Source organism: Ornithodoros turicata, chromosome 1, assembly GCF_037126465.1.
Source record: "Ornithodoros turicata isolate Travis chromosome 1, ASM3712646v1, whole genome shotgun sequence".
Classification (NCBI taxonomy): domain Eukaryota; kingdom Metazoa; phylum Arthropoda; class Arachnida; order Ixodida; family Argasidae; genus Ornithodoros; species Ornithodoros turicata.
The window spans coordinates 59,444,315-59,732,672 of NC_088201.1; the positions used below are offsets into that span (position 1 = coordinate 59,444,315).

A 288,358-nucleotide genomic window follows, 5' to 3' on the forward strand; every position below is an offset into this window, starting at 1 on the left:
GGTGGTGTATCCACTGTAGTATTGCAGCGACGATCACAGTCTTCGCCTACTGTGCCCACGATAGATAGGCACGTCGAGCAATCCTTATTTTCGTAGTTGTAGTCGATGTTTGCACACACGACGAATGCCCTATGAAAGTTACGAAGGCTCTAACCAACTGTGCAACTCAAGGGCCGGGTTAGAATTAGAATGATTGTAAGGAAATTAACTGTGCTACGTGTTTAGGAAAGTGTCCTTTCTTTTTACAGCTACGTCAGGTTCACTGCTTATTGTGTGTTTACAAGCTGAGTTGGACAGAGAGACAGACGACAGGTTCCTGGATGTGTCGTCCGCATGATTCGCATACGTTTTTCCATCCTGGTCCTATCAGGACTATCATCTTTTGTGTGCCTCATTTCCTGTTCATACCTACACCATAATAGACTTGCGTAGTTTCCAATTAAGAAGTGTGAAACAGAATCTGTGTTACCACAGTAATCCCGAGAAGTGCAGGGGAATAGGCAGGAGCAATAAGTGACAGTTATACTTTTAATGGTAGTGTAATGCTTCTTATCGTTGGCAGTATTATAGCATGTGAGGGATATAACACGTCAAATAATTTCAGGTAACATTTCATAACTCACCAATGGTACACTTACACCTCATTATCATAGTAAGTGATACATCTGTCTGGGAACAATTGTCCACAATTTGTCATTCCCACGGAAGATTGTTCTGCCTTGATACAGCAAAACAAATTTTGATACCTGCCATTGATCCAATTTTTTTAGCACCACTGTTTTGAAAACAGCTTTCACGACTGTAACTTCAGAGATCCTTGGCAGAGCATTACCTCTTGTCTATGTATTATAATAATTATTATAATGACAGGCAATAAGTTACGCAAATGTGAATAAATCTTGTGTTGACGGAGTGTTGTCCATTCAAGAGCCATCGCACAAGTCCACATCCAACTCTTCACGCACAGATATTTATTATTTGCTATGCACAGACCGTTATCAGCGTGCACCACACTGGCAATGTCCCTTGGGATTTGAAGCGAGGACTCACAAAAATAAAAAATGAAATACACAGTTTTGTAAGTACTTCAATTGCAATGAAAACGGGATGGTTGGACAGTAAATTGGACGGTTTCATTATAACAGTGGTACACAGGAAAAAAACTCGGGGTGTTGGAGGGGATCTGGATTGATCTCTGGGCACAACCAAGTGTAAAATTTTGGAAGGGTTAGTACATCCTGAAATGACCCTCATGCCTGAGACCCCACTATTCGAATAATGCACCTCCCTTTTACAGTAAGAGGCCTCTTACTATCTACGGCATATCCTATCGAAGCTCACAGGACAGCAAATTTGGCCAATGCTTATGTGACAGTGCCTCGTAGAACATGCAGCTTTTCTGTTGAATTGACACTACATCTCTGGTAGCCCCTTTAATGTCTGGAGGTAGGTGCATCATTTTACATTTAACCAGCAGTAATGTATAGCATTGCAAAAAAGGAAACAAGGGCTTAATCTCAACGCTGCATCAGCATCATTCATCATCTCACAATAATGTTGTTGTTGTCAGCCTCTGCACAAAGATTTGGGTGGACCTGAAACGGACCTTTTTTTTCTTTTCATTTCCTGTTTTCAAGTTATTTTGTCTTGGCATGTAGCTGTGAGATGTCAGTAGAAGCCATGAAGTCATTTTCTCTACTTCTTGAACTTTGATGAAGAAAGCACTGTTCTGGAAGATCCTAATTTGTCAGAGGCGTCGTAAAGGCATTACTGTAAAAACCAGGTCTCTCAGCAAAATTGCCGTGCACACATACGTACATTGTTTGATGCCGTTTCATGGATGGATGGGACTTGGATCAGCAGCACCTGGTCCTTCTATAACACAGAATGTCAAAAGTGCATCTCAAGTTGGCTACGACAACCGCCCTACAGCACACAAACAGTTCACAAACAGAGAGATAAAAGGAAACTGGGAAGTGGTTTATGGCGCTTATGTTACGGCAGAGGTACTGTTTGTATATAGTGCCTGTTTCTAACACCAGCACACAAACAGCGTCAGTTCTTCCTTTTAGTGATCGGGGTTCATAGTTTGCGAATTGTTCTGTGTCCAAAAACACATTATATGTATTTAAGTAATGTACGTACCACTTGCGCTTGACCCTGTCGAGCTGCCTGCAGCTGTAATACACATGAAAACCAATCATGTCTACCACATTCCACAAAAGTCACAGGTTCAGTAACAAGGAAAGTTTCATGATAACGCGTCCGACAACGAGAAAAGCCAACACGTTCATATGAATGACATCATGTTATTTTACTTGTTCATTGTATTTTATTTATCTAGTTATTAATCATAGGTTAGGGGATACCTTACGTTGTACCGATTTCGTCTTTTGCTGCTAAGTTACTCACGCGCAAGAGTGACAGATCCGATTGGGAAACTACATAGACATTGTGACTTACTGTCGAAGTTGCTGGCTCGCTTTGTTCGTGGAACACTGTCGGAACGGCGTCAAGTTTCAATTCGTTCCTTTTTTGTGTCAATCCAAGTTGCACTTGCACGATGTTCTCATCCAGGTACACATTATCGGTGAACTGCGAGGAGCATACACGGACAGCATGAACACTCCTTGCTTCATCTGGATACCCGCTAGTGATGTAGCTGCTTCCAACTTTCGCTTCGTCTGGGGTCTGGCTGTAGCTGTATCCTTGGCGTGCGAAATCAAACATCGATGTTTTCGAAGGAAGTTTTCCTGGAGTCAGGAACGCTGCGTCGGTTTCCAAACGACATCTCACGCGAAGGATGCAAGCGTAGAGATAGTATCCGCGTCACTAGAAAGTGTCACATGCGAATACGGGCGACGTGCCGGAAAAAAACAAAGCAGCCCCAGACGTGGCGGCAGACGACAGCGTCCTTCAAAGCGGATTAGCCAGATTCCACCTTGCGTCACGCGATGTTGTTGGCGCTGGCGCTTTCGAAGATCAAAACGAAACCGGATCTTTTAAATTCGATTCCTCATCGCCCGGTCCGTTTTGGAAGGATAAAATTTGGCAAATAGCTCGTGGTAGTGTACCGAACACGTTGGTATTGGATTCGTAACCACGGTTCCGGATGCGACAGTCCCTTGAAGACTGGCGCATGGCACTACGCTGCGGCCGAAAGTGCGCTCTCCTATACTGATAGCGCATGGTGGTGCTGCGTATTTCTCCTGGCGCGCTACTGCTTCTCCTTATCTGCAACGGCGTATGTAGTTGACGGACTATATTTCTTTTCCTTCTTAAGTTGAACACAACTATAGACTTATTATGGATCCTTGAGTGGATCTGAGGTTTTCTCTAGTACGCCTCCCGTATTTGTGAGCCGTTATATTCCCCAGATGACGCTCGTGACAACAAATTAGATGGTTTAGGTTTGTCGTGGGGAGATATTCGGTCGGACCACCTGCCCCGTGATGTTTGTGATCTCTTATGGAAGGCTGCTTGGGGACTTCTTACTGTGAGAGATCGCCTAAACCGCTGGGGTGCTAAGAGTATCTCGCTTTGTCCTAACTGTCCGAATGTTGAAACGGTGCTTCATGTTCATGATGAATGTTTTGTAGCAAAAACGATCTGATGTCTTGTCTGTCGCGTTTTTTTCTTTTCGTTATCGTGCAGGTGGGCGAGTTAGCTTTCTGATGCTGGTTGTTGCCGTGGCCCGGTACGCCTTGTGGCGTAATATTGGTAGAGCCGTTGCTCAAAGTAGGCGCCTTTGAATTCAGTGATGCTTCTCGGAGATACACAGTGTCTGCAGCGTTGGTCTGTACAGATACGTTTCCGTCATCAAGGGTCGGGTGTCTCTCTCGTGCCATTGGTTACTGTGAGGGTTGTCTCCGCCTTGAACTTAGTGTTCTCTTCGTCGTATTGAATTAGTATTAGTATTAGTGCTGCTTGTATAGTATTGTATCGCATCGTAATATAACATACGCGAACAATGTACTTTGGTGTGTCCGAATGTTGTTAAATACATTCTGATCAGAATTATTCTTTCATTATAGAGCGCTTATGGTTCGCAGGGCACTTTCGTGTAGCGCGACACGAAATTTAATGATTGGCAAAGCATTAATGAATGAATGAAGCTTCTAACTTATCAGTTCAACTTTATAAAGTTTATGGTACATACAGGTTGTCCACCGTAACTATAGAAGTAATTTTTGAAAATAGGAAAACGGGAGCGCTTCTACTTGAGCGTCAAAAAATGACCATCACATCGTCTTATTTCCAGGCTCTTTTCTCGCGCTATAAGTGTCTCGATTTTTGTTGTGAAAACTGTATTGTTATCAGTGACTCCGAGGGACCCGATGCTCTCCTTGGGTCAATCTCCTACCTTTGATAATTAAAAAGTTCATTAATGAAAGTTGAAAAGTACATCGCCACTGGTTAAAACTGGGAAAAAGGTATTTTTCGATTTTTTTAAATTACTTCTATAGTTACGGTGGACACTCTGTATATATAATTATAAGTTTTTATATAATGAAATCAAACAACCCAGGAAAACCGTTTATAAGTTTTAATTTTATAAGCTTATAACTAGGCAAGTACCAGTGTCGTGTTCGCAGCACCGCTGTGCTGCATTGGATGGCCATTCAGAGATGCGAGGAACAATTTGCATGAGACACAGGTTCATAATGCAGAAGCGTTCTACCCACTCCCATGCTTGTTCCACACTTTTCTCAGCGGTACACAACGCCTATAAAAAATTTCGACATATTGGACATAGAATATAGCTCAGAACATCATGACGTATGTATAGTATGAGTGGTTTTGACGCTCACCCATACGGCGTGAGCCGAGGAAATACCACGTACCTGTATTTGTAGATGCGCTTATCGGTGTTACAGATCCCTGGATGGGGATTCGGCAGTGGGCGTTCACAAATTCTGCAAACATGCGGTGTAACCTAGCGACTTTGGCGACTACGCCGCGAATAGAGCTAGCATATTACGTATCTTCATAGATATCCTCGCCTCCTCTCGCCGACGCTGTTTCGTAACGTACATTAGATGCCGAGCGCACGTAGCTACACCAAGAGTGCGGCCCAAAACTGCATATATAAAAAGTGCGGGGATGGAACAAAAGGAAGCGCAACAGCTTGTTTGCCTCATTGCGGAGTGCGTTTTCCAGCATCACCGTGGCGCCAGTTGTCAACTAAGTCTGTGTTTCTACGTGCGACTGCGCTTTATTTTTATCAGTAATATAGTACCTTTTTGATTGCGTGTTAGCGCCGCGAAGCAGCTGTGGCTATGAGCGGCGTACAGATGTGGACATATGGAGAGAGGACAGCAGGAAGGAGTGGGGGACAGAGGGATTAGTATGCGTCTTCGGCCGACATTCTGAGGGAACTGCGCCGACATTCGTCTGGAAAGTCTTCGGAAAACCCAGGGAAAACTTCAGACAGCACATCCTGTGGTAGGATTCGAACCCACCACCTCCCAGTCTTCAGCACGAACTTGGCTACCACCAACAAGCGGAACGCCTTAACCCGCTCGGCCATGTCGCTGGTATACTATAGTATTATCATGTGTTCATTGTGCATAACATATATGACACAGACATATTTAGTTGATTTCTACAATAGATACAGCATAAGTTTGTTGCTTCTGTAGTAGTAGTTTCAAAGGGACCACAAGTTGCTTCTTCTTCTCTTTCTGTTTTGTCTTGTGGACGTGAATAGCGGTCGTTATTTTTGTTTCTGTTTGGTTTCGGTTCATTTTCGAAACGACAGAACTCGGTTTGTAACTGATAATTCCGATTTCCGGTGCGGGATCGGGTGCTGTTCGGTTCTCTGATTTGTACCACGCACGGACATCTTGTTTCGGTACATGGAATGACTCGGCCAGAAAATGTGAATTTCCCGCGTTGAATCGAGAAACGACGTCGAAATAAGAATATGAACGACACCAATATAAAAATAGAAAGTTCAGTACAGTCTATACGCTGCGCCATGCGTTATTCACAAAAGAAAAAAAAAGCATAAGATACGAATTTCGCGTATCAAAATAACCAGTCGGGGAAGAAAATTGCTTCTTCTCTTTTCCCGGCGTAAGTGGAGAAATCGCAGCGCAGCCTTGGACGAACCGCCAAATAGGATTTCGTGGCTGCATTCCGGTCACCCCTAAATTTTGCCCCTCTCTCTTTCCCTAGCCAATATAGCGGGTATTCTAAGCTAACGTTTTGGGTAGGATGCCTAGCCACTGTATAGCCACTAGGACCTTTTTGTGCTGGTGGTGATTGCGGTGATGGTGTGGGGGCATTGCCCGGCATCCAAAAATATTTAATCAGACCGTTGTCTTATTTACTGATACATTGGAATCTCGCGAACGAACGGTATAGAGGCCACCAGTGCTTTGTTCTTTCATACAGTCTCTCTACTTGCATCCGTTCTATTATGGGTTGAAGGCATTGTGAGTAGGACAATATTTTATTGCAAGTTCGGAGGAGCAAATTACCGCCTCTTATGTACCGTTATTTATTTATTTTTGTTCGGGTATGTGAAATAAGTCCGAGCTAAATTGCGTCATCTACATCACTCTGCAAACAAGATAATCGTAAAATAATCTTTTACTCCGACAAAAAAATGCAACCGTGGACAACTCCTCCAGGGGAACATAAAGCTTGTCCGAGAGAGCACTCCTTTTATAAATGAAATATATATGAATGAAAACACTTTACGCAGACGACTGCAGCGGGAACTATGGTGGACTAGAAAGATTGGTGTGCCGATCTTCCTGCCGACAGATGGCGCCAAGCGTATCTCGTCGCTATGCGATCAAATCTCCTCTTGCGGCTGATTTCAGTGCTACTCATCATGTGATTACTCACCTGCCGTTAACCCATGTGCCTTTTCTTGGCTCTGCATGCAAAGTGCCCCTTGAGTGTCAACTGCAGCAGCAAACGAATGATATATAGATATCAGTCCTGATATTCGTCGGCGTGTCTGGATCAGCCCTCGCATCTGGGACATCTGTACTGCGATAACGATAAAGACGTGTTCGAGCAGCCGGTTTTTCCTTTGGGTAGTGATATTGGTGATATGTGCTGATCCTTCCCTTCATTTGAGCGACCTTTACCTTCTAGGTTGCGAGGTCCGGTAACGGGGAATTGTGATAGAAATGTTTAAGTAGGTGTTGGGCTAGGAGCGTGAGATATGTAAAAATATGTTAATATGTTAATTGCAGCTAACCAACGGAAGCGACAGAATTACTGATTACAGTCTGCACATGAGCAGTCTGTCGAAGGAAGAAATCCGGAAGACAAAAAGGACTACACGAAGATATAACGATTTATTTATTTGTTTCAGAGTACTGCTGGTCCCAGAAGGGACCCTGGAAGGAGTAGGGAAGGTACACTAATTATACTATGTACACATAATACACTCATATAGTGGCGACAATTCGGAAGAAACTCGCAAATGAGTCGCGGTAAAGGGGCCCCAAGTTACCTTTGCGTACGTGACGATCGGTAGCACGAGCGTTCTATATACGGATGTTCAACATCATTTGTAATTTGTAATGCCACTCGTTGATGCTTGCCACTGCTTTGCAAAGGTGCGCACTATGAGACGAGCCAGGCGAGCGTGAGCTATAAGCAAAGCACACCGAAAAAAGAAAAAAAAAGATCGGCATATTGAGGACGCACGTTTAGACATCGCTGTGTTTTTCGGAATATATCGCGCGACATACTATGCAGTCATCAGCGAATAAACATGCTTTACGATTAATGTTACTTAGCATATCATTTATACAAACAATAATAATAATAACAATAATAATAATTGGGGGTTTACGTCGCGAGACAACTGAGATTTATACAAGCAAGGAACAGCAAAAGTCTCAAGACTGATTCCTGTGGTATACCCCAGATGTGGTGCCCAGTCTTCGCAGGATGACTTAAAGGGGTACAGAGGGCCATCTAAAAAAAATTCAGATTAAGACGTCTGATAAAAGTGTGTGTGTGTCATTTTAGCGAATAGCGCGAAATGTTTTTATGTTTGCAATTTGTTTCCCAGAAAAGAGCTCACATAAACATGGCTCCGCGCGTTCACCCTCAACTCGCCACTTCGGGTATAACGAGGAGAAGGCAGACTTGTACGTATCTTGAGTACGTACTCAAAATACACTATTTTCAATACTTTTTCCAGTATTGTGGTACTCTACTCAGTACTTTTCCAGACAAGTATTTTTAAAGTATTTAAAATACTTTCCCCCAGTATTTGCTACTCAGTACTCAAAATACTTTCCTTCCTCGTCAAGCCGTATTCAGCATACTTCCCCGCCGTGTCCAGATTTTCAGCTCACTGGAACTTAACCCCCCTTGTTTCTTTCTTTCTTTCTTTTTCGAGGGGGGGGGGGATTCGCGCATTTATCATTTATCCTCCTGTACAATAGGCTGGTCCCACGCTTGGCCTTGCTTGTCAATAGCCCGAACCCTTCGTCAGAAAACGGTTCCTATTCATATTGCCAGGTTGAAAGACCCGAGCTGATATACAGGAGGGATTACGAAGTTTTGTGTCAGAACATACCACCAAAGTCAGACTTGTACGTATCTTGAGTACGTACTCAAAGTACAGTATTTTAAATACTTTTTCCGGTATTTTGGTACTCTACTCAATACTTTTTGTGACAAGTATTTTCAAAGTATTTAAAGTACTTTTTCCCGTATTTGCTACTCAGTGCTCAAAATACTTTCCTTCTTCGTTAAGCACACTTCCAGCTGTGTCCAGATTTCCAGGCCACTGGAACTTAGCACTATTTTCTCTTCCATTTTTCGGGAATTCAGGAATCTGTCATTTATCGTCCTGTATACCATAGGCTGGTCCCACGCTTGGCCTTGTTGTCATAGCCAACATTGTCAGACAACGCTTCCTATTCATACTGCCAGGTGAATCCCCAGAAGATTAGGTACAAGGGAATCCCGGCATTTATTTCCTTGGTCATCAAAGCAATAAACACGTGCCAGAGGTTGAAAGACCCGAGCTGACATGCACGAGGGATTACGAAGTTTTGGGTCAGAAAATATCAACTTCTGTCAAGTATTACTTGACACCTAGACGTTGCAAATGAAAGACATGCTTAAGCATGACAGGGGGGGGGGGGATATATATTTATTGAATGGAAAGGTCTGCCAGACCAAGGTCGGCATGCTATTCCATTAAAAAAAAGCAAAAGAAATTTAAAAAAAGAAAAAAAAGAAGAAAAAGGAAAAAAAAAATGAAATAAATAGAAAGGAAAGGACGAATAGGAAAAGGTGAGTCTCCGTAAAAAGGAAAAGCATGACAGATGAAGTTTATTCCTTTCATTTGTAGGGCTACGTTAAGAATGCACGTTTCACTTACTGCTAAATACTAAAGCACTTTAAAGAGTATCTTAAATACTTCTTACAGTATTTAATACTCTACTCAAATTACTTTCAGTTTTGAGTATTTTGTACTCTATTTTAAATACTTTTAGGTGGAGTACTTAGTATCTTATTTTAAATACTTTTGCGCAGTATTTTGTACAAGTCTGACCAAAGTTTACTTGAGTTCACCAAAGTTCACCAAACATTACTTGACACCTAGACCTTGCAAATAAAAGATATGCTTAAGTATGGCGGATAACGTTTAGTTCTTTCATTTGTGTGGCCGCGTTCAGAATACGCGTTTCACTTACTGCAATAATAAAGTACTTTAACGAGTATCTTAAATACTTCTTAGAGTATTTAGTACTTTACACAAATTACTTCCAGTTTTGAGTATTTTATACTCTATTTTAAATACTTTTTATGTGGACTATTTAGTATCTTATTTTAAATACTTTTCCGCAGTATTTTGTACATGTCTGGGATAAGGTATGATGCCACATCACCGATGACGTTACAGGGGTAACTTGTTCGATCACACAGGGAGTCCCGGAGCCAAGGCATGATCTTGGTATTAGGTGTCAACTGTCTATAGGGTACGTACACGGTCAAATGTCTTGGAGAGATGCAAGAATAAAATGTCAGTTTGTAGGTTATTATCTAAACCTAATGCCGAGTCGAAAATGAAATCAGACAGGGCCCTGACAGCGGAGTAATCCCCACGAAATCGATGCTGCAAGGGAGTTAGTAATCCGTTCTCTTCCAGGAATGATGTTACTTGATCATGATGTTACTTGTTTGGAAAAGATGTGCTCCTACAATTCACAACAGCTGGAAAGCAAAGAAAATTTCTAAACCAAAGACGAGCATCCTGCCTTACGTATAGGTTTTACACCTTCGTCCAGCGACGTCTAGAAAATAATTATGAGAAAGTGCCCAACCCACTCGGCGTACCTTCTAAGATACCTTCTAATATTGTCTTGCCCAGAAGGCCTCAATAACGCCTCCTAGAGTAGCCAGTCCCGAGTCTTTTGGGACTAGCATATCCACTTGTTTTTCCTTTACCAACCAACCCGCAGAAGACTTCTTGATATTTAGCTTCGTCAGTGGCATAATAACAAATACATATACAAGTACTGATTTAAAGTAATGTAATACTACTAATAATTCGCGGCTTTAAGTCGTGAGACAACGGTGATAGATCTATGATTAAAGAGGATCGCCACATTTCTATATTACCTGTTCTCTCCTGTGCGCTACTATGTTCCTGTTTCGCTGGATACTTAGAGCAATCATACGCCAAATTTTCTGGGGGTCCGCAACAAAGACGTGGCTATCATATTTCTTTTTAGCTTCACTTAATTTCCTCCTTTAGAACCTACGTCAAACCTGAAACCAGGGTTAGATTACATCTCCGTCTAATTTCGGTTATGCGACGTTTATGATGCTAAACGTCGCGTGTTTTGGGGCTTGGTGGAGCAGTCTTTTGGGCTCTTCTTGTACACATGATCTCACCCAAATTTTCTGCATTGTTATAGCTATCGCCTCGGTACCTGGAAAGAAGATACAGTTGCGACGCTGCAGCACTATCTTTGATAAAAAGCACCGCCGAGATTTCAAGAATCTTGTTATCGTCTACTGCGAGGTCATGACGTCATGGATTCACAGTCTACTTAAGCACTTGCACAACGGCTGGAGTTCGCAGTCTTGTGGAGCTCTTCTTGTGCACATGATTTCATCTAAATTTTCTGCATTGTTATAGGTGAGCAATTTAAGCCGTGTCCTTATTTTTCTTTTTTCGTTTGCGTACCCACGAGACTCCCTTGGAAAGGTGAACATATTATACTTCCTACGTTGCTGTGAGTCCGAGTCACGTTGTCATAAATATGTCTGCCGTTGACAAAGAATTACGTGACTCGTACATGCAGAGCATTGGGAAGGATACATTTGTAGTCCGCTGCACTAGCTGTTTAAACTACTATCATTGTGGCAAGTGTTCGAACTTGACGAAAACTGCATTGAAAGCGCTTACTGATGTGAAGCGCAGCGAATGGATTTGTACTACGTGTCAGGCTTGCGGAAAACGTATGTCAAAATCTCAACAAAACGAGCCTTCCCTTGCCAACCTTCTGTTCGAAATACGACAGAATGTGGATAAAATGGATCTCGCTCTCTAAAAAATCGACTCTTTAGAAAAAAGATTCCAAGATCTATCAACTAAATATGACACACTAGTTGCTCAGGTTGCGAACAATGAAGCTGAGATCAAAAGTTTGGATGAACGACTTCTCGAAACAACAGAGCTTCCAAAAAGCAAAGAGGCTGAAATAAAATCATTGAGTTTGAATGACCTTGAGCAATACAACCGTCGCTCTAACTTTGAAATTCCCGGTATTTCGTTTTCTCCTGACGAAGATATCATGCAGGTGTTAAACACAATTGCAACAGAAATTGGGGTTCCTCATTTAACTGCTTCTGACATTGAGGCAGCTCACGGTGTCCCTACTAAGGTTGACACTACGAAACCGCCTATCCTGATTCGTTTTAAGGAGCCACAGCGGAGGGACGCTTGGCAAAAAAATTCAAATAAACTAAAGAGAAGCGCTGGAGATGACGATGGTAAATATCCGTTCATCTGCGAGAATGTAACTGCAGTTAACAAGTTGCTGCTTAGACAAACGCGCCTTTTTGCAAAAGAGAAACAGTTTGCCTATGTATGGGTGCGGAATGGACGGATCTTTGGTAGGCGTCATGAAGATGCTGAAGCTAATCGAATTACCCATATTAGTGACCTGCATCTGCTGTAGGTCTGGCTGTTAGAGCTGTGCCTTTCCTTTTTTTTTTTCGTTTGTAGGTGATTTTTTTAATTATTATTATTGACCATGAACTGTATTAAGTTATGTGATTTGGCAGAAATTGTAAATCCAATATTCTCTGCTGTTCATTTGGACATTAGAAGCATAAAGAGGCATTTTGACGATCTTACTGTGCTGATTTCGCAAATTCTGAAGTGTGGTACATCGTTTGTTGCTTTATCTGAAACGTGGTTATGTGATATGAATGACTCTCACTACACAATAGACGGGTATGTTCCTGGATTTTCACACCGGCACAACGACCGCCATGGCGGAGTTGGCTTATATGTGAGGGATAATGTAGCATACAGAGTTCGGTCAGATATCTCTCAAAATACTCCACTTTTTGAGTGCATTTTCAGTGAAATCTTGGATAGTACACGCATGTTATCCCATGGTGGAATACAAATATGAGCGTTTCCTTCTCGTCCTTTACTTATAGGTGTTGTATATAGATCGCCGCGAAGTTCTGTTACCCACTTTTTAGATGAGCTGGATGGGGTACTGTTCACATGCTGGTCTCAAAGGTATAACGTAGTTATACTTACTTATATATATATGTTATACTTATACTATAATCTAAACGAAGAATTCTGAACACAAGGTGTGGCTGCTTGCGACATCAGTGACCACGAGCTCATTTATGTAACGTGTAATACGACTCCGGCCAGCCATTTGGAGACTTCCTTTCGATCGTTCTTGGATTTTGCTCAGGCTGAGCGATATCTATCTTCACAGACGTATTCGTTTCCTGGTTGTTCTAGTGCACAAGAGAAATTTAGCCAATTTTTTAGTATTTCGCAATCCATTATTACAAAATCAACTCGTCAGACACCTGTTACAAAACGTAATACTCCGAAGAAATCTTGGGCATCTTCTGGCCTCCTCAAATCAATAAAACACAAAAATAATCTGTACAAAAAATGTCCCTCTCATCCAACAAACTTTGACTTGCTTTTTTTTTTAACACCAGCTCTGGTGAGGTAACTAACGGCCAAAGACAGATATATACTGAATTTAATGATTACTTTAGCAGCATATCCGATCAGGTAGATTGTATCCCGCCCTGTGGTGATGTTCCGATTTTATTACCTCAGTCTCATTCCTCCCCATTTTTTCTTCAACCGACATGTGCACAAGAAGCTGGGAGCGTAATTCAGAATCTTAAGTTGAAACACTCAAGAGCTCCAGACAACATTCCTGTAACGTTCTTAAAGCAGTTTAAGTCACATGTGCTAACCGGTGTTATCAATGATATTTTTACTGAAGGAATTTTTCCCCAAGAGCTGGAGGTCGCCAAGGTTGTCCCAGTGCATAAGAAGGGCGATAAGCTTTTGGTATCTAACTACAGGCCGATAGCGATACTTTCACCGTTGAGTAAAGTAATAGAGACACTCCTCTTACGGAGGCTTACAGATTATTTTGACAAACTCAACCTTTTATCTGAATCTCAGTTTGGTTTTCGAAGGAGCAGATCTACTGAAATAGCATTAAAGGAGCATTAAAGTACTATCTAACATGGCAAAAAACTGCTGTCATCTTGTAAAGCAGTATGTGAAAAGCATCCCCACAAAATATTTTTGTCCAAAGTTGTTTCACCGCGGCGCAATTAATTTGCAAAATCGCCTACCCACTCTTTCAAATCACCCACTCTAGTGTGACGTTTGTGGTAGAGAGCCCCCTCATTCGTTGGTAGGAAAAACTGTCTGCTATGAACATTCCGAGATGTTTCTTGTTGACTTCTATTCTCTATATGATTTATATCACGTTTTCTAAAAAAAAAACAAAGCATATATGCACCCTGACAAAATAAGGTAATATATGTATAATAAGAGCAATATATCCGTGGCTTCTGTGCAATATCGGAACTCACTGTAGCAGAAAGCAAGCCATGACGTCGGTGTTGTGGCTCCACCTGTTAGCCACTGAACCAACTGTGCGGTGAAAACTGTCAGAAAGGCTGCATACTGTCGGGAAGCACTGGGGTATCGCTGTACAACTCACAGTTAATTTCGGGCTGCACCACTCGTTCTTCCCGTGGTGTCAGCGGTCCCAAAATATCGAGGCCGTGTCGTTGATAGCCTTCAAATCCTCCGTTTGGGACATCACGTAGCCGGAGACGCCTGGCGTCTCCGAAGCGGTAGCAGACGCTCCGGCCTGCGCGGTGTTGCTCACCTCGATCATGTGATCCCAGATCCAATGACGAGCGTCCCTACCACTCGCGTCGCATAGTGACGCGCGTGGCGGCGCTCATCACGTGGCTATCCTGAAGGCGAAGGAGGGTGTTTCGCGCACTGGGGATTCGGTGGGCTATTGCAGGCGTCCCAATTTCGCTACGGTTGCACTAACTGTGGGAAAACTGTTTTCGGCCGCCTAACATTCCGTACCGACCAAAAACAGAAACAAAGCTGTGTGCCTCTAGACTGCTCCTTTAAGTAATGCTCTTGAGAAAATTAGAAGGTGCATCGATTCTAAGATACTTACTATGGGCATTTTTTATAGATTTAATGAAAGCTTTCGATCTAATTGACCACAAACTGTTGCTGCTGAAACTTGAAAGATACGGGATAAGAGGAGTACCATTGCGCCAGCTCCGAAGTTACTTAACTGGAAGAAAGCAGTATGTCTCCATTGGGGAAATTCCGATCACATTTGGCTGAGTGCAAAGTAGGTGTGTCGCAAGGGTCAATCTTGGGTCCATTCCTGTATTTAGTTTTTATCAATGAGTTGCCAAAGTTCTTAGCCAAAGACTGCACATTGTACGCTGATGAAACCAACATATTCGAACAAGGCAGCACACCTCAGGGCTTGTTTCATGAAGCTAACCTTGTCCTTAGCAAACTATCGCTCTGGCTGTCGCAGAACAGGTTAGTTCCAAATTATACTAAATCGAACTATGTTGTGTTTCACCCTAGTCAAGTCTTTAAATATAAGTCACTTTCCTGTTTGCTTTTCATCAATTGCACTTAAGAGGGTGAAGACTGTTTAAAGTCTTAGGTGTCACGTTGGATGAACACCTCAGTTGGCACGACCACGTATCGAATATTAGACGCAAATTACTACCATGGCTGCATGCCCTGGTTAAAACAAAACGTCTTCTTCCGATCAATGCTCTTCTTAAACTGTACTATGCACTGATACACTCGCATATCAGCTATGGTCAAGAAGTGTATGGGCTCACTTTTCGTACTACTGTTCATCCGCTTTTAATCCTACAAAAGCGTGCTCTACGCACAGTACTAAATATTCAACCAGATACGTCAATCACTTTTGCATTTTCACTACTATCAATCATGGACGTATTTACTCTGACTACGTACAAGGTTAGCCTCTTTATCCACGGCTTATTTATAACTCTAATGTTCCTCATTTTATCCACATAACACGCTTTAGTTCCATATATTCCCTTAGAAGAGACGATATGTATCTTAGGATATCGTTGCCTCGCACAAACTATGATAAACAGGAGCTAACTTTTATTGGATCTAAGATATGGAATTCGTTGCCGGTAGAATTGAGGAAGTTTAATAACCCGTTTTTATTCAAAAAGCAATTGAAATTCCTTTGTATGTCACGCTTGTAATGTTGCTGAGCATTTTCATCTCTTTCTCTCTTTTTTTTTAGTTCCTTGGTATAATTGAACATATGTTTGGTATTTATCTCTTCTCTTTCTCTTTTACTCCTCTGCTTTTTTGACATATTTTGATAAAGCTGTTAAATTATTCCCACAAGACGTGCTATTGTATGTTATTAGTGTTTTGCAACCATGTATATATTTGGGACTACATCACAGACCTGCCCTCGCAGTCCCACATTTAACTTTGTGTGCTTGGTATGTGTAATAAACTATTTTGATTGATTTTAATTGATTGATTGTTATGCATGGTCTTCGAGTGTAAACCTTGCGAGACTTCTTGGGCACGAACTTTGTTATGCATATGTGTAGAGTGGCCTTGAAAAATTTCATGCCCTTTTAACATTTTTCGTGGTGCTACAGATCTGTTTAAAATAGTACAAGGATCTGCCCTAGGAAAATCGTAGAAAGTCTGGATTTTAGATTTTAGGTCTATCATACTTGAATTTTATATGGTGCATCTCAAAAGAACCATCTTGTGATCTGAAAGTCCACCAAGTACTGGCAATCCCATTTCCAGTCAAAGGTGTTAGACACCAGAAACGGATCAAGTATTGAAGCAGAAGATGCTTCAATTCTAGTGTAGCTCTTGACGGCCTGGGATAGATCATAGCAAAAGGCAATATCCAGTAGTGAATTTCCATTTATGAAGTCACCAACTCCAGTTAGGGTTTCCTAATTTACACCCGCAATTACCCGCAAAGATAACTTTTTGATGATGTGTTACTGTTAGAAATCATGTAACCATATATTGCGTTCAAGAAAGAAGGCATGTAACTGTTGCCGCAGTCGACCACACTGAGGCGGACAACGTCACGACTATCGCAAGGTGGGACCGTATACTCAACAATCATGTCATTATATCCTTAACAGTATTCAACATCAATAAGTTCCATTTGTAGCTACGTTATATTTAATATAACCTGATGATGGTGGTCATGAGGTAAGAGAAAAAGATGGGGATGTGAGCCGCGACAGGGTCAGACTGGCTACGCCATCACCGGTCGATAATCTAGGTTGAAAAGAGCGAAGAGAAAGAAACCATCAAGGAGGCGAGCTCTCGGAAGCAGTAATCACTCTGTATTTTGTTTTTCGACCCGTCTGTCATCATCCAACGAAGATAAGACGTGCGGCCACGTGGCCCGCAACATTCCGATATCTTTAGCTTGCAGGGATCGTCGGCTAGGCAGACGTGACGGTAGCAAGTGTCACGTGGTTTCCTTACAAAGAACTGCGGATGCTAGTAAACAGTCAGTACGCAAACCAACGTAGTGCTGGTCCAAATATACTCACCATAAAAATTGCCAAGCATACATACACCGACACGGGACATCTTGGACTAGTTCAACGAGAACCCGCTTGGTTCGCAGCGAGCGCATAGCGCCGGAGCTCAGGGGCTTGGCTTCTAAACAGGGGCATCGCGCATTCCATGTATTGAATAAGGCGGTAAGCACACCAGTTCTTCTAGCCCACCATACGGGAACCGCGAGAAAAAGTCACCGTAGTTACTTGTAGTGACTTGTCTCCTTGACTTGTCTTGACTTGACTTGTCACCCGTAGTGACTTGTCTCACAACAGACATTGTTGACCGTACAAAGGTAGCCCACTAACTATCCACGTAACTGCACTCAAGCACGTTAACTACGCTAACACTGGGTTAAGATTACATTCGACACGAACTAAAAGTAGGCTTCCGAGATACAGAGAGTAGGTCGATAGCACATTCGTTTAGAGTACATGGCAAAAGGTAACATAAAGGCACACTGAAACAGTCAACTTTTCTGGTCCCCTTTTGGCGCAAGCGGCTCCACCTTTCGACGGTATCATCGTTCCACACTTCTGCTCCATTCAGAACAGCGTCATGCGTAGAGCGGATCGCCCCCCGAGACAACAAAAAGTGGTTCCTTGCCTCAAAAGCTAATTTTCTCTGACTACACTTGTTGTCTGTGTGCTTGAGAATGCTTCACAAGAAGCTCGAAAGTTAGAACGCACTTGTAGGTCATTCTTCGCAGTCTTAACTTCCCAAACTCTAGTAACTTATATGGTCTCCCTCGGCGGCAAAATGGCGTTTACCGGTGCCCATAGCTCGGCGTTTCGGGCATTCGAAACTCGCGATCACAATCATCTGATAAGGCGTGATTTCGGACTCTGCTACGAACTCACGTGGAGGTCGACATGGCGTATTGGTGAGCACGATCATGCCGTATATTAGCGCACTCACCAGATAACATCACACTCTGTTTACAAGTGTGATGTTATCCGGTGAGCACACTAATATGCGGGATGATCGAGCTCACCGATAGGCCATGTCGACGTTCACGTGAGTTCGTAGCAGGGTCCGAAATCACGTCTAATCAGATGATTGTGATCGTGAGTTTCGAAGGCCCGAAACGCCGAGCTATGCCGGTGCCATGCCGCTATGGGGCAAACCGCAACAACTTGGAAACGTAAAGGTGGTATGCAGATCGTAGAGAAAAAGCAAGACACAGAGAAAAGCATAGGACGTTCAGAAAGCAACTGCGCCCAAATACTGCTGTGGAGTCTTTTCGGCACTACATTGGTCTCTCTACGCGTCTTTTCAACCATCCGTTAATTTCGGCCATTCGTAGACGGCGTTTTTCAAGCATTCATAACGCAGTAATGCCATATAAGGATCTCATCCCTGCGCACAAGCCGCCGTCCCAACAGCGTAGTCCACTATGGGCTTTTCAAGGCCCTGTAGTTAGCACGGTGGTCCCCAGACTCCCTGACAAGAAAGCTGTGTCAAGCTGCGTCGCCCGTCAGTGCAGCCTGGACCTAATGACCCAGTACAGCGACCGAATAGTTGTGTTCACACACGTTTCTAGCACGGCAACGGGGTCTACTTGTGCTTACGTGATCCCGGAGTTCCCCGTTCAAGGGTCTCTTAAGTTATCGTACCGTACGTCCTCGACTGCTGCGGAGCTCTATGCAATGGCTCTGGCACTCAACTACATGGAGTTTTCCTCCAGTGCCAGTTCATGGATTATTTATAGCGACTCAAAGAGTGGCCTACAAGCGTTGCAGAATTTGCTTGTGTCTGACGCCATTTCTGCCGCCCTATACGAGGCCATCACGTCTTACAGCACCTGCGCTTCGGCTGGCCACGACGTGATGTTGCAGTGGGTACCTGGTCACTGTGGAATTCAAGGAAATGACAGGCTGACGCTGCAGCGTGTCGGGCATACCAGCTTGCGTCCACGCGGAAGGTGTTCTTTTCGCGATGAGACGCGAAATGCATGCTACGTTCCCTTCGACAACGGCTCAATAGGAACCTTGTTTCTCTGGCAGTGCACGGTCCTCTCTGCTGTTTACCATCGACCCTGAGTTAACTTTCCGCTCCCCTCAGTCTCTTCTGCATTCCATGGAGTGCCGTATCTACCGGCTCCGCCAGAATGTTCCCTATGCTGCTCGGCTGCTTCAAAAGATAGGGAAGGCGGACTCGCCCAACTGCCCTGACTGTGGTGTCTTCGAAGATTCAGAGCATATATGCTGGTGTTGTGCACGCGATACTCCGATGCCCGATCTAAACTTCAGCGCTAGCTCACGGCCCTAGACAGTCGCCCTCTTGGGTTATCTGCGGTTTTGGGTACCCGAGCCCCGCATCACCCAGTCAACAACGGTACGAAGAATCAACGTTGGAATAACGTTGCAAGGTATACCATTGTAGAACCTATGCTAACCTGCGACGTAGAATCTGCATAGAAAGTGACTGCGCGAATGCGTGTTCAAGCAACAGTCGTTAAGTGTAGAAATTTCGACGTTGCTAACTGTTACCTTACAATGATACAACATTTCCGAACTGTTGTCAGATGTCGTTTCTTCTACGTTTTCTTCTGTTACCTTCCTACTATATATTCTGTATGAGTGTTTCATATGTACCAGTGCACCTGCACCACACAATTTGTTTTCGAGCTGCTCCAAAGCTCACGCGGGAAAATCTTTCCACGTGCAAGGCACAAAGTCCAGCACAGGCAGCTCATAACTGCCTCAAGAACTCCTTGAACGTACTTCGTCTTCATCAGTCCTTATAACGTTTCACGAACACTCCTTGACTTGAGAAATTGTTCAGCTTCTTTGGGCGCTCCAGGAGCGCAGCACGCGCGGCATAGCTGTGGTTGGGTGGAGGACTAAAGTATCCCTTTACATTACTGTTGCCAGTACTAGTGTATACAACAACAGCAACTTCATTTTGAGATGACGAATGTGGCTAGTGCATACACATAGTACGATATGATATCCGTCACACTTATGAAAAAAGCTGTATGAATGCCGCTGAGCAATCCCAGCAGTAGGGATTTGTCCTCATTATTATCACTTTGCAGAACAAATTCCGGGTCATCAAAAAACAGCCGTCGCGCTGTCGGGAGTATTGTCCATTACCGACACCTCTATCCGTGTGCAAGGTTTCCTCGATCAAGCAGTGCTTGAACTTCAAGGCACGTTTCTATTTCACTAACGCCAGGAAGGAACGGCGCTTCTTTTTCTTAACATTCTCTTGGCTGGTCATCTGAAGACGAAGAAGTAAAGTTGTCGCGCCGGTGCCCGCGCCCTGCATCTACGTACGTAGGTGCATCTCCTCGATACTTTTTTCCAGATGTTCCTTCCTGGCAGCTTCTCAAATAAGTGAATATATAGAAAAACAAAAGGCAACAACGTCGCGGCATGCATATACCGAGGACGAGAAAGCCTACGTATATCCCAACTTGTTTACAAAGACCGTTAGGTCATCGAGAGCAAGAAAACGGCAAAAAAAACTAAGACCTGGCAATTATGGGCAAATGAATTCAACAGCCAGGAGTCCGACCACGAACAGTAAAACAACTACGAAAACTTTGGGACAATATGAAGTCCTTGATGAAGAATGAAGGCTCTGGTAACGCGGGAAGGCTTTCGCAAAACAGGTACGGAGAGGAAATACCTCGTTGCCTTCTATGTTTCAGTATAACAAGAGTTGTCTGCCTGATCCGAAATAAACGTATATCCCCCCCCCCCACCCCGCCCCCCACCACCATGCTATAGCTCGCGCCCTTTTCTGCAGATGGAGGAAGTCAAAGAACATACATGTCCACGATAAGTCAGCTCGTGGAAACAGCTGCAACGCACGTCAACACACGGGTTTCGAACATATTCGATGGGGATGGCCGCTACACACGCTTTGCAGCCCCGAAGTAGTGCGCTTTACTGCAGCCACTTCAGAATCAGCCTCTACAGGATAGTGCCATTAAGTTTTGGTAGTTGTGTCAATCCATAGTTTATTTAGCTATAGTTATCAATGATGTATTGTTAGCTATCAGGATCGACGACTACAATGCTTCGTGACATGAGTACTGTTTCTTAGTCGCGTAGTAGATCACTTGAGTTGCTTGTTTCATTGCCTGCTTCGCCATTACCCTCTTCGCTGTTATCAACGCTTTAACTTCCATAATACAGGTCCGAATAACTCACAGGCTACCAGTCGTGCAGCGTATTCACATGCATCGTCTGCACATTCTTCTCCGCTTTGTCCACCATCTCCTAACCCTTTGGTCTCCTCCTTTGTCCACCTTTGTTCACCTCCTTTGTTTCGTTTCTCTACTTTTGATGCCTTCTCCTCAGTCTTGTCATCTGGCGTCTCCTATACCTTCTCCTGCTACTTCACCTGTACCCATGCCCCAGACTTCTGCCACGCCACGCCGCTCGATCTCTTCCTGCCTTTCCAGTTGGTAGTTCGGATACATTGCGCACCAATGATGATTACAGTGGCACATCTGCGATCACGCCCAGCACATCGAAACCTGCAACAAATTTACATAGAAGTGGAATTGGGGTGCGAGAATTGTCGCAGACCGCCTTGCTGGAAACCACACTGTCAGCAGAGCTGGTTGAGAGGACAGGTTCCATAAGAAATGACCAGTGTCAAGAGTATATTATGCACAAATTACCAGTTGAGCTTTTAAAACTAGAGTTGCGGCAGAAAGACGACGAGCACCACCAGATGCTGGAACAGCGACAAGGCAAGCACCTATTAGAGATGGAGTACCTTCGCTTGCAAGTCGCCGTGACTGAACTGCAGAAGAAACAGCTGGACATGGAGTTGCAGAAGAAATAAAAATTGTGTTCAGAATTCAAAACACCACATCCGTTTCGCATCCGTCATTTTTTTTTCTTTTCTGAAAGTTGTGTTTAGAAGCCGTTATGGCGAACTTGGCTGCCAGGGATTTTCCCAGCACCACCCCACACCCCCTAACAACTCCCCGAATTTTGATCTGTATTTGAAGCTATAGGTCTTGTTTCTTCAACTGTATCTTAAGTTTACTTAGGAAATATTTGTCGAACTTTCGAAATTCACCGAGTGAACTACTAGATGTGTCGGTAGCTTCATTCTCCAAATACAACAAACCGTGCAACCGTGCAAACCGTGCAACGTTACCGAGCTTACACAGAGGCCATTTTTATTCACCTGCCTTCAGAAGGGTGCCTATTGCCGTCGTCGACTGTCTATATGGAGTAGAGTGCTGATTGAACGACGACAACGTGGTACACCCACCTTCATTCCGCTAGAACCCCCACCCGAAATTATAGTCCTGGGAAAATCCCTAGTGGCTGCCCTGTTCGATTGTAAGGAGCGGGTAGTACGACATCCCTGGGTGCAAGGGAATCTCTTCACATTTGTACTGTTTACTTGTTGGTTCTATACTCAGAAATATACTGCTGCCTTTAATGTAACCGAAGAAGAGTCCATCCATCCAGACAAGAAATCAACCATAAGATGAAATAGCAAAAGTGCATTAATGCGCTGCACACTACAGCTAGTCGCGTAGATGCACGAAAATGACGGCACGGTAATGAACCACAACTGCTGCAATTTGTCCAATTCGCAAAATTCCTAGAGATGAGCGCCCCTGGTACGGCCGCTCCTGATGTGAGTGATGTCGTCGCGCTTCAGCTCTTCCAAAAAGCTGTTTCGTTTGTACCCTGCGCGGCATCTACCTCCCCTGAGTCGTTCATTCTTCGTGCAATGTTGTGCAATGCTGCGCACGCGGTTATGATTGTCAACGATGTCTCGACTTTGGTTTGAAGTTTCATGTCTAGGCATGGCAGAAATTTCTTTCGAGGTATGAAAAGTCTTCCTTAATTTGACGTAGCTGAGTAAAATTGGCACCATCCGAAAGGGTATTCCACGTTACTCCTTTTTATAGGACGTGCTCACACCATAGAATGACATCGTGCCAGTCTGTATCAGACTTGTACGTAGCGCGTTACAAGCAATTACGTTATTATCAATCAGTTACTTCTTAGTAATTTTGCGAGTAATCGATTTGTCTTCCAAGCAAGTATTTGTCCTTTATTTTTCTTTTGAGTAATCGATTAGCAATGATCGATTTATTTTCGACTAAGGGCCCATGCATAGACAGAATGAACACATGGGCTCCACAGCAGGCTTTCCCACCTGCTTTGCTATTCCACTACAATAAGTCGAGCGCGGATGGCAACGCAAAAGACAGTGATCTGCATTTTCCGATATGCCGCAAGACGGCCAATCGTCCGTACGAGAAGGGGGGGGGGGGGTGTTCGTTTGCCTGCCATGATAAAGGGTAAGTGTGAAATGGGGAGTATGACATGTGCCGGCCATCTGGTAGACAAAACTCCGTAATGTGCGAAATAGACCTCTGAACAGGACGACTTTTCCGGGCCCAACCCGGCCCGGGCCCGGTCTACCCTGTTTTTACGCGGCCCCGTGACTCCGCGAATAGAGCCCGACCTAGCATTTCCGGCCGTGACTTACGCATGAGATCAATAGTCGTGACTTACGCGTTTGTCATAAAAATTTATAAGTAAATGTATAAGAAGAGGAGGCAAGGCCACAAACATAAAAGAACTGGCGGTTTAACACCGCAGCAGCACCAAACCAAATTAGATCCAGAACGCACGTGAGCAAGCGCGTTATCGTTACACTAAAAGTTTTTGTGGAGGTAGTAGATGTTGTCGACAAACTCCTCCCAATCCCTACCGCCCTCACCAAGCTTTTCGAACGTGATTGTGAAAAATGTGAGGAGTCGGTAGCAATGTGAAGTGGCTTTGAGAAGGTTCTAAAGGGTCGAATCATACGCATAATGCAGTGTCTGTTGCTTGTTTTTGCAAATATATGCACAGGAATGACGCAGGCACCTCATGATATGAACTAATGTCTTGCATTGTGTGGAATTAGCTGCGTGACGCGGCCGAGCCAGACTCTCGGAAACATGTTTGAAGGCAAGGCACGGAGCACACCAGTCAATAAGAAGCGCGGCCCGTGCAGGGCTCTAGGGAGAAACTTGAGCATGGGCACAACAGGAGGGACGGGACGAACACACAACTCGTGTCACAAGTCGTATGTTCGTCCTGAACCACTAGTTATGCCCAGAGTTAGGCTTAGCGCATTATAGACCTTGTCGCGTTACTCACACACCACTAGTCTCCGTGCGCTCCTTAGACTCTTTCCCAGCGAAGACACGACAAGGATGGGCTGCCAAAATCGCTCTTCCCATTGGGATGAATGTTGGTGACCGCCGTCTTTAACGAGTATGACTGACGATAACGTAAGATTCCATATAACTAGTCATCCGGTAAACATCTGTGTAGCGTATGAACATCCGAAAGATCAAGGAAAAACAAGATTGATTGCTTCCGCGTGCGATATGCACACTTGTTCACATGAGGAGTGCTGGCCGATGCGATATCTGTTCTACATCGGTTCCCGTGATGGAGAAAATGAACCGGCACGAAATGAACACGAGCGGACTGGAAAATGAACGAAAACAGTAAAACACACACGGGAAAATGAAGTAACTCGGCTAGCGGCAGCCCACACGCGCACAGTTAATATGACTGCCACGAGTTGGCAACACTAATGGCGGCGCCCATCTGTTGTTTCGCGTTTTTCTTTATAGGAAAGGGAAGGACTGTGGTTAGATAGGTGATAGGCTTTCGATGGTGTTCTGCAGAGCGCGTACTTTCTTTTCAACTACCCTTTAAAGCGCAGGAATTCCACATCCACTACTCCTACCCAGCATGCCTCTCAATTTTGAAAGCTGTCCTTCGCTCCCCACTCCCTGCCACCCCTTCATACACTCATCATACACATCAAACCTTTCTAGCGTGCCCTCGAGTTGCTGTGCCTATACTGCCCCCCCCCCCCATAAAACGCTCGGACCGGCGCTTATCATGCCTAAACCTCTACGCTTCTTTTGCCCGACATTCCCATTCTGTGCGTTCTACCGAAGCCAATATTGCGATCGCAACAATGGATCTCGCTCTTCTGCTCGCTGTCGAACGTTCACTGAAGCGCGAGGCCAGGCGAAAAATACGTAGCACGCGGCAGTCATATGAGCAGTCGATCTTCCGAATGGTATGTTCAGTCGTGACTTGGAAAAGTGCGTACCGCCGAAACTGGCTGGAAATGCCTCACACGCGAACGCGAATGGTTCGAGAGCATATCGACATGAGTATAGGAAGGTATGTTGGCCAATCCGCATGGAATGTAGCAGGGACGTGTGAGAGGGTAAAATACTAGGGAGAGACTCGGACCACTTACCTACACTTTGCTATTGCACGTTGGTTTGATGCTGCTACGCGTAAATGTGGAAGTCTGAATTTCGGCAAGTATAGGAAGCGGAATGAAAGTGAAGGTAAGTTCATGAGTTACACGTGTTTGTAGCGAAGGCTATGCGTCGCAACTGCTGCACGCAGTATCCACGACGAATATGCTGTGAAACACAAAGCGACTGCCTCGGGGAAGATATTATTGAAAAATTGATTTTTCAAATGAAAAGGCATAATAGTTACACGTAATATATATGAAAAAGAAACAGATAAAGCAGATTATTTTCACGAGACCTACGGAAAAAACCCGGTGACTGGAAAAGTCTTCCCTAAATTTTATTACTCATTTGGTATACTGTGGAAAGAGCTCTGAAGGATAAGGTGCAATAGTGGAGAGAGACGCGAACGAAAAAAAAGAAAAAAAAGAAAGCGGAACGAAACAAACACTGGTATTTTCACGCAAAAGGCACACACACTCCGTGTCTCGTCCATTCCAATTTTTCATTCCCTTTTTTCTGCAGGACCTTATTATCCAGGAAACATAAGAACTGCCGCATTTTACATCAGGGTCGCTTGCTAACGGGGCCACAAGCCTGATGAAACGGTTGCGCAAAGGTATGAGACATAAGGTTGGAGACTGTGCACAGATGATATCAATGACTGCCAAGTGCCATGTAGCATAAGGAAGGGTTGCGAAAGGCAGTTTTTGGACTCGGTTCTGCAGTCTGAATCAGTCACTGTTATTAGAGGCAGTTGCGGCCTACGAGGGCAAAATAAACTGGAAGCAAACTCCTGGAAAAATTAATACCTGCGGAGTCTCGCAAGCACCGTTACAGCTAGGACACGACGAATAAGGTACCGGGTTCTAGTCCTCAACTTGAATATCGGCGAAGACGCATGCTGACCCCTTCATGAGTAACATATTACGTCCTCAAAAGAAAAAAAAAAAAAATGAAAGCGCAAGGAACAGTCACTGTGTTCCAGAACATTGTCGCACGGGAATTACATTTTTTTGCCGCTGGACACGAAGCATCGCCAACTCTCATGACCAGAGCTGTTATAAGTTACTCAGAAGTAATTAAGTTGCAGGTGCATTTAGGTAACTCAGAAAGTGATTTACAGAAGTTACCGAAACCTAAATGTGTTGCAGTTTGCTCACCAAATGTAACTGAGTAACCTGTAAGATACTTCAGACGATGCAAGAGTTGTGCTTTTTAGAAACTCGAAGTAATAGCAGGCTTGTTGCTTCTCCATTAGGAGTCATTTTGTATGATCGACGCAGTCGGGAGGTGGTATCCCTCTACAGCAGTAGTTCTCAACTCTTTTGCAATTCGAGGAAACCCGTGATCGTGCTAGCACAACCTGAAGGAACCTGCTATACTGGGGCAACTGTGCAGAAGTGGGAAGGGAGTTGCCTCAGGACAGAAGCCGCCAGAAGCCGCAGAAGTGGGTGAGGCGAACCAGATGACGTACAAGTTGCAAATTACTGCTCTGTCTAACTGAGTATTTAATTGTTCAACTATAATTTATTTAACTGTTTATTGTTTCGTTGCAAGATGTCGCTTCTGAGTTTGCCGGGTTCAGTGTACTGTTTCACAGTACTTGCCCGCAGATAACGTATTGTGGGTTGCAACTGAAGCTTGTAAATCCCAAGACCCCGTAGGCAGGAGAGTAGCTCCGAGTTTCCAAGTACTTGAAATGCCTTCGATACACAAAAAACAAGCAAAAGTGTGGTCGGAGAAACTGTTGAGTTCAGTTGCGAGTTGTGTAAACCGATGAAGACGACAGCTGCTGGCTCTACTTTTTGCAATCAGCGTCAACCGCGGCAACCTGGCGCTGCGATCTCGATGTTAATTCCAATGCCACCGATCAAGTGTTAAGCATTGTCCAATAACATGGCTTTCCGAGAGCGAGCCTTGGTAGGTGGTCAAGTTAACATTCGCGGGTGCTGAACAGAATCCTGTTCGCGGAACCCCGGTTGAGAAACACTGCTCTACAGTATCCTGTATTGTGTTGAGGGCACATGTCCTCGACCCACCCACCATCACCAGTGACCCCTTGAGCCGAAAGCACTGTGTATACTATACAACGTCTTGAAGATGGAGTGGGAATACAACGAGGGGTGGATCATGTTACGTAGCATCATGTGGCTATCCTAAGTTAATTTAAGGAATTAAGTGGTTCGTTTCTGTTGGCTGTGCGTGCTCCGATTGGACAACAACAACTTTATCTTCAGATGATGAATGGGGAGACTCTACCCATTGCTGGTGGTAATGTGTGGAATGGAATAATGAGCCCCTTCACAATAAGGATCGAAGTCCTGTGGTGTCCAAAAAGGTCAAAAGAGCTTTGAGGGTAGTGCGTTGGTGGGCTGGATCTGGAAAAGGACCAAGCAATTTTGATAGAGGGGGGGGGGGGCGAGAGTCCAGCTGATGAAGGGACCCGGAGAGTGCGGTTCGGGAAGGTTGGTAGTGTGGACAATGAAGACGAATGTGCTCTAGATCTTCTAGAGCACCGCAGTGACAGTATCTGGGAGAGTCAACTTGTCTCAAGCGGTAACGCCACTGAGCTGCAAAAGCCACATCGAGTCGCATTAATGCAGCATCTTGTCGAGAGGTGTTTCATTAAGCGTCATGGAACAGCTGAAAAGGATGAACTTTTCTCAGCATAGGTGGGGGGACAATGTCAGTTGTCCATTGGTGGGAAGCCAGGGGTGTCACGAGACGTCGAAGAATGGAACGACGGTCCCCTCTCAGCAGCCCAATACGCGTCCGTCTCTGAGACGAGAGAACTGCTTCTGCGGCGCTGTCGGCCTGTTTATTCCACACTACACCACAATGGGTTGGAACCCACAACCAGCCTGTGCCCTGCTTGGTACATGAGATGGTAAGCCATTATCACATCCGTCACTATGGTTGCGGATGAGCCTCGTATGCCAGAGTTTTTAAAAGCATTGCAGTGTAGATTTTGAGTCAGTGAACACTGCTAATTCCCGCGGGGTAAAGTCAACGATGTGCTGCAGAAAGAAAAGGATGGCATAGAGCTCCGCAGCTGTTGATGAGGTTGGATGGGAAAAGCGTCGTCCTTGCACTACACCTTCGCGATCGGATGGTATGAGGATGGCATCCCTAAGCGTGAAAAGGTTTCTGCCACGGGAAGTACCGCAGTCGCCAGAGGATAGCTTACTGAAAATTTCGCCAAACGTGCTATCCTGGCGCTGTCCCGGACTGCGACAACAGATAGCGCATCCAGAAATGGTAAGTCCGCCTCGGCGTTCCGATTGGAACATGGATGTTGTGGGTTGTGTCTCCAACAACATATTTAAAAATAATGTTGTTCATGCCAGAAGTTCATGATCTGCGTAGTGAACTATAGCTAGTGCATGTGAACAACGGAACTCCCGAATGTACGAAAGAGAACAACCTGAACAGAAGAAAGAAAGCACATCTAACATCGATGTTAAGTCTATCACTATGTGGCATAGAGGTGGTACTCAGGGCCGGCGTCTACGAGGGGGGGGGGCGCAAATTTACCACTTGTCCCCGGAGGCGAAAAGTATAGACGCCGGTACCCGTGGTACTCATCATTAAGGTGGTGCGTACACGTACGTAAAACAAATTTATGAAAAGAGAGGTTAAAAATCTCCATAGTTGATTGGATGTAACAAGTGTCCACACGAAAAGTTAAAACCTTGTTTCAGTATATATATTATGTTTTAAATGAATGCGAAACCCTGGGCAAGGCCAACATGTTTGTAACAAAAATGGAAAACCTGAGAGTAGGGAAGTCTCAGTCTTTGGAAGGAAACAATACCGCACACGGAAATAACCACAGCACAAAGTAACTATCCCCTGAGTATAACTTACAGGCGAAATGTCATTCAATTGTAGTTAAAGTTACTCATTTTGGAAAGTATTTAGGTACAGGAAATTTGTTACTTTAAAAGTAATTAATTACTTCACAGCCTTGCTCACGGCGCCATGCGGCGGACAGCAGACAGCATGCTGCTGAGGCCGCTTGGCACCATACTCAGCGGCGCCGTCCCAGCAAACTCTCTACCTGTCCTATGCGCTGCTCTGTTCTGTAGACGGAAATTGGTCATTCGCTGCCAACCCGCTTGCAGCGGCGATGCTCTATAGGAGACACAGCCGTTGTTAGGCACGGTGAGGTCTGCACTGTGTCGTGTTTTAAAAGTGATACAGTTAATTCTCTCGCCAGCGAGATTGTCTAGGGCTGATAAGTGATAACTCACGCCTCGGCACGTTTCCTTCTTATATTTGCCTGCCTTGATACCGCGAGGGTACGTTGAGCAGTCATGGAATTTCTTGGGCGTATGTATTATCCCGATTTAACGTGGCTATGGTGGAATACAGCAGTGCCAATGTTCCACAAATTCTAGCCCGAGGATGTATCGTTCGAGGATTATCTGGAACGCGTCCGGGGTTCCGCTAACGTGAATCCTACGAATCCGCAGAGTATACCGGCAACCTCACCGAAATTCCTGGGTACGACTGCCTATAAAAAGCACTCAAGGAACCTGTTGATGCTCGATCTCCCCGCAAGTACGACGTGGCGAACAAACAGCAGCCCTAAGGAACCATTTTTCACCACCGAGCTCTCTTGTTGCGACTTGTACGAAGCTCGACCGCGAAATTACCACGAAGAAGGGAAAAGTATCCGCTGCAGCCTTCGCTTGTGAAAACCTGAAACTTTGGGTCTTTTCTCGACGACGAGTTCCTTCGAGCGTTTTGTCTCCGGATGTCGAGTTCGCGTTACTCAGCAGCTTGTGCTCGAACTCCAGAGAACTTGCAAGTTTGAAGACGTGTACAAAAGTGACCCTTGCCAAGGAAGTTGCTACGCATCAGTGCGAAGTGTTTCAATGTCAGCCTGGAATCGGGGGCAGAGGATATGTGTCGCCTCCGCAGCTCCCGTCAGAACTTTAGACATCGGACGGAGATTGTCAGGGTAGGTCTCATCTCTCGTTGTGGTTGTTTTTCTCACGAATCCCAGAATTATTCGATCTTGAGAGAATGTTGTAAATGCTAAAAAGATGTAACCTAAAGAGTTAGTGTGCCACCGGACATGTTCACTCTAAAACAAAGCGACCGATGAAAGCCTTTAAGGTGGTTCAGTACACTTCAGTAGCCGGCATACCACCGATAAAACTTAGGTGGAAATACATGACGATGGAATTCGAGGTAGGCAGGTGTTCCGCCTTAACACTCATGTCCGCAAGAATGCGTCGTAAATTGGGGCGTTCGGGTGCAACGAAATCATTTGACCCTGTGTTGCGCACTGTTACTGGTGATAAAGTCGCTATCGTGGCAGTCATTCATATTTGCGTGGTAAAGTGAAGTAGGTAAAGAGGCGGCGCCCCTGGTCGAACGACAGCCATAATGCTGAAGGTATAGGGAAGCAACAACGACTCTTCCAGCGGCGTAGCCAGAAAAATATTTCGGGAGGGGTTCTGTGGGGACTTTACGTGGAAGATTGGGATTCCCCTCGTTTCCCTCTCCCAAATGCACTACCACAGGTACAGTGCTGGACAAAAGTTTACGGAACGCGCGAGCGGCGTATTTTCTCTGGGCAGAGACACCCTAGCGGCGAGCGGAAGCATGCGAGTCCACTCGCTCAGAGGGATGGAAGGGTGTTGTTTCCAATGCAGCCCCCAATAGACGGATTATCTCCGATGAATAGAAGGATTAACCATTGTGTAGGGTACACCACTAGAGGGCGCTACGACCGACGCCTCACCACTGGGGGCCGCTGCTGTCGTATTCCGCGGATGACGTCATTGCTCCTTCCGGGAGCATGGTGAGAGATAGCGGGAGGCATTGGATGGCGATGGGAAATAGAGCGCCCCTTTGTGCAAGGCTGTGGTGGCGCTGCGGGCGACAGGACAGACGCTCTCGGTGGCGGCTCTCTACGGCGTTGTTATGGTTATGGTCTCGTGACCGCGATACGCGGCGTCGGCGGCGAAAGAGTTTTGGGTCCAGCGTTGTGTACGAGTCTGAGCGAGTTGATATTAATCTCACTCCGTTTATTGTTCAACTGGTGGTTGTTGTTTGAGAGCTCAATTGCTATGCTGTGAGATTGGGGTGTACGGCACGCATATACGGCATACGACAATATAAATAAATACATATAAACAAAAGGATGTGCACGATAAATTACGCCACATTATTATAGCTTCCCGTGTTGCTACACTTTGCATTATAAAGGCGCTTTCGCGAACCAGTCCGTTCACAAACAGCCGTGTGCATCCCGTCGTGTATATATTAGACTTGGATACTTTCCTTTTAATTGCCTAATAACGCTTTTGCGACTCGAGCGCGTATATTGACAGGCTCCAGACTTGCGCAATATTATTTTGGGGATGGCGCATATGCTCAGACAAGAGCGGAGGAAAGTTGTTCTCCTATTTGCTTTATGTATTTATTCACTTCAGTATAAACAATTATGCACACTACAGTGCTATATGATATATTGTAAGCACCTTATGGCTGCAGAATCCCTGGTTGGATATTTGTAAAATTTTAGTGCCTTCTTTTCTGTGGTGGTCACTGTCACTCATAGGGATTCCGTTAAGTGTTGTGGCAATTCCAATGTAAACAGTCATCTGTTATATTGGAAAGTGAGTGATTATAGTCAAAAGAGTCTCAATAAACATGATACCTTCTACAATACCATCTGTGATTCCTAAATGTCAGTATGACAAGGTATGAAGAAATGTTAATGTAGTACATGCTATCCAAAGCAAGTTCTTCCACATCCCCCCCCCCCCATCTACACACACTCAGAAAACAAAAACAAAAAAAAGCCGATCTTGGATTTGCCTCTGATAACATAATTTAACTACACAAATGCAGATACGTGCACTCAAACACATTTGCAAGGAAAGCATGACGATTATTGCAGTTGCAACGGTCATGCCAGTAAGTCATGTACATCTTGGTATTTTTGAAATTTCTCAAACATTTCCATATCTTTTATATTCAACGTGCTGGACATCTAGTGTGCAACACCTGATATCAATCGAAGATGTCCAGCACGTTGAATATAAAAGATATGGAAATGTTTGAGAAATTTCAAAAATACCAAGATGTACATGACTTACTGGCATGACCGTTGCAACTGCAATAATCGTCATGCTTTCCTTGCAAATGTGTTTGAGTACACGTATCTGCATTTGTGTAGTTAAATTATGTTATCAGAGGCAAATCCAAGATCGGCTTTTTTTTGTTTTTGTTTTCTGAGTGTGTGTAGATGGGGGGGGGATGTGGAAGAACTTGCTTTGGATAGCATGTACTACATTAACATTTCTTCATACCTTGTCATACTGACATTTAGGAATCACAGATGGTATTGTAGAAGGTATCATGTTTATTGAGACTCTTTTGACTATAATCACTCACTTTCCAATATAACAGATGACTGTTTACATTGGAATTGCCACAACACTTAACGGAATCCCTATGAGTGACAGTGACCACCACAGAAAAGAAGGCACTAAAATTTTACAAATATCCAACCAGGGATTCTGCAGCCATAAGGTGCTTACAATATATCATATAGCACTGTAGTGTGCATAATTGTTTATACTGAAGTGAATAAATACATAAAGCAAATAGGAGAACAACTTTCCTCCGCTCTTGTCTGAGCATATGCGCCATCCCCAAAATAATATTGCGCAAGTCTGGAGCCTGTCAATATACGCGCTCGAGTCGCAAAAGCGTTATTAGGCAATTAAAAGGAAAGTATCCAAGTCTAATATATACACGACGGGATGCACACGGCTGTTTGTGAACGGACTGGTTCGCGAAAGCGCCTTTATAATGCAAAGTGTAGCAACACGGGAAGCTATAATAATGTGGCGTAATTTATCGTGCACATCCTTTTGTTTATATGTATTTATTTATATTGTCGTATGCCGTATATGCGTGCCGTACACCCCAATCTCACAGCATAGCAATTGAGCTCTCAAACAACAACCACCAGTTGAACAATAAACGGAGTGAGATTAATATCAACTCGCTCAGACTCGTACACAACGCTGGACCCAAAACTCTTTCGCCGCCGACGCCGCGTATCGCGGTCACGAGACCATAACCATAACAACGCCGTAGAGAGCCGCCACCGAGAGCGTCTGTCCTGTCGCCCGCAGCGCCACCACAGCCTTGCACAAAGGGGCGCTCTATTTCCCATCGCCATCCAATGCCTCCCGCTATCTCTCACCATGCTCCCGGAAGGAGCAATGACGTCATCCGCGGAATACGACAGCAGCGGCCCCCAGTGGTGAGGCGTCGGTCGTAGCGCCCTCTAGTGGTGTACCCTACACAATGGTTAATCCTTCTATTCATCGGAGATAATCCGTCTATTGGGGGCTGCATTGGAAACAACACCCTCAAATAACAAGGCGCTAAGATGAATTGAGGTGATAACGGGCCGCAGTGCCTAGTATTTTTCTTTTCTTTTTTTATTAGGCAAAAACAGAAAAGAGCGTGTACCCTTGAACACACACACAAAGAGGCGGGGGAGGCGATAGTGTCTGAATACTTTGTCGACCCCTTTCGCAGCAATAACTGAGGACACGCGCACAGGAAAGGAAGCGTATAGTCGACGAACAACGTCCACGTCTTCACGTACCAAGGACCCCTCTGCTTCTATAAATTCGCGGAGTGCGTCCTCGCTCCTTGTAGGCGTCTGTCTTTTGCTCATCCTATTCTTCAGGATGCCCCAGACGTTTTCGATGATGTTTAAGTCCGGGCTCTGCGCAGGCCATGTCAGCTGCATTACGCTGAGGTCGTCGAGAAGGCGTCGGACAGTTTTACTACGATAGAAGGAGCTGCCATCATGCTGGTAATGGTAGCACCCATTTGGGAACGTCCCGTCCAGAGCATAGGGGAACAGCGTCCTCTCGACGACCTCAGCGTAATGCAGCTGACATGGCCTGCGCAGAGCTCGCACTTAAACATAATCGAAAACGTCTGGGGCATCCTGAAGAATAGGATGAGCAAGAGACGGACGCCTACAAGGAGCAAGGACGCACTCTGGGAATTTATAAAAGCAGAGTGATCCTTGCTACGTGAAGACGTGGACCTTGTCCATCGACTATATGCTTCCCTTCCTGTGCGCATGGCCTCAGTTATTGCTGCGAAAGGGGGGCCGACAAAGTATTGAGTCAGTATCGTCTCCCCCGCTTCTTTTTTTTTTTTTTGTGTGTGTGTGTGTTCAAGGATACACGCTCTTTTCTTCTGTTTTTGTCTAATAAAAAACAAGAAAAACTAGGCACTGCAGCCCGTTGTCACCTCAATTCATCTTAGCGCCCTGTTATCTCTCCGATAGCGGAGAGACTTCCTTTTCGCGATAGCCAATCGTGCTCGGTGCAGGAGACCGAAAACGAAACCATTTGGCGTTCGTTACACTGAAAAGCCAAGTTACCACTGCTACCACGGCGGGTCGCCACAAGCGCACTCTTCCATCCCTCTGAACGAGTGGACTCGCCCGCTTCCGCTCGTCGCTAGGGTGTCTCTGCCCAGAGAAAATAGGCCGCTCGCGCGTTCCGTAAACTTTTGTCCAGCACTGTACCATTTCGGGGAAGGGGTGATTCGTCTTTCGAGAATAGTTTGATGGCAATAGTTCCTCCGTTCATGGTGTTAGCTGAAAGTCTTTCTACCATGTTGCTCCCATGATGCCTGCAGCAATGACGTCCGGGATTTCCTCTCTTGAAATACTTGGCAAAGAGGACGAGGTTAAGAAACATGCATATGTGTGTGCACCAGTGTGTGTGCGGGTGTGTGCCATAAGCGTGAAAGGTTGATCATCGTTAAAAACGAGATTTTTGGTATCCCAATAAGCAGCCTGGGATCGATAGGTGTCTTCGATTGGAAGGTCAACCGTCTCTACTAGATTTACTCAGATAAGCTCCACATAAAACATCAAGTTCTGTCAAAGCTGTTTTCGTAGTAGAAGCGCTGTTCGGCAGTGTACCATCCTTGACGGTTCCTATAGTTGATGCCCGGGCGCGTTATCCCGTGCGTATCCTCGGCGTCTTTTGAATATTCGTTCTCGTACTTTGCAGAATATCGGAGGAAGAAGGAATAACACGTCAAAACTGCGCACGACGCTTACTATTTAATCATGAAAAGCCAAAGGGTGGACTGTCTGACAGAGTACCGACACAAAGCACCCAAGCAGCACAATGTACTGAAACTCGAGTGCAATAGGGGTGGATGGTATGTGTCTTATCAATGTTCTTTAGTCTCACGAATCTGTTCAAGGCCTTCCACCTACCCGTCCATCCCTATTGCACTCGACTTTCAGTACATTGTGCTGCTTGGGCACGAATTCTATCGCGTCAGGAAATGGATCTTGGGACTGACAACAGTCCATTTGCGCGGCCGGCACTGTGTTGAAACCTTAGCCTTCTTACGCCACTGCTCTGCCTTCAGAACTATATCGTCGAATCTGCGATAAGAATTTCTGGCGAAATGCGGATATCTGGGTGCACTGAAGGCTGGGGACAGTGGTGGTCCAAATTATCGGTGGATTAAATAAGCGAGACTGTCGGGTTGATGCCCGCCTATTGCGATGCTTAATTGCGGCAAAGCGTTATTGATCAAAGTAGTGTGCAGGTCATGTCCACTTTTTGGTAACTCGATATTCCTCGATTACGTGTATCTCTCGCAAATGTTTGGTGCCTTTTATTGCTTGCATGTAAACGGTACTGTTTTCGAACGAAACAAACCAAGGAAAGTACATTAGGTGCTGGTCTCATTACAAATCAAAATTTCAAATGTTTCTACTAGATTTGTTGGAATAATATCACGTAACGTTACGCAGCATCTAGTAACAAAAAGTGTAAAGTTTTTGGTGGATGTGGTAAGTCTAGTGGGTCATTTCTGCTCTCACCTGGTTGCCAATGTATACCTATTTATTTCTTATTTTTCTTTATTTATTTCTTATTCCTTCTTCTTTCTTTAATTCTTTTCTTTTTATTTATTTCTTATTTCTTAATTTTATTTATTTATTTATTTCCGGAATAGCAAGCCGACGTCCCGTTTGGCTGACCTATCCCCCGTTTTTGTTTTTCCTTTTCGTCTAATAAATATATCCCCCCCCCCCATTTGCCAATGCACACTTGCATATCATGATGACAGGTTGTGTTCGCCTGTTCGCTCTAAACCGACACACCCAAGAGCAGTATTCCGGCTTTAGTATGGAAAGTGCAACGACGAACAATGCTGCAACATGGCGCCGCTGCTGGTATAGTTCAAATCGCATCAGATCCGTCAGTCAATAGGCTTAGTTTAATTTTGATGGAAAAGGATATGTATTATTGACGTTTATCATTCAAACTCATTGTCAAGATGCAACGTTTGTCGCCGTTGAAGCCTGTAGACTACGTCATCACTAAATGCTGAGCGTATTTCAATGATCGCCGCGCTCCTCACTAACGTGAAAGAACACCACCAGGTTCACCAACAAAAACCTTCATCATTGATGAATGATGCATGGGGCGGCCGACTGTGCACGAAGTTAGCGTCTACTGACAGCCGCTGTCAGCTCAAATGCCCGGCGCTGTCCCTTTCGCCAAGCTAATCACCGGGCTCCAGAATTACGTGCCAGACGCCAGCTGTCCTTCTCCGTTAAGCACAGCTGCTTCCAACCTGTGGCGCTGACCTTGTCTGTGTTCGTCGGTTCCTGGAATGGGTCGGCAGTTTCTCGGTAAACACGTTGGCTGGATGAATATATCACTGCATATAGAGGGATTCTATGTGTAGAGAAACGACGCCCTCTTTGGCAGTCTACTTTGTTTCGCGGCCCACTGATTTTTCGAGCGTTGTACAAAACCGAATATACAGACTTTGCCCCACGTGCATACATTCCTATATGTCTAATTTTCAACATTTCTCAAAAGAAAAGAAAAACGGTTATGAACATATTGGCATATTTTGTGCTAGTCATATCAAACAGAGCGAGCATTCTTTTCTCTTTCACGTTTACCCTTGCGAAGTGTAGGAAAGAGCTGAAGCACTGATATCTCCTTGGTTGGTTGGCTGGTGGTCTCTCCTGTGCATTCTCAGTGACCTGACGATCCGCAATCCTCTTAAATAAAATAGTCGAAATAGGGCAGATCGGGCCGAGTTGTCAGAAGGGTAAGTTGACACACTGCCTGCTAAAAGAGAACGAAGCGGAACAGCTAGGTCAGGGGCAGTGTTGTACCCGCTACCCGAAAAAGGTAGCGCAATACCGATACGCGCTACCTGAGCAAAAAGTAACGAAATTCCGATATCGTTACACGTACCTAAAAGTAGCGGAATACCGCTACCGTTACCCGTAAAAAGTAACGCGATACTTCATGCGCTACTTTTTAGGAAAGAAACAAATAGTATCGTTGATGATGTACTTCAAACGTCTTAAAATAATAAAATAAAACAATATCTTAAAATATTTACTAAAGCCTACTCGGTATCCTGCATATCTTTTTCTCTTCCTCTAAAGCAAATAAAGCACAAAGCAAGTTTACCGATAAAAGGCTCAGCAGCTTTGTCACAAAAAGAACTCGGATTGCCCGGAACGAGAAGTTAGTAAACATACCATGGTGTGCTATTTCAAATTGGACGTTGACTTCCTTGACGCACAGATAAAGCTTTCCCACGGAGGCGCATAGTAGACATCTGAACACCACGCTACTGTTTTGTACTGTAGCAGGCAATGGCCCCTCCATTGCAGCGGACAAGAAATGGCAACTGTCAAGCACCTGAGCGTACGTGGTGCAATGTCATGTGGAATGTCATGACTCATAGCTAGCGAGGACGGCTCCAGAATGGAGTGACGTCAGTTTGCAGACAATGCACCATATCTTCAAGAAGGTTCATCCCAAAATAGGGAACACGTGGAGGACACATCCTCTTTGTAAGATAACGGCCTCTGTGCCCTCCTTTCGGCTACTTGCCCGGTCTTTCCAGAATGAGTTGTGATATCGGGCAGCTTGATCGAAGGCAGGCAGAGCGGAGGTTTGATGATTGGTCGAAGTCGAGTTGTCGGGAACCCCAGCTCGGAAAATAGCGGTAGCGCTCAAAGATTGCGCTACCGCAAATTTGTAGCGGAAGTACTTCTTTCGTTACCAGTTTAAAAAAGTAGCGCGATCTCTACTCCGCTACCGAAAAAAGTAACGGATACGGTAGCGCCGTTACTAGTAGCGGCGCTACGTACAACACTGGTCAGGGGTGCGTAAGTGGCGGCTCGCGTGGCCCCCGAACACAACATAAAAAAGAATATTCGGCGCAAGCTTCATGAACAGTCGTGGCGTTATGATTGAGCTCTGTACTCGTGCAGTTTATCTTCCGTTGGTTAGTAATAGAAAACTGTTGCCATTGACCTGTAACAGCCGATGACTCTCTAAATAAGAGACCAGCGGGGCCGGTTGATACATGACAACAATGAAGACGATGAAAGTAACACAGAGACAGACAGGGAACGTCGGACTTTCAACCTTTCATCATAATCAATCTTTAATCATGATAGAAAGTTGAAAGCTCGGCGCTCCCTGTCTGTCCTTGTGTTACTTTCGACGTCTTCGCTGATGACACTCTAAACCTGACCACGCGACTGATTTTTACTTGATTGATATGTATTACTAGTACATTCCTACCAAAATTTCTTACATGGCCGACTTGTAATATTGGTGCCCTCAGTGCCACCGGAAACGGACCGGTTCAGTCGCAGACTTGATGATTTCCCAAGTGAATTCGAGCAAAGATGCGCCATTAACATCTTACTTTTTCCCCCTGACCTGTTTGTGTATATATGTATATATATTTATGTATCTGTCTGTTATCTGTTCATAAATTACATATATGTGAGCTATCTTCCGTCAACCCCGTGTGTCAACCAGGCGAATGAACACAAAATTGACAGCCGGATAGCTGATCCAAAGAGCGCATTGGTGCACTGCTCCGCGCAAGAAATATGTAAACCGAAACCGATTAATCACTCGAAAAAATCTCTAAGTGTCGATGCGGTTTTTTTCTTGCAATATCTTTCACTGAAGGTCCCGATGCGTAAAACAGAGGTTCCGTAACCGTGTGAAGTAAAAGTTAAGATGTTTATCTAATTAGTGGGCGTATCCAAATGAGCCGCTCCCTACTCCGTTCATGGGCGATGTCCTCCCAAGGATCTTTACCAAAAAGAAATTTCTTCGATAGCGCCACCTGTTCACGAATTATTCAGCCGGGGGATTTTCGTGAAGCACCCTGTATAGGATTCACATATATCACTATGTATACAGTATATTTCTAATGTAATAATTTAACTATTCCTACTGTATATACTGTACGTTAATATGTATTACACTGTATATTTGTTTTTTTTTATCTTTTTCAAGATTGACCTACCTAACATATACATGTAGCGTATAGAGGATGCTCACAAAATAAGATAATAACTTGAGGTCCCAGACCTAGATGGGACCTCTTTCTGTACAAACTGACCCAAACTTTGTTCCCCTGAACGAGTAAATGAATAAATGAAATAAAAAAGATGCGTGCGGTTACCTTGTTCTATAAGAACAAGTATCGAGATGTATTGCGGGCATCGCCTGAAGATCGTGCGATGAGCGGCGTTACGATGCTGCGTTCTTCAGGCGATGCCAGCAACGCGCCCACCGGGCGCGTTGTGGGGCTTAACATAAGATTGCTGGAACATGCTTCCTCAACCCAACACATCACTTCAGGGCATCTTTCCCTGCATGGCAGTGAAAGCTCCTGTGTCCCATTATTTAAGCAAGCCACAGTAATCGCAAAAAGTGCTGATCAAACAGTGCGGGAAATTATTATGCCTTCCATGTTGCGTCACAGGGCAACCAATGTATAAGGGCCCCCATCCTTATCATTGACACAGCTTGAGCACGAGTACCTTGGCTCTGAAGTACATAAATGATTCCACTCCCGTTTGCCTCGTGCGGTGCTCGCCACGTGTTCATCTGCTGTGCTATTCGCTGCGACATCGACCTATAGGGGGCGGCACTGTCACCATACTAGTGTGGATAACACGCGGGCCGATGTTCGGAGTTGATGGTTCTTTTCCGTAATTTTTGTGTATATTCCCCTGAAGATCACTTGTGCCGCGATGGTACGATACTGTTCGGTTCCCCAATGCTCCACCAACTGCACTGAACGCGGAATAAACGTGTAAAAGCACACGACGCGTCCACACTGCGGTAGTTTTCTGTTCTCCGCAGCGCGCCGACACCGTTCGATCTCGGAGCGAATTGGCTGTTGATGTACATCTGAGCAGCTTTGTCTCCTTATACCTTCCGATTTTTTAATAAACGTTAGTTGTGAGTCTGCAGTCGTTTTCCGTCTTCCGTGTTCTAACCTTGGTCCCGTGTCATGCTGCAGTTATTATGCATTATGCAATGTTGCCAGCTACCCCGCTTCAGTCCTCTGGGTACCTATATTTCCTGTACAAAGGGGACACCGTTTTACACTATTTCCTTGTGCTCACCTTACCAGAAGATTGCTGCCCGCATTTTCACAGCGGCAATTTTTGTTTTAATGCGTGCCAAGACCTACGCCTTTGCTCTTGACAGACGCATCATTCCCGAAGAGCTCTTCGCCTGATTTGATTTCTTCGTTCCCACTGCACAACACGCACGGATAATTGAACCCGCAATAAGGGGATAAGTGGAGAAATCATAATCCGAGAAAACTTCAAATGAATATTTAGTAGAGTAATTGCAGCTGGCTTTGCTCGAATAACGTAAATGCAAAATGTGTGACATAGATGTATGTGTCTACTCTATGTGCATGTCCTGTTAGCATCGTTTTGGGGTGTGTGATTTAGCAGATACTGAGCAAAATCCAGTAACATAACTTATCCCTTTTTCCAATATAACACCGCATGCACAGGGTTATGGACTTAGGGTTCGTGGTTTTCGGCATTTTCCGAAAAATGCCGGAAAACACCCCCCGAATGATTTTTTTCATATTCGGAATATTCCGAAAAAATCCGAATTTCTCGTATCTTGACAGCTGCCATTCCTGGAACCGCAAAGGGAAATCCCCTTGGAATCTCCCGTTGTCGACTATTTCTCGAGCGTGGCATTACCTGATTGATGATTGATTGATTGAAAGAAAGAAAAAAAATGGGGAATGGCATTACCTTCAGGCTGTGCCCTTGTTTCGTTGTGCTTAAGCGGTTATTGGAGGATGACCTCAGCTCTGTTGTGCGGTCGGTGACCGCCTTTTTGCAGCACACGTACTTAGTGGCACACCTATCTTTAGTGAATTTACTATTCAGAACCTTTGTGGTCTGTTGTTGTCGGGTTAAAAAGAGATCACCAGTGTACGGAGTTCCCAAACGGTTTCAAAAGCTGATCGCTGATCCCCTGCCCTAGCCTTCTAGTTCATTTTTGTGTTCTTTGTATTCCTCTATCTACTCCCTTCCAGTTACGACTTGGAGTGACCCTTGTTTCCGTTCGTGAGGCACTTCAAGGCACTTCACTGTATGAGGACTTATTCTTATTTGTTCTACGAGATGAATCTCGTATGAATGATATAAAGCGCGAGTTTTTCGAACATGCTGTATGCCCTGCCCCTCAGGTGGATGTATCTCCTATTCAGTTTTGGACGGCCCGTTGCAGCACATGGCCTTTGTTATCGCAGTGCGCCTTATTAAGCATACTGGCTATTCTTGTTTCTAGCGCTAATGTTGAGCGCGTGTTCTCTAAACTGCGTGTTATTAATCGCAAGGAGCGAGCCGCTATGACAGACGACATCTATTACAACAAGAGGTAGTCTCCTTGTTTGCTGGTTTGGCACAGGCAATACAAGACATTGTTAATGAAACCATGTATCGATTCACTTCTTTTCCGTTCGTTGTTAGTTCGCGCGCAAAATAGGCTTTCCTTCATACGAAATAAATAGATGCCTGTATTCGGGCATTTATTTTTTGGGCGGAATATAGATGCCGAAAAAATCCGATTTATAGTCCCCCATATAAATGCCGATAAACACCCCCCGAATTGGGTTGAAAATAAATGCCGAAAACCACAAACCCTACTATGGTGCAGGAAAAAAAAATCTCAGGATTCAGGCCTTGGTGGCTGAACAATGGTGAGCGGGGTAGGATGAAGTGACTCGTGTAGTGGAGCAGCCATGATCGGGCTGACTGTGGTGCTAAACGAGCACACTCTTCAAAATGATGACCTAAGATGACCAGCATACGACTTATTAGCATAGTGCACGCGTTTTTCCGATTACAATGCTCAGTAGCACTGTTGACACAGTCACGTGAAGTAGGAAGAACGTGTTTTTCGAGTGGAAGCCGAAGTTCATTTCCGCATCGTAGCAAAATTTAAGCTACACCAGTTGTATGCATGTGTAGAAAAGGGGCCTGATCTGACTGTCCATCCCATTGACACACATGCATTTCCCGTTTCTTACCCTCCTGTGGCGGGCCAATAAATTGCAATACGGTCCTAAATTTCCTTTAGCAGGTACATACTGATACGTAGATGTCACTGCAATAAAAATACTAAAAAGGGGGATAAGTCGACTTATCCCCTTATTGCTTCGACGGGTTATGAGGGGAGAGTGTTGGAGGCACATCCGACGCAAACGGGATCTCCTCAGAGTTCTGTGCCACAGCCATGGCGACACCGAATCATCATATATCAACAAATTGCATGGTATAGTCGGGAGGGAGAAAGACACAACCAAGCCTTCTAGCAGTGCAGACTTGGACAGCTCTTCCGCACCTTCAGGAAGCCGAAGCACCTTGATACCCCGTAACAAGTCACAGTGCTGGAAAATGTACAAGGTCCCCAAGATGTAGCCAGCACGCTTGAGCTGGGCCCAAAGCTCAGCATCCACCTGTACCTGAAAAAACCCGAACTACTGGCGTTAATCAGAAAGGTGGCTAACGCTCTACCAGAAGACCTTAGACCATAGACCTTATGCTAACATCAGCCAGACTGGTCCCGTTGCGTAGCAGCAACTCCAAGACTTTGCGCAACGTGCACGACTTCTTCAAACTTTCAAGCTGCAACTTTGTTACTGCGGACGAAGAAGGTGGTTTTGTGATTTTGCCGAAAACCTTGTTTATGACCAAAAAACTTCCCAGGCTCTTGAGAAGAACTTCAAGATCACGGATTTGCATTATGCAAAGCAGGCCGACGCCGCTGTTGTTAAGGTTTGCCAATCGGCCAAAGCTGATAGACTTCTGAAGGTTACCAAAGGGAGATCGAGTGATTGCTTATCAGCCTTCACTGCCAAAACGCACAAGAAGGATGTTCCGCCATTTTGTCAGATGTTCTTTTCTGCACGATAGTCACTGAAAGGCATACATATGGCAGCAAAGCATTTCCAAGTTTCTTTTACGGCAGTTTCAATCTCTTCCTATTAGAGATCCCAACGTTACCCAGAATTTGGAGGCGGTTATAGAACACCTCCAAGAAGATGGCATAATGAACCTACAGTTTATCTCCATCGATGTGGTCGACCTTTTCTATTCTGTTCCCGGTCCTGCTCTTCTACAAGCTGTGCAGGAACTTATTGAAGGGAGTGATTCTGAATTCCTTCCCAAATTCAGCGGCCATGAGCATCCAGACATTCACGGAACTCCTTTCTGCTTATTTGCATGCTACAGTGGTTGAACATGAAAAAAATCACTATATACAAAAATAGGGCACGCCTATTGGTTCTAGTGTTTCTCCTCTGCGCTTTATGATATCTTCCTTGGAAAATGTGACACTTTAATCAACGAAGCTGTAGAAGGAAAACCCCAGCATCGCATTTGCCGCTATGCCGATGATTTTCTAATTCATTATGAAGGGCGGGCTTCATGGTATTATGGATGTTTTCACAAGCATAATGGAGGGGGGGGGGGCATGGCAGTTTCTAAATATCTGCCTATTTAAGTCCCAACATCACATTTGTTACAAGTATCGCCCCAGAGCAAAGAAGGGAGTTGTCCCCTTTTCTTCTGCGCATTCAAAACATGTAAAAAGAGGAGTGGCACGTGCCGCGATGCGTTCAACTGTAACTAGATCGTGTCAGCGCACCGCACAAGGGAGTTTTGAGGCCCAATTAACCGGGCTTAGAAATGCTGGGTTTCCGGAATCCTGCTTGGTGAGCCTGGCAGAGCCTTTGTTGAGGCAGCTAAAATTAGAAAATTGCAGCGCCGCCTACGAAGCGGGAGACCTGTGGTTATACCATATAGCATACACAAAATTTCCCATGACGTCAGAAAGGTGGGAGCTATAGTTTTGGAGTGGATGTGGTTTTTCCAGCTCCCCTCAAACTATACAGCCCCTCTGCTCGCGAGTAAATAACCCTAGACCGCCTCTAGGATGTGAAGTCCGTTTGTGGGGTGCAGCATAGGGTCAGTCTACTGTATTCCCTTCAACTGCGGGCAGTTTATATCTGCCAGTCTGGTCGTTGCCTTAACATTAAATTGCTGGAACATGCTTCCTCAACCCAACGCACTCCTTCAGGGCATCTTTCCCTGCGTGCCAAGGATTGCTCATGTGTCCCATTATTTAAGCAAACCGCAGTAATCGCCAAAAGTGCTGAGTGCGAGAAATTATTGAAGCCTTCCATATTGCGTCACAGGGCAACCAATGTATGAGCGCCCCCTTCTTATCTTTGACCCAGCTTGAGCATGAGTACCTTGGCTCTGATGTACATAATTGATTCCACTCCCGTTTGCCTCGTGCACATGCCACATGTTCATCTGGTGTGCTATTGGCTGTTGATGTACTCCTGAGCAGCTTTTGTTTTCTTACACCTTCCGTTTTTTCAATAAACGTTAGTTGTGAGTCTGCAGTCATTTTCCGTGTTCCATGTTCTAAAACCAGGGATAGGAACCGTAATTTTTTTCGGTTCGGGGTTAGGTTCAGGCATATTGGTTCGGTTCGGGTTCAACTAAACAGCAGCGCAAAATATCGGTTCGAACCGGTTGGAACAGGTTGACGACAGTGAATCTTGTGCAAATTGCCATGGGTCAAAAGCAAGCACATCCTTACGATTCTCAAATAACACAAATGTACTTTTGTTGTTGTCGTTGCCGACACAGCGGTGGTTCATCTCAACACTGTGTTACAGATCTGCATTTCAGGTGCAACGTTACGGTAGCATACTGTACTCTCTATGTACCCTGTTACAACTTGCTCACGGACTGGCCGTTATCTTCACAGCCCAAAATGAAAACTTGGGGTTGCTGGATGACAAAATTCGCGTACAAGGTGGTGATGGTGATGACGGAAGGTGGTAGTGATGGTGGTGGTGAAAGGGCTCTCCGTTGTCGGCCTCACAGAGGTGGGCAACGTCACGACTGACGCCTTGGGGGAATGTGCGTCCTGGGCCGACTTCTAAGGGAACTGTGCCGAAAACCCAGGAAAAGTGATGACGGAAGGAAGTCTACAACTGCCAAAAGGAAGGAACTGAAAATAAAGGAAAAAGAAGGAACTGAATGAACGCAATAGCTGCGAGGAGGAAATACCTCGCGCACTTGGGTTGCAGTTTTGTTTTCTTCAGTTTCGGTTTCGTATTTGTTTGGCAACGCCGCTCAATCCGTTGTGTAAATCGTACTTCCGATCTCTCACAACGCACATTACGTCTGAGCCGCTTCCCGAACCGGTAACCGCTTAAATTTATTTCGGTTCAGTTCCCGTTCGGTTCAACGCGAGAAAAATATTTTGGTTCGATTCGGTTCCGGTTCAGCGAAAAATACGGGTTTTTAGCGGTTTTCGGTTCGGGTTCAATTTCGGTTCCGATCCCGTGTTCTAACCTTGGTCCCGTCTCTTACTGCAGTTTGTCATTATGTTTTTTGGTTCGTCGTTTTCCGCAGCTGTGGACAACGTTCCTGATGACTTACAAATGGAACTGATTGACTTGGAGTGCGACGCACACCGATAAGAACAAGTGCGCTGAGTTCTTACGTTAGACGTCTGAAGACACGTTTGTTGTCGGAGAGAAACCTGTCCATGTTCTGTACAACATACGTCTAACGATAATAATTCGTGGCTATTCGTCGCGAGAAAGCTGTGTCAACATACGTCTGCGAGCAGGTGTTTTCTGTGATGAACCTGAATAAGTCAGCGTTACGCTCACAACTCACAATAAAAATAATAATGGTGCCATGATGTTCCACGTAAGGTTTGTCTGCCTGTAGTTCACAACTCAACTCACTAACGAACACCTCGACGCAGTCCTTAAGATTACAACTGCACAATCATTTTAGCCCGTTGTCGACGCAATAGTTGAAAACAAGAGATGCGAAGTGTCCTCGGTATACACAGCAAATCAAAAGGATTGCTGACCCCGCTGCGTAACGAAAATATATACGTTTGGAGGCCGTTTTAAGTCCTGTGTTGTGTCATCTATATCAGAAACCGGCTACCCCAAGCCCGTGGTGTACGGCCCGCGTGGTTCCTCCATGGCTCAATGCGGCCCGCGGACACGAATGAGTTCGGCACCCCTGAGCTATAGGTTGTTAAATGCGATAGCATTTATGAGCGAAGTCTGTGAGTTTTCTTGAGGTGGAGTATGTCCCATCGTAAGCCCTACACTCATTGGCTATTGCTTCGAAATGACATGTTCAAGCGCGTCTAGAAAGCCGCCGTGAGGGCTACCACAGCCAGCTCACGTGGCCTAGGATGACTGCATTCCACGCCGAGACTGGGAGGTGACCCAGGTTAGAATCCCTGCGGCGGCTGTGCTGTCTGGATGAAAGAGGAAGTGGTGTGCAGTCCCTCTTGCTCTAGCCGCGTTTTCATGAACTCGACAAAAGCGGGTCGAGTTGGTTTATCGCAGCAAATCCTCTCCCATCAGGCCGTGTCAACCAATCTTCTAGGGAGGATTCATGTGAGGAGGTGCGACAATTCAACTCGACCCGTTTCTGTCGGGTTCGTGTAACCGCGGCTTCTGGGAAGTGGGTTAGTCGCGGAGAACTACCCACCACAGAAAATACACGAGCATCCCTCAGTAGCCTCTGTACCACGGTAACCGCCAGGATGATTGGCGAAGTTACCTCACCTATGCGTCGTAGAAGTGGACTACAAGGATACCCCCACCCTGATCGTGCTCGTATACATTACAGCGGGATCCTCTAAGGCAAGATCAAGAGGTTCCTTCTAGCCAAACGCTTCAATTACTCTGCAAGCATCACAGTTCGTAGATAACTCGAAGGAACACAACATGTCCATGGTCGTCATGGGAAACTGCAATATGGACATTAAGAAGCCCTAGAACAACTGGTTCGCGGTCTTCATGAAGGAAGTCTACGATTTGCTTCTAGCCGGCTAGTGACCATAAAATTCCCACAACCCGTACGGGAAGCGTTATAGTGTTTTGTGTCTTCGTAAGGAGCATAGACAAGCCAAGTACGTATAAGCTACTTCAATTTCCACAGGCCTGTACTGTCCATCGTCGGAGAATGCTCGCGATGATCTCATAAATGCTATTGCATTTCAATGACAATCTGCACAGCGATCTCTGCCGCAATTTCTTTTTCTTGCTATTTGCTAGCGACACGAATAACAACTGACTGAACAAACTTTCGCCATCATGGAAAGCCTGGCTGCGAGTACAGAACACACAACGTGTTTCAGAGGCGAGCAAGTAAGACTTTCAATTTCTGCGAATTTAAAATTTTCCAGAACTCGTACAAGAGCTCTATAAGAGATGCGCATGTCCATAATACGAGGGGTGTTCAAGTCAAACCGGGACTTTTTGTCTCCTGAGTATACAAATGGCTCGCACTACTTCTTTTTCGTCATTTTCACACGTGACAGGCCTCCGCATTCACCACGTGGTGGTCCAAAGTTTGTGCAAAACAGAGGACACGTGCTGGACAAGATGGCCGACAACGAGATGAGCCCGCACATCGCATAGCGAATTGTCATGAAGTTTCTCGTGAATGAAGGCGTAAAGTCATCAGAAATTCACAGAAGACTTCAGGCTCAGTATGGCCACGATGCACTTAGCCGTAGCAAAGCGTTTGAGTGGTGCAAACGTTTGCGAGACGGCCGTTTATCAGTGCAGGACGATCCCGGCCGGGGCGGCTCAGAGCCCAATGTCAGAGTTCCTGAGAACATCCAACTTGTGGAGCGCCAGATCCTCAAGGACCGACGGATAACGTGTCTCGAACTGGGTCGAAAGAAGGACCTTTCTGTGGGAACGTTGAACACTATCATTCATGAACACCTCCAGTTTCGGAAAGTTAGTGCCCGTTGGGTCGCGAGGCAGCTGTCCGTCTTTGACCGGCAGAGAAGACTGGAAATCTCCCAAGAGCTAAGGTACCGTTTCGACACTGAAGGACAGCCGTTCCTTGATCGGATCATCACGTGCGATGAAACGTGGGTGCACCATTTCACTCATCCAGTGGAAGCATTCGGGCTCGCCAGCTCCCAAGAAGTTCAGAAACACCGCGTCTGCGGGTTAGGTCATGGCCACGGTTTTCTGGGACAAAGCTGGCGTTGTTCGTGTTGATTTTCTGCCCAGTGGTACCACCATCAATAGTGCAGGACTTGCAACGCAAGTTTGTCACATAACAGGTTTCCACAGGTCCCTGTCGCAACCCGACAAGTGAAGCGTCGACACGTTCCAAACGCAGCGCGAATGCGAAGCAGCCTCATCCTCTGCTGTTTGAAGTGTACGGTTGGAGACAAGACAAGACAACCCAGCTCCAGAAAATCGGAGCTTGATTCGAGTCACAAACCACGTTCTCGCGACAGAAGCCCGACGGCTTCTCATCTGTGTGTTCCAAAAGGCTTGCCAGAATCTGTGCAGTGATTTCTTGAGTGCCGATCTCATGTCTTGCACGGACATCTCGAAAGGCGTGATGTGATTTTGGAGAGCAGCTGCAAGGGGTATTGCATTAGGCATATGATTCGACCCTCTAGAACATTCTGAAAGCCACTTTACATTGCTCCTCACTCCTCACGTATTTCACAATCACTTGGCAAAGCTCGGTGAGACGGGTATGGACTGGGAGAAGGAGTTTGTGGATTAGTGTGGAACCATCTGTAGAGTGGGATAGTGTAGTGACTGTTGTGTAGTACCCATAGTGTTGTACCTGACAGTGTGGAGTATCTGTTGTACAGGACCGGGAGAAAGACGCAAACGCGGGATATGTACAGTTGGATGGTCCAACGCGTCACCCAATAAGCAAATATCCCGTACAAAATCTCTCTTATTTGTTGTGGAGATCTTAAATAGCCAGCGCTCACCACCTTTTCCTTTGTTCCTTCAGAGCAGCTATTAAAGTTATTAAACGCGGCGCTGGGTGGCGCTTTCGAGGGGACAGTTTTCGATGTCCTACAATCTTCAAACGGAACTTACACGATCCTGACCAATCAGGATCCAGAATGACAGCCTTCTCGCCCTTGATTTGTTGAAAGCGGGAAACGTCCGCCTTTGTCTCTCTTTGCATGCCGAGGTGAGGAAGAGTAGGTCTTTGTAATGGATCCACTTTGGTCTGTACACATCGTCTGCCCCTGCACCTGACTTGTTTGTAATGAGCACCGTAGCACAAAAACATGAACACAAAAGCTCCAGAAGCCATGTGGTTGCACACTATGCAGACGCAAAAGAAGTACCAGAGCACATGTTGTCAATTAGAAATAGTGTTTTTACAAATGTGGAGTTTGAAGAGTTAGGGCGTATGGCAGTGCTCAATGCCTTAACGTATTTTCTTCACACCACTAGTAATTTGGTGCACCATACACACACACACATACACAAAAAGGCAATGTCGCGAGGGTATACCGACTGACCCGACTCACCTTGTGCTTGTGCCGACTTGTGAGAGTACTCATTCCGATGGTGCAACTATTCGCGGTTGGCGCCTGCCTTTACAAACAGGTTACCAGGATCTGTGTCTATAACTACCAGGTTCTCAGGGATGTGCATAAGGCGCTGAAGCAAAATCGGCCCGGCCTCATCACCAAAGGAGTCCTCCTCCTACAGGACAATGCACGCCCGCATAGCACGCATCTCACGACACGCACCTTACAGGAACTCTACTGGGAGTTGCTGCCACATCCCCCTTACAGTCCAGACCTCGCCCCCAGCGATTTCCATCTCTTCGGGCCACTGAAGGCGTTCCTTGGGGGGCGCCACTTCAGCTGCGACGACGAGGTCAAGGATGCGGTACGACCATGGCTGCTTCGTGCCGGTAAGGATTTCTACGCTGCTGGCATCCAAACCCTCGTGAAACGCTGGGACAAGTGTATTCGTGCAGCTGGAGATTACGTTGAGAAATAAAACTAATTTCTCGCCTACAAGTTCATTTTACTTTTGCGAAAAATGAAACGTCCCGGTTTGACTTGAACACCCCTCGTATTTGTTCTTCTCGTGAGAATGTTTTTACGGATTATCCGCTGAATACATTGGAAATAGTTAGCCCCCGAGGTGAAAACACTGTGGGTCATGTAGCGGTAAGTCGTCCTATTTCTTGTGGGGTAAGTTGCCACGCCCTCTGAACTAGGAGAGCGACTGGTACAGAAACTATGCCCGCGACAAACCACTTCAGTTTCATTATGTTAATTTTTGCGAACTGAAGTCGGAAATTTGCCAAATAAAGGTCACTTTTTTACCCCACCAATGTGAAGAGCGTGCCTAATTTACTCAAATTAATGATAATTTACGGGGATATTCAGGAGTTATCCCATCGGAAACAATAGCCGAACATCATGCTGTACGGGGCTCCCAGAGGATAGGGCGCGAAGAATTTTTCAGCGCAATCGTTCTCAGTCCGACGAAAGGATGTTGGAAACCTAGCCCACACCGGCATAGCAGAAAGAGATGACACAGGCATGGCTTATCGCGTCCGGCTTTCGCTGGGATCATGCTTTCCCTCTCCCAATTTCAGGAACTGTCACTTTTTTTACTATCACTCTGTGGGCTGGGTTTGGAACCTCCTTTCGTCGGACTGAGAGCGATTGCGCTCAAAAAAGTCGTAGCGCGTTATAGTCCGATGATCCGAAAAGCATGATGTTCGGCTATTTTTCCCTATAGGATAGCTCGTGAATATCCTTGTCAATTTTCATCAATTTGAGTGAGTTCGGCATGCTCTTCATATTACTGGGGTAAAAAAGTGACCTTTATTAGGCAAATCTCAGAGTTCAGTTCGCAAATATTTGCATAATAAACTTACGATACATGACATTCACATCAAGAGGTGACAAAAACCTAGTAAGAACAAATTCTGTTGACCGCATGATTCTAGGTAGCGTAGTTTTTTTAATGATAATTCAATGATACGTTTTCTGGGACGCCCTGCATAACAGGACACCGATGGATCGACGACAGCAGCTGGGTCTGTGTCTGGCTTTGTTTTCCCCGAACACAACAGGGAAGGAATGACACGTCTATCCCACAGATCATCCTCAACAACCGCAGAACTAGTCGCCATACTACTCGCTCTTCAATATGTGATCGCATACCCGTCTGCAGCGCAATGCGTCATATACGTATAGTGATTCAAAGGTTGGACTACAAGCAGTAATATCATTCCTACATAATGGGTGTATGGTACCCGTAGTCCTGAACATTCTGACCGTGTACATGCAATCCAGGGATAATACCCATGACATCATACTACAGTGGATTCCTGGACACGCAGGCATACAGGGGAAAGAAGCGGCTGATGAAGTAGCGGACCTAACACATCTTTCCTCATCAAAACATCTAGTGCCCTACGCCAACGCAGATGTGCAATACATACTGAGGTCTCTTAAGGCCTGTTCCGATATATAGCGATTTGCGATATAGCGCTAGCAAATAGCGCGATATTTTTCTCCTCGCAGTGCTCCAAACCACTAAAAATAAGCGCTTGCGGGAGTTCAGCACATGACAACTTTTTCAGCGCTAATATTCGCACTACCTTCGTGTTGGCCAATGAAGAGGCCCTTCAGCGATGACGTCGCGGAAGTCGTGGAGCTGTTTTGCTTCCGCATTTCACGGCACGGCGACAGCATTGGAACCGGCGAATCTGTCATCCAAAATGTCTGGCAATTTTTCGTTCACTCTTGTTCATCCGCATGCTGTCGAACCCCGGAGGTGCTATGATGGGAGAAACCGGAAACGACCATTGAACTTCCGCTAAATTAGAGCGCTAGCGCCGCTTTGGAAGTGTGAAACGCCCAATAACAGTGAGCGCTTTTTTGTGCGCTGTTTCGTAGCGCTATATTACCGCGCTGCTATTGTCGGAACAGTCCTTTACACACACTACACTGTTGAACAGAACTTCACCACATAGCACGCTCATAGCCAACCATCATTCCGAATGATATCATTCTATGTATTGATTTGTTGAAAATAGGAGGAGGCGCCTATCTGGGACACATTATGGATGTCCCAGATTAGCGCCTCGCCCCCTGTTTTGAACGAATCTGGACACACAATGATATCATTCGGAATGATGGTTGGCTAGGAGCGTGCTATGTCGTGAAGTTCTGTTTTAACAGTGTATGACTAGACAGCAATGGGTACAAGGCAACGGGAACTCATTGTTGCTCCATCTAGTTGACCCGGATCTGAAATTTAGAATTCCGTCCACGTTACCTCGGTCTATCCAGACGCTCTTGCACATGCTCCGTCTTAACGTGCCAATTCCTTGGGGAGCCGATTACGGGAGCCAATTCCTCGATAAAATTGGGATGGGTGATTCAGCGAACTGTACACTTTGTGCAACCGTGAAGGACACTGAGCGCGCTCTCGTGTGCTGTTCTACAGATACACACCTCAAAGGGCTGCTATGAAATCTGCTCCCGACCGACTGGACAACCGCAACTTTGACCTCGTAAAAGTTCTGGGTTCTTGACCACCTGACAAGAGGGATGCTGCCTTGTCAGCGCTTTTGTGACATTTATTCACAGCAGTGCGTTGGAGTCAGTCTATTAGGATCGTGTGATTCGTTGTGCGCTACCTTAACCGGTGACTTGGCCTTATGCCGATAGTTATCGCGAAAGCGGTGGGTTTTTCTTATCAATTTTTCCCCTTTGAGTGGGTGGGGGGGGGGGTCTGTTTATGGGAATAGTCGAGTTTGTCGCGTTATGAATTCAATCTCCCTCTGTTATTTTTTTTTTTTTTTCGATTTATCCAAGCGAAGAGAGAATGTTTCGATTGGTTCTCATGTGCAAATCCTGTAACCGAGAGTTTCAATATAGTCTGCCTGTGATCGTTCGGATTGTTTTGTTCGTGTTCCAGACTGCCAATAGCCGCACGGAACGGCAGATATAAAGTGCGTAAATAAAAGATGCGCAAGAAATAAATAGGCAGCGTCCTGAAAGCTGCTGTTCACTGTGTTCGCCAGGGGAACACAGATTTTCTTTCTTTCTTTCTTTCCCTTTAGGGTTTATGTGTCCACAGTGAGGTCTAGACTGGACTATGGATGTGTTGTTTTTGGGTCTGCTCGGAAATCTGTCCTGAAGATTTTAGACCCAGTAGACTGGGATTGCGTTTGATAACTGGTGCTTTCCGCACGTCGCCAGTGGAAAGCCTCTATGTTGAGAGCAATGAATGGTCGCTGTTTTGTACTCTTTGAGGGTAATAGGCTATCCAATAACCCAGCCATTTCCTGCGTTGAAGGCATACGCTTCAAGCAGCTCTTTCTGAATAAACCCAGCGTTATTTCCCCATTTAGTATGCGTATTCTTCAGGTATGCGAGGATTACAATTTCCCACATGATGATTTTACCGTAGTACAGGCTAGCACACGGGTCCCGCCGTGGCAATCTCCTCCGTGTTTTAATGGTTCCCTGACTATGCTCAAGAAACAGGACACACCGCCTGTTGTGCTCCAGCAGGAGTTTGAGTCCCCTAAACAAAGTATTGGGCAACACAGAGCTTTTTACACTGACGGTTCCGAAACACGCACCTCAGTATCATGTGCAATGGCAACCAATGGACTCACACAACCATATCGTCTACTTCACATGCTCTCAGTTTTTAATGCCGAAGTATACGGAATAATATTCTCACTGAACTACATCTTAGAAAGTCACACCAAGTCATCGGTCATTTACACAGATTCTCTGAGCTCTTTTCAAGCAGTAGGCAACATAGTCATGTCCAAAAACCTCGTACAGAAGGCACAGTGCCTTTGCTGGTAAGGTAATTAAAAAGTCTGTCTTTAACATTCTGCTGGGTACCCAGTCATGTGGGTATACCCGGGTATGAACTTGCTGATGCAGCTGCTATATACAGCTGCTCTTTCATCTCGGGTCAATCCTTTTGATGTGCCCTCCCAAGACCTCCGAACTACACTTATGAGGACTATAAATAGCAAATGGCAGCAGCACTGGGATACACTGCACAGCAACAAAATTCACCTGGTTAAGCCCACCATTGTAAACCCGACACAGACTTTTAACAGTCGTCTTCATGAAGTTGTTTCCGCCAGGTTGAGGATTGGGCACACTCATTTGACCCAGAGTCACCTCCTCCGCAATGAACAGGCTCCGCATTGCACTCGATGCGACGAGACGAAATCTGTCCTCATGCTCATCACGTGCCCATCATATGAAATACACCGACTTCACCATTTTCACGAGCTCTTCACATACCATACACCTCTACATCCCTCCCTTTTGCTAGGGGATGAGGCTCTTCTAGGATTTGAGCAGGTTTTTGCCTTCTTTCGAGACATGGGTCTTTTAAATGCATTGTAGTTTTATTTATTTGATTTTTATGTCATTTGATACTCTAACTGTACGGTTTTATCTTAACTGAATCACTATACTTTTAACTAGTACCTTCCTGACCATTGTCTTGGCGCATTATGGCCTTCGTCGCTTATCCGCCAAGAGAACCTGAATCATCATCATCATCATCATCATTTCATTCCCTTCCTTTCTTTCCTTCATCTCGAGATCAAGATCATAAACGACACCACTCTGGTCGTTCTGTGGAATAATTTGAGCTGCTTCAAATCGCAGCACACAGTGGGACGTATTTCGCATGTGTCGCGAAGGTATACGTGACTAAGAAGCATGTGGCAGTAAAACCCTTGCAGATGCTAGCTTCCTCTGCTGGATTCGAACCCGCAAATCTGATATATTTTTGCGGACATCTTGTTAACTTGTTTATCGAGGCCGGTGGTGGTCGATGCAGGTTGAAGTTCTGTCAGAGGGCACTCACATTTACCTCTGAACGAACACCTCTTATCGTAACTGGTAACTTGGACGAGGGGCCAAGAGGGATCATGAATTAAGCTTTCACGGTCTTGTGACGGAGCCCCGATGGAAAGTATGCCAACCAGAAAATTGCGGAGTCCATTTCCTGTAGTGTTGAGAGCAGCAATGTACTTAATTATGTTGGTTCACATTTTTCCCGTATCTCCGAAATATCAGCTGCGAAAACGCGAAATGTCCTGTCATTTGCACTTTTCTACAATGAAGCTCGGCAAAACGATGGGGAGCCGTTTCCAACCGCAAACGCCGCGTTACCATAATGCATACACGCGTTAACTATAATTTTAAGTATCTTAAAATGTGAAAATATACTCCGAAAGCCGGGAGATGAAGACATAATGTAAAATACTTTACTGCTCCGGTTTACATGACAATATAAAACAAAACAGTAGACGTTTCGCCGCCTATGCAGGCGGCATCATCAATACAAATGGCCAAACAAGGGGGCACGTCAACCTATTTGTCCAGGAGTGCGCTGTACACTTCCTTTAGGGGCCCCCGGTTTGTGTTACAGGCTGATACGTACATCACGTCTAATAAACCAGGATTCTAACAACTTTCTTGGGCCCCATCGACTTCTCTCTCTCTCTTACAAGGTGTACACGCAACACGGACACTGCTCGGTAGAGGTTTGTTGAAAGGTGGTTCGGAAGGTTGTCTCATTTGTACATAATGCCCTTAAAGTCCTAAAGGTGTTTTAAACATGCAATGCAAAGTTGCAAAAATTATTTTACTATACGCTGTCAAATGCATGTATTGTAATTCCGTTACATTGCAAAATTTCGAATACACTATTCGCACAGACGTCTGCAGCGCAATTTTTATTCTCAATCTCCATTATGAACAGGTCCACGAACGACAATTACGCAAATTTTGCGCCAATGTGCGTAAAAAAATCTAAAATAAAGCACGATCGTACGCTAGCAGGTCGTTAGAAATGCAAATTTCCTCTCGAGTTTTTGCGCACGAGGACGAAATCTAATTTGCTTTTCATCAATAACCTTTTTTTTCTTACCGTGTACTTGATATTTGTAAAAGTTCCAATGCCCACCCCCTTGGTTCTCATTAAAAAGACGTGGCAGTGGACAGCACACCAATACGCGTCTATAAGGCGACCTTTCCGGGACGAAACACAAGAGAAACAGAGTCGCGATGAAGCCGGAGGGACAAAGAAGGCCTCCGACAAAATCAATGCAAATTCCTTCTGTTCAGGATTGAAGAAAAAGCAGAAAACGCCGAAACATCCAAAATTCCTGCCAGTCACGAAGCGCGGTTTAATTGAATTTTCCCTCTTTGCTATTTCCAATTAATGAAGTCACTCTCCGTGAATACATGAACAGCTGTACCTCTACACACACTTTTGGAACGGCTTTCCGTTACGGCAAAGAAAGTTGTGTTTATATGTATTGTATGTGTAAACAAATTTAGGTGACGTGACGCCATCACTGTCTGCTGTCCACTTCCGGAACTTCTGCGATTTTCCAAGGGGGCAATATATGTACCTCGGGGAAAGCAAAAGATGAAGCTCATTGGCTGTGTGTGTTTGCTTATGAAGCATACCACCCCGGAGGTACCTGGGTTCGAATCCCGGTGCCTGCTGTGCTGTCTGGGGTTTTTCCTGGGTTTCCCTCAAACGCTTTCAGACATATGTCGGCACAGTCCCCTTAGAAGTCGGCCCAGGACGCACATTCCCCAGGGCGTCAGTCGTGACGTTGCCCACCTCTGTGAGGCCGACAACGGCGAGCCCTCTCACCACCACCACCACCACCACCACCACCACTATCCAAGCCAACAACGGCAAGCTACTTCGACACCCCCAATCCGAGTCTGCCTTTACGCCTGACACTATAACCTTTCCTCCCTTTCTTTTTGCAATAAACATATCCCGCCCCCCACTATCCCAGCATGGCAAGCTCTTCACCAGCACTATCACAGCACTCTGTTGGGCATGGTTGGTACATTCGGTTTACCAGGGAAGAAGAGCGCATACGAGGACAACTACGGAGGAGGAGCGGACGAGACTTAGTATTGGTAACCCGGGTCATTTTCTGAGTCTGAGTGAAATTTCGGGATTGTTCACGACGAATCCCGGAATCCTCGACGGGATTTCGAGATTGAGATGAATCAAAGCAACACAACAAAGTAGGGGGGGATATATTTATTAGAGGAAAAGGGGGGGAAAACGGGGGAAAGGTCAGCCAAACGAGATGTCGGCTTGTTATTCCAGAAATAAATAAATAAATAAATAAAATTAAGAAATAGGAAATAAATAAAAAAAAGAATTAGGAAATAAATGATAAACTAACAAATGATGAAAGAAGGGTGAGATAGATTAAGGACAAAGATGACAAAAAAAAAGATGACTAACAAACGGTGGAAGAATGATGAGATGGATCACAGAAGATGACTTTAAAAGGAAAGCATGAGGTTAATGCGTTGAGGGTGAGAGTGGGGCACAGAAGAATGAGGTTGCACGACTGAGTTCACAGGCTATTCATAAGACCTGAATCTCTCAAGAAAGTCAGAACTGCAAAGTAGGAACTCTAACGTTACCTGTGTGCATTGTGTGTGTGTCACCTCAGCGCTCTGTCTCTGCATGTCGATCAAAACGTTCTTCATAAATAATGCTTTCCATTCTCTTTAAATCTTAGACGCCTTTTATAAAAAGACTGACGAGGCCTTTTTTTTAATGTTCTGCTCATGTAAAGGCTTAGTTTGATTTGTAGTCGTCACCGTATAGCGCCCATCGATTAATATAGTATTCTATTTACGCTTCGGCTTAAAATACCGAAGTATCAAAACCTGGAAGCCACAAGAAGTGAATTCCCCAGACTGCTCGAGGTCGAAGAAACGGCTGGCCTTCGAAGCTCCATATGGTTTATTTGCCAAACGAATGGTTCACGCTGTGTTGAAAGAGATTGCGGAGACCGTTCGTAGAGGGGCCCCAAGAGTTTCCAGTATTTGACACACGTCTTGCACTTAGCGTTCAGTCCATCTTTAGCACGCTAGAAGTAAAACCACACACTGGGTGAACTACTGCGGTGAACCACTGCCTGGTGAACCGACTCACGTCTGCGGGAAGTCTCTATACTTCGCTTTTCTCCTCATCGTAGAAATTGAACAAGCCACTCCGATCTTCAGCTACTCGTTTACGAAGCTAGGTGCACCCTCTACACGGCCCCAACCAATTCAACGCGTCGATAGACCAAAGCTATACGCATGGAGCTCCGGGGCGCGTGTCAACTCACAGGCGTTAACAATCGAAGCCTGCTCATCGACACGGCGCGCAAAGAAAGAAACATCCTTGCGCTATTAGGGTGCTTGAGAAACAGCTAAGGACGAAGGATCTTAAACCATGCAAACCAACAAGTCGTGATATAGTTATTCCACAGTTGTGCGATCCGAAAATCATGGATATCCCAAAATCCCGGGATTTCGGGATATCCAGCACCGAACGAAACAAGCGCTTCTTGCTGCTTTGGGGCTCCAAAACGCTCGGATAGCCTATTCTAAAGCTTTCCTAGAATGTGTCTCTGCGAGTGACTAATCCCCACTGTAGCAACGCCTCGAGAGGGAGTCAGTGGCCAAGTGCAGTAGCCCTATACGTAATGCACATCTCCACTTATTAAACACGCTACTAACCCAGCTGTGAGAGATCATTTCGCCTTGTCCGGCTTCGTCGCTTTATCGTTGCGAACACTCTTGCGACAGTAATTTCGCTCTTGTCTTCCCCTTTCTTTTCACCTTGTTTCTTCTTCACATTCCAGTTTTTCTGCGTCATTTCCCCTTCAATCCCAAGCGGCCTTCTGAGCAGTAACCTTTAAGTGTTATGGAGTATAGCAGGGTACATACCTCTTGAACTACCACCTATATTATAATACTTTTTAAAGCATCCATCCATTTCTCCTTAATACACCAGTTCAGACAATCCAAGTGTGCGCCGAATTAAACTGTGGCAGCTTACTAATACGAAAGGAGGAACGGGTGGCCTCCAAACTGTTTCGATTTCTCCCCTACCGGTCCATTGTCCACGAAGTGTCACGGTGAGCGAAAGTGAAACGTGAATGATTATTCTGCGTTCACTCGCTCAGCAACCGCCCAGGGTGCAATGCGTGCGCAAGGAGCACTGGGATTTCCTGAACTCGTCTATTGGGGTTCTGTGACAGAGCACAGAAAACCTCAGAACCGAAAAATCATTTTTTTTTGTCCTTTTTTTTTTTTTTTTTGCGGGGGCAAGGGGGGGGGGGGGTATATACTTCAACCACTTGGATGCGTGATTTTCGATGAGGGGATTTACAGGATGTAGGGATGCCGAGGATTTACAGATGGAAGGGGATCTACGGGATCGCACGTACGTGAGTGACGTCATTAGTGTGCGTACGAATCAAATTGAAACGACTTCTTCCACTGCGGGAATGAATCTCCGAACTGTATTCGCTTTGTCGAGTGCCGTGGTTAGTAGCGTTAACTATCGGAGACACCCTTTCGCACCACTGGCGTCTGTGTACAATCCGCTATATAAATGTATGCCACGACGATGTAACGCCGTTGCTTGCATACTTTATTTGAAAAATGACCACCTCCCACGAAACAATCAGTTCCATCCATATCTTATTCCTAACTGAAGCCAACTGGGGCAACAGTGTTCCTGTACAATGAACGACGCAGCTTGAAAAATGCACTTTTCCTGCCTCGATTTACCAGGTCTGCTATTAGTGGAGCGGTCGTGTAGAATAAGTATCGCGTGCACAGAAGACTAAATTAGGGGACGTCAAGTGAAGGAAATTTTCCGTGGCGCGTCCAAATGAGTGTGGCAGTAATTTTCCCTGTTCAGCTCCACCCGTTCCTTTGTGTGCGGACGGGAGGAGTGTACATTTGTCACTGTCGGGCTTCATGGGCTATCCTTGTCATATGTTATTGGTCGTGCCAATAACTTCCTGCCGACATCGTTGTCTTGCGTTGCTTCGTGTAACACTTTGTCCGCATCCAACCATACAAAATAAGTTTTCAACTGTCATGGAATGACGATGTTCTCTTGGGCGTCGTATCGGGTGAGTTGAACGAATGGATTTAAGAAAATTGCGGCCAGTCCTGATCGATTCTTTGCAAAATCTGTGTACGTCGAATACGTTTTTGCCGCCTGACAACGATAACAACAACAACGAAATGATGATGTTGGAAAATTATCCGCTCCAGGTCCACGCCATTACAGCAGTGCCGTTGTAAAGTATCTAGCTCCTAAAACGCTTACTTGCCCTAGAATGTAAAACAACGATCAAACACACAGACATACATATACAATGACACTACATGCGAACAATGAAAATAACTGGACATGTGTGATGGCACTATCTGGCAAATAGTTGCCCTTGTGCCATATAAAAGAATACAAAACAAACAAACAAATCCCTGCCGTTGGGACGAGTTAATTGTCGCGATTGAAACTGACATTTAAAAAACGAAGAGGACTGTGTTAATGGCCACCTTTCTGCTGTGCTGTCGCAGAGTGACATTGTCGCTGCACCCCGTGGTCATGCTCAGCAGAGGCCTAATGGGTCAGCCACTTAGTTACGTCATGCTGGTCTACCAGTGGTGGGCAGTATCGCAGATACATGTATCTTCGATACAATCTTTCGATACATTTTGTGTATCGGTATTAGGTATCGCGTGCCAAAAATGAGAGTATCGGAGTATCGGTATCGAAAATACATTTTTAGTGTATCGTGTATTTTAACGATACTCCTAAAAAAAGACGCAAATGTTGAGGCTGTTGTGAGACTTAGGGTCGGCGGCGCTCGCTCAGGCGGTAGTACAAGCCAGGCCGCAGCGGCGTAGACATGTCGACCATAAATTCGTTCGAAGCTTACGTCCGCGCGCGCGCTCCATCGTCAAGGTCGCCCGGAGAGGAGGCCCTGGGCCCAGCCCTGGGACGCGCTCGTGGGCGCGCGCGGCTTCTAGTTGGTTCCAGAAGAATCTCTTCCGTCTCTTTCTACGGCGGGCGCGCCGAAAACGCCTTACACAGGACCAACCTCACGGCTTCTGGAACTGCGCTGCCCGATGTCCCCCTCCTCAGTGCGCAAGAGCACGTCCACTTGACTTGAAGTGTGGATTCCGCGTCTGCCATGCGGAAAGAATAACCGCCGGCTTAGCTTGAGTACTGTAACCCGTTCTATAGCTCACAATTCACAACGGCCAACTAAGAAAATCAAGTCAGAGGCAAAGTCAGAGGCTACCGGGTAAGTACTGCAGTACCAAGCGATAAAAGCAGCAGAAAAAAAGTCTCAGGTTTATTCGTATGTATAGTCAAGTGCTCACAGACCGGTACGCACGAAGAACATTGTCTTAAAGAATTGTTTTTTTGCTAGGCTGCTTATTGATGCGATCGTTTCAACGTACCTATGGCTTCAGTCTAAAGTTCTAACAAGACTAGCTGCTTAGACAGTGCAGCTTCATTAAATCCGTGCGGTCGGATACGTTCAAGCCCTGTCAGAAAAAGTGCGCTATAAAAATACACTAAAGGCTCTAGAAATAACGAATAAATATTTTTACTTCCCTAATTATATTACCAGCTTTATTATATTGCGATTTCAGTAATATAAACTTCGCTAATCATAACACCAGCTGTATTATATTCGGGATTTCAGTTATGTATCGAAGTATCGACGATACAGTACCGAGTATCTGTATCGAAAATCAATTTCGGTTCTGTATCTTGTATCGGTATCGGAAATACAATTTTTGAGGGTATCGAGTATCGGCATCGAAGATACTTTTTTGAAGTATCTTGCCCAGCCCTGTGGTCTACTAAGCATGCTTTGCGTACTCAAAGTGTGCCGCCGGAAGCAAAGTAATGCATACAACTGCTTCATGGAAGTGAAACCTAAGGTTCCCCCGTTTTCTGCAAAATCAGCGGTGTCCACGACGCCTCCGTGGTCGCTTCCATTACCATCAATCTCACTGTCAATCCCTGGTCTTAACGTGAAAAGAAACCAAGTGCATACATCAGTTCTCAAACAGCTGGCAGCGGTGATGCATAGTCGATATGTTGACCACACTGCAGTTTTCCCTGACGGATCCACCAGTCATGAATGTTCATCGTCTGCGTTTCTTATCCCAACGGACGGTGTGTCGCATGGATACCGTCTCTCACAGCGCACATCATCAACGTCGGCTGAGCTATATGCTATCCTGTTGTTTTTGCGTAGACATCGTGTGACGACCAGCGGACCTGGGTCGTTTACTCAGATTCAAAGGCTGCTCTTCAATGTATAGCCAACATGGGGATACGTGGACCGCTCGCCCCAGTAGTCACTGATATACTCCATCAAGTTCAGCGTCTAAGCGATCACGGTCATCGTATATCCCTGCAGTCGGTCACTGTGGTTTGAGCGGAAACGAAGAGGCCGGCAGAGTGGCATCGGCTGCCCAACAGTCTTGGACGGTTGTACCGATAGTGTTATGAAGAGGAGACAGGAGATAACTTCTGACTGAGCTCATCCAGCCACTAGCACATCACTGACAGGTCTCTCATGTATTCGGTGGATCCAACTGTGTCATTCTCAGTTCCAGACCGTTTACCACGCTATTTTACGTCCCTCCTGCACAGGCTTCGTCTCAATGTAGCCTTCACTCCCCAATTCAAGTATCCGATCGGATACTGTGACAGCAGCCTATGCTCCAAATGTGGCGTCGTAACGAACATTGAGCACGTCCTAACAGAATGTGAGCTCTACGAAACGGAGAGGCGGCAACTCTGTGCTCAGCTGCTAGCTGACAGGCGTTCAACTTGGCTGCAGTTCTTGGCCCATGTCAAAGCCATGTGCAACACCGTCGAGGTCTTCTGATGTTCTTGGAGTTCCTCTTGTCTTCTTTGCTCCAGACTCTGTAGGGTCCTCCCCTGTCTCTCAATGACCATTGGTGCTTCTTTCATGTTTTTTTTTTCTTCACCTTCCTTTTTGTGACGTAGCGCAGCGCAGCCAGTGGAGGAGAGCTCAGTTGTTGTACTTGCACATAACTTTAGCTTCATTTTCGTATCTCACATCTAATGTTTCGCGTGTAATGGGGTAGTGTCCTGCTCTCCAGTGGTGAATCACCCCAGGTCATAGTCACAATTTATTTGTTGTTGTTGTTTTTGAGGCCCTTTTGAAACCTTGTGGATGAATGGCTTATTCAGGTGGTCTTCTTCGTACAGCGCACTGTAGTGCGCCGATGTGGGCTCAGCCTAGAAACGAACGAAGAGCGAACAGAAGGACCAATGTAACGCGACGCACGTTGGATTGAATCGGCCATGTGAGAGGCATGCATGCTCGAGCGAGTGTACCTTTTTCTGCGCTACAACTACGACGACGGTCATTGGAATTCGCCATCGCCCAGCGTTTTCCTTTTCTTCCTTTTTCTTTCACTCTATTAAACATATCCCCCCCCCCCCCCCACCCAGCGTTGTGCCTCTCGCCTCCTACCGTTCACCGCAATGAACATGACCAACGCCAGCTAGATACAGAACGCCTGCTTATTGCCTCCTCTCCCTCCTCCGCTACGTGGACATATATAGTCAGAATTCGTCTGCTACTGCAATTCGCCGTTCTGCGAATTCACGAACCGGCAAATGATTGCAGCTTACTTGGAACCTGAATATTGCAGACCTGAATATTTAGACAAAAAGTGCAATACGGTTTCCAGAAAATCATTTTTGAGAAAGATTGGGACCGTTTTGCGCTTTATTTCCAGGTTTTCCTATTTAGTAAGCGGGGACGTACAATCAACACTCGCAGACGACGGTGGTTCGTCTTCATGGCCACGACCGGTGAAAGCACGTTCGTGATTGGCTGGCGCCGTTGAACACACGATCCTTATGGGCTGACTATTAGTTGTTACGTCACCTTGACGAGTAAGCAGGCTTTCTCTATCTAGGTGGTGTTGACATGACCCGATCTCAGCCAACACCTCCTAGATAGCGGAAGGCCTGCGCCCCACGTTACATAGCGTCACACAGGAAGGCCTGCTGTGGATGCTACTATGCCGTCAATGAAAGAGCGAACAAGAGAAAAGCTCGAAGCCAGTGGTGTGACGCTCGCAAAGCTGACGCAGGCCTGCGTGAGTTAGGCAGTGCGCAGGCCTTCTACTACCTAGGAGGTGTTGTCTGAACGCAAGTTTTCGGATAGAAGAGAGGGGTAGGAAAGGTTAGTCTCTTGCCGTGTGGCCGAGTGTCTCGAGATGAGGGGTGGCGCGATAAGACGTGATCTACGTTTTTTTTTTTTTTTTGTGACCTCGTGGCGAAAGTTTTTCTTTGATTCACATGGTCTTGCTGAGAGACAAGAATTCCATAAAGCAGAAGCGAGAAGGCTCTGCCACCGTGGAATTCGCCTTGGAAATCATTCACGGATATTCTGATGGCATTCTTCAAAAACATATCCTCAATAGAAGCGAAATGGCGCTGACAGGCTGGTGGTGCATGACTGTGAAGTAAGACCCGAGACAAGGAGAGACATTTGTCTGAACTCTTTATCTCGGGTCTTACTTCACAACATATACTCCCAACTATTATTATCCACGAATGTTATACAGGGTGTCCCAGAAAACGTGTCATTGAATTATAATAAAAAAACTACGCCACCTAGAATCATGCGGTCAACAGCATTTGTTCTTATTAGGTTTTTGCCATCTCCTAATGTGAATGTCATGTACTCCAAGTTTAATTATGTAAATATTTGCGAACTGAACTCGGAAATTTGCCAAGTAAATGTCACTTTTTTACCCCACCAATATGAAGAGCGTGCTGAATTCACTCAAATTCATGATAATTCACAGTGATATTCACGAGCTATCCCATCGGAAAAAATAGCCGAATATGATGCTTTTCGGAGCACCGGACCATAGCGCGCGATGACTTTTTGAGCGCAATCGCTCTCAGTGCGACGAAAGGAGGTTCCGAAGCCAGCCCACAGAGTGATAGTAGAAAAAGTAACAGTTCCTAAAATGGGGAGAGGGAAAGCATTATCCCAGCGAAAGTCGGACGTGATAAGCCGTTCCTGTTTTATCCCTTTCTGCGATGTCGGGGAGGGCTGGGTTTCCAACCTCCTTTCGTCGGACTGACAAAGATTGCGCTGAAAAATTCATCGTGCGCTATTCTGTGCGACCTCCGTAGAGCATGATGTTCGGCTATTTTTTCGAATGGGATAGCTCCTGAATATCCCTGTCAATTATCATTAATTTGAGTAAATTAGACACGCTCTTCACATTGGTGTGGTAAAAAAGTGACCTTTACTAGGCAAATTTCCGACTTAAGCTCGCAAAAATTTACATAATTAAACTTACGTTGCACGACATTCACATGAGGAGGTGGCAAAAACCCAGTAAGAACAAATGCCATTGACCGCATGACTCTAGGTGGTGTAGTTTTTTTATTATAATTCAATGACACGTTTTCTGGGACACGTGTCAGCGTGACCGCTGGGACGTGTTGCTCTAACGTGTCCAGAAATTTTATTCAAAGCGAGCAATAAAAGAGAAACGAGCGCTAGTTTTCAGCTACTTGACTAAGAAACAGGTGCTACTAGTGAAACAAGCTATACTTACTCAAGTAGCAGAAAAGTACCACTCGCTTTTCTTGTATCGCTCGCTTTAAATATAATTTCCGGACACGTTAGAGCAGCGTCCCAGCTAAATGCGAACATATATTTTTAAGATATATACATCACTTTTTCCGAGGTGAAATCAATTGCAATATAGCATATGCTGAAAGGCACTCCTTAGGAGGGCATTAGCAAACTCCTAAGGCAATGTCTTAATTAACTTTCGATAATTAACTTTTTAATTATAAAAGCTACGAAGGTGTCCCAATGAGAACATCTGGCCCCTTCGGTCACATGGTGATCATCGAGACCATCGTGACCATAGTATGTGACCATCGGGAAAAAATAGCCGGAGCTCTTTGGCTGCACGCATAGCATATGTTTGTAAGTGCTATGCGTGCAGCCAAAGAGCTCCGGCTATTTTTCCCTAATATACTTCACTGGCTTTGCACTGGGCTTTTAGTGGTGAGTTACCTCACCCTGACGGGAGGAATCACGTGCTACGTGACCTTCTGACGCCATCCACTCAAACGTTGCCTGCCTGCGTACTGCTGATAAGGGCCAAGAAGGCCGAAACAGCTATCCAGTACTGGCGTGGCGACGTTTGAGCACTTACAAACATATACAGGGTGGTCCACTAACCATGATAGAAATTCATAGTAAAAAACGTAGGCCCCGGAGAGACATGCGGTCAAGGGATTTTTTTCTGTCAACTTTTGCCACATATTGGTAACATTTTTATTTCATTTCAATTGATGGAAAGTTAATTTCTTGAATTGAACTCCGAAATTACCAAGGCAACCTAACGTTTTCTTTGCCGAAATAGGTTCCCCGTGGTCATTTTACTCAGTATAGCACATAATCCCACTCGTAATGCAATGGCAATTGCCGAAATAAATTCGCAGAAAATCCGTGGAAATGGGCCCTTGGCTCCGCCTCTTTTTTGACGGCTCGTAGTTTGAGCAGAAACCTGCGAAGAAAGGAGGTTACATTGACACGCCACACGAGGGGGGAAAGTAGTCATACCAGTTAAGTTATTATCTTTGTGATTATCTTTTTGTTTTTATTTCGCGACTCCAGAAAATCCAGAGCATTCCTGCAGGGCACGACCTTTTCGAACAGGAAGGCTAAAAAGCTAATAACAGAAGAAGAAAAAAGACGAAAAAAGCAGTTTTTATGTTCAGGAACAACATGCAAAGTTTCACCCTTAGTTCCGCATGAACCGTTATTTGAACCGGTTACCGGTAGTTTTTAACGGTTCAGTTCCGGTTGAGCTCCAAGATGGCGTCGACTGTTTCGGTTCGGTTCAGTTCCGGTTCGGCCAAAAATAACGGTTAATAACGGTTTTCGGTTCAGGTTCGGTTCGACTCTCTGGTAGGCACAATTCCCCCTGAAGTTGGCCCCAGGACACATACTAAGCCCCTGTCCCCCTCACTTTTCTGCTGTCCTCTCTCCATCTGTCCACGTCTCTACGCCGCTCATAGCCACAGTTGCTTCGCGGCGCCAACACGGAATTTTTAAAAAGCAGAAATTGTATTGGTCTAACAGTGTTGCCACTTGTTCTCGACCCGAAGTAGCCAAATGCGGGTGAAAATGTCGCTAAAACTAATATAGATGTGTTATTTTGCCAAAATTATCGACGCCTACCTTCAGCTAATGGCTGCGATATCTATTCATCAATTTCATTAACGCCGTAGGCGGCGATGGTTGCTTTCTTCACCATGGAGGTATCATTTTGTAGAATGACGCCATCTGGTGATCTTCTTTTTTGTTTTTTTCTTTTTGTCATATCTTCAGGGCGTGCCACAAAGGTTGCGGTGCAGAGGTTGCCTGATGCTGGTCAAAATAACTTACATTGCGCTGTAATTACGGCATGGAGCATTTCATATTGCTAAAAGAATAATGTGTTACTTATAGGTGGTCCCTTCATTGAGCTGATCTACCTGAACAAACGCCTAATTAGGCTAAGCGCGGAACTTTCATAGCTTTGATTTATTTTTTTCGTCGGACCGCGTTGTGGTGCAGTTCAATGACGCAACTTCACAAGAGCCAGGATTTGTGTAAAGAAAAACAACAGAAAGTCAAAACTTGTTTAGATCAGTGGAACGTTAGTCTCATCCAGTGTTGCCATTTCGAGAGCGCAGTAGTCACTTCACAAATCCTATACCTGCGAAATTTGTCAGTTCACTCATTTCCTTTCGCTAAATGTATACAGCAACTTTATTTACACGAGGTTGAATGCACCAATGTCGCTGAAGTGGCGACACTGCGGTATAGTAAACGGGGTGCATTGCCACGTCTTAATGCTGGAGTTGAAAAGCGCTAAATACGGGACGAAAAACAATGACACAGAATAATGTGCACTTGCAACAATGTTTGAATACAATACGTACTACCCAGCCTAATTATACACACGAATAAATTTCAGTTCAGCTCAGAATATATTTAATAACCATTCGGATGCATTTGTCATGTCTTAAGTCTTCGCATGAACATCCACATTGTGTGTTTGTGTGCACTGCCTTAGATACATGGCTTGATCACGCGGATCAATAGCTAAACTTACTCCGGTCCTTGAATAGCGACAAACTAAACAATCATATTCTATGCCTCAGATATTAATTGCAGATCGTGACGAAGCACGCTAATGCGATAGCAACACGCTCTTCCTAATCAATTTCAGACGAAGTATACATGTCGCAACATCGAACAGACTCTCGCAGTGTTTAGCATATAAAAGTTTGAGATACACGTACGGTCTGTTATAACCTTGATCAAACTCATGGACTTCCTGTCGTCCACTGGATTGATCCAGACGCTTTAATTCTCTCTCGTATTTTCATCCTTTTTTCATCATCTTCATATAATGTTCCACGTGCAATGGGGCAGGGTACCGCACCACCGCGGTGAACACACCCCATCTCATCGTCATCATCTATTGTTGTAGTTGTTGATGATGATCAAACTCATCGGCAATGAGAATGCTCTGCAATGCAGGACCTCCGCTACACCGAGGACCAGCTGCATAAGCCGTTGAAATATGCTACACAAATCAGCCACCACACCCAGACAGCTGGGTTTTCCTCCGACGCTTTAAGACAAATGTCGGCAAAAGTTCCCTGTGAAGTCGGCCCATGACGCACGATCCCCAGAGCAACATACCGCCACGCATGCAGGCAGATCGCTCGGAAACAGCACGCTACAACCACCACCACCACCACCACAAAAGAACCAGGGCATAGGGATCGCGGTAGCTTGTCGCAAGCGCTACTGTTGATGATGATGACGGCGACGACTGCGATGATGATGGTTGTGGACCATAGTGCAGAACCCTACTACGGGACTTTACGGTGTCACTGTTCCTTTGAGCCAATACATCAGTCGCATGTGCAGGGTGTCAGGCAAGGCATTGTTGACGCACGGTAACCTTTGAAGTCCACACCAACAGTTTACTGATGCCATGTCTAGAGAACGGATTTTCATGGAAATGCATATTTTTTCCTCAAGATGGTTTACACTGGAGGTGATATGAAAGCACATTTGAGCCTTGTCCCAAACGATTTGCGGTATGTTTTAAGTGCATGTAAATGCATATTTCATACGTTGCTGCATATTTTGCGTTTTTGCTGCATATTTCCCTGCTCGTCAGATATGACATATCGATCTGAACTATATTTCGCATTGCAAGCCGCCGATTAGACACTCGGCATCGTGCCGTCTGCTGTGATTCCTTCCCTGCTTGCGTCGACGCCACTCTGGCTGCGCTGAACGCAGCTTGTGCCCTCTCTGGCTGCCACAGAGAGTATGACGCGTTCTCTTCTCTGGCGCCTACCGTGCGTCTGCCGCTTTTACCTCGTTTCTTTACGATGCCGAGACCTAAGCGATCAATTCCATGCCTCTATTTGTGCACCGACGGAAAGATATCATTCTGCAGGATTTGCGAGAAGAAGGTAAGAAAGGAGCGTGCATGGAACGTTCAACGATAGACGAACAACACTTAAGTTTCATCCCTTGACGTTTACAAGGCATGGGCTTTCATGCATTGGGGAGGATTACGAACGAGAATCTCTCAAGCAAAGATGCGTAAATGGGGCTCGCTTTGCGACACAATGTACGCGCAAAGACGCTTATTAACGACGCAAAATCAAGGTCGTTCTTAAAGGGACCGAAAAGTGAAAAATAACCCCCATATTTTTGCCCACTGTCGTGCACAATATAGTTGTTTGATAAGACACAGAAAGCATTACTTCTCAATTCGGCATATTTTTTACGTATAAATATTTTGAAGGTTGCCGGAACATGGACGGTGCTGCCAGCGAACAGCGAAAAAGAGCAACTTGGGTTTCAGGTCCAGGGCTCCCAGGGATTGGTCAACCCTTACCACGTGAGAGCTAATTTTGTAGAGAACGAAGCTGGCGCACATTATCTTACAGCTAAACACTATTTTAAAAATGACGCTCACTTCCATAGCTTTTACGTTAATAAAGCATTCAGCTACTTCGCCGCTACGAGCTACGATCCGCCGCGCCATCTGCAAGGTCGTCTGTGTTATCGCGTTTATTGTTTACGTCGTGGGCGGTCGTGTTGGTCGCGCGAAGAGAAGTGAATGACATGTTCGTGGTTGTTGTGTCAATTATTCGAGAGACCTACATATGAGTGGTGTGGTTTTTGTGTTCGGGGATGCAAAAATCATGTTCGTTCACCATCGGCGGCAGGCGTTTCTACCACAAGATTCAACAGGAGAGTGCGCGAAGACGAATGTGGTTCAAAGCACTCGGTTATTAGATGTAGCAGTCGTGTGGTATGTGCTGAGCTCATTTTGCTGCCGATGACTACGAAGATGCCGTAGAAGGCGAATTGCGAAGACGTCCGAAGCACACTGATGCTCAGTATCCAGTGATTTTGCTTCACCGAGGTGACGAGTTCAACACAACGTCTTAGGTATGTGCAGGCGTCACATAATATAGCGACGACGTATTCCATTTAACTTATGTTATCCTACTTGTCCCGTACTCAACTTTGTCAACATCAACAAATTTAATTTTAGGGGCCTTCCAGTGTTGAAGTGGCGCAAGACTGCTTCGTATGTGTGATCCAGGCACTCAAGTTGACATGACAGATATAACTGAAAGCAGGTATGCAAGGTCCACAGATAGAAGCACTAGATTTGTTACGTGGTGCAGACTTTGTGACATTTTTTTCTTTTTTTTAGTCTTTGGACAGGTGCAGAACATTAGTATGACGTCAACAAGAGGAGAAGAAACCGATGAGAACTACTAGCTTGTTTGAAGGGTACGAGAATAGTTCCTGTTGAGATGGAGTTATGACTTTATGACTAAGGAACACTAATTAATTTTCTAGAGATGCATCCTCTACACTTGAATACCCAGTGCAACAGCAAACGTTCATTGTCTTTGAAGCCGCAACTACTGGAATTGTTCAGTGTGTGTCAGAGCTGCAGTGAGCCATGCAAGGTTACCACATCATATTGGTCCCAAAATTTGCAGAGTTCCCCTATCTCGGACGCAACTGTCATTTCTCTTTATTGCTCTTCCGATCCTACCTTCTCAGAAATGAATATGGTTCACCATACACTGCATGGGCACTGCCTTTCTCTGCTCATGCTTTCGGTTTCTTATTCTGTTGAATAAATCTTCACTTGAGTTTGCAGTCATTACGCTGTCTACTGTGTTTGCCCCTTATCTATATTGATGTGCTCTAACGGTATAGCGCATCAACATCCCAACAACCTTCCAAACAACCTTGCCTAGTCCTACTTTTGGGTGGGAACTACACAATGTGGTAACATCCACATATATAAAGTTATAGTCGACGGAGATTTGCTGTTTTTGTACAACCTTCATTGTACATTTCTTTTGTCTCACTTAGCATGCCTGAAGAAATGTTCTGATCTTCATCAAGATGACAGGTCATTGTTTGATCTGCAGCATCATTTTTCCTGTAATCTTTTCACCAACAGAGAATACAAAAGTGAACAAATGGTAAAATATAACTAGCTTGTTAAATTCAAAAGGGAAAGACGAAACTGTTTATACTTCTCTTGTTTATTTTGTTGTAGGTTTTACAACTCAAGTACGTCAAAACATCAGAGGGCAGGAAGTCCTACTCTATTTCCTAAATCCCTGGACAATAAAAAAGAAAGATATAGTTTGAATTGGGATAAAACGTTGCTTCTGCTCTTATATTATATTTCAATTAAATGTTACGATGCATTTGTAGTGTACAGTGAAGCCCGTTTCAATCTGCAGGGCTGTCAAAAGTACTTTACAAAAGTACATCTCAATTACAGTAACAGAGAACTTATGCAATAAATTATTTAGCCATTTTGGAGTACTATGCACACCAATGGTGCATTGTTAACTTTGAACCCAGATCAAGGGTTAATAATAGTTGAAGTCAGCCCTCAAGTCCTTCTTTACAAATGTTAGTTGGCGACGTGATAATGAATCAGTTACAAGTACTCCGTTTAGCAAAACAGAGTCAATTAAGTGTTAAATCCCAATCTTGGTTCACTTATTAGTTGACATTTGGAAACGTGGTCACTAAGAAGTATACTAAAAGGTTATGAACACAATTCAGCTGAATGACACTGATGAAAATTGTCTTACTTACTCCTCACATATACAAGTGAGACATGAGTATAACCTACAAATACATCTATGCCCACAGGTTACTTAAACTTCCAGGTACAAACTAGTAATTATAATATGCTGTGACAGCAAAGAAAAAGCAATGAGAAAAACTTGCAGCAAACAAGAAATGAAATTGTGCTGACAACAGTTCTACAGGTCAGCGCACTGATGGGAAAGCATCCCTAATAGCATGCATGACGCAGATCGAGATCCAGTGGAGTATTTTCTATTGTATTTTCACGGAGCACCCCATATCCTTTTGAATCGCCAACGGGTGGTAAAACGGAATTTCCTGCAGAAGTAAGGGTTTTCCGTCCAGTTTGCCGTTCAAGTAGCGCGTAAAGACCACATGGCGCTGCCGTGTACGTTGTCATGCTCTTCGGTTTCTCGGATGTATGTAAAAGACACTGGCAGTACTTCGGTGTCAAAGCACAGTATTTCGGAATATTCGTTAGTTCTGATGCAATCGTCTGTCTGCTTTTCACACGCATTCTCTACCTCTCGGCAGCAAAAACCGTAGTATCCACCGTAGTATCCGTCGGTTTGCATTTCACACATGAACACCTGCACGACGAAAAAACAGCGCTTGTTTCGGCTTACATAAGTGCTTCTCCCTGATACATGGAAATTTCACAAAGCAGTCCATGTTCACTGCACGGTGAGCTACTCCTGAGGACGAATGTGACTCCGATTAATCTCTGGACGAGGAATCTTCTGCTGCGAAGAACACACTTTCCAGCACGCTAACGCACGAACAACAGTTCTGTGTGAGTGATAGTTCTCGAATGCGGAATTCCAGCGCACTTATGTCCAAGAGGGTCGACATTCTCGACATAGAAAGCGGTCACAAATGCCCACTGCCATTTTCGTTTTCGCCGGATTAGCGCCCGGAAGTGCGCGTATTACATGCGTCCTCGACAGATGGCGCGGGGTCATGCCATTGTTGACAGACTGCTCGGTTTCCTACTAGGTCCCTGGACATGCGATTATGGAAAATTCGATTACAGAAAAACTACAGCGATTTCAGCGGAGTTCTTTGACATTTGAACTTTTGAAGGTTCAAGCTTTTCGCTGAACATAAAGTTTCGATAGGTTTATATTCACTTTTCGGTCCCTTTAAGTATTTACTTCACAAATTCATTGCCACGGCTGTTTGTTTCCTGACACAATTTTTATTTTTTGCTGTCTCTTATATGTCAACGCAGAGAGGAAGTACCAAGTGGACCAGCATGTGAGGTCGCAGTGCCACATTTATGAAAAGGCAAAGAGAAGCAGGACTTCACCGTCCCTACTTGGCCACGCTGCGAGCACTCGCCCCGAGTTTGACGAATTTTGTGCGGACCTCTCTGAAGCCTTCTCTGAAGCGCGGCTAATATTCCGTTGTGCAAACTCGAAAACCCGACGCTAAGAAAATGCCTTGAGACGTATACTCACAGGAAGATACGAGCAGAGTCAACTCTCCGCAAGAATTACCTGCCTCTTTTGTACGAGAAAGCCGTGAACGAAATAAGGTCTTCTGTTGGAAACGACCCAATGTGGGCTGCTGCAGATGAGACGACGGACGCTTGCAGTCGCTACGTAGCGCATCTTGTTGGAAAACTTGATGAAAATCACAGGTCCAGGCCTTATCTGCTTGCGAGTCTAACACTTGAGAAAACAAACCATGGCACTGTAGCTAGATTCGTAAACGATGCTCTCAAGCTACTCTGGCCAGATGGGGGCGGAATAAACTTCTGGATATTTTACACAGATGCAGCTGCGTACATAATAAAGGCTGCTGACAGCCTTAAGGTCTTCTATCCAAACCTCGTGCACGTAACGTGTTTGGCGCACAGCCTCAACCGTGTGGCAGAGGAACTTAGGGGTCTCTAACCACTCATCAACAAGATGGTGTCAGTCCTGAAGAAAATTTTTGTGAAGGCGCCAAGTCGAAGAGAAACATGCCGAGCAATGATGCCAGACGTTCGCTTTCCCCCTGAACCTCTTGTCACAAGATGGGGCAACTGGTTGGAGGCAGTCGATTTCTATGCAACTCACTTCGACAACTTGAAGGACGTGGTGAACACGTTCAGTTCCGAGGACAGCAGCGCTGTCAGAGAAGCACAAGCGCCCTTTAAAAGCCCAGTGTTAGCTGTGGAGGTACAGTTAATGAAAACGCACTTAGTCTTCCTGGCGCGAGCCATCCGGAAGCTTGAAACGGGAGGCCTCCTGCTCGTGGAATCATTGGATGTGATGAAAGGTGTACGCGAGGAGCTCGCAAAGATTACCAGTCCAGTCGGCGCAAAGGTTGCTAGAAAATTTTTTCGCCGTGCTACAAAAGTATCCTGAATTTGCCGTCCTCCGAGTAGTGTGCGATCTGCTTCGGTTCCTAACGCCACCCTACCGGAGGTTGTGCCGGCACAGCTACTTTCCGCCTTTAAGTATGCTCCACTCACAACGTGCGACGTAGAGAGGTCATTTTCCAACTATAAGAACGTTTTGACTGACAGGCGCCAGAGCTTCACTCCAACATTTTCTTCAACAGCTCCAATCATTGAGACACGGCCTTGTATTATTTTTTCTGAACATCCCGCTTTGGTTATCTTTCACTGTAACCCCAACATATCCGGTTAAATAAAAAGGACATTTAGAAACCACTCGTCTCGGCGGCGGTGTGCAAGATCGTTTCATATACGGCTCGAGTTTTTACCGCATATATGACACATTTTTACTGCATGTTGTGACCAGGTTTAGTGCATGGTTGCATGCATATTGCATTACTTTTTAGCACATATAAATCCGGTCTCTAGTCATGTCGTATCCTACTCGTATCGTATCGTTTCAGGAAGGGTGGTTCAGAAGGAAGGGGTCAGAGAGGGAGGCACAGTGCAAAAAATAAATAAATAAATAAAAGTAATAAGTAAAAATAAAAGGGAACACTGCAAGGAAACACGCATAACAGTGATAACATGCAACACACACGGAAAGGTACTGTGCAGGGCAGTACAACATTCACAATGCTTTCATGTTGGTCAGGGGCCCTTGCCATTACAGGAGTCCTACGGTGTCACTGTCCTTCATGCAGTACAATGGATATTATGTCGTAGTCAGAGGCTTAGACGTAGAGCTCTCGGCGGAGTTTGTGAGAAACCTTTTTATAACTAACCACATTTTTCAAGCTTCTCAAATTCAGAGTGCACATAGACCTCGAAAAATCACAGTAAAAAAAAAATACCGTTCATATAAAGATTGTTCTTAGCTAACCAACTTCATCTCTGTTTTTTACATGATAGTTCAGAAATAAATGACAAGGGTTATATAAAAGAGCCCCTTGGCAATAAATTCTTCAAAGGGAATTTTATTTTTTTACGCGCCTCCATTACTGGTTGATTACTCACTTGAAACAACGGCTCGAAGACAACGGTGAGTCCTTTCCCCGGTTGCTTGACATTTGCTTGCGCATGCATGCGACCTCCCTCTTTGACATCATCATTGGTACCAGATCCTACTGGAGTTTACGGTAAATTACACTGCTGGGATGTTGGGCACACCACACAGGTAAAAGCGATCGCAACATTGCTAGAACACGTGGTTCTATATATGGTTTTATAAACGGGACTGTCGATGAAATTCCAAACATCTTTCTTCGAAGCAAAACACTTACTTCAGACTGCGAACGCGAAATATTTTTCGTGACTTCTACAGGAAGAAAACATATAACGCGAGCTATGCACATAGTTTCATTGGGTGTCAGGTGCTGAAATTCGAGGAAGACGAATATATGTAAGCATCACGTATTTGGAAAACCTTCGAGGTAAGTGGGTATGGGAATTTAGTTACAAACTGAGGCTCAAGATGTCATAGGAGGCGACTTCAAGAAGGACAATATTTGAAAAGAGTCCGAAAATCAAAGTTTCTGTTTGCTCACGCGCACTACCTCTGCCAGGAAATTCGAACAGTGGATAGGAAGTTTACAACAGATGACGCTGTCGTAGCGCTTGCGGTCCCGAACGGCTGCTATAGAAGCATGACGTTTCATCGCATTTCCCTAACCCAGTGGTACCCAAACTTCGCGACACGCCGCCCATAAAAATATAAACGACCCCGGCGCGACCTGTGTGACATTTTATTGGAGCTACATTCAGAGCGAGTTCTCTGGGCCAAAAAGTCTTGCACAGCGGCATGCTGCGTAACTGCGTGCTTCACTCACCCATGACGCACGCGATAGGGTTTCCGTAGGTTTTTGGTAGTGGTGCACGAACCTTTCGAGGTTTGAGTTCACAAAAGTTCACCACACACACACACACACACACATGCACGCACGCACGCACGCACGCACGCACGCAGACATAGAGACAGAGACATAGAGACAGACGGACGGACGGAGAGAGAGACGGAGAGACGGACGGACAGAGACAGACGGACGGACGGACAGAGACAGACGGACGGACGGACAGAGACAGACGGACGGACGGACAGAGACAGACGGACGGACGGACAGAGACAGACGGACGGACGGACAGAGACAGACGGACGGACGGACAGAGACGGACAGACGGACGGAGACAGACAGACGGACGGAGACAGACGGACGGAGACAGACGGACGGAGACAGACGGACGGAGACAGACGGACAGAGACAGACGGACAGAGACAGACGGACAGAGACAGACGGACAGAGACAGACGGACAGACAGACAGAAGGAAGGGGTCAACGACTTGTGTCCTTCCAAATTAAGACATTTGGAACTGGATCACTTTTTCCAGTTTAGTGAATAGGGACTGAAATTTATGTGAGAACACATAAATTTCCCTATGAGAAACCTGCGGGTCTGCTGCCACGGACTTCCTGCAGAAGAGCGGGCACGGCCTGGCATATTTTTTAATTCGTGGGCCGCTTCGCGACCCCCCTGGCGATCGCGACCCACAGTTTGGGAACCACTGCCCTAACCCATTCAATCGGCTTGTTTTTCTATTTGGAGGGACGGTCTGAAAAGCCGAAAAAGTAGTAAAGATTGAACAAAGAAAGCAAGAAAAATACTCCAGCGTCCTAATGTTTGGTTAAAGCCACTTGCTCTTGGTAAAACTATCACTTCTCTCTCTCTCTCTCTCTCTCTTTTTTCCGTGGTCCATTGTGGCCTTTTTCTTTTACTTTCAGCGGGTGACGATCGCAAAGTGCCAGAAAAAAAAGAGAAAGAAAACTGCCTGCAGTTTATACAAAAACTTCCGCGCGACAATGCACCAAGCAGAACATACAACGGAAATAAGTTTCAATATAGAAAATTTCTGCAGTTCTACTACAACAATAACAACTTTATTTTGATGATGATGATTGGAGTGTTTCATCGCCAGACGCGATGCTCTGTGCTACCTGTAGCGGTAATTTGGTGGAAAAAAATGACCATGAGCCTCACGGTGAGAATCGAAGTCCTACGTTGTCCAGAACGGTTAGTATAGTGCTTTGAGGGCAGAGGGATGGTGGGGTGGGTACAGTTCTTTTGAATAGTACTTTACTTTTGGAAATGCGTACTTTGCTCTAATTAAACTATTGTATCGCTAATTATGAAATCACTTGATTAATTAAATAGCCCTAATATAGCTCTGTGCAGGAGAAAATCTATTCGGAACTAGATTCTTTAATTTCTCGCATTTCTGCGTTGTGACATGCGGCTATTCTCTTTCAACTGATTAGCCAACACGCATGAAAACTATGCTGTATTTCAAACGAAAACGGGTTTCCATGAAACGAAAATATATAAACGAAAACTACACAATAACGAAAGTACTTAGCAGTGGGAAACCCACAAGGTATCTGATGAATCTGTTGGTGTCAAGTTTGAATGTAAGTCCGGTAACTCAATTTCACACACGTGAACTGCTTACAGTGAATCACTTCCTAGACGCGACGACACATACGGCCATGACAGTTATAACTTTTGTTCTATTGTGAACAACAGAAGGAAAGAAGTACAACAATAGATGAAGAACAACAAAATATCCAAAATATTTTGAGCTTCAGCAAATGCTTAATCATAATTATTAATCTTTTCGACTTAGGATGTAACCACAAACAGTATTCGTAGCGCTAGTTCAGTTGTGGAGCTAGTGTGCAAAATTAATGTCCAGCCTCTCCATATAATCTTTTTTTTTTTCGTATCCCTCCAAAGATTGATTATGCAAACACAAAAGATCAACATTACGGATACACAGAGGTAAGAAAGAAAGAGGAGAACTTATCACAGAACTTAACACAGAAGTTAATCCTTCGTGATTTCACTTAAGGATGCAATGCTAATCAATCTGTGTGAATATTATGTTGCGTCAGATAACTCTGACCGCAGCCTAAATCCCCAAACCCTGCGCAGCTTAAATTAGTCGACTCTTTAATTCCTATTTGCGCCTGGTGTTGACGCTGCACTGGACACCCGCATTCATTACTAAATGTAAACTAGCACGCGCTTTAGAGTGGTACACGACTGTGGCCATCTGTAGATACCTGTCACACACGCCACCGCCGCCGCCGCCGGGGATATGAGATGAGATTTGCATTCAGCAGGCCATTTCCGAACATGAATTGCGCGATAGATAATAAATGTCGGCAGGAGCCGTGACGGGAGCAGAGTGCGCAGTTGTAGCGGGTTCGCCTGCCAACACGCGGTGCAGTGATTGCAGTCTGTAAATGAATTGATCGTCTCGTAATGTTTGCTTAAATAGGGACTATCCCATCCGTCACGGTCTATTCCGAAACTACATACAGGGTGTCCAAGAAAACGTGTCATTGAATTATAATAAAAAAACTACACCACATAGAGTCATGCGGTCAATGGCATTTGTTCTTACTGGGTTTTTGCCACCTCCTCATGTGAATGTCGTGCAACGTAAGTTTAATTATGTAAATTTTTCCGAGCTTAAGTCGGAAATTTGTCTAGTAAAGGTCACTTTTTTACCCCACCAATGTGAAGAGCGTGTCTAATTTAGTCAAATTAATGATAATTGACAGGGATATTCAGCAGCTATCCCATCGGAAAAAATAGCCGAACATCATGCTCTACGGAGGTCGCACCGAATAGCGCACGATGAATGTCTCAGCGCAACCTTCGTCAGTCCGACGAAAGGAGGTTGGAAACCCAGCCCTCCCCGATATCGCAGAAAGAGATAAAACAGGCACGGCTTATCATGTCCGACTTTGACTAGGACAATGCTTTCCCTCTCCCCATTTTAGGAACTGTTACTTTTTCTACTATCACTCTGTGGGCTGGCTTCGGAACCTCCTTTCGTCGCACTGAGAGCGATTGCGCTCAAAAAGTCATCGCGCGCTATGGTCCGGTGCTCCTAAAAGCATGATATTCGGCTGTTTTTTCCGATGGAATAGCTCGTGAATATCACTGTGAATTATCATGAATTTGAGTGAATTCGGCACGCATTTCATATTGGTGGGGTAAAAAAGTGACCCTTACTTGGCAAATTTCTGAGTTCAAACATGGAGCACATGACATTCACATTAGGAGGTGGCAAAAACCTAATAAGAACAAATCCTCTTGACCGCATGATTCTAGGTGGCGTAGTTTTTTAAATATAATTCAATGACACGTTTTCTGGGACACCCTGTATACAAGGTGTCCCACCGAAAAAGGGCCAGGGGCTAAAAAAAAGACGGAGTGCTGGACACAAATGGAACCAATTGTACGTGTTTAGCAGTTGTGTGGTCTATCCAAAAATATTTTTTTCATCGCCCCTTGTTAATTAATTAGCGGTAATTAATTTTGTAACTTTTCAATTATAAAAGCTACGAAGTTGTCTCAATGAGAACATCTGATCTCTTCGGTCGCCTGATATCAAAGCCGTTTTCAGGACAAAAATCCGTTCGATAGATCGTTCACAAAAAATTCGTGAAGGAACACCATTTTTTTCTTTCTGTATACACTCTCGTATACATACAGGGTGTTTCAAAAAACGTGTCATTCGGACTTTATAAAAAAACCGGGGCGACGGAAAAATACGGGGTAAACGGCATTTGTGTGGCAACTGAATTTGCCACCTTGCAAAAATATTTTCATTTGATTTTAATTAAAAGAAATTGAATTTCTTTAATTGAACTTCAAAATTTCCCAAGTCAACCTCACGTTTTTTTTTTACCGAATTAGAGAGCCCGTAGCGAACTTAGCCAGAACCACCAAGAAATCCGCTCGATATTGCAAAGGGAACTGCCCAAAAAAAGTCCCAAAGTTGAGGCTTCAGAGTTTCGGGTATTCAACCGCGCACCAAATCAGCCGCAAAGATGCGCGGAGGGCAGGACATGTTCCTGCCTCCATGAAGCTAGAACAGTTTATCGCAGGACCGGCGTGTAGCACAAGACGCGCCGATAACAAGGCGGGTGACATTCCACCATACGTTGATAAGCGGCAAACAAAGATGATTCCGCCTCTGTTTTCCTGTCCTGTTTTTTTTTTTTGACCTTCTATCTTTCATGGGGGCAGGAGCAAGTCCTCCTCTCCCCGAATCTTTGCGTCTGATTTCGTGCGCCGTTGAATACCCGAAAACCTTGAAGCCTCAATTTCGGGAATTTTTTTGGGCAGTTCCATTTGCAATATCGAGCGGATTTCTTGGTGGATCTGACTAAGTTCGCTACGGGCTAGCTAATTCTGTAAAAAAACAGGTTAGGTTGACTTGGGAAATTTTCGAGTTCAATTAAAGAAATTCAATTTCTTTTAATTAAAATTAAATGAAAATATTTTCACAAGGTGGCAAATTCAGTTGCCACACAAATGCCGTTTACCCCGTATTTTTCCGTCGCTCCGTTTTTTTTATAAAGTCCGAATGACACGTTTTTTGAAACACCCTGTATATACATGTATGTACACTCTCGTATACATGTATGCACTCTCAAAAAAAGGGTGTGAAAAGGTGGCAACTTCTATAGTTACCACCTACGTCAACATCGCTTCTGATAAAGGGTGTAAAACGGTGGTAAAGGCAATTATCATATTGCTACAAAAAGGCGTACGCCCCCCTGTCTCACCGAATTAGAATCGGTAACGCTATCATTCGTGGCAGAGAGTGATGTACACTCTTAAAAATGAACTTCACCGCATAGCACGCTCCAAGCCAACCATCATCTCGAATGATAACGTTATCTGCCCTGATTTGTTGAAAACGGGAGGCGTACGCCTTTTCTGTGACAATTATGAACAGCATAAGTGTCACAAAAATGGCGTACGCTTCCCGTTTTCAACAAATCACGGCAGATTACGATATCATTCGAGCTGATGGTTGGCTAGGAGCGTGCTATGCGGTGAAGTTCATTTTTAAGAGTGTAGCAGGTGGAACTTTGCAAACTTTGAGGCACAACATATATGCGACAACTATTACCTCTTAAAAGTTGTAACTGCTCCACCCTTTTTTTCTAAGAGTGTATCGCCGTTTTACTCTTGGTTCGTCACCGACAACGCCGAAAATCGGACGCGAATTAGTGGAATAGTTGCTGTTCAGTTTAATGTAATGCATGGCAAGAGCAGACGACGTTCGTTGAGAGTATTCCGGAATAGATGACCGGTACTATCTAAGAATCATGGGAAAGGTCGACTTTCGTGTCTACCCTAGCATACGACGCGTGCTATGGCTGCTGGAGGTGGACGTGCTTGACTCTAGAAACATCTTTAAGAAACGGTAAAGCTGGCTGTCAGAACCTGTGTAATCGACTGTGTTTTCCTGTGTGTGTGTGTTTGTACACAAACTAATTTACAAACGGTAAGCACGCACGGAATGCGAGATTGAGTAAAACGGCTGCAACAAGCAAACGTCGAGCGTGCGTCACGTGTGTATGCATAGATGTGGCCTCTCAGTTATGTGCTGATTCCTTTTGAGTAGAGACATAGAAGCTGTATGTAAACAAGGTGCACACACAACCTCTCGAAATACCACATACAGAGTTGACTAACCGTTTGGCTGACCTTTCCGATTTTTTTACAGCGGCTGCTGTTAAGGGGGAGATGTTAGGAGATCGGCGCGTCCATGGCACAAAACCAACTGTGGCACACACACGCACGCATGCTCACACACGAGCGCTCTCTCACACACAAAGACATGTGCACAAGCTCAGACACGGACACACACGCTCACTCACACACACACACGTGCGCATGTACGCTCACACACACTCCTTCACACAAAGGCATGCACGTGCGCACACAGCACACAAACGCGCGCACACCCACACGCTCGCTCACACATACGTTCGCACACACAAACACAAGCGTCACAGGCACACACCTATCGGAACCTAGGAGGCGCTCGACACGGAAGCGAGGAGTCACATAGACACTGTCGTCATTTCCGCACGACCTTACCGGTGACCTATTCCCTCTCTGGAAATCAGAGAAAACGTCACTTGGACAAGTCCAATCAGGGCACTGCGCCAGCGCCCTTTGGCACTGAGAGGTCCAATCAGGGAATGGTCGGAGAGCCTGACCACGAACCGGCGGGCGGTTGGGACGGCGTCTGCAGGTCGCGCTGTCGCGGACTTTCTGTGATCAGTTGTGGAATGTGTCGTGTCTGGGTTAGCGTCGGACGTGTTGGTATAGCCAGGAGCGTAACACCGTGCTCCACGCGAGAAGGTCGCGTTAGAGCTCCCACAGGTAAAAGAAAGTCGGCGTATTTACTGAGGACTTTTCAATTAGTGTATTGCGGTGCGAACGTGAAAAGCGAACTCTGAGACAATCGCCTGCGCTGCGCTCCCATTGGTGTACGGGCTTACGTCGTCATGATGTTAATATGGCTGAGGCTTCCTTAGTTGCAGAGGGAATGTGATTCTTTAAAATTATTTCATTTAATATGTAAGCTGTTTTCGGAACAGAAACTTGGCCAAGTAGACTGTGAAGCGGTGCCGAACATTACCGTGTCAGTCTCATACACATGTTTCCGGATGCGATAGTCCCTTTAATTAAGACCAGGTATAGAGCTGTACCAGTCGCATCGTCAGCCGCAGTCCACCAGCGATTCCGATCACATTCCGAAAGCGGCCATTGTCACTTCTTTTGGCATGTTCGAATGCCTTCGAATGCCCTTGCGTGCATATATATGCGCATGCATACGCTCAAGTGTGGGGAACAAATAAAAGCACTCTAGTCGTCCTCCATTTCAAGTGCATGTCCGATGGCCATCACTAAACAGTGTTAGAAAAAGAGTTATAAACCAGGTATAATAATGGGCCCTTGTATCTTTTTTTATACCTTCTTCTGCAAATCTATACCTTTGGAGGGTATGGTACAAAGTGTGAATTTATATCCCCAACCTCGCACAGGCAGCCATTATGCACGTGCATAATGGTACAAAATAGGCTCCGCCTCCCATTTTCAACAAATGAGGGGCGACAACGTTGTCATTCGGGATGATAGTTGGCTAGGAGAGTGCTATGTGGTGAAACTCATTTTTAAGAGTGTATGGCTTCTCGCGGTCAACGCGTAGTCTCCGTTTCGTAAAGTGTCGGTTGTCACGTTGCTGTAGGCCAATATTAACCAGGCAATGTAGGCAATTAATTAACCACCTCGGAGCTGTAGGCCAATATTAACACGTGTGAACTGAGGAATACAATGCATCCCCTGTTGCTGGCCCCGCGAAAACAAAATTTCATGGGACGAGCGGCCATGATAGCGTGAGTGTTAGCAGGAATCAGCTGTGCACCAACGATGTCATGTTTTGTTGCAATGGCCACTCATTGAATAAATGCAAACGTCTAATCACTGCGTGTGCGTATTGCTCTAGGTAAGAAATGGAGCTTAAGTGAACCTTCCTCGTTTCTGTGTGATATCACGGTGCCCTTCTGTTTGGAGTTGTCAAGATATGTGATTACTATATGTATTTCGTATTGATATGTTTCATTAAACCTGATACGATTTATTATTTCTGTGTTCTCGTCTGGTACTGTTGCACGGGTGAGGAAAAGGGAATACAACGCAAACGAAGTGCGCGAACGAAAACGTGCCATAGCCAATTATGCGCTACTTATTATTCATACTGCTGACGTCACCTCTGACGCCATTTATTTACAATCGTAGTAGCCCGCGCAATGGATGGATGGCGCTGACCGTCTCTATCATGGCGTCATTCTGAAGACACAGGGGCCTATGGGAGTTGCGCTCCCTGTTTAGATATACCTTGCGTTAACTATAAATATAATTCTTGTTTGATCACGTTGATGCGCTAATTCTATTCCTGTTGCCTTGTATGGCGGTATCAGCGAAAGCTCCCGCATCTATAGATGCATCCCGGCGAGGTGTATCCCTACGCATCACAGCCAAACAGCCAAGTCAGAGCTCCCCTCGCACCGCGTTGATTGGACGAAGAAATGCAGGAAGGGGCAATTCCCGCAATATATTTCCTTTGACACTTAGATTCGCTGTGGGTGACGTACCCTTGACGTTTAGCGCGGATTCGGAGGAAGGAAAGAGGAACCTCCAAATTGGCACCTTTATCCATGTTTTAATTACAAACTGTGCAACGGGTAAATCTCGTTCCTTTTGCATTATTCTCATGAGTGACGGAATCTTTCATATCGCAAAGAGATTTTTGCACATTGGTGCCCCTTTAAGGTACGCGCTTGAACGTGGTGTAATTTCTGCAGTTCAGAAAACAAGAGTTTTCGACACACCATATAACAGGGATCCAGCTGATAAAAAAATACCACTGATGAGACAGCAGGGTATACTGTCTTTTCGGGGCGCGGGTGCATTTCTCTCATTGACTCGGCATCCTATGGCTACGACGCACACTACCGGTACGCCCTGGTGTCACATCCGTATGCGGGCACCCACCTGCTTCGTACTGGTGCACCTCGGCACTCTTCGCAGCGATGGCAACTTCCATCTTAGCGCTCTCCTTGTAGTACCGGTCACTGCTCCGCGGCAGGCTCCTGCTCTCTAGCCGTGAGCCAAATTTCTGCCAGCTCTACACCACACTCTTAAAAATGAACTTCACCTCATAGCACACTCCTAGCCAACCATCATCTGGAATGATAACGTTATCTGCCCAGGTTTGATGAAAACTGGAGGCGTACGCCTTTTTGTGACAAATATGAACAGCATATGTGTCACAGAAAAGGCGTACACCTCCCATTCTAAACAAATCAGGGCACATAACGACATCATTCGAGATGCTTGTTCGAGATGGTGGTTGGCTAGAAGCGTGCTATGCGATGAAGTTCATTTTTAAGAGTATTCTTAATCTCTTTCTGCAGAAGGCAGGTCTTGCTCAACGACCCATCTAACAGTTTGCTCTCCCTGACGAACTCATGCACCCTCTACGCATCTCCACCCTTCATCCTCTATCCTCCATCCGTTTTTTTTTTGTTTTTTGCTATAGTCGTGACGACGCCCACTTCTTTGTGGCCAACAACGGCGAGCCGGTCCTGCTATTACCCCCCCCCCCCTCATTTTTAAGAGTGTGGTAGCGCCTCACACCTGGAGTCATAGCGCTACCTGAATTCTGCATTGGTCTGTTGGCCATCACCCAGCTCGACCAGCACGACGATCAATGAACAACGGTTTGTTAATGGCGATAGCGTAGTGACACAATGTAGCCACACGGAACCTACAGAACAGCTATCGAACGACGATATCTACACATCGACGGGAACAATCCATAGCTATCGACCCGACGACCTACCGTTCTTCACTAAACTCGTCGTCTCTACGCACTTCTGCATTGTCGACGCGGTCTACTCGCGTCTGCTGTAGAGCGGCTTCCGTTGCCGAAGACGCGGACGCCGCTACAATTATGTAAGCCGAAATGCCCAGTTCGTCCTCGATTGTCTCAGCTATAGCAGCCAAGGGAGGTGCGAGCTCCGCCATTAAATAGGCCGCCTTTTTCTTTGCAAATGTTGTCTTCAAACAGGGTTTTCTGTTCTCAGCGAAAACCGGCGAAAACTGTTTGCCGACGTGTTTTCTCACGCGTTCCGCGAAGAATTGCAGTTGCCGACCACTGATATAGTGTGGGCAATTGATATAGTGTGGGTATAAACTGCTTGTCTCATGGCGCATAGCTCTAGAGGTATAAATGATGTACATCTCTCAAGGTATAGCAATTTCATCTCTCTCTCAAGGGATATCATTTGCGAGGGTATAGACATCTACACCTTCAGGGTATATTTTCATAAGATTGTGGTGCAATTTTAAATACGCGGAAGATTCGATTTCGTTGAAGCGGTGTTGCAGTTGCGTTGAAGTGCTACTTTCTCAATCAATGTCCCCCCAAAAAAGTCCGGAGATGTCCTCAAAAACATCCGTGTAAAAAATGTCCCTGACTGGCACCGCTGTTGCAGGCTGCCGGCAGTGGTGTTTTTGCAGCACTATAAAGCCAGCTGCTCCTGAAATGGGAATGCCTGAAGGAACTCCAGCGGACATTGCGGCCGTTTACCTTTTTAAACTTTTGAAATTGCATTGCATGTATTAATAGGTACGTAAGTATAATTATTGCGGGAGACAAAATACCAATAACTGGATTTAAGATGGAGTACAAGTGACAACCAGGAAAGGTTTTGTATAAAAGCTGGCCCACATGGTGCGTACTGCAGTTCTTAAAACAGTGCGCGAAAGCAGCGTGGGTAACCACCTAGAGCCCACATGCCCAGAGCAAACCTCGTGATCGCGCAAATCTTTTGCCCTTCATAAAAGTGTTGTCAAGGGAATATCGAGGCCGGCTGAAAACGGAAATGCTGCTGTTGTCGTTGTTGCTTTCTAGTGGCGCTTCGCGATGCGTGAAATTCAGAATATTCTTGACGCGCTCTTCTGCGCTCGAGAAACCAGTCCTTGCCTGATTGTTTTTTTTTAATTTCGTGTTAGCGCCGCGAAGCAACTGTGGCTATGAGCGGTGTACAGACGTCGAGAGAGACACAGCAAGAAGGAGTGGGGGACAGCGGGGGTTAGTATACGTCCAGGGCCGACTTCAGGGGGAACAATGCCGACATTCGTCTGGAAAGTCTTCGGAAAACCCAGGGAAAACCTCAGACAGCACAACCGGTGACAGGATTCGAACCCGTGCCACCTCCCAGTCCCGCCGTGGAAAGCTATCATCCTAAGCACTATGCCACGGGAGCAGGGGTCGGATTCACGAAGAGCTCGTGCGACGGAATCTGTCATATCTCCGTCGTACGGGAAAGTTACGACGAAGTGTAGATTCACGAAGGGCGCGCGTCGCAAAATATTCGCAGCTTACGGTGGAATCCTGCGAGAGCTCCCGAACAGTCTTACGAAGAAAGATGGCGGCGTATTTGGCAGCGGTGGATTTGGAGACGGCAAACAAAGACTTCGTAATACGCGTCAACGCATTGCACTTTGCAACAGAACCTTCGAGACCATCATCGAAGTGACATTGAGGCACTTTTTTGCTTGGTAACCTTCAACAAATGCTTCACCTTTGTGCTCCGTAAAATCGGGTCGCAGGGATTTTTCAAGCATCCCCTACACCCCCGCTAAGACACACCCAACACCCTTCCAAATTGTCTGCAAGAAAGGCAAAAGAAGCCATAAAAGCTGCAAAACTGTGTGCCACACACCGCTTACAAAACACCCTCACCCACCCCCTTCCCGAGACGAACATACTGGGAATATATTTGCTGTGTCATCGAACGCGTTTCGCCTGTGATTGCATGGCATCCATTATGGCTACCGAAAGACCGAGAGCACGTGCAGCAACAAAATATTTGGGGACGAACAACTTCGTCTTCTAACGGGACGACAAACAACAACTTTATTTGCAACCTTGGAGAGTGGACCTTGGAGTGGGGAGTTTAACGGGACGACTCTTATTGGTGCGATTACAAATTTTCGTCATCGTTACCATAGCGAAAACATAGTCTCGCACCCTTTGGCTGTTTCTCTCCGAGGTGCACGTGACAGGAAGCGAGCAACTTCCTCTTCCTCGTCAAAGGGGGTACCCTCTCCACTACGATAGCTTTGTGAATCGCGCTTACGGCGGCGTCGTACGCGCATCGCAGGCTACGACGTATTAGCGCATCTTAGCGTAACTTACGATCGCGTTTGTGAATCCGACCCCTGGTCCTTGCCTGAAATCGTACGGAGCGCGAACAAGCATCGTCTCACGCAGTGAATTGCGCACCATGGGGGTCTACCTTACCATATCCAAAATACCAAAGAGAGTATGTAAAGGAGCAGTGAAAGGCCCCTCGCTAAATGTTTCGGTTTTAGATTGAACGAGTTAATTTTTAGTTAATGATTTCAAATACGGTACCTCAAGCAGCGTTCTCAGGTTTGATACATGTGAACTGATACTTTAAAGGGACTCTGACCAGAAACTGTGGGAGCTCTTTCGTACCGATAAAGCACCCAACAAGGACTCTCCATGCGAAAATTCACGCATTAAAACCCCACGGTTTCTCTAAACTCGAATTTTAAACATTCGACTTCATCCGAGTGCAGCACGCCTAGCGTCAAACCGAGAAAACATACGTTTATATAGTATATCCACCCCGGTCCACCATCAAGATGACGTCAACACGGGGGCCACTCGCAACACCCACAATTGGCTCAAACGCGTCACGTGGTCACGCAATATCTGTCAATTTCCTTCATGAAATGGCATTTCTACGTTAATATGTTTTTGTTACAGAGCCTCAAAAAGAAAAATATACCCTGCATTTATCACCTGCAACAGTTTCTACGATTTTCTTTTCAATCTGTACACGGCGTTCGATATATGCTTCCGTATCCGGTCAGCTGTAATGGATGCCGTATGCCGAGCTTGCGAACTGCGAACTTGTGTGACTCCCGGTTCATCCTCTTTGTTCGGGTCATTGGGTTGGTGTTAGAGTTGGTCACCATATTCTGAACGTTTCACCTATCGTTGCGGTGTACTGTTCTTGATCTGCTGCGAAGCGACGAACCGCAACGGCAGTCACTCGCCTCAGCGAACTTCTGTCTGCTGCATCTCAAAGGAGCATGGGGACCTGATGATACCTTCAACTAAAGAAACCAAATGTGCTCTCGTGTGGTCCTGACGGAAAAGTAGTATCAACAAGGTTAGCACATTTATTTTTCAGTTCCAAGTCTACGTACTGAAAACCATGCAGGTGCAGTCGATCATTCTCGTAGCTGTTGTGTAACGCGTATGCTTTCTTACATATCCCACAGAACCCTCCACTTTTTCGACCAAGTTATCGTTATGAGATCCTTCTGATGGCTTCTTACTAGGCTATGCCGCTCCGAAGCATTCAGATAACGAAGCGTCGTGGTAGCTGCACCTCTGCCTTCGAAAGATAAATCAGTCATTCCACACTGTGCTTACTGGCTTTGTGCAGAGTCTGGCAAATCCGACAGACTTGGACTGCCTTTTTCAAGAAAGTTTGAAATGTAAGTATGTGTATATTGGTTTCACATATCCACCACATATTGAGCGTGTGTATGATTGTACTTTATATGCTACAGCGTATCAGCGTACATTATTATTCAACACGTAGTGTGGCAAACTCGACATCAGTCACACAAAGCCAACAATTGCCTTTTCTTCAATTGCTTATTTTTATCATAATATGTTTTTGTCTATATCTCAATTTACCAACCAACAAAGTATATTATTTTAGTATAATCGTCTGATATTTAACAAGTCACAGTTTTACCATGGTTTTGGCACACTATAGCCCGAGTTGCTTATGCGTCATTAAATTGAATCATCGTCATCTTCAACTGCCATTATTCAATTGAAGTGCCAGGTGGATATAATGATATGGCAAGATATATTTTTTTGCTGTCATCCTGGAATTGCTCATTTCAGAAGAATAGTCACCGTGAAGTTTGTTTTCGTTTTCAGAAACATTAAGAGGACTAAAACCAAACACTTTTCTTTCAGAGCATCCCTTATGCACCTGCATTTCAATTCCAATCTGTATTACAAGAATGACAGACCACTCAACAGAGATGAACATCTGAAAGTGAAAGAGCTGGAATGAAGATACGTTAATCTGTGTCAAAGGTTCTTAGTATGTGTGCGAGTCGAGGACATAGGTCTCAAGCTTATTCCTGTCTTCAGAAGAGGTGACAACTATGCTCCTTCTATCTATTAACCAGCTCCACTTTTTAGGGTTCCCTGTAAACTAATGGAGCACATCATGTACTACCACGTTGTCAACTAAGTTGACTCTGTCAATTTCTTTTTTTAAATTCCAGCATGGCTTTAGAAAAGGGTATTCAGGCAAAACTAACGTAGTGGAATTCGTTCACAGCATTTCAAACCGTCTTGATTTCTGGGTCCATGTAGATGTAGTATTCTTTTTATTTTGTAAGGGCTTTTGACACTGTGCTCTACGCTCGCGTGTTGGCCAAAGTAGCCTAATTAAAATTTGATCCTGCTACCTGGATATGCAGTTTCTCAACTAACCGTAACTGTGGCGACAACTCGTGAGGAGAACCTATCATATCGCCACCATGCAGCATTTGTTATATTACAATCACTTCACATTTTAATCTAGTCAAAAGCAAGGCCTTTTGGTGATCGGTCTTGTATAATTACGTGCCCCTCCGTTATGTAACACCACACTGGGTTCTTCAACCTATGAGAGAGAAATAAATATATTGCCAAGTAAATTGTCTACAAGGCTCGTTATTCCATTTCGCCACACTACCACAAGCAATTGTTAGAGTAGTGGCCCAGGGTATGAAGCTCGCCACTAATCATCATTCAAACAAAGTTCATAATGTAAAATGCTTTACTCAGAACACTGGCTTAACACAACAATTAAGAAGAAAGAGAGTAAACGTTTCATTGCCTATCCAGGTGGCATCATCCCTCCAACAGAGAACAATCAAAAACAACATCAAAGGAGTCAAATCGGTGGTCCGCATTCCTTTCATCCAATGTATTTCATACGCTATTTGGAGGGCACTGTGCCCATCAGGCATTTTGACTGTGCATATCAAGTTGAGTGCATAGAATCTGATGCAACCTACATTGGCGAGATAGACAAAAGACGTGGGACAAGACTAAAAGAGCCAGTTGCCAGGGCTACTAATGCTTAGCTTAACTAAACAGGACCGAATCAGTCTACCACTGCTGTCCTAAGGGACATATATTTTGATGGTGCAGTAACTTTTGCTCATGACTAGCGATGGGACCCTAGAAAGTTCTTAGAATCCTGCTTTATCAGGCGTGATGCTTCAGCCTGTAATACATACCGTGGCCCCCTATCGGATGTGTAAGATTCCTTCTTAGATAGGCTGATGTGCTCATCTTTGGCCTCTGTTGTACTGATGATGCCACCTGGATAGGCGACAAAACGTTTACGCTCTGTTTTTATTCGTTGTGTTGAGCGGTGTTTGCAGTAAAGGACGCTACATTATGAGGTTGTCACCCGGCTTTTGGAATATATTTTCCAATAAAGTTGTTGTTTTACAAAGCTCAATACATTGCAGAAATCATTCTTGTTGCCTATTGTTTTGGGGGTGCCATTCTAGCAGTCACATGAAGCACTGAAGGGCCAATTTAAAAAGTAAAGGCAGTCTGATTTATGTTCTTGCCGACATGGCACAGCGTATGTACGAGGTAGTTCCATTTCAGAAGCCTGAGAACACTCAAAGCAATTAGTGTGCTAGCATCAGATATGGTGTACAGCATTACATATTTGCTTTTGCTAGGGCAACTAAGAAGGGTGGATAGAAAGGCAGTTACAACCTGTTTCCACAAAAGACACTCAGATTCATTAGCAATTTCCTCTAAGAGAGCAAAGGCTTTTTCTAGATTACTAGAACATGGGTACCTGGTTATAAATAACAAGAATTCATCTACCAGAAGTCAGTGTTTCACACACCCTGCTTTCCATCAACACTATTAAAAGGTGTGACCCCCAAACCTACACAAAATTCCTGGAGAGTCTTTACTGGACATTGTTGCTGTCCCTCTCACCAGGTGCTCTCTATGAACCCGATTCACAGTTCTGGATGCACTGCCTGAGCTAACTTCAGCATGCTTTCCCAACACGAATGGTAACTGCTATGAGGAGTGTTGTACTTACTGAAAGCAACATGAAATGCTGTACCTTGACAGGTAACGTTGATATCCTTCTTAAGACCGTAGAGAGATGTTCCTTGCTCCCTTTCTTCCAAATCTTACTATCATACGCAAGCCCACTTGCCACCAAGCCAATGAGATGTGCCTCACAGTCAGTGCAATCAAGGGAATCAATCACTGAGGCTCAGAAAAGCTGTTTTCCATCGGGATCTGATCCAGCACTGAGCCGTGAGTAGCCCCGTGAAAGTACCAGGGTTTCTTTGAATTTTAGATGTGCCAGCATTTGTTTTCCTCCCCTCCTTCTTTTTATGTAGTAGCTGATTACTTTAGCCTTGTACTGCTTTGGAGATTGTGGAGATGATGTAAGAGGTGGAACTAGGCTTTATGCAAAATGAGGCAAAGTGTGACTATGTACAAATCTTCTGAGAATGTCTATGTATCATTCACACAAAGAGAGGATACGTGTTACATCTTTTTCCGGTTTTGATATTTATTTATTTATGAATATGTCTCAAAGGCCATTGCAGGCATTACATGAGGGGGGACATCAACATGGGTCACTTAACAAATACGGAAGTTACAAGGAACATACATATTTGGAAGACAAGACTATTTTTTGTTCGTTCATCAGTCTTGCTCAAGAAATTGTTCACTGTAGCAATGGTACACAATGTCACGAAAAGAGTGCTCATCTATCGTTCCGCAAGACTCATTAAAAAGGACTAGTGTTGTGTTTCAACACAACATGTTGAACTCATGAACCATGCATCATCCTGAGAGCTATAGATCATCCTAAATACAGATGCTGAATTATTTTAAATGTGATAGACGAGCTGTGCGAAGAGGTACCCCCAGTTAGGATCTTGGATACTTGAAGCCTGTGGCATTTTCTGTGGGAAAGGCTTGCCAGACCCTCTTCACTGCACAGGCTGGGATGACCATGATCTTGTTTTTTCCAAGCTTGTGCCATACTCACCTTGCAAACTGGCGATACGCAGTGTATCTGCATCGTCTACACAGATGTACATAAAATATAGTTTAGGCAAATAGGTAACCGGTTACAGTACAGTGTGTGTGCATTGTCATTTCTACATGTGCCTGAGAGTAACTGCAGTTTACCTGCCCACACCTTGTACATTACTACACATGCTGTGTTCTTTTAGAACCCAAAATTGTTTTGCTTTTCACTGAATCGACAATCAAGAACACTCAATATCGCTAAAAACCTACGCTAAAACCTTATGCACAGGGCAATACATAAAAACGTGACTCTGGACACAGCACACTGACAATTACAAAACTGCCTATATTGATTTTCTCCAGTTCAGAGTCGTGTACTGTATAGCCTTTTTATGTGCTGCGCCCTGTACTGGAGTTTTTAACGACTCTATTGCAGGACCAAACCAGTTTTGGGCGCCCAAATTTTAACATCGTTCGACAAGGACACATGTGACTTACTTGTGAATACAGTCGCTCATAGGTTCGCGCTGCCCACGGAGTTCAATATGCGACCTTCAGGACAGTCATATTGAAGAATAGAAGTTGGAAATCTTTGTGGGTTGTAATGCACTCATACTGCAGTCATTCGGCAGTGTTTTCGAGCTCCTTGCAGCACAAGCATTCGATCTCCTTCGGCATTATGACACACCAGCCACACCGGCACCATGAACAGCAAGTGCGCATTAGATATCAGAACACGAAATTTCTGAGAACGTTTACATGTTCGATCACAGTGTGCGTTAAAAAGCTCATCGCTTACCTGAAGACAGTCGACTCATGCTGTTTGCTTCATCTGTAACTGATGTTCGTAGAGCTCTAACTTCGTCTCGCATTCGCGGCATCGGCGACGTTTCCAAAGCCTACCGAGCTGTTCAGCACGCAGAATTTTCTTCTCGATGTCTCGATCGCAGAAAGGTCAGAAAGAAGTTCCGGGCTCGAAGTCTCCGCATTTCTGCCTTCGACGTCCATATTGAAGATCGCTTTCCGGACGGATGCCGGCGCCAGGCTCCAACAGCTCCCCATAGAGCCCATAGTTTGAGATAATTCACACAACACTGGGCACACGACCAATGAAATTGCGACGTGGTGGATATTATGCACAACCAGTCGGCCAATCAGGAGCCTCCATGTCTGGCTGGCTTTTCGGTCGGTCCTGGCTACCATCGACTTCTACTGGATTTCAGGCTTGCCGCCGTTACTCGGTATTCAAAATAACTAAAGCGATTTTGGGGTAAAATAAAGATTTATTTGATACAAAGCACTAATTCAAAGATCTGATACATGGGTGCACTGTGCGTACAAAGCCCACTGCGTTGCTGACACACTGGGACAAAGTTCGAAGCAGAACGAACATACCGTTCAACTCCTAATACCGAGCCAGTCTCATGAGTGCGTACCATTTCATGATGAGCATCTTCTTTCGCTGCCTGCGGTGCATCCATTATAGCGAAGCGAAAAGCGCTTGTGTGGCACGTAATCCTGTCTTTGTTGACAGTCCTCGAAGTCCAACGGCGCTCCAACTCATGAAGCATTCCGGTACCGCAGTTGACAAATTGTTCGTGGGATAACAGTTGTGTCCAGAAACAGCACAACACGCGTAGACTCACAAGGACGAACTAATAAACCCGCGAACATATTTCTGCAAACTGTTCTCTCGATTGAGACCACCGAACACAGGAGGACGACATACCGGCCATGCTATTTCGAAACTATGCTGAAACCAGGCTGAAACGGCCGAGACGCTGTACGCACATGCGCGCTACAAAATGCGAGTTCAAAACGTTCTCGACCAATCGGAGCGCGCGCACAGTCTAGGCCAATGGGCTTGCAACATGGTGTATGGGCGCAGTGGTACATACTCTACAGCCGCGTCCGGGGGTACCTGAGGAGGACTGCCGGCGCTCTCACAAACTCACTAACAACAGAACTTCCGGTCCGGGCGCCCAATGAAACGTGGCCCTCGTGACTTCGTCACACACACGGAAATTGGCGGATGTCCACTGCAAAGAGGCTAGATTTCGGCCCCGATTGCGCGAGTTGAGGGGGAAAAGCGAAGCCGGTTTTCAGCTCCCTGTTTGGCAAACTTTGCCTCCGCGCACAGCCAAAATATTTCGCGTGTGGCTTGGAGGCATATTATACCTTCGTAATAGATGCAAACGAAATATTTGTCGAACTTCTGGTCAGAGTCCCTTTAAATTGCTCCAATTGATGTAGTATGCGGTATCTTATCAAATGAATCATCTGCAAAAAGGCACATATCTCTATGGGAATTCGTGCGCGCACGTAACCACACGCCACCGTGGGAAAATGTGCCGTGTAGAGAGTCACCGAATATAACTGTTCTGTGAACTGTACTGTACTGCGAGAAATATTCTGATCCAATTACGTAATTTCAAATTGGTGGACATATTTACTCGAGATTGACTGCTGTGGCGTCGCTGATGGACAGAGTTGTCTCGCGACGTAAAGCCCCGAATTGTCATTTACAATTTGAAATTGGCAACTTGGGAGATCAGCATCTGTAGCTATTATGGAACCTCGAGACAACTTGTTTGAGTACCTTCTTGCGCGCACACACACACGCACACACACACTGATAACCCCGTAGAGTTTCTTGTTTTTATCTCGAAAACATATTCTACGTAAGGAAAAGGAAACCGTAAAAACGGCGGCAGCGCGCACAATAAATCTCGCGTATCAAGGTTCGCAACGTTTGCACAATCCCACGCCTTCGTAGCAGGCACGTTTCAAACCGTCAACCGAGCGCGCGGAAAGCAAAGAAAACGCGTAGGGCGCTGCTTTAAATGCACAGCCTGTCAGCGAATCGCGCCAGAGAAGTAAATTCGTTCATTGTATCTGATACGATGAAATCTCGTTTGAAATACACCCCTCCTTCCGGCCCAGTCTCCGGGGGAAATGCGAGGGAGCTCTCTCCGCACCACGCTTTGTTCGCTAAGGAGTGTAGTTTTCGGTCAGGCAGTTTTACGAAGTGTTCGCATGCAGCAATGCACTCGTGTGTTGGGGTAAGTGGATGAAAGCAGCAGCTTGCACGGCTAAAGAGTGCAAACGCGTTTTGTGCGGACGTGTCTGGATTTGTTTTGAAGGGTGCGGGACGCCAAAGAGTGCAGTTTAGTTGTGTGGAGTTCCTGTGCACAGTATCTGAAGGCCCGAGAGAAACTTACGTATATCGATTATATTTCTGCGTCGTACGTTTTCAAGGCGCTTGTATACATTACAACAACAGATAGGTGATTTTTTTTATTCGGTGTTAGCGCCGCGAAGCAACTGTGGCTATGAGCAGCGTACAGATGTGGACAGATGGAGAGAGTACAGTAGGAAGGAGTGAGGGACAGGGGGTTAGTATGCGTCCTGGGCCGACTTCAGGGGGAACTGTGCCGACATTTGCCGAACTCGCTAGCTCTTCAATGCCGAGGTTGTGAGTGCTGGCAAGAACCATCTGGACATTTTTAGGGAGCCGTTGGAGGAAAAGCTCGCGGAGGAAACTGTCGGTACTGGCATTGCTTCCTTCGCCGAGTAACTGTTTCATCCGGCGCAGCAGTTGGGTTGGGCGCCGGTCGCCTAGTTCTTCAGCTGACAACAGCTATTGCAGACGGGCGCGGTCGGACGGCGATGTACGCTTCAAGAGTGCCGCTTTCAGGGCTTGGTACGGGGTATCGGCGGGAGGGTTGGCAATGATATCAAACACTTCTTCTGCCGCTGATGGTGAAAGGGCCGCGATGACGTGGTAATACTTGGTACGTTCGGCCGAGATGCCGGCGAGGTGAAACTGTGCTTCCGCTTGAATAAACCACGTCGCGGGGTTGCGATCCCAATACGGAGGAAGTCTGACGGCGATGGAGGATACCGGTGTAACTGAGGTTGTCGCTAAGGCTTGTCCACACTGTAAACTTTTTCACACCTTTAAAGGTGTGCGCTATGCACATTCAATCTCGTTGCGTAACATTGCATCTCCATGATGATATTTTACAAAATTCGGAAAGCATTACTAAAGATCAAGTGTCAGTGCAGATCTTGCTTTCATTATGTCTTGGATGTCGTAGGTACGAGCTAATGCCTATATGCATCGCTATCGATAATCGAGCACGCGCAAGTGTCTACAATACTGTTGAACAATGTTGAGATGTTGCAAGACTGAATTTTTGGAGAACAGACAACACTCGAGTAAAGAAAATTTGTGCGAAACCGTGCTCCATTATGATGTTACCAAAATTACACCTAAAAAGGCGTGCGCCATGCACGCTATTACACCTTTAAAGGTGTGAAAAGATTTAGAGTGCAGTTGGGGGAGCATCGCCAGTAGACATAATGGCGGATGGAACGTTAGGGTTCTGCGTCCGGGTCACCAGTTGTAGCGGCAGGTGACACAAGTAAGGGACAACCTTCCTGGTAGCTCCCAAGGGAGCAAGTGAACGAACGTTTATTTTGCTCGCGCCTCAACAACAGCGGCGCCGCGATGCCGATGACAAAGCCGCCACAAATTCATCTGGAAAGTCCTCGGAAAACCCAGGGAAAGCCTCAGACAGCACAGCCGGTGGTAGGATTCGAACCCACCGCCTCCCAGTTTTCAGCACGACCTTGGCTACCACCAACGAGTGGGACGCCTTATTCCTCTCGGCCACGGCCGCTCGCCACGGGCGGGAGCACCCTCGTCTTCTGCAACGTGTCAAATGTCTGAGTGTAACGCACTCAGAATCCGGAAACAAAATCCTTAATATATGTAAAGTGGGAATGAACAATGAAACACTGACACTGGCATAGACGCTGAAGACGGGGTCCATAGCCAAGTACACAAATAGCGTCCGATCATAGCTAAGTTCTCGTCCCATAAAACCAAGGCACCGATTTTTTCAGTCGCTTATAATCAAACTAAAAGAAAGAAGCCTGCCGCCGAACAAGTGATACTTTCGCTTTATGGCAGTGATGAGAGTTACAGAGAGAGCTGCTGTTCTTCATTTTGTTATTAATATGATAAACTGTCCATTGAGAATAAATGCTACGCGCTTGGTGTATCTAGTAGAGCTGTCTCCGAGACCAATGGGATGAGTGCCGTACAGACCTGGACAGATGGAGAGACGACAGCAGGAAGGAGTTGGGGATAGGGGGAACAATCATTGATTCCGCTTCTGTTGATATCGTTGTGCTAACCGAAATATGACGGTAAACTTTTCGGAAGTTTATCCGTCCTCCTCCGCGATCGCGTTCGTCGCCTCGGCGCAGGTGTTCCAATAGGCGTCAGTGAACATTACGCGCTTCCACGAATTTTCAAAAGAAGCCGCAAAAACTTCATAGTTTCGGATTCGCCAAGAGTTGGTTGACGTCATCGAGACAGTTGGCGTCTCTCTCCTAGCAACAGTTGGAGCGTCTCCGCTCTTCACAGAACGTTGGAAGTCTGCCGGCAGCTCTGGTGAGGAGACAGAATAATCAATCTTCGAGGAGCAATGTTTGTCTGGCAGATTGTGGACCCTATGAGGTCATACCTCACGAAACTAGACATTGATGTTACGATCCTTTCGCTTTACATAGAGAAGCAATATTTTGGAAGAATACCGGGTGGGACACGTGGATTTGCAATGGCTTAAATGAAGAAATGGCTTTATGATGAATGAAAATGAAAAAAAAAGGCTTAGTTCGTATAGTGGCCATTATCTTAAAATAAAGTTGTTGTTGTTGTTGTGTTTCTACTTGACTAATTTCTCCTGGAAATCAGCTTGTTTCTCCTCTGCGCAACGTTTGGCAGTGCACATTCCATAATACTGCTCGGCGTTACCACCTACCGGGCACGAACTCATTTGTTGAGCACGTTGAACAGGAACACCGGTATCTCAAATACACCTTACTTCCTCTCCTGACGATAATGTACCGATGACTAGTGTCCCTTTGTTTTCAACAGAAAATGTTATTGCAGAGAAAATGAATGACCCCATTCCTAAGCTCATATAAACAGCTCTCCCACGCCACCAAATGTGATACGGGAGAACGATTACCGCCACGGATGCCCCGACCATTACAAGCGTTATGTCATCGGCTCTGAGTGAAATCCCCCATTCGCAAATGTGTTTCTTCATAAAATGGGTGCTTCAAACTGTGGCGTAAGGGAAGAGTCCCAAGATATATATTGGTAGAAAGCGACCATATCAGCCGGCAGCCGTTCCAAGGAACGCTGACAGAATAGAAGGCCCTCTGAACGTCGCGCAAGTGTTGAGTGATTCGCCTGATCTTCATCGACCATCTCCTCTTAAGGTCATGGAGGAGAGCACATCATTTTAGCACTTTATTAGCGATACGCTATTACGTAATCGCTCTGTAGTAGCCAGTCTCACGCAAATCAGGACCTGCATCTCCATATTTTTCTGTACCACCACAACCACCAACACCACCGTCCTCCTCCTAGAAGGCTTGCCGGTCTTTCTCTGTCTTTGTGCAAACTAACTGGTCGGTTTGGAAGGACAAAGAACTAGAATATATGTTTTAATTTTCACCTGGAAACAGGGATTTGAAATATCCATGAACATAACATGCAAGTTAGACGTATAACAACGTACAATAAACGTACAATTTGTGAGTATAAGCATTGTACAGGGTGTTCAAAATTAAGCTTTCACTACCACTTTATAAATAGGCGAACAAAAGAAAACTGGTGCTATTTTTCTGTTCCTTGAGTAAGAAACAGGTGCTACATAATTAGCAGCACCTGTTTCTTACACAAGTAGCGTAAACTTATCATCCGGTTTCCGGTATATGCATCAATCTGATGAGAAGATGAGAGAGCTTAGTTGGGAAGCAGCCCTGCGAAATAAAACTCACAAAGGAATTGCAATTCCGCAACTGGCACGCACGCACGCAGACACACGTATACATCCATTGTATGATGATGAGGTGGGCGATTCACCGTCGCTGCGGCGGTACACTGTCCTATTCGCCCTGAGATGTGAACGGTGTCTGCGCACAGCGGGGAAACGACGAACTACCGTAGTGTGGGTAGCTTTCTCGCGTCGTCTGCGTTTACACGTTTACTTTCCGCGTTCAGTCCAGCAGGTGGAGCATTGGGGAACCGAACAGTATCGTACCACCGCGGCGCAAGTGATCTTCTGGTGAATATACACAAGAATTAGGGAAAAGAACCATCAACTCCGAACATCGGGTGCGTGTTATCCACTCTAGAAGTGTTACGGTGTCGCCCCCTATAGGTCGATCTGCTCGTTGCTCATTGCAATTATACTCATTGCAGCGAATTGCTCATTGGGAACGGGTGAGGGGTGATGATGGGAAGAGTACTGGCAACAACTGACAATATTTAGCAATGATGTGGTTCATCTGAAGCATTATTATCTTCACAACACTCCAAGTTCCAGAATCTGTGTCGAATGCCAACTGTATACCTATGTTATGCTGGTTTCCCGTTCTTTCCGAGTATCCTGCACCCTTAAGTGTTCGTGGACACGCTTCAAGGACGACACAGAACGTTTGCCAGACACATCGAATCGTAGCACCCTACAAGGAATCCATATCCCGTCGTGACATGTCGTTAACTAGGAACGTTCAACAGCTTTCCCCCTTTTATCTGTACCGCTGACGAGCAACCTTGAGGTGCGTGTCACTAATTTGAGGTTTCGAAAGACTTTTCTTGTATCTTCCTTCTTTTTTTGTGTCGTTGTGATGCGCAGTGTTTTTCATCTGTCAATTTACCGTGCGTCTTTAAAGTGCCAAACGTTGTACGAAGCAATCTAACGTCTTCCGAGGATTCGTAACTGCAATTCGGCACGAGAAAATAAACCGTCATGCAGTGGTTCAGCCCAGGTACGCTCAAGCAATTAGCCTCAGACATGCAGCCGTACCTGAATCAAAGCACCACAGGGAAAACTCGCTGACGCCAGCTGTCACCAACGTGCAGTGAGCGTCGCAACGCGGTTCTTTCTTCCCCTTTCCGCATTTACTATTTGGCCATGTTCTGACCAGCCTTGTACGCAACTTTAAAAAACCCAAGTTACTCTCTCTTAAATATTCCTTGAAGTAACTTGGTATCTTACAAATACTTTCAAAAGGCTGTATTTAGCATAGATCGAGAAGTTACCCGTCGAAAAGAACTGGTTACGAGTTAAGTTACCGTGTGAAACTAAGTTAATGTCGAAGCCTGAAATGTAACTTGCAGTTACAGATTTCCTTAAAAAAAAAGAACGCGTTAGTTCCAAGTTACTTCGGACACAAAATAGCACGACACAGGTGCAGCGCGCGCGAGCAGTTGAGTTAGACCTTGAGTTGCCTGCGGAGGAGTGCAACAGGCTTAGATCGTTTTCGTTTATGTCCAACAATTCACACGCTTTGCATCTTACTCCCTGTGGGCGCACAATGGTTTACTTTTCAATTGCAGCGGTTCTTACTTCCTGAATAGAATATTGTCATTGACTGAATATCACGTTTTATGACATAAAATGCCATGAAAGAACCAGAGCGAAAGCAAGAAAATATGCGGACGTGAGTGAAAAGCGAATTAAAAGTAACTTGGAACTTAGCTTAAGTTACTTTGACAAAGTTACCTGAAAAAGAAACGAGTTCCTCTGAAAGTTACCACGGCGCAGAAGTACCCAGTTAAGTTCAAGTTACCAATAAAAAGGAACTTAGTTACAGTAACGAGTTACCACGAACTCTGGTATTTAGTATCTTAACTTAAATACGTTCTGGTATTAGGCGGCGCCTTAAGTTTCGTGTGTACGCGAGACGATGGTTGGGCATGCTGATGAATGCCTCGGGTCTGTCCAAGCCAGGAAAGCGGATCAGTGTTTCGCGGAGTAATAACAAGCACGGCATCCTCTGTTTACGGAACACGCTCGGGCGCATTCCTTCCTCAGAGTGACACGCTAGCAGCGAACGGTACCATACAGACTTGTAAACAGGTGACTGGTGTACCTGGGCACATGTCTGTAAATCCGAACGGTCCCATTCGCTGCTAGCATGTCACTCTCAGGAAGGAATGCACCGGAGCGTGTTCCGTAAACTTTTGTCCAGCACTGTACAAAGAAAATATCGCGGGAAACCGAGCACATTCGAACGCTATGCGTGTTTTTATTTTCGGTTGTGTTTTAGACTTCACAAATTGTGTCTTAATAGTATCTTGAAAGTAACGAGCTAGTTTTCCGAGTATAAAGTACCGTATGAGTATAAAGTAGAGTATTCTACTCAAAATACTTTTCAAGGTAAAACATTGAGTGCTCTACTCAGTTACTTTCAGTAACTTAACTTAAATACTTCTTTTGAGTGTTCAGCATACAAGGCTGGTTCTGACGAATGATTTGTCTTTAATGGTCAGAAGCGCCATCGTGCAAAATTCACTTCGAGCAATTTAGCAAAAATTCCAAAGTCCCGTTTTTGAAAATACATGCCATTCATTCAATCAAAGGCGTCTACAGCGTTACTCGCTTCCCCTTCTTCACAACGTCCAGTACGGGAGATCAGAAGACTGGATATACGGCCAGCAACGCGGCAACAAATACGACCAGCAGCGCCCAAAGGAATGTTCTCCAGAGAAAGCGCTTGGATGCCCATCATTTTTCTAACGCACTGGGCTATTGATAAATGAGAAAATATTTCCAGCCTACATCTTCAATATTCATCAAAGCTTTACATTTATCTGTAACCCGAAACTCCCACACAAATGGCGAGAAGGAGAGCCGAGAAATACCGCGCGCAGCGGCTCCGAGCTCTATCGCGATCAAAGCCGTTTTCTCGAGGCAAATGTTCTTGTCTCTTTCTTTTTGCCCACAATTTTCCATGACCAGATATTGAATAGTCTAAAGATTTGCATTTCTGCCGCGGATCAACCGTGGAGGAACGTGGGCTGTTATTTACATTTTTTTTTGGCAGCGTCGTATAAGAGGCTTATTAGTTCGCTGCAGGAGGCCAAGTCATTTTCATCGATCAAACTTACATGATGGCGCCTCCTTCTTTCACAATCTCCGATGTAATCTCGACGGGGCTGTGCTTCGTGTAGTTTGCTCAAAAATACTGGTTTCAATCTGTCGATATCTCGTGCGTGGAACTCTGATATAAGGGAAAAGGAGTGTAAGGTGTTCACAACCCGTTGACGTGCGGGAGAGATTTCTCGAGGAATAAGTCGGTGTTTTCATCGCTATATGTGATATACTGACACGAATGCAGATAAAGTCTGTTGGCCTTGCGTGATGTTCTGTTGGCGTCTCTGCAAACGTCGACAGAACTGGCTTCCCTTGATGTCTTATGGTTCTTTTAAAGGTGGTGTCGGCGAGGAATGCGGAATTATAAGGTTAATGTGATGTCCACTTGGAGATACCTTCCAAAAAGAGCCCCCCCCCCCCCCACACACACACAAAAAAAAAGGTTCGCAAAATTGTTTCGTGTTTTTTATAAACCACTAAAAATATCGGAACCAATTACCAGCTTCCGGTTGAAACGGCCCTTCCCTGCTTCGCCTCTTCCGGTGACGTAATTGGCACTGCCGGCGAGATTCCCAGTCGCTCAACTGACGGCTTCGCCAGGCTGGTTGCTATCGGATACAACCGAAAGCATGAACGCAGATGTTTCTAGCGACTGTTCGGCAGCAGATTGCTAGTCGGAAGACCGCATCTTGTGACGGACAGCTTGCCTTCATAACGTGCCTTCATAACGTCGGTCCGCACCCTGTTGCCTGACTTCAGCCGGGAGCGCGCAGCCGGTTGCAAAATCCGATTAAAATCATCTTCTAATGTTTCCGACTATTTCAAAACGAAATATTCCGGTTACATGCATTTCATGCGCCCACTATTCCGATCGCACCTTCAGTTCAACTGCGTTTTTTGTCCGGACACCACCTTTAAAGAAGCAAGTAAATTTAATTTCGGATTGCTCGAAACCTGCTTAATTCGTCAAGCTGTGTAACAGGAGCGACCCCGTAGAATGCTTTCCCTCTTTGGTGTACACTCTTAAAACAGAACTGGCGCACTATGACCTTGGTGGTCCGTGAGCCATTAAAGCTCCAATCATCATCACCATAAAATAGAACTCTGTCATCATCATCACCATAAAATAGAACTCGGTCGCATAACATGCCGAAGGCCAACCACTGCAGAGAATGTCAACGTTATCACTCCTGATTTGTGCAAAGCGAGGGGCGCACGCTTTGGCGTGACACTTAAAGAAGCTATGAACTCTACCAAGCCAGCCCGCCGACTGTGTCGCCTCCAGACGGCGATTTTATCTTGTTGGCTGTGACACCTTTTGTATAGATGAATCCGATAGGTCCGTATCTTAACCACTGTATAGCTTAACCGTACCTTAACCTTTTTTGTGACAATTATGAACAGCATAAGTGCCACTGTCACAGAAAGGCGTACGCCTCCCGTTTTCAACAAATCCGGTCAGATAACCATATCATTCGTGATGATGGTTTGCTAGGAGTGTGCTATGCGGTGAAGTTCATTTTTAAGAGTGTAGGAGTACAACTGCAATGAGCTATAATGTAATGCTAGAGAGGATAACGCGTTGTGGGGTTTGGCGTGAAGAACTTTTTTGGTCGCACCATGTACCTTACGTAGCGCACATAACCATCTCAAAGGTAGTTGCCCGATGTAAAACTGAAGGAACTGCGAGCCGCAGTTTGATCCCTTAATGCGTTTGAAGGTCTCACAACACGGACACCGTCCACCTTCCCCCTGAATATCCCTTTATGAGGCCATAAACGAGCTTCCTGCGCGGGACCTGTGAACGCTATACGACTACTGAAGCTTCTTTTTTCCCCTTACAGCAGCCACGAGGACCTGTGCTCGTGCCGGAGTAATACAATTGCATACTATTTCTGATGATTTACAGAATCGGTACGTTTCAGCATGTCACATCCACAATCAACCCCAAAGTCGATTGTCGTGCCGTTGCCGGTGGCAAACTCCTCGAGTAAATGGTGCACACTATACAGGGTGTCCCAGAAAATGTGTCATTGAATTATAATAGAAAAAACTACGCCATCTAGAATCATGCGGTCAACGACATTTCTTCTTACTGGGGTTTTGCCACTTCCTGATGTGTATGTCTTGTGTCGTAAGTATCGTAATTATCTAAATATTTGCGAACTGAACTCGGAAATTTGCCAAGTAAAGGTCACTTTTTTACCCCACCAATATGAAGAGTGTGTAGATTCAGTCAAATTCACGGTAATTGACAGTGATACTCACGAGCTATCCCATCGGAAAAAATAGCAGAACATCATGCTTTTCGGAGCACCGAACCATAACGCGCTACGACTTTTTGAGCCCTATCGCTGTCAGTCCGACGAAAGGAGGTTCTAAAACCCAGCCCACAGAGTGATAGTAAACAAAGTGACAGTTCCTGAAATTGGGAGAGGGAAAGCATGATGAAATTTATTGGCAACAAAAAAAGGAAAAGGAAAGATAAAAGGGGAAAGGTCAGCCATGCAGCACGCCGGCTTGCTATTCCCTAAACAAAAACAAATAAAACGTACAAAAAGACATAAATAAATAAGTAAAAAAGAAAGAAACCCGGCTCACAGGGAGCCCAGGAGGCCCGTATCACGCAGAAAGCGGAGCACCGCTTTTGTGACACTCCACTGGCTAGCTCGCTGCACTGGGCCAAGGAGTGTTGCGAGGGAAACGTCCGTCCGTCCGTCCGTCCGTGCACCCAAGCTCTGAGAGGTGTTGCCAGAGCACGACCCGATGATGATCAGGATGGAGGAGCTGATGGGAGATATTGTCTTCTACGACGCAGCTGGGGCAAGTGGGAGATGGGACGCGGCCCGTTTTGAACAGGAGTGATCGGGTGAGGGCAACGTTCAGAGGAAGACGATGTAGAAGGGACTCTTCTTCGCGGGTACAGCGGCAGCCGATGACAAGCTCTAGTGAGGGGTCGATGGATTGCAGGAATGCATGAGGTCGGATAGCGTCTACAAGCAACTGGCGGGTGCCGTCGCCGCAGAGACGCCGTATTAGCAGGCGACACGCAGACACCGGGAGAGGCAGTAGGGGCACCGGCGTGGCCGCATTAAGCGCGGCGCGTCTCGCAGCCGCGTCAGCACAGGTGTGGCCCTGTATGCCCGGGTACCCACTGAAGGCAGTTACGGTGGCCGACCGAGGAGAGGTGGGCGTACTCCTGAAGTACCATGGCACGCAGATCACTCACGACACTCGGGTGGTGTGCTGACAAGAGTGCCAAAGACGCCTTGCTCTCTGTGAGGACGACTCGCATTAGGCACAGATCCAGCGATATGCCGCAGAGCGGCGAGCAGACCGCGCAGCTCCGCATCCGTGGAGGACACTGTGTAGGGAAGTCGGAGGGCCAGGTCACGGTTTTCCTGCGAGACGTAGAAGGCCGCTGCTGATGATTCATTCGGTTCCGACCCATCAGTATAGATGGCGCGGCTCTGCGGATAGGCCCAGTGCCGTGTATGCCAAAGGGAGTCTGGCCATTAGGAGGAGCCTAAACAAGAGGCTCGACCTGTCAATCAAACTTCATTTCATTGGTTACCGTTTTCTATGGGAGCTGCCATGACACCAAATTTTCTCCAAGATGGAGGATGGTGCTTGGAACGGCGAAGCGGAGATTTCGTGACAAAAAATTTTCACGGACTACTTTAGTTTCATACTGTGAGTATATATCCTCATGTACGCATCTGCAAAATCAGCTTCAACTTTCGCTCCGCCATCATTATTTACGTGAAAATGGGATGTTTCGTCGCTAACGTTAGGCCTAGTTAAGATCGTGATACCAGGAAAATAGCAAGAAGGACGACCTTTATACGTAGGATTTTGCATTATATAATTGCATTTTATTTATACATACATCTTTGCTTCTTTTTGATTCAATGTACTTACATTACGTGATATAAAACTTCATACCGGCTGTCGTCTGCTACGAAGAAGCGGTTGTACCGCCATCCTGGCCAATCGCTTCTGCCAGCAACCATTTCTGCATTTCTGAGCCTTCCTAACATGCCTCTCTCCGTGCAGATGGCGTTGTAAAAGTGGGCGCAAAATCCGTCGTTTTGGTCTGTCACCAGTGATATCCGTTTCAATCCAAATCCATCAATTTTCTCCAAAATGGTAGCGCCCAGTAAATAAGGGTAAGGTATAAGTACTGGATGGATGTAACAATAGACAACTGTATTTCGACCTGTGATTGGCTAGATACTTCAAAAAGTGGGTGGAGCCTCAGGTATAGGCAGGTCCCATTAATGGCCAGACTCCCTTTGGCATACACGGCACTGGATAGGCCGAACTGAGATGCTCGAGCGCGAGCTGGCGGGGGGGTCCAAGTAGCTTGCCGTTGTTGACCGCACTCAAGTGGGCATCGCCACGACTATAGCCAAAAAAGAGGGGGAGAGGAGAGTTGGCGATTTCAAAGTGAGGCATAGGCAGGATGACCGATACTGATGGGACGGAGGCACACTGTAGATGAGAGGTGCGCGAGAGTGGTCTTTCCGCGAGGCCCGTTTCTTGAAGAAAACGCACGAGGCCGCGAGTTTTTGAAAGTCGTTCTGCATAAGAGCCTTCGGGGAAGAGGACGTCCGTCAGTATGCCAGGCCTGGCGTGGGGAAGGTGAGTTTCCCGCATAGTATGGTATGCGCGGCATTCTGTCAGGATATATGCGATAGTCTCCGGATGATTACAGGGACCGCAACTGGAGTCCTCCCTGGAGCCGATCTTGAACAGTTGCGAGTTCGTGAACGCAGATCCCGTACGTAACCGATGGAGCATTGTCTGCATAACACGGGGAAGATCTTTCGTGGGAAGAGAGGGTCGATGATTCTGCATGATGTCCTGTATGCCAGGTTGACGCACTTCAACTAGCTGTTTGACGGCCATGTGCCTGTCGGTGTCGGCCGGAGCTGGTAAGGATGGGCTGCAGCTGAGGATGCTAGCTGGTCCGTTCGTTCGTTGCCTCTGATGCCGACATGAGACGGGATCCATTGAAGAGTAAGCTCACCTCCGGTTAGCCTATGCTGGGCACACGACCTCCTTATACAGCGGGCTAGGATGCTACCACACATGGGGTTCATCACGTTACAGAGGGCACTTCTGGAGTCCGTAAGCAAAACAGCCTTAGCTATTCTAGTGACTTGAACCGCAGCAGCTGCGTGTAACAAGGCCAGGAGTTCGGCCGTCGTAGATGAGACAGGGTAACGAACTGATTTCCCTTACCAAGCCATGTTCATTGACGGGATGTAGTACGCACTAGTAGCGCTCTCGGAACGGTGGTCAATGGAGCCATCCGTGAACACCAGAGTATGCGTGTGGTAGACGTCACTTATCAGGTTCGCAGCCGCCGTCCTGGCCACCAGGGGGCTCTTCTTCGGTAAACCCAGGACGTGAAGCGTTGTTGCGGGCATGAACTCACGCCATGGCGGCGCAGGTGGACTAGCTGGGAGCCGAGGAAGAGCCCCCCTGTTGGCTAGAGAGCTGGTGGCACTAGCCAGGCGTCCTAGGGATGTGTGTGTTCTTTGTTCGAGGTCTGTGAAGAGGGAATGCTTGTTGATAAATGTTGCAGCGTTATCCAGAAACTGGCGTCCTTTGAGCTCAGAGTGGACACTGACAGGCTTTTCCTTAGCTTCCTGGTACGTTTGGGTGACGCTAGAAAAGGTAGGGAGACCAAGGGCAGTTCTTATTCCGGCACGATGAAGGCGCTCAAGGGCCTGCCACTGTGTAGGCGCAAGGTATACGTACGTCGCCACGTAGAGAATGTGTGACAAGATATGGGCTTTGTGCAGAGTGAGCAATGACCGCACATTGCAGCCCCATGATTTACCGCTGATTCTGCGAAGCAGGTTGAGCGTTTTCTTTCCCTTGCAGATAATTTCGTTCACTTGCTTAGACCAGCGTAATGCGCTATCGATGGTGACACCAAGATATTTACATGACGCGCATGTTGGGATGGGAGTGTTAATAATGCTGAGGCTTGGGAAGTCTTTGCCCACGTACTTTCCACGTGGAATGCAAACGATGCATTTTGACTTCTCTGGCGACGCTTCCAGCCTTCTCGCAAGCAGCGCTGCACTGAGCCCGTTCAAGGCAATATCAGCTGTGCCCGCGAGCTGGAGGGCTACTGCCACAGGTACATCGTTCTTCCTCTGAAGGCTGGGAATACTGGCACAGACCTCGGGTCTGGCAAGCGTCCGAGTCGCCGGGGCGTGCAAGGGCAGGGAGAACTGTGCAGGGACGGACCCTTTGAGGCAAACGAGAGCACGACCGAAGTCAGAGACCGGGCGGTCTTCGTCGACGTGGCGAAGGTAGTGAAGAGGGTGCCGAGTAAGGTACCGTGCGAGAACGCGGAGGGTTGCGCCGTCCTGCAGGACATCGATCGGCGGTACGCGTGCCTCGGCTAGGACAGAGTATGTCTCGGTGGTCGAATGGTCTCCCAAGCAGAGGAGGAGGCTCCTGGCTTGGCTAAAGAGGAGATCTCGGTTTCTGCTTCGGCTGAGGCCATGCAAGATGGGAAGGCTATACGGGATAGAACCCAGCACGAGGGATTGGTGGACACGGCGGAGGTCACAGAAGGACGGACCCCATCGCGAACCAGCGGGGCAACGAAGAACCGCCACGTACCTGTTGATCTTGGTGGTGAGGGTCTTAATGTGGCGAGACCAGGAAAGGTCACGGTCGAGTACCACGCCCAGATACTTGCAGTACCGGACAAACGGCAGGGGTCAGCCCCTGACTCACATCAGGAGGTGGCAAAAACCTAGTTAGAACAAATGCCGTTGACCGCGTGACTCTAGCTGGGGTAATTTTCTTATTATGACACGTTATTATAATGGCACGTTTTCTGGGACACCCTGTATATACAGGGTTTCTTTTTAGCTGCAACAAATTTTCATAAACGGGGAGTTGCCTTAGGGACTGAAGGCAGCCTCGTTGATGGCACCGCTGACTGCCGAAACGTCGACCCCTATCCCTATATGTGTTAATAAACTCCCATTTGTGATTTCCTGCTTATATATACAGGGTGTCTTTTTTTTTAGGCGATACAGATTTTTCATAAAAAACTATAAGGGCTATAGACATGCTGTTTTCACTTCTATCATCTCTGGGCCGGCGGACGTTCTTGGCCATATGTTGCTCGACCGTCAAATGACTAACTACCTAAAAATCGTTAATTAACTTTTTAATTATAAAAGCTATGAAGTTGTCCCAATGAGAACATCTGTTCCTTTCGGTAACCTGATATCGTAGCCGTTTTCAGAACAAAAATCTGTTCGGTAGATCGTCCGCAAAAAATTCGTGGAGGAACGCCTTTTTTTTTTTTTACTTTGTTCATTGCGCATCTTCGGAGACGCGTCTTTCCTTCACCCCCAATGTGAGATGGTGAAGGAGCCTCATGCGTCGAAGATGCCGCCACAGTGCCGCCTCATGCATCGAAGATGAGCTTTAGCTTGCGGAAACAAAACAAAAACACGTGTATCAAGTGGCGCTGTCGGAACTGCCCTTATCTTGTGTTGAATTTTCAGTTAATCTTTTTCCAGGACGCAAGAGGCGACAGTGTGCTCTTTCACCTTCTCACACTGGAGGCAAAGGAAAGACGGATCTCCGAAGATGCGCAATGAACAAAATAAATAAAAAAAATTGTGTTCCTTCACGAATTTTTTGCGGACATTGGGACAACAATTCATTGGGACAACTTCGTAGCTTTTATAATTAAAAAGTTAATTAACGATTTTTAGGTAGTTTGTCATTTGATGGTCGAGCAACATATGGCCAAGAACGTCCGCCGGCCCAGAGATGATAGTGAAAGTGAAAAGTGAAAACAGCATGTCTATAGCCCTTATAGTTTTTTATGAAAAATCTGTATCGCCTAAAAAAAGACACCCTGTATATATACGCAGGAAATCACAAATGGGAGTTTATTAACACATATAGGGATAGGGGTCGACGTTTCGGCAGTCAGCGGTGCCATCGACGAGGCTGCCTTCAGACCCTAAGGCAACTCCCTTTTATGAAAATTTGTTGCAGCTAAAAAGAAACCCTGTATATACAGGGTGTCCCAGAAAACGTGTCATTATAATAACGTGTCATAAGTAGAAAATTACCCCACCTAGAGTCACGCGGTCAACGGCATTTGTCCTTACTAGGTTTTTGCTAGGGTTTTGCTACCAGGTGCGCTTGCGCTTACAGCGAATCGTCGACATGGCAACCGATCCCCGTTCTCCGCAAACGCAGTACGTAAGCGAACGGAATGAGTTGAGCCAACTTTCTCTACGCAAGCACCGCAAGTCAAGTGCCTAATAGGAGAGGATATATAGCTGGAGTGACTTTTTCGGGTTAAACCCGACTCCGCAGGGTTATTCGCCCCCCCCCCCCCCCGGAACTGACCTCCGACGAAATCGGGTTAGACCCGTCTTCTCCCCGAATTCCATTCACTATGAAAGCCTCAACTGACGTTTCCACTGAGGGCGAATAAAGGTCGCCACGTGTAACACATGTAAGAATGGGTCACTTACATTTTCAGAAATACAGCCATGTGTGTCAGCACTGTCTATGCCTTCGGGGATTAGAGCTCGTAGGTCACAAAAAAGAAAAAGAAAGATTAGGAAATGACTTAATAGACAAGAGGAGAAACAAAAACACCAAAATTGTCGCCCGATTTCTCCCCGAATTAGATTTACAAGTAGTGCCTGATCCCCCCCCCCCCCCGAATATGAGAACGGCATTTAATCCGAAGTCATTCCCTAAGGATATAGCGCATGCGCAGTGTGTGCGCGGGGAGCACACGGGAGCTGCCCGTTTCCTTTTTCTCCCTAGGTGGTACGCTGTGAACGGCGCTAGTTCATTGGAGTGGCATAGGGCTACAACGCAATTATGTGAGCGGGGACTACGAGAGGGGCAACATAAAGCCGTCAAGCTTTAGAAGCGTAAAACCGTGAACCAGCGTTAACCCATGCTGCGGCCACCGTACTTGGTCCAAGGACACAGTGCATCATACGCGATACTTGGTACGAGGAAAACAATTGGGTGCTTTCCCCGTTCCAGTGACTTTATCTTGCGGCCGAGCTGGTTGAAATCACATCACGCCACTGATTGGCACTACCACCCCCGTCATGGAATGACGTCGCTCTACTCATTCTGAGAAGGGTTCTTCGGAAGGAATGCGAGGGAAGGTAAAGTGCGTACAGGTCAGAGACATCTCTTGAGGGCTACAGGTGAGCTGCGATCGATTGTTATTGTGCAAGAACACAAACTATTTGTCGCACAACACGCCGCTGCCAAAAAATAGACTTGTGAAGGAGGATTTGCACTGGTGTCTTCCGGAAAGCTCTTTGCGAATGTATGGTTCAGTTTCATTGAATCAAGTGAAACAGAAACGAAAAGAAACCAGGAGTATTATTATACCAACAGCTTTTTCGATTCCATGGTTCGCTACCGTTTTGATAACCACTCTCTCTCTAATCGCGGTTGCACGTATGCGACAAAAGCGCATTGTGTCTACTTATCGCAGCGAATCCTCTCCCACCAGATCATGCCAACCAATACGCTGAAGAGGACTGGCGCGACGGGGTGCGATAAGCGGATACGATACGCTCCTGTCACGTTCATGTAACCACGGCTTCTGACTTGTCCTTCACTGGATAATGCCGCTCAGCAAGGAGGTACAGCTTGAAGCAGAGTTAACTGAGACGCGCCTCCGACCTGCGGAACAGGGAGAGGGACAATCGAGCGGCGCTTAGAAGAAATAAAGGGAAAATTGTTTCGACTATCCCACTCGTGTTACAGGGGTGTCCGTCGTTAGCCAGGCGATGTGAATGACGATATTACGATGTTACCGATGTTACCCGATGTTACCTTCAGCTGTGGTTATCAACGCGGTGTTTATGGCGGTTATGCAAGCTGCATGCTTGCTGATATATCGACGGGAAGTCATGTCGTTGCCCCGTTGGCCCCCGTCTGAGGAGAACCGAGTGCGACCGAAATGATCATAAGTAGCGTTGTGTAACTGAATGAAAAGGAATTAGTGTGTTTATGTGGCTCTTCTGAGCTTCTATTCTTTCGGTACTCAGTAGGTGAGCTTTGCTGCCGTTAGAGGTGAACGCTGACAAGGTTAGTGAGTTTTAGCGCAGCATACGTATAAATATATACGTGTACATACGTATACATATGCAGCTTTGCGTACGTAAGGGATAGCGTGGTGGTTCTGCGCACTGCGCGAAACTCTCTTTGTGTTTTGCGCGTGCGCAGAACCACCAACGCTACTCCTTATGTACGTATTATGTATTCCTTACGTATCCCGTACGCAAAGGCGATAGCCGTACGATGTACAAAAACTCACTCTGGACAGTACCGCATGCGCACGGTATCTGCGCATGCACGTTCGCGAACGGATCCGCGACCGCGCTAGTTGAAATAGGTGTATCCATATTTTGTCCGCGCAGATTTCAAATTGTTATTTTGCTATCCACAAACGAGGATTTCACGCAGATCTTCGCGGGGACAGGCGAATACAAACCGCACCTGCGCACACCTCTAGCTATCATTGTTGATAAGTACTACCAGCTTGCTTGGTGGGTTATTATCAATTTAATACACTATGCACGTACTTGGGTCCATTCTCAGTCATTTTAATTCTGGTATAGAACGCTACTGATGATCAATACGGGCGAGCAAGGTTTTCCCCAGATGGGCGCCAACGGGGCAGCGATATCGCTTCCCGGCGACATTAGGTACCATGCCGCTTGCATTATCGCCACAAACGCCGCGTTATGGTGAGCTAGAATGAATGGTGTGCTGAAGGGCGACAGAAACCGGGTCATGACGACGGGCCTGCCGATAGGTGGCTACCAAGGGCTCGGCCCGCTGCCGCTTCTTGCGCCCTCACGACCACGTGACCCCATGTGCAAAGAGCAAAGGGGAGCACCACGGAGTTCCCTCGATGGGCGAAATTGAAGCAATCCATGGCAGATACGGGGGGTGGGCATAAAAAAATGTGGGCGTGCTGATACGTCACGCTTCGCAGATATGATTCCGTGGATATGATTACGACGGACGGACGAGTTCGCGTTTGGAATGTTGTGGTAAAGGCAATGTCTCAATGCGTTCCAAGGAAAGGTCACTCTGCTTATCTTCCGTTTTGGGACGTTGTGGAAGGCTGCTAAAATTTTGGCTGCAGTATTTTTTTACACCCCATTGTTGTACAACCCAACATAATTGCGCTTGTCGCATAATGCAGTGATACACCGGTGCACAATGTATAAAGTTTTGGGCGCGAAAGACTGACCATCGTGAGACACGCTCCGAAGGTCACACAAAATCCTCCAAACTCATGCTGAAATTTTGTTTTAGACGTCATTTCCGAAAACAGCGACATGTACTAATAGATGCAGAGTATTTGAAAAATGAATCAGATACCTAAGCCAATTCCTGACATCAAATTATGCAAGCTGAAGAACATCTCCTTATTTACCTCATAACATATGTAATCGCGTTGTTTGACAAGCAAAAGTCGCGGTGTATGTATTTGTCGCGAACCTCGTACTAAAGGTAGCGGAAGGTGACATCCTGTTTAGACAGAAAGTCACATCCGGTAGGAACACACTGTCTCTTTTATACCTTCGTCGTACAAGTGAACGCTTTTGCTTACGATTTCGGAACAAGGTTTATACACTATGTCACTGCTCTCCCCCTTTCGGGGCTTTTCGCGATGCAACAAGCTTTCTATTGAAGAATATGAACACCAATACACGAAACTGATGCTGAAATTTTATTTCACAGTTGATACATAATCAGAATGAATCAGCTGGACTAGAAACCATGGTACCAAAGGGAAGAACAAAAACAGTTCCAGCAGAAGAGACTCTTCCTACTGGATGAAGTGAGCGTTTCTCAAAACGAGGGCGCACTCTCAACGCAGCACCTCTTTTAGTGTTCGCTCCATGCTGATCAATGACCTGTACTTTTTTTTTCAGGACGCCACCACAGAGCAGCTAAGTTCGCAAAGTACCTCATGGCGAATAAAAACGAGAGCGAGAGACAGAGAGAGAGAATTTACATGACTTTAGTGCTCAGGAACAGGTATCCTCCTACCAAAGCCGTCCAAATTTTGGAAGATAGCTTCGGCAGAACCAGCAACCCCAAACGGGGTTAAATCCCGGCCACTCCGCGAACGCTGCTGAACCTGCGGTGATCCTCCTGGACCTGGGGGTCACTATGTGTTAGAATGTGAGGTGCCCTTTTATGCTGGCAAACCATGCCGAGACTGGGAGGTGACCCGGGTGCGAATCTGGGCACAAGCTGCGCTGTCTGAGGCTGGGCTTTCCTCAAACACTTTAAGACAAATGTCTGCACAGTTCCCTATGAAATCTGTCCAGAACGTTTTGTGACTCTCCACTGGTTAGCTCGCTGCACAGGGCCAAGTAGTGTTGCGAGAGAAACGTCTGTCCGTCCGTCCGTGCACCCAAGCTCTGAGAGGTGTTGCCAGAGCACGGCTCGCTGATGGTGGTGACGCTGACAGTGCAGAAGCTGATGAGATATAGTGTCTTCTACGGCGCAGAGGTCCAGCTAAGGGGTTCAGAACAGGGTGAATAGAAAGGCAAGGAAACGTCGGGTGGCTTATCGGTAAGCGATAACAAGTGGAGATGTTGCCGCATGCTTTGATGTAATTTATATCGCATCAAATACATTGCGGTGTAGTACATATGATCGCCGTATTTGATGAGGCAATCGTCTGTAAAGTACTCCGCGATCCTATACGTTTGTCAGCTGGCCAGTGTCCGAATCAACGAGGGTTTACCTGACCCTTGATTAAATCGTCGAAAACTGTTTATCCGCACAGTTGGTGCGCTTCCCTACTCATTCCGGCCACTACCCGGCCTAATACAATGTGAAAGAATACGCATCACAAACCCTGACCAGGTGGATAATTCTTGCACTGCGCACGAGTCCGACCTGTACTCTAAACTGTGAGTCACTGAAAGAAACGGTTTCTGAAAACTGTGTGAAATGAGAAAATATAATATCCAACGATTTGTTCCTGCTGATTTCTCTATTGAAACCGTGCTGTCTCGGTCATACTGTGAGGTCCTGTAGTGGCCCCTCCCTTACCTTCGACACACAAGCCTGGCATACTTGTGCCTGGACGCGGTCCTTATGCGATAGCCGATTTCGATCGCGAGGAAACAAGCACTGTTAGATTGCAAGGAATAGCCATTGTGCTTCGTCTAACCAAACCTACCCGTACTTTACAATCAGTGATTTATCGAGACCCCCTCACTAAATCCCTCAAATGTTTGGCGTCAGGTTGTGGATTAGATCCCGGCCGAGGACGCTAGAACACAAGTACAAGTTGTACAAGTTGCTTATAGATTGTGCACGCGCAGCGATCGCGCGCCCAACGCATTGCCAATGCTGCTGGAAGGGTTTCTCGAAGCGCAGGGATTCCTCGGGGCTGAGCGAGAATACGGCGGTATGCACAGACCGACCACTGTTGCATCGACCACGTCGACCACTGTTGCAGCCACTGTAGCGACCACTGTTGCAGCCACTGTAGCGACCACTGTTGCATCGTTTATGATCATGGTTGTCTCACGACATAAAGCAACAAATTATCAATTGCAAGTTAGAGAGAGAGAACCCCCCTGCAGCAAGCAACGACCTTGTACTGAGTAAGAGCTCGTGACGCCCTGATAAGCCATCCATCGGCACCATCGGCACTGTTCCGTTTCTTAGCCGGCGCGGTGCGAACCTCTGCATTCCATGGGAAGGGCATGTGACTCGAAACAGAAGAGTGTACCTCGGATCCGCACAAAAATCCTTCCGCGAGGCGCGCAGCGAGCGTCAGCGCACCCATGTAAACAATCGCACGTGGCCGGGTGCCACGGCCGCGACCAAGCGCGCCCATGCATTGGATAGGCCGGTAATCACACCAGTCATTCTAGCTCACCATAGCCACGTTGATAATCACAGCTGAAGGCAACACCCTTTCCCGCATTCGGAGTCAATGGGCGCGTTAAGTAGCGGCTCCTGAGCGCATGGAGCGCGCTTCTTTTTACTAAACCGGACATCTCCTTCTGCGGAGTGCGGCGCTCCCGCGCTCCTACCCATACGTCGGTGTGCTTCTCGCACTCCCCATCCTCCTCTCTGGTTGGACCCGCATGCACCTTAATTAATCTTTTTGAGGCTGCAGGCAGCCGGATCGGAAGACGGCTCTACCGGAAGAGAACATTGAGTGACACCGAGAGGCCTAGAGGCACTTTGCACACGCAACGTGCACCCATCACGTGCACGCGCAACGCTCTCTTGTCTTCAAAACCGGTTTAGCAGAGGCTCCGGAGCGTCTGCTTAACGCGCCCAATGGTTCACAACACGTTGGGCACTCCCGTAGTACGATTGGGATAGTCCAAGCGCCGTCTCCAGTTAGTTCTGCCAAGCACCACTAGGGTGGCTCTCTTGTCTCTTCGCAGGTCGGAAACGCGTTCAAGTTAACTCTGCTTCAAGCGGTACAAGATGAAGAGGGCTTTTCAGAGACAGAGTGGCGGGCTGCCTCCTCAGTGATAAGTAGCCTCGAAAGCTTATTGAGTTCATTCTCAAGCTAATGATATAGAGGAAAAGCCTAATTTCGTGATAGGGTATATTTCACGGGGTATACTTCACTAGTGACCTCAGCTGGAAAGCACACATTCAACACTTGGTTTCTGATGATAACAAAGTTCTCGGGTACTTCAGACGTAATTTGAGATCAGCACCCCCCAGCCTCAAGCTAATGACTTATGGAACCTTTATACGTACCAAGCTTGAATATGCCGCCGCAATATGGAACCCCTACCAGCGGACTCTTATTGGAGAATTTGAGGCTGTTCACAACAGGGCCGTAAGATTCATCACATCCAACTATTCAAGGTTCTGCAGTATTTCCGCATTGAAGAGAGACAATAACATCCAGCTATTGGAGACTAGGCGTAAGATTGCCCAAATATATCTTTTGCAGAAGCTTGGTTATATGGGTGCGCCTTGGATAGACATCGCTTTCTGTCCACCAGGCCGTCCGCTGCCGCGTATACATCACCCCTGTTATATCGTTTTTCCGAAAGAACGACTGCATTTTTAAAGTGAAGCATACCTCATGCGATTTCAGAATGGAACAAGCTGCCTACATCTATTGTTAAAATAACCAACGCTGATCAGTTTAGATCCGCTATAACTGATTATTTTCGCTTAGTGTGGTTATTCATTATATGTGTGCGGGGCGCGATTCAGTAGCATTTTAGTAGTTTTTCTTTGCATGGGGGGGGGGGGGGGGTCAGATTTTCTTTTCCCATTGTTTGTAGTTCGGTGTATCGAGTGCATATATGATTTGAATTTTGTTTGCTGCCTTTACATACCCTCTTGCCTATCTCCCCTTTCTTATCACAGATTATTTCTTCTCTGTTATCTGTAACTATGTGCCATTGAGTGCAGTTATCTGTTATGTATTTTGTTTCCCCCCCCCCCCTTATGTAATGCCCTCCTGGGCCTTTAAGGTATGTTAAATAAATAAATAAATTTAACAGGAAGTGCGCTTCGCAGTGACATAGCTTTTTGGTTATTATTTCCTTGTTGCGATGCTCGAATTTGAAATGGAGCTGCAAGTTCTGACTTTCGTGTCCCTGTGAAAAGTGTTACCGCAATACAGATTGTTAATCATGATTAAAAGCGGTCAGTTAGTTCACGTGGGGCAAACATATGTACTACACGGGGACATGGCACAAAATATGCACCACAATTAGTGTCTTACTTTTGCGAGTAAAACCCAGTACCCACCCAATCGGTCGTGGGAGCGTTAAAACTTACTTTTCTCCTAGCGATCTTCATACATTATGGCACCAACACACACAGAAAAACGATAAAGAGAAAGAAACGAGGAAATAATTGAACCGGCAAGTCCATCTGCCGCATACACGCACGTAGTATACTCCGACAACAAATCCTAGCACCCGATTTCACATCGGGCAACGGGTTGAGTAACCGCATCCAATTTTGATGCCCTGGATTTGTGAAAGGCATTTAATCCAAAAACGTCAGAGTAGCATTCATCTTGGCACAAAATTGGACACATCCTATTCGACGAAAGATAACATCGGTGTGTGTGAAACATTGTTGAATTTCGCGCAAGGGTGTCCCGAGTTTCCGAATTATTTAGCTATGCACCTCGGTGCCCTTGTCATATAAGAGGCTGCAAAGCGATAAAGATTTGGTTCAGTCTACTGTTTCAAGTTGTATTGCGTGGGACTACAAATGCCCGGAACGCTGAAGAAGGACTACTGTTCTTACTTTCTCAATATAAAGATGAGTAGCCAAGAGACAGACTCACAAACGAACAACGAGAAAGTCCCAGATTGCCTCAAATAAAAGGTAGCAATAGCACGAAGGAACAGTAACTCCGTTCGTCAAGTCCAAGCTCATCCTTATCAACTTTGTTGTTTATCCTTCCCTTTTGGGTCATTTACTTCCGTCTGTACCACAGACACGCGTGTCACTCCCATAAGCCTCTTACCGCAACTGTAGCACTTCCTCTACTTCTGACTAACTACATTCCACTGCACCGCGTCATCCCTCCATTGCTTGTGTAGGATGCCACACTGCTCGGGGATCTTGTAAGCTACCAGTCGCCGTATGTTCTAGGGAGTCGTCTCTTAAGATAACTACGGGCCCATTTTAAGAAAAGGAAGCCATTCCGCAACAGGAATAACGGTTTCTTAGGGAGCGACCCACGTCAAAAGTGACGGGGAAATGTGGAAAAGTCTTTGAAGCGGAGCAGCTTAAGCACCGCGGGAAATAGGCGACGCTATTTGCGACATTTGCTGGAGCGAGAGCTGCCAAATGTTCACCGCACTTGGCATCGCAGTGTGTGTGTGTAGCTTCGAGGAAGAATGCTCCGACGCTTCGTTCTGACACTTTCGTTGAACACTGTTGGAAAAAAAACTCGTACAAGTGGATTATTTTATCCCCGCCTGTTCCTCTAAATAGTAAACCGTACGGCGTCGTTTCGTTGCGAAATAAATTGCGCATGCGAATTTGCAGATTTAGCGTGGCGCCTTTCTTATCAGAAGATGACATTACAACATCATTAGCTTAGCTGCCGATAGAAGGAAAGTCTCAAGCTGTCATTTGTTGCTGTTGTTTCTCCGAACCTTACAATCATTTTCAAGCAACCTTTTTGAGCACCTTATGTTAAAAAAAAAAAAGAAAGAAAGAGAGAACAGAAATGAAGAAGCAGAAAACCCAGGAGCGATTCCGAGCAGCAATAGGAGGAGTGCTGGCGGGGAGTCTCCTCATCTCAGACCTGTGCTGACTTCTAGCAACACCAAGGTCGACCCACATACTTGCGCATTTCACTGCGCAGAACGGTGCGTGTTATGCACCGCGTGAAATTGCATGGGAGAGCGTGGATAAGACGGCGAACCTGCATGACGCTATGATCAGCATTTGTCCCCGGTCCGTCTATTTGTTGTCCCGTCGTCATCGGCGGCGTCCTGTTCGTTTCTCATGTTCATGTCATTTATGCACTGAAGCAGTTATATCTGACGCTGCATGAATCCCGTAACCTCTTTTCCTAGTTTCTTGAACTGTAATTAGCAAATGACATGTCTCTTGTCCATTCCAGCTGGTTGCATAACGAAAGCACGAGAACGCAAGAACGAGAGACGGCAACAAGCCAGTGAAGAAGACGAATCTTCTTGCAGAGGCTAGTGAAGAAGCTGACACACTACCGGTGAGCGAAATTACACTCTTACGTTCCATGTATTACACGAACTTGAGCAATTCTATGGTAGCACTGCCTCTTGTCTTAACCGTTTTCATATGTCGGGGCGTCAACAATCAGGTAGGAAAAGATACCTAAAAGACGGAAGTAGTTGGGGATAAAAGCCCAGTTACGTCCTTGCTGCGTGGGGGAATGTGTGAGCGAGCAGATGGAACGCGTAGGTAGTCTGGCCTGCACTTGCGACAGTGTTCCAAACCATGCCGAGAAGACCATGCCAGGGTTGGTGTCGTCGGTAATATACGGGAAATTTCTGGCGCCCACTCTTGAGCTCTGGGGCCGGAAGACGTTGGCTTTTTTTGTGAACTACTTTATGCACAATCTACGCAACCTTCTACGTTCTACGTTCTACGTTCAAAGCTCGGTAGTGCATAAATAACCGCTATTTTTCGCAAATTTGTTGCGTTCAAGAATGACAGCGGATGTATCCGCAGGATAATTCCGTACGCCGCGTCCCTTGCCTGTTTGCGCATTGCCGGCTACGCCCCCTATCCGCAGCGATACTTATCCTTTAGAGACTTTAGGTGCACTATACTCTACTCTACTCTATACGCCACGGGTCATATTCGTCACGTACGGTGATGAGAAGTATTTGAAGTACCAAGTGCTCAAGTACCTAAGTATGCTTCTGGGTACTTGTACAGGGTGTGTACAGATAAAGTATATATTCACAATTGAAACGCTCTGCTTGCTCGAATCTGACGGTGTGGCTTGTACGTACCACTCACCTTTCAGAGGTTTGATTTACGCGGGGCGTTCAAGTCAAATCGGGACTTTTCATTTTTCGCAAAAGTAAAATGAACTTACAGGCGACAAATTAGTTTTATTTTTCAACGTAATCTCCAGCTGCACTAATGCACTTGTCCCAGTGTTTTACCGGGATTTGGATGCCAGCAGCGTAGAAATCCTTACCGACGCGTAGCAGCCATGATCGGACCGCATTCTTGACCTCGTCGTCGCAGCTCAAGTGGCGGCCCCCAAGGAACGCTTTCAGTGGCCCGAAGAGATGGAAATCGCTGGGGGCGAGGTCTGGACTGTAAGGGGGATGTGGCAGCATCTCCCAGCCAAGTTCCTGTAAGGTGCGCGGTATGCGGGCGTGCATTGTCCTGTAGGAAGAGGACTCCTTTGGTGATGAGGCCCGGCTTTCCGAAACTGGAGATGTTCATGAATGATAGTGTTCAACGTTCCCGCAGAAAGGTCCGTCTTTCGAGGCATTTCGAGACATGTTATCCGTCGGTCCTTGAGGATCAGGCGCTCCACAAGTTGGATGTTCTCAGGAACTCTGACACTGGGCTCTGAGCCGCCCCGGCCGGGATCGTCCTGCACTGATGTACGGCCGTCTCGGAGCCGTTTGCACCACTCAAACGCTTTGCTGCGATTAAGTGTATCGTGACCATACTGAGCCGGAAGTCTTCTGTGAATTTCAGATGACTTTACGCCTTCATTCACGAGAAACTGACACAAACATGACAATTCGCTGTTCGATGTGCGCGCTCACCTCGTTGTCGACCATCTTGCCTAGCACGTGTTTTCTGTTTTGCACAAACTTTAGACCATTACGTGGTGAACGCGGAGGCCTGTCGCGTGTGAAAATGATGAAAAAGAAACAGCGGGAGCCATTTGTACACTCAGGAGACAGCAAGTCCCGGTTTGACTTAAACTCCCCTCGTACAATTGGTGGGGACACTCCCAGACTGCCCAGCTGTTGTCTGGTGACCTCGAGAGAAGTCAGTGTGCCGTCACCCAAATAGGTTACCAAACCAGTAGTAATGTCCGCTTCCCACTCCCAGAAGCTCCCTTTGAAAATCGCGGCCCTTGCCATAAATAACTGGAAGCCACTTTGCAACAAGGATCGGCAATCGTCGTATCAAGTATTCGCGAATATGTGTAACAACAGACAATTTGAAAATTCGCGAAAAATTGTCCACGCAAAAAAAAAAAGAAAAAAAGGAAAGGAAAAGAACAAAGGCAGGTTTACAGTAATTTGAATTGGAGCGCGCACAGCAAACAGCTGCGCTAGCGCAACGTATCACTTCTCGAGTCATCCATGTGCCCACTAACAGCACTGGGGTCAGTGAGGTGGGTTTGACTGCGCAAATCAGAGTCAAATCAAATTGTAGCACATTAAGCTACTGCGGAAAGTAACTATCCCTCGTGTCCAGGTTGTAGGCACAATGTAATTAAATTACAGTTAAGCAGTTTGGAAGGTATTTCAGGCGCAATAATTAATTGCGCTAAAATTAATTAAAGTAATCTATACACTAATTACCTCACAGCCCTGTTCGTTGCTCATACGTGGACATCCCAGATGTGATTATGGGGGTCGAGTAAACTATGGGAGCGAACTCTAGGCAATCAATATGGCGCAGTGTAGTTTATAATATATATCGAGGGCCTGCATTTGAAGTCCACATCTAGGAAGGGATGCAACTAAAATCTAGTTCGTCTGCAGAAAGAATTTGATTCCGACTCCAGCTCCGACTCCAAATCCGACTCCAAATCCACTCTAAATCCCTATGCAAAAGCCCGGTTCATTCCAAATCCATCAGCAAACGCATGATTCAATCCAAACCCGAATCCTCGTTTACAAAAGAGATTCAACCAAAATTCGTCTTTGAAAACTTGATCCAGCAATCCCAATCCAGATCTTACCCATTAATTGGCTGTCAACATATCTAAATCTAATCCAAATGCATCTCATGTAGATTTAAGCAAATGCTGGATTTATGGATTTCTTTGAATATTGTCTAAGACAGCCCAAACTAAAATATATGGCTAAAAACGGCTGCAGAAAGAGAATCGCTTCTGACTCCAACTCAGACTCCAAATCTCTATGCAAAACCATAATTCAATCAAAATCCCTCTGCAAAAGCAAACTCCAAGTCCAAATGCTCGCATAGAAAGAAAAAAAAAAAAGGAAAGAAAGCAATTCAACCTAAATCCGGAAGGTGGGAACGACAAGGTCAAACGAAAAATGAAAAAGTAAACAAAGGTCAAGACAAGGCGAAAAGTCAAAGATGGCGCTTAAAAGCACGGTGAATAGCGACAGATGCGACACTCACACATAATTACGCACATTCCGAATGCCAAGGGCCTCTCTAACAAGACGCTTCCGTGTTACCGGCTCCCTAGCAATAATAGAGGTCTCCACCCTGAGTGGTGTACAGCTTCGACAAACTTACAAGTGGGCCGCTAAATTAGAGTCCGGGTTATTTCGATGTTGACCTAGTCTCTGGTTGATACACTGTGAAGTTTGTTCCAACAAACACAAATCGCACTCTAAGGAAATAGAATACGCAACATTTTTCGCGCATGGGACGAAATTCAAGGATCTGTGGTTTGTGGTATAATTTAGCTATAGGAAAGGGTGTGATGCGGTCGAAGTGAAAATCTTGGACCGCTTCACACCTTTTCGTAGTTTTAGTTTTTTGAGTTTTACTTATATTTGTGCGTCTTTGTAAACATTCGCTAGTTTGAGCGCTTCGTGTTGCGTTTTCTTTGTCTTCTCTCCATTGCTCGGGTACAGCTCGCAGCAGAGTTAACTGGAACGCCGCCCCGACCGGAGGAGCGGGAAGAGGGCCACCCTAGCGACGCTTAGGAGAAATAAAAGGAAAGAGTGTTTCGACTGTCACCATTTTTGCTGCAGGGGTGTTCGCCTTGCCATGAGCTGTTAACGCCGCATTACCCTTAGCTGTGGTTGTCATCGTGACGTTTGTTTGGGTTTGCGCCGATTACGTAAAGATGTATATGGTGGCCGATGTCGCACGGATGCGATGCCATTATCACACTGATACACGTGAAGGTGGCCGCTTTGGCTGTGTGGGGCATTTTCAGCATTGTGATAAAACAAATGACGAACCGAGTCTAGTCACAAATTTATTGGATTTGCTGTCCACCTTCGCGTGTAGCATAACATCGCATTCGTGCGATATCGGCCAGCATACACCTTGACATAATCGGCGCAAATCCAAACAAACGTCGCGGTGATAACCATAGTTGAGGGTAATGCCGAGTCAACAGCTCAGGGCAAAGCGGACACCCCCGCAGCACAAGTGGGACAGTCGATACACTCTTTTCCTTTATTTCTCCTAAGCGCCGCTGGGGTGGCTCTCTTCCCGCTCCGCCAGTCTAAGCTGCGTTCCAGTGAACTCGGTGTAGAACGACGACTTGTGCCAGGTATCATATTTCTTGTCCTTTTTATTTAACAAGCTATGCGCAAGAGAAATAATAAATAAAGAAAGAAAGGCGTGTAAGAAACTTCACCACGTGGAGCAAGTTTAAGCTCAATGGAAGCTCAACGTGGGAATCTCCATTCTGTGCTATCGGCCCCCTGCTGCGCCACCGAAGGTCGAAAGCAATCCACTATGTACCGGTAGATGTCGCGGGACCTGATTTTGTTATGACGTGAAACACAAACGAATGCCGCCCCCCCCCCCCCCTCCCTCCAGTCTCTGCAACTTGGTATTTCCGCTGCAAGGCATATCTGACGGCCTCCAACGCCACGCAGCGGTCGTCAACACCCCCGTCACATTACGGTGATTGAGTACAGGAATACTAAAAACGGCTCTTTCGATGAAAAGGTCAATGTGGAAGTAGTGTACACTAAATTTGTATTCAACGCTATCTCAAACTTGAAAGGTGACGCGGGAATGCACACCTGAATATGTCCGCCGTCCAATTCGTTCCAATAATGGGGACATCTTCAAGGTGAAAATTAAGTAAGCCCCGCTCTCTTATCTATTATGCTGTGGCGGGTATACACGCCGCGACAGATACGAGTATATGTTTAATGCAGAATGGCATTCCACGAGTAAGACGTAGCGTGTCTCTGGGCGGTGGTCTCCTGTAAAGCGTGCTTTCTCTGCACTCGCACTTGTACGCAGGAGAAACAGACGACAAACATGTTTCTGTCCGGCTCTTTTAGTGAGCTCTTGCTGCGCTATTGTAATGGGGTGAGATGAGACTGAAATAAGGCCTTCGGGTCGGTTTTAGTTTACTTTTCAGGCAGACATTAATGCATTGCAATTCAAAATAGAAAAGTCTGAAGCGTTGCGAGCCAAAGGGCAGCGACTAAATGAGGAGGACGATGCCTGGAGCTGCGTACAGTCCATGACTTAATTCAGCCATCACAAACGCATTCTCGGAATAACCAGTTCAAATACTTTTGGTGCGCAGGTCACGTAAGAGCACTTTGCCACCCAAAACGCGCACAGAGAAGTCACCTCGAGCGAGCGGAAAATAAAGCAATTTAATAATTGCATGCTCATTGGCTTTCTCTTCTGAAACCGAATCACGTATGGAGTACGACAGAATGCATTCTACAAGCACGTACTTAGATTTGGTCTTGATGACGAAATACCTCAGCGCATGCTTTTTTCTTCTTTTTTGTCATATTGGTGTCATCAAGCGTCACCCCTGTTCGGGATGTGGCTCCCATATCTGCAGGAGCTGCAAATTATCCGCCCGTTATCAGCTGACCGTTTTCTGGAGTGTAGTTAAGTCCTTTCCTATCATCTGTTGAAAAAACCCATAGAACCATCTGTATGAGCAATCACATGGAGCTCATATATGTGTTTATTGTACGAGCAATCATATGAGCTTCTATGAGCATGGATGAGCTATACCAGCACTCTCATACAGCCTATGAGCCATATGAACGTTATCATACAGCGTATTCATGTGCATGAATCCACATGAACAATCTGAGCAAACGTGTAACATGCATGATTAAGCTAAAATTACAACACGTGATTACAAAATACCGGTTTATTCAGGTACTGGCGCGACGCCCTCAAAAAGCTTGCCGAATACTATTTGATGAGCTTTTTCCGTTTCTGTACAGGCACCTTGGATGCCGACGGTTGTGCATATTTGACGAAGGTATCTGTTCAAAAAGAAAGAACAAGATTAGAACTGCCCTAAATTTCTGCGCCTAGAAGTATTCCAGTTCCCACAGCTTATACAACCGTATGGGTTCATGCTGAAATGGACATGGTCAGGGCCTGTTTCTCATCCCAGCGCATAGATCACACCTTCAAAGTATTAAGTTGTATTTAGTCAGCCAGAATAACGCACGAGGTCATTTTGCCGATTAGAATTGAACGTAACCTTCCTCTAATGCTGGTGACGTCCAATGAACGCGGTTCTGAAATGTTTGCGCAGTGCTTGCAAAACTGAGTGCATATACTTGTTTGCTGGCCACTACAGCAACAGGTTAGTGACACAGAGTGTTTGTGGCTTGCTTCACTTTGGGGCATCCAAATACACACTGTTTTGGAGCATGCTAACGTGCGATTTCGGTGCGCCCTGGAACACGTAGCCACAAAATTTTGGTACAAGAATTTAGTGCACGACTTTATTTTAGACACTCTATGCACACATGTAGAGGATTGGATTGGATAGAGGTTTACTGGCGCATGAGCAACTAAGGCTATAATGCGCCAACGCTGTGCATGTAAAGGCTATCAGTGATAGGGGCGGATCCAGACCCTCAGTTTTTTTGGGGGGGGGGCGGTTCCTTTGTCGAAGCTCGTAGTGGGGGAGGGGAGAGAGGGAAATCCAATGTATAAACTGACGTTTGGGGGGGGGGGCATTGCTTTTCTCATATTGCTTATATCTGCGCACTTAGCGCGTCGTTGGCCTTGCCGTGCGGCTCATAACATTGCTCATACTGCCCATAACGTTGTTTATACTGCCCATAGCGTTGCGCATACTGCTCATTGGTTTTCTCATATTGCTAATTTCTTTACACATAGATAGTTCTATGATTTTTTTTTCAACGGGGATGATACGTTATTTTGCTTCTAATGAAGCATGATACGACTTTCCTCGAAATGATGGTGCACTCGCCATTCTTCTTTCTCGGACCATCTTAACAGGGAGATTATGTTACTGCCCCTTGCACCTAGCTTGAAACTACAGTCTTAGCGAGTGTTATTGGTTGACCATAGCTGATAAAAATTGTGTTGGAAGTAGATGGCTTAACTCACATTAAATATTGTTGGCAGTGTTGGGTTTAACGCGTTACTGTAACTAAGCTACTTTTTTTTTCGATACCTTTCAACGTAACTCTTTGCTTTTGAGCTCCCGTAACTCCTTGAGGAACTTGTTCTTTTTGAGGGAACTTTGTCAAACTAACTTGAGATAAGTTCGAAGTTCCTTTTGTTCTACTCTAAATCTACAAATAACGCAAGCTGCATCATCGCCCCTCTAATGACACCCAAGTTCCTTTTGTTGAACTCTAAATCTACAAATAATCATCCCCCTCTAATGACAATGCACTCAAGTGTGCGCCGGTTGTATACGTGCACGGCGCTGCTGACTCCACTCCCTTGTTGTTGCGCGGTTAACTCTGCAAATTGTGTTCTAGCCATATGTTAACATACTCAGGTGGCGTTCAAACATAACAGCGAGCTGTGTATTTATAATGGCCACTGCGCAGCAAGGTTTCGATCTCTGCTTTGTGCTGCGTTGAATAATTTCATTGTGACATCAAAATCATCAAATGCCACCCTACAGAAGCACATAAACGTATGCTTGTCTCGTCACATGAAATACCAGTTCAATTTTGGTGCGCAAAAGTATTACAAAACGTCTTGCACCACCAATTGTGACACTAAGATCTGAATTAATTAGAGAAGGGTCAAGAACTAAAAAGTGTATGTGAGGTAGCAAGTAACTTGAAATTAACTCGTTACTTTTCCGGAAATTACTTAGGAACTTCAAGCTCATTTTTCTAACCTGTAACTTAGTTACATTTTGCGCACACTAACTTGTAACGAGTTCCTTTTGTCGAGTAACTTGCTCTACTCTGGTTGGACGCGTTGACTTTAGACATATTATTGTGTTGCTTAATGGAATTAGTGCTGAATGAGACGTGTCTTTATTTCCTGAGTGACCAATGAACGATTGAAGCAGAAAATTCGTTCTTTTTTTTTTTTTTTTCTCTGGTGAGCACCGTAGAAAAATTTCTAATCTCAAAGTGTAAACATATCGCGATTAACCGCTAGAAATCTCTGGTATCCAGAGGCATTTCACGCAGACTCAACAATTCTTCGTGGCGCTATTGAACTAAAAAACGAAAATTGCGGCGAAATCCAATGCAAGATAGAGGGCGTCGTACCCCCTGACAATCACTCTGCTACTTTGGAACCTTGTGGTTCCATGTACCATGCTACTATCTGGTAAGAACCTGTACTAAAATGCATGTTAGTCGTACAGGCAGCACAACCGTGTCATGCAATGTGTTGTGTTGTATTTACATGTGAAGGGAGTACGTCGCATGTGTTCTGTAAAAGGATGATCGGATTGCTTCACAACCTCGAGCTGGTCAAGTACAAGTCGACCTTAAAATATGTTTATTTATTTATTTTTATTTATTTTTTGCAGCTACACCGAGCTTCACCGATGGTAAGCAAAACTGCTATCTGTAGCATCTATGCTCTCTATGCAAATGCTGTTTTTTTCTTCTTTTCGATATTCTTCTGTGCAAAGCACAGGACTCCAAGAATAGAAAATCTGAAGTGCAGAGTACAGTACAACAGATAATGTTCCTTACCTTGCATTTAATATGCATGTGGGTGCATATTTTCTTAACTTGTCGTGTGTAAAGCATGCCTGTCAAACATCAAGGCAGAGTTTCACATCCACAAAAAGCTGCAAACTCAGTGCCTTTGCGTGGCTAATTTCACTCCCAGCCCCTTATTGTTGGCGTTGTCTCGTCTCGGCCGCTCGGGTTCACATAAACGAAGTAGATCGCCACAAGTAGAACGCCGCTGAACATACGCGTTTGTTGGGAGCGCAGAAGCATTTTATCTAGCTCTAAATTGACGCAGCTGTGTGTCGAAAGCTTTTGATAACGTAGCCGATATCGTGTGAGGCGCCGCACCTTTTGAGATCGACGACCTCGTCCATTGCTCGTCATACAATGCCGTAGTCATCAGAATTCTCATGATCGCGACTGCGTGGTCCATCAGGATGCGCCTCCGCCACGGGTAATTTGTCGACGCGTGTTTGGGTGGCGACACACAATTATCTGCCAATACACGTTTTCGAAGCGGCGGTACTTCACAACGTGGTTTTGCACCAGTGTGAAACACGTAGAGCGTATGCAACTTCGGGTCGAGCCACGCGTCTTTCCTCGTCATAAAGTGTCTCGGAACGGCGGACACCATCGTAACAAGCATGCAGCAAGACAAGAAAAAAGCTTCGAGACGAGAGAACGATGTGGAGAGGGAACCACGGTCTCTACTTTGCGCGAGCCCCTTCTGCCCTTTCGAAGTCGCGTGCCTTGCAACGCACGCATCTGATTTCCGGCAGCCATGCGCAGATAAACGCACTGCGTTCTCACTTTAGCGCGCACGGAGGCGAAGACTCTTGAAAGTGCCAATGTAATTTGTTTTTAGTGAAATCGTGCAATCTTGCTTTCTAATTTTCACGCGTTTTACCGGCCGCCGGGAGAATTCCGATCGCTATATGCGAGCAAGCGCTTTCACAGCGATCGTTATATCGATGTTTTGTTTACATGTAGTTCAATGGAAGAGCTGACGGGAACCAGGAATTCGGTCGCAATGTCGGAGTTATCGTTCTATCGAAAATCGTAATAAACGGGCTCGACTGCATAAGGCAGGAAAGCGCGCTTCCAATCTACTGTTGCGGCACAAATACTACACTATAAAAGCAGAACTTCGCCGGATAACATACTCCTAGCCTAACATCGTCCCGAGTGACATCGTTCTCTCCCCTGATTCGTTGAAAACGGGATGCGTACGCCTTTTTGTGACGCTTATGCAGTTACGTTTAATTTACACACAAGGGCGTACGCCCCGCGGTCTCCTTAATCCAGAAGCCATAACTAGCGTAGCCGTAACCAATCCGCGTTAGTGTCACTATTTAGTGACTCTAGTCCGCGTAAGCGCAGCGGTTCCCACAATGTACCGGCGATCGAGAGAGGAGCGTGGTTCAACTCCTGCCGCTCTGTGGCTTTTTCGACGACTGCCATATTTCAATTTTCCAAAGCTGTATCATTCGCCACAATGGTTGGCCCAGACCGCGCTATGCGGTGAAGTTCTGGTTTGAGAGTGTATGTGCGGCAAACATTTCTCGTGAAGAGGATGACAGAACGAGGAAGTGTGAAAGGCCGGGATATGGTAAGGGAAGGAACGCGACCTTACTTGAACGCTGCTTACTTGTCGACCTGCGTGCTCCCGCATGGTTTTAATGACATTAAAAATGCTTTTAAGCGGCCGACCTTATCGTTCGGTAGTCGCTATCCTAATGTTGTGACTCGAGTGTGAGCAGGCAGGGATTTTCGCGTGCTTTTCATCTGGTGGGACGGGGTGTTAGAATTTCGTGAGGGGGGTGTGGTGATACTCGTATTTCCTTGGCAGTTTTTGAGGTATTTTGGAGCTATATTTTGGGGGGGAAGGGGAGTGTTGCAGTATTTTTGGGAGGGGGTAGTGTGTAGGGTGCTGGAAAAATCCTGGTGAGCAGGCATCACCATCAGGCATTTTATAAGTCACTGTAGCCTTGTAATATCATTCTTCTTAGAAGCTTGCGTCAGCTAAACACAATGGAACATCATGACCCAGCTGAAATTAGCATTAACGCATTAGCCCGCAAGTCAGACACTGCAAGACGAGGGCTTGGTTAGAAGGTAGCATGACGAGTGGGAAGTATGATGTCTATAGCTCATGTAGATACTTGGACGTACTTCGGCACCAATATATTTTTTATCGAGAGTATTAGCATGAAGCTTGTGTGATACGGCCACGTGTGTTGGACGCAACGCATTAGTTTGTGTGAAACGTGGTCCACGAACGCGACTGGAGCACTGACAGCCGACACAGACACAGCGTCCGTCCTTGTTCCTGTCGCGTTCGTGCACTATGTTTCACATAAACCAACACGCTCTACTAGTCCTTTCGTTATTAGTTTGTGTGCGTTTGTTCCTGTGTGTTTTTCTTCGTCGTTAGAATGAGTCGTCTTAACACCGTCCGCTCGGGAGTTATTGTAACGAATCCTAGGCAGGGCTGCGGAATGGGGTCGCCCATTCCATTCTAGTTCCATTCTGAGGAATGGAGTTTATGATAATTCCATTCCTCTCAGTTCCTCGGAATGAAAAGATATGGTTAATTCCCACTCCTGGAATGGCTTGGCAATCCCATTCTCTTCCTTTAATTCCATCCATAAAAGAAAAGGGACCTGCAACCGTACTGGCTAGACCAGCTGTGCTAGAGGAGATTGACGTTACCCAGCTCGGAAGAAGCACAAAGACAAGGTTATTTCGCTTTGAACTCGTGCAGCTACGGTGCTTATGTGCAAAGGGTGCGAGGGCAGAACTCAGCGTGTTGGCACCCAGACCATTCCTATTCCATTCCCATTCCATTCCCATTCCCAGAAATCCGGGACACGGTTTCTTAAAGTTGGCTTGACCGGCGTACTCGCTGCTCTCCATTGAAGCAATGCATTCCACCTGGTTTTGTTAGAATATCTGTTGACGCTGAGCTTTAGAAAGAAAAGCCCACATATGGGTATTGCTGTGAGAGGCCCATCGATGGTGTACTAGTGGAATGGAAGCGCAAGAGCGTCGCAGTTTTGTTCCTGGAGGACTTATTTGCGCCGTGTTGGCTTCATGGCAGAATGCACTGGTGTGCTATTTTTGTTGTACTTGGCTAAAACAGTGGGTTCTCCAGAAAAAGTACATGACATGAAAGTTGAATTTGATTTGTACGCTTTGCAACTTTGTGCGCTGTTGTGGGACGCTGCAATTTTGTTCCCACGACAAAAGAAGTATTGACAAGGTCGGTGTGGCTTGCGAAGCGTCTGTACCTTCATTCCTGGAGGGAGAAGTTACAGATAGCGTTGGCTCGGTGGTAAAGATGTTGGTCATTTCTTTCGGGGGTCGTGGTTCGATCCGCGGTCTGCTCGGTTTCGTTTCTTTCTTTTTTTCTTCCTTTTCTTTTCTCTTTTTTTTTAGAGGTAGTTAAACAGAAGTAGGTATGAGAGTAACGGCAGGGCGAGAGCGTCAGAGTTTTGGCTTAATAATGCCGTACTGGACCTATGCCACACTGCATGGCGTTCAGTTTGATTTAGTTGCCCTAATGCTGTGCGATCGCCTGTGCAGTTAATATGTGAATAGCAGATGACTTCCCCTTGCACTCCCACTTACTTCACCGCTACACGAATCCCCGTTTTGCACAATGCCACGTGCGTTTGTTGTAATGTAGATTATTGTCAATCATTTAAAATAAATTTCGGACTTGTGGCATAAACGCCCTTTCTTGACTGTAAACTCCAGGTCGATGTGACGACGGAATCAATTATGTGGGTCAACTTTGACGCGCTCTAATGGTGAGGGTATTTAAGATGAACGAATTACCACGCGTGTTTGTTGTAGCGTTGATACATGATACATTTACCATAAATTTCGGACCTGTAACGAATGCAAACATCTCAGGGAAAAGAGCTGTAGCTTAAGCGTCCTTTGTTCCCTATCAAGGCTGAACTCATCAAATTTTCATTGATAGAGGTCGACCTGACACGGAATCGTCACGCGGGCACACTTTAACGCGCTATAATGGGGAAACTAATTGAAATGCACAAAGTGCCTCGCGTGTTTGTTGTAGTGTAGATGCTTGTCCATCATTTACCATCAATTTCAAACATGTGGCTTAAACGCCCTTTGTTCCCTGTCAAGGCGGAACTCATCAAATTTTCATTGATAGAGGTCCACCTGACACGGAATCGTCACGCGGGCACACGTTAACGCGCTATAATGGGGAAACTAATTGAAATGCACAAAGTGCCTCGCGTGTTTGTTGAAGTGTAGATGCTTGTCCATCATTTACCATCAATTTCAAACATGTGGCTTAAACGCCCTTTGTTCCCTGTCAAGGCGGAACTCATCAAATTTTCATTGATAGAGGTCCACCTGACACGGAATCGTCACGCGGGCACACTTTAACGCGCTGTAATGGGGAAACTAATTGAAATGCACAAAGTGCCTCGCGTGTTTGTTGAAGTGTAGATGCTTGTCCATCATTTACCATCAATTTCAAACACGTGACTTAAACGCCCTTTGTTCCCTGTCAAGGCGGAACTCATCAAATTTTCATTGATAGTGGTCGACCTGACACGGAATCGTCACGCGGGCACGCTTTAACGCGCTATAATGGGGAAACTAATTGAAATGCACAAAGCCACGCGTGTTTGTTGTAGTGTAGATGCTTGTCCATCATTTAGCATAAATTTGAAAGATGTGGCTTAAACGTCCTTCGTTCCTTGTCAAGGTGGAACTGATCAAATTTTCATTGATAGAGGTCGACCTGACACGGAATCGTCACGCGGGTACACTTGAACGCGCTATAATGGGGAAACTAATTGAAATGCACAAAGTGCCTCGCGTGTTTGTTGAAGTGTAGATGCTTGTCCATCATTTACCATCAATTTCAAACACGTGACTTAAACGCCCTTTGTTCCCTGTCAAGGCGGAACTCATCAAATTTTCATTGATAGTGGTCGACCTGACACGGAATCGTCACGCGGGCACACTTTAACGCGCTATAATGGGGAAACTAATTGAAATGCACAAAGCCACGCGTGTTTGTTGTAGTGTAGATGCTTGTCCATCATTTAGCATAAATTTGAAAGATGTGGCTTAAACGTCCTTCGTTCCTTGTCAAGGCGGAACTCATCAAATTTTCATTGATAGTGGTCGACCTGACACGGAATCGTCACGCGGGCACACTTTAACGCGCTATAATGGGGAAACTAATTGAAATGCACAAAGCCACGCGTGTTTGTTGTAGTGTAGATGCTTGTCCATCATTTAGCATAAATTTGAAAGATGTGGCTTAAACGTCCTTCGTTCCTTGTCAAGGTGGAACTGATCAAATTTTCATTGATAGAGGTCGACCAGACACGGAATCGTCACGCGGGTACACTTGAACGCGCTATAATGGGAAAACTAATTGAAATGCACAAAGTGCCTCGCGTGTTTGTTGAAGTGTAGATGCTTGTCCATCATTTACCATCAATTTCAAACACGTGACTTAAACGCCCTTTGTTCCCTGTCAAAGCGGAACTCATCAAATTTTCATTGATAGTGGTCGACCTGACACGGAATCGTCACGCGGGCACACTTTAACGCGCTATAATGGGGAAACTAATTGAAATGCACAAAGCCACGCGTGTTTGTTGTAGTGTAGATGCTTGCCCATCATTTAGCATAAATTTGAAAGATGTGGCTTAAACGTCCTTCGTTCCTTGTCAAGGTGGAACTGATCAAATTTTCATTGATAGAGGTCGACCTGACACGGAATCGTCACGCGGGTACACTTGAACGCGCTATAATGGGGAAACTAATTGAAATGCACAAAGTGCCATGCGTGTTTGTTGTAGTGTAGATGCTTGTCCATCATTTACCATCAATTTCAAACACGTGACTTAAACGCCCTTTGTTCCCTGTCAAGGCGGAACTCATCAAATTTTCATTGATAGTGGTCGACCTGACACGGAATCGTCACGCGGGCACACTTTAACGCGCTATAATGGGGAAACTAATTGAAATGCACAAAGTGCCACGCGTGTTTGTTGTAGTGTAGATGCTTGTCCATCATTTACCATCAATTTCAAACACGTGACTTAAACGCCCTTTGTTCCCTGTCAAGGCGGAACTCATCAAATTTTCATTGATAGAGGTCCACCTGACACGGAATCGTCACGCGGGCACACTTTAACGCGCTATAATGGGGAAACTAATTGAAATGCACAAAGTGCCTCGCGTGTTTGTTGAAGTGTAGATGCTTGTCCATCATTTACCATCAATTTCAAACACGTGACTTAAACGCCCTTTGTTCCCTGTCAAGGCGGAACTCATCAAATTTTCATTGATAGTGGTCGACCTGACACGGAATCGTCACGCGGGCACACTTTAACGCGCTATAATGGGGAAACTAATTGAAATGCACAAAGTGCCACGCGTGTTTGTTGTAGTGTAGATGCTTGTCCATCATTTACCATCAATTTCAAACACGTGACTTAAACGCCCTTTGTTCCCTGTCAAGGCGGAACTCATCAAATTTTCATTGATAGAGGTCCACCTGACACGGAATCGTCACGCGGGCACACTTTAACGCGCTATAATGGGGAAACTAATTGAAATGCACAAAGTGCCATGCGTGTTTGTTGTAGTGTAGATGCTTGTCCATCATTTACCATCAATTTCAAACACGTGACTTAAACGCCCTTTGTTCCCTGTCAAGGCGGAACTCATCAAATTTTCATTGATAGTGGTCGACCTGACACGGAATCGTCACGCGGGCACACTTTAACGCGCTATAATGGGGAAACTAATTGAAATGCACAAAGTGCCACGCGTGTTTGTTGTAGTGTAGATGCTTGTCCATCATTTACCATCAATTTCAAACACGTGACTTAAACGCCCTTTGTTCCCTGTCAAGGCGGAACTCATCAAATTTTCATTGATAGAGGTCCACCTGACACGGAATCGTCACGCGGGCACACTTTAACGCGCTATAATGGGGAAACTAATTGAAATGCACAAAGTGCCTCGCGTGTTTGTTGAAGTGTAGATGCTTGTCCATCATTTACCATCAATTTCAAACACGTGACTTAAACGCCCTTTGTTCCCTGTCAAGGCGGAACTCATCAAATTTTCATTGATAGAGGTCCACCTGACACGGAATCGTCACGCGGGCACACTTTAACGCGCTATAATGGGGAAACTAATTGAAATGCACAAAGTGCCATGCGTGTTTGTTGTAGTGTAGATGCTTGTCCATCATTTACCATCAATTTCAAACACGTGACTTAAACGCCCTTTGTTCCCTGTCAAGGCGGAACTCATCAAATTTTCATTGATAGTGGTCGACCTGACACGGAATCGTCACGCGGGCACACTTTAACGCGCTATAATGGGGAAACTAATTGAAATGCACAAAGTGCCACGCGTGTTTGTTGTAGTGTAGATGCTTGTCCATCATTTACCATCAATTTCAAACACGTGACTTAAACGCCCTTTGTTCCCTGTCAAGGCGGAACTCATCAAATTTTCATTGATAGAGGTCCACCTGACACGGAATCGTCACGCGGGCACACTTTAACGCGCTATAATGGGGAAACTAATTGAAATGCACAAAGTGCCTCGCGTGTTTGTTGAAGTGTAGATGCTTGTCCATCATTTACCATCAATTTCAAACACGTGACTTAAACGCCCTTTGTTCCATGTCAAGGCGGAACTCATCAAATTTTCATTGATAGTGGTCGACCTGACACGGAATCGTCACGCGGGCACACTTTAACGCGCTATAATGGGGAAACTAATTGAAATGCACAAAGTGCCACGCGTGTTTGTTGTAGTGTAGATGCTTGTCCATCATTTACCATCAATTTCAAACACGTGACTTAAACGCCCTTTGTTCCCTGTCAAGGCGGAACTCATCAAATTTTCATTGATAGAGGTCCACCTGACACGGAATCGTCACGCGGGCACACTTTAACGCGCTATAATGGGGAAACTAATTGAAATGCACAAAGTGCCTCGCGTGTTTGTTGAAGTGTAGATGCTTGTCCATCATTTACCATCAATTTCAAACACGTGACTTAAACGCCCTTTGTTCCCTGTCAAGGCGGAACTCATCAAATTTTCATTGATAGTGGTCGACCTGACACGGAATCGTCACGCGGGCACACTTTAACGCGCTATAATGGGGAAACTAATTGAAATGCACAAAGCCACGCGTGTTTGTTGTAGTGTAGATGCTTGTCCATCATTTAGCATAAATTTGAAAGATGTGGCTTAAACGTCCTTCGTTCCTTGTCAAGGTGGAACTGATCAAATTTTCATTGATAGAGGTCGACCTGACACGGAATCGTCACGCGGGTACACTTGAACGCGCTATAATGGGGAAACTAATTGAAGTGCACAAAGTGCCTCGCGTGTTTGTTGTAGTGTAGATGCTTGTCCATCATTTACCATCAATTTCAAACACGTGACTTAAACGCCCTTTGTTCCCTGTCAAGGCGGAACTCATCAAATTTTCATTGATAGTGGTCGACCTGACACGGAATCGTCACGCGGGCACACTTTAACGCGCTATAATGGGGAAACTAATTGAAATGCACAAAGTGCCTCGCGTGTTTGTTGAAGTGTAGATGCTTGTCCATCATTTACCATCAATTTCAAACACGTCACTTAAATGCCCTTTGTTCCATGTCAAGGCGGAACTCATCAAATTTTCATTGATAGTGGTCGACCTGACACGGAATCGTCACGCGGGCACACTTTAACGCGCTATAATGGGGAAACTAATTGAAATGCACAAAGTGCCACGCGTGTTTGTTGTAGTGTAGATGCTTGTCCATCATTTACCATCAATTTCAAACACGTGACTTAAACGCCCTTTGTTCCCTGTCAAGGCGGAACTCATCAAATTTTCATTGATAGTGGTCGACCTGACACGGAATCGTCACGCGGGCACACTTTAACGCGCTATAATGGGGAAACTAATTGAAATGCACAAAGTGCCTCGCGTGTTTGTTGAAGTGTAGATGCTTGTCCATCATTTACCATCAATTTCAAACACGTCACTTAAATGCCCTTTGTTCCATGTCAAGGCGGAACTCATCAAATTTTCATTGATAGTGGTCGACCTGACACGGAATCGTCACGCGGGCACACTTTAACGCGCTATAATGGGGAAACTAATTGAAATGCACAAAGTGCCACGCGTGTTTGTTGTAGTGTAGATGCTTGTCCATCATTTACCATCAATTTCAAACACGTGACTTAAACGCCCTTTGTTCCCTGTCAAGGCGGAACTCATCAAATTTTCATTGATAGAGGTCCACCTGACACGGAATCGTCACGCGGGCACACTTTAACGCGCTATAATGGGGAAACTAATTGAAATGCACAAAGTGCCTCGCGTGTTTGTTGAAGTGTAGATGCTTGTCCATCATTTACCATCAATTTCAAACACGTGACTTAAACGCCCTTTGTTCCCTGTCAAGGCGGAACTCATCAAATTTTCATTGATAGTGGTCGACCTGACACGGAATCGTCACGCGGGCACACTTTAACGCGCTATAATGGGGAAACTAATTGAAATGCACAAAGCCACGCGTGTTTGTTGTAGTGTAGATGCTTGTCCATCATTTAGCATAAATTTGAAAGATGTGGCTTAAACGTCCTTCGTTCCTTGTCAAGGTGGAACTGATCAAATTTTCATTGATAGAGGTCGACCTGACACGGAATCGTCACGCGGGTACACTTGAACGCGCTATAATGGGGAAACTAATTGAAGTGCACAAAGTGCCTCGCGTGTTTGTTGAAGTGTAGATGCTTGTCCATCATTTACCATCAATTTCAAACACGTGACTTAAACGCCCTTTGTTCCCTGTCAAGGCGGAACTCATCAAATTTTCATTGATAGTGGTCGACCTGACACGGAATCGTCACGCGGGCACACTTTAACGCGCTATAATGGGGAAACTAATTGAAATGCACAAAGTGCCACGCGTGTTTGTTGTAGTGTATGCTTGTCCATCATTTACCATCAATTTCGAACACGTGGCTTAAACGTCCTTTGTTCCCTGTCAAGGCGGAACTGATCAAATTTTCATTCATCGAGATCGATGTGACGACGGAGTCCTGGTGAAAGCCAACTTGGACGCGCTCTAATGGTGAAACTAAATAGGATGCACAAAGTTACAAGCATGTTTTTTTTTTGTAATGTAGATTTTTTAATGTAATGGATATCGAACTTGTTAAACGTCCTTTGTTCCCTGTGAACACACAACTCACCAAATTTTCATTCGAGGTCAATATGATGACGGGACCAATCATGCGGGTCAGCTTTGACGCGCTCTAATGGTAATTGGAATTAAAGTGAAGAAATTCCTACGCATGCTTTTCGCAGTGTAGATGCATTTCAATCATTCAACATAAATTCCGGACATGTGGCTTAAACTTCCTTTATTCTCTAACTCGCCAAATTTTTCGTTCTCATGCAGCATTGTGCAAGGCCGTAATCTCCTTACGGGTTAACTCGTTCTAATAGCAAAATAATGAATATGTTAAAAATACCATGCGTGTTTATTATCATATACATAGTGTCCCTGCTAAACGTGACCATATTTTTTAAAAGTATATTTATCACTTTTTCCGATGAAATCAATTGCAATATATCACATGCTGAAGGACGCTCTCTAGGTAGGCATTAGGCGACTCCTAAGGCAATGTCTTAATTAAGTTCCAATAATTAACTTTTTAATTATGAATGCTACGAAGTTGTTCCAATGAGAACGTCTGACCTCTTCGGTCACCAAATACCAAAGCCGTTTTCAGAACAAAAATTCGTTCGATAGATCGTTCGCAGAAACAAAAATCGTGAAGGAACACCATTTCTTTCTTTATTTTATTTATTACACATCTCTAGAGTCGCGTCTTTCCTTCGCCCCCAACACGAGAGAATAAAAGAGCACACTATCGCCACTTGCGTCCGTGAAAAAGATTTTAAAAAAAACGGAAAATGCAGCTCAAGATAAGGGCAGCTCCGATAGAGCCACCCGATACATTTGTTTTTGTTTTCTTTCCGAAAGTTAAAGCCAGTCTTCGACGCATGAGTCGGCACTGTGCTCTTTCACTCTATCGCATCGGGGGTCAACGAAAGACGCTTTTTCCAAGATGCACAATGAACAGAATAAAGAAAAAAAGTGTTCACGAATTTTTTTCATACGATATATCGAACAGACTTTTGTTCTGAAAACGGCTTTGGTATCTGGTGACCGAAGAGATCAGATTTTCTCATTGGAACAACTTTGTAGCTTTTCGAATTAAAACGTTACTTATTGAAAGAATTAAGACATTGCCCTAGGAGTCTGCTAATGCCCTCCTAGGGAATGCCCTTCAGTATACGCTATATTGCAATTGATTTCATCTCGGAAAAAGTGATAGATATATTTAAAAAAAATATGGTCACATTTAGCTGGGATACCCTGCATACAGGGTACGTGAAGTAAGACTGAGAGAATTTGATGAAATCCGCGAATGACTTTCTTTTTCGCAAAAGACGTTCAATATATCTATTCCGGACGCGACCAATTCAAAGGTGGTGGCGTATAAACAAATAGCGCAGCCGTTAACTAACGTTCCCGATTAATCATTATAATTAGTGAAAATACGTTGACTGCGTAATTGCAAAGATGTAGAGCATAACCCTGAGGGGCCTACCATGCAAGAACCGAAATCACAAAGCCTTTTTGAACTCTACTAAAAAATGTGCGAACATACAAAATAATTGAAGACTATGCGGGTTTGCGGCAATTTCTCCTCTCCCTATCTCGGTGTCACCACTTCTCAACTGACAACAGCTTGTTCCTAAAAATCATGGAACAGCCCGCTTTGTCCCTGGAGTGAGGGAAATAGCGATGTTGTTTCTCAGTCTACATTATTATAAAACGTGCCGTACTTGATTTTCTTTCCGTCGTTATCTCGTTTGATCAGCACAACACAGTTCGCGATGTGATGTGATAAACGTCACGCAATAAAACTACAAATGCATTACTGTAAAAACCTCGCAGATAACAAAAAAACAATCACCCATTCCGCTGCTCAATAAATGTCTACGTTGTATCAGATTTGAACAAGAGAAAAACAACGAGGACGCTAGGAAGCGGGGGCCGATGTTTTCGGGAACAGCGTGATGTCAGTATCGTCAAACGGTGACAGTGAGGGTGATAGGAAAGAGCGGCTGCCCGAACTCGCGCAACTCTCGACGATAGTGCATTTTCGCTCATTTTTTAAGAGCACGGAGAAGTGTTACTGTTTCGATTCCTGCTGACTAGACTTCTCAGGGATCTCTAGCCTTACAAGTGGCAATCACCCCGTTCCACACGCTACGAGCAGCAGCCCACAATTCTGAGCAGCAGCACAGCGAAGAAGAGTTTGGCAAAGCTTATCAGAGCTGATTCATCACGTTTACATTCTGCGCTTGCCCAAGCAGCACAACGTACTGAAAGTCAGGTGCAATAGGGGTGGACGTTATGTGTCTTATCAATGTTCTTTAGTTTCACAAGTCTGTTCAAGGCCTTCCACCTATCCGTCCACCCCTATTGCACTCGACTTTCAGTACATTGTGCTGCTTGGGTGGCAATTGCTGCTGATAGGCGGGCTCCGCGCGCGATATCTGATGTACAAATTCCCTTCCTCGTCTGCCCACGTCTCTTTCCATCTTCCTTCCTCCTCGCCGCATACTTTTCTTTCAAGTTGGCTTTCTTACACGTTCTTCTGCTATCAGGCAGAACCCGTATAAGAGGAGGTGTCCCTGAATTCTGGTCATGTGGGGCAATTTCTACCATTCAATTTCAATTCCATTCCGGGCTCTGGAGTTGGAATGATTCCGGAGAAATCATTCCAACTCCAGAGTGGCAACTCCGGAACCCTGATCCTAGGTCCTCTCAACACTATTCGTCACCTCATGATTCGATCACCTTGTATGCAGCAGCTTTACAGGGTGAAGTGGACATTTCGCAACTAGAAACCACACGTCATTGGCACGGTCCATCTTGCTGCGCCATGATCTTTGTGCAGTGTTAGAATAAGGGTTAGTGCAAGACCCCATAACAAATCGTGAAAATTCTTTTTGGACAACGCTTTGACTGGTCAAACTTTTCAGCTGTTGTACCGCAGAAACCCCAAAATTGAACAGAACAACGTTTTACTACCTGCAAACATTGTTCTGTGCATTTCAATGGGTCATTGAGTATATGAATCATATGCCACCATTTGTAGTCCTTATAGTTCTAAACTGAATCCACAATATTTCTTCTGCCCAGATTAAACGACGCGTCCGAGGCCACAAACATGTACGAGGAAGTGACGAAGGATCATCGTTCAAGAACATGCCTCCAGTATTCTTCATCCTTCTCGTGCTCTTCATCTTCCTAACAAGTACTGCTATCGTTACCGTGGTTGTATTTCGAAACTTGGATCAGCAATTCACAGACAAGGTATCCGTAGTTGCGAGAAAATTAAAGCTGAAAACAACGGCCGCTCGTATGGATGCGACGCTAGTATACGGCATATATGATCGTAACAACGTCACAACTGAAGCAAGCTGCAGTGACCAAAACTGTGGGGACGACACCAACGTGAAAACCGTTGATAGCGTAGCGCAGGTGACGCTGACGTCAGAACACCAATCACGAGACACCAATGACGGTATTACAGTGATGAGTGATACGGAACACAAGGCAAACTCAGAATCGACAGCATTGCTTGCGGAATCAACTACATCGAACTCCAATACAGACGAAGATGGCGTTCATTCCGAAGAGAGTAACACATCTACTGGCAGCGCGACTGCTGTTCGCAGGGAGAACTGGAAGGCGGAACTACATTTTTTAACGCAGAGGGCATTTGTATTAAACACAGTGGAAAGGTTCGCAGTGAGCAACAGTACTGGCAACAGTGTAACAAGAATTACAAGAACCGATACATCCCTTCTGGTTCCAACCGAATCCCGAAAAGCAACATGGAGCTCAGGCGTATGCGAAACAGCTGATTGCGTTCTCATTGCACACTTGTATCGGCTGTCAGTGAACAAATCTGCAAACCCCTGTCAAAACTTTTACAAATATGTCTGTAGCTCCTCAAAATTAAGCCACTCCGAAGAAGGCAAAGTGAATGCGACGATCGGTATCAGAGAAGCGTTTCTAAAGATAACGCCATCTGGTTCGCCGCAGTCTGCTAGCCATAAGGCGAAAGCATTTTACGATAAGTGCATGGGAAGGCGTCAGGATACGAGCGAGAATCTTCGAGAAATCCATTCATTTTTCGACCTAAACAATTTGTCTTTTGAAGCAGACAACACTTCAGACCCATTCCTGACTACGTTACGTCTGTTATTGGTCCATGGCATCCAAGTGTTTTTAGGGATCGGCATCGGCGACCTCACCACGGCAGCTGGCAACTATGTGCTCCTAGTCTACCAAAGCGAAGAATTTATTTTCTGGTCGAGGAGAAAACGAAACTTCACTTCACTGATCGAATACCAACATTTCGTAGCTGAACGGTTCAGTAAACTCGGCATAACGGACCCGGCTTACGTACGTTGGGCGACAAGCCGACTCCACGAAGCTGAAGAGAAAATATTTTCAATCAGACCGAATTCGTCGGAAAGCGGCGTTCTCGGGTGGAATATTAAAGATTATATCACAGCTGAGTCAATGCTGCCGAAGTGGCTGCTGGCATTATCGATCTATTCTAACGGCACCTTCGGGCTAACGAACATCGTTGCTTCGGAGAAGTCCGTGCGAATCTTTCTTAATAGCGTCTTTGCTAGTATCAGCGCGAGCTATCTGAATATCTACATCGCCTGGGAAGTAGCGAGACAGCTTCTCAGCGTATCTGGAGCGCTAGACCGCGATGCTTCAGACTACAGCCGCCAGTGCTACTCAATGGCCCTGAGCCTCATGAAGTATGCTGTTATTTCCGTTTACTTTGAGCCACTATTGATTACTTCAAGAATTAATGACGTCATAGACATGATTCACAACATCAATGACAAGATCGAGCGAAATATTAACAAATCGGACTGGGTTGAGAGCACGCAGAAGATAGTCCTTGTCAAGAGATTGAGGAACATGAAATATCAAGTAGCTTTCCCAAAAGGTTTGCGCACGGCAGAAGCCATCGAAGAAATGTACCTAACTTACCCAGATGGGAACGAATGTTTTGTGAAGACTTACCTTAACGTTGCTGCGTCACGAATTGCGTACGTGTACAAGCTTTACAATACACAAGGCCACGACATCTTGCGTCTGGATTTCAATAATTTACAGTTTGCCTCGTACTACAGACACAATAATGTCATTTACATTCCCGCGCTTTTATTAGTGCCACCCGCGCACAACGATGGAGCTCCTCCAGAAATAAACTACGGACATCTTGGGCAAACTATCACCCATGATATCATGGTCGTCCTCGCCAAGGCCCTAAGGGCGAACACTGGACGTGCACGTTCATACAATTGGACATCAAAGAACAGTTACCTAGAACGCATTACTTGCTATGAAAATAGCACGAAAAGCATCCCGACGCCAAGGACGGTAGCCGAATTTCTTGAGGACGTCTTAGGTTTTAAATCGTTGTACGAAGCTTACAAGGACGCAAAGTTGAACTCCTCCAGCGCTTGGACGTCGGATCTACAAGGACATTCTTCGGACCAGCTGTTTTTTATTGCAAGATGTTTCTTGTTCTGTGCCCACAATTCTTACGCTGCTTCTGACGGTCTTCCAAGAAATGCATACCGATGCAACGTTCCCTTGTCTCACTTCGAAGAATTCGCTGCTGCTTTTAGTTGCCCCGAAGGAAGTCGTCCGAACCCTCACAAGATGTGCGAGCCCTCGTGACAGACTTGAAAGTGTCGCGTCAAAGATTCTCAACTCCTTAATTGTTTTACACGGTGTCGTGACTGCGCCACCAACAGTGCTCAGAACAGCCTCAACGCTACCTCGTTGGTTGACAACATACGTCTCCTGCATAGCGCCCATTAAATAATAAATAGTTTCCGACGGTATAGTCTCAGCCCCTCTGTTTCGCATTCTTGTCTCGGTGGTACCAAGGTCGTGTACCAATCCCACCGCCGCCTGTGCTCTCCTAGGTTTCTCCTGGATTTTCCGGCAGACTATCCAGACGAATGTCGGCTCAGGAGACGTACTAACCCTTCTGTCCTACACTCCTTACTGCATGCTGTCCACATCTCTATGCCGCTAATAGCCACAGTTGCTTTGCGGCACTAATACGGAATGAAAAAAAAATACAGCTCCCCCCCCCCAAAAAAAAATACATAAAGAGTTTTTCATCCCAAGAAAGTAAAAGTTAATGAAGGGTACAGTAAAGTGACCCAACGTAAGCGACACAGCCACTATATAGAAGAAATAGAGAGAGAGAGAGAAAAGAGGGCGGCATCCGCCGTCCCTTGTTGCGAGACTGCTGGGGTGCTGCAAAGGTGACCGTGATTTTCTCGAAAAGGGGGAAAACAGTCGTATTTGAACACAATTTTCTCTTTCCTTTTCGCATTCTCCAGTGTTCCTCCTGCGTGGTCTTATACAATGTTCTATAGTGCTGAATTCGCGAATCACCTAGCACAGGAAGAACACGGAAAGCAAACCTTTCCATGCTGGCGAAATGTTAGCGTCCATTGAAAGCGTCCAAAGCAATTTTTTCCGCGGAAAACACCGCAGGACAGGTGCACTTGACGCAATAACCCGCTGCATCATCTTATTTCCATGCCATTTTATAGGTTCTGCCCCCTCACCTTCAAAACCCATCACCTCTCTCCTTTTTCTCTTCGGCTCCAAAACATAAATACCCAGTTCAAAGTTTATATTTAGCATGGTCAGCATTCCCGAACGTAATACAGCGGGCCCATTTCTCAGCAGGCAAGTGTGTTCGCTATCTTTCCAGGGTTTATGATCTGTGGAGGACCTATAAAACTATCTTCCGCTCGGAGAAAATGTGGGCAGACTAATGTACATACAACGTCTTAAGAAGGAATATCTTCGGCAAAGACGCTCTTCGGAAATCGCGGCGTTACGCTTCGTATGAGCTGAGGTTTTTGTATTTACCTTCCATTATCGGCGCGAGCCTATCACTTTAATGAAATCCAGTCCTTCGCCGCCTGATTTATTTTGCATATCGTCTTTCCGAACGTAGGCAACGTGAATATAGAATTTCCAATTATTTAGAAATCGTAACTACGTTTCAATGTAGGAAATGGAGCTTGGCCGAGAGGGTACGGAAGCGCTGAACCCATGCGTTTTATATTTTGCATGAAGTTCCAGCGAGTAGCAGGAGAGAAGGATTGTAAACTGTGGAGTGTATGGTTTCTCACTGTGTGCACTACATGTGCATGTTTTATGTCGTTGGAATCGCTTCGCATATTTAATCCCATTCCTGCGTCACTTCTAAAAGTATGAGCCATGGACGTGGGAAGTGAGTTAATTTCGAGAGGTCTCTTGAATTGAATGGAAATATATTAGTTACATGCGACCTGGAGGTGTTTGAAGCTAAGCGCTCAGCCAAACTAGCTGAGGGACATCGCAAATATTCCCAACTATAGATAGCCCAGAATAAGGTATACGTCAGTAAGATAAGACATTCAGTACCGTTCCGTATTAATGGGGAGGCTGAGGTGCTGAAGTCGACAATGTAATGCAAAATATTGCCGCGTTTACCCTATTTCTAAAATTGACAATGCAACGGTGATTGTAGCCGAGTATGCGCGACGGACGCCACAGAGACACAGCTTTAAACGCTGTAAGGTGGAAGCGACCCGGTATTTGACTTGACTTGACTTGACTTGACTCTGTCTCACTTGACGACGTCCAGTCCATATTCTCCTTTCAACAATGTGTGCCAGGGCTTCAGTCATTCGACCGAGTTGTGCGAAAACTAGCCAAACGGTTTCAAGCTTATTTGAGGGAATCATATATATGTTAGTTAGGATAAGTTCGCTGATTCTTGTTATTAAATAGAGCCTGATAAGTGTAATTCAGATTCTGCTTCTGCAAGAAACGTAATCCTTGTTGGCGTGTGCCGCAAAATCAGTTTTATTGCGCGATGTCTAAAAATATAAAATAAGAACCGCTCGCTGAAAGGAGAAAAGCTTTTTAATCTATAGGTTAATTACGGAAGACGGAATTGGTCGAGAAAACGCCATTAGTTTTCAGACAGGCGATTTTCGTCGCTCGTCAGACAGACGCCTTCGGCAGATGGTTACTTTGTTTAACGCATTCCCCGACTAAGCAATTTCCACAACCTCTTCGTACGACTTACAAAGCCTTCTTTCCCCTCGAGCGGTGGGGAAAAACTTCAGTCTATAGGAAAATGTTTGCTCTGAAATGTCAGGGACAGATCGTAATGTGTCGCAATGAACTGCTTCGTGCTTTTCACTGGTCTGCACCATTGACAAATTGTCTGTGCCCTTCTTTCCACGGTGACTTCGCTTTATTCACTTTCAAGTGGGAAGCACAATGGACTGCCGAGAATTGGCTGCAATTAATCAACTCACCGGCTATTGTCGAAACAACCGACCTTTTAACTGGCTCATAAACTATCCGTGATGGTTTCACAAAACATGGAGCAATTCTTTTTTTTTTTTCTTTCTTCAGTTCACTTCGTGTATTGACACGCTCGTAGGCGCCAGAATCTTCTAGTACTTCTTATACGCTGCTGCTGGTCTCCTCTTTCATAAATCACCCACTCATATTCGAGGAACTAAAGCAGTGGCCTGACGCAATTAAGCGCCATTTAGTTAACGATGCTAAGTGGCACCTAATGGCGAGCACAGAGACATACAGCAATAGCCGTTTGATGGAGCATACATGGCACTGAGTCAACTAGGCGGGCGGGCACGATGAAACCTCTTTTGGCTTTGCCTTCAAGTTGTTCTCTTCTATCTCACTGTGATCTGTACTCTGTACCGGATTCCAGCTCGAGTGTATAAAGCCACCTTTATGAGATAAAACGTGTTTCTCAAATGGGGACAGGAACACGTTCATAGTTTTGTGTTGCTCTCTGCCGTCACGATTGATTATACTAGCTGGTATTGCTGATATGGCCAGCAATTTTTTATTTTATTGTATTTTTTCATGCCGTAGATTGTCTGTAGAGCCTGCTCATTCTATTTCAAATATTGCGAGTTCTTGAGAGATAGTCAGAGAAATATGCCCGGAATATTTTGTACCAGTTTAAGTTGCATTGTATTCAGCTACATTACCTTTTCTTCTTCCTCAACGCTTTGAGTTATTTATAACAATGAAGGAAGCAAACGTACACCGTACCGAGAGCTTCTTGCGCTACACTATACACAGTTGCCACCGATGAGGTATCTAGACATTTAAGGCACACGTACAATGGCGTGAGGATCACAACGACGTGATTACTCCGCTCCTGCTAGACGTTTTTATAATGTTTTAGGACGTTATATGTTTCACTTTAGTGCCAGCTATTGCTATGACATCACCACTTCGGTGATGTTACTTTTCTCATCGAGCACCCCCGGGAACAGTTACTTAACTTGCTCCGACGGGTGGAACCCTATGGTGCCATGAACGACATCACAGAAAGAGGGGAGTCTGGACATTTCCGTCGTTCAAATGCACAAACTTCAGTTTTCCTTAAGGACTATTGTAACTGTGCTGTATAGGGTAAGGTAGGGCAAGATGACAAATTTGCAATTGATTGTGAAATTTTTATTTTTCGTGTTTTTTACAAAAACTAGCCGTAGGCACATTGTCAGGGGTCTAGAGCTTCTATCCTGTAAATGGAGAACGGACGTAGCCGCTCTAAAATAAACACGGAACAAGAAGAAATTCAAAAATGCAGTTTGCCTCATCTAGCCCCAATCCTTGGGGCGGGATGAGACACCGCGTGGGGCACAATGAGACACGCCGTCGTAATGAACTATAAATTTTTTTGCAAGTTTTTGCAATCCAAGCAGACAAAGTAAAGCCCGTTGGCCCCTACACAATCATCTTGGTCCCACCGCCCACATGATGCGCAATAAAACCACACAACCGGGTGCTATTTTGCTTCACCGTCCTTTGCAAACAAGGCACCGCCAGTCTGATGTGCCGCTACTGCGTGAGCTTCTGCTTTGCTGGCAATATTCTAGGAAACAGTTTCAGTTTCAGTTTATTTCTCGTTTGCGGATGAAAGACGGGATGAAAAGCCTTACGCTTGACAAAGATCCCGCTCCCATTACACAACGCACAGCTACAGTCACATATGAACCAACAGAAGGTTATAGATATCAAGAAGAAAGGCACCAAAAAACGAGTACACTATTCCTTATCTAGGAAAAAGGAAATAATTCTATTTTTAGATATTAACAGGAAATCGGAAAACATACTAATGCATTTATTAAGAACAGAAGCTAGCAGATATTGCAATGATTATTTGCCATAATTTGTTCGACATCGCTGTGTATAAAACTGTTCGGCACGAAATTGATAGGGAGAGGGGCGTTTTCGAATGTTGCAGAGTTGCAAAAACGCTACGTTGTCTTGACGAGTGCTCATCGAATACGTCAATGCAAGTCTGTAATGTAGGAACCTCTGTATAGGTATATTGTTATAGTATCTAAATAAATCTGAACTCTGTGAGAAACGGCGAGTTCCAGCAATAATCCTAAGTGCTCTCGTTTGCAAACGGGATAACATATTTATATTACCAAGTGTAGTCGTGCCCTATACAAGAAAGCAGTAACTATACTTCCAGACGAACAGTGTATTGTAAACTTGTAATTTTACCTTTTCCGGCAAGAAATATCGGTATCTACTTAGCATCCATTTACGGCTGCTAGTTTTTTCGTAACATCCCTAACATGTATATTCCAGTTCAGACACACTGAGAAAACAACTTCTAGGCTTTTAAAGGAAGGTACTAATTCAAGATTTCTATTCGCGAAATAGATATTAATATCTGTAAGAACAGTCTTGTTCCTTGGTCGAAACAACATCATTTCGGTTTTATCTGTGTTAACACTTAAGGAGTTACAGTCCGACCATACCTTTAGTTTTTGCATTATGTAGTTTGCAAACCTTTCTATTTCCGTTATCGAAAATTAAAAAAAAAGAAGTGTGGTGTCGTCGGCATACATTATAAAATCTAATTTGACTGACCCGTTTACTCTAGAGATGCAACATTGCAGATAATGCAATGAAAATGATATTGTATTAACAATATCGTTTATATAAATGCTAAAAAGCAAAGGTCCTAATATGCTGCAGTCCTGATTTTACATACGCGAGGTCAGATGGAATATTATTAAAAATAATGGCTTGCTTTCTGGACAACAGGTAAGATTTTACAAGCCTTGATGCAGTGCCCCGAATTCCATACCACTCCAACTTATCAATTAATATATTATGATTTATGCAATCGAACGCCTTCCGGAAATCTATGAGGACTGCTAATGTTAGGCCCTTTTCCTCAAGATTTTGCACTAGTATCTCGTTTTGTTTTAGTAATGCCGTTTCACTAGACTTATTTTTTTGAAAGCCAAACTGTTCATTAATGATAACGTTGTGTTCGCTTGAAAATTTTGTAAGGCGACTGGAAATAATTTTTTCAAGACCTTTAGAAAATATAGGCAAAACGGATATGGGTCGGTAGTTAGAAAAGTCATTTTTATCACCTTTTTTATGTAATACCGACACTTTCGCATTTTTGAGTTCAGTCGGAAAGAAGCCCGTTTTTGATGACGAGTTAGAAATGTGAGCAAGAGCAGGGCCGATTATGTCAATGACATACTTAATAGGTGCATTTGTAGTCCAGAGATATCGCAACTTTTCGTATTATTGAACAGCAGAGAATTGCTAATTATTTCGTAGACATCTGTCGGATACAAGAAAACCGTGTCGTTAACATGCTTTCTCAAAAAACCTTTAGCACTAGGTTTTGGAAATTTAGGGGCTATATTCACAAAGAAATCGTCCAACTGTGTTGCCAGCTCCTTACCAGAAATTACAGTCCCATTTTTTTTTTCGATACTAGCAACCGGTCTTTGACGAGGTTTTCTATTTAAGATGTCGTTTAAATTTTTCCACATTACATCGCTTCTTTTTGAAGCTTAGTCAAAATTTTTTGTATAACACTCAAACAGGAAAATTTGCCGGAAACTCCTATGTAATATGCAAAAAAGAAATCTCTGAGAAACAAGCATAAACCCACCTAAAAGTTGATTTATCAGTTTCTAAATTACATTAAATTTAAATTACATTAAATTGTCGCGTCTTGCCCCGTGCATGTCATAGGATGGATTAAGTTTTCTATTCAACACCGGATAACCAAGAGTGCCCATATTTTGCACATGTATAGATGAGTGAATAAAAATATAGAATGTGGTCTTACACTGACAAAATAAGCCTGCGAAACAGTGCTACAAAGATGACAAGAAAAAGGACTACAGAAAATCGCGCCTTTTTTGTGGGTCTTTACATTCTAAGCAGAAGAAACCTCTTTTTGTTCTCTTCAACGCTTAACCAATCCGGACAATTCTCACGTGTAATAACGGGGACATGCAGAGCCACCTATGCGTAAAGTTTCAAGCACATGGAGCAAAGCGTCTCTGAGACTGGCGGCGTCGAGCAAAAAATGTCGCGTCTTGCCCCGTGTCTCATCTTGCCCCACCTTACCCTACATGGTTACTGGGAATGATGACTAAGGACTGCTGGATTACGTAGATAATCTAATATCGTTGGCTCTGCCCTCGAAAACCCTCGAGTACGTAATTTCTTGAAAGCTGCTTGGAGTCTGTGATATACGCTCGTAGGTATCCGAGATCTATTTTGCTCGGTCCTCTCACGCATCCTTCTGTTTGGCGCTGAGGATTCATCGGGGCAAATGGCATTGTGACGCGCTGGGATGGTAGCAGTGCCTCGGTGCATCATTTCTTGAAACTTCTGGATCATGACTTGGTCAAGAAAGGTGACCAAACTTTCATCCAGAGTCCTGTTCAAACGTAAGAACGGCACGTTTAATTCCATTCCTACCAGCGGCATGGCTGAGTGGGTAAGAGTCCGACCGTTGGAGGTAGCCAAGGTCGTGCTGAAGACTGGGAGGTACACTCTTAACTCCGTACCCTTTAGTAAAGGGTAAAAAATCGCAATATTTTACCCTCTATTTCAGAAGCTACCAGGTACCCTCTGAGTGACCCCTTTTATAAAAGTTACAAGGAAACCCACTAATTAGAGGTTACGGCCTTCAATCCAGCACCTGCCCGTAAAGGGTACGCCAACGCGCGGCTTTTTATACAGGATGTTCATTTTTATTCGCAGCAGAGTAGCGCTCATTTGGCAGGTGGGTTATGTGAATTTTTGCTAATTAATCGGTCCGTAGTTACAGACACATGCGTCAGGAAATGTCGGAGATGTTTGTAACTACGGATGGGTTAATTTGCGAAAATTAACGTAACCCACCTGTCAAATGAGCGCTGGTGTGATGCGAATAAAAACAAACACCCCGTGCGTGGGATATGGACAGACATTTACAGAACACACCAAGGTACCAAAATGAACCCGCAGAAAAGGAGATCTTGAACATATGTATATTACAAAAACAGAAGTCTGTCGAGAGGTGACACATTGTGCACAAGTGCGATTCTGATGTGAGGAGAAACCATTGTCGCTTTACCATGTATGTGGAAAAAAGAACTATCTTCTAAGTGAGAAGCAATGCATAAAAGTGCGAGGAAGCTAGCGAGTCAAAACAACTGACCTATGTTTGCCAAGCTGAACACACCCAACGAAATGGAGAATTGCAGCAGAAAAAAATTTATTCCACATTCGTGTTGCAGAGGCGAGCGCAAATGGCAATACAGTATTACATAAAACGCACACAACCTTGAGGAATATGAGTGTACAGTAACGCAGGAGACACTACATTACTGCGTTATCAGCGTTGGAGGCGCTCTGGGACGAGTTTGTGAGGTACTGCATTGCGCTGGTGACGGTATATGTGAACCTGCATGTGGGATCCTGGGAACAAAAGTTTGGGCAATGAGAGTAACAATTACGGAACCATTCAAATCGGTACAAAGCACAAGGTACAAAGCAGCATAAATGCAGGAAGGCGTTCACTCCGCGATTGAGTCTTAGAATATCGTAAGAATACAACGAGTAGGAAGCTGCGAATTATATATCTTGATGCATATATCCGCAGCTCGCAAAATGCACGCCGGTGTATTGACTTGGCGACCAAGTAAGAGCAGAAAAGTGGCAAGCGTAAGTGGCGTTCATATGCAGGACCGCAAAACGCTTGCCATAATCACAACAAACATGCGCTAAGAGCTCTTGCTATCAAAATAACGCACGTACCTAGCACAAAACGTACACTTACCCAGTGTATGAAGTGTGTGAATTAGGGCTGCGGTGGTGACGTTCGTTTTCGGTTATATATTCTTTGCAATCTTCGCACTCACTACACTTTCCCGTGAGAACACCGAAAATATCCTTGTTTGCTAGAGACATATAGCTTTTCCGTTGTTCCTGACGATACTATGATAAACGCGAGGAAAACCACTGATTAAAACAGATTACACTTGTTAACGGACGGACGACGAGCGTTAAGCGTTTCAAGGCAACCGCTCTCAGTGTGGATAGACATAGACCAGGCTCGGCTACGCAGCGAAATCGGAAATCTTGGTGGTTGCGGCATTGACAATGGTTTTCCACCCTTTAGAAAGAAACATACTATCAGTATTCCAGACTGCGAGCTTATAATCTGTGTTCACACAGCATTGATAACATGTAGTCGACGTATAGATGACGCTGAAACAGATAAAAAATAACAGCGTAGATTCTCAACTGTCGTCTCGAATGGGAGGCTGAAACGCGGCATTATGCTGAAAAATAGAAGGAAAACAAACGATAAGAACATCAACGATAAGAAACTAACAAAGAAATTATCGTTGGAGATTTCGCTTAGAAGTTACAGTGCCGGAGTAGAGGGTACATTTATAAGTTACAACAAGCTGTTTTTGTTTTTTCCGAGATGTAACTTCTATTCGTGTTGTAAAGACATGACCTTGGTCGCTTTTAACCTCTAAATATACGTTACAGTGGTGTAACCTATAAGAAATCTCGAAATCTACGTCTATATAGAAGTTACATATTTCTAAAAGTTACAATAAAAGGTACGGGTTTAAGAGTGTAGTGCGTTCGAATGCTACCACCGGCTGTGCTGTCTGAGATTTTCCCTGGGTTTTCCGCTTTTCAGACGAATGTCGGCACAGATCCTCTTGAAGTCTTGCCCAGGACGCATACTAAACCCCGTGTCCCCGACTCCTTCCTGCTGCCCTCTCTCCATCAGTCGACTTCTGTACGCTGCTCATAGTCAGTTACTTCGTGGCGCTAAAACGGAAGAAAAAAATATATATATCCCCAACCTGCGCTTGTCCCCGTTGTCTGCATTAGCTAGCCACATTTCTCTTTGCCGCGACACGTAGTGCGCCGACACCAAAACTTATAGGAACCCTATTTGGAGCACCTGGTGGCGCCGGTGCACCGGTGGCGCCTATACTTCTCCTGCGGAGTAACTCTGTTAGGGTTGAGGGACCACATTTCGTGCCGTTCTTAAAGTGCAAGTACGGGGTGAATGTCGTGTCTTCATAATGCTAACAAATTTAAGCTACTGAATCCACGTGTCTCACACTGCATTCTCCCGCTATGTTGTTTCTCCATGTGAAGCGGAAGTGGCATAATTTTTTTTTTTTTGAGAGGTATGACGTCATAGAGTGCGCAATCTGCAATGCACCTGGCAATGTTGCTCCCCGAATGTCGATTTCCGTCTCCTCGCCACAGCTGCTGGCAGACTTCCCACTGTGGGTGAAGTGAGGAGGCGCTCCCTGTTACTACACTCTTAAAAATGAATTTCACCGCATCTCACGCTCCTAACCAACCGTCATCCCGAGTAACATCGTTGTTTCCCACCGTACGGCATTTTTGTTGCATTATGCAGTTCACGTTGCGTACAAAAATGCGTACGGCCCCGTTTTCAGCAAATCAAGGCAGAGAAAACGTTGTCATTCGGACGATGGTTGAATAGGAGTGTGCTACGCGGTGAAACTCTGTTTTTAGAGTGTAAGAGAGAGGCCAACTCTCCATGACGTCACTCGATGACGTCACCAACTCTTGGAGAATCCGAATCTACGAAGTTTTATGGCTTTTTTTTTAATTAAGATGAAATTCGTAAAAGCGCGTAATGTCCACTGACGTCATTTATATTTTGCGCACCGAGTTTCTCAGCGAGGTTGATTTATAATAAGACATAAAATAAATATCACGTTGTTTAGTCTGCATTGGCATTTTAAGTTGACTACGAATATAACTATTCCTGAATGTGAAAAATAAAACAGAAATCTAGGATTCATTCTTGGTGCGGTGATAGAAGTCCTTCCTGCTTCGACTGGAACATCTTATTCAGAAGGTGCTAGGGGGATCGAACCTCGAAAGGGGGCTTCACAGACGAGGAGGTCTACGCGGTATTTTTACGAAAATGTGAGGGACGTCATCCTCGTGTGACCTAACTTCAATCACTGGCACAAGAAACGTCATTCGGCTGGCATTCTGCAGCTAGAGTATACAGATTATAGTCGTATTCGTGAAATACATTTCGATAGTTTACATATAGTTGATTTATTGCGAAGTGTAATTGCCAGGGCTGGGCAAGATACTTCAAAAAAGTATCTTCGGTGCCGACACTCGATACCCTCAAAAATTGTATTTCCGATACCGATACAAGATACAGAACCGAAATTGATTTTCGATACAGATACTCGGTGCTGTATCGCCGATACTTCGATACATAACTGTAATCCCGAATATAATACAGCTGGTGTTATGATTAGCGAAGTTTATATTACTGAAATCACAATATAATAAAGCTGGTGTTATGATTCGCGAAGTTTACATCACTGTAATACATCACTGGTGTAATGAATAAATGTAAAAACATGTATTCGTTATTTCTAGAGCCTTTAGTGTATTTTTATAGCGCACTTTTTCTGACAGGGCTTGAACGTATCCGACCGCACTGATTTAATGAAGCTGCCCTGTCTAAGCAGCTAGTCTTGTTAGAACTTTAGACTGAAGCCATGGGTACGTTGAAACGATCACATCAATAAGCAGCCTAGCAAAAAACAATTCTTTAAGACAATGTTCTTCGTGCGTACCGGTCTGTGAGCACTTGACTATACACACGAATAAGCCTGAAACTTCTTTTCTGCTGCTTTTATCGTTTGGTACTGCAGTACTTACCCGGTAGCCTCTGACTTTGCCTCTGACTTGATTTTCTTAGTTGGCCGTTGTGAATTGTGAGCTGTAGAACGGGTTACAGTGCTCAAGCTAAGCCGGCGGTTATTCTTTCCGCATGGCAGACGCGGAATCCACACTTCAAGTCAAGTGGACGTGCTCTTGCGCACTGAGGAGGGGGACATCGGGCAGCGCAGTTCCAGAAGCCGTGAGGTTGGTCCTGTGTAAGGCGTTTTCGGCGCGCCCGCCGTAGAAAGAGACGGAAGAGATTCTTCTGGAACCAACTAGAAGCCGCGCGCGCCCACGAGCGCGTCCCAGGGCCTCCTCTCCGGGCGACCTTGACGATGGAGCGCGCGCGCGGACGTAAGCTTCGAACGAATTTATGGTCGACATGTCTACGCCGCTGCGGCCTGGCTTGTACTGCCGCCTGAGCGAGCGCCGCCGACCCTAAGTCTCACAACAGCCTCAATATTTGCGTCTTTTTTTAGTATCGAGTATCGTTAAAATACACGATACACTAAAAATGTATTTACGATACCGATACTCCGATACTCTCATTTTTGGCACGCGATACCTAATACCGATACACAAAATGTATCGAAAGATTGTATCGAAGATACATGTATCTGCGATACTCCCCACCACTGGAATTGCATTTTCTGTGTATAAAATTATTATATTGCATGTTATCCACAGTAGCAACATCGTTATACAGGGTGTTTCTGTTTATCTGCAACAAATTTTCATAAAAAGGGCAGTTGCCTTAGGACGCTTTTGCTGTTGTCGTTGGATTACGGGGTGGGGCTGCTACTAGAGAACCGTATTTTTTCTCAGTTAGGGGACTAATTGACATATAGTTTAATCATTTTAGTTATTCACTTTAGAGAGCACATTGCAATTGCGATATTAAAGCCTGGTGTCCGCATGATGTGCTCGAGGCGCTGATGAAGCACAGAAGTAATCACAGCGCGCTTTACGGATTTCAAGTATTTCACCGCTGTCGTCTACTGTAAACCGCAAGTGGTCGGCAAAGAGCGTCAGCGACGTTGATATCTCCGCCCTCACTTAACGTCACAGAAAAACGTCATACGCAATGTAGGGAACCCTTATCGCGGTATGTTTCACGATCTTTGTTTTGATTTCTCATTTGCTTTCTTTTCTTCCTTGATGTGTTCGGAGCTCGCCGTATCACTCCTCTCATTCTGCTGGGCACAGCTCTCATCCTTCACCGGTGCGATAAGCGCTGATATGTAGCGGTGATGCATAAAGCTCCTTAAAGCAAAAAGTAAAACAAGAAAACAAAGATCGTGAAACATACCGCGAAAAGGGTTTGCCTGAATCAGTGGAGTGCAGCTGTAGCTTCCACAGTTTCGCCACGAAAACCACCGCACCCCTGGACCACGTGATCATCCAAAACGAATCACGACAGAGTAGCCGGAAAACGGCGCCAAAAAGCGCGCGCTGGCTGATCGAACTGCGCATGTGCGCTGCGTGCCCTCTCCACGCCCTCTCACTCGAATTCTCTGTCCCCCCCGGTTCCGAGCGCTTCGCCAGGCCATCTGCTAATATTATCGGGAAAATGAAAATCGAGAAGACGAAGGAATTCACATGTACAAATTTATTGACACAGCAAACATATAAACAAGAAGCAACATTTGAATGCAAGTAAATCTACACGATTATTACAGAATACTGCAGAATAAATAAAGGATAAATAGTGCCGAGTAACAGAAATCGTGACTATCATATTATACAATCCTTAAGGGAACCTATTCAGTTTGGAGAAAGTAAATATTATTATACATATATATAGCACGTGATGAGTCGCAGAAACCATCCGCTTCATCCCAGCACAATTGTCGAATTTTCTGGTGACAGGGGCCACTTGCTCGCGGATCGCAGGGCCACGAACTGCTGTCGGTGTCTGAATGAAAAAAAAAAAAAAAAAGGAACCTGTTAATGATATGGTAAACCCGAGCACAGGCAACGTTAATTGGCTGAATACGCTCTGTAAGACATTGCTATCGTTACGCGCCTAATGACAAAATTCGAGGAGCCCTGCGTACGCGATGCACGCTGTTTTCCTTCTCATGCAGACCAGTGTATTAAACATCAGACACATTCACATAGCGGAACAAAACGCAACAAGTAACGCCACCCAGAATCATCAACCAGATCATGACTGATAACTGGCAGAAAGTGATGTAATACGGGACAAGGCGTACCTCCATGCACACAGTTAGGCGACAGTATTAAACGTCTGATCACTGACGTCCATCATACGTTTGTCTGCTTACCTTTCATTCAGGCGTTCGTCCATGGCTCGAACATCTACGAAATCCACGAAACGAAATCACCGTCTGCTCACATACGTAGACGTCAGCTACACAACGGTCAGACGGATCGGCGCCTCGGAGAAACGAACGCGGGTGAATCCACCGGTCAAATGAGCCTCAGCCAATCACGATGGAGAATGGTCACGTGGGGGACCGGAGCCAATGGAAAGTAAATAGCCGGAATTTGGCGGGAAATGCCAGCGGCGCCACTATTTTCGCGGCGGCGAAACCCGCTTACTGTGCCTCCGCTGCCTGAATTGCGTGTGACGCCTTTCTGTGACGTTAGTGAGGGCGGAAATATCGACGTCACTGTCGCTCCTTTCCCAATTACTTGCTGTTCACTGCAGACGACGGAAGTAAAATACGTATCTACGTCTGTAGCACGCGCTGTGATTTCTTTTGTGCTCCATCAGTGGTTCGAGTGCATCATGTGGAGATCAGGCTTTAATATCGCAATTGCAATGTGCTCCCTAACGTCACTAATTGAAAAGGTGCTTAAAATATATCTCTTAATTAGTCCCTTGATTGAGAAAAAGGTTTCCTAGTAGCAGCTCCGTCGACTATTCCAATGTCAAAAGTAAAGCGTCCTAAGGCGACTCTCCTTTTTATGAAAATTTGTTGCAGCTAAAAAGAAACACCCTGTATATACATACAGGGTGTTTTATAGCCTTTACAGGATTTTTATGAAAAAGCTAGAGAGCAGCATAGATGTCGTGTTTGCAGTTGAGTCCTACGGCCAGGAGCACACCATTTGGGAGAGGGTATGTTACTACAGGTTTTGAGTATGTAACTACAGGATGACTAATTACCCGAAATTCATTAATTAACTCTTGAATTGTTGAATTTCGGGCAAAAGCGAGATAGCACAACGGGAGACAGTCTTCGTTGAAATCCACTCTATGTTTTAAAAATCAAGAGGAGAGCGCGTACCATGAAAAATCTATTGCTGAATTTCGGTACGCAAATGAGCCGAAACCGAAGAAGCGCGCCTGAGGAGCGCATCACCCTCGCCGACGGAGGCTTATCTGGGCGGGAAAGCGGTTTATCTGGCCAGCTAAGCGGCACGTACTCCACGTAGCCCTCTGACGTACAGTGAGCGCTGTACTCCCTGCGTTCCCGGGTTTCGGTTTCGTCTCATTTGCATATCAAAATCCGGTTATAGATATTTTAATGCACGTGCGTGTTTCAGGATTTGTTAAACGTGAAATGACTTGCGACTAGGGAAGTCTCCCAATCTGTTATCTCGCTTTCCCCCGAAATCCCCTAATTAAAAAGTTAATCAACGAATTTTGGGTAATTAGTCATCGTGTAGTTGCACACTGTCTTCGAGACGATGTCCGCTTGGCCGTAGAACTCAACTACAAAAACAACATCTATGCTGCTCTCATAGCTTTTATATAAAAATTCTCTAAAGGATAAAAAAAAAAGAAGAAAACGCCCTGTATATCATCATACAGCACATACGCTGCTCGATCTCGAGGCGAATATCGCCTCGAGATCGAGCAGCGTCGCCACCATGCGGCTGCTCCGTGAACTGCCTTTAGTGGGGACGCGCCGCTTGAGCCGGTGCTTTCGCTGTGGTCATCGTGCTCGAAAACGTGCTCGAAAGGATCAATTTCTGGACATTTGAGCTTTTAAAATCGCCTCAAAATGAGTGAAAATGACTTGGTGGAAAACTTTTTTAAACTACTCTAGTTCTCTGCACCAGCGTGCTTAGCAAAGAAGAAAACTACAGAAAGTGCATATGTTCCAGTATGCGGATTCCACTCGGCCTTTGTTATATTATATTTGTCACTGCGGCTATGTGTGTCAAACAAAATGTACCAAGAGCGAAGGTCAATGCTGTAAGAGTTTTTTTTATCCTAAGCATACCACTATGTCACAGTTATTTATAGAATGGCTTCTGTGCTAGCGATTCGAAGTTACTTCATAATGCTGAGTTAGGACATTTTGCACGCTCTAAACACAAGTTGCATCGAATATATGAATGCATGAATATATATATATATATATATATATATGGCACGGGTGTTTTTAAATGTGTGAATTTCAAGCTTTCGTCTCATTTCATCTGACCGTATGACAGGCTAGACTTTTATCTTTCACATACATAATCATTGGAACGTCCCTGGAATCCCTGAACGTTCTATGTAAAACACGCGTGTTTTGGGGGGTTTGAAGCACGTCTGCAACAGCGTGTTCCAGAATATACCTGCCGCTCGAACCAAAAACTTAGTTTATATGTATTTCCTGACCGGTAGCACCCCACACAAAGTCAAGTCCACCACACAGGTGTGGTCATCTGCTAACATATTTTAGCACCATTTAATGAATGCCCGCACGCAAACGAATCAAACCTGGAACCTCTCCCGCTGCTGTCATTCGACGAAAAAATTGTAGCGAAGGGCCCTTATGTTGCATTCGTGCACATTTGTAAATTTAGATTCATTGTTATTGTTGATTAGTACATTGTACATTGATGGCCAAAGTTCCTTTGCGCCATTAAAATCCTAATCATCGTCATCATCAACATTGTACATTGAGATCAGTAGAGACAATAATTTTGAGTTCTTTTATTTTTTTAATCCTTGTTGTCGCGATGTAAGATAGAAAGGTACAGGGAAAGACAGCTATACACAAGCGACGAATAAATATTCGAGCGAGAGCAGCAAAAGACTAAAACAAGATCTCGCTTGGAACAAAGGAGGCAGTGTTTCCCTTCAAAAGCAAACAGGAGATTTTCTTTGACTTCGCGACTTGAGCGTTTCGCAGTGCAGCACTTTTGTCAACTTCCACACCATATCAGCGTTCTAAATATCGCATTTCAACACATCCACAATATGTGAGGCACTGACAGCGGCATTTCATCCAGAAACACTGCGATATCTGCGTAGAAAAGCCAGAGCCTGCTGCGTCCGATCATGCCGTATCCCCACTAGGGCATCCGTCGCAGCGCCACCTACAGTTCGATCTCGAGGCGACTCGGGACCGAGAGAGATCACATTCCTCGCCTCCACCTTGCTATATTTTGCGTAATGAAATGAAAGGAAAGACAGAGAGTCACATAGACATTAGTTATACTTGTAAGGCTCGGGTTTCTGCCTGGGACGTCAAATGCGAGACAGAGAGAGAGAAGGAGATCATGCTAAAAACAGTGCCTCAGTTTTATAGCCCGATAAAGTTTTCGCAATGTTTTCGCACATAAAACAAACAAAATCCGAAAGTGAAACACCGCTAGCACCGGCACTAGCGCTAGCACCGATGCCACTATCAAACCAATTTTCTGCCGCCGACGGTTAGAACAGCAATTTGCGTAACAGTTGAACAGTATTACGAAACCGCTCTGTTCGGACTGTGGTTAACATCACGCATCCGCACATTTCCGTACTTACAGTATATAGGCCTATTTGTGCACATAGCATATGCAAACATTGAGCAGACGCGTCGAGCGCGAGAAGGGGGGACTTCGACAAGCGAAGCTAAGAAGAGAAGTGGAGCGGGGTGGCGGGAGCGCTTGTTTACGCGAAGGGTTGGCGGAAGAGGCAAAGTTTAGAGGGGTCTCGATGTGACGAAACGGAAATGTCAACTCGAAGCTCTTCGCGTTTTGTTATTGCTCTGGGGAACGCTCTGTCGATATTCCATTGTTGCGCAAGTCGTCGTATGCCGCGGAAATTTTCGTCGCTCTTTGTTTCTTCGCGGCAAAACTCGAGGTCGAACACCGCTATAAAAGGCTCATAAGGGTATACGAAATCTATGGTTAGTGAAGGTTAGTGAGGAGCTTTTCGCGGGTATCAGACATGTTTGGACTGAGTAAACACAATGCCATTCTGCTAGCTGGGTAGCATGCTAGGGAAGCTGGGGAAATTTTTAATTCCGGGCACAATGCCAAAGTAAAGCTCCCAACACTGAGGTTGGCAGCGTCAGCGACCCGTGTGTCACGACATGTATCGCGCACATGTATTTTGTGTTGATTTTCACTACAGTCGCTCTCAGAACCCGATCAGAAGTGGCGGCATCGAAAGACTCTAGGCGGATGAACATTTCCGCAATGTTGATCTTCCTTATAAATCTTAGCGCCAGGTGGGGCCGTCAAGGCAGCTTGTTTATGTGTCCCAATGTCACTTATCTCTTTACAGTACTCGGAACTTGTTGCACTATGACTCGTTTATTTCAGTTTTGGTTCCTCATCAAGAAAATGTAACATCCACTTTCATCTCGTGCTCCATCCTCACACACAAAATGTCTATCAATTATTACGTGACAAGATCAAGATCAAAGCTTGACGTTACCTGGTTCCTCTGAACAATGACCGAGAAAGAAAAAGAAGAACATAGTACAGGCTGTTTTCACCGCATAACGGTTGTTTTAGAACCGCTTGTTGGCACATTTTGTCAACACTACCAGTGCTGATACCTTTTTAAGAACCATAAGTTCATGGTGTAGCGCGTCTATTACTGTTTTACTTGCTCGGTTTGCTGTACGCGCGTCCACTCATTCCTTCACCCCATAGTGTGTGTGTGTGGGGGGGGGGGAGGGGCACTATATATACACCATAAATAAATAAAACGTTAAATACCCCGTGCCACGTTATCTTTTCTTTCTTTGCGTGTGTGAGCCGTACCCACACACGACTGTCTCCCTCCTCCGTATATTCTTGCTTTAATTAATAAAACGGCGTACAGATATGTGACAGAGGACAGGAGTGGGGGACATGGGGTTTGTATGCGTCCTCGGCCTACTTTAGGGAGAACTGTGCCGACATTCGTCTAGGAAGTTTGCCGCAAATTCACAGAGAGCAGAGTCAGTGCAGGGATTTTAACCCGCGCCACCTCCCAATGTCGGCTGGAAAGGCGATCATCCTAACCACTACGCCACGCGAGCTGGTTTCCGCAACGTCAGGCAGAGGGAACCATCAATATGATGTGGTGGCCTGTAACAAACAGCAATTTTATAGGGCAGGGCAGAACTCTTGTGGCAATGCAATCCGTACTATTTGTAGTGTGTTGGTGGCATCAATGATTGGGGGATCAAGTCAATTGTTTACAGCTATGGGGATCCCACCATCCTTCCGGAAAATTGTACAATCTATAGAAAAGGAGGGTAGTTCACTATTGAAAATCCGAGCAGATAATCAGGTTTCGGCTAGCTGTACAATGTCGGATGAAACTGTGTTAGCCAACGCTGTAAATTCAACAATCTCCGACATAATATTCCGCAACTTAATAAGCATGACGAATACGCATGCGGAGGGTGTAGTGTACAAAGACGACTGACAGACGTGCGATGTACGAGGGGTGTTCAAGTGAAACCGGGACTTTCTGTCTCCTGAGTGTACAAATGGCTCGTGCTACTTCTTTTTCGTCATTTTCACACACGACAGGCATCTGCGTTCACCACGTGGTGGTCCAAAGTTTGTGCAAAACAGAAGACACCTGCTGGACAAGATGGCCGACAATGAGATGAGCCCGCACATCGAACAGCGAATTGTCAAGTTTCTCGTGAATGAAGGCGTAAAGTCATCTGAAATTCACAGAAGACTTCAGGCTCAGTATGGCCACGATACACTTAGCCGCAGCAAAGCGTTTCAGTGGTGCAAACGGTTCCAGGCCGTACGTCAGTGCAGGTCGATCCCGGCCCGTGCGGCTCAGAGCCCAATGTCAGAGTTCCTGAGAACATCTAACGTTTTTGCACGGTTTTCTGGGACAAGGCTGGCGTTGTTCATGTTGATTTTCTGCCCAGTGGTACCACCATCAATAGTGCATGTTACTGCCAGGTTCTCAGGGATGTGCATAAGGCTCTGAAGCAAAAGGGCCTCATCACCAAAGGAGTCCTCCTCCTACAGGACAATGCACGCCCGCATACCGCGCATCTCACGACACGTACCTTACAGGACCTTGGCTGGGAGTTGCTGCCACATCCCCCTTACAGTCCAGACCTCGCCCCCAGCGATTTCCATCTCTTCGGGCCACTGAAGGCGTTCCTTGGGGGCCGCCACTTCAGCTGCGACGACGAGGTCAAGAATGCGGTCCGATCATGGCTGCTATACGCGCCGGTAAGCATTTCTACGCTGCTGGCATCCAAGCCCTCGTGAAACGCTGAGACATGTGCATTAGTGCAGCTGGAGATTACGTTGAAGAATAAAACTAATTTCTCTCATGTAAGTGAATTTTACTTTTGCGAAAAATGAAAAGTCCGGGTTTGACTTGAACGTCTCTCGTATCTAGCTATGATAAAGTATCCTTTTCCCATTTCACTTCGGAGTCAGAATAATATGAGTGTCCTCCAGTGGTGTTTAATCTTGTTGCGATACAAGGGCATCATGCTCTTTTCGGCAAATGTCATGAGGTGCCGATGAGCTATGCGTGTGGCTTCGGAAAACTCCTTCGCGATACTTAAGCCTCGGCCGTCGGGAAACTTTCTTCTTATTTGAAGGATCGGAACTTGGCCGCAATAGACCTAGGTTTTTGAAGGAGAAATACCATGTATACCCGCAAAATGAAAAGAGGTGCGTGATTATCATGTCTGGCTTCACCACCTTACCGCCAGCAATGCGGTAGAGTATCGGCCCTGAAGATGAAACTCCCCAAAAGTCATCATTAAAATAAAGCTGCCGTTTGGTCATGTTTATTCATTCCACGATTCTGAACGGGAGTCTGGTAAACCAATCGCAAGCACTTTTGAGCGGTGTTCTATTTTAATTGCGCATAGAACTGCGCGGGGTTCTTGGCAGAGGCGGCGCCCTGGTGACAACCTGGAGTCAGGCGCTTAATCCCATTCTACGCCCCCGGCGTCAGGCACTACGAGGTGCTACAAATCGACCTTAATACGTCCAAAACAGTACTTCTCGCAATTCGCAAAGAAACACAAGATGCTTTAATTCGGGCAAGAAACAAATGGCTCGCTTTGAAACAATTCAGTAGATTTTGCCGCATTATATATCGTGTTTCGTATTTTTCTTTTTTTCGCCGTCTTCATTTAATCTACATATTTACGAGAGCTTGCGCGATTCGATCTCGGCGCCTTAATTGATTCACGAAATGAAAACTTACTGCGGCTGCTGGAAACAGGGGCGACTTTAGAAGATAAACGGGACACAGCTAGGTGATAGCCCTCAAAAGTCGACCCCAGTAGAATGAAATGGAATCGAATTCACGACAGGAGCCAAGAATTAAGACGAATGCGCGTGTGCTGGAAATGAGCCCTCCCAAGATAGTAGGTTTCCCTGCTCTGTTCATATTGGAAAACGATGTTTCAGTTGCCACGCCAGCTCTATAGACGATGTTGCATCGATATGTTGCTCCGTGAGTTTCAGGCCAGTCTTGGAACTGCTATGATTTCTATGTTTCTGGATCGATTGAAAAGAAAGGAAAAAAAATGGATCCCGCGCAATCCGCGTGAGTACGTATGAGAGAGAACACTTCTAGCGTAAATTATAAAGTAGAAGGCAGAAAATCAATTTGAACTACTCGCTTTCGAATGAACGAGGGCGGTTTAGAAACGTGTGGCCTTGTGGCCTTCATACACCATCGGTGTTTGAATGATTTGGCGTCGATCGAGGCGCACACACCTTCTGCTAAGGCGCGTTTCTCACAATCCTGAGGATGTCTATACACTGACCTCTATACTACGTAAACTGGGTATACAGCGTTCTCCACAGAGGAGGGGAATGAATCACTTTTCTGGTAACAGGAGTGTCTTTCTATCGGTCGACAACAGAGTGACATCTCATTCTGGTATAGATATCATCTACTCTGCTTTCGCGGGGTCTAGGCCTAACTAGGGCGAGGTCAACGCCACCTACACTCTTAAAAATAAACTTCACCGCATAGCACGCTCCTAGCCAACAATGATCTCGAATGATATCGTTATCTGCCCTGATTTGTTGAAAACGGGAGGCGTACGCCTTTTGTGTGACAATTATGAACAGCATAAGTGTCACAAAAGAGGCGTACGCCTCCCGTTTTCAACGAATCAGGGCAGATAACGATATCATTCGAGATCATGGTTGGCTAGGAGCGTGCTATGTTGTGAAGTTCATTTTTAAGAGTGTAGATACAGAAGCCCTGCTTAATGCCTCCTCTCCCTCCTTCGTTACGTAGACAAATATATAGTAGTCGGAATTCATCTGCTACCGCGATTCGCCGTTCTGCGAATTCAAGAAATAGAAATTCAAGAAAAAAAAATTCCATCTAACTTAGCAGATTTGAGCTTGTAGACTAAAAGAGCAACACGCTTTCCAGAAAGATAGCCTAAAGAAAAATGTACACTCTTAAAAATGAACTTCACCGCATAGCACGCTCCTAGCCAACCATAATCTCGAATGATATCGTTAACTGCCCTGATTTGTTGAAAACGGTAGGCGTACGCCTTTTTTGTGACAATTATGAACAGCATAAGTGTCACAAAAAAGGCGTACGCCTCCTGTTTTCAACAAATCAGGGCAGATAACCATATCATTCGAGATTATGGTTGGCTAGGAGCGTGCTATGCGGTGAAGTTCATTTTTAAGAGTGTAGGAACGTTTCACGCTTTTTTTTTTTTTTTGCATTTAGTACGCGGGGATGTTTACTACTGACTCTATACGAATAAGCAAGTAAATTACGTCAGACCGTTGCTACGTTCACAACTGCAATAATAACAAGGTGCTCGCAGAAAAAATCATTTTATTTTTCATACCAGGCGACGAGCAACGTAAGAGTCGGTGCCGATTTTGAAACACAGGCTTTCTGTGGCTGCCCATGGCGGCTGACGGTGGCTCGTCTCCGTGGCTACGACCGCTGAAAGCACGTTTGTGAATGGCTACGGCCGTTGAAAACACGGTCCTGATTGGCTGACTTTTTGTTGTTCCGTCACGTCGATGACTATGCAGGCTTTCTCTATAAGGTGGTGTTGGCAGGGTCTTGATAGTGCAGTTTCTGCAACATCACCCCTCCTTTTCTGAGGGGATTAGTGACCACAGACGTGACGGACGTACACAATTTCCCGACGGAGATGAGAACCACTCACTGCCACTGAAGAATGCACAGCAGCCCCGTCGAATGCGAAGGGGACTGCGCCTACTTTCCACGTCTCCGAGGCGACAACCTTGACTACGCGAAACCCTCGTTACAGTTGCCCTCAAAATCGGCGAAGAAAGACTGTAGCCAGGAAGAAGGGCTGTTACGCACGTGGGCATGGACGCACACTTCGGATATCGCACTGGAACAATTGCTGCCGTACTCGTCATTCTCGTGATATGGCTAGTTCTTACTTCCTCCTATTGTAAGCGACGCATGGCCTAGTGGATACAACATTCGTTCGTCGTCGCTGGTACTTCCAAGGACATGGCCGAAGACAGGGAGGTGGCGGGTTGGAACCCTTCCACCAGCTCTGCTGTCTCAGGTTTTCCCTGAGTTTTTCGACAAGCTTTCCTGACTGATGTCGGCGCAGCCCCACGATGTCGGCCCAGGACGCATACTTACCCCTCTGTCTCCTATTCCATCCTGCTGTCCACTCCCCACCTGTCCACGTCTGCGCGCAGCTCGTAGCCACAGTTGCTTCGTTATTGCGAACGCGGAATCAAAAAACTTTATCATTTCCAAAGCTGGAGAGATCTCCCAACAGCGTTGACAAGTCGAGGCGTGGGGATTAAATTACCCGCAAGAAGAGTCCGCCCCTGTGCAGCGCGCAAGATATATCGCAGCTATTTTCTGCTCCATTCGTTCGTTTTCTTCATTTTGCCATTTCACATATTTCACGCTGGTCTAGCTTTTTTGTTTGTTTGAATTTGTTGTTAGACAGCGGTCGATTTATCGAAGGACGTCGAATATCTTCAAACCTTTTCCGCTGTACTGCAAGTACTGTGTCATGGTGGGACATAATGAATGGCGCTTAATAGTACTTTGTTTTGTGCTCGAACTACCTTCCCACTTACATTTGTGTCAGCATCGCGAATCAACCGTGGGTGCCAGTGCTAGACTGACGTGGACAGGAGGAGAAAGCACAGTATAGCAAGAAGTGGAATACAGGGTGTTGCTATAAAGTCCTGGGTCGACTTCTGGGTAGCTGTGCCCATATCCTCCTGAAAAAGAACAATAGATACCTCACACACTGGTCCCTTGTTTCATCAAGGGTTCCATGTATTAACACCAGGCCCGAAAGCTTCACTCCCATTGAAAGCTTGTGCTAAATTTAGTTTACTTATTCGCAACAATGGGCGCTCGCTATATGGAACACTGTAGGCGCCACAAGAATGGCGGTGACGACGATGGATGGCGCTATAGGTATAAAATGTCACCAGTAAGTCTGCGCCCTCTCCCTTTTGTCGATAAAATGTCATATATATAAGAGCGATAAAACAACTCCTCGTAGTACGCATTTTGAATTGTTCAGTTCTTTTAACAACAACTGTAACAAACGTCAATTATTTTAATACGTGCATGCAACACACAAAAAAATGCCATGACGATGGTTAGCATCGTCTGCTTTGGTTATCTGCTAGCGCAGAACCTGCCGGCGGACGGCTAGCATTGAAGTTACTTCGAATTATTATTCGCCTTCAAATTTCAATGGACGTGACCTTTGTTCAAACAGACGGCAGTATCGAATTATGCATGAGTGGTGCACACAACGCTTGAAAATACATTGGAGCGAAACTGCACCATCTCGCGTGGCGTATAGTGATTAGGTTAATAGCCTTCCACGCCGAAACTGGGTGGTGACGCGGGTTGGAATCCCGGCACCGGCTTTGCTGTCTGAGGTTTTCCCAGGGGTTTCTGGCACACTTGCCAGACGAATGCCGGCACAGTTTCCCCTGAAGTCGGCCCAGGACGCATACTAACCCCCTGTACCCCACTCCATCCTGCTGTCCTGTCTCCATTTGTCCACGTCTGGTACGCCGGCCGCTCATAGCCACAGTTGCATCGCAGCGTTAAGACGAACTATAAAAAAAAACTGCTGCAATATGCAATTGCCACTGTGGATGGAGGTACACAATATAGTTGTTTACCGTAGCAAATCGCGGTCCCGGTTAAGGTTTTTTTTTTTTAGGCGCGGGGGGGGGGGGGGGGGTAAGGGTCACGTAGACAGCGCCAATGTGGCAGTAAGCCAACTAAGCATTGCACAGACTGCGTGAAGTACCGTGCTCTGTAAATGAAATATACATTCTAAGAACTACTGCCAGTCATGCTGCCAATCCCATCCCTGTACTGTCCTCCCCTCCCTGTCTTTTGTCGTGATCAAGAAACAACAGCATGATAGACGTCGCTGCCCCAAATATAAATGAAGCTCTCGAGAGCGTTCGCCGATTTACGACATCTGCCGACATCTCAAAGTTTAAAGAAGCTAGAAGCGCGGCTTTAAAGATTTACAACCTCCTGTTTGCAATCTACTCGAAAGGGCAGCTCCCTGTTGCCAAACTGTCCACGCCAACCGTAAGAAGCATCTGTAACCCACCCTTATAACAAAAGCATGAGTCTGCTCTAAATTCAATATAACCCTTCCCTACATGGTGTCGTTGAATTCCATTTCCAGTTTTAACGTCTCCCTCCCCATCCAGTTCGTTGTTTTTTTGTTGTTTTTTTTCGCTGCGGAATCTCATTCGAAGTATAAGGGAATATAATGCCGCAACGACGTTATACGCTTGTGATCTATAGCGTGTGCAGATATAAACTTTACAGCTGTTTGTTCACCTCGGAACGGAGAGATTTTCTTCGCAGAACGGCGAGGCATTGGACAGCATGATTGTCGAGCGCTTCGGAATCTATTCAGAGGTACAACAAGGAGCGCCTCTTGCTCGAGTTTGAGAAAGCGCACGAGGGCATCGATGCATGTGGCACTTTCTTCGCGATATTGGTCATGGAAAGAGAGGTACCTAGAAAATCTAATACCCCTGACGCACACGGGCAAGCTAGAGTTCCTTTGAAGTAGGGGTCCCTCCAAAACTTTGAAGAACTCCTTATGGGAAAGCAGCTTGCGCTGCCGAACGTAGACACATGACGCTGACATTATGGTCCTTAACTGTTTCTCTCAGCGCACACCGCCACAAATGTGCCGTTGGCTGTTCGGACAAGAAATAATGGAGGAATACGACATATTTTCGAGCAGTAAATCTTGAATTACTAAATATGTGCGAATTTTGTTCAAGCAGTTCAGCTGGTGTGTCTGATAGCAAAGTTGATATAGTTATAGTATAGCAGAAGTCGCTAGCGCCATGTTGGAATAGTGCTCAACACTGACGACCTTTGTGCGAGCGTCATTAATTAAAAGTGGCTCGTGTTAGGCGTGATGAGCTTCTAAACGTTTGCACGATTCATAAAAACTTCAACGTATGCGTCTTAGCCTTGCATATACGTGACATGTGCACATCATTGGCTGGTCTTGCGTTCGAGGCCAATTCTTTTCAGTTGCAAGGATTTGAGTTTGAGTTTGATTATAGAAAAAAAAAGGAAACCCAAGGATGATGGCCGATCCCCTTTTCCGTTGTCGCGTGTGAGTAGACACAAGCGCCGTTCGGATAGGAATCTCTTGAAAGGATAGGAGTTCTCTTGAAAGGCCTTCGGAAAGGTTTTCGTTATTTATCCAAAAGCACCGATACACGTACTCGAATGAAAATAATTATACACTGACTGGATTAAGGCCTTCCAGTATGTCCCTTGTATCAAAAAGTATCTGGTTGATAAATGTAAGCTGCTACAAACGAGTTTTCTGTTCCTAGCTTTTGGACGGCTCATGTAAAACAATGGCCGGTGCTTTTTGCTGCAGGTCTCAGCTTGCTCGCGTTATCCGTATCAAGTGGTACAGGAGAAAGACCATCTCCAAATTTAACATCGTTGCTGCGAAAGGAGCGGTGAGATGTCACCTGAAATGCCGCCTCGTTTTGGAAGTCGGTAGTGCAAGGAAAAAAAAAAAAAGGTATGCAGATAAAGCTATGCGATCACTGAATGCATAGGAAATGGCAGTTTCGTTTCTCGACGATTTCCACCGAGTGACTTCACGTTTAAAATATTACCACCGAAAACCACATATTCGTGGTGAGCGAAATAACCACCGATTTCACGTACCGAATTTTTAAGTGTTAGTCAGTCCTGAATTTCGTTGTCACTTTACGGGAAAGTGAAATTATTGCGGGTTACTAAACACACGTTCCTTCAGAGTTTTCCATAAAAAGAAACGTACTTTAAGGTTTTTATTCGTTGCTACCACCGCGAAGCACCTATGGCTATGCGCGGTGAACGTGGAGACGAAAAGAGTGAGATAGCAGAAAGTTGGAACGAGTTAAAGACATCGCAGTACGGAGAAGCTGTGCCAACATCCGTTTGGAACGTCTGTCGGGAGAGCACAAAGCTTCAGGACAAAATTAGAGTCCCCATCAAGGAGCGATGCTGTAATTGCTCGGCTACGTCGCTGGTGGTACAAGTTGTGGGAGAGGCAGAAAGAGAGGTAAAGTTTATCACTGTACATCCCCAGAAGCTTATTACCCGTGCCACACGGGCAGAAAAAATGACAGCGTGTAATGTCAGCCGGGTCCCGAATGTAATTTCTTACGATTGTCGTGCTACACGTCAGATTGAAGCGACATTAAACGCGATGTCGATGCAGGTTCAACACTAGCCGCGTAAGAGATGGGCTACTTGAAGAGCGTAAACGTCTTCAAAGAGATTGAAAATACCCGTAATATCCCACAAAGTGAGAAAATTTGCTTTATTTTATAATCGATGGTCTGTACTATGTCGGAAAGCTGTTGTCATCTTGCCTGTCAGGTGGCAGTATACGCCAGAACAAATACTTACGCAAAAAAAGCAATCATTAACAACGCCAATAAATATCTCCATATAGCACGGCACGAATGACATTAAGACTTAACTCGTGCCCGTGTGGCAGGAGTACTACTCTAGGTAGTGGCAAAATGAGACAGATCAGTTGAAAATTTTCACACCGGAATGAACAGTTCACGCGAAAAACAAGAAAGAAAGAAAAAGGTCGTGTGATAGGAGGAAGCTGGGGCTAGAGTTGCGATACACGCGCATTGTATTCACAGTAATAGAGAAGTCATTGTTCCTCGTGTACCGGACATCGCAGGTTGTGGACTAATCGAGGGCGTTGGAAACTATAATAGGGAGCTCGACTTGCCGATGTAGAGCGCTTTCTTTTGGTTCGCGACGAATAATGTGCGCTTGCGTCGATCCGAAGCGGATTCGCGTGTTTCGCTGGTCGTTTCATATCGACTCGCTCCGCCATGGAGCACTCTTTCATGCTGCGTCGAGGAGTCTCGAACTCGGCTGGAACTCCAACAGAGCGCTGCCATCATTTCGGCATCTCTCGAGGACGAGCAACAGTGAGCGTTGGACCGATTCGGTTGAGCTTGCTGGATGCGGGCAACAATTTACGCCCGGCTCTTGGCTGGGACATTGGGCCGTTTCTGTGACACTTATGCTGTTCATAATTGTCACAGAAAAGGCGTACACCTCCCGTTTTCAACAAATCAGGAAAGATAACGATATCATTCGAGATAATGGTTGGCTAGGAGCGTGCTATGCGATGAAGTTCATTTTTAAGAGTGCAGATTGAGAAGTTGTGAGAATTGTAACTAAGTTAATAACGAAGTTCTTCAGCCTCAAATGTAACTCGCAGTTAGTGAGTCACTTAAAAAAGAACGCGTTACTTCCAAATTACTTCGGTCACAAAATAGCATTACGCAGGTGGAGCGCGCGTGAGCAGTTGAGTTAGACCTCGAGTTGCCTGCAAAGGAGTGCAACACGCTTAGATCGTTTTCGTTTATGTCTAACAATAGACCTGTAGCAGCCGCACCGTCACCTTCACATGACTGTCAGCGTGCGGGAACAATAAACCATCTTGGGCCAGTTGGAATCTGTTTAGCGAACACCACGGACCTAGTTGTCTTGCTCTCCTTAGATTCCTACAACTGGTGACCCGGACGTGGAATGTCCCAGCGGGCAGATCGTCGTGGCCTCACGCTAGGACGGTGCCGGTAGAACTGGCTGGCAGGCGCAGAGGACGATGTAGAGGACGATGGTATTCCTCTACATGAGTCCCGACCGTCGATGATGGTATGACACGGAGAGGCGATGACAGTTGCCTATCTCCATGGCCGCGCCGGTGTAACTGAGGCCGGTGCTCCATGCGCGTGGTCATCTTCGTCGTTGTCCACGGCCCGCTACAGTGCTCCCCCCTCAGACGCGGAGCGGTGAGAAAGAACGATGAACCGATGAAGCATGTCTACACCGCAGGGAGAGAGCAAGAGCGACCGTGGATGGGACGCGCACTGCTGGACATATCCATGGCCCGGCACAGCACACGTTGCAGGCAGAGGTCGATGAGTGGGGCGGGAGTGGCCGAGATGAGGTTTGCGTGAAATGAGCGTTGACATCGCCGTGGTCTGGGGTGCCGCAACTGGCACGGGAGCGAGAGCTCGTAGGGTCCCAGGGAGTGAGGCTGCGTAGCGGTGATGAGATGCCGAGATGCCGGCTGAAACGTGCCGTGGCGTCGGCTGCCGCGACTGCCGCGACCGGCAGGTGAGCGCAAGGCTCGAGTGTCGCGGCCGGCAGTGAAGGAGCGCCGGGGTGCGGTGAACATCGGGCAGAAGTGATGGTTGATGAAGCTATGAGGCGCGTGTGTGCCGGAGGGATGTGTTTCGCAATACGGCGTCTGCAGTACAGCTGTGGTCTTGCCGAGCAGAAGCAGCCTTTGGAAATGTGACCAGTTCGTGGCGTGTGGATGAGACGGTTCGAAGGAGTCGAGTCGCAGTTGAATGGTCCGTTCATTGCGTGAACGTAGGGCGTCGTTGGGTTGGGAGACTTCTAGGATGGGGTGCTCAGCACCATGCCGGTGAAACTGTTGCAAAATTTGGGATGGTTCGGGTCATCAAATGTAGAGGACGATGGTATTCCTCTACGTGAGTCCCGACCGGCGATGATGGTATGCTACGGACAGGCGATGACATTGGCCTATCTCCATGGCCGCGCCGGTGGAACTGAGGCCGGTGCTCCAGGCGCGTGGTCATCTTCGTCGTTGTCCACGGCCCGCAAGACCGCGTTCCCGACACCACCACAGATTACGTTGCCCGCCTGCGCAACGTTATGGCTTCTCTCCGACCCGTGCCAACCCGCCTACCGAACACCCCCGCCACCTACCGCCATCAAGACCTGGAGACGTGCTCACACGTTTTCGTACGAATTGTGACGCCGTAAAGAAACCGCTCCAGCCCCCTTCCTCCGGCCCATCTCTCGTAACCCAGCGGACTCGTCATCATTTCACCGTCATCATCGACGGTCGACCTGATACCATTTCTCTCCATCGCCTCAAACCTGCCTACATCGATCACATACCCTCACTACTTTCAACCAGCGCGACGCTTCCAGCTGTGCAGACCACTCCTGCATCCCGTCCTCAGACCTCCACCAGCTTAGTTGTCAAGCACCAATCCTCAACACGCCGCCATGTCTCCTGGTCCCCCAAGCTCCAAACCTACCACTATCTGCCACCGCCAGATCGCTAGGGGGGGGGGGGGGCCTGTAGCAGCCGCATCGTCACCTTCACATGAGCGTCAGCGCGCGGGAACAATAAACTATCTCGGGCCAGTTGAAATCTGGTTACCGATCACCACGGACCTAGTTGTCTTGCTCTCCTTAGATTCCAACAAACCTCTCCCTGTTTGTAAACAAATACCGTCATAGTGTTCGACAGCGCCACAAATTTGATAGAATTGAACTACGCTCGAAGCTAGAGGTGAACAAGGTCGCGCCGCGCCCGAAAGCAACGGTCTTGAGGGGATTACGATATGGTCCCTTAAAGGGACGCGACTTTCGGTCCTGCTTTTCTTTGAATGGGAGGCAGCGAACAAGTGCCCGTTCGTGGAACCCAGCCCTCTCCTTCCGATTTGTTTCGGTTTTAGTCTGTCTACCAATGTCATGATGACGTTTCTCTGGTAGAGGTCTATTCGCACGCTTTGCATATTACTCCCTGTGGGCGCACAATGGTTCAGCTTCATTTCAATGGCAGCGGTTCGAACTTCCTGAATAAAATACTGTCATTGATTGAATATCACGTTTTATGGCAAAAAATGCCATGAAGGAACCGGAGAGAAAGCAAGAAAATAGTGGACGTGAGTGAAAAGCGAGTTAAAAGTAACTTTGAACTTAACTCAAGTTACTTTGGCAAAGTTTCCTGAAAAAGGAACGAGTTCCTCTGAAAGTTACCACGGCGCAAAAGTACCGAGTTAAGTTACAAGTTACCAAAAAAAGGAACTTAGTTACAGTAACGAGCTACCTCGAACTCTGCTCCAAACCGACCAGTCGAATTCGCCATAGCACCCCCCTCCCCCCCCCCTCGTGTCTTTATTCGTCCCCACGCTTTCCCGCGATTTCATTATATTTGGTAGTGCCGCATTTCTTATTTTGTTAGTTGCTCTTTACTAATTCGTGGCCGTGGTGGCCAGATCAGAACGTGAGAGGGCACCGTTAATTCAGCTTTCGGTGGGAGTTGACTGTCAAAAATGCATGGGCAGATTCGCATAAAGCGCTCTTAAAGTAGGATTGCGACGACATCCCCTGTCCTTATGAATATATTGAGGGTCTGACTTAAATGCCTTCATCGGATTCAGGAGGAAAATGCTGTCGGGTGTAATTCGCGGTGCAATCGGATGCTAATGATACATTCCAATGTTATCGGGCTATTATGCTTTGCTTTCGGTCGAGCATGGCGCCCGCGATTAAAGCGCGTGCATTGTCCAAACATATGTACATACCTCGCTGTTTATATAGAGACCTGTACCACATGTTGTAACATGAAATGTGCTTCGCATACTTATTGTTGCACTTAAAGGAGTACAGAAGACCATCAAAAAAAATCACATTAAGATATTTGATGAAAGTGTGTGTGTCATTATACCGAATAGCGCGAAAGGTTTTGATGTGTGCAATTTCTTTCCCATAAAAAAACTCACATAAACATAGCTCCGCGCGTTCACCCTTAACTCGCCACTCCAGCTATAACGAGGATGAGGAGGTATGATGCCACGTCACCGATGACGGTATAAGGAGAACTCGTTCTGGTTCGCCGGTCAGTGGGGGTCAGCGCCTTGTCCCTTTGCCGCCGTAAACCTGTTTTGCCAGTTCTCCCGGAGAATTGGTAATAGAAGGAGTGGCCGAAGCATTACCGAGCAAGGAGAAAGGCTGTATCAGAACCCCGAACAGCCGAGTAGCAGACGACAGCGGAGTAGCCAACAACATTTCTCTAGGCCAATCAGCGAGCCTTCTCCTTATAGCGTCAGCGCGAGGTTCCAGGCAGATCACAGGCTGGTACTGCTCTTCACCACCGTTGCGCAAGGTCGCTTTTTTGTGGCGTATTTTAAGTTCAATTTCTGCGATAATTATGACTCTGTGGTGTAAATTACTTCGCATGGTGCATCTTACTGGCCTACTTAACAGTTTTATAGGAAGAACACTGGGTGTTAAAAATGACTTCTGTGCTACTTTAAATAATATCTACATTACACATTCGTATAAATTGCTAGTAAATGGTGCACGTGATACGTGGTAAAACCTGATACTTGACTGGAATTCGGGACAAAATCGGGTTTAACCCAAATTGGTCCTCAACTGATTCGGGAGGGCATAATCTTTGGGGAATCGGGTTTAACCCGAAAAAAGCAGTCCCTGAATATGTTCCATATTAGTACTTATGAATATATTTTTTTAGAACAATCAACATTTTCAAATGTGACTACCTGAATGTGTTTCATTATCACTTTTCAGTCGGTCTTGCGCGAAATCTACCAAATTCGCTAAATTTACCAACCTGTATCGTTCTGACTTCGCTTCATACTGCGATGTTCGCTAAGTACTTTTTTTCTCTCTCTTCCACGTGCCTTGCCGCGTCGTATTACTTTGGGTACGCCTGGTCCAGGCGACTTGCTTGATGTGTTCTCTGAATACTTATATGAAAAAAAAAAAAAAAAACAGGAACACATAGAAGCCATGTTCCAACGATGCCGCGCGAGGCAGAATGAACATACACTTTCTGGCCCCGTATGTCGCCACTTTGCTGTCACTATTATACCCTCTACACATGTGCTCCTCAGTGTCAGCCACTATATCCAGAGCTTCATTTCCGATGTAAACAGCAAAGGAAATCGGACTCCATCACGAGAGCTAGGACTTTCCATTTCCTGTGAGCTTCCTGAACACATATCCGGGTTCACGTGGAAAAAAGAAAAAAATCCCTTCCGTTCTAGAACGGTCGACATGTGCAACTGTTGATTACATATTCTCAGAACGATGTGTATTTTCATGTTCAACTACCCTTCGAACGAACGAAACTTTTAACGCAGTTTATTCGTGATGCAGACATGGAGGGATGAAAATGCGTACTGTGAGAAGCAGAGAATCGCGTAGATGCAGGCAAGCTGGCGGCGGAACTCTATACAGTGAAAAAGCCTGAGCGTGGGCGAAAAACACAGAAGCTGGTTTGGGCTGTTGTCTTCGTGTCCCCTCTGTGTTTTTCGCTCACGCTGAGGCTTCTTTACGATATGAAGTAATGTGAGAAGTTGCGTAGTACGGGACAAGGGATATTTTACTGTCATTGTAACTTTGTTGTAACTGATTCATAAAACTGCAAACTCCCCCAGAGCAGTACGTTTCTGAACTTCCTTCGTACGTATGAACGTTTTTCTTGTCACATGTTCAAATTGGTATACGACCAGAGGCAACGAACAGACACTTAAATGACCGTGAAATTATGTGGAATCGAACTCGCTCGTTCTCGAGCTGGTTGCGGGGTGCGAAGTCGTGCGTAGCACGGGGAGAGGGGGAGGTGATGTTTCGGGAAAGTGCGGTCAGTCTGCTCAGGGGTAGCCGCCCGGTGCACCGAGGGGACGAGGGCAAAGGGAAGGGTGAAAGAAGGAGGGGTGTGTAGTCCCTCTTGCTCTGGGATTCCGACAGTCTTGCAGGACTACTCCCACAGAAAACATGTACTCCATGAAGGTACCCCATGTCGTGCGCAGCAAGAGTGGCGCGTTGCGTTGATGGGGCTGCTACGAACGCAAAACGGAATATTACGAAGCAAGACAGCGGGTTGGGGCAGTCGGTACGAAGTCAAGACTGACAGACTTCATCTGAGCTGATCTATTGTGCGTCTCTCTGTTTTCACTGTTGTCTTTTGGCAGCTCTAGAGTCATGAAGGAATATTACGTTACAGACTGCGCTCACAAAGTCCCTGAATGGTACCATCCGATATTTTTAGGAAATGTTTCATATAGTGTTTCGCTACACAATTGCATCTTTCTGGAGAGACACAACGCCCTCCTCTATCAGATGATCACTTGCAATGACGTAACTTCGCAGGAATGACACATCCTGGAGAACTACTGCAGGAATGCAAAAAAAAAAAAAAAAAAACAGCCCAGCAAAAAAGACTCTTTCTGACCGCAACAATTGTACGCATGAGTACTCGTCATCTGTGCACATGGTTCGTAGTTACCGCCCCCCCCCCAAAAAAAAAGATAGAGGAAAAAATACTAAAAAAATCGGGAGAAACAATTTTCCGGAAACTGCTATGCACTCACGTAGCACAGTAATCGAAGAATGTCATGCACATCTCGGCCAATCCCAACACTTTCCGACCTCTCTCCACTTTATATAAAAGAACAGACGAACTAACCAACTTTGGGACCACGAATGAGTAATGGTCGCTGCGCGCTCTATACACATTCGCACAAGCATGAGAAAAGTGATTATTCTCCAAGGCTTACTAACGTGTTCGAAGGCAGTCGACAAAAATAGTACTGTCGAAAGCGGAGCGCGATTTTAAGCTGCATTCCTTTCCAATGAGGAAACCCCATTACCGGGCAACTTGATAAACGTCAAAACCTTCTGCTCTCCAGTAGATCCAAGATAGCGGCGGGAACACTGTACAAGACAATTTAACTTAGCCCCAGGAACAAAAAGAGGAAACTCGGGAGGGTGCACCGTTGCAGTCGCACCTAAAAATCCCGCCCGAGAAGGCGTAAGTGCTTCCTTGAGTCACACACACACTCTTTTTTAATATCTTGAAACACGCGTCTAAGGTAGAAGGAATAGCATATTTGTCTGTGCTACCGATTACCCATCACTCAATGCCAATGACGCTGCGAACCGCAGGTGTCGCTGTTATAGCAGCTTGCACTTTACACGCCATCGCACGCATTTATTTTGGAGGTCGCTACCTTCAGCCCTCCATATCCTCGCAGTCATATCCGCCTATGAGAAATTGACATTCCAGGGTTTCGCAGCTGCTGAGACCTCTAGAGCTCCAGATTTTGCTGCATTTGAGAGCTTCGATCGGAAGACTTTCTTCATGTAATTTTCTCTTTTCACTTTTTGGCTTTGGCAGATATATTACAGGACAAATACGTTCTTCGCAATAGTCGATGCAGAAAAAGTTGCCCGCGCGTCATAGGAGAACAGTACCCACGCATCGAACCTTATGTCCGCAGACGGACGGCCGATACATTGGCGGAATCTTGGGAGTAGGACACGAGGTAATACTGCTCAAACTGTTGGTCAGTCGATCTTTGCCAATTGATCAGTCGGGTTCCGTAACTTAGCTGTCGTTATAATTGCCGAATATGAAACTGCGATTCATCACTGCATCATGTTGCACACCAGTGCAATACACTTTATGCAGGGTGTTTCACCTATAACATGATAAAAAAAAATTCTAACTGGCGACGTACTCGCCGGGGGATTGTGGGACTTTTGGCAATTACCTTCTAGAGCTTTTGCCACCATTCAGGAAGGCTTTGGACAATTTTTAATTGCGGGAAATTTATTTTTTTCAATTCAACTTTTAAAATTGCCAAGCGAACCTCACTTTTTTTTCTTTTTTTTACAGAAACATGAAGTCCTCCACCGATAACCACAGACACAACAAAAACTATGCACAGGATCCCAACAGAAATAGTCGAAAAATATTAGTAAACTTTCCGCTTTAGCCCCACGTGCTTGATTGTCGCAAGAAGAGCGTACGGAAGGTGCGAGGAGAGAAGGAAGTGTTCCCGCCTCTTGTTTTACCTTTCTTTCCCCCGCTTTGTCCTTGATGCCGGTGACAAGCGTCTTGACAACCGTGTTATCACAAAGAAGGCAAAACAAATGAAGCCTCCACAAGGAAGGCTGACCTTCCATACCCCATATCAAGCAAGCAAGCAAGCAAGCAAGCAAGGAGGTGACACCTCCTCCTCTAGACGCACATTGCGCGCGGGCTTCTTTGCGAAAATCAAGCAGGCGGGGCTAAGGCGTAATTTTTACTATTTTTTTCGACTATTTCTGTTGTAATACTGTGCATAGGTTTTGTTGGGTCTGCGATTATCCGTGGAGGACTTCTTATTTCTGTAAAAAAAGTGAGGTTCGCCTGGCAATTTTCAAAGTTCAATTGACAAAAATAAATTTCCCGCAATTAAAAATTGTCCAAAGCCTTCGTCAATGGTGGCAAAAGTTACCAGAAGGTAATTCCCGAAAGTCGCTCAATCGTCCGCCGAGTACGTTGCCAGTTAGAATTTTTTATCACTTTAGGTGAAACACCCTGTACGTGCTCGCATGCAGAAAATAGAAAGGACAGAAAAAGCAAAACCATAAAAAAACAGTACGTACACAGCCACAACCACACAGGCGTTAATTTGTGGTATCGTCACTGAAAAAGTAAAATACACGTGCCCAAAAACAGAAAGAAAGGCGAAAACATGTACATGGATATGGCGTCCACCTGCGCCTTTAAAAAGTGGGTCGCACGATAATCAGTCTTTTGTTTCGCATAGCTTGTTTCTACATGAGAGGCTAAGAATTTCCTCGCTCCTGATAATCTGATAAAGAATTCGCCGTACATACTGTTTTCTATACAATTGAAAACAGAGCAAGCATCCAATATGATTGAAAGTAACACTGTTCTGAGGTTGAAACACACGGACACGATATAAAGCTCATAGTGTCTAAGAACATGAACAATTGAAATATGGTAGTCGTCGAAAAAGCCAGACAGCGAATCGAAGAGCGGAATCGAACCGCGGAATCGAACCGCGCACCTCGCGATTGCCGGTGGAGTGCTCTAACCACTACGCTACGCTGGCATCTGCTTATCTTGAAGCGAGGCGACAGGTGGTGAATCCTGTCGCCACGCTTCAAGATATGTACCAACCGGCCCCGTACATCCTGTATCTGCTTATCGACTACTTAGCAAGGGGCGTCATTTGATTAACGGGACACGCTCTTACTTTCGGTGAGGAGAGGAAGGGGAGTGATGTAGTGGGCCCGTGGACGACGACGGTGTAGCCTTGCTGCCACGCGCTACCGCGCTGGCTCGTCAGGGCTACCGGCACCGTCCTAGCGTGAGGCCACGAACATCTGCACGCTGGGATCGCCGGTCAAGACTCATGTAGAGGAAGACCATCTCCTTTAGTCTTCACATGCTACCCTACATTTTTTCTCACATACTCACGCATACATACATGCGACGCAAAGACGAGGCTGTGGCATCTGGCGAAAATTAGGTATTCGGAAAACCTATGTCAGCGTCTATCTGGCTTTTTCGACGACCGCCATATTTCAATTGTTCAAGCATATACACAGTTTTCCCGTGGACGCAGCCATATTGAAAGCGCAGCGCCGTCTAGCCGGGAGAGCACGTTGAAAACTGTTTACCGCCCAAGCCAGACAGAAGGAAAGCACACGGGCCGTATGCTCCCTTCCTGGTATCCCTTTCCTCCTTGCTGGCTTAGGCGGGCTGCAAAAGCGCTGGGTATGAGGCTGTCTGGAAAACGGTGTATAACAGGGGTGCCGAACTCATTCGTGTCCGCGGGCCGCACTGAGCCATGGAGGAACTGCGCCGGCCGCGTAGCACGGGTTTGGGGTAGCCTTTTCCGTATATATTTGCGTTGCTGAATCACATGTTCAGCAATCCTTTTTATTTGCTGTGTGCCGAGGAAGCTTGGCACCTCTTGTTTTTAACTATTGAATCAACACTGGATGAAAGTAATTGAGCAGTTGCAATCTTAAAGACTGCGGTGTTCGTTTGTGAGCTGTGAGCGTGACTTTGACTTATTCAGGTTCATCACAGAAAACGCCTGCTCGCAGACGTATTCTTATCATTGTTCTCTTATTATTATTGTTCTTATTATATACGTATTATTGATACAGTTGTCTTGTGACGTAAAGCCACGAATTCTTATATTTGTTAGAGGTCTGTTGTACCGAACATGGATAGGTTTCTCTGCGCCAACATACGTATTTTCGGATACTTTCGTCCAACGTAAGAATAAAACGAAGCCGCACCAACTTCAGCGAATTTGTTCTATATGGGTACATCGCACTGCAGGTCAGTCACTTCCATTTGTAAGTCATGAGGAACGTTGTCCACAGCTGCGGAAAATGGCCACCAAAAAAACTCCGTTTCAAGTCTCCTGAACTCGAAGAATCTTTGCTCGAATTCACTCGGGAGAGCACCAAGCTTCTGAGTGAACCGGTCCGTTTCTGGTGGCATTGAAGGCAATGTTAGAAATCGGCCATGTAGTGTTTTATCCGAAATTTTGGTAGGAATGCACTAGCAATATCAATCAAGTAAAAATCAGCCACGCAGGGGCAGGTTTAGAGAGTCATCAGCGAAGACGACGAAAGTAACACAGAGACCCAGACAGGGAACGTCAAACTTTCAACCTATAATCATACGATTAAAGGTTGATTATGATTAAAAGTTGAACGTTCGACGTTCCCTGTCTTCCTCTGTGTTACTTTCGTCGTCTTCGCTGTGGTCATGTACCAACCGGCCCCGTTCATCTCTTATATTTAGAGAGTCATCGGCCGTTACAGGTCAATGGCAACAGCCTTCTATGACTAACCAATGCAAGATAAACTGCACGATTACAGAGCCCAGCCAACGCCCAGTACAACGCCACGACCGTTCATGAAGCTTGGGACGAATTCTTTTTTTTGCTCGGGGGCCACGCGAGCCGCATGGCAACACCATTCCTGCCACCACTTCGGCACCCCTGGTGTATAATAACGAGTAACGAGTTTTAGTAGACAGCTGATAACGTCACCGGGAACCGGAACCATTGACAGCGTTCCTGACTCAGAATCTTATCACTTGATTGGGAGCAGTAGACACGTTATCACGGTCTACTAATGGTGTCTTCGACTGGTCGCCCCGATACTCCGAGCCGGAGCGGGCCAGTTTGCATCTCACTCCAGCCGGAGGAATCGTGAACGCGGCAGGTTGGAGCAGAGGAAAGTGGAAGGAATGTTAACTCACGTGACTTCCGGTGTTTCCCTCGAAGCACGCCTCGAAGTCACGGCAACGACGATGCAAAACGCAGACCATGGCGGAACCGAAACAGTACTCAGCGGAAGCCGGCGCAGTCGCGTGACCGGAACCCAACGAGATTTGGCAACCGCTCCGACTGCGCTGGTGAGCGCACTCTATAGTGCTCCGAGTTGGAGGAAAGAGCTCCGAATGAGCCAGTCGAATGCAGTGAGAATGCTCTGTTTCGACCAGTCGAAGATAAAACGTTGCTCCAGAGCGCTCTGGAGCGCTTTCACTGCTTTCACTACCACCACCACCACCACCGCAACCTTTTCTTCCCCGAGTCACACAGACAATGCTCCATAGGCTGCGCACCGGATCTGTGTTCACCAACTCGCAACTGTTCGAGATCGGCTCTAGAGAGGATGCCAGCGGCGGTCGCTGTCTTCATTCGGAAACCATGGAGCCTATCCTGACAGAATGCCGCGCATACCACACTATGCGGAAAATCCACCTTGCGCAGTCCAGGTCTGGCGCAGTGCCGGGCATCCTATTCCCCGAAGGTTCTTATGCAGAAAAAGCTACCAAAACTCGCAACCTCGTGTGTTTTCCTCCTGTCATCCACAGTGCACTTCAGTCTCATCAGTGTCACTCATGCTGCCCATACCTCACCTTGAACCCTTCGCCTTTCATATTCCGTCCTTTTTTATTGTATATATATTTTTTTGTGGCTATAGTCGTGACGATGACCACTCGTGTGCGGCAATAACGGCAAGCTATTTCGGTATTACCCCTGCTGCGTACGCCGCATAGCAACCGGTCATGTGAGCGGTTATTCGAGACCACACACACTTGCCCGAAATACTCGAGGCCGGACGCAGTCAAGTGAACTTTGTTCTCCCGCACTCTATTGTAAACGTAAGACGAACGCTAAGGCGCAGTCACCTTCGAACTATCTGCCGGTACACGTGTACCTTATGTATCTGTCTCTAAGGCAATAAACTGGACCTCCATGTAAAACTGGCGACGAGTACGGGATCTGGATCTACGTACGTAACATTCACCGTACGTATTCCTGGTGGTAGCGCTTGATACCTCATGCCCAAGACAGAAGGAACCGGCCCTGCTCCTATACCTACATGTCTGCCATCGGAAAAGTACCGGAGTTCATTGAGCTCGAGGAAACATGGGACGAGTACAAGGAACAACTGGACGTCTTTTTCGACACCAACTGGATTACGGACGAGAAAAAAAGAGATCCATTTTCATCTCTTCGGTGGGTGCACCGACAGCACAGCAGACTGCGTGGCCTTCTCGCTCCAAGGAAGCCAATGGAAGTGCCTTATACGGAAAACATGATAACTCTTACAAGCCATTTGAGTCCAGATCGAGCCATCGGAAATAACGGAAACATTTCGATTTCACAACCACACGCAAGGTGAGGGAGAAACCGTTACTGTTTTTGTTGCCGAACTCCGTGCAATCGCTGACCGCTTTGGTGCTCCGCGACAGATTTGTCATCAGAATTAAGGCTAAGAGCGTCCATAAAGTTTTGCTGACGAAGCACAAGGCCTTGACACTCGCACAAAGTGTTGAGATTGGTACGGCAGCGGAGCTTGCACCTCAGGGCTCCAAGGAACTTGAGCCGAGTGCTGCATCCGCGTCAGGTGTCAATGGAGCCATGAACGCGTTTCGCAAGCAAAGCAAACAAGAACGACAGTCGAAAGACTCACAGAAGTCGTTTTCATGTGTCAGATGTGGAAGCAAAGAGCATAAGCCTCCAAACTGCCCGTTCAAAGGCAAAGTGCTTCCGATGCAAGAAGCGCGGACACCTCTCGAGTCAATGTAAGACGGGACAGCAGAAAATATCTTCAAAGCACCAATCGAACTCCTTGGAACTGGTACAAGACAAAGGCAACTACACTGGGACATCTTCTAAGGGAGAATGCTTCAACCTGTACACGCTAAAGGGACCATCTTCAAGTAAGATGAAGCCAATGATGCTCAAATTGAAGTGGGCTGGAGACCTGGAGTTGTATTAGATATCGAGCTCGACACAGGATCTCCAATTCGTGTGATCAGTGAAGACGTCTACAAGAGACATGCCACGGTATGGCCGCCTATTTCGCCATGCGACATTGAGCTATCGTGCTACCTTGGAACTTTGCCTGTTCTCGGTCATCTGAGACTACCAGTTCAACACCTGGGTTGAGAGGTTGACGGACAGCTATATGTGGTTGGTTGATCCGGACCAGCCTTGGTAGGAAGGGACCTTATAGATGCCTTGAGTATTCTGGATCACAACACCAACGTCCTGCGAACACCGCATGATCGCACGATCGGAAACCTCATAAGTGAGTTCAGCGACTTATTTGACCCTGACCTAGGGGTGATAAAAGGAGAACCTGTACATCGTCGCCTACGTCCCGGAACCACTCCAAAGTACTTCAAAGAACGGTCTCTGCCTTACGCATTGCGCGACAAAGTAGCAGAAGAGCTAGACAGACTGTCAAGTCAAGGAATCATCACACCTGTCAGCCACTCACTCTGGGCGACGCCAATTGTACCTGTGCAGAAGAAGCACGGTTCAATGCGTATTTGTTGCGTCTTTAAGGTTACGCTTAATCAGCGTGTGGAACCGCAAAAAATACGAGCTCAGTTCGGGTTCGGGCTCGCGTTGTTTTGATTTCGTTCCGGTTCAGTTCCGGTTCGGCCACGCCAAAAATCGAACCGGTTCAACGCTTCCGTTTTATATGTTCCATAAAACTGCTTTTATCCGGAAATGCGTGGCTAATAGCTTACTGCTGTTGTCTGCATTGACGTCTCTAGCGGTGAGGTAGCCCTTTAGCGAGAGAAATGAGAAATGGATGAACACTTATTGCAAAAGAGTCCACGCTGTTGAAGCGGTGTAGTCCTGCTACTTTCTGTTTCCAAAATCTCTTTTTTTCCAGGGTGTCGAACCGAAACGTTTTTTCGTTTCGGTTTCAGTTCCGGTTCTATCATAAACGGTTCGGTACCGGTTCAGCTCAGGAGCAAAAAATAACGGTTCATACCGGTTTTAACCGGTTCCACCTCTAGTGGGCATATGCATTCGCAGAAAAAAAATCAATGTTGCAAAATGTAAACCTGTTTATTCCGCATACATTGTATTTAATATTAATAGGCAGCTGAGAAATTGGTAGCTCCTGGCTCCAGTTAAGAACTTTGAAAGGGAAACAATCCTGAAACAAAGAAAGACTGTATGTTCAAACAGGCTTTCTTGACGTGGAACGTCCATTGGAAGGACGACGTGTAAGGACGACGTCCATTCGTATATCGACATACCTTCCACCGTAACCGTATCCCTCGTAAAGTACCCGTGACATGACTTCAGAACACGCGACGTCAGTCTCATTCGCCTATTCGTAGTCCGAACCGGCGAAGTTTTTGCTTTGACCGAACACCGTTAAATAAATTTTTCGGTTTCAGTCCAGAGCGAAAAAAACGTATAAGATTTCGATTCTGTTCCGGTTCGCACCAAATAGCGTTTTTTTTTCGGTTTTCGGTTTTGGTTTTCGGTTCGCTCCGACACCCTGCTTTTTTCACACGCACAGTGCCAGCAAGATACACTTAAAGGAAGCCTAATAAGATGGACAGCGTAACATAGACGACAGTACTTGCTGACACACTGCCTTCGCAGCGTGAAGCGATCTGAAACCGTACTGAAGCATGTCGAAAATAAGCCTGCCAGCGTTACTCTGTCCGAGCTCACAGCAGTGTACTAGTTAATTCACAACACAAAGGCAATGGGTCACGACATAACTGCACTACCAATAAGCAGAACCACATTTACTTTTCAAACCACGACCAATCAAACAGGCACCGTTCTGCGTACGCTCCTTCTCCACTTCTCATGTTTCGGACTTGTTTAATTTGTACTGCTCACGTGTAAAGGGAAATCTTGGGCGCTTATTTGATCACATATTCGTCCTGTAGAGCTACATAACTGGCCTACTCCATTCCTGTTTCATTCGTCCGCGTGGCACCTCGTCTCTGAAGAGTAGACGTCGCACCGCGTGCGTGGGGCGCTAGCCGCGGCGCTCACAAGGACAACTGCGCTTCAACATGTTAAAAAGGTGCTGAAAGTATACTTACTATACGTCGTCGTCTGACTGCTAGGTGAAAATATTGGAAATCCATGATATAGGCGCGTGATGAGGATACCAATGTGTCTTCGTTCGGGGATAGAGAGGAACTCTTATGCTGACTTCTTTTATGTCCGAACCGTTTTGTTGCGAACCGGTTACCGCTATTATTTTTTACGGTTCTGCTCCGGTTCGGGTTCAACAGTGTCATGAAAATTTCGGTTCAGGTTCGGTTCGACACCCTGCGCTTAATCCAGTATGCATAACTGAACTGTGCCCACTGCCAAAGGTGGATGACTTATTCGCTCCACTGGGAGGAGGTTATTGGTTTTCGAAACTCGACCTCCGCGATGCATACAATGCAAGTTCCCCTTGACGAAAAGTCACGAAAAATTGCAGTTATAAGCACGCACAAGGGACTGTACTGTTACAACAGACTACCCTTTGGCATTGCATCGGCGCCCGCCTTGTTTCAAAGGAAAATGGAGTTTATGCTACGCGGCATACCAGGATGTCAAGTATACCTGGATGATGCCTTATTTCTGAGAAAAAAAGACTAATTGGGTCTTACTCTAAAGAAGGTATTCCAAGTATTCAGGGAGTACAGTGTCCGTCTGTAACGTGAGAAGTGCGAGTTGGGCAGGGAACAGGTGACGTTCATGGGTCACACAGTGGGCTATTTTATAAAATGTTAATGGAGCATGCGCAAGACAGTGGCGTATTCTATCGGGACTTCGGCGAAACAGTCTGGTTGTGATTCGCCGTCTGCCATTCGTATCCACATGGTATCGAGTTGCATATTTTTGTGGTGAGAGGCAACATTTCGTGAACCTATGGAGCGGAAGACGTTTTGATAATTAAAGATGGTAGTAGGATGTTTGTTCAGCAGTTGGGCAAAGCAAAGTACAGCAAGGTGGATAAGTTTGGCTTTTTTCGGTTTCCGTGCAAACGACAGGACCAACAGGAGAAGAACTCCAATGTTTACTGGCTGCTCGGGCACAGAACAACGGTAAAAAGCTTGTTCCAGCCTGTGATAACAGATGAGTACCCCCAGGTACAATGTTGCATCCCGGACGCTCCATGAATTTCCGGTTGTGTCCAATTAACTCTGTGACTCATCGAATCAGTCAACAATACAACCCTTTATGACCAACGGAGACAGCACGCACATGGTTTTAGTTGACACCATGATTGACAGCCAGTTACTACTATGCCATTTAGCCGAGCGGTAGCGCCAGCTCTTTCTGAAAAGGCGGATTTACAGAAATGGACTGCATCCGCCAGAACTAAAAATTTGTGCAATTTCCAAGGCTCTGCCACCGAGGAATGTGACAGAACTACTTTCCTTCCTGGAACTGTTGACATATTACCGAAGTTTCCTGCCAAACATGTCAAAGCTACTAGCACCCCTGTACGCATTGCTGGTGCAACATACCCGCTGGCGCTGGGGAAATGAAGAAGCTAAGGCTTTGCAAAGTGCCAAGAAAATCCTCCTAGAAGGGGAGTTTCTCGCACGCTTTGATCCGTCGTCATCCTCGAATGTGATGCATCACCGTACGGTTTGGGAGTATAGTACCTTCACACAACATTGATGACGTCGAGAGGCCCATCACTTTCAGATCTAGAACACAAAGTGATGTAGAGAAGAACTATTCTCACCTGAAAAAAGGAGCACTGGCTATCATTTTCGGCATCACAAAATTCAGGGGCTACCTACGGGGATGAAAATTCGTCCTGAAAACGGACCATCAGCCACTGATGCGACTTCTTGGTGAAAACAAGCCTGCAAGGATACAACGTTGGGCTCTGATACTGGCTGGTTACCAATATACAATGAAGTACAAGGCTGGGACAAACAATGGAAACGCTGACGCTCTAAGTCGGCTTCCGGTTCAGTGTAACGTGCACCCCAATTGAACAACTGACACAGCAATCAATGCTCTCGACATGTTCGACACGAGCCCACTATTTTTGAAGCGGCTTGTGGACATCACACTCAAGGACCCTATCATGCAGAAGCTGAAAGCTAGGATCATGATGGGCTGGCCTGCAAAACTGGACGACCCCGATCTAGAACCACACTGGCCGAGACGTCATGAATTGTCTGTTGAAATTCATATATCTTCTCGTAACTCTATCCCTAGAGCATCCAGTGGCAACTCAATCTCGTGAAAATCAGCGTTCACGGCATGTTGATCACCTGAACTATAGCTCACCATACCTGAACTGTTTATACTCCAATATAATGCTTGGTTCACACTGTTGCATTTTCATGCGTTACGGATGCGGCGCGACACGGTTGTCATGACAACGAAGCACGACACTCCGAAAAGCACACGCACCGCAAGAGTTGAGCTCGACCGAAGTCCATGCGGTACGGGCTACCTGCGGAGATGCAGCTGACCAATGAGCGAACGCGCTCCGCGCAAGCGCATCACTGCTGTGCTGTCGCGTGCTTTTCCAACATGGCTGCCTCCGGTGAAAGCACGTTAGCAAAAGAAGAAGCTCTAATTTCAGAGATCGAGAAATACCCGTGGCTCTACGACCCACGCCGAGCCGAGTACAGAGATTCATTCAGAGATTCAAAGTTTCGCCGACCACATCACGTTGCCCGTTCATGGCTGCCTGTGGAATGGAGACGTGGTGGAGTGGAGACGTGATTGGTCAACCACAAGCGTTTGACGTATCAAGAACGCATATGTCTGAACAGCGTGTCGTACGACAGCCGCCTCCGCACTGGATCCGCACCGTAACCGCAACGGAGAGAAGTTGTAGTGTGAACCACGCATAACGTAGCTCGTGCAGCGTCGCCCTGTGCGATCGGGCACTTACGGCACGCTACGCTGGCTTTGAAGTGTTGTTTATACTTCGTCGTCAACCACTGCGACGTTTGCTTCCTCGATCACGTGCGTGGCCATAGCAGCGTCTGTGTCTACTTGCACGTGTTAGACCGCATTTACTACATATCCTAAAATGGATGCTCAGCAGCGCGTCCCGGTGAATGCTGTCGCACGACGACAGTAACCACAGCATGAAATGCGCCCATCGCTGCAGGAGCACGATGATTGGCGTTGCACGTTCTCCGACGGCAGCCGACGGCAGTCAACTTCGTTGCTCTCGCTCGCTCGTCGACGGTACGTCGGAGTATAAACAGCCCTTGGGAACGGACGTAAACAGTAAAGACAATATCCAACAGCAATGGTATATGGGTGTCAATGGCCTGTGCACGTACCACGTGCAACCCACCTAAAACAAGAGCAAGCGATGTTTAGTTGCGGTGTATAGTTGCTGAACCGTGGTGGTTTTGAAACCCACTGAATTAAAGCTCAAGGACAATGACGGAAAGAAAAAAAAAGAATAAAAGCCGCAATAAAAAAATGACACGCATGTAGTTTTTAGTTCGGATAGGTTGGGTTGGGTTGGGTTTGAGGGGCGGGGGCAGTTAGGCTTACTCTGTAAGGAAATTAGTACATATTGCATACAGGGGGTTAGAATGGCATAAAAGCCCAGAAACTACACATTGCGCGCACATATCATTGCAAGCAGGAACTGGCTCGTCTCGAAGTACTGAAAATGGCTGACAGCATACATGAACCGACGAGGTACACTAGAAGTCCTAGGCTGACTATTTCGAAAAGTGTTGAATACTCGTTTAATTGTTCAAACAACCTCACCGCAGCGAGCAACACGTGGATTCACTAGATTGGCTCTACAAACGTTGTATTAGAAAAACATCACAGGGTACATTCATTTAACAACATTTCAACTAACCAACAAAAAAGAACCCCATTTCGGCCCTAGTGGAATGCCTATAAAAATGCACGTACATACAAAGTACTTAAGCAGTGCTGCTATACACAGTGCTGCTGAACTGTAACGTTCTCAGTTTTCTCAAAGAACGGCCTCAATTTTGTGGTTGACTGAACCTACCGCTCGTAGGGAAAAGAGGTATAAAGATGTCAACGCGCACAGCCGAAAGAAACATAAAAAAGGAGCATCAGAGTCCTTTCGCGAATACTGGTTCACTTGCTTTGTTCCGCAAAAGGATCAAAGCATAAGCGTGCCTTCTCTAGCACAAAGCGAATCGTTGGGCACATCTGGAGTACTATTCTGTGTCTGTAGATTCCTGGTATTTTGAAGCGGGTTGGTTCAATTTTTCTCCATCGAGGCGGGTCGCTTTTGTAAAATCAAACGCTCGTGGATTATAAAACTTATTTCAGTTCTTCTGCACTGTGGGCGTGTGCATGAAAGAGTACATGACAAATGCATGCGATGTTTCTGTGATATCACTCATATAATTGAAAGGTACGGAATGAATCTTCAGTTGTTCTTTTTTATTCATATAACACAATCAGAAATCTTGATGATGTCCCAGTAGTGATGATACGATGCACGAAACGAAGTGAGTGTAAAAGTTGACATGCGTAAAAGTTATATGCAAGCGAGCTGGTGTATGCCTGACGTTGGCAACGCGTTCCTGAGCTTGGGGAAAAGAGTAAATACCCAGAACACAAATGGAATAGAACACGATGATACGAGATGACGAGACATGCGAACTGGGTCACCTGTGACGGTTTAATGGCACTGAATGGCAGAATATCTAAACAAACTGTGTGTCTTCGGCGCGCGGAGACCCCCCCCCCCCCCCTTCTTCCTCTTGTGGTTCTCCCAACATTCCCCCTGGCTCCTTTGAACACCCCAGCAACATGCTGCCAGGCACGCACGCTACCACCGCCACAATCATTTCATTGTTGTCATCCATGCGCTTCCAGTAGGTAGAGCCGTTACTCTGGACTTGTTATCTGGCCTCTGTCCGGGAGCCTCAGCGTGGAGGTCCAGGCAACGCTATTTCGCCCCGGGTGCCCGACGGCCACAACTGCTGTCTTCCACATTAACGCGGGAAACTTGTGGTCTTGCACAATGACTAGGTCTGTGGGCTTCAAATGAGTAGGACGACGGGCCTTCGTGCGGAGCTGGAGTAAGTCTTCCCTGTTCCACCGTTTCCAGAACCTTTCGAGACCTTGCTCTTGAATTTTTCTTTGTCTCTGTAGCATCAACGTTTTTTTTTCTTGTTGCCGTGGAATGTAGAAGGGACCAAGCCTCGCTACACGATTCCCGATTAAGAAGTTAGATGGTGTGGTGGGTAATGTTTCGTGAGGGTCAGCAGCCACAGATGTCAATGGCCTATTGTTCACTGCTGCCTCGATTTCATGAACAGTTGTAGTGAGCTCCAGGACCAGGACGCCTGCAACTTGGTGGTAGGGTACGAGTTGCTTAGTACATGTCGTCTTTCAAGAGAGACGTTAAACATGGTGTGCCGTGTGCTGAGATTTCAGTGCACGTTAAAGAACCCTCAGGTGGGCAAAATTGATCCAGAGAGCGACCACTATGGCGTCGCTCATGAACATATTTGTCTCGCTACGTAAAGCCACGACCTATTGTAGTGAGTTCTTCGAATGTCCGGCGACTCTTTCCTAGGATGACCTTCATGTATGACTTGACTGTACGAATCATACTTTATGGCATAAGCTGCCCTTGCGCCATTAAACTCCGAATCATCATCATCATCATCACGAATCATACTCTCCCTCCATCGCTCCCTCCAGGGTGAACACGGAGCGTTGAATATCCGAGTGATTCGCAAAATGCTGGAAAAGTCTTGGACGGGCTCAGACGAAAGAAGTGCGAGGATTCTCGCGCACCGGTGAAAGATGTGAGCGTTATCCGAGTAAATGATTCATGGAATTCCACGCCATGCGATGAAACGACGCCGGGCAAGAAGGGTGGCGGAGCCAGCCAATATGGCTGGTCTTCCACGATGATGCCAATACATATATATATATATATATATATATATACATGTTAGTGTCAAACTCTAGATGGATAGTTCGGGTCACAGCGCAGACCTGCGCTGTGACCCGAACTGGAGAAGAGCGATGCAACTTTCGGATGATGGGGTTGAAACTTGTCACACATAGAGGGGGCTAGCGAAATCCACGTCTACAACGTCAAAGGTGGTGGCATCGGTTGTTCCCTCGCGTGGAAGGTGAGCTAGTGGTGTATTTTCAGCCTGACGTTTTGTACGGCGACATAGCAAGCAACGAGCGATGACACACTTGACTGACTGGCGCCCCTTAGAACCGAATACTGGTCACGAAGGTAGAGTAAGGTTGTCTGAGTGCCATCATGGCACAGTCTAGTGTAGGCACGCATGATTACAAGCTCTCTGAGATGATGACGACTTGGAAGAATGACAGGGTGCTTGATGACGTCAGCGTCCTGAAGGTAGTCTAGCCGGACACCCACTCTCAGAATGCCGTCGAGGTCCAAAATGGGCTGGTCTAAGGATTTCTTCGGTGGTTAGATGCCCTCGTAGACGAGACATCGGAGACTGATGGTTTCTTACGAACCGCTGGATCCATGCGGTGACACGCAGGAGACGAGTTGAGTATAGTGGGTTGAGACAGTGACAGCGGGCGTCATGGAGGAGAGGGTGGGACACACTTTGATCGCTTCATTTGGGTCCACATGTTCACAGTAGGTCGGTTGTGCAGGAGAGTGCGGCCCAGCGTCAGCAGGGTGAGAAAGTCAAAGAGGTCCGTGCCACCAAAGCCGATCCCGTAGACAATTAACGGTAACGCCGCGGGTTACTAGGTAGTGCCCCGCGTACTGGCGCCACGTGCACCCGGCTGTTAAACGCTGGATCTCTGTCACGTGGTTCTGAGCAAATGTAATTCACTGGAGTGGGATAGAGGAATCAGTCCAGAAGAAGACTGGAAGATTCGTGACGATGGGTATTTTCTCGTACTTTCTCGTACTGACGACACGTGCACCGGGCTGTTAAACGCTGGATCTCTGTCATGTGATTCTGAACAAATTTAATCCATTGGGGTGGGATAGAGGAATCAGTCCAGAAGAAGACTGGAAGATTCGTGACGATGGATATTTTCTCGATGTGAGCCACCAAGCTCGCTGAGACGACGCAGGCGAGGGTCTCGAGACGTGCGAGGGATACAGCCTTGAGCGGGGCTACACGACCCTTGCAAAGGAGTAAGTTGGATGTCCACCGTCCATCTGGCCCCGAAGTGCGGATGTATAGAGAGGCGCCATATGCACGTGGCCTGGCGTCTGCAAAGACGTGGAGTTCGGTAGCGGAACCCGCTGCTTCTGACATGTCACTACAAGGCAGCACTCAGACGGGACGAAGGGCGGTTAAAACAAGGAGACAAACGTATCTGCAAACTCTCAACTGACAGAAATTTATTTGCGCAGGCATACTTAAACAATCAAAAGGAAAATAGGTGGCGCATTAGCTACACACAATTATATGCCCCTAGTGTGGTTCATGTGGGCCCGCAAGGTCAACCCCACACTCCACGTTTAGAAACTCTTTTTCTAGGTCAGTCAGCGCTTCTGACAGCAAGGTTAAACTGCACGGTAAGCGTGCAGTATTCAGGAGAGGGAACTCTGACCACCATTGCCTCCAATCTGTCTCTTCATGTGGCTGCAGCACGTCGTCCCTGTCTTGACCAAGAGCCCACAAGGAATGGAACACCAGACGGGGCACGTATTGTGAAGCACGCGAGGTATCCAAGAGGATAAAAATGTCGAGCCGCAGCGTGAAAGATTGTGCGCTTCGTGATTCTCGCGTTCAAGAGGTACGCAGTCACGTTACTGACATTGAAGGTAACGTCATCCGAAGGGCGGGACCAGAGCAGTCCTAAAACTTTTACTGTCGGTCCAGAGGAGACGTTGTCACGTGCGATACTTGTAAAAGAAATTTCTTGTTGTGGTCCTCGGTTCGAGTCCGGATTTCGGCACCAAAAAGAATGTTACGAAATGACGAGACGTCTGAACTGGGCCACCTCTGACCGTTTAGTGGAAGACTCTGTAAACGAACTGTGTGCCTTCGGCGCGCGGTGTTCCTCCCCCCCCCCTTCCTCTTCATCTTGTGCGTTTCTCAACACAAGACAAGGCTCAAACCAGCAATCAGAGTTTCAATATAGCCGGTATAAATATACACGGTGTTCATTTAGAGATTTTTTTTACAAAAAAAAAAGCTATGAGTGCCGAGTAGATGTCGTTTTAGCAGTCAATCTCTCCCTATTATTTTTTTCGACAACATCAACATCATCGTTTTAGCAGTAGAGTTATACGACCACGCGGACATCCTCTCGAAGCAGGGTGTCAAACCGAAACGTTTTTCGCTCCGGTTTTCGTTCCGGTTCTACACTCTTAGCCCGGTTACTTCTAGTAAAGGTAAAAAAATTGCAATATTGTTACCTGTACACTAGATGGATACAGCGTTACCTCTGCCAGGGTTACCTCTCTAAAAGTAACCAGATGCATCGTGTATTTAGAAGTAACACCGTTCCCGGGGCTCCGGGGCTGCACCCGCCCGTTCCTCGCGTCCGTGCACGCATGCAGCAAATTGCATGCAGGCACACACGAAACACGACACGGGTGACGTACCAAAATAGAATGACCATGGGCTTTCCTGGGCACGTATTTTATTGTGAATATCAGGAAAACACAACCCAGCATTGGCAACGTAGGATAACGGAGATATCGTTTCTCAATGTGGTGGCATATGTGAGACTATGTAGAATGAACACAGCTCCAAAGGGGCGTTGATGTGTTCACAGAATCACGTGAAATATTGTGTTGTAAAATTGCAGGGGCAGCATGCATGCATACGGACCTTGTCCTCATTCTTGCTTGTTGCTGTGGGGAGGGTGCCGCTTTCACCACCATAAATATCTAAAATGGAATGGGCACTCCTTATTTATCGTTCTCTCGTTGTTTGGGTACATCATTAATAGCAAAAGCGGATTTTAATTACACTTGTGCAGGCACGAGTAATGAATGCAAAAAATGTAGATACCTGATATGTTGGAAGACTCGGTGTTCGGTATCGTAGCGTCGTGTGCCGAAAACGGGGGATTTTCCAATTCACGAGCTTCCATATTTGTACATGTAGCGGCAGTGATGAAACCACCAACAGTATGGAGTTCACATTGAACTTCCTCAAGGCAAGGTGTAAGGCAACATAATTGTGAGGCCAGCGATACATGCACATAAAAAGAAGAGGGTACTGAAATGTTAACTTCCAACAAACACAGATGGCAAAATAGTTTGTGGATGGCAGGTCGTTATATGTAAGAAAATAAATACCATGAAAACGTCACAGCTATGCCCTGTTTCCTCCTGTGGCTCTAAGTTAACGTCCTGAACATGTTCTTCACCACCTGAGGGAAATCAGTCGACATTAGTTTACAGGCCCTTGACATATTAATTACCACCTGCCCACCCACTCCTCCACTGCCCGACTCATCGGGATGGGGATTTAGGTTGCCTGGTAGATAAATTCATCTGAATGTAATTCAGTAGCAGATGTGATCCATTTCTGATTTTTTAACAGTTTACTGACTAGTCGGCGTTATTGACTGATTGATTGTCTTGACTTTCTTCATTGGTATAATTCGCGAGATGCTATCTAGTGGTCAGTTGTACTAGCAAACCACTGATAACAACCAATTAAGGCATCAATGTGGGCAACCATTCCGGTCAATTAACCACGTCGACCAATCACAGTGGCTCAAGTCATCAGTCAACCCATTTACCACGAAATCAGTGAAATTTAGGAAGGCAATCAGCCAGAAAATGACTGAGTCAATTCATCAACCAGCCAGTAAGACGACGAAATAACCTGTCATTGACAACACGACCCTGAACAAGTCAAAATCAAGCAGTATCAAGAAGTAAAGAAAATACTAATCGCCCCCCCCCCCCCCCACACACACACCTGGGCCTAAAGAAACGCAATCATAAAATTACTGTAGTGGTCAATCAGTTGCCTATTCATGAGGAATTCCATATCGCGCATCGTTTCACTAGTGAGTCGACTAGGCTTTAGTTTTTTAGCATTTAGCCCATAGACCAAAATCGATTAAGTCCGTCAGAAAAAAAAAAAAAAACGAAATGAAAAGTATAACCCCACAATAAGAGAACTAGGTACTTCTCAGAACAATGTATACTACGAAAAATCCAGTTTCTTTTCGTTGTAATTGCTACGACACACACTATAGCGCTTATCAATCTTCTTCAACGCTGAATGGAAACAATTTGCTCGTAGTTAAATTTCATTACACAAAACCCAATGTCAAAATGGCTCTATAGGTATCGTATACCTTTCAGCGTATGAAAGATGCTGGGACAAGAAGGCGACACGGAGAGATACAAAGTAAAGTCGATGTAGAGAGCAAAGCTGGCAAGAGAAGGCAGAATGCGCTAAGGCCGAGCGTTGACACTGCGACCAACAGCTTACATATGCGCAGACAGCACATCATGTATGACTTATGTACCATAAGACAGGAACCAACAGCGAATGTACTTAGAACGATCATGATGAAATACGCACTTACCTATTTCACGTATCCTGTTATGTGAAACCGGGCTGTGCGCACAGTATTCATATTTTAGATGACGACTGCCGGACTCCACTATGTATTTCTTGAAGTCCTCGCACTCTTTGCATCTGCCTCTCGGCACTCCCCACAAGCCCTTGTTTGTAAACGTCATTTGGAAGCAGTTCACAACACATTTAAACCACGAGCGTGATTTAACTTGTCAGCCACAGAGGCGTCACATTTCAAAAGATGCAACCGACAAAACACGAGGACGCGATGTAGTGTCCCTTCTCGTGTGATACTGTAAACTGTTGCAAGATGAGCGATCAAAAGCGATCAAAAGCGGCTGTGATTGTTTGCGAACGCATTACGACGTAGACGTAACGGACTCCCACTACAAGTAACACGTACAAGTATCCAGGAGAAGACATGGGTTTTCCCCACACGTTACCTCTACCCCAGCTCTTCGAGACCCAATTTACTTCTAAAATTCGCAATTTCCTGTGTTACCTCTTCCTTTGAGCCGATGTTACTTCTAAATACACGTAACAATGGTCTAAAAGTAACAATAGAAGTAACTCAGGTAAGAGTGTATCATAAACGGTCCGGTACCGGTTCTGCTCCGGAGCAAAAAAAATAACGGTTCATACCGGTTTTAACCTTCCGCTTCTGGCAGGCATATTCATACCCAGAAAAAAAGCAATGTTGGAAAATGTAAACCTGTTTGTTCCGCATACATGGTATTTAATATTAATAGGCAGCTGTGAAATTGAAAGCTCCTGGTTCCTGCAGGTGACTGTCTGCTCAAATAGGCTTTCTTCTTTCTTGAAGCGCATAATACAGACGGACATGTTGTCATGATGTCATACGAAAAGTACCTTCTTGCTGGATTGGTGCGATCGCGTCCCATCCGAATGTCTGTTGCTGCTTCCTAGCCAGCAAGCACCACCGGACGAGTACGACGCAAATCGAGGAACACCTTCACTCACAAACGCGCTCGACGGCTCCGTTTTCATTTGTTCGTGTCCTGCCGACAAAAGAGGCGCCACTTCGCATGCGCTTGCCCTCCCGGATACGTAAATGTGCTATTAAACTTCGCTGCTCTCAAACAAGGGACACGTTGCGCGACATTGCCGATAGAGAAGTCGTTACGCAGCCCCCTTGGGTTGCTGTTTAGTTGGGGAAAGTTTGCGCGGATGAAATTAAAACCAACACTACGGCACATTGGTACAGAGTCACAACCGGTCACATGTACCTCTAAGTCTATGTGCGTGAACGATAACACGCAACAAAGGGAGCCTATAGTATACCGACATACATTCCACCGTAACCCTCGTAAAGTATCCATCACATGACTTCAGAACACATGACGTCAGTTTCATTCGCCTATTCGCAGTCCAAACCGGTGAAGTTTTTTTCTTGAACCGAAAACCGTTAAATAAATTTTTCGGTTTCCCTCCTGAGCGAAAAAAGCAGATACGGTTTCGATTCCGTTCCGGTTCGCACCAAAATAGCGTTTTTTTTTTCGGTTTTCGGTTCGCTCCGACACCCTGTCTCGAAGAGAGTATGTACTAACTACGAGGTGACTAATTACTTAAAATTAATTGATGAACTCTTTAATTAGGAGTTTTTGGGCAAACGCAAGATAGCAGAATAGGAGACAGTTCTTCTTCAAAGCCAATTCATTTTCAAATTTAAACTCCACTTTAAAAGGTGATGCGCGTCATCATTTGTGGCGCGTGGTTTTGGTTTCTGCTCATTTGCATAGCGAAATTCTGCGATATATATTTCGGCGAAAAATATTGCACGGCACGCGCTCGTTTCAGGATTTTTAAAAGCTAGAAATCCTTTCAACGAGGATTGTCCCCCATTCTACTATCTCGCTTTTGCCCGAAATTCCCTAGGTAATTTTGGTAATTAGACATCTTGTAGTTGCAGTCGGGAACCGTCTGTGCTTCTATGGAGACCCAAATATGGCCACCTTCTGCTTCTTCCCTACCGATGGTGCCTTTATCGCTTCGTGAGTCTTTCTGGTAGCGACGATATAGTGATAGGTGTAACGCTTCCGACGTTGTGGTAGTTGATGCTCTTACATGGGGAATGTCTCTTCCGGATTCCTACTTACATATCCATTCAATGGAATGAGTTTTCTCGACAGATCTCTCGATGTAATCGTATGGTGTGGCTTTTCTCTACAATGATATCGTGAGGAAGATTCCCGACGATATGCAGCTGAACAGTTGCGCTTTACAATCGTTGCTTGGATTGTGCCAATTGGTTCGTTGACTCCTCCAAATAGTCCTTGAAGGATTATGTCCGTACCAGGTACGATGCTAAAACTGTGGCTCGTTGCGAATGACCTTGAGACAAGTGTCAACGCAATCCATTGTCCCATAGCGCACTAGTCTCGATCCAATTCATTAATGCGGGTAATACTATGCAGTCTTTAGTATAATTTGGGTAAGCGATTACGATGCTGTTGACTCGTCGTACAACGTCACTGCTCCGGTATGCCGTATTGTGCGACTGCTTCGTTTCTGTCTGCTGCGGCGCTGCTGTGTTTACTTCAGTCTTGGTGTCTGGCCAAGGGCAATGATTGGCTCGACGTCCCGAAGTGAGGCACCTGGCGCGTGTGTTCGCTGATAGAAAGAAACGCAGCAGGTGCCATGTCGACACCGCAATACCGGTATAAATGCGGCAACATGGATGTTCTGTGAAAGCATGCCATTCATCTAAAATTCATTGTGTCACGTAAAGAAACCGCAACCGGTCCTATCCGAGTATCAGCGATTCAGAAATCCGGAACACCCTGTTTCACAATCTTCACAACGGACACAATACCAATTTGATAGCACCGAATCAAGATCCGGACACGAACGGTATCCTGCCACCTGGATGAACAGGGCTGGAAATACGGAGACTAGAACGTGGCTCGTGAACTACGGTACTAGCGAGATATGGCCAGCACGCTAACCACTGAGCCACGCGACCTGGCCATGTCACGTTGAGACTGGGAGGTACCCGGGTTCGAATCCCGGTGCCGGCTGTGCTGTCTGGGGTTTTGCCTGGGTTTTCCTCAGGCGCTGTCGGACATATGTCGGCACACTTCCCTTAGAAGTCGGCCCAGGACGCACATTCCTCCAGTGCATTAGTTGTGACGTTGCCCACCTTTGTGAGGCCGACAACGGCGAGCTCTTTCATTTGTACCACCACCACGTTACTGACAACGATTTTGAGGTCGAAAGTGACTGAGAGTGAAATGCGGAGACGCGATCATTCAACAGCAGAGGAAGTGTTAGCGATACATTTTCACAGAGACGACCGAGGAAAAACGACGATGACCGCGCGACGGCGCGCGTCAGGGATTTGTTTTGGTTTACGAATGAGTCGCTCTAGGTTTGCTCCACTGGCGACGAAACTCCCCTATCATCAGCATTAAATAAAGTTGTTGTTTTTGCTCTGCTGATGGAAACACGTCTCAGTAAACTGACACCGTTCGTCAGAACTTCTCTGTCTTCGATTGTGTTGTGTTGTTGCTCTGTAAAACTTCTGCAGTGCTTCGTGTTTTTATTGTGTTCGTCGCTTCACTGTACTTTAAAATGCTAAAAAATCCCAGTATCAGGGACAAATAGAATACGACACAACACTGTGTGTTGTGGCGTCTTTGTTCGCTCCACGACAGTGTTCTTGTTAGTAATTTTAGAGTATGAATCATTTATCTGGTTAATTTTTAACTTTATTCTCTGTAACGCCAGCGTTTTAAAATATGACGTAGCTTGCCTGCGTCTTTGTCGTTTTGTCTAACAAGCAGGTTTGGTCGTTGCTGTCCTTTCTTTTGCATAGACTCTCGGCATGTCAAATTTCATTTCAAAGTTCGTCTTCGATCGTCCGTGGATGCTTTATGCCGCCCAAAAACCTGCGCTCGCTACAAGTGTCGTTTAGTTTTCTCGTTCGTTTTTTGGCGTGCTCCCGTTAAGCACGACGCGGAATTTGGTCGCGCAACGATGCTCGGAATACCGTTCGCGTCCCTCACAGAACTCGTTGTAAAGACTGACGAGTTAATACTACAGCAGAAGTGAAGCTTGCACTGCGTTGAAGTATACAAACAGAGCCGTAGCGAGGCAAGTTTGCGCCTAGGGCGTGGTAAATGTGAAGCCCCCCCCCCCCCCCCCCACCCTTTCTCCCACTGCTGTCAGAAGCCCTGTAAACAAAGAGATGAAAACGCTTATTTGCACTGCCGAGATCGTAAATTCAAATTCTGCTTTACCCTGTCCAACCAACCAGCCAGCTAGGGCCTGCCGTTCTTGCCCCCTCCCTGGTGAGCCCCCCCATCGCTATGGCTCTGTATACAAATGTGCGTCCGATATTGGAAGCGCAGCTTCAATGTTTTCAGTTTTAGGCCAATCATTCAATCTCACTTTTACACTCTGGCAATTTCACTCGATTATTTCACTTTAAAGACAAGGTTCGTATGTATGCATGCACACGTATCAACGTCTGTTCAAAAATTTCTCGAAGTTTGATTATGAAACATCCTGTATTCTGCCATCGAGTTAATGAAATGCGTCTCCTTCGACGCATACCGTCCGATACTGACCTGTATTGACGTTAAAATGGAAGTCCAGCCACAAGGATTGGCGCTCCATGACGCCCTAAACAAACTTCAGGAACAGAAGCTGAATGCCAATTCCAGCCCCAGTACCTACGCACAGTTAAAGGGACCACGAAGACATCCCAAAAACCTCTGCAAGCATATGTAATGCATTCCTGGTCACTAATCCATTCACCATGTGGAGCAGTGATGGGCAGTACTTGAAGTACCAAGTACTCAAGTAGTACTTGAAGTACATTTCTGTGTACTTTACTTTAAGTACATTTTAAATCGTGTACTTTTTTCCGAGTACTCAAGTACCCAAACTTGGACTCCAGACAAAAAATCACAAAAGATTATAAAAAATGCACCCTACTAAAAGCGCTAAAATGACAACAAGAAAACGAAAACACACAGATAGCGCTATCTGTGTGTTTTCGTCTTCTTGCCATCACTTTAGCGCTTTTAGTGGGATGCAGTACCAACAGTTACAGTCTGACATTTTACCAAAAATGATTTTTGTGCTTTTAAACAGCATATTTGTTGAAGCAAATCTATTGTTGAGAGGCTTGAAATGTTGAAAAAGTATCATCGCTTCTATGTAAAACGTATGGAATGCAAAGACACGCACACATTATGACACTGCAACCGGCAGCACAATTACTTGGTCAGTTGTCATTTCAGTTCTCCCAATGCAGGGCTCTGTGCTTTTTTATGTTGTTTCCTTCATTGGCAATTAATAATCATTTTATATCACAATGTGTGATTGCATTACATGATTAACATTCGACAGTCGTACAAAAATGAAGGCGTAGATTGTGCTTCATCCTTTTTTTACTTTCTTCATATTTTTTTTAAACATGTTGTATTTCAAAAAGCAGCTAGGAATGCCCGGAAATATATAATCTCTGTTGGCTTGTACTTTTTTTTTTCCCTTGAATTTTCCTAACCTGTTATAGCAGACGATTAGTACCGGAACACCACACTATGGGGGGGGGGGGGGTGATCTTAGATCAGTCTGGGTATAATACTGTTTTGCATAATCACAGCACAGCTGACTGATTACCTCTCAAACTGCAAATTATGCCATCTGATTAAGTTCATATTCGCGGCTTCGCACTTAACCTAGGACTTTATGGTTTCAGAGCATTTGCCAAGAATGCTCGCTAAAGCTGTGCCAAAAACGCAAGACACAGATACTAAACAGTGAAATACAAAGTGATACAAATTAAATTGGCAATGTACTTAATGAGTACTTCAAGTACTTTGCCTAGTACTTTGTACTTTACTTGAAGTACATTTGGAATTGGGTACTTTGTACTGTACTTGAAGTACTAATGATGCCAGGCACTTGGTATTTACTTTAAGTATAATTTTGAAGTACTTTGCCCATCACTGATGTGGAGTATAACTTGAGAAGGGTTGAGGATTGGGATAGTTGGTAATGAGACATCTGAACTGAGAGCGCAAGATACACGGACAAAGAATGGAGGAAACGGAACGGAAAGGAACGGAAAGAACTCCGATCTTTGTCCGTGCTGCACTGACTGTGTTTCTTTCTTTCTTTATATCTTTTCTTTTTTAATGTTTGTCTTGAGTTTCTTTTCTTTGCAATTGTTGTTTTTCGGAATAGGAAGACGGCATCAGCCTGGCTAACATTTCCTTTTTCTTCTTTCTTTCAATGAAACATATACCCCCTTCTGCCACCCCCGCCAAGTACACATACTACAAAGCCTGCTTCCGTATTACCTCAGCAATTTCTTTCGTTCTTTTTTATTTTTTTCACGCTGTCTCCAATGCTTTCGCATGTTTGTCCTTTCCACGCGGAAACGCAAAGCAGTTAGTCGCTGTCAAATCAAGCGACTATATGGAGTCTGTGGAATCATTGTTCTGTTTGTACTTCGATTTTCCGAAGTTGCAGTGAATCGTGCCCTGGAGCATGGTCGTAATGGAGCATTCATTATGGCGGCTTCCATAGCTCTCAGGCTGTTTCTTTCTTACTTGCCTCTTTCAGGTGTTTCGAAACGAACTTTCGAATGGGGTTCTTTATTTTGCGTTTGCCCTCAAGGAACAAATCCATAATGAAGAACGCGCACACGGTCAAAGGAAAAAAAACATCCACTTTATAGCTTCACGTTTTAGCACATTTATCGCGCTTTCTTAAAATGTCTCATTGACAAGACGGTCGCTCCGACGAGCCTCGCGCCCGTAAACCCAGATTTTTGTCACCTGCCACAATGTTTTCCAGTCTATCATGTTGGTTCGAAAAAAGAAAGAGCAGGAAAGAAGTAATAAAGTCGATAATACATGCAGAGTAGTCATGACGGTTACTGTATTTTTACTCTTTTCTGCACATTACTCCGATCACTCCGTTACACGCAGTGTTGTACCCGCTACCCCACCGAAATATAGCGCAATACTAGCATCGCTACAAATTTGAAAAAGTACCGCGATGCCCCTACCGCTTCCACATAGAAGTAGCGTAAATACCATGCCGCTACATTTCCTCTACCAGACCCTTCTCCACGCAACACATTGCCGTATAGGCGTCTCATTGCGAAATGTGTCTAAAAACGGTGCAATATTTATGCAACATCACGTTATGCAGCATACGCATTTAAGACATAGTCTAATGCACATATAGCCCATATGCACATTTGTGTATTTAATAATTTTCCCGTCAGAATGTTTCGACCACGAGAGTTGTTACGAGAGTTGTTACTGTTTTTCAGCAGTAACAGTATTTTCTCCGCGATATCTGGGTGTCCTAACCTCAGACTTTTCTGTCTGCTGACTCGCTAAGGATTGATCAGCTTTCCCTGTATAGTCAAGCGGTGCAACTGCCATTATAAGCGACCACTTATCGAGTCATCAATAACTAGCTACCATGTAGCGAAAAGAAATAAGGCGTACTGTTTGCTTTCGCCAGGGCCAATGTGCTATCAACACGCTCACAACTGATTGTACAACGGAAACAAGCTTCGTAGCCCATGGTATGTTGTACATACCTGTTTAGGTTTGGCAAATGTGAGCTAAAAAAGTTAAAATTATTTTAATTTTAATTTAATTATTTTAATAAATTAAAAACACCCAAATTATATTCTTAAATATTCGACTGCGCTTAGCTTATGAGAGTTATTGAGACAGATGGCCACACCAGTCCTCCTCACTAACAAGTAACTAAAAGGAATAACAAGAAAAACATTCTGCTTCGCTGCGTTATCTCGCTTTTTTACTCTGTGTTCCACGTGTTCCATATTATAAGAAGTTGCGGTAACGGTAGCGGAAAAAGAGTCCGCCGTTACCCATATTTGTACCAGAAATACTTTTCGCGTTACCAATTTAAAATGTAGAGGGATCGTTACTCCGCTACTGAAAAGAGTAGCGAATACGGTAGCAGCGCTACTAGTAGCGCCACTATTTACAACACTGGTTACACGTCGAAGTCAGTAAAAGATACGCTACGAGAACGTACAAATACTGTGACTAGAACTGTTACTCTCATTTTATATCTTTCTTGTTGACTATACCCTTCTCTTACACTTATCGCCATAACTTACTCTTCTCAGATTCCTTCTCCCAGTCTGCGATTTCGTAAATTTCTTTAGGCACTGGTTCTTTAATGCTATTGCGCCCATGTAAAAATAGCTAAGAATTCTGCTTTAAAATATACACGCTTTTTTCTTTTAATATGGTCGATCCATTGGTGGATCCAACGAAAATGCGTTAGCATTATAACGTGAAAACCCTTTTGGAACTCCCTGTCACAACGCTACACAATCCTTTACACGACCCTACACAACGCTAACGTAAGACAACATACGCAGACAAGTGAGCTTTTCGGGCTTGCTCCTATTCAGCCTGGCGGCGCTGTCTCGCAGCCTCAGCCTTCTTTCGTCCGCACAGCTTTCCGCATTCCACACACACAAACACACACACAGCTTTCCGCACAGTGTCCGCATGGCGCGCCACGCAGACACATCTGAAACTGTCGACCAGCGCGGCGGCTGTCGAAACTGTCGAAACGTGGCGCCGGCGCCGCGTTGGGTTATCCACGTGCCCTCTCCTCCTCTCCCCTCGGAGGGCCTCTCTCCACTTCCGTGGCTACAGACACAACACGCCGCGATTCTTGCCTAGCGAGGACTGTAATGCTTACGCATTTTAAGTGTCTGTCCTAGCACATGTTGTGGAGCTACGTCACGGGTCACGTACTGCTTCGACTGGATAAGTGACGATGGTGCGGTAGTAGCTATGGTGCACTGTTGATTTCTGCACTTCTCTGAAATAGCGGCTTGGTGAGTGGAGCACACGAGCGTATTCCAATCTCGTACCTCATGTGCGCTCAATCATGTACCATGTACCGAGCCGCCCTCTTTGTCTAGTTCAAGTGGCCATGCGTCTCAGTTTTGGTATGCCCAGGACGACGTCATGCACAGGGCCTGAAGACTAAGGGAAGTACTGAGCACCAAAGGTTGTCAAAAACGAGAGCAATAACAACGTGACGTCGGGGAAACACAGTAAAATAATTGTACCATAACGGAGTAATTTTTACTCCATGTTACACTTCTGCGACGTAGTGTTTTTTCTTCGTTCCCCGCTCGGAGGAGAAGGTATGGTTGACGACACTGCATTATCGCTTCTTACGGTCTATCAGTATGTAGTGACAAACTTCGCAGCGATGCGATGCACCTTCTCCTTTAGAATGCCATGACAAAATTCAACGTACATTTCATGTTCTTCTGTTGTATTGCACACTGAACTGCAACAAAGAGACTAAACCTGGCCAAGATGGGTCGTCGTCTCTATGGAAGGTGGACCAGAGCGTCGATAGTCTTTAATCGACATTCTGAATTATCTGACCCTTTTATGCCGCTCATACCTCGTCGTGGAACTCGCGTTTTCATCGACCAATGCTTCCCGCATCATCTCAGAAGTCACAGTATACGATTTACTCGGCGTGAAACAAATATTTAACGCATACAAGCTTCTCGCCTAAGCTCATCTCTGCATCACTCATCACCGAGTGCAGCACCCCTGTCCCCCACTCCTTCGTGCTATCCTCTCTCCATCTGCCCACGTCTGTACGCCGCTCATAGCCACAGTTGCTTCTCGGCGCTAACACGGAATTTAAAAAAAAAGAGTGCTGCTAACACTTGTTCAAACCAGCGTTTGCAGATACCGCACTTCTATGTGTACTGGAAAAATGTTGCAAGCAAGGGTTTGGAACAGCCACTCCACAGCGGGGATGGACTCTTCAACCACCAGGCATGGAAGGGTTGAAGGGTTGAATACTCCTTCACTTTCTACCCCGTTGGGCTGCTTTATGACACTTCTACCACATGGGGTTGAACAAAACTTTATTTTCGGGTTCGCAGTTAGGACTCGTTAGCAAGCCAGTGGGCTCGTTAGCAGGCCTCGGCAGTGTTCGAGGAATTGGTGGGGCAGCATAATGCTTCCTGCGTGAGGACACCTATAAAGACTCTGTGCGTGCGAGTAGGTTACAAGCATAGATTGAGAAGTTACCCGTCAAAAAGAACTCGTTACAAGTTAAGTTACCGTGTGGAAAATGTAACTAAGTTAATAACGAAGTTCTTCAGCCTGAAATGTAACCCGCAGTTACTGAGTTACTTAAAAGAAGAACGAGTTACTTCCAAGTTGCTTCGGACACAAAATAGCATTACGCAGGTGCAGCACGCGTGAGCAGTTGAGTTAGACCTTGAGTTGCTTGCGGAGGAGTGCAACACGCTTAGATCGTTTTCGTTTGTGTCCAACAATAGACCTCTCCCTGTTTGTAAACAAATACCGTCATAATGTTCGACAGCGCCACAAATTTGGTAGAATTGAACTACGCTCGAAGCTAGAGGTGAACAAGGTCGCGCCCGAAAATCACGGTCTTGAAGGGATTACGATATGGTCCCTTAAAGGGACGCGACCCTCGGTCCTCCTTTTCTTTCAATGGGAGGCAGCGAACAAGTGCCCGTTCGTAGAACGTAGCCCTCTCCTTCCGATTTCTTTCGGTTTCAGTCTGTCTACCAATATCATGATGACGTTTCTCTGGTAGAGGTCTATTCGAACGCTTTGCATCTCACTCCCTGTGGGCGCACAATGGTCCAGCTTCATTTCAATGGCAGCGGTTCTTACTTCCTGAATAAAATACTGTCATTGATTGCATATAACGTTTTATCGCAAAAATGCCATGAAGGAACCGGAGAGAAAGCAAGAAAATATGTGGACGTGAGTGAAAAGCGAGTTAAAAGTAACTTGGTACTTAAGTTACTTTGGCAAAGTTACCTGAAAAAGGAACGAGTTCCTCTGAAAGTTACCAGGGCGCAAAAGTACCGAGTTAAGTTACCAAAAAAAGGAACTTAGTTACAGTAACGAGTTACTTGTAATGAGTTGCCTTAAACTCTGGTTACAAGTATGGGAAAAGCAGGCGAAGCTCCTTCGTTGCAGCGTATGTATATGCTGGGTGATTTCACGCCGAATAAGGCAGGGTGGTTCGGCGACACAGACGGCCTCACAGACAGGAAGTCGGCGCTGGAGGCACTGTCTTCGCCTCGCTCGCAAGTTGTTTCTGACATCCGCTCACTGATCCTGATTGTGCACAACCTCCTCGTCACCTCCGGCCACTCCGTGTGGTTTCAGTGGGTGCCAAGCCACATTAGCTTGCCGGGGAACACACATGCCGACACAGCAGCGAGGCGCGCATGGCGCAGCTGAGTGCAACACCGTCATCCCGTTATCACCATCCGTCTGCCGCATACACATCCGCCGGCGCCTTTCCTTCGACACCCGCCTTTTCATGGAAAACGCTGTCGCGGCCAACACCTTCCTCCACCGCATTGACCCGAAGATGGCCTTCAGTGTGTCGCTACGGCTGTCTCGAAAGGCAGAGTCAGCTCTCCATCGTCTTCGCCTGAATGTTGCCCGTACTCCATCGTTCCTGTTCAAGATCAAGCAGCGTCCCTCTTCGGCGTGCCCCTCCTGCTCCACCGACGCCGACACCCAACATTTACTCTTGACCTGCCCAAGATATGCCGCTCCTCGGACCGCACTCACGCACCGCCTATCTGCCCTGCGGCACAGATACCTCTCTTTGGCCACCCTACTGGGCCCCGTAGGGCAGAAGCAATGGGCTGTTACCAGAGCACTAATATGCTTCCTGGGTGACTCTGGGCTCCTGGACTTCCTCTGAGCGATCGTGTACTCATGCCCCCCTGCAGCTCATGTGCCGCTCGCGTCTTTCTCCTTTTGTGTTTGTTTTTTTTTTTCTGTTTTTTTACAAGGAATAGAAAGTCGGCTTCTGCCTGGCTGACCTTTCCTTTTTACCTGCCTCTTTTTTTCGTAATAAACATACCCCCCCCCCCCCCTCGTCGTGTCCGCCCTGCTAAGCCTAATGGCTGCTAAAATATGGCTTTGGTTCCGTAAAACGACTTCAACAGACATCGAAAACTCGTTAATTTGAGTGGTTAAATAGTGATACCGTGTTTTTGTTTTTAAATACGGCATACCGTGTTACGAAGCAACCGAGCGTCCTCCTCGATTTCCCTTGTTTCGAGAACGTGAATTTCGAGATCGAGGATTTCGCAACCGGGAATTTCGAGGTCCTCCCTTTTACTTTAATTAGCACTTACTTCATTATTGCTTTCGCATTTTATACCGCGTACAAACTCAGCTAAACGCAAGTCCTGTTAAGCCCTGCAAAACCTGTTCGGTCCTTCCCTAACACTAGGGGTATTTTAGCTGTCTCTCTATATTGCAAGACAGAAAGAAGGAAAGAAAAGGAAAGACATACAGGCAAATCCTGAAAAATCACTGCGCAAATAAGTATGACTCCCACTATATAAGGCTGCAAATGAGAGCATCCTGAGGGGTACACAACGCGGCAGCAACAGCGGAAGTGGGAAGGAAATAAGGAAAGAGCTGTTCCCTCGAGTTGAAATTGCGAAGTGCGTAAGGACTTGATTCTTACCATTGAGTGGCTCCCCTCTTTCATCCGTGCACAGCATGCGGCGCACGTTTCACTCTGAGGGTGAGCTGTATTGATGAGTGACTCAAATATATTCCCCTCGCCGCCCTACTTCTAAGAACTCGCCCCGCGAAACTTCGCTTACGTTGCATCTGCCGTGGCCAGTGAAAAGTCGCCGGCCAAATACCGGCTTCGTGAGCTTTGCCAGGTTTGCTCTCTTTGCGTGAGTGGTTTGGACGTAGCCTGGAAGTGGACCAGTCGCTGGGAGGGAACGCTAAGCTGTTAGAAATTAGTCCGAAAGAAACCGCATTTAAATGTTAAGCGCATCTTCAAACTACGGGGAAGCGATGTTTCCGATGATTTATGCAGGATTTGCCATCTCGAAGAATGTAATATTAATAATTGGGGGTTTACGTCGCGAGACAACTGAGTCGAAGAATGTAGAAACCCAGAGTTGGCAGCACTATAAATAAACAGGGTTCACAACACGCAGCACAGATTATGGCATTGTATACATGAAGCATTTGCCTGTAATGTATAACCGCCAATCATGCAATTACCTTCCTACCTACCCTGCCGTCTTTAGAGCCTTCTTTCGATATTTGCAATTGCTTAGAAGCAGTGTTGTACGTAACGCCATTACAAGTAACGCCGTTACAGTAATGGATACTTTTTTCGGTATCGGAGTGCGGATCGCGGTAGTTTTTTAAATCGGTATCGGAAAAGTATTTCCGTTACAAAGTTATGTTAACGCGATCTCCGTATATCGTTGCCGATACAGATACTTTTTTTAGTGCCCCACCATTTCTTCACCGACCATATCTCCTACTCTTATTCATTGTTGCTGGTCCGCCTAGCGCTCGACAAGAAGCCTGTGGACACGCCTACGCGCTCCGTAACGGGAATTATACCAAGCACATGATCAATTATCAATTTACTTATCAACTCATTAGCCTCTTCAGCTGCCGGAGAAGCCACTGCCTGCTACGATGGCAGAAGACGGCTTTGAGAACCAGCTATTGATAAAAATTAAGCAAAGTGTCCGAGCTACATAATAAATATGCTGTCTTTTTAGTGCAAAACTGTGTTCTTCCAATTTCCTACTATGCAAGTGTGGCAGTGATGGGCAGTACTTGAAGTACCAAGTACTCAAGCAGTACTTTCAGTACATTTCTGTGTACTTGTACTTTACTTTAAGTACATTTTAAATCGTGTACTTTGTACCGTACTTGAAGTACTTTTTTCTGAGTACTTTCCCATCAAGTACTCAAGTACCCAAACTTGGACTGCAGACAAAAAATCACAAAAGAGTATCAAAAATGCACCCTATACTAAAAGCGCTAAAATGACAGCACGAAGACGAAAAGAGAGAGTTTTCGTCTTCTTGCCGTCATTTTAGCGCTTCTAGTGGGATGCAGTACCAAGAGTCCCAGTCTGACATTTTACCAGAAAGGACTTTTGTGCTTTTAAAGAGCATATTTGTTGAAGCAAATGTATTGTTGAGAGGCTTGAAATGTTGAAAAGGTATCAACGCTTCTATGATAATTGGTTCATTGTCATTTCAGTTCTCCCAGTGCAGGGTTCTATGATTTTTTATATTGTTTCCTTCATTGACGATTAATAATCATTTTCTATCACATTATATGTGTGATTGCCTGAGATGATGAACACGCTGAAAGATACACATGCTTTCATTTTTACATATTACGTTTTTTTAATTGGTCTCATGGATTACATTACTGCAGATCACAGTCGTACAAAAATGAAGGCTTACATTGTGCTTCATCCTTTTTTACTTCCTTCATATTCTTTTTTTAAACATGTTCTATTTCAAAAAGTAGCAAGGAATGCCCTGAAATATATAATCTCTGTTGGCTTGAACTTTTTTCCCTTGAAATTTCCTCGCCTGTTATAGCAGAAGATTAGTACCGGAACACCACGCTATAGGCGGGTGATCTTGGATCAGTTCGGGTATATAATACTATTTTGCATAATCACAGCACAGCTGACTGATTACCTCTCTAACTGCAAATTATGCCATCTGATTAAGTTCATATTCGCGGCTTCGCACTTAACCTAGGACTTTATGGTTTCAGAGCATTTGCCAAGAATGCTCGCTAAAGTTGTGCCAAAAACGCAAGACACACATACTAAACAGTGAAATGCAAAGTGATACAAATTAAATTGGCAATGTACTTGATGAGTACTTGAAGTACTTTGCCTAGTACTTTGTACTTTACTTGAAGTACTAATGACACCAGGTACTTGGTACTTTACTTTAAGTATAATTTTGAGGTACTTTGCCCATCACTGAAGTGGGGTGTTCACGTAAGCGAGATTTCTATGTTGCGTCATCGTTGTATTTCCAACAGAAGACTGCAACAATACTTTGAGTCACACGTGGTCGTTGGTCACGCAGGTCCACGCTTTGCGCCACACGGAGTGCAGAAATGTTCTCCCCGGTGCTGAAGAAAAGGAACGAGTAATGTCAGTAATGAGTTACCAATTTTTGTAACTGATTCCGTTACTATTACAATTTTTTAAAAAGTAACTGAATCGTTACTTCGTTACAAAAAAAAGTAACCGTTACCAAGTAACGAGTTAGGCACAACTCTGGGGCAAAGTATCGTGTTACTTTTTCGAATAACGGTAGCAGTACTCCGTTACTTTAAAAGAGAAATATCGATATCGGTATTTCGATACTTTTTACTCAAGTAATGAGTATTGTTATCGCGATAACATATTTCGGTAACGGGCACAACACTGCTTAGAAGATAAAAAGAAGGCCATATTTACAACGAGAAAGGTTTATCCTATAGGAGGATCGTACAACTGTACAAAAAGTATCGTGGTGTTGGTACCTTGAACAAAGGGGGCGACTAATCGAAATCGCTTATATGTGAAAGTAAATGAATATGCATGTATGCGTGTGTGTTTAAGAAGAACGGAAAATATATGTGGAAGGAGCCGCGATGTCCATAAGAAATTTCAGCAGAGAGCTCCGATCACTTGTCGCCTTATCTCAACCGGCCAGTCTCCGAGCAGCTCCCTCAAGTCTAATGGACGAGGGTTTAGTCGGTCTAGAGCAGCACGAAGATCACGTCGATGTGAACTGTATTGAGAGCAGCAAAGCAAGTATGCGTTCGGTGTTGTCTGCTTCTTCGTATGTAGGGCAGTTAGGGGTATTTGCCCTTCCAGTCTTTTAAGGAAAGGCACGACGTATAGGTGCGTCCAATTGAAGGATTTGTATTAGACATTGAGTTGCGCACCACGTACGGGATGTGATGCGAAAGGATCAGGTAATGTCCATCCTGGCTAGGAGACACGACTCCCCACCGGCGAACCCCATGCGTTTGAATCCATTTCCACGTAATTCACCGACCACAATCTTGACCTCAGATCCCGCATAGACACGTTGGGTAACTGGTAAGGTTTAAACGCCCCTCCGTCTATGAGCCGGTATCTAATGCAGGATGTCTTGTCTGACAACAACAACAACAATAGATGCTGAAGGTGAGATTGGGTGTTTTACCACGGCGGTGTGATATCCTAGCTCATTCCAAGTGGAACATTTTATGAAGATGATCAAGGAAGGATGAAAACGCGAGAACAAATTAAAGTGTCTGGTGTATCTGGGCTTCAGATGCAATTGTAGTGCTTTCACATCGGACCAGAGCTGCTCGGCGTTAAAGTAGCGGGACGTCCTTACAAAGAAAATCAACGAATTCACTTTTCAAACGATCCTTGAAATAGAATCTCCCCATTATGCTTTACTATACGGTTGTTAAATGATGTCACTGATAGCTAAGACTATAGATTAGTCGAAAAAACCATCAGACTGTACCTTGAGTGTTTATATTTAATAATACATTATACACCATCTGTAAAGCGTTCTTATTCATTTTCCAGTACGCTAGAAACGTAAGTACATGCAATGTACTCATTATTTCATTCCCCACCTCATCACCAGCAATAGGGTAGAGTATCGCCCCTGGCGACGAAACTCCCCATTCATCATCTCACAATAAAGTTGTTGTTGTTTACATGCAATGACAGCTAAAATCTGGTAGATACAGGCAAGCTGGTGGAGGAACTCCATATTAGTGAAAAAGCCTCAGCGTGGGCGAAAACACAGACTACACGAACACAACACAGCTTGTGTTGTCTCTGTGATTTTGCCCTCACTCAGGCTTTCTCACTAGGGAGTACATGCACCCGCAATCAATTATCTGTCCTCCTCTGACTTGTGACCACCCAGCTCATACCAGTACAACTCATACCACACAACTCATACCGCACTCAACTCATTCCGGGACAACTCGTACCTCACTCAGCTCATACCAGGACAATTCATACCAGGACAACACATACCAGGAAAACTCATACCGGGAAAACTCATAGCGGGACAACTCATACCGGGACAACTCATACCGGGGCAACTCATACCGGGGCAACTCATACCGGGGCAACTCATACCGGGGCAACTCATACCGGGGCAACTCTTACCGGGGCAAATCATAACAAGTCAACCCATACCACACTCATCTCACACCAATTCTAGTCGCGCCGGGAAAGATAATATGAGGAAAAAAATATCATAAGATGTGACTTACAGTGAACACAACAACAACAACATAGATGAATGGATGATATGTGGGATGTTTCCCTGCGTTGAGTGCAGGACCCTACCCCCCCCCCCAAAAAAAAAAATGTTGAAGAAAAAGTACCAGTGAAGAAAATGTACCAATCCTACAAGCAGTTACTCAAACATACTGAAGGGCCGTTGAAGTGCATACTTGGGAACTAAGGAATTTTGAAAGGAAACCAAATGAAAATTGTCCCATATTTCCTATTGATCCACGCGTATTGTATGATCTACTTAGCAGGCGCCAGGATGTCGCTCCTGAGCTTCTCAGACTATGCATGGCTGGTTGCAAGAATACGAGACTTATCCCTTCATGACCTTAATTGTGGCCACGTCAAGAAGATGGAAGGAAGTATCAGACCAATTCACTCGGAGTGCAGGCTGTTGTTTAGTTATTCCCGCGGTTCTATTATATTCTATCTATAGTTCGTCTGGCCAGCGTGAACAATGGGTTGGTAATCCTTAGTTGTCGCTTGTCGTGCCAGTACAGTGAAACAACGCCCTCTGTAGGGCCTTGACATTTCTAGCCGAATTGCCATTGAGAAGATTCTAAACTGATATCAGTGACGCACACAACACAAGCCCCTGGCACCTGGCTGCCGCTACACATCGCTTTCTAAACGGGATTGCGAAATTGATGGGGAAAATATTAGCAATAAAGTGTAAACCTTGTTCAACACAGACCTAATTGTGAAATTACACGCGAATACATCGTCATAGCAGAAGAGTGAAAGTGAAGACAACAGTACCTTAAGAAAACAATTGGTCTCAAAGATCCAGTTCAGAAAGTAAAAAGGCATCACGAGAACAACGCCTGGAGATGCGTGCCAATGGACCTCTTGCGGATAGCATTGTCATGAGCCGGAATACGGGTTGAGGCCGTTCATATTCTCAAATGATTAGTGTCCTAGAATTCCAGGCGACGACGGAAACGTGGGACAATTTCCATTTCAAAATTCCTTATTTCCAATGTAGAGGGCTTCAACGACCCTTCAGTGTGCCTTGGTAAATGTTATTTGTGGGATTCGTACATTTCCTTCACTGTAAGTCCCATTCCGAGATATTTTTTTCCTCATATCATCTTTCCCAGGAGTGGTGCACGATTCCCCCGATTCAACCCCCCCCCCCCCCCCCCGTCCCGATTCCCAAGAATCGTCCCTTGAAGAATTTCTACGAGGTGTTGCCAGGACGATCCGCTTCTAGAACGGGACACGAAGTGGTGCGAGACGTTTTCAGATGTAAATACTTGTAAATAAATATTTTGGTTAGCTCAACAATCACTGCAACGGTCCTCACTTTTGTGATACGTCTCATTGCATGTGTCCACAAAGCAGTACGTTAACAAGGAGGCAATTACTTCCTCTCCAAGAGAAGACTGCCCAGGACGCAGAATATCCAGGGGGTAGCTTGGCGCTGCCGAACAAAAAGGCAATTAAATCCCCTGAGAGAAGTCGGCCCAGGACGCACAATTTCCACGGGATAGCATGGAAACAAACATTTATTATCATGGAAGTTAGCAACGGCTGTGCAAAGGCAACAAAATCCCCTTGAGAGAAGTGGGCCCAGGACGGACAATCTCCACGGGACAGCATGAAAACAAACATCTGTTGTCACGGAAGCTATAGCAGCGTCTGTGTAACAGGAACTTTCATTTCGCAGTGAGGGACGGCAGCCGGAGAAATTTTGTCCGGGGACATTTTCGGGGATATTTTGTCCGGGCACCTTTCCTCCGGATCCCGATAAAGCTTGGGGTTTGATTGGGGATCAGTCACTGGTTCCTTACTATCAATATAGCGTTTGATGGAACGGGTCACCTGGCGTTAAAAGCATCGTGTTCGAGAGCTTCTAGTTCTGTACAGGTGTCATGTAACAAGTAGATTATGATGCTTCCGACTACTCTGATAATAAAAGTGCGACCATAGTTCAAGGGATGATTCTTATCTTTCATGTGTCATCGCGAGCCACTCCTTTCTCTGCTTTCCGCATATAGCCCAGAGCACGAAAAAAAGAAAAAGTGCTGTAATTTGTGATGCATTAATATGTGTTTTTCTGCCTTTTATATGCGAATAAAACGAACATTTTTCGTGTCTACACATCCGGGCTCTAATCATCACACTCTGGCTGTACTTTCCGTAGCACCTTGAACATATCCAAGCAATTGCACCATTCTTATTGCGGTGTTGTAGGCTGTACATGTACCGACCAAGTATGGCACAGTCATTTCCTCTGTAACTGTGAGGATCTCTATGGCAAACTGAGGTCCCTTCGTATGACTGGTGGTTTTGTCAGATATTTCTAGGAATGGTGCTCATAGAATGCTGAGTACCGCCAAAAGGGTCCGTATGCCTGACAATATTGATGACATCACTTGATTAGATACCGATGGCTCAACCGCTAAATTGTCACAGTTGACACCCTGCAAAGTCTTCCTTTCCTTTTTGAAACGCAGCCTACGCAGAAACAGTAGCTGGGAACGGGAGAATTAACACGGGGAAATCGGCACACGGGGAAACGGCGTGGGGGGAACGAGACTGGGGAGTTGGGACGAGGAATCGTGGTACACACTATCCCGGCACGAGCTGAATTGGAATGAGATGAGTGTGGTTCAGTTCACTTGGTATGATTTGTCCTGCTATGAGTTCTCCCGGCATGAGTTGTCCCGGTATGAGTTGTCTGGTTTGAGTTTTCCTGGCATGAGCTGTCTTTGCATGAGCTAGGGTAGAGCCCTCTGGCTTGGTTCCTATTGTCAGCAATACAATTCTGGCAATAGATATCATTAAAAGATTAGATCATTAGAGATCATTATATCATTAGATATCATTCGTGCTTCCGCACGAATTATATAAAAAAAATCGTTCTTTCCCCTCGCCATAACGAACTGGAATGGGGAGAGCGCGGTTGAGTGGGGTACATTATCATCCTTTGCAGTGCAGCTATATTTCTAATGGTTACTTGTAACAAGATTAACGTTTCTGTATCGTTTGTTGTATTGTTTTCTACTTATCCGGTGGTGTGCGCTTTATTTATTTATTCATTTTCTTTGTTTCTGTATTTGCGTTCCCTATGTACTTGCATGCACTCTCCTCATGTACCTGTTTGCCCTTCCTTCTACAGCACCTGGTGCCAGAAGTATCTTAAATGATTTCTTTATTTTTATTCCGTGTTAGCGCCGCGAAGCAACTGTGGCTACGAGCGGCGTACAGTGAGGACAGCAGGAAGGAGTGGGGGACAGGGGGGTTAGAATGCGTCCTGGGCCGACTTCAGGAGGAACTGTGCCGACATTCGTCTGCGAAGTCTTCGGAAAACCCATGGAAAACCTCAGACAGCACAGCCGGTTGTAGGATTCGAACCCACCACCTCCCAGTCTTCAGCACGACCTTGACTCTTAATTAAATAAATAAAACGAAAGAAACGTACTACAAGGAATCCATAGATCCAATCAGGGACACACTACGAAATAAGTCGTACCTGAAGTACACGGTCCCCTGTTAGGTTCCATGCTTGAGTTCTCTGCTCACATTTACCTGACGACCTCTTGGTGGGTGAGCAAATGTAATTTATTCGCGTAACACTTCGGTTGCTGAGTTTTATTCGTTTTGAGCGTGCAACGAGCTGTTGCCTGTGTCTTTCCTTATCCTTGTATCTTGTTCCTGTTTACCCGTTTTCGTAATTTTCTTGTCTGCTTTTAATGGCGTTATATGCATGAATGTGGGGCATGTAGGTGTACAAGATGATAACGTTTGTTTTAATATGCAATTTGCTGTAGTGTGCGCGAATACTCGTTCATGCTGTCGTGCCCTCGTTCGTGCTCTTAGGCACAAATAAATTGTTGTTCGGAAATAGGCGTTCTCGTACGACTGGTACACGTGTATCGTATCATATTTTATTTTTCATATCAGCAGAGTACTAACAATAACTTTTTAGTCCACAAATAAAATTAAATTTTTGTATCTCAGTTTTGGTCGCTATAATTCAAGCGCTTGCAGTAAACGTGCGAAGTCGAAAGCTTAAATCTACAGAAGTAAAAGTAACGTGCTAGCAAATCAGTCGCTACAAAACTGATATAATGTGAAACTTGTAACATGCACGACTGGAAACTTTCAATGCCTAACAGAATATTTTTTTCTGTTCATGGGTCTTTGTATGGGGACTCGTGCCGCTGTGATATTCTTTCAGTCACACTAATTATTCTCACTCTCTGGTTGTAAGAGCGAATATCTGATGAACGCTCTATGGCGTCGGTCCCGCTTGCTAGCTATAGGAAACTATGGGTTTAGACGAAAGCATGCCTTCAAGACTATTACTTCGTGACATCCTGTAGAACCGCTGATGTTTCCTTCGTCAGCACCTTTTTCCTGAGTTATTTGATGTATTAATTCCTTCTTCATAACCCGTAACTGTGTATGATGACGTAATATTGCCTAACAAATAAATAAGAGGCCGTCGTTGTAACGTAGTTGCACGCAACACTTATAATGGGCTTGGGCAGGGCAGACATCATATTCAACGGCTGAGTAGCCCGGATTAAATCGGTTTCCCCAAACGATTTGCTGACGCCATCTTTGTTGGGCTGTACGAATGTATGTGCGTTTGTCGCTTGCACGAAATGACTCAGGAACCCAGACACTCATGATTTTAAAGTATACGGGCCGGTCAACCTCACTGTACGCAATTTCGAAAACTGTTCCAACAAGATGAAATATCTAAATGCTGCCGCGTTTGGAACGTTCACTACCACAGGGGGACCCCATTTTTTCTTTTCAAAAAGAAGCGCAAGTAAAAAGCTGCAGCCGCAGCAACTCGCAGGTAATGGAGCAGAGGTAATGCCGTGGACAAAATCGAACCCAAGACGAAACAAGGTTAGAAGAGGAAATAACGTGTAACGAGCGCGTCAAAGAGCAATGTCTTTGACGCTGCACGGAGGCGCGGAAATCGAGTTTGAGGCAAAGCACAGAAGTAGTAAAAGAGTAGCCTGAGTCAGCGGAACTTGGGAGCTGTTGTGGCCCTCGCTAGTAATGAGCTCTCCCAGAGCCGGAACAGCCCGTGGCGAAAAACGAGCTCTCCATCCAAGTGATGCCTCAATCACGCCTACGGTGTCTTTGTTGGGGTTCGCAGTCTTGCCCATGGACAGGGTTTGGTTTCTGTAGATTTTAGCTTGCCGCTGGCAGACTGACTTATACTTGGCACGACAAATATAAGACTGGTTCGTTTAGAAATAGCAGATCGCAGTGTCCAAAAACTTTCCGAAGAGCGAGTGCTAAAATGAAACCACATGACTGTAGCCTCATGATGGCTCTTCTGCTCGTTGATATATATATATAAGTTGCAAAAAAAGACGCGGAAACAGATTTTAGGGAAGTTACAAACACTAGTTCGTTACATAGGGAGACGTTTACGGTAACGTTTACGGGACACGGGTCGACGTTTGCAATAGCACTGTCTTCGTCAGGACAAAAGATGCATAGGTGGTTACAGGTTACTTAAATAGGTTTGGTACATGACGTCATAATCGGTACGGGCACGCCACAGGCGTTTGTCAGTGAGTCAGATTCGGGAATATTCCAGAAGGTCAAGTCCGGGTGGTGATGTCATTCGCCGTAGGTCACTGTCCGCTTTGGGGAAAATTCCTGGGCAGGGTGAGCGCTGCTTCGAACTTAGCTAAAAAAAAAAGAAAAGAGACAAGAGAAAACAGAAAAGAAAAGGAAGAAAGTGTGGCTCATCTAGGTGGCCAGATTTCTTACCGTTGAAAGTGCTCCCATATCTTCGTTAACGGTTGATTGGAATTTGTAAATGAGATAAGATTCGCGTTGTTCCCTGCACGGATCTGAGCCAAAATTTGACTGGAGAATGAAAAGTGACACATTATTTAGTGAATGACCTGGTTGTGTGAAATGGCGAGAGACCCGGAGGTTTGGCTTTTTTGTAACGTCATATCGGTGGTTGTTGAACCTGATCCGAAATGATGTTTTAGTCTGACCTACGTATTGTGCTCGGCACATGCCGCACTGAATGACATAAATGACGTTAGATGAATTACAGTCGAAGTCGCCATTAATTTTGACGGAAAAATTGGAATTAGTGCTTTTAAGTACTTGGGTGCTTTGCATTAATTTGCATATTTGGCACCTGTGACCATCGCACGGGTGGCAGCCGTTTCCTGGATGCGCTGCTTGGCTAACCTTAGAGCTAACTAGATTATCGTGCAGGTTGCGCGCGTGCCTGTAGGTTACTCGCGGTGGCTGAGGGAAAATTTGTCCGATGCGCTCCGATTGGAGAAGGATACTATGGTGACGGTTTAGTATACTGTTAATGCTTGGAATATTGCTGCCGATGAATGTTTCCCTCAGCTCAGCTAGATTTCTGTGCAAGTCATCGTCACTCGAACAGATGCGCCAGTATCGAAGTGCTTGGCTGTAAGGGATGACAAGTTTAGTACGACGCGGGTGACAACTGTTAAATGCTAGATACTGTTGAGAGTCCGTAGGTTTACGGAACAGGTTTCCGTTGGTTAACTTTCCTTGGACATCGAGGAAGTTAACAGTTAAAGGGGAATAAGAATGGGCGAACTTCATGGCCGGATGGCTTGGTTAAAGTCGCAGATAAATGTGATTAGGTCATCTTCTGAGCATGGCCACACCATGAAGATGTCGTCGAGGAACCGCTTGTAAAGCGTGGGCTTCCTTTACGCGCTTAGACAGAAATTCCTCCTCTAGAGCTCCCATAAAATTTTCCCTATTATTCCCATAAATATAATAAATAATGTCATAAATAAATAATTTTCCCATAAATAAAATCCCATTTTATGGGAGCTCTAGAGGAGGAATTTCTGTCTCAGCGCGTAAAGAAGTCCAGATATCATAGCTAATAGCTCATGTATTATAATCTATGTGTTAAATTACCCATTAAATAAATTAGTTTTTTTAACTTTCCTGTAATCTGTCGTCCACGTCTTATTATTTTACTTATACAGGGTGTCCACGCTAAGTGTGAACAGATTTTTTAAAAATATATCAATCACTTTTTCCGAGATGAAATCAATTGCAATATAGCATATGCTGAAGGGCACTCCCTAGGGGGGCATTAACAGACTCCTAAGGCAATGTCTTAATTAACTTTCAATAATTAACTTTTTAATTATAAAAGCTACGAAGTTGCTTCAATGAGAGCATCTGATCTCTTCGGTCACCAGATACCAAAGCCGTTTTCAGAACAAAAGTCCGTTCGAGAGATCGTCCGCAAAAAATTCGTGAAGGAACGCCATTTTTTTCTTTATTTTATTCATTGCGCATCTCTAGAGACGCGTCTTTCCTTCGCCCCCAATACGAGAGGATGAAAGGCACACTATGGCCTCTTGCGTCCTGGAAAAAGATTAAAAGAAAACAGAAAATGCAGCCCAAGATAAGGGCAGTCGCGATAGAGTCACCCGATAGATTTGTGTTTTTGTTTTGTTTCCGCAAGTTAAAGCTAATCTTCGACGCATGAGGCGGCACTGTGCTCTTTCACTCTCTCACACTGGGGGTAAAGGAAAGCCGCTTCTTTGAAGATGCGCAATAAACCAAATAAAGAAAAAAATGGCGTTCCTTCACGAATTTTTTGCGGACGATCTACCGAACGGATTTTTGTTCTGAAAACGGTTTTGGTATCTGGTGACCGAAGAGATCAGATGTTCTCATTGGAGCAACTTCGTAGCTTTTATAATTAAAAAGTTAATTATTGAAGACATTGCCTTAGGAGTCTGTTAATGACCCCCTAGGGAGTGCCCTTCAGCATATGCTATATTGCAATTGATTTCATCTCGGAAAAAGTGATTGATATATTTTTAAAAAATCTGTTCACACTTAGCGTGGACACCCTGTATATATACAGGGTGTCCCAGAAAATGTGTCATTGAATTATAATAAAAAAAACTACGCCACCTAGAATCATACGGTCAACGGCATTTGTTCTTATTAGGTTTTTGCCTTCTTGTAAAGTTAATGTCATGTACCCCAAGTTTAATTATGCAAATATTTGCGAACTGAACTCAGAAATTTGCCAAGGGAAGGTCACTTTTTTACCCCACCAATATTAAGAGCGTGCCGAATTCACTCATATTCATGATAATTGACAGCGCTATTCACGAGCTATCCCATCCAAAAAAATAGCCGAATATCATGGTTTTGGGAGCACCGGACCATAACGCGCGATGTCCTTCTGAGCGCAATCGCTCGCAGTCCGACGAAAGGAGGTTCCGAAGCTAGCCCACAGAGTGATAGTAGAAAAAGTAACAGTTCCTAAAATTGGGAGAGGGAAAGCATTATCCCAGCGAAAGTCGGACGTGATAAGCCATGCCTGCGTTATCTCTTTCTGCGATGCCGGGGTGGGCTGGGTTTCCAACCTCCTTTCGTCGGACCGACACAGATTGCGCTGAAAAATTCATCGTCCGCTATTCTGTGCGACCTCCCTAGAGCATGATGTTCGGCTATTTTTTCCGATGGGATAGCTACTGAATATCCCTGTCAATTATCATTAATTTGAGTAAATTAGATACGCTCTTCACATTGGTGGGGTAAAAAAGTGACCTTTACTAGGCAAATTTCCGACTTAAGCTCGCAAAAATGTACATAATTAAACTGACGTTACACGACATTCACATGAGGAGGTGGCAAAAACCCAGTAAGAACAAATACCGTTGACCGCATGACTCTAGGTGGTGTAGTTTTTTTTTATTATAATTCAATGACACGTTTTCTGGGACACCCTGTATATATATAATACTTCCAAGAACGTGGTCAATTATTGAAGATGGATGCAGGACTGGCGTCTAGAAATGGTTCATTTTCCATGAATGCCCTACTAAGTATTATTACAGATATATGCATGCCCTGCCTGACCTCTGCTCTACTTGCAATATATTACTATGTTCGGTTCTACCTTCACGGTCTACCCAACATCTATTCTGTCTATTTACATCTCATTTATCTATCTTCAGTATGCATTCTGTCGTCCTATATTTCTCTTGAATATGTACTGTGGGGGACAAGGTTAGCTAAAATCGCCTGTCAGTACTTCGCCGTCCCATATTACGTCGGTTGCGCTTGAAAGTGTTGTGCCAATATTGTATTTGAAGGTGGACCATCTACTGTACGTGTTTATTACTCAAAAGAAATAGTCTTGCAGCACCTGGATATTTGAGATGAGATAAACCACTGAGTGCTGGTTTTAGACAACCGTGTCCCCTACAGTACTTATGCCGACTGCGTATGGATTGAATATGTACCTGCAACTTTACATCATTGCATGTCCTACAATTTGCTGTATATAGTGAGAGAAGCCTCACAGTCGGCCCAGGACGCATACTAACACCCCTGCCCCCCACTCCTTCCTGCTGTCCTCTCTTCATCTGTCCACGTCTATACACCGCTCATAGCCACAGTTGCTTCGCGGCGCTAACACGGAATAAAGAGAAACCTCGCCACAACCTACGTCTATTGATGATGATGATGATTAAAAAAAACGGTGGATTGTAGCCCTCATCACGAGGGCCGGCTACCCCAGATCACCTAAGGAAAGGAATGCCAGACACATGTCCATCGCATGTCCTACAATTTGCTGTATATAGTGAGAGAAACCTCGCCACAACCTACGTATCTATTGAGATTTAGGGCACAGGCATAGTGTCTATGTAAAGTGAAGCGTAAATGAAAGCGATCTATTCTGAACCTGTTGAATTATGGGAGGATATTGCGTAGTACTCGGGACAGAGCTGCTTGCTTTTACAGATACGTGGTTCTAAATGCCCCAGTGTCCCGTATTCCTACCATGACATCTGAGACATAAGTGTGTGTATACAGCAATACTTGCATTCCGGAAGTCCAAGTGCATTGCAGTCCAAGGGCCCCGAGTAGACATCTTTATTCGACATGTTAAAAACCCGCACAGGCTACACAACAAAGAGTAAAATCATTGGCGCTTCGACAGGTTATTGTCGAGAACGTCATTCTGATTATGAAGCCCGAAATGTCAATGATTATACTCTTGTTGTGTTTTAGCCTGTGCGGGTTTTTAGCATTTCGACTAAAGACTTTCATTTCGTTGCCTGTTGTGCTTGAACTATTCTGTGTGCAGCGCTTACACAAGTGATCTAATAGGGGGAGAATGAGTAACACGGCCGGTGCAACGCCAGACTGATTAATTTCGGCAATTATCGACGGGATCGGTGTTTCTTTTGATGCTCAAACTCTGTGTGTATCGATTTTCCCGTCCTTGGCGACGGTTGGATGCTCGTAATTAAGCTGGAACAAGCTCTTCGCTTGTCCCCCACCATTCCTGTAAGGGAGATAGGAAATCGCTAGATGGCTTCATTTAAGCCAGTTTGGGGCGATGGCGGGAAATAAACCGAGACGGTGGGGAAAGTACCAAGGCGGCAGCACGTTGTGCCTCCTGTCACTCACGCTGACAATGTTTAGCACTGGTTTATGCAGCAGTGACGTACAGTTTCCAAGAAAGTAACATCGATAGGGTGTAAAGACCATGAAATCGGACATATCAAGAAGCTAAAATACCGTGTTGATATGATTACGTTCAAAATTTGATTCAAACATGCGCACCACAAATCGTCACGTAGTACAAAACTGAGTACCATACTGAGTTAGAATGTCAATTACGCCTATAAACAAATAGAGTGACATAATTCGATTCCGAGCGACTCCGAATCGACAGTGCGACCTACGTTTCCATTTTTTTTTCTATTTCTATTCTATTCTATTCCGAATTTTCGCAGTAGTATAGGACTGCATTGAATTATTGTCACCTTCCAACAAACAAAATAACAGTTGCAGCCTTGCTGTTTCGTCCAACATTTCATTTACTATTTCCTCCTTTGATGTCATTGCGTATTATGAATTTAATTGTTTTTTTTTTAATATTTATCTGTACGGAACTGTTTATGCTACGGCATAGATTGATACAGCATTTTTCTGAAGCACTAATGTAAAGAGCAATGCGGAAAGAGAGAGAGAAAGAGAGAAAGTCGTGTTGTCACCACATCGTACACTTGTGTCAGCGCTGTGATGTAGAGTTAAGGAACCATTCCATATATAGAAGGGTTGCTAAACGGATTTTACTGTTTTACTGTTGTTTACAAAAGAGCAACACGTGGTTCACCACAAATGATATATTCTATTTGCTTTTTGCAATATACAATGAAACAACATGTCACTTCAAAGTTATTTTAAAGTCACAATTGTCCGTCTATGGCACTGTAGCAGTCACAGCAGATTTTACATCAGTACTGTCTTAGAGTCCGAAGGATGTCGCAAACATAGCTAAGGAACTTTTTAGCAGTTCTCCGAGACTTGGCTTAATCCGGCTCATAGTAAAAACATTGTCTTCAAAACGTTGATCTGGAGAAGTACAAGAAGTTGGGAAGACGCTGATGGGTACGTTATGTTCCACATATAATAGATGCACAAACAAAATAGAAGCGCTTATTCTAGAGTTTTGGTCTCTTTCAAGCTGATGTACTGCTTCGGTGTTCCTCCACAACTGATGAATTTTTTTGTGCCGAAAACAATCATCGGACCTGGGACAACGGTGTCGTCAGTCTGTGCAGTGAAGGAAGAACACAAAATTACTTTGTAATCGGAACTTAGATCGTGCATGCATTAGCAATGGCAGCCCTGATACAAAAGAAAAAAGTGCACATAAAAACCTGCCTTTCCTGCAAGCAACGACACAGTGTACAAAGTCGACAACAGATAACTAGTGCGCTAATAATGCAAAGAAGTGGTCAAGCACGCTCCTAAAAAGCGCAGGAAGATCTGCAGTAAAAATAGGCATGACATGAAAAGACCATGATTTAAAGTGTACAAATGAGTGCTGCACAACATAAAAAACCAGACGCCCTGAACTTGCCAGCGAGATGCCAAGTGCTTGAAGCCCTTGTACTCTCTGCTAATTTATATCTCTGTTGCTAATTCTTAAGGAGCATGCTGGTGACTATGCTGTAAAAGCCCCGTAGAGCAAGTTAGCAAATCCTGTACTTGCATACGTTACACGTATACGCGTACAGACACCCGTAAGCACTAGAACAGACACCGACCTCAGTGTCCACGGGCTTCCGTAGCAGTTGTGTTGCAACATCTTGAAAGTGCAATGTCCCCTGTCGTCAGATAAGGTTATTTCTATATCCAATAACATACCCCACATCCATAAGAACTGCATACATGTATTATTACTTAACACCGTGAATAAGACTAACAAGAAAAAGAAAAATATCAGAAGTCAACAATACAAAAGACGTTGCAAAAGTGAAAGTGAAGGTTCATGGACTTTGCTTCGTGCAGTAGAAACCCTCTGTACAATTACATATACACCTCTCTAATCTGGTTAGCATGGCTCACGGGTGCTTCTTGGGAACTGTTGCGCATTGTTCGTAGAAAGATCACCAGCATAATCTGGGCACATAGAGAAGACATCGCGTGGTTGCTTTCGAAGCAGCTATCATAGAAGGCTTTCTAGTGCACTAAAAGTGCTTATAAACCAGTCACACTGACGACCGTGTTGGCGTTTGAAACTACTCACCAACCACGCTTGTCGTAACCACGTGGGCATGACAGACATTCATTTCCACTACACACACGCCAAAAATACCAAAGCGATGTGAGGCAGGATGCCGTAGAGTCATTACATCGCACGTTGACGTGAAAGCGTGCAAGTTATGCTAACGGAGCTACCCCAATTTACTCACTCAACAGTCCGTGATTTGCTGGAGGATGACGGCAGGAGCAGTGGCATCGCGTAAATACGATTGCACACGAGAACACACGTATTGTAGTATCAAGGTATTGCAACGTGCCCTAGTTACCATGAAACTCACTTCCACTTGTCATACAAATCCAACAGGGATGAAATCACGGTGAAACGCGCGTCTGAACTTCAACTCTTTCGGTCTTGCGTCTTCACCGGTCACGAGGTGCAGCAGTGAACACCACAAAGAAAACAAAAGGAACCGTCCGACGCGCGTTCCAACAAGCGTGTACGCGTAAGAGGCACACCTCGGCGTCCCGCGATTCTATACGGCACGATTTCTTGTTGGTGTGCCATCTACTATTTGTCGCAAAGAAAAAAACATAGAAGAAAAGTCGCGGGGCCGTGTAACCACGGCTCAATGCGTGTCTTCTTTATCTTTCGTTTCGTGGTGGCCGTTGGAAATGCGTTGTGACGTTATATGAGGCACGGCATATAGCCAGTGCTGTATAATCTGGAGAGGATCTATGCGGCACAGCCTGTTTATAGGCACTTTAGATGGAACCCGATTAAGAGTGTAAGGATCCCACACTTCATCAGCATATTCAAGTACAGGCCGCACACAGGATTTATAAGCTTGGTAGCCGACATGCTTGAGATTCCGCTTCGGATAACGAAACTTGGCGTACACGTGGGATGTGATCAGTGTGCCCGTTCCAACGTAAATCATTCGAAAAGTACCACCGAGATACTTGAAAGAGCTAACTGCTGAAAGTTCGTGATTACCCACCCGATACAAACGTCACTGTACACTTTGACGCACTGCCAAACGCGTAGGAAATGCGATAGAAATGGAACAGACGAAGGGCGGTCCCTGCGGTGTGGCCGTACATGATTTGCGTGGGGCGCAACGGCAAACTCGACTATAGACTGCCATGGGCCTCCTGCAGAAACACGGGTTTCGCCTGCAAACGGGTTCACCTCTTGCTAACTCACTGTACTCTTTGGTGCGCATTTCTCAACATCTGTCCGAGCGCAATGGCGGCACGCTTTGTCGCACGCCGCTTACGTTTTCGTTCACCGCGTCTGCATCTCCCGCAGCAGCGTCTCCGGCACATCTGCGAACTCTAAACTTGCGCGAATGCTCCGCAGCACACCGCCCACGCTGTAACTCCGCGGCGTTGGTGTTGCCAGACGACGTGGACGACATCACATGAGTCGCGCTGGGCAGACTCTGTGCGACCAGCGGCATGGCCGAGTCGGTATAGAAGCGTCCGCTCGTTAGTGGTATCCAAGGTCTTGGGAAGATTAGTAGCTGGTTGGTTCGAATGCTGTCACCGGTTGTGCTGTCTAAGGATTTCCACGGGTTTTCCGGCAGACTATCCAGACAAATGACGGCACAGTTCCCCCTGAAGGCGGCCCTGGACGCAAACCAACCCCCTGTCGCCCACTTTGGTTGCTTCGTTACGCTAACACAAAAAGACGCAAACACTAGGCAGTTTTAGCACATCGGAAGCGCTCTACGAAAACTATGCTATAAAGGAGGCTGTCAAATCCAAGATCAGCAATGTGATGTCGGCCACTTGAAAGGAATCAGGTGCTTGGCATATCATATTTTATGAACGGTTATCGTAAAGACATTCCAATCTGCTAAATCTTCCTGCTGAACCGGCGCCGCGTTACAGAAACAAACGAAGGGGAGCAACGTGACGCGACGTGGACACCGAGGCCCCAAAAGTGCATTAAAACTGTTGTCTTCCGTGTTAGGTACACGTATACCCACTTTTCTGGACGTTTAACTGCATCTGCCAGGAGTCGCACCAACTTACAATACGCTAAAGAGATAGACGAATGGCTGTTTGCAAACAATCTACGTCACAACGCCAGATGTCGCGACCCGTCGTTGGCAAAACAAAAACCACGTGTGGTGGCATCCGCCGATCACATGCGTTGTTTTGACGGTTGTTTCCGATGATAGATGCCATTGCGCGAGGGAGATACGAAGGAAAACTTGATGTGCGAGGCAGACACAACCGTGACCTCATCTCACGAAACGCGAAAACGACGAAGTTACACGACGACAACACCAATGTGCGCTTGTTTTGCCGACGATCCACTCTTTCCAAATCACATGATATCTTCATGTGACGTGCCGAGGCCGGTGGTCTATTGGTTCAATTTATTTTCTGATCCTGATGGGTTTTGATGCCATAATACAATTACACTCACCCGCATACCGACACTGAACAGGAAGACCCTTACAAATGTTATTGATGCAAATTAAAAGCATGAGTGGCCTAATTCAGAGCCCTGATGCACATCAGATGTCACCTCCCTGATTGGTGAGTTGATACGTTTGTGTACGCCGTAGATATCAGAGCGTACTACTCCAATTTAGTCGTAACGGTGCCCACTTCAGGTGGGGCTGTCACCTTCACTTTCACCACCACCACAACCAAAAGTACTCCAATTACCTTTGCCTATATTAGAGCGTAGTGGCGAGGATGAATAAGTAAGGTGACCGTTGCCACCGCATATTGAAAACATGAGATCGGGTTAGACGTTTGCCGGTACCCCAGGATGGCGCAGAAACAGAAGTTGCTATTTTGAAGGGTAGTTCCCCATTCGCACTTAGTCCTCTCGTCTTCAGGCGACATACTTCTGCGCTTTCTTGGGGCATTGGCCAATGTCTCGACTTCAAGAAACAGCGCAAGATAAAGTCTCCAGAATCTTTATGCGATAGCGGAGTCTGCAGAAGCTTCTAAGCCAAACTCAAGGGAGATTATGTTTACTTTCTCTCGCAAAGCCCTCCCTCGTCTATGAAAATGGAGGGAGAAGCTGTTACACTGTCGAGATGTGTGCTCGAATAGAAGCTGGAGAGTATAGGTGAGACGTTTGTCGAGTGGGCGCTTGTGCAATTGACAGCAAATTTAATAATTCAGCGACCGCTATAAAAACCAATATTAGCAAAAGGAGCACGAAAGGCCATGGACGCCATGTGCAGTGCGTAGAAGTATTGTGTACGAAAATAACCAGTGTGGAAAATAACCGTTAAGTGCAGGCGAGTTATCCCGATTATTTCCAACTGTTCAATTTATAAATATTACACAAACATTTTATTGATTACGTCAAAATAATGACAGTTAAAGAAGACATCATCACGGCATCGCAACCCTCGTGACCTCGTTTGAGCTAGGCTGTTCCTCACTCTAGCTTACGTCCATTAAACTGTCGTTCAGCCCACACTGGTATCCAGAGTTCGGGGTAACTCGTTACAAGTAACTCGTTACTGTAACTAAGTTCCTTTTCTTGGTAACTTGTAACTTAACTCGGTACTTTTGCGCCGTGGTAACTTTCAGAGGAACTCGTTCTTTTTCAGGGAAACTTTGCCAAAGTAATTTAAGTTACGTTCCAAGTTACTTTTAACTCGCTTTTCACTCACGTCCACATATTTTCTTGCTTTCTTTCCGGTTCCTTCATGGCATTTTTTGCCATAAAACGTGATATCAATCAATGACAGTATTTTATTGAAGAAGTAAGAACCGCTGCCATTCAAATGAAGCTGAACCATTGTGCGCCCACAGGGAGTAAGATGCAAAGCGTTCGAATAGACCTCTACCAGAGAAACGTCATCATGACATTGGTAGACAGACTGAAACCGAAACACATCGGAAGGAGAGGGCTGGGTTCCACGAACGGGCACTTGTTCGCTGTCTCCCATTGAAAGAAAAGCAGGACCGAGGGTCGTGTCCCTTGAAGGGACCATATCGTAATCCCTTCAAGACCGTGGTTTTCGGGCGCGACCTTGTTCACCTCTTCGAGCATAGCTCAATTCTCCCAAATTTGTGGCGCTGTCGAACACTATGACGTCATTTGTTTACAAACAGGGAGAGGTCTATTGTTGGACATAAACGAAAACGATCTAAGCGTGTTGCACTCCTCCGCAGGCAACTCAAGGTGAAACTCAACTGCTCACGCGCGCTGCACCTGCGTGATGCTATTTTGTGTCCGAAGTAACTTGGAAGGAACTGCTTCTTTTTTTAAGTAACTCAGTAACTGAGAGTTACATTTCAGGCTGAAGAACTTCGTTATTAACTTAGTTACATTTTGCAAACGGTAACTTAACTTGTAACGAGTTCTTTTGGCCGGTAACTTCTCAATCTATGCTCGTATCCTTGGCTTCTTGTACAATGACATTAGCATTGACTTTTGAGACCGCAGTGTAATCTTCACATCGTTTTTTCCTCCGTCACTGTGCTTGAAAATGAGTTTACGATACAACCGTTAAGCCTTACAAAATTAATAGTAATTAGGGCTAGATTTACACGTAAGGTGAGTCAGCGTATTTGTGTGGCGACATGCTGCACGTACCGCGGGGTAGCACTGCGGATAATTTGGACCACCTGGGGTTCTTTTGACGCGGAGTCCATCCGTTTAGCGAGCCTCGTTTTAGCGAATCAGCCTCGTTGTAGAGGCTTCTTCTTAGAGAGCCACGTTTTAGAGAATAACGTTTTAGGGAAAATGGCGACGCGCTACGTTTTAGCGAAAGCCTTGTAAGGTGCCGACAGGTGAATAAAGAGGAAGAGGAATGGGGCACGAGCCTTATTCTAGGGTTTTAAGAAGAGATAGGACTGTGAAGTTTTACAGTGGCGCAGCCGACAACCGAATGTGGGTTTAATTCCTCCTATAGAAGCCACGCCTGAAGGGCCGAAGGTGCGACATTGTGACGTCGGAGAGGGCAGCTTCAACCTGGATTCTCACCCTGACCACCAAGCCCTTCTTCAGTATGTGGCTTCAAAGGCAAACCTCGACATTTCTTCACCTGCAACTCAGGGCACTTTTAAAGTCAATATGATGCTCGATGACTTTGATCGGCTAGTCCGGTTTCCTCGGAACTCACAGACGCGACAGACGGCTTCGCAAGCTAGTGGAGACACGGCAACGTTGTTATCCATGTTTCAGCACCAACAGAATCAGTTGGCTGAACAACAGCGAGTCCTTGTTGACCTCATTCGCACCATGTCTGTCCGGGACGATTCATCTCGCCCATCAGCCTTATTCAAGCCGGAGGAATTTGACGGTAGTAGAGGTGCGGGATCATGGATGACTTTGTACGAACACGCGTGCCAGCATAACCATTGGTTAACAGATCGGACAAAAATCGACAATTTACGAACCTTCCTTCTCGGATCGGCCAGGAGGTGGTATGACTCTCGACTACTTGAGCATTACCAGGCAACTTGGGAGTCATGGAAACAAAGCCTCCTTCTCTCATTCGGCGAGGATAAAGTGGCTCAGTGGAATGACGCCATAGCCTTCAAGTATGTTACTGGTTCATACACTGACTACTATTTCGAAAAATTAGGCTTACTCCAGCTTGCCGAACCACACCTGCCCAGCTCCTCTGTCGTTGCTTTGCTAATACACGGACTACCCATTCATGTTCAGCAAGTCGTAAAGATCCGCGGACCACGATATCCCGAAGCAGTGTTGCAATGCCTACGCGACGCTGGTGTGTCTCGAAGCACACATGAAGTACCAGCCACAACAGTACGTCCAGATGCTGTAGGAAACGCCAGCAACGCAACCTCATTCCAACGCATTTTTCCGCCTCATGGACCGCACAAGCGGCCAGGCCGTCCAACAAATACACAAACCTCACCTGTAGCTGAAAACTACACTGACCATGTAGTACAAAAAAAAAAAAAGAAACGAGTAAAAGAGGGTGCTGGTTTCCACCCAAAGACACAATATGAAACTGTTTACCTTGTATCCACGAAACTCATTTACATCGATGTACGTGTCAACGACATTCTTGCACGTGCCCTTATAGACAGTGGATCCTCAATCACTTTCGTCAACACTCGCCTTCTGTCTCCAGAGGACGTGTATGAAGGGAGACCTGTATGTCTCAAAGGATTCGATGTCACTTCTAAGATATTCAGTCAGTGGAGTAAGGTATCCCTGCGGATTTCCAACGAAACTATCACCACACACGCTCTGGTCATTTCTGACGTGGACTATGACGTGCTACTCTCACGACCAGATATTAAACGCCTAAAACTCAATATCTATTGGGACGATACAGTCTCTACTGCAGATGACCGTATTCACGCTTTACTACAGATTTCCGCTGCTCCTGCTGCTGTTCCCAGAGACTTTGACATACACAGCCTCTACCCATAATTGATACCGAGCACTGGATTCCCTTCACCGACCACGGCGCTGGAGGTTCCGTTTACAATCCGGGACACCACACCTATTCGGCGAAAACCTTATAACTTATCACTTGACAAAAAGAACTGGCTGCAGCAAGAACGCCAGGCTATGCTCGACGCAGACATAATTCGTCTATCAATATCATCATTTGCCTCACCCATAACTATTGTCCCCAAAGCCGATGGCTCGTTTCGGTTGTGCACCGACTATAGGCTCTTAAACCGTCAGACCAACCTTTTTCCGTTTCCCATGCCACATGTGAATGATATTATCAACCAAACAGGTGGTAGCACAACCTTTTCTTGCATCGATCTCTGCAAAGGATTTTGGTAAATCCCTGTAACAGAGGAAACAAAAAAGTACACGGCCTTTGTTACACCGTTTGACTTATACGAGTACAATCGTCTACCATTCGGATGGAAAAATTCCTCTGCGTGGTTCCAAAAAATGATGACATCTGTACTCCAACCATTTATTGGCAAGTTCGTACAAGTCTACATATTCTAGTCTATTCGAGATCAACAGAGGAACATTACCATCATCTCCATATGGTACTACAAGCACTCAGTAATGCCAACCTCCAAATCAACATTAAGAAGAGCGTTTTGTTCAGCTCTATAGTGTTGTTTTCCTGGGCAGGCGAATTGACGGCATGACCAAAACAACTAAAGAGGAATCTGTGGAGAAGATCAAGCACATGACGAAGCCCTACGATGTACACTCCCTGCGTGTGTTCCTTGGACTGGCTGGCCACTTTCGTGCGTTCGTCCAGGATTACGCCGCAAGAACAAGAAGTCTAACGGCTTTACTTCGCAAGGACGTTCGCTTCCACTGGACTACGCAATGCGAAGCTGCTTATCAAGACATTCTTGCAGCAATCACTTCCAACCCCATCTTGACACTACCGGATTTCAAGTTGCCATTTGAGCTGCGTACCGATGCCTCCCACTTTGGAACGGGCGCTGTATTATACCAGCGTGACGTGATGAAATCCGCCGCCCAACAAATGACAGCTATAAGGTACTACTCATACACCTTCAACGACACGGAACTCAATTATAGTACAACATAGAAAGAACTTCTCGCTGTTGTAAAAACCGTTAGGTACTTCAGTACCTTCCTTGATGGAAGGACATTCAACTTATTCACAGATCACCAACCCGTGACACACATCCTCACATCTGACGGCCTCAAGGGACGCCTTGCAAGATGGTCCTCAGAGCCCCAACAATTTGATATGAAGATCCACTATACAAGCCAGGAAAGGTCCTCACAGGCGCTGATGCTATGTCTCGCCTTGGGCTCGAGCATCTCACCGCCGCAATTTTTTCCGATTCACTAATATGGGAAGGCACTCAGCCGATAATCCTCGAGGAAGGCAGGTACGAAGTTCCTTCAACCATGATAAACAGAATTCTCTACCTCTACCATGACAGCCCAGAGTCTGGTGGCCATGACGGCATCTCAACAACTTATCGCAAGATATGTCAACGTTTCACATGGCCACATATGAAGCAAGACGTCAGAAACTGCGTTCGTTCTTGTGACTTGTGTCAAAGAAACAAACTCAAGTTTCGTCAAAGAGCTGATCGCATGACGTTGCCTCACCATTCATCAGTACCATTCGAAGTCATACACCTCGACTTTGCTGAATTACGTAAAAAGTCTGAGGGTATCAGGAAAACCCAATCATTTCTGCTTGCCATCGATGAACACACTCGAGTAATTAACACACGGCCAGGGGGGGAAGATACCATGAGCGTAATTGCCATGCTGGAACGGGATATCTTCACAAAGACTAAGACCATCATCTGTGGCAATGGACCTGCGTTCACAAGCAAGCGTCTAGCCATATGGGCCCAAGAACGACATATCCAGTTGAAGTTCACAGCTCCCTACCACCCTGCGGCAAACAGAATGGCTGAGCGTGCTATCCGCGATATCAAGCTGTTTATACACATGTATCCTGATTTTCCCGGTGGTTGGAAACCATATTTGGAAGCTGTAACGCATCATCGTAATCGTTCCCACAACCAAGCTATAGGGTGCACTCCCTACTTTGCTCTACATGGCCGCTCACCTATTCTCCATGCTGATCAGGATTTAGACATCAGTGATACAATCATTCTAACCGAGAAGCGCAACAACTTGGATCAGATCAACAAGTACAGGCTAGCTATGCAGCTACACTTCGACCGTCCTCACAGCAATCGCATCCCGGACATCAAACTCGGCGATCTCATCCTAGTACAGAGGCGCCTACCTGGGATGAGAACTACACCACAAGGCCCATACACTGTTACCCAAACGGCATCGAAACAAGGCATACTTAAGACCATTGGTTATGTCACTCCTGATGGTCACATGCACATAGCCCCAATCTGCAATATATGCAAATATCATCCCAGGAGGGACGAATCCACCACCCCGGGGCCTATGTAAGGTGCCGACTGGTGAATAAAGAGGAAGAGGAATGGGGCACGAGCCTCATTCTAGGGTTTTAAGAAGAGATAGGACTGTGAAGTCTTACAAGTCTGTTTAACGACGTTTTTAGCGAAGTGGCCTAAACTTTGTAGAAGAAACTTCGCGTTGATTTCGGTTACTTTTTTGTTTCTTTCCTCTTTTGAGATACGCGAGAACGTATACCTGTTAGTGAGATTCTTAAAGGGGGGAGGGGATATGAAGATTAAAAAGATTCCTAAAAGTCGTATGGCTGAACCTATGAGGATCGAAAGCTGTGTTAAAGTGAAAAGTTGGTTTCGCTTTGAAGTTTTATAGCTTGCACAAGGGACTTGGATTTCCAAAGCAGAGGGCATTATGCGCAATGTAATTTGGAACACATCTGTTCCCTAGTTTCTCACGTTCGCTGAACGATGTGGTTTGACACGTGTTACGTTCTACCAGCCGATCTTTTTTAATTATTTTTTTATTCGCTAAGGAGGGGTGGGAGTGGTGATCGTTTCACAACGAGTTTACTGGGGATCGTCTGGAAGGTGCTGCAGTGTTTCTGCGCAAAGTGAAATAACATACACAAACGGTACACATAGAGGGTGATTCCTTTTCCATATACGCGCTACCTTTTTTTCGCACGCGACTAGTGTATTTGTATTCCCATCTGAGGGGCCCAGTAGTTTAGCCAGAAAAATATTTCGGGAGAGGTTCTCCGGGAACTTCACATGGGGAAGAGGATGTATAGCATTTTTTCCCTCTCAAATCTACTGTCTAAGGTACGATTTCGGGGGGTTTCAACCCCCGAAACCTCCCTCCCCCTGGTTACGCCACTGGAGGGGCCTACAATGTGAGATCAAAATTAAGCTTCTGGAGGGAAGCTTAATAAGAAAAGCGCGCCGCATAAGAGGAACTAAAAAAAGTGTGTAAATTCGGGATTTCCTTTTTTCTCGCTCTGCCTGAGAGGTTTGATAGTACAACCAAGTTTGATATCACAATATATGTCTATCTTCATTAATTGATGGAGCTAATTAGTGAAACTTAATGAAGGCTTCCTTTCGGAACCTTAGTTTTCACTCATATTGTATGCCTCCCAGCTGGGAATAGAAATACATTAGTCGCGCGCAGTAAATTTTTTTTCAAAATCTGTATCTATTAAAAGTAATCACCTTGTACACATAGTAAACATAGGAATCATATGGGTACCCACCCATATTTAGAACCCTTCTGTATCACATCACCATCACCAACCCTGCGATTGAGGGAAGAGAAAAAAAATCATATGTGCTTGGGTGGCTGGCCAGCCAACGAGGAACAGATCACGTGGTGGCATGACAACACCGTTTAAAAATTTGGTTGGAGTGACACACTCTGGCTCATTTGAAATAAATGATTTTGGAGGAAGCTTCTCGGAAAATCTTCGCGTTCTAACGTAGAGAAAGCGTATTCTCTACAAGATATCGGTACTCTTCTAAAGGTGATAATGCGATTAAATGTAAGACAAATAAAAAAACAAACCCGAAAACGCACAACCTTTATGTTATGTACGAACGCTGACTGCTCTTTCGATCACTACATGTTGAAACAGAAACCAAAACTTCATTCGCGATGCCGGTGTTCTCTAAAACGAGCCCCATATTCTCTAAAACGTAATTCGACAAAGCGAGCCTTTGTTTCGCTAAAACGTAACTCGCTAAGGTGTAACCTCTTCTCTAAAACGTCATTCTCTAAAACCAGGCTCGCTAAACTGTAGGTGAATCCTTTTGACATGCGCCGGAAATCTCCGACACACGCTGCTGGAACTTACAAAACTATTCGGCCACCATAAAAAGAAAGAAAGAAAAAAAAAAGCGAGACGTGGACACGTAAGGGATTGCCTGTAACCTTTATTATTGTCTTACAAAATTATATCGGCCACAATAATAAACGTTACAGGCAATCACTATTGACCCCCCCACCGTTAGGAAATCTAAACATTACGTGTCCACGTGTGTCCTTTTTTCTTTTTTTACCAACTAAAAACAGCTAGCATATGGTACCGATTTGGTAAAAATTGATAGGTTGTCTTCTAACGCAAATATAACCAAATCGCCTTAAAACGCTGTTTTTGGGTCCTTAGCAGGGTTTGTAAGAGTGGTATGCAAACACGACCACAGCAATTCTTGATTCTTTTCGAACAAGAAAATAATCACTTTCTTTTCTACTATGCAGCATCCCTGTTACTATTGTATTGTTTACCAGCTGGAACCAATCATGTTGCAATTTCTAATGCATTCTGTCATTCGGAGGAACCATATGACTGAGATGCCAGCGATTCCGCTATATGAAACCTTGTATAACTGCGTAATGAATGAAGAAAAACTACCAGCAAACCAACAATTACCCTTCGGATCATTAAAACATCTCGTTTGTTGCAATGCGACTGTATATTCATAGAGCTTAGAACAGAGATTTTGACCGTCAAGGCTCGCCATAAAATTTGCGTACGGGTGCAAGCGTAACTTTGTTACGATCGCTGGCATCATTGGTCCCACCATCAGCAGTGTAGTCATCATCATCGGGTAGGCCTAGCGCAAGGTAAGTGGCGAGCGTGCCGGAAGACAACAAAACAATTATCACCAGATTCGTGGTTGTAAACATGTTATAACGACAGCTCCACACTAAAGCCGCTGTTTACTGCTAGTTTCCCAGGCTTATCAGTGCCTTGAAACAAACGGTTCCAAATTTCTGTGGAAGAGTTACAATTACAAGGTGACATTTGGGAAAGCTTTGGGTGATACCGAATATGTTACATCGCATATCAAACCATAAAAAACGGGAAAATTACATGTACCGGGCGCTGTTGAGTGCAAGGTTAATATCTGTGAGCATTATACTTGAAGCCTGAGACTGTGCAAACAAACACACACACGAGACTCGTGTGTTGAGTTTCGGTGCGTGTTTGTTTGCCCAAACTCAGGCTTCAAGCATGATGGAGTTCGTCTACCAGCTATAGCTTGTTACATGCTAGCTTGCCTATTGTTGTAATTGTTTTCATTGTCCGGACCTGAGCTCAGTGGGATTTCTCATCTCAACGTTAATATCATCGCACATGTCCCACGAAAGCGCTTCCGTGGCGAATGCCCAACTTGAAAATGGTGTAAAGTCGTGCGGCTCTTTGTTACGATCCTTGCTCAAGTACTTATTTTAGTGCACCCGGTCAAGCTTTTGTGATAACCTTCATAAAGTGATTCAATTTGTCGTCTGCTAGCAAGTACACTGCACAGTTGCGCCACCACAACCACGCACGATCACCCCCTGCGATATAGTCGTGAAGTTGCCCGCCTGAGCCATGGCCGACTACACACTTAAAAACATAACTTCACCACATAGCCAACCACTATCTCGAATGACATCGTTTTTCTCCCTGATTGGTTAAAAACGGGAGGCGTATGCCTTTTTTTTTTTTTTTTAGAACACTTATGCAGAAAAGATGATGGAATGTGGAAAGAAGAAGGTATACATAAGGTATAATAATGGGCTGTTCTACTTCTTTTATATACTTTCTGCTTCACATGTAAACCTTTGGAGGGTATAGAAAAGGTACAAAGTGCCGGTTTATACCTCCAACCCTGCACAAAGGTATAAAAATGGTATAGAGAAGGGTTAACGTAGCACATTTATACCTCACCACCACGCGTCTATACCCGGTGTATACCATGCGTAAGGTATATAGATCAACCAGGCTATACCTCCTACGGTATACATGAGGCTGCTTATACCTTCAGCGTTTTTATATACGTTTTTGCTTTTTTATACCTTTACTTCCGCATCGCGTTATATTACATCACTATTTTTTTTCTTTTTTGTTGCTGGAACGGTGTCAGCTAAGTTAAACAGTAAAGAAACACAGACATCCCTTCAGTATTACTTGAATCCACACCGATAGTTTATGGCTGCGTAATATCTGTACCTGCAATAATTAAATGCATAGCCGCCCTCACCCGTAGAGTCGCTTGCCAGGCGAAGGCTGTTCCACAATTTGCCAAGTCGCCAGCAGTATATCAGTATTTGTTGACCTGTAAATGTCTATCTCTCGATACACGCGCTCCCACTGCCAAACTCGCGGACTGGTCTTGCTCCTTGAAACTTTTCTTTCTACAATTCCATATTTCTTTTTACATAGGAAATATAATCAGTATGATGTGAGCGAGCTTTGCTCTCCAGGTGACTGGCCTAAAGGACTCATTGTGACCCCGACAGCGCTCTCGGACATTCCCACCATCACGATCAGGATCGCCATTGCCGCGCCGATCATCACCGTCATCTCTCATCATCGTCATCGCTCATCATCGTCATCACTCATCATTGTCATCACTCATATTTGACCCCCTAGCTATGCGGTAGCGTTCTAATCCCAGAGTGAAAAACCTCCCCACTTCATCGTCAAAATATAGTTGTTGCTGTTGCTCTCCAGTTCACACTCATGTTGTGAATACGCGTTTGCATGTGTTTGTAGTGCGTGTATATGTACGTCAATATCTTTTTTTTGCGTTTCTTCCTTCTAAAGGTGAATTTTTAATTGCCTCTATTAAAAATGTGTTGCACCTTTCTACCGGTACAGTTTGTGTACCCAAGAGGTATGAATTCGAAACTACCGCTAGGGCATAAACTATTACTACCTTTCCGGAAGGTATAAATTTATACCCAAAAAGGTCCCAGTTATTGACTCGGTCATTTATACCTCTAGAGGTATACATGTTTCTCTCAGTGCGCGTCAAGATTTTTTGTTTGCTTTTCTTCTCTAAAAAGGTGACTTCTTAATTACGTCCACTAAAAATCTGTTGCAAACCTGACTATAATATACATTTCTAGCAGTATAGTTTGCGTACCCAAGAGGTATGAATTAGGAGACGTCCACTAGGGTATAAACTATTAATACCTTTCCGGAAGGTATAAATAAACCCCAAAAGGTCCCAGTTATTGACTCGGTCATTTACACCTCTAGAAGTATAATTTTTTTTTCTCACTGCATGCACTATGCAGTGGAACGTTCCGTGCATTCAGTAATAACAGTAATTAGGAGTAGATTTACATGTAAGGTGAGTCCGCCCACATGCAGGAACTTTAGTCGCTTTCTATTATCATGGAATCCCGCGTGTCATGAAGCCTTTAGATAAGGGCACCTCTGATATACATTAAATACGCGATATAAGTACAAACTAGAGTTGAAAAGTGGAAAATCCAGGGTGTATTAGGGGCGAATTGAAGCAAAAACTGCAGGCAGGAAGCTGCCCACTGCAGAGAGTACAACTTTGCTACGGTAACGCAGGTAACGTGTGCGTGTGCCGGAAAACCCGTGGTTAATGAAAATCGAGAAAATAGCTGTCGTCGACGTTGACATATAGCGTTGTCTTACGAAACCATGGTCATGTGTTATGTCTCGTCAATTTGTCTTCGTTTTGGAGACGGCATTCGCTCAGTTTTGAATTTCGATATTTTTTTAACCTCTATGTAGTATGCTCCCCAAGACAAGTGATCAATCATTTTTTGTGGTTGTTGAATCTTTTTCTAAAGAATCTTTATGGTGATAAGGTTTTGGATATTAAGGCTGAGACATATATGCGATGCATAAGTACTTACAAATCTCAGTGGTTCCTGTATATCAGAAAGCTTTTGACAAGGTAGAGCATTACCTCTTGCTGTCCCTACTAAATGCAATTCTTTGTGTACACAGATTCATAGTTTTGTTTTCAAAGACACCGCTCCGTTGGACTAGCAAATGCTATAAAATCTATCTCAAAACACATATACCTTAGTTGCGGAGATTTCATTGATATTTGCAACGTCTTTGGCTCTACACAAAGTTTCAGAATGTAAGCTATGTCCAGGGTTGTACACGTTACTGGAAAAAGGTAATTGATTCCCGTTACTATTGCTCTTTCAGCCAAAGTATTTTTTTTTTATTGTTGCGAAATGCTCGTCTGAAAATGTAATCTACTAACGGATAAAAAAGCAACGCGTTAATTTGACTGTTACTTACGATAGTAATTAGTCATATGGATAGAAAAAAAATCGAAAATAGGCAAATTACACTTACCTTGACCTGCTTTCTGAGATTGGAGTTCGTCGCCTTCGAACAGGATAGGAGCTTTTCTTTCGGTAAACACATTATGCATTTAAGTGACAAATCGTAATTTCTCTTCATTACCACCAGCTGGGGTGGCTTAGTGGTTAGCGTCCTGGCCATGTCACGTCGAGACTGGGATGCACTCGGGTTCGAATCCCGGTGTCGGCTATGCTGTCGGGTTTTTTTACCTGGGTTTTCCTCAGACGGCTGTCATGCATATGTCGGCACAGTTCCTGTAGAAGTCGGTCCAGGACACACATTCCCCCAGAACGTTAGTCGTGACGTTGCCCACCTCCGTGAGGCCGACAACGGCGAGCTCTTTCATTAGCACCACCACCGCTACTCTCCATTACTATGAACATCTCCGAAAGCTGAGGCCATGGCGATAAGTCAGGAGAACTCGTCGACATGGCGGTGTCGAAGAGGAAGGACAATCGTAACCACGCACTCAGTGTTGTGCGAAACCTCAATGTGCGTCGCCTGCCAAGGCATTGACCCAAAGCCTTCACAATAGGAAGGCTTGGCCGCCCTCCATTCCACATTGGAACTTCCAGTGGAATTTCTAAGCGACTCGGAGCATGACCTGCAGTACATACAGTAGGTTGCGGTAGAAAGATATTATAGGCACTGAAAATTCACGTGCGAAATGCTTTTGTAATGAAATCCACCTGTTGCAGAGCAGGTAGGAAAGGCTGAGATGAAGCTTGTTGGTTTTGTCTATGATGAAGCCTTTTTTTTCTCTTCTTTTGTTAATTCCCTCTTAGCGCGCCGCGAAGCAACTGCGTCTATGAGCGGCGTACAGATGTGGACAGATGGAGAGAGGGCAGCAGGGAGGAGTGTGGGACAGGATAGTAGTATGCGTCCTGGACCGACTTCAGTTGGAACTGTGCCGACATTCGTCTGGAAAGTCTGCCGGAAAACCAGGAGAAAACCCCAGACAGCAAAGCCGGTGCGAGGATTCGAACCAGCGTCACCTCCCACGGGAGCTGGAGATTAAGCCCTTAGTAGAAAAATAATAGATTACTTTTCGGTACTTAAAGTAACAGATTACCGAGTAACCGGTTACTGAAAAATTGAATTATTTGAGAATTACTTGCTCGCAAAACTTGCTCGATTACTCCAAGAATACCTAAAAGAATAATTGATTAGTCGTAACATAATTACTTGTGACCCGTTGCGTACGTGTCTGGCTATGTCATTATGGCATAAGAGGGGTTGCACTTTCACTAACGACTTCGTATCTTAAGCACCGGCTTCACGATGTCGCATTAAACAACAGGACGGCTAGTGCTATGAAAACTTAATGTGAGTGCGGCAGGGGAGCCTACTGCAGCCTCGACTGTTTAGCATATGCATAGATGCCACTGTTAACCGAAGTTATGACGCGTCGTTTATAATTTACACCAGGATGCTGCTTTCCGTCAGGATGCTTCTCAACGGAGGAGATGATGATATTCTGAGCAGAAATGCTGACTCTTGCGCCAAACATATTCGTGGGAAGAACGAAATTGTATCGAAGGGGAAAAAAAAAAAAGAGTACAACATCGAAGTTGTACGGTGTGAATGACATTTTGAAGTCAATGTTACGGTCAAAACTCATATTCTTGCGAAACTTGAATATGCTGCTCCTGTGTGGGCCCCGGAACAGGAGTCATTTCTCAAGTGGAAGGCCTGCTAAACCGCGCAGCATGCGTCATTCTAGATAATTATGCCCGCACTGCCAGTGTCACGTCGGTGAAAGCGAGTCCTAATCTATCACATCTTCCAGTTCGACGCAGTGTTGTTCGTTTTTGCTTGCTTCAGAAAATTTATTTTCATTTCAGTTTCCTTCGACGCTCCTTAATTTCTAGTCCATGACATATTTCTTCACAGCTCCATTGTGCACAGAAAGCGGACGCTCGCTTTTGCGCCAATAGCGCATACTTTCAGTCATGTCTACCCAAAGTCTCCCTTCGCATGGGACCATTCCCAGCCCTATGTCACCCATTATCGGTCAGTATGTAAGAATAAGCTCTAAATGTGATCACCTTCACGTGGCATAGAGATCGTTCTGTATTTATTTACCTATTGCTTGTGTCATATTCACGTTTAGTTTAATTTTTATTTTCTGTATATGTGACCATTTATATTTGCGCTTAGTATTACTGCCCCTCTCCTCTCTAATGTGAATAAGCCCTGAGGGTACCGTAAATAAATAAATAAATATTGTTGAGGAGGACAGTGCCATAAGTATGTGTGTGTCACGAATTGCTAAAGGGCTGATTTCACGTCAGATCAGACAGGGAGGTCCATCCACCTCCTGGATTTTTATCTTTCTTTTTTTTATATTGAGAGGCTCGTCGTATATGAGGATAAACGGAGGTAAAACGAATGATTTCGCCGAAAAAAGTGGGAAAGGGTGTTCGCGTCGGAGGGACACGTATTTTGCAGCGATCACGTTGATTAGAATGAACGCTGATCTGTTGTCCAGATAGACCGCCTTCTATCCTAGATAAGCCGAAGCACCCGGCCGAGGACGCCAGCAACTTGGTGGCAGGGTACAAGTTGCTTAGACACGCCGTCTTCCGCGAGAAACATTAAATACGGGGTGCCGTGTGATGAGCTTTCATCGCACGTTAAAGAACCCTCAGGTGGGCAAAAGCAATCCACAGACCGACCGCTGTGGCGTCGCTCATGAGCTCAGTTGTCTCGCGACGTAAACCCCAAATTTCTATTATTAATAGATTAGCCGAAGCGATATCGTTTCTGCGCTCGAGTAGTGCAAAGTTCTGATTTCGCCTCATCTGCATACCAAGCTTTGGCGATTTATATCTCTAAGTACGGTGCTCGTTTTAGAGAGAGAGTATAGGATTCAAATAATGGTCGCCTCCAGTTCTGCTGTCCCGCATATTCGCGAAAACATCTAATTAAAAAGTTAACTAATTAATTTTAGGTAATTAGTCGTTTAGTAGTTACATGCCCTTTCCCACAGGACGTTCGCCTGGCCAGCCGACCTGCCACCCAAAATTGCATCACTGTTGCTCTCGCAGCTTTTTTGTTTAAATCTCTAACGGATGAAAAAATACCCCGCTTATTTGTACCGTGGACCGGTAATGCCTCAGTGTAACAACATGCGTAGTTAAAACACGCATGAACGCACAATGTGGCATTTTTATCTGTAGGCGTAACGAACTCCACTGAGAAAGGGTACGACAGTTTGGACGAAACTAAATGATGGAGAGGAAACCGGATGTCCTTTCCCTCTTAACATCGTGCTCTAATCCCCAAGCCAACACACCTAGAGGTGCACGGCTACCCGGCGAGTGTGACTGGGAATAACGGGATCCCTGTGGATCCATGATCGTCGCCCCCCAAAATTAAAATCTGTATTATATTCGCCCATGATATACGGTAAACATATTTTTATTTGCACTGTATTAATTTTCGCGAATCGTGCATTCAGTCATTTGCGAAGTTATTCGTGAGTGTTTAGTTTCGCGGTTCCATGGCTGTTTGCTTTCACGGGATAGACATCAAGCGGTGTTCGCAAGTAAAATTTTTCGCGATTTTTTAGCGGTCGCGAAATTCGCGAAAATTATTACATCGCGAATAGAAATACGTTTATACGCCAAGTAGGCTCGGTACGCGATTTGCTGGGTCTACATGTCTGCTGTGTGTGAGATTATAGGGTGTTCCAACATATATGCATCAAGAGTAGACAGAAAGAAAGACGGAACATGACTATATATGCTGTTCTGCGGACACGCTGTCGCCGTTGTAGGTATAGCTTATAGATATAGGTGGGGCAACATTGGACAGTGTAAACCTTGATGTGGATAAAATTGGGTTATTTCATTTTTCAGTACGGGGATCGTATGGCACCGTAGGGCGCGTACAGCGGTATTCGGAGCGGGTCGTCCTGCTCTACATCAGTAGTTGTAGTCGTGCTCAGCTGAAAGATATTCGATCCATTACATCACTAATCTCAGGTGCACTTATATCTGTTCCTCTCGCCCAGACCGTCATGCTAGTTCATGTTCTGTTCATGTTTCTTATGATTTCTATGTCGGTAGGGGCAGTTGTTTATGGCATGCGGTTGTTGTGTTGCGTTACCGATTTTGTCACTTGTGGTGGTGGTGGTGGTGGCGATGGTGGTAGTGCTGAAAAGAGCTCGCCGTTGTCGGCCTCACAGATGTGGGCAACCTCACGGCTAACGCTATGGGAGGAATGTGCGTCCTGCGCCGACTTCTGGGGCTGGTCACTTGTGACCAGATGCGAGCTGCATGATAAGCCTATAGTAGGGTCTACTAGAGCACCGCCGCTGCCAGCGCTGCCAGCGAATAGCTAATTTCTGTCTACTAGACCAGCGCGCTGTGTTAGTAGGCAACTTGCTGCGACAGCGCCGCTGTCCTGGCTGGGCAGCGCGGGCAGCAGGTGGAGAGCTGCTGAGCGCGCTGCTGTCCTGCTGTGTGCCGTCATACACTCTTAAAAATGAACTTCACTGCATAGCACGCCCCTAGCCAACCATCATTGCGAATGATCTCGTTATCTGCCCTGATTGGCTGAAAATGGGAGGCGTACGCCTTTTCTGTGACAATTATGAACAGCATAAGTGTCACAAAAAAGGCGTACGCCTCCCGTTTTCAACAAATCAAGGCAGATAACGATATCATTCGAGATTATGGTTGGCCAGGAGCGTGCTATGCGGTGAAGTTCATTTTTAAGAGTGTAGTAGCAGACGACCCTTCTCGTTTGCAGCGCATACTTTGAAAATGGCGTGCAGGTCGACCGTACAAATGATTACAGTTTCTACACTGTTAAAAATGAACTTCACCGTATAGCACGCTGCTAGCCAACCATCATCTCGAATGATATCGTTATCTGCCCTGGTTTGTCGAAAACGGGAGGCGTACGCCTTTTCTGTGACACTTATGCTGTTCATAATTGTCACAAAAAAGGCGTACGCCCCCCGTTTTCAACAAATCAGGGCAGATAACAATATCATTCGAGATAATGGTTGGCTAGGAGCGTGCTATGTGGTGAAGTTCATTTCTAAGAGTGTATATGTACGCCAGAGGGATTGCTGATCAATGCACACTCTAAAAACGGAACTTCACCGCATAGCACGTAGTGTGCCAATCATTGTCGCGAACGATAGTGTTATCGCTTTTGAATCGAGGAGAAGTGGGAGGCGTATGCTTTTTTGTGGCAATTACCATATATCCAAATTGCCACAAAAAGGCGTACGCCCCCTCTCTCCTCGAGTCAGAAGCGATAACCCTATCATTGGTGGCAATGGTTGTCGCACAGTGTGCTATGCGGTGAAGCTCTGTTTTTAGGGTACAGTGGTATCGGCTGAGGAAGTAAAAAGGCCCCAATCTGGTTGTAGTACGCATCTTTATTTTCTTTCGTCTCCTTTATTGATATGTGGCACCCATCGACGCGTCTGATAATTCCAGGGAAATCTTTCGCTTCATCAAACCGCGCAGCAGGTTTCTGCATTTTGCAAAAATATTTCCCGTCATACTCAAGGCAAGACATCTGGTCTCCCGACTTCTAAGCGCTAAGCAGCTGTTGAAGACGTCGATGAGTAGAGAGAGTAGTACGGGCGAGCAATTCCCGTTTCAGGGTATCATACGGCGCTTCTGCCGGCGGACGGAAAATGATATCACGAATTTCGGCAGCGGCATCCATGGGCAGAGCGCTGACGACATGTCCGAACCTGGCGGCTTGGGAAGTGACGCGGCGGGCGTCGAACTGCCGCTCGACTTGGACGAACCAGAGCTCGGGGTCTTGGGTCCAGAACGGCGGAAAGCGGAGACGAATAGCATCTTCGGGACCCCTGGGAGCTTCTGTGGTGCTGCGTTGAGCAATCTACGCCGCAGCTGTGGCTGCCGCTGAGGTGTCGGTGCCCGATCGGAACAGTGGCATAGAGGCAGGAGGATCAGGCATCGGCATTCAGCGTTCGGGCCACCAGATTGTCGCGAAGTCAAGTCACGACAACCTGGTGACCCGAACGCTGAATGCCGATGCCTGATCCTCCTGCCTCTATGCCACTGCTCGGATCGGGCACCGACACCTACTACTCTCTCTACTCCTCGACGTCTTCAACAGCTCCTTAGCGCTGAGGATTTGGCCGACCACAAGCCGTCTCAGTTACTCCGCCGCATGGGCCATCTCAGGGGTGACACACCTCTCTGCTCTACCATCCTGCAAGAACTCTTTCTTCGCCGCTTGCCATCCGACATTCGGGTGGTCTTCACCGCAGCCGGCGAGATGACGTTTGACGACATGGCGATGCTGGCGGATCGTATCCTCGACTTACGCTCAGACTCTCTTGCAAGCGTTACCCGCTCCATTCATGCATACGGCAATCCGGACCCCGTACCTCCCCCGGCTCACACGGTGCCACCTGTTCCGGCCATCACACTTTTTGCCCAGTATCCAGATGGTCAGCGCTCTATCTCAAGTCTTTCAGTCACTGTCAGCACCCTACAATCCAGCGTTGATTGGCTCACACAGCTTGTAACTGGATTGACCACTCTGGTTGCCTCTACAACCGCGCGACCACATCGATCGCCTTCACCGCACTACTGGGATAACCGTCGCCGACACACTCGCTCGCCCCGACGATACCGATCTCCATTTCCAGCTCAGTCTTCACCTTACTGTTGGTACCATGCCAAGTTCGGTCCCCGGGCCCGTAACTGTCAACCACCATGTACGTTGCCGGGAAACCACAGCCCCGGCAACTGAACGCGGCCGAAGTCGCTGGGCCTGATAACAGCCGCCTCTTTTACGTCAACGACACCATCAATCATCTTCGCTTTCTCATCGACATTGGCGCTGAAGTCAGTATCATTCCACCCCATCCTTCAGACCGTCATCGCACTTCTCGGCATACATTGCAAGCTGTAAATTCTTCACCAATTAAATGTTTCGGTGAGCGATCCCTCACCCTGAACGTGGGCCTGCGTCGGAACTTTCAATGGATCTTCATCATAGCCGACGTCTCCGATGCCATCATCGGTGCGGATTTCGGACTCAAGCACTTCGATTTGATGGTCGATGTGAAGGGACGCCGCCTCATTGATAACGGCACGGACCTATCTGTCCGCGGACTTCGTGCCTTCTGTAACCCCATTGGCCCTGTCTTCACCCGCTCATCGGCACCTGTGCAGCTCCGTGACATCCTTAAGGATTTCCCCGACATCGTCCGTTTGCCACCTACGGATGCACCCCCTCTCCATACCATCACGCACCACGTCCTCACCAGAGGCCCCCCGGTGCATGCGAAGCCTCGCCGACTTCCGCCTGATCGCCCGTCGCGAGTTCGCCCATCTCCTCGCCTTGGGGTACATTCGTCCGTCCAGCAGCCCATGGGCTTCGGCATTGCATATCGTGCCCAAAAAGGACCCGGGAGATTGGCGACCGTGTGGGCATTATCGGGCGCTGAACCCTGTCACCATACCCGACCGTTACCCTTTACCACATCTTCACGACTTCGCCGCAAATCTCCACGGTGCCTCACAGTTTTCCAAGATCGATCTTATAAAGGCTTACCATCATATCCCCATGGAGCCCAGTGACATTCCGCAGACCGCAATCACGACCCCGTTCGGCCTCTTTGAATACGTTCGAATGCCTTTCGGTCTTCGCAACGCCGCGCAAACTTTCCAAAGATTCATTGACGAGGTCCTACGCGGTCTGGGAGCTCGCCACCATCAAACCACCGCCTACCATCCCTCCGGCAATGGGATCGTAGAGCGCATCCACCGAACCTTCAAGAGCGCCCACCGAGTTAATCCTTCTGACCAGTGGGTAGAGCGATTGCCCATCATCATGCTGGGCATACGGTCCGCCGCCCGGTCTGACTTCCCACTCTCCCCTGCCGACCTGGTCTTCGGTGCCCCACTGCGTCTGCCCGGGCAATTCTTCGATGCAGCCTGCCTCCAGCAGCCGGTCCCCGATCCTCTCAACTTCGCCATCCGTTTGAAGGCTTATTGCACGGATTTACGACCACCTCCCACCCGCCCTTCGTCTCGACAAGTTTTTGTCCACCCTCAGCTAGCCACAGCGACTCATGTTTTCTTGCGCCATAACGCCACGCGTAAGCCGCTGCAGCCCCCATACGACGGCCGCTTCCTCGTCGCTCCCGCCAGGGCAAGATGTTAACCATCCGGCTGTCCAACCGTCTGGAGGTTCTTTCAGTCGACTGTGTCAAGCCGGCTTTCCTCCTTCCTGACGACTCGCTGGACCCTCCGTCGCCACATTCGCGCTACCTGAGCACGCCTCCTCCTCGTTCTCCTGCCCGCCGCGTCAGCTGGGCGTCTGGTCCACCATCGGTCCGCACTGTTCCGCGGCGACCTCTGATTCGGTGGGGGGGGGGCCCTTGTAGCGGCCTCCGCCGACGATGAAGAAGCGCGTGCTCCCGCCCGCGCTCTCCACCAGGAGTTCATTCCATCCACGGCCACCGTCCAATAAACATCTGCATTCCGCTACGCTCCTGGCCTATCTCTCTTAGCCGCGCTCACAAAGTCAAGTCACGACAATGAAGGAGACAAAGGCAACAACCACTTTATACTGCGTGAGTGCCGGATCTCAACTAACGAATTATTGCACGAACAGTCAGCACGAGCAGGGCAGAGACAGTGCTCGTCGTTGTCAGCAGGTGCCGCTACAAGACAAACACACACTTTATTCTATCCAACAAGTGAAACAACTGACATATTTACAGTCACACAGAGAGGGAAAAGTCCTCATTCCCAGAAAGACCGGCAGCGTTCTCTCCCTCGAGGTCCCCCACACGGGTGTCAGTCTTGCCACTGTAAATATCCTCAGGGAGCCCATACTAACACCCGCCGGTGGAAACACTTCGTGGAACAATTCCACAACAGTGGAACATCCAGAACAAAGCTGACTTAGACGCGATTTGGATACAGATCCTCGGCCTTTTCCTCAATCGTCTGTTTTATAATGACTGCAGAAATCACACCATCAAGGCAACGCTCTTCATCTCCATCGACAATTTCAGAAACTAAAAAGCTTAACAACCGCCTACGCGTCGTCTCTAGCACAGCCGACGAAGCCCGAAATCCCTCTACTAAACCAGCAGGTGCTGCCGCTAACACCGCTCTCTGCACCTGCTGCCAGCGCTGTTTTAGTAGACACAACCTATGCATAAATTTTGAAGCTATTTAGGAGCACGCAGAAAGTGGGACTTTGCCCTTGGACTTCTTTCACTTCTTCCTTTGTCGTTAAAAGTAATGTTTGCTGTTTACCCCTATTTAAGTGTTGTAGCACAATTCACTAAAAAGAAAAGAAAGAGAAGAGGTTAGCGCATCGAAATAGCGATACTGCCACGGACAAAACATTTTTTACGCAATAGATACATTCGTAAGCTCGCACCCAGATAATTAAGTAATATTTCGCACACCCCAACTTCCAAGTATCCATATGACATCCTGTACGGTATCTCTTATTCAACCACGGCGTCAGCTAATGATTTCTGAAACATACGCTCACACGCTTCGAAGCCGCACGTGTGTGGTACAGCCGCAGCGTTCACAACGTTTCATAAAAGGCGCAACGAACTGAGACGTTACACAGAAGGCGATCTTCTAGACATAACACAACCCAGGTCTCACTGTATGCGCAATTCGCTGGTTGTGGTCGATTTCCATAATTGCCACTTTTCGCACGCAGGGAGGGGACTTGATTTGGGAATGCGCGCAACTTCGCGTGGGAACGTACAGACACGAGGGGTCGTCAAGCATGAACGAACTCCTACTTCAGATGACGGGAAAAGACGTTAAGTAGATACAGCTGAGGAAATGATATGCTGTAATCAGTGGATGCGCACAGCGGGGCTGTACTCATTTGCACGCAAATCACAGTGTGACGAAATGTGCTCGCTGTGCTTTGTTAGTTCCACGAAACGGAGAGCGTTTCTGGAGAAGCTTTGTTCACGGTGTAGCGCATTCGTTTTTCATTCGTCGCCACGGATCTCGCGACGGATCAAGTTCGTTGCTCGGGTTCTGTTGATGTTGTTGTATATACCGCAGAGCGTCAAGCGCGAGAGTTGTGGAACAGTTAGGAAATGCCGCTACGTAACCTAAAATGTGCTATGATGCGCTTGCGTGTTCATACGAAACACTATAGATTTAAAGGGGCTATGAACTCTACCAAGATAGGCCGCCGACTGTGTCGGCTCCAAACGGCGATTTTAACTTGTTGGCTGTGACACTTTTGCATAGATGAATCTCATAGGTCCGTATCTTCACTACATATAGCACGCGGCTAGCCAACCGTCATCCCCAATGACAACGTTCTCGCTCCTGATTTGTTGATAACGGGAGGCGGAGCCTATTATGTACCTATTATGTACGGCATTATGGCAACAAAATAGGCTCCACCTCCAGGTTTCAACAAATCAGGGACGATAACGTTGTCATTCGGGAAGATAGTTGGCTAGGAGCGTGCTATGTGGTGAAGATCATTTTTAAGAGTGTAGAGCAGAACGTTATGCGTACCTCCGCGTTGGCGTCTGATTGGATGCTACAATCCTTCAGATGACGTAACAAATGATAGAGGTATCTGGAGGGCGGTGCGTCTACTCGCCCGTATCCGAATGAAAGTGCGTTTTTGTATTAACGTTGCGCACGTTATGAAGGAAAAGTATTGAACAATAAATTGTAAATAGAATTACGAAGCGTAGAAGAACAATATTACACCTATCACACCCGTAACTAAATACATGCAGCTACGAGTTCTTACCTCCTTTAAAGGTCAGGTGTAGCGACTGGTCTTGTCATTATGTACAGAAAAATTGTTAGCAACTGTGATAGAAGAGTGTTTCAGATGAGCAAGCAAACGTCCTGAAAAACCCCTCTGGGAACACCTGTGGCTTTCCCATCGGGGAGCATAAGATGTAGTTTTCGAGGCTTCGCAGGAACTTCGCGTGCTGCACGCGTTTTCTTTTCCTGCACCGCGCAAAAACTGTGCCTGTGCGGCACGTGTGTGCAGAAATACATGCTCTCGGTGTAGAGGAGAGAGCGAGGTACAACGTTCCTTCTGCCGCGTGAGAGGTACTGGGTGAAACGAGGAGGACGCCTGAACACTACGACTATGCTATACACTAATACAGATTGGTCCCACTGACGAATCCAGATGAGCGTATCCGATCGTATCCGTACGTAATCCGATCTTGCTGTGGATTAGAAGATTGTTTGGGTGTCGGAACGTAATTGCTATAGTGAATGATCAGGACCTGAGGAGCGAAGACACCGATGGGTAAGTTACTTTTAAAAAATAATTTGGTTACAGTTATTTACTGTTACAGCTAGAGTGTACAAGTGAGTTAATGTTAAAGCTTGCAGGTTAGTTACTTCGTTACGTTAACGCTAACTGGAACAGCAGCCTGTGTTCGAAATATCGACGGCTCCCCACTGAGGCTTTTGCTTCTGCTCGTATTAAATCTCACTATCATCTTCAGTCGTACAGAACGTGCAGATATATTGCAGCAATATGACGCTGCCTTGGTAACTTATTTACGGTTGCATTTTACGGCTCCTTTCGTCAAAAGCGGTAGCTAGTTACAGTTACAAATTACTTTCCCAGAGAAGTAACTCGTTACTCTAACTACGTAGTTACTGAAAGAAAGTATACAGTTAGAAGTAACCCAAGTCTGGTCGAATACAAATTCTACACTTATCGGGATGCGTCAGCACACTCTTGAAACCAAACTTACAAAAGCGCATAACACGTTTTTTCCATTAGCCATCCGGGCATAGAACAGCCTTCCACAGTCGCTAGTCAGCCTTACTGACCACACCACATTTAAACTGGAACTTGCCTGATTGTTGGGTTTAGTTTGAACGTTCCTAACCTTACTTAGGTGTAGCTTGTTTTTCTTATTTTTCATTTTGTAACTTATTATGCACTGTTTTTTTTTTTTCAGTTGGTGACCTATTTTCGAACTACTCACTTTTATACAGTACAGTGTTTCATTGCCATACTCTTTTCTGTATTTTGTTAACTCAACTATCTTGATGCCCCCCCCCCCTCATGTAACGACCGCAACGGCCTTTGAAGTATATGCATAAATAAATACTTTGAAGGACAACCATTGCACTGAACATTAGGGTTATCACTCGTGATTAGTTGAAAGCGCGAGCCGTACCTCTTCTTGTGACAATTAGCATGACTCCATAAGCGGCACAAAAAGACGTACTCTTCCCCTTTTCAGTGAGTCAGGGAAGAAAACGATGTTTTAGGGGAAGATGGCCGGCCAGAGCGCGTCAGGCCGGAGTCACGTGACGTTTTGTGAAAAACTGGCGTAAAAACCGACACATTCGCGTGAAGGAGCGTCCGTTTGCACCCGCCCATCAGCATGCCTTTTCCTCAGAAACGGGTCATACGCTGAGTTTCTCAGGATGAATTCACAATCCGTAAAGGAAATAAAACAGGAAAAGGAAAAGAAAAAAAGCTTAAAAGCTATAAAAAAAGCCTTAATGGTTCCGTATTCTGGCCGTTAAAAGAACGAATGCCCACGGACGAGAAAAACGTTCGTGTGAGTCCGACCTTATGCGGTGAAGTTCTGTTTTGAATGCCTAGAACCAAGCTGCTGTTGGATCAGCAGCATACGTCAATGAGAAATGCCCAGTGGAATCTGTCATTGAGCATTCTTTTCTCGCATAGTGGCATTTAATTTATCCTTGCGAGGCGAGTCGTACAACGTATGTTACGGTAGAAGAGCATAACGTTTAGTTGAAAGATGCGTCTTGAGACCCATAATGAAAATTCGAGGAGGGACGACAAGAAAAACGCACACGTGCATCGTATGGGGTTTTCTTTGTAGATCTTTGTCAATAAAGCTCGCCTGCTTTTGAACCATTCTTTCGGTGCCTTGAGGTCTTCTGGCGGTCCATTGCGATAAGTTTTTGAGCAATCCAGACATGCGAAACGGTATAAGGAAGAAGAGGCTCGTGAGATACACCAGACCTGTTCGATAAGGAAGCTGGGAAATTTCTATCGTTCTACGTTTGTGTGCGTTTTGAATTTCTGGATGAAACAAGTGTGGAACGCGGGAAGGCTGGAAGGTACATGTGGGTATTACAGGGGGTTTGTCCGGAAGGGGCTGCTTTATTCATTGTCGAGTATGTGTGTGAGCCAGCGCTTTGTAAGCCTTTTGTTGTTCGTCGTGTTGACGCAGCGTTCATCACTGGGCATTAGACACATCCACATGCCTTCAAGATTCCACCCCTAAGCTTCATTGCAAGGCTTTGCCGCACGTCTGTTTCCCCTAGTTCACTAGAGATGGGACGAATGCAAAATTTTTCGAATCCGAATCCGAATAGAGGGAAGGTTTTACGAATCCACGAATCTTAAGAATCTCGAATCTTTCGAATCATTTCATTAAAAAGAGTTTAAAAAGAAAAGAAAAAAACACTTCTAGTGAAAAGTGTCTTGAAGCAGAAACCATACTCTGCTTCAAGACAAAGGTTCCATAACCTTTGTTTCACGAAAAACAAAGTAAATAATGCTTCAGTTTCAGGAGAAAATATACCCATATAGTTGTTCTTAAACTTAATTTATTTAACATGTTGTTCATCGACTCCAAGAAATGCATAAATTCTCGAGTCTGAATTATTTCCATAAAACTAAGCAACAATCACAAGCAAAACCAGGTTACTTTTAAACTTGTAATGTAACAGTTCCTGCCTGAACTCTTTCAGTTCAGACCAATGTAAACAAACAAACAAGAAAACAGCCGTCGGCCAATGAGGCTTTTGGCGGAGTCCGGAGGCGCCAATTTGAAAAAGAAACGAACAAACGTGGTTGGTGGATTCGAAAGATTCGATTCGCCGTTTTGGGCACTGGGATTCGGATTCGCGAATCTCGACTCGCTGCCTAGGATTCGCGGATTCGGTTGGCACATCCCTAATAATTTCACTTACTTTGTGACCAACTTGTCCTACCGCATAACACACCGCTGATCCCTGCACAGTCAAAGTAAACCAAAACGTGTATCAAAACGCGGCGTTTCTTAGGTAACCGTCATTCCACGACTTTCAAAAAGAGCCATCGCAATTAAGTAGCAGTTGTACGAAAACCAACCTAACAAACAAACGAGAGAAGAGTTACTGCATTAATACCAGGTTCGTCTCCAATTAATGTTTTGTTGATATCTACAACATAAGCTGAGCATTTGTGAATGCAGGTTTTCTAATTACAGTGTTTTCTACCATTAATCTTTTGCAGGTAGAATTAGCGTCAATACACTTTTGGACATGTGCATGTAATAAAGAACCGTGTGCGTGCAAGTGGAGAGGGTGTGGCACGTTGCCTGGGGAGCTCTAGCTGTGCAGAGACGTCATTTCGACATCCAATTTTTCTCACGCTAACTTTTAAGTGCATTAAAAAATAGCTTCAGAACAATAACAGTTCCGCGTAGCCCTTCAGCGGCGGATCAGAAAGTTTCGTTGCGTAAATGATAGGTAGCACTCGCATATTTTTATATGGAAGCTGCTAGTGAAATAAGAGCCACTCTTAGAATAAGAAGCGTGTAAAGCTCACTGATCTGTGGCAAACACTATTGTGGTTAAACATCTTGGAAACTTCATCACGGAAATATGCTGTAATTGTGATAGCGTCATCCGAGTGTGGAACCAGACGTCACCGTAATTAATCCAATGAACATTTCTCCAGTATCCCGTACTAAATATCGAGCCTCTGGATGCGTGTTTGCTATGCGGGATGTGAATACGGATGATCGATATCTAGTATGCAACGAGATTGTTGAACGTGAAAGGGAATGTAGACATTAGCAAACAATCTGGAAACTTTCCTTCAAAATGCCTATGGAGGCTACGGATTCCGCTTTGAAGAACTGATTTAGTGTTAAATATATAGCTATCAGTGTGGGGACGTCATGCCGTGGAAACTGCTCACTCAAGAAAGAGCGAATGGGAGAGGGTATGTAGTTCATTGCGACTCGATTGAAAACTACGTTGACCAACGCAGGTAACGCCCTTGACGTCGGCTTAGCTGGTACTTGGGTGTGCTTATCGGCAGTACAGAAGAGCTGTGTAGACAAAGCACGCTTTACAGACCTCAACAATAACAACAACAACTTTATTCTTTTTGAAACACGAAGTCACAAGGTTTTATATCGCTTAACATACGGTTTAATTCAAAGTATCTTCATGCATGCACATGTATGCATGCACGCTAGAGCACGGCACGGGCCCGGGCTTACGCGAAAGCCGGGGCCCGGCCCGGTCCGTGATTTTAGTTTTTTTATGCGGGCCTGGGCCGGGCTCGGGTTTCAGCCACCGGGCCCGGGCCGGGTACGGGCTTGACAACGCCGGCCATGGTCGGGCATGTACGCGAACATATTTCACGAGACTGGACAGCTGAATTTTCATGTCACTTTTTTCCCATTGTTTATTGTATATCATGGTATTCTCATCTGAGAGCTGTCACTTTTTTATATGTGATCATGCTTATTTTGTGTAATGGGTCTGGATTTCACACGTGCACTCACACACATTTGGGGACGATTGGTGTGGTGGGGGCGCTGATAGTCCGGCACGAGGGTCAGTTAGGTTAGGTGTTCTGACATATTTCGTTCGCGTGAGAGTTGGAGAAAAGGGAAGTAACACCGGTGCATGCGCAATAGAGCGGAGATGAGTCTCTCTTGAACCGCAAGGTACATACCATACCTGGGTAAATTACTTCTAAAATGTAATTAAATTACATTACTCATTACTCCAGTTAGAATTTAATTAAATTACATTACTCATTACTGGAACTCAAATGTAATGAAATTACATTACAATTACTACGAAAAAGTAATGACATTACAATATCATTGCTTCGCCATTATTGGCATACATGTTCCCGAGTTTTGTGGAAGGCACAAGGGACAAAAACACAAAAGTTGACGAAACTTGCCTTCCCCGAAATTCGGGGAAATGTATGCTGACAATGTAACAACAGTTAGCTTGTATTCTTCAATTTGTCTCTTTTACATGTCAGGCTAGTGTGTCACGTATGACGTATCGTTCCACAATGTAGAGGCGAAGGTGACACAAAGTATCACGACAACAGGAAGATTCTCTGGAGGATGGGGCCCGTAAACAATGATTCTCTAAGGCTACAAACCGTTGACCTGAAGAACGTTTGTTTGTGGGTGCCCTAACTAAGGCAACTGGCTGGTGGAAGGGAACTCACGTTCCCCGTGCCGATGGGATTCTTTTAACTCGCCGGTCCCAACTCTCTGCCAATTGCAAACACAGAACACACACTCGATTCTTTTGTAAAAAGTAATGAGTAATGTCATTAAAATTACTTGCCAAATGTAATTAAATTACATTACAAATTACCAGAAAAAGTAATTCATTACTGTAATTTCATTATAGTAATGACATTACTACCCAGGTATGGTACATACATATCGCCCACGCGCCGCTGCGCGTTGCCTTCCAAAGCAAGCAAGCACAAAGCACAGAGCGGCTTGCCGGCAGAGAAACACAGCCGATCCGTTCGGGTGTACCTCCTCATTCTCCAAAAATTAGCTGCGTCCTTTTCCTGTGCTGTGCTCTTTAGTAGATCTAAATACGCCTCCGGGCCTCGAGAACATATAGAGCACAGGCTTGCTGGGACCGGGCCTATATGCATGGAAACAGTCGGGTACGGACTGGGCCCGGGCCGGCAGAGTCGGGCGCGGGCCGGGCACGGGCCTGAAAATTAGGCCCGTGCGGTGCTCTAATGCACGCCCACTCATGCGTGCACATGCATGCACGACTGTGCATTTTAGGCGGCTTATTTTCAATCGGGGGACCACGAAACATGTATTTTGATCACTTTATTTCGAGGTACCCTTTTACTGAATGGTGTCTGCTACGCTGCAAGTAACAAAAAAAAAAGTAAAAGCAAAGAAAAAGGAGGAACGACAAACGATAACACCTAAGTGCATAAATTGGCGCCGAGAAGTTCGGGGTCGCCCTCTGGTGATCACTGAACGAACCGTGTCGTGGGGATGTTCCCGGGCAGTATTCACACAGTGCATCGCGTATCAAGGCATTAAACCTGTAAGATGCTATCCAGTGTTCATCTTTCCTGATAATGCGTGACGAAAGCGCCATATGTGTTCTAAGTTAGTCGCATTTTCATTCCAATATGACAGTTTTTACTGCAGGTAAGAAAAACGAAACCGAAATGAGGCTCCCCACCAAGAGGCGGCACAATGGCGTCCCCAGTGAGGGTCTCGCCGTTTCACCCCGAACTTTCGAGATTTAAAAACGGAACCAGATTGTTGTCCCCATTCCTCTTCCTGAATGCCCATTACATTTTGGCGCAAGCGCTCGAAACTTCAACGTCCGCCATATTTCACCGCAGAGCAGAGCTTGCGAAAGCTGTTTACTATCTGGCCAGCAGATCGGCACCTACTCCAATCATCTCCATTGCTCCAAATCACGTATCCCTCTGACGAAATGAGCGCTGTGCTCCCTGCATTTCCGGTCACCGAGGTTTCGGTTTTGGCTCCGGCTCATTTCCATATCGAAATTCGGGATGAGTATATTAAGGCACATGCGTGTTTCAGTATTTTTTTAACGTGGAATGGCTTTCAATAAGGATAGTTTCTCGTTCTTCTATCTCGCTTTTGCACGAAATCCCCTAATTAAAGAGATAATTAATGAATTTCAGGTCATTAGTCATTTTGTAGTTGCATACTTTCTTCGAGAGGATGTCCGCCTGGCTGTATAACTCAATTCAATTCGACATCTATGCTGTTCTCATATATTTTTCATAAAAAAAGAAATATGTAAAGTGTCAAAGTAAACACCGTGTATCCCGAGTGGATTGCGCCGTTTTAAAAATTTAGAACTTTTAGTGGGTCTGCTTTTGAGTGAGACCGAGAGTAAGTGACAACGCAGTTCGGAAACTTGAACAGTTTATTTACAATGCTAATCGCCCTAACCAGCCCTGACTCAGAGTGCGCTCTGGACTCACCAGCAGAACTTGGTTCCGATGATTGTTCAGTGGTCCTCGGGTACTTGCTGGGGTGCTAGCTGATGCTGAAGTTGGTTCTCTTTGATGTCTCGTTGCTGTCGCCGCGAGCGTCTTCGGAAGTAGAAGGAGGGGAAGGCTGGTATCCGGGTCCAAGGGGCTGCACGTCGCAAGTCTAGGTTGCGGATCCTCGTGGACAGCTTCTTCCGATGTGAGCCGAACAAACCAAGGCCTCTTCCTCCACCGCGTCGTGGGACTATGACGCTGACTCTGTCGCCGTTTCCTTTCTCTCACTCGCTGTCGGCCCCGGACCTTTTTGTAGGCTCTGCTAACAGTGGTCGACCTTGGTTCAACGGGTTCTTCCTTTTTCCCTAATTGTCCAGGCTGCTTCGTGTCCTCGTCGAGCGATCCGTCACGACGCCAGCTCGACGACTGTCGTTTAAATCTTGTATCACTGTCTGGCGCCGGAGGCCTTGGCTAGCGCACGTTTGTTGTAAGGTCGCGGCTCCCGGTCTCCATTCATTCCTGGAGACAGACAACCTTGCTTGTCGACCGTCGTTGATCCTCCCCGTGGTGCGAAACAATACCGGATCCGTGCCCCACAAGTAAGCTAGAGCATACACATAAGCCGTACGCTGGCGGTGGACGACGATTCTTAATTAATATGTACAATGTGTGTGGAACATCACACATGCAAGGTTTCATGAACAACGTAGCATCGTTGAGCCGACTTAAAGCGACTAACACAACCGTCGCGGTCGATTCCGAAACTACAGTGCCATTTTACTCCTCGTTCATCACCGATAATGACACCGAAAATGCGACGCGAACTAGGGAAATTGTTTCTGTGCAATTTGATGTAATGTATGGTAAGAGCAGACGACGGATGTTGAGGGCATTCCAGAATTCCCTCTCTGGAAACGTCAGTTGGACAAGGCCAATCAGGGAGCGGCAGAGAGACCTCGGTGTCCGACTGCCGGGCGGCAGTGATGGCGTCCGCAGGTCGCGGAGAGGTCTGAGATCGTCTCGTGGAATGCTGTTTCTGGTTAGCGTCCTACGTGTTTGCACAGCCAGGAGCGTAACACCGTGTTCCACCGAACATGGTCATGTCAGCACTCGGACTGGTAAGCGAAAGTTTGCGTATTTACCGATGTCTTTTCACTTGGTATGTCGCGGTGAGAACACGAAGCAGACGACCTCGGAGCCAATCACCTGCTCGGCGCTCCCATTCGTATGCCCGCCTTACGTCATTCTAGCGTAGCTGCAGAGGGAGTGCGAATCTTTAAAACTCGTTTATTTAATAAGTACGCTGCTTTCGGCAGAGAAACTTGACCAAGTAGACTGTGAAGCCATGCTGAACATTACCGTATCGGTCTCATACACACCTTTCCGGGTGCGATAGTCCGTTTAAAGTAGCAACGAACAAGAGCAACACCCAGAAATAAATCCTGGCTATGACATGAGGTGATTTACCGCTGGAGAGCAAGGAAATGACATTTGCGGTAGACTGAAATTTTACTTAATTGATTAAGCAGGTATCAAGCAGCATATCAGTGGCAACCATGTGAAATGTTTTCGTTGAACGGTATCTTACAACGGCGCTGTTCAATTTACATAGACACCATGAAACATCATCCATATATGAAGCGGTGTGACTTTGGAGGCAGGTCCGGTCAGCTGCCGTGGCGTAGCAGGTACAGTGTGACGTAGCAGTAGACTAGCGAGCAGCTGTGAGCTAGAGGGAGCCACGATCGACATTACCGTTGGGTCCTGCTGTGTAACGTAAGGTTTCAGCCACCTAATTCGCGACTACTTGCGTAGATTTTTGAAGACGCCCTGTTTAACAGCCCTGAGAAAAGAATGCGATTATCATTGGCGTATGTAGTAAATTGTGCCGGGTTGGTTGTGATGAGAATTCCCACATGGATATCAGATGGGGCTGCTGGATGGATACTGGAGATTGTCGGTTGTTACGAATATCGAATTTATGGCCGTAGAATCTCTCTCTTATGGTTTTAGAGGTCTCTGCAATCTATTCGACATTACATTTGTGGCAGAATATGAAATAACATACACTGGGTTAATTACAATGGAGGGATTGGTGTATTTTGAAAATAAAATCGGAAACTGTGCTTCGTGCTATAGCACATGGTATAGGATAAATTTACAAGTTTGGCAGCGCGCGCCAGCGCATGGATAACAACCAGGCTTGTTCTGAGTCATACAAGAAGAAGTGAGATTATTACGTAAGGTACTGGATCTGCGGAAAGCAACCTTTGGAGGGGATGGGAATATTTCTTTCAACTTATCGTCACCATGAAGAATATTAAGGTGTCGTTTGAGAATGGAATTAGTATTAACGAGTGCCTTATAGTATCTCGTGGCGAGAATTACTTCATTTTTGTCATTTTTGGGTTTAGGAGGGAATAAAGACGCACTGTCTACTGCGGAAAATTTTGCGAAAGAGGCATGGACGAGTTGAACGGGATAATTTCTTTTTTGAAAGTCGGAGGACATTTCTTGAGCGTGTTTAATAAAATCGTCATTTTCTGAGCAGATTCGCTTAAGGCGTAGAAACTAGCCATAGGGTATATTTATTTTTTGGTTTTTGGGAAAAAAAGAGAGAGAGAAATATACCCTATGGCCAGTTTCCACGCCTTAAGCGAATCTGCTCAGAAAATGACGATTTTATTAAACACGCTCAAGAAATGTCCTCCGACTTTCAAAAAATAAATTATCCCGCTCAACTCGTACATGCCTCTTTCACTAAATCTTCCGCAGTAGACAGGGCGTCTTTACTCACTCCTAAACCCAAAATTACAAAAATGAAGTAATTCTCGCCACGAGATACTATAAGGCACTCGTTAATACTAATTCCATTCTCAAACGACACCTTAATATTCTTCATGGTGACGATAAGTTGAAAGAAATATTCCCATCCCCTCCAAAGGTTGCTTTCCGCAGATCCAGTACCTTACGTAATATTCTCACTTCTTCTTGTATGACTCAGAACAAGCCTGGTTGTTATCAATGCGGTGGCGCGCGCTGCCAAACTTGTGAATTTATCCTACCATGTGCTATAGCACGAAGCACAGTTTCCGATTTTATTTTCAAAATACACCAATCCCTCCATTGTAATTCATCCAGTGTATGTTATTTACTATTCTGCCACAAATGTAATGTCGAATAGATTGGAGAGACCTCTAAAACCATGAGAGAGAGATTCTACGGCCATAAATTCGATATTCGTAACAACCGCCAATCTCCAGTATCCATCCATTTCAACCTTCCTGACCATAACTTTGAAAATGACCTAAAAATTATTATTTTAGAATCTCGATTTAGCACCGATATTAAACGTAAAAATAAGGAATCCTATCTAATATCCAAATTCAAATCCCTTCAACCCCATGGTCTAAATCTCAGCCCTGGATCCTTGTATCAATTAATTTAATTATTGATGCGTACACTGTCGTTTAGCTACTCATAACATATCTGAATTGTAAAAAAGTTTTCCCTTGAAACACATGGAGTCTACCCTTCCATCCAGACAGTCCCACAGATTTCTCACACTTTTGGAGGTTGACTTCCGCGAAGATGCGTCACCATGACCTTGGTGTCCTTTATGAGAGGTTCCGCTTTTCTCCCCCCCCCCCCAACGTGTTGACCCCCAACATTCATGTAGTGATAAACTGGTAGCTTTCCAGTTGTATCTGTTTTGTTTTTCAGTATGCACCTCCCCCCAATTTTTGTGGGGTCTCCTTATTGTAAACTTTCTCTCTCTCTCTGTATATATATATTTATATACTTGTATACGCGAACTTCACACCTTGTACCTGATGAAGCGTGGTCCCCCACGCGAAAGCTTGTATATATTAAACTAAGGAAGCTTCAGCGTTGCTTTTTGTATTGTGCTACATTTCTGATCGGACTTGACTTCCCCTGTCTCACTGAGATTCTGCTAAACAGAATCAAACGCAAAGATTTGTTTTCTGCGTGATTCGGGATTCTTGCAAAGACAGGATCCGTGTAACGTTGTTGTTGAGTTCTTTCCCATTTTTTCAGTAACCTGCTCAAATTTAGTACAGTTTGCAGCTACAGAAAAAAAAAAAAAAAAAAGCGACACGACGCACAACACCAAATACGGTTCTGCGACAAGGAACCGTGCTGTCTGTCCATAGTAGAGATCTCTGAGTTTGGGCACAAACAGAAGGACGGCCCTAACCGAACTTATACATTACATCCATCTAGCGTGTACGCTGCTTGAAGGCAAATACGCGTCCGCCCACTTTAGTGGAAAGTCAAACAGCGCAGCTCCGCATATAATGTACCGACTGTGTTGCTTCGTTCAGGTCCTTCCTTCCTCCTTTTCGTTCTTCTCCTCCTCGTGCTGAACAATACAGGCCATAGTGCTGAAAATATACTTTCGGACGGCGGTAACTGTCCATGACATTGAATGACAGCGGCAGACATTTCAACATTGTCTGAATCTTTTGTCGCTTGGGTTATAAAAGAGAAATAAATATATAATACGCAAAATATTGCAGGAATTCGACCCAGCAAAAAAAAGTTTCTTTTTGTTCTTTGTGTGCTTCGGATGCAGTGCATCTTCTGGTCCGCTTTTGCAGGAAGACTAGGGTCTCCGTGTTATGAACAGTCATGTAATACTATTTTATATACGTACTTATAGAATCTCACGTTTCAGCAGAACAGCGCAGTGGTTCGCTTTCAAAGTGTTTATTATTTTGCTATTGAAGAACGCAGGAGCCGGATTGGTTCACATATCCATATACAGTTCTCTTGGACATAGCTAGTGTGTAGTCCTCATGAATCCTGCTGAAATAAGAAAGCGGAGAACAGGTGAAAATGATATACGCATGGTTGTGTGAGACATATAGCGAGTCGTGGAAAAATAGCCAGTACCATTCGACACAAACACAATAACCAGTCATTGTCATTCTGAGCTGACGCTATACTTTTTAAATACAGGCCACACATTATTTTAGTTGTGAGTTCTATGTTGAATTATGTTTCTACATATATATCTGTCGAATAATTTGCATATTTCACTAAAATACAGTTCCTTCAGGACGTAGATGGATAGATGTAGAAAGGAAAACGACGGAAAAGAACGGCTTATCGTTAACCACCTGAATAATTTATACACGACAGTAAGGAAGTTAAAGAAACCCGAAGAGTATAGAAAGGACGTGCTGCGTGGAAAGTTTATATTCATTGGGACTGCATTGGGAATCGCTACAGTACGTCACAAAACGCTCGCAAGGTAAGGTAACTTATTTTCATCCGTCCACAGCAAAACATAATGTGGCGTTGGAAGTATCGTCTCCATCGGAAGTGCATTCCCATGCTGAGAAATGATTCGCAAGTCTCGGACGCTTTTCGCCGAAGCTATCGCCTCTAAACAGAGATGTCATGCGTCGACATTTCGATCGCCGGCTGACCGATTGCGCCACGCTACTTGCAGTTTCTCTTCAAATATGGATTGCTTCAGGATGGCCAGACTGGCGCGCTCGAGATCCTTTTTGCCGTCCCTCGTAAAGTGCCGTCGCATGCTGTTAGTTCCGGTTGAATCAGTGCCTACACTTTCTTCTGATTTTTATAACATATCCTGAGCATTTTCAGTATGTTACTTTTTTTTCTCAAATGGAACTGCTTAACTATAGAACCAATCAGAGATTTCACATACAACCGTTTCAGTTACAGTGAAACGCACAGTTCGACTGTTTCGTGGTTTCGCTTCGCAATCCAGCGTGACATTGATTCTGGTGTTCTCTTTTGTGATTCGCGAAAGGATTTCGACGTAAGGATTTTTTTTATCGGAAATCCGAACTCTATCTGCATACCTGTTTGTCATATCACGTGTGTCGCACTGCGTCACGCCGTACTGAGCACATATGCACATGCGAGAAAGCGCGTGCTTCTTGACACCTTTTATTCTGGAAGTCACACGTATTATAATAAATATTCTAATGCTTGAATTCTCTGTGCCGGTCTTAACCATTACTCTGACCAACTGTTCGGTTTTGGTTCATCTCTGTCGTGCAAAGTATGCGACTGGTTGGGCTATATGCTTTATGAAACTCTACACTCCTAAAAATGAACTTCACCTCATAGCACGGTCCTAGCCAACCATCATTTCGAAAGACATGGTTATCTGCCCTGATTTGTTGAAAACGGGAGGCGTACGCCTTTTTTGTGACACTTATGCTGTTCATAATTGTCACAAAAATGGCGTACGCCTCCCGTTTTCAACAAATCAGGGCAGATAACGATATCATTTGAGATCATGGTTGGCTGGGAGCGTGCTATGCGGTGAAGTTCATTTTTAAGAGTGTGGTGGTGGTGACGAACCGGCTTGCCGTTGTAAAGGCTGAACTTCACCGCATCTTACGCTCTGCGCCAACCATTGCCACGTATGATAGGGTTTTCCCTTCTGATTCAAAGACAGAGGGGGGCGTACGCCTTTTTGTGTCAATTTGGATATATGATAATTGACACAAAAAGGCGTACGCCTCCCTCCCTCCTCGAATCAGAGGCGAGGATCCTATCATTCGTCGCAATGATTGGCGCAGGACGTGCGATGCGGTGAAGTTCAGTTTTTAGAGTGTAGCGACCAATTTGGTGGGGTAAGCCTCGGAGTGCGTAAATTTATGCGAATTGTTTTGAAGTCAAACCGATGTCACCGAGGCCTGCCCTCGACACAGCTCGCCTCGTCGTTCCCTTGCGGCGGCACTAGCCCGCCTCGACAATCGCCCTTTCTCCGCTGGGAAGGTCCTGGGCTGCTGGCCTGCCCATCACCAGGTGACGGCATTGCGCGCTCTTGTCGACATCCTCACCGTTTCGGAACTGCTTGACACTCTGTGACACTGTGTTCGCGGGCTCTGGCATTATGAACCAGTGAGTGTTGCTTGGTGCTAAACGTCTCCCCTTTTCCTTTCCCCCTTTTTCATTTGTGCTTTCTTCTGCTTGACCCACTCTAACTCTTTCCTGTTTGTTTGTTTTTCACTTTTTTATGACTCTGTTGTTCCACCCACAAACGCGTTTTGGAGTACCCAGTCCTGACTGAGTACTCCATCCCCACTACTGGGGACTACCATCTCCATATTTTTTTCATTTCCAATCCAATCCAATCAAACCGATGTGTCTGTAGCACATTAATCTTTAAAATCAAAATAAAGTTAAAAGGCAACTGTCATTTTGCTACAGACACGGAAGACTTACAAACCAGGTGACAAAAAGTACGCGAAAGTGGCAGAAATGTTATCGCTTGTAAATCGTGTGATTCCATACAGTTTCATTGCGCCGATTCAATTCCCTCTCACTGTTCGAAATGCGATGCGCAACATCGCGCGTTTCTTTGTTACGCGTAAGCGTTTCTCAAATGCGCAGTTCTAAAAGCGTTATATTCGGAAAAACTGTGGTATTAGTGTAACATAAAGATGTAGATGTATTGTCATCAAGCAGGAGAGCTACCTATGGAGGTAGGCTCCTTTACACTAGACGCGCACTATGCTGAAAACAAAAAGCCAGGATAACAACGCTCCTAGGGAGATTACTGTTTGTACGGGCCATACCATGCGGAGGACGGTACCTGCGCTGTGACCTACATGATTTGCGTGCGGCGCAACGGCAAACCCGACCGTAGGTTGCAATGGGCCCCGTCCAGAAATACCGGTGTCGCCTGCAAAGGCGTTTACTTCTTGCTCAAGTCACTTACTCTTTCGTGCGCATTTTTGAACATCTGGCAGAGTGTAATTGTGGGACGCTTGTTGCACGCCGCTTCCTGGGGCCCTATTCTCGTCAAAGTAATCGACCTCGATTACTTTATGTCACGCGCGTCATTGGTCGTTACGTGACGAAGGCGTGAACAACAGAAATGAATGTCACGCGCCCTCGACCGATAGTCAAGCTCTTGATCCTGCAATCTTCGTGATAAAGTAGATAAAACACGAAGAATGCAGGATCAAGTGCTCGACGATTGGTTGAGGGTCCGTGGCATTCACCTCTGTTCTTCACGCCTTCTTCACGTAACAACCAATGACAGGCGAGACATAAAGTAATCGAGGTCGATTACTTTGACAGGAATAGGTCCCCTGGCATTATCGGTCGCACGCCGCTTACTTCCCCCATTTTCGGCCATCGCGTCCGCATCTCACGCAGCAATGGTGGCACATATGTGAACTCTATACTTGCGCCACTGCTCAGCGGTACACCGCCTACACGCTGTAACACCGCGGCATCCTTGATGCCGGACGACATTACGCGAAACGCGCTGTGCAGACACACTCTAACAACTGAACTTCACCGCATAGCACGCTCTTCGCCAACCATTGCCGCGAATGATAGGGTTAACGGTTCTGATTCCAGGAGAGAGGAAGGCGTACGCCTTTTTGTGCCAATTATCATATATCCAAAACGACACAAAAAGGCGTACGCCCCCTCTCTCTTCGAATCAGAAGCGATAACCCCTATCATCCGTGGCAATGGTTGGCGCAGAGCGTGCTATGCGGTGAAGTTTAGTTTTTTGAGTGCACTAGGAAGTTTTGGCACTACGGGAGCGCTCTACGAAAATTGTACGATAATGGGCGCTGTCAAATCACAGATCAGCAGCGTGATGTTCCGCCACTTCAAAGAAATCAGGTGCTTTTCTTATCTTGTTTTTGGAACCATTATAGTAAAGACCATCCGGTCTACTCAATAAAGACCCAAGCAGCACAATGTACTGAAAGTCGAGTGCAATAGGGGTGGACGGGTAGGTGGAAGGCCTTGAACACGCTCTTGCAACTGAAGAACATTGATAAGACACATACCGTCCACCCCTATTGCACTCGACTTTCGGTACATTGTGCCGCTTGGGGAGTTTTAGGAAATCGTAAGCGCCTTCCGATTCCGTATCGCTGTCAATCAATCAGATATCAGCAACATGACGTCACCCACTCCCAAGGAATTGCGCTTGGCTTATCACGTTTTCGGAAAGGGTATCGTGAAACTTCTGTTTTCTTACGGTTCTCTGTACTCTCCCTACTGAGTCAGGGCGTCCGCCGAAACGTTTCTTCTCAGCCGACACGGCGCGATAAAGAAACAAACGAGATGGTGTGTGGACATCACGAGAGTAAAGAGCCCAGCGTGACGCAACGCGGCCGCACCGCGACCCCGAAAGTGCCTTAAAGAAATGATATCGATTTTAAAACGTTCTCGCAGCCAGACGTTACAGAGGCGAACGGGGCTACGAAGCGGTTACCTGGATCTGTTCAAACTGTGTAGGCCAACCAGAGCTTTCATGATTTATTAGAGAGTCCGATAATCGCCCGCCAAACAAGTGGAGAACTACCGAGCTTAGAGTCGGTCTTAATGGATAGTTACTTATCCTGCGCAATCAAAATGAATCATTCCTTCATTACCCCAAGAAGTAATGAAATTTACCTTTCCGGGCGGCAACCATTTATTATACCCTTTTTCCGCACATGCCCAAACGCCCCCCTTGAAGGTCGTTACGTTGAAGATTCATCCTTCTTCGGAACACGATTCTTTAACTGTACCCCATAATGCATGCCTGCCACAGCAGTTTGGAATTGATTTCCATCACCGAGGAACGTCTAATGGCTCAATACCTTTCATAGACGTTTAAGCTTTTGCTCAGTCGTGACCCTTGTTGGGAATACGCGGCTTCGCAAGAGGAGCAAACCCTCGTTTTTCACGCACTAGCTGTCACGGGAAGTTCGTTAAATGCAGCCTAGACGACCCTGTGTTTACAAACATGTGACGTCACGAGAAGACTGGTTCGAGGTTATATTTTGCTGTGGTTCCAAGAAGCGGGAAAAACGCGTCGGCTGATAGGCTGATAAAGCTGATAGTGCCCACCAGCATGCTTTGCGCGGCGGCGTTACGTAATCGATGACGTGGGGGCTCAGGCCTTCTATTAAGTCCTCCTTCCCTCCGCTATTAGGTTATCCTGTGTATACAAGTGTAGCGAGCGGCACCGTCTCCAATCCCATCAGTTGTTACGCGGTAATAAATGCACGGCGCACGGGCTGCTCGGCCAGTTGTTCCCGTAGATGATTCCAACACTAGGCTCTTTCCCGAAACACGCTGCTACAAAGCGGTGACCCGACGTTTCAGTTGACGCTCCAGACTGCGACATCACCCCCATCGTCCCCTCCGGTCCAAGATGCTGGTGATCATCCGTCGATCGGTGCCGTCGGGTGCGAGATCAAGCTCCCTCCCTTCTGGACCAAGAATCCATGGACCTGGTTCTCACAAGAGCTCTACGCGCTGCCCATGGAAATCGTAGACTAGGTTGATTTGCTCTTCGCTTCATTGCCGCCGGACAACTCCTACCATCGGCTAAAGGAAGCTATTCTTTCCCGGACGGAATGCACCGAGCAGTCCCGGCTCCATCAGCTTCTATCTGAGGAAGAACTGGGCGATCGGCGGCCAACCCAATTACTGTACTCCACCGCATGAAGCAGCTCCTTGGAGACTCTGCTGATACTTAGCCCTCGCTCTTGCGAGACCTCTTCCTCCAGCGGCTCCCACAGCAAGTCCGTTTGGTACTGACCGGATCTGACGATGTCTCCCTCGATAACCTTGCCCAGTCGGCCGACACCATCATCGTCTACTCCGCCCCCTCCGCGGCACCTTTCCAGAACTTCAGACGACGATGGGAGGAGCGTCGAATTACGCCGAACATGGTGTTTTTTGTTCGGGTCACCAAATGTAGTGGAGATGGTGTCCCTCTACATGAGTCCTGACCGGCGATGATGGAATGTCCCAGCGGGCAGATGATTGTGGACTCACGCTAGGACGGTGCCGGTAGAACTAACGAACGGGTGCTCCAGGCGCGTGTACATCCTCGTCGTTGTCCACGGTCCGCCAAACAATCTGCTGTTTCTCGACAAATTTTTCGCCCTTGTGTGGGTTCTCAAAAAAGAAAAAAATACGAAAAGTCAGCTAATGACGGGACTGGAATCGAACCCCATACCTATCTGATTACAGATCATTGCTTGGGCGTCGGTGATGCTTAAATGTTGCGCATGCCTTAAGTGTTCGCTCAGTCTCTGCTATTTCTTCTTCCACCACTAGGAACAGTGGCCACCAGCCACACAGGGCGATTGGCCAGGGTTTCGTGCGGAGTAACGTCTAGAGGCTCATGGGACCCACGGTGACATGCTATTTACGCTAGTCCGTCTTGTCCACTTTGTTCTCTCTTCTTCCTCTCGTGTCTCCTGAAACGCAAGGAAATGATGCTCTTTTCATGCTTGGATTGGAAAAGAAAGAAAAATATGCTTACACTAGCTCGTTTGCCTTGTCCTCGTGTGTTCTTTATACATTAATGTCTTATTGACGGTTTGTCGGTTTGACCTCGCATGGCAACAGTGACCAGGAGCCGTACCACGGGGATTCCCGTATGCGTTAATTTTACCATATTGGACATATTAACGGAACCTCAGACACGACCACGGCATACACGGTTTCACATCGCATGCGAAATATGAGGCACGCACTTAAGGACACACGCACGCCAGCTCCCGTGGCTTGGCTCTATACGATGATGGCATTCCATCACGCCGAGACTGGGAGGTGACCCGGCTTCGAAACCGGGCGCCGGCTGTTCTGTTTGGGTGTTTTCCCTGGGTTTTCAGACGCTTTAAGACAACTGTCGGCACAGTTCCCTGCGAAGTCAGCCGAGGACACACGATCCCCCTAGAGCAACATGCCGCCACGCCGGCAAGCAGATCGCTCGGATACAGCACACCACCACTTAAGAAAAGTTACTTCACGCTACGTGGCCTCCATGGCCTGGTTTAAATAAATAGCCGCACATTCAAACGTATGGTGAACAATGTATAGATATATGCAGATGTCATGTTAAAGTCTTCAGAGAGGGGTCATTAACATATTTCATGCATCTCAGCAGCACTCATGCCACGGGTGCACTTGCTGCCCTATCGGGCCTGAATAACACTTTGTTCATATGTATAGAAAAGGTCGCAATTAAGGAGTACGTTATCGAGATAGAACATAAGTTTTGAAGTTGTGATAATTAGTATCCATTCTATATGTCGCGTTGACGGTCACACTTGTGGAATCTTCAAAACAACGCTACAGACTCTGGTACCGGCCTCGCTTGACACGGAACGCTCTCTTGAAATGCACATGCTACGTGCACCGGCAACCAGTCTTGGGAAGTAATTTAGTTACTATAGTAACTATAATTACCGAAAAGGTAACTTGTAACTGTAACTAGAATTACCGAAAAACTAACTTGTAACTGCAACTAGTTAATCTTCTGAGAAAAGTAACTTTTAGCTGTAACTAGCCCCATTTTCTTTCAGTAGCTAGTTACCGTAGCTAGTTCCTTTTCTTTTTTTTTCTTTTTTTGTGCACTAAGCCTTTTCAGAGCCACGCTGGTCAAAGGCTATTTCTTTTCTTTGTTCCTGCTTCTTATACAACGCCCAGCTGGCAGGACGGGGCCACCTATGCACCGATCACACAATTACCAAACAAAACGCATGGCTTGTGGTGCGCTGCAATCGGAGACGAACCTCGATTTGAGGCTATTCTCGCAAGCCGCAATGAGGAAGTGTAGTTTCGTAACGGGGGGGGGGGGGGTCAAATTAGAGATTTCGGCTCTGACAACAGGGTTCATGACTGAAGTAAAGTTAATGAGTAAGACTTATTAGATTCAAAATGGCTGAAAAACAGGAAGAACCGGAGAAGCTTCCTTGGCCTATGTGTCGGGAAACATTGGGTCTGGTTTTTAGTGAACCTAGCAATCTGAAAGTTCGCGGCAGGGCATGTAATGGGACTTACTGTGCGAGCAAGACGTCTACGTCGAACCTGAAGGAACACCTTCAGGTGAGTGACTTTTTCATTTTCAAACTGCGTTGATCATGCAGGCAAAGGTTAGGGGCTATCACTCCACAGGCTATCAGTGCAGTGTATGCACGTGTGGCACGTGTACACACACACACACACACACACACACACAGACACACGCACGCGCGCGCGCACACACGCACACACACACATTGGATGATGATGAGGTGGTCGATTCACCGCCGCTGTGGCTGAACACTGCTCTATTGCTCATTGGGAACGGATGAGGGGATGATTTTGGCGGCAGCACTTTCAGAGATACTCGCGCACCCAACATACTCGCGCACAGCGTAATCGGTGAAACGTGTCACATTGTGACACAAGGTAAGAATGACCAATCTGAGGGGGATGAGCTTATCCTGGCCATCTTCCGTGGAGATACCTCTGACGTGCCGTGGGGTCGACACCACCCCGGAACCCTTCAGGTAGGAGGCAATTTCTTCGTCCGCATATGGCAGAGGGACGTCGCTGATCTTCCCCATGTTCGCAACATAAAGCTTAGCGATGCTCACTTGCACACCCACTGTCACACGCACGGCGGCGACTCAGGAGCTCGTGCGACTCACTAGATGGAATCACGTTCGGCACTGAGACCCGTATCATGCACGCAAAAAGAAGATTCAGGTTTGGACGGTCGACTGGGGTGTTCCTGGACAACGGACAGCCATAGGAATTGGAGGACAGACACATCGTTCAACTTTTTCAACAACACGTTTGCCACTTTACAATAATTGTAACAATTATTACATAACACTGCTCACAATTGACAGAGGTGACATATGGTGTAAAGTTATAAGTTGAACGGAGTAGAGGTTACAAATTAAGTCAGCGATTGTAGTGAAAGCGACGACCAGTTCGATAGAGATGGGGTGAAAATTCCTTAGCTGTGATGGTGTGGCGTCCCCGAGTCGATGAAAGGGGTCCGGAGTTGAGCCGGCTTCGAACTTGGTGCACGTTGTCGGGGATCTATCGCGTAGCGGTGACCACTGACGCGACACACGGCACACCTCTTGGCGGCTGTCCTCGGTCCAAGCACTTTCACGCCACGGCCCCGCAGACAACTGTTCAAAAGCCCTGCTGATGTCCGACTGTGCAGCGTTTTTCGTCGTTTTCCCGCGCATCCCCTTTTCGAGACTTATTATTTTCCTTTATCCCCTTGTTGAAACGCTTCCGAAATATTTGACACTGCAGTTGGAGACAAAAGGAAGCCCACTCTCCGAGAACAAGGGGAGCCGCACAGGGTCGCAGGACTAGGTCGAAATGAGTTTTTACATCAGTGAGTTGCAGCTTCAAAGGCGAGCGTCGCCTATATCCCCGCTTCTGAGACGGAGGAGGGTCACGGCACGGAAGAACACGAGGCAATAAGAAATTACGAGGGGTCGCTGCCGGGCACCCCTCGTAATTTCTTATTGCCTCGTGTTCTTGGAACCATGGGTCTCCTCGCTAACCTCGGTTAACAAACCAGTCGAGCTCTGTGACACCCACACCCGCTACAGTCGCTAGGCCAAGCAAATTGGCAACAGCAGATGATACGAGGATATGATACGAACAGACACATACTGCCGTCCGTATTGAAACGCTTTTTCCGTATAGGCTTCTGGGCGGCGACGCAGATGTTTGGATTGACGCGCCAGAAGGATGCCCCAGGAGGCGTGGGTGTGAAGACGACAGGGATGCCCTCCGTGCGATTCTTCTTATAGGTCACCAGGGTGAAGGGGTTGTCATCAACGTCGTCCTCCTTCATGTCTTTCATGCCCAGGATAACTGTCTCCGAAGATCAGTCTTCAGGAGGACGGTCGTCCTGGCGCTGTGAAGTCTCACTGTCACCACCCTCTTGGGAGCGACGGGCTATCGGGAACCGACTGCGATAGGGCTGCGATGCATCCCGCCTTCCAGCAGCGGGAAGGGGGTTCTTGGCCGCAGCCATACGGGATAAAATATCTCGTCCCAGATAGTGCTCTGTGGTTGATGGAACTGAAGAACACACGTTCGTGTCGCACGAGAGCAGAAGACGAACCTGGCACGTGAACCTCTGAACCTCTCCATTCATCATCTCGAAATAAAGTTGTTGTTGTTGTTTTAATGTGATTCGGAATTTACAACATATTTGCGTTATTGTAAGCAAGAGATAAGCATCAGGTCTTCTTTCTTTTTATCTTTGAGTATTCTCGTTTGAGAATATCTAGCTTGTGATGTATTCTGTGAGTAATATAGTATATATAAGTAATTTTCGTTCAACCCGAGTCTCTCTTCTTGGTGAATTGGAACGTTACTGCAAAGTAACTGAGTTACTCGAACAGTAACTTAACTAGTTACTGTTCCTGAAGAGTGACTGTAACCAGGGTAGGGTAACGGTAATCGTAAAGGAAACAGAAACGGTATATTACTGAAATTGGAGATGGTAACGATAACGGAACGCATACCACGGTCCTCCATTACCGGAAACAGAAACGGAAACGAATTTATCGTCCGGTATTGAATTCGGGTAATGGCTATTCCTGTTGTGCGATGACATTTGACTGACATTTCATTTTTTGTTTTTGTATTTTGATGACTCAATTCCCTGTAATGCTCTAAATACTACACAAGAGCATGGAAAGAAAGCGCAAATTGGATCTCGATGGTGCATCCCTCACTTTCCTCGTCCCAGTCCCCATAACTCCATGACATCAACACATGACTATACTCCACCATAGCACGAGGATGCCAGCCTACGATTTTTAGTTACTTATTTTGTACTTTCTTTTTCTTTTCACTGTGGCCATGGCAGTATTATTTACTACTGAGAGCGTCCGCTGATGAATGCGACATTGGATGAAAGTTACGCCCATCTTGAGTTGCTGGACTCCGAGTGACTGAAGACAAGTTCCTACATATTTTTATTTTCTTTAAATCTTGCAAGACAACGACGTAAAGTTACTTGTGTAGTGTGTACGCGTGACACCAAAGCAGCACTTTGGCAAAACAGGGTCCTGAGAGAGCCGGACGGGCTGTCCTCCCGCAGCTCTGTAACAACCGTTCCATTACCGGAAACAGTAACGGAAACGTAACGGAAACGAAATTGAAAGGCCGCTATCAGAAACGGATAACGGAAATGAATATATGGCAGTAACGAAAGTGGAAACTGTAACCAAAATACGAGGGGTGTTCAAGTCAAACCGGGACGTTTCATTTTTCGCAAAAGTAAAATGAACTTACAGGCGAGAAATTAGTTTTATTTTCAAACGAAATCACAGGCTGCACTAATGCACTTGTCCCAGCGTTTCACGAGGGGCTTGGATGCCAGCAGCGTAGAAATCCTTACCGGCGCGTAGCAGCCATGATCGGACCGCATTCTTGACCTCGTCGTCGCAGCTGAAGTGGCGGCCCCCAAGGAACGCCTTCAGTGGCCCGAAGAGATGGAAATCGCTGGGGGTGAGGTCCGGACTGTAAGGAGGATGTGGCAGCAACTCCCAGCCAAGTTCCTGTAAGGTGCGTGTCGTGAGATGCGCGGTATGCGGGAGTGCATTATCCTAGAGGAGGAGGACTCCTTTGGTGATGAGGCCCAGCCGCTTTTGCTTCAGCGCCCTATGCACATCCCTGAGAACTGGCAGTAATATGCACTATTGATGGTGGTAGCACTGGGCAGAAAATCAACATGAACAGCGCCAGCATTGTCCCAGAAAACCGTGGCCATGACCTTACCCGCAGACGGGGCGCTTCGGAACATCTTGGGAGCTGGTGAGCCCGGATGCTTCCACTGTTTTGATGCGCGTTTAGACTCAGGAGTGAAATGGTGTACCCACGTTTCATCGCACGTGATGATCCGATCAAGGAACGGCTGTGCTTCAGTGTCGAAACCGTACCTTAGCTCTTGGGAGATTTCCAGCCTTCTCTGCCTATCAAACACGGAGCGCTGCCTCGGGACCCAACGGGCACTAACTTTCCGAAACTGCAGGTGTTCATGAATGATAGTTTCAACGTTCCCCACAAAGGTCCATCTTTCGAGCCAGTTTGAGACATGTTATCCGTCGGTCCCTGAGGATCAGGCTCCATAAGTTGGATGTTCTCAGGAACTCTGACACTGGGCTCTGAGCCGCCCGGCCGGGATCGTCCTGCACTGATGTATGGCCGTCTCGGAACCGTTTGCACCGCTCAAACGCTTTGCTGCGGCTAAGTGTATCGTGGCCATACTGAGCCTGAAGTCTTCTGTGAATTTCAGATGACTTTACGCCTTCATTCACGAGAAACGTCATGACAATTCGCTGTTCGATGTACGCGCTCACCTCGTTGTCGGCCATCTTGTCCAGCACGTGCCTTCTGTTTGGCACAAACTTTGGACCACCACGTGGTGAACGCGGAGGCCTGTCGCGTGTGAAAATGACGAAAAAGAAGTAGCGTGAGCCATGTGTACACTCAGGAGACAGAAAGTCCCGGTTTGACTTGAACACCCCTCGTACGTCCGTTATCCTTCCCTGACTGTAACTAAGGTACTCTTGTGCAGTAACTATAACTGTAACGTAGTTACTTTTCTGAGTGTGCCATCCTACGACTGCATGCAACCAGGTCCAGTTCCCATAGTTATACTGCGACGTTATACGAATAGCGATATCGTTTCACCGCTCATCAGCGGCATGGCCGAGCGGGTTAAGGCGACCCGCTCGTTGGTGGCAGCCAAGGTCGTGCTGAAGACTGGGAGGTGGTAGTTCGAATCCTACCACCGGCTGTGCTGTCTGAGGTTTTCCCTGGGTTTTCCGGAGGCTTTCCAAACCAATGTTGGCACAGTTGACCCTGAAGTCGGCCCAGGACGCTTACGAACCCCCCCCCCCTTGTCCCCAGCTCCTTCCTACTCTCCTCTCTCCACCTGTCTACGCCTGTACTGCTCTCATTGCCACACTTGCCTCGCGTCGCTAACACGTAACTAAAAAAAAGTGTCGCCGTTCAAAGTAAGTTATCACACCTTAAACAGGAAGCCACCACCATGGTTGCAGACAAATGCGACCAGTGAAAATCAGTCACAGCATGGAAAGGATTTTGACGTACAATTATCGCAAACCATGAGGAGTTTTTCTTATATATATATATATAGCGCTGATGTGGGCGGGTTCGGGTACTTCGTATCATCTCACGCATCTGTTTTTTGCGGATATTAACGGGTCAATATCCTCCCTAGTTTCATAATACTGCGCCACGAGTCAAATTTTTAAGCCGCACTTACGCGATTTATTGACCGCCAGCGGTTTCACTAATCTCACGGACAGCATCCCAGTCACTTACAAGGATTACACGTCTGTTTCTTTCTTCGTGATTTTAATGCGACGCCTTCGAAGGGATACAGTAGTTCGTCGCCCGGTCAGTGCGACACGTACTAAAATAACCAGGAGAAATTCACCGTTTCTTGAAAACGTAATGTATCCCGGTTGGTTATCTCGAGGATGAACGGACGATCACGTACTACGTGACTTATGTTACGGTTCCCATGCGACGGTCGGTTCCGCGTTCTTCACTAAGCAGAATATATGCAAATAGCCGGCCTCTATCCAAAACAATAATTAATGATTAGAACGTGCTCGTAAATGGGGCCGGCGCATAGAAGGCCGCGTTTGGTCATTAGCGGGTACGCAAATTCCGTGGGTCAGCGGTTGCTTCGGTAACGTGTGGCTTGAGCGGCTAATAGTGACTGAAGCAGAATGCGGTCGTATACGGGTTATGAATCGGCGTACAGTGCAGCGTGCGGTACATGTATGCGAAAAGTAGCACCAATGAAATGCCAAAGGAAAGTTATAAACAAACGCTTGTGCAAAAACTCAACGAAGCTTCGAAAAGACCGTGACGCGGACAACGTACGTAGGAAAGGTAACAAAAACTGCGGGGTATTTATCGAGGGTTAAACTATTTAAACGTGTCAATTCGATAACGTTACCGAAAGAATATCAGTAACAATGAAAATTTTGGGTGTGTACGTACACGTGTGTACACGTAATTGAATGACCGAAAAGTGCATACAGGAGACAGCCAAATCTGTTTCCTGCATTTATGTATACTCTCTCAGGCACACAATGGCAGAGCAAAATTGCTCGCTCTGAGACTTCATTTTCAAAGCGCTAGCTTTATAGGGCGCACCTACGTGGAAAAACGTGTCGATCCGTCCGTGACAGTTGTGGAGAGAGAAGAGGTGAAGAGGACGAAGAAAAAAGAGAGGGAGGAAGAAATTATAATAAAGGGCACCGAAACGCGTGCGGCCGCCTGAACATTAGGATCGGAAGATGACCCTACACTCTTAACTCCGTACCCTTTAGTAAAGGGTAAAAAATCGCAATATTTTACCCTCTATTTCAGAAGCTACCAGGTACCCTCTGAGCGACCCCTTTTATAAAAGTTACAAGGAAACCCACTAATTAGAGGTTACGGCCTTCAATCCAGGACCTGCCCGTAAAGGGTACGCCAACGCGCGGCTTTTTATACAGGATGTTCATTTTTATTCGCAACAGAGTAGCGCTCATTTGGCAGGTGGGTTATGTGAATTTTTGCTAATTAATCGGTCCGTAGTTACAGACACATGCGTCAGGAAATGTCGGAGATGTTTGTAACTACGGATGGGTTAATTTGCGAAAATTAACGTAACCCACCTGTCAAATGAGCGCTGGTGTGATGCGAATAAAAACAAACACCCCGTGCGTGGGATATGGACAGACATTTACAGAACACACCAAGGTACCAAAATGAACCCGCAGAAAAGGAGATCTTGAACATATGTATATTACAAAAACTCTGTCTGTCGAGAGGTGACACACTGTGCACAAGTGCGATTCTGATGTGAGGAGAAACCATGGTCGCTTTACCATGTATGTGGAAAAAAGAACTATCTTCTAAGTGAGAAGCAATGCATAAAAGTGCGAGGAAGCTAGCGAGTCAAAACAACTGACCTATGTTTGCTAAGCTGAACACACCCAACGAAATGGAGAATTGCAGCAGAAAAAAATTTATTCCACATTCGTGTTGCAGAGGCGAGCGCAAATGGCAATACAGTATTACATAAAACGCACACAACCTTGAGGAATATGAGTGTACAGTAACGCAGGAGACACTACATTACTGTGTTATCAGCGTTGGAGGCGCTCTGGGACGAGTTTGTGAGGTACTGCATTGCGCTGGTGACGGTATATGTGAACCTGCATGTGGGATCCTGGGAACAAAAGTTTGGGCAATGAGAGTAACAATTACGGAACCATTCAAATCGGTACAAAGCACAAGGTACAAAGCAGCATAAATGCAGGAAGGCGTTCACTCCGCGATTGAGTCTTAGAATATCGTAAGAATACAACGAGTAGGAAGCTGCGAATTATATATCTTGATGCATATATCCGCAGCTCGCAAAATGCACGCCGGTGTATTGACTTGGCGACCAAGTAAGAGCAGAAAAGTAGCAAGCGTAAGTGGCGTTCATATGCAGGACCGCAAAACGCTTGCCATAATCACAACAAACATGCGCTAAGAGCTCTTGCTATCAAAATAACGCACGTACCTAGCACAAAACGTACACTTACCCAGTGTATGAAGTGTGTGAATTAGGGCTGCGGTGGTGACGTTCGTTTTCGGTTATATATTCTTTGCAATCTTCGCACTCACTACACTTTCCCCTGAGAACACCGAAAATATCCTTGTTTGCTAGAGACATCTAGCTTTTCCGTTGTTCCTGACGATACTATGATAAACGCGAGGAAAACCACTGATTAAAACAGATTACACTTGTTAACGGACGGACGACGAGCGTTAAGCGTTTCAAGGCAACCGCTCTCAGTGTGGATAGACATAGACCAGGCTCGGCTACGCAGCGAAATCGGAAATCTTGGTGGTTGCGGCATTGACAATGGTTTTCCACCCTTTAGAAAGAAACATACTATCAGTATTCCAGACTGCGAGCTTATAATCTGTGTTCATACAGCATTGATAACATGTAGTCGACGTATAGATGACGCTGAAACAGATAAAAAATAACAGCGTAGATTCTCAACTGTCGTCTCGAATGGGAGGCTGGAACGCGGCATTATGCTGAAAAATAGAAGGAAAACAAACGATAAGAACATCAACGATAAGAAACTAACAAAGAAATGATTGTTGGAGATTTCGCTTAGAAGTTACAGTGCCGGAGTAGAGGGTACATTTATAAGTTACAACAAGCTGTTTTTGTTTTTCCCGAGATGTAACTTCTATTCGTGTTGTAAAGACATGACCTTGGTCGCTTTTAACCTCTAAATATACGTTACAGTGGTGTAACCTATAAGAAATCTCGAAATCTACGTCTATATAGAAGTTACATGTTTCTAAAAGTTACAATAAAAGGTACGGGTTTAAGAGTGTATAAACCAATTCAATTGAAACGCATTTCGGAAAATGGCCACAGATGGAGCCAATTTATATATATATATGTTTAAAAATCAAGCGTGTCACATCCCAGCTGTGGGCCGTTTCGAGCTTCTTGGCTCTCATCGGCACAGCGTAGGGATGTGACATGCTCTAGGGTAGGCACGAACAGTGTGTCTCTGCGAGACATCAGTGTTCCAGGGTGTTAACCCAGGGCGTTAATATATATATATATATCTTGAAAGGTTGAGGTTGGGTCGGACGGCTACGTAATTATAGTGAACGTTGAGATAAATGGGAGAGAGAAGACGAAAGTAGGGGAAGTAACAAAAAAGAGTTTATTAAAACCTAAAATTCTAAAAGTTAAGGGCGATGTCTACGTCACTTCGGAAGCTCCGCCTTCTTCAGGACGAAATAGCTATATATATATATATATATATATATATATATATATAATAGGAAAAAATAGCCGGAGCTCTTTGGAGGAATCACGTGTTACGTGACCTTCTGACACCATCCACTCAAACGTTGCCTGCCTGCGTACTGCTGATGAGGTCCAAGAAGGCCGAAACAGCTGTCCAGTACTGGCATGGCGATGTTTGAGTTACAGACATATATATATATATATATATGTATACGGTAAGGAATCTGGTCGTCTAGATGAGATATACTTTCCCATTTTTTTCCTTTTATTTTCCTCCCTTTTTTTCTTTTCAGCTATGGCCTCAGTACAGCTCACCGTGAGCTGGCTCCCCAAGAAAGATGACATCACTACCCGGACTTGACCCTGCGGAATGTTCCAGAATATGACTCAGACAACTGCCACGTGCATACTTGCACCGATTGTGACGTCACCCAGGAAACCTATTTAAGCAATATACAACCCTTGCACCTCTTTTGTCCTGACGAAGACAGTGCCACTGTCGAAACGTTGACCATTCTTTTTTTAATCTATGTGTTAAATTGCCCATTAAATAAATTAGTTTTTGTTAACGTTCCTGTAATCTGTAGTCCAAGTCTTATTATTCCACTTATATATATATATACATACAGGGTGTCCCACCGAAAGAGGGCCAGGGGCTAAAAAAAAACGGAGTGCTTTACACAAATGCAACCAACTGTACGTGCTTGGCAGCTGTGTGGTCTATCCAAAACAAAAATTTTTATCGCCCCTTGTCAATTAATTAGCGGTAATTAATTTTCCAACTTTTTAACCATCGGTTTTAGCTCTCAGATGTCAATAAGGAGGTTGTAGTAGATGTCGAAAGAGACACAGCTGAAGTGGTTCGAGGTCGCTATGGCTTGTGGTTTCGTTGTTTCCCGAGCTTAAAAGTCCGGCAATCCGGCACCCGCGACGATTCCAGCGCCCTCCGTCGTACTCTGACTTTGATATTAGCACTTGGAGACCATCCTTGGGCCACTTCACACAAGAGGAAGATATTTCACCTGTTTCACGGCACACCTATCAGAGTACACTGCAATCGTCGCACGCGGGCGCCGAATTATGGGAAGCGCTCTGTGGTGCGCGCGGCTTCAGAAACCAATTTTTAAACCCGGGAAAAAACTAAACCACAAGCCATAGCAACCTCGAACCACTTCAGTTGCGTCTTTTTCGACATGTACTACAACTTCCTCATTGACATCTGAGAGCTAAAACCGATAATTAAAAAGTTTGAAAATTAATTACCGCTAATTAATTGACAAGGGGCGATGAAAAATATATTTTTGGATAGACCACACAACAGCCAAGCACGTACAGTTGGTTCCATTCGTGTAGATCACTCTGTTTTTTTCATTAGCCCCTGGCCCTTTTTCGGTGGGACACCCTGTATATATATGTGGTATTTTGGCAGCACCAACGTTAGGCAACACCCACTGCTTTCCGCATTAAGCTTGGAACAAATTGAGCTTCCCATGCACTCCTAATCACCATTGTTAGTCGAACTACTCTCGTGACGTGCTCGGAAAATTACAACGGTCGTTCAAGGGTCTTTAAATACAATGGAAAATTCGGGAAGCACCAAGCTACGTCAGTTTTTTCAAAGTTTTTACCGTTCACGTCTAGACACCGCTGTCATCGCTGTGTCAACTCTATGATGCGTTTGGCGTAGAAAGAAATGGACTGCTGCCGTAGGCCATATCAGCACATCTTTCTGGAGGGATTCATCTGTATAGAACGTCTTTCCTCCTAGGTGCTCTCTAAGGGGTGCAAGCAAATGGTAATCGCTTGGTGCTAAACCTGGGCTGCAAGTGGCATGTGGCAAAACCTCCCAGCGCATTTCGGCCAGTGTTGCTACCGTCAAATTTGCCGTGTGAGGCCGGGCATCGTCATGAAAAAGAATGAGCCTTCCGGACAATATCCCAGGCATTTTCTTACGAATTGCGTGCCGCACGGCACCCTTTATCAACGTGGAGTAGTACAGGACATTAATCGTGACCCCTTGCTCCAAAACGTCCACGTGGGTGACACCCCGCATGTCTCAGAAGACTGTTCCCATGGTCTTCCCAGCAGTCGGCTGCATCTTGCTTTTCTTTGGCGGCGGGGAAGCCGTATGTCGCCATTCCATGCAGCTGCTTTTTGTCTTTGGGGTGAAACTATGCATCCAGGTTTCATGCCATATGAAAATTGATTGTAAAAATGCGTCCCCCTCGGATTGAAACCTGTTCCGAAGCTGCTCAGAGACTGCATTGCGCGCTCCCTTTTGGTCACAAGTGAGGTGTTGAGGAACCCATCTTGCACAGACTTTGCGGAACAGTAAGTGTTCCTAAAGGATTGTCTCCACACTGCCGACACTAATACTACGCTGGGCTGCGATGTCTTGAACTGTTACTCGCCGGCTGTCAAGGATGGCTTGCTCAACGCCTGCGATGTTCACTGGTGTGACAGGAGGAACGTGTCCATGTGGTTCATTCGTTACCATATCCTGGCCTTCGCCAAACTGTCTGCACCATTCGTGCGTTGTTCCCCTCGACATCGTTTGCTCCCCATACTGTGCCTGTAAGTCTTAGCTGATTTGACGTTCCCCTTCACAATGAACTTGATTATCCATCGCTGTTCCACAGCTACAGCCACACTGTTCGCCGCTATGATAGCTGCCGCTCACCAGAGAAGGATATCACCTCGTCCTCAGAATATTTTATTCAATTACGTTTACTCACTGATTTTTGTCGAGCAAAAGACTCGATCAACCTTGAACAACCGTCAAATAAATTATATATATACCAGCGGCGGTCCCATAATTAGGTCGGTCTCTTCTGCCTCGCCTCATCTCCTTTTGTCCAAGCCACCATACATAAACACATCTGTACGCTTTTTAAGATTACAGGCTTTTTCCGAGTATTTACCTCTGAGCTTTTACTATTTTTCCATCTCATCTCATGCGCCTTGGGGCCGTTGAGCACCACCTCCACAATGGAGCAAGGAAACTGTGACTAACAGTTAATGCGCGGGTAATTAGGCGGTTTAATTATGGTACTTCGTAGAAGACTTCGAGGCCAGTGCATCCATTAAGAGCCATGACATTGCCCCGGGATATGTATCTTTGCTAGACTAGGTACCTGGCCGGCACAATTCGTTCTGTATCGAGTGATGGACAAAAAGTCCAAATAGCGACGCGCTTCTCTAATGTGAGACATGTGCCACAAACCTCGTTATAAGAAAGTATGGAAGTATGGATACCATATCTCTTGTACTTGTTCTTTAAAGAAACACAGACTTCAGTCACTACCTTGTAGTCTTTAACCCAAGCGGTTAACCTGTCTATTATAAATGCACCATGCAACGTGATTAATTCGACAGATGCATAAATATCGCAGAATTCAAGTTTAAAATTAGCCACCGTGCGCAACGGTGGCAATGCCCGCAACTAACCGCCCGTGTCGCTTTGACGTCACTACGGTACATCCCGCTGACTGATTTAGAGAAACGTCGTCTGCCAAAAAACGTCTCGAGCCAAAACGTCGTCGGGAAACGCTGACCCCGATTGGAGAGCGGTTGCCCCTGGAACCGTAATGACATCACCGATTACGTTTTCGTCCTTCTTCTCCTATTTTCGTCCTGCAGAGCGAGTTGAGCGGGAACGCGCGCATCGATGTTCGGTGGCATTTTTTATACGAAAAATATTGCGTACAGAGATTTTTTTTTCTATTAGTGGTCAAATCAAGTCACGTCCTTTCATAATGCTTCAGAAACAGCAAATCTTTGCGATGGCTTTCTGGACTCCTTTGAACCCAGGTCGCCGTCATCACGTAGTTGTTGTTGCTGTCTTTCTTCAAACATAATGAACAGTTTCCGGAACTGGTCGCAAGGCGCTTTTGATGGCTCTTCCTCTTATGGTCTTTATCTGTACTTTCACTATCCGTCGGTCTTTGCTGGGCAGTGTATGATGTTACAATTGTTCTTAACCAGGATCATGGAGTCACATTCTTCGATATCGGGGCTCCTCGGAATTGACGCCGGTGGCCTGCCTAGTATATACGGGATTTTAAAGCAAAGACGCTTGGGGGTAGCGGGGAGGCTTGCTTCTATCCTTGATAACTTATGTCGTCGGATAGCGTTACGTTATATGGTTACAGTCTGAGACTGCTGTTTTAAATGCGCAAAAAGCGTACTCGAATAAAACTTCGACGACGCTGATACGTACTTGAAGCACAATGTATTTTAATGCGCCTACAGGTTTCAAAACTGCGTATGCCCCACTGAATAATAATGCAAAACAGATTTGTGAAACACAGTTCACATTCATCTGAATTTTTGTTTGGAAAAGGCGCGGCTTCCTACAGACGTGCACATTCGTCGGAAAACAGCTTTAAAACCGGGGCA

The 288,358-nt window shown here is 45.8% G+C and overlaps 3 protein-coding genes and 1 long non-coding RNA gene across 6 annotated transcripts; 3 read left to right on the forward strand and 1 right to left on the reverse strand.

Moving 5' to 3' along the window:
- Nucleotides 1-1,817: 1,817 nt before the first annotated feature.
- LOC135399249 (uncharacterized) lies at nt 1,818-2,584 on the reverse strand. Its single transcript, XR_010424230.1, has 3 exons — nt 2,464-2,584; nt 2,146-2,178; nt 1,818-1,875 (listed from the first exon to the last, which is right to left on the reverse strand). It is a non-coding gene; the product is annotated as an uncharacterized LOC135399249 (long non-coding RNA).
- Nucleotides 2,585-11,090: 8,506 nt separating this feature from the next.
- Nucleotides 11,091-146,220, forward strand: LOC135399255 (endothelin-converting enzyme 1-like). 3 transcript variants are annotated; one of them, XM_064631092.1, is made up of 4 exons: nt 11,091-11,137; nt 121,461-121,568; nt 130,005-130,025; nt 143,475-146,220. In XM_064631092.1, exons 3-4 carry the CDS (start codon nt 130,023-130,025, stop codon nt 146,049-146,051), a joined length of 2,580 nt encoding a protein of 859 aa, XP_064487162.1. In that variant the 5' UTR covers nt 11,091-11,137; nt 121,461-121,568; nt 130,005-130,022; the 3' UTR covers nt 146,052-146,220. The 3 variants fall into 3 exon arrangements, with proteins under 3 accessions (XP_064487162.1, XP_064487154.1, XP_064487171.1); XM_064631084.1 differs by lacking the exon at nt 11,091-11,137 and adding an exon at nt 29,947-30,411; XM_064631101.1 differs by lacking the exons at nt 11,091-11,137; nt 130,005-130,025 and adding an exon at nt 29,947-30,411.
- Nucleotides 48,357-48,944, forward strand: LOC135396525 (protein GVQW3-like). Its single transcript, XM_064627591.1, has one exon. The coding sequence runs from the start codon at nt 48,357-48,359 to the stop codon at nt 48,942-48,944; it is 588 nt and encodes a 195-aa protein (XP_064483661.1).
- Nucleotides 146,221-236,394: 90,174 nt separating the features above from the next.
- LOC135396606 (uncharacterized) lies at nt 236,395-236,814 on the forward strand. The gene has a single exon (XM_064627695.1). The coding sequence runs from the start codon at nt 236,395-236,397 to the stop codon at nt 236,812-236,814; it is 420 nt and encodes a 139-aa protein (XP_064483765.1).
- The last annotated feature ends 51,544 nt before the right edge of the window (nt 236,815-288,358 follow it).

What these genes read in the sequence shown, in the direction of transcription:
- LOC135396606 (XM_064627695.1), top strand. Translation starts at nt 236,395, where the DNA reads ATGACCAAAACAACTAAAGAGGAATCTGTGGAGAAGATCAAGCACATG.
- LOC135396525 (XM_064627591.1), top strand. Translation starts at nt 48,357, where the DNA reads ATGAAGTTTCTCGTGAATGAAGGCGTAAAGTCATCAGAAATTCACAGA.